The sequence below is a fragment of the Bos grunniens genome, chromosome 29, assembly GCF_055505025.1.
Source record: "Bos grunniens cultivar Pamir isolate PY7600 chromosome 29, Bosgru_T2T1.0, whole genome shotgun sequence".
In the NCBI taxonomy this organism is placed as follows: Eukaryota; Metazoa; Chordata; class Mammalia; order Artiodactyla; family Bovidae; genus Bos; species Bos grunniens.
Window position 1 is genome coordinate 14,869,405 of NC_141193.1, and position 288,358 is coordinate 15,157,762.

The following is a 288,358-nucleotide window of genomic DNA, read 5'->3' on the forward strand; positions in this document are numbered from 1 at the left end:
TGGGAGTGATGATTAACCTCTAGTGAACTGAAGATAAGCCAGTGGTGATGGCAGACAGGGCTAATATTTGCCTAGCAGTTCAGGGAGAGATTCACAGACTTAAAAGTCATCATATGTATCTTCTTTCCCTCTGAAACCCTCCAATTATGAGACCAAAATCATCTCAGGGTCTGCACAAGTTGCCTATTTGCTTCCAAGGAGAATTTTAAGGGTTGACCATGTCTGTAAAGACTTAAGTGGTTTGAGATTTGGTTACCCTAGTGACTGCCTCTCTCCCGCTGTGGCAATTTGTGATCTGGTGGCGCACACCTACTCACAGGTCCCAAATTCCATCTAGAAAACAGGGACCAGGAGACCACAGAGGCCTCACCGTGGAGGACACTCGTTTACCTAAGCTCTTCTCCCCTCCAACCCTGAAGAAGCCTCTTGTGTGGCTTCCTGCAGAGTTTGTACCAACATTTATCTTTCTTTAGCTGGCGTCTTCAAAAGAGGGAATTTTGTGAAAGCTGTTTTAAAATTATTTAAAATGGCTTAATGCCCAAAGAGTACATTTGTCAATGGCTGAAGGTTTTTATAGTTTTGCATAACTTTCTGAGGGTTCTTAATTTTGTACTCATGCCTCAAGGCAATTATTGAAAAGGACATACATTTATTCATTGAAATTATAAATGTTTTATAGGTGTCCTAATAAAATGTGATGATTTAAGGTTTAAGTGGTACATAGAGTCATTCTCGAAGAGCCATAGAGCACACTTGTGTAAAAGCCAAATGATAAAGTACAGAGGGAGGAAAAACGTAATGAAAAGTTAAATAACAGTGCACCAGGTACAGAGAAACAGTGGAGAGAATTTTAAGAAAAAAATCTTAGGACTTTCCTAGTGGGCCAGTGGCTAAGACTCTGCTCTCTCAATGCAGGGGGCCCGAGTTCAATCCCTGTTTAGGGAAATAGATCCCATGTGCCGCACCTAAGAGATCCTGAGTGCTGCAGCTAAGACCCAGCAGAGCCAAATAAATACATTTTTTAAATGACCCAGAGGGATGGTATGGGGAGGGAGGTGGGAGGGGGGTTCAGGATTGGGAACACGTGTACACCCGTGGTGGATTCATGTTGATGTATGGCAAAACCAATACAATATTGTAAGTAATTAGCCTCCAATTAAAATAAATAAATTTAAAAAAAAATTAAAAGCAAAAATCTTCTCATGAGTTTTGGAAAGATGTAGTCACCAGAAACTTCACTTGCTAACTGTTTTTCTTGTCCTCTACAAAAAGAAGAGTCATCCTGAGCTGTGACCACTTGTTGACCTTATGGAGTCACTGAACACAAATTGCCCAGTTTCCTGCTCTCCACATTGTGTTAGTTGACTGTTAGTCTACCTTTCAGGAAGGAAGAAGTGACTAGAAGTTCGTCTAAGAATGAAATTAGATTACTGATTACATTTGCCTCAAATCCTGGAACTTTCTCTCATAAACCAACATAGTAAGGAGCCTTGGGTATACAGACTTACTTCTGTCTCTTGGTAAGATCTTTTTTACAAAATATTTTTTAATTTGATTTTTGGCTGCACTGGGGTTTCACTTCTGCCTGCAAGCTTTCTCTACTTGCAGCAAGCAGGGCTACTCTCTAGCTGTGGTTCAAGTGTTTCTCCTCTTGCAGGGCACAGGCTCTAGGGTGCAAGGAGTTTAGCAGTTGTGGCGTACAGGCTTAGTTGCCCCTTTACTGGGGATCTTTACTCACAGACCTGGAGAAGGCGATGGCACCCCACTCCAGTACTCTTGCCTAGAAAATCCCATGGACGGAGGAGCTTGGTAGGCTGTAGTTAATGGGGTCCCTAAGAGTCGGACACGACTGAGCGACTTCACTTTCACTTTTCACTTTCCTGCATTGGAGAAGGAAATGGCAACCCACTCCAGTGTTCTTGCCTGGAGAATCCCAGGGACGGGGGAGCCTGGTGGGCTGCCGTCTATGGGATCGCACAGAGACACGACTGAAGTGATTTAGCAGTAGCAGTTACTCACAGACCAGGGAATGAACTGGTGCGTACTGCATTGACAGGTGGATTCTTAACCACTCGACTACCAGCAAAGTCTCCTCTTGGTAAGATCTTTATCTGAAAATCTTAGAACAATTCAAAGATGGAGACAGGACAGAAGCCTGAATAGCTCATGAGAAATAGCATTCCCTAGGGAAGAGTGAAGAGGGCTCAAATTAGCTAGTTTTACACACATCATTCATGTCTTACCCACAGTTTCCTCATCCAGAGTTGTACCTGCAGAAGCTCTTCACAGTTAGGTAGGAGGGGAGTGTGGAAAGTGCTGGAGCTGCTGGCACGTAACTCTAGACCAGGACCGTCCTACAGTTCTTTCTGAGACGCAGTTGTGTTTGAGACCTGGGCTGTCCAGTGTGGGAACCACCAGCCACACGTGGCAACTGAGCACTTGGACACGTGTCCTGTGCGACTGAGGAACTGAACTTTAAATTTTATTCAGTTCTAATGAATTTAAACTTAAAGAACCACCTATGCCTGTGGCTACTTACACTGGTGCAGTTTTAGACTTTCAGGTGACTTATCCAGTTATTAGAGCCCAAATTCAGATTTCCTGGCCAATTGAGTATTCAAACCTTAACCAACTCCTCAGTTTGGTTCAAACTCAAAGAAGTAGGTGGTTGAGAAGTGAAAAGGTGAAAAGAAAAAAAAATACCCTCATATATTTTTAGTTCTAAATTAAGTAGACTAAAAAAAAAATTTAGCTGATCACCTGAACAGTTGGTATCTATACAACATCAAAAAACTATTGCTTTAAAAAAAAACAAAACTGAATGGAGTGAACTGGCAGATGAATTTGGCATTATGTAACACAGTAAAATATAAATGAATAACAAACACCAGGCGATCCTAAGTGGATGTGGATTGAATTAAATATTTACGCTCTACGCAGCAGATCTTGTGTAAAGAGCAATTTTATAAACCATGCAGCTTCAATAATAAAAGGATGGAGGGAATGTTTCATTTTCTTAAGGCCTGTTGTTTGACACCTGGGCCATCTAACCCAGATGCTATCAGACGACTTAGGTACCACAAACAAAATGATCCAGTTGTGTTTAAGTGCATTTGTGTGTATAAGTGAATGAAAATGATGAGTGGTACATATACCCATGAATGTTGATAGCAATTATTCTAGTTGGGTTTTTATTTTTGTTATTGTCTTTATCCTTTTCTGTTGCCTCCAGATTTTCAATATTGAGCAGAAATTTTTTTTTTTTTCAAAAGATAAAAGCACAGAGAAAAATACTATAAACATTCATATGTCTACCACTCAGATTGAACAGTTGGCCCGAATTCATTATATTTGCTTTGACTATTTCTTTCTTTTTCTTTTTTTGAAGAAATAAAACATGATACCTATGGCTGAATCCCCTAGTTAGGCCCATGGCCCCTTTTTCCCATTAGCTTGAGTTTACTCATTTGAAAGTTACACATTTGAAGTTCTTTCTCTTCATATGCATATGTTCATGAACAACACATAGCACCATTTTTACATTTTAAAAAATTTAAAGTGTTTTGCAAGGAAGACATAAAATGGCCAACAGATACATGGAAATACGCTCAACACCCCTTATCAGGGAAACACAAATCAAAACCACAGTGAAATACTGCCTCACACCTGTCAGCGTGGTAGTCATCAAAAAGGCAGGAACTAACCAGAAATCTTTTCTCCAGGATGTGGGGGAAAAAAGACCCTTGTGTACTGATGGTGGGAATGTAAACAAGTATAGACACTATGGAAAGCATATGGAGGTTCCTCATAAAACTAAAATTAGAACTACCATATGATTCAGTAATTCTACTCCTGGATACATACCTGAAGAAAAAGGAAGCACTAATTCAAAAAAGTACATACACTGCAATATTCATACAAGCATTATGTATAATAGCCAAGATACGGAATCAACCTAAGTGTCCATCAACAGGTGAACGGATGAAGAAGACACTGTGAAAGTGAAAGTCGCCCAGTTGTGCCTCACTCTTTGCAACCCCATGGACTATACAGTCCGTGGAATTCTCCAGGCCAGAATACTGGAGTGGGTAGCCTTTCCCTCCTCCAGGACATCTTCCCAACCCAGGGATCGAACCCAGGTCTCACATAATGCAGGCGGCTTCTTTCCCAGCTGAGCCACCAGGGAAGACACTATATATATATACACACATATATATGTATATATACAGCATTCCACTGTATACAGCAGTGTGCTATTCAGCCACAAAAAAGAATGAAATGTTGCCATTTGCAAACACAGATGGACTTGGAGGGTATTGTGGTTAGTGAAATAAGTCAGACAGAGAAAGATAAATGCTGTGTGATACCATTTATATGTGGAATCTAAAAGACAAAACAAGGTAGTGAAAATAACAAAAAAGAAACAGACTTACAGATGAAGGAGTGGTTACCAGTGGGGAGAGGGGAGGAGGACGGCAAGATAGTAGCAGGGGATTAAGAGATACAAACTATTATGTATAAAACAATACATGACAAGGATATAGTCTACAACACAGGAAATAGAGCCAATGTTTTCTAATAACTATAAATGGGACTATAACCTTTAAAAATTGTGAATCACAATATTGCACACCTGACTCATATATTGTATATTGACTACACTTCAATTTAAAAAAAATTAAAAATAGAACTACCATATGATCCAGCAATTCTCTTCCTGGGTACTTACATAAAGAAAATGAAATAACCATCTTAATGAAATAGTCACACCCCCGTGTTCGTCACAGCATTATTCACAATAGCCAAGACACAGAAACCATTCAAGTGTCCATCCACAGATGAGTGGATCAAGAAAATGTGACATATATACAAAGGAATACTATGTAGCCATAGAAAAGGAGAAAGCCCTGCCTTTTGTGATGACATGGATGGACATTAAGAGTATTATGCTAAATGAAGTAAGACAGAGAAAGCATAAATGAAGTAAGACAGAGAAAGACAAATACCATACATACCACAGGTACCACTTATATATGGAATCTTAAGAAGTTATACTCAGAAACAGAGATGGAAAGGTGATTTCCAGGGCTAGGGGGTGGGGAAATGGGGTGTCAGTCAAAGAGTACAAACTTTTCAGTTATGAGTAAGTTCTTGGGCTCTAATGGACAGCATGGTGATCACAGTTAGTGATACTGTCTTATATATTTGAAAGACGCTAGGAGAGTAGATCTTAAATATTTTTACCACAAAAAAAGAGGTGATGGAGGTATTAATTAGTAATTATTTTGTCATATACAAATGCACCAAATCATCACACTGTACACCTTAAACTTACAGAATATTGTGTGTCAAGTAGATTCCAGTAAAGCTTGAAAAATAAAATATGCAAGAAATTACATTGCATATGTTTCTACAAATTACTCTTCATTCAATTTTTTTAATTATTATTTTTTAATTGGAGGGTAGTTGCTTTACAATGTTGTGTTGGTTTCTGCCATATAACAATGTAAATCAGTCGAAACTACACACATATATGTAATTCGCTCCTGCTTGAGCCTCCCTCCCACCTCTTTAGGTGGTCACAGAGTGCCAGGCTGGGCTCCCTGAGCTTTACAGCAACATCCCCCTACTGCTGCTACTGCTGCTGCTAAGTCGCTTCAGTCATGTCCGACTCTGTGCAACCCCATAAATGGCAGCCCACCAGGCCCCACCGTCCCTGGGATTCTCCAGGCAAGAACACTGGAGTGGGTTGCCATTTCCTTCTCCAATGCGTGAAAGTGAAAAGTGAAAGTGAAGTCTCCCAGTCGTGTCCAACTCTTAGTGACCCCATGGACTGCAGCCTACCAGGCTCCTCCATCCATGGGATTTTCCAGGCAAAAGTACTGAAGTGGGTTTCCATTGCCTTCTCCGAACATCCCCCTAGTTATCTGTTTTACCCACGGTAATGTATATGTTTCCAGAATCCTTTCTAAAATCATCCCATGCTCTCCCTGTGTCCACAAGTCAGTTCTCTACGTCTGGGTCTCTATTCCTGCCATGCAAACAGGTTCATTCTTTTCATTCAATTTTATGTTTCTGAGAGAAGTTGAAATGTACCTACAGATCTTAATTAGACAAATACTTTTTTTTACGGTGGTCCTTTAAAAACCATCAGCACGAAAATTAAAAGGAAGATTTTTGTGGAATTATATGGTATGTATTTTCACATTACCTTATATGAGCTTCACAGCCTCACAGGAAACAAATATTATTAATCCCATTTAATAGATAAACATAATTCGTTCAGGAACTTGCCCAGGGCTACAGGCAGAACATGAACTCAGACCCTGAGCACTGCAGGCAGAAGTTTTTGTTCCTCAACCTTTTGCCTCCTGTGGTGCCCTGGATTCTCATTTGATCCTTAGAGCCACCAGTGAGAAAAAAGGAAAGGGGGAGAAGAGGAAGAACGAGGTTTATAAAGATTGGGAGGAGAAGCCATTTAGCTGTCATTCTATCACATTTTCATCATCCTGGTTGGCAACGCTAGGGATGTAGGTGGGGCTGAAGGCAGCTCTTCACTTTCCCTAGAGCTGCTTTTCCTAAACTGTAGGAGGAACCAGAGATAATTTTAGATGTCACGGTCAAGGCAGCAGTTGAACGGCAGAGTGTGAAAGTGAGATCTTTTTAAGTTGGTTTAATCGGTATCTACCCAGTTTATTGAACAACCTGAATCAAGTTGGGTATAAACCCAAAAGAGGAAGCTCATGACTCAGTGGAAAAGAATCTGCCTGCCAATCCTGGGACACCAGTCCAATCCCTGGGTCAGGAAGACTCCCCTGGAAAAGGAAATGGCAACCCACTCCAGTATTCTTGCCTGGGAAACCTCATGGACAGAGAAGCCTGGTGGGCTACAGGCCATTATGTCACAGAGTCGGACATGACTTAGCAACTCAACAACATAAGCCTGAAATGTTTTATTTTTTTCCCTTCTGCCATGCTCAGTGGAATCTTTTCTCCCATAATTTTGGGAAGGAAAGAAGACAGAACACACGTCTCCACTCTAAATGAAGTCTGATCCTCTTAGGCTTAGTTGCCTCTCTGGCTAACACATCTTGACTACTGAGGTCCCCTTGTTCTGGGTGTCTTAATAAATGCTGATTCTCTCATTAGCTTGAATAGTTCCCTGACACCGGAGGGTAACTCTGGTTTGACAGCCTCACCTGTCTTTTAGCTGTCATTCCACGTACTTTCCACACTGTGGGGGTGGGGTGGGGGGAGCACCCACAGTCTCCAAGGCCTGTGTCTCTGTTGAGGTCACAGCTCCAGGCTGAGGCGGCTTCCAACCTCCAGTGGATGGGTGCCATCTCCTCCCTTACGATTCTGTGGTCCCCACGAGTGACTTTCTCGGGCCACGTCCTGCCTCAGAGGAGGCAGAATTCCTGCCCAAGTCAGGAGTCAGCATGGCGGTCCCCACCCCTCCCCAGCCCCTCCTTCTGGGCTCCTCTTCTGGATTATCAGCCACCTTCCACCTCTGATAACCTAAGAAGATAATCTGGCTTCCATTGTCTTCAAGTCTATCAATGATGGAGGCTCAAAAAACCTGCTTTGTTCTCAGTCTGGGATACCTGTCTCGGGTTCTGATTACATCAGAGACAAATTCCCCTTTGGTGCTGGTATAAACCACCTCGCTAGTATTGTCAGTCTCTTCTCTCAAGCAGAGAGAACGCGAGGCTTCCTTAGGTTACAGCACTTGTCTGCAAATCGAGATTGTTTGGCTTTCCCTGTGCTTATTTTCACAGTACATTTTATTTGTGACAAATGATACTGATTTTTTGTTTACCTTAGTGATATTTTTTAAGTGAATTTATCTAAGTTTTATTTAAGTAATTTTGTTTAAAAAACAATATTTGGTTGATAACTGGTGTTGACGGTAAGTGAATAAGGAAAAGATAGTAAAAGTGGTGTTTGAAAGACTCAAACTAAGAAGTAGGCCTTAGAAATAAATGAGTTGAATTGAGTTACAGCGTGTAATGTGTTTAAAGCAGCTTACCAGTAAATGTTTATTGTTAATATTATGTATTTATTATTAATTAATATGTATTATTTATTATATTAAATGAATATAATATGTATTATTGATACTTATTTTCTATTATTATTTAGTGATTTGTTATAGTATTGAGTATCTATACATGTCTGGTGGGTTTCTAAAAACAACTTTATTGAGGTCTGATTCAAATTTCATAAAACTCCACCATTTTAAGAGTATGTTCAGTGGCTTTTAATAGATTTTACAGAGTTCTGCATCCCCACCACCACAGTCCAATTTCAGAGCATTTCCATCACCCCGGACAAATCCTCCTGCCCACTTGCAGTCTCTTCCTTCCCCCCTTCCCTAGCCCCAGGCAACTCTAACCTACTTTAAGTTTCTATAGATTTGTCTCTTCTGGATTTGCCTTTCCTCGTGTAAATGGGCTCAGGCAATATGTGATTTTTTTTCATGTGGCTTCTTTCACTTAGCATAATGTTTTTGTGGTTCGCTCATGAATAAAGCGGCTATGAACATTCACACATCAGTCTTTGTGGTGACATATGTTTTCATTTCTCTTGGACTGATGCCTAGGAATAGAATTGCTGGGTTGTATGGCAAACTGATGTTTAACTTTTTAAGAAACTGCCAAACTGATTTGCAAAGAGGCGGCACCATTTTACATTCCTCCCAGCAAAGCACGAGGGTGCCAGGTGTTGTTAATATACTATTTTGCAGAGATGCTCTGTGTGTGCTTGGTTGCTTAGTCATGTCCGACTGTTCGTGACCCCCTGGACTGTAGCCTGCCAGACTCCTCTGTCCATGGGGTTCTCCAGGCAAGAATACTGGAGTGGGATGCCATTTCCGATTCCAGTGGATCTTCCTGACCGGGGACGGAACATACATCTTTTGCATCTCCTGCATTGGCAGGCAGGTTCTTCACCACTGAGCCACCTGGAAAGCCCCCCATACCACACTTGATCTTAGCCAAAAGCTTTGCAGATATATGAGGTCATTTCATGACCACTATTTTAAAGGTGGAAAATCTGAGTCTGAAAGAGCTTAACTGACTTGCAGGAAGTCACCCAGCCTTGACGAAGCCAGTATTCAGCCATATCTGATCCCACATTCCCATCGTTCTTCCCTGTGTGACTAGGCTCTGTGCTGGGTGTCTGTTTTCTCCAGAGAGGTGGGGGAAGTGCCGCGGTAGCTTTGTTCTCAGCTCCCTCTGTGGAACCACTGGAGACATCAGGTGAGTAATGGGACCTGGGGCCAGGGAAGGTGTCTCCTTTTCCCACCTGGTCCTGGGCACCAAGCCCCGGAAATGATTTACATGACTCACTTACTTCTTTAAACTTACAATGGAACTTCGGTCCTGCTTAACGGATGACATAGCAAATGACCCAGCTCGGTCTCCCATCCCCGTGAACTTTTGCAGTCTTGTAATCGCTTGGCTGGCCACAGAACTGGGAGAGGAGATTTTGTGCTTTCCTATCGCCTCTGAGTCAGCAAGTAGTTAGTTATTGAAATCACATCCGATAACAAGTCCAGGCAACTGCTGACTGCATTGTTCCCGTTGTCTTGTTTTGTATGGCCGGTCAAAACACAAACAGCAGGCTGTAGAAACTGACTCCATAAGGACAAGGGAGACAACGTAGTTCAACTGAACACATCAAGGAAGAATTACTGCTTTTTATAACCTCCACCTTCAGCAGGATTTTAATACGAATCCCTCTTCTCTTATTCACAGCTTTCTACATCACTGGCTCCAAGGGCCTTATGTTAGGGTAAATGAGCATGGAGTTTGGCATTTTTCTTCAATTATCCTTCCCGGCAGGAGCCATGTTTTGCTCAGCTTTTCTTCCCTGCAGTGCTTTGCAGGATGTCTTGTAACATCAGACCTTCACCTTATCTCACCTGGACTACTGAGTCCGTCTAACAATGGTCACCCTCCATCTGTATCTCCTCTCTGCAGCCAATTTTTCACATTGATTCCCGAATTATCTTTCTAAAACACATCTTTTTACTCAAAGAGAAATGACGAGTGTTTTTTTTTTTTAATTTGATTAGATTCATGGTATTGCAGATATGGCAAATGTAGCACCATGCATGTCTGTGCATTTAAAGATGCCCACTGATTTATGGTACAGCCAAAAGAAAGAAAAAAATATATTTTAAGGCTGTTAATGACAATGGGGAAAAAATCCATATTCTTTCAGGTTATCAAAGATAATTTGTATCCTGGCTGTGGAACCTGCAGGTAGATTTCTCACTATTCCCTTTTCTTCTCTGCTTTACCTGAAATTATCTCCTGGTCATTCTCTTTATATCTCCTAGTACATGTGGCAGGTCTGGACATAAAGCAGTGATCAATAAATACTTCAAGGTAGATGATAGTTGTTCTGACCTGTGAAGAGCTCTATTAATTCCATGAGGCTTCAAAGGAGACTTCTACTAATTCCTAGAACTTTCTTCATAACAGAGGAGGTATAAGAATGGTAAGCAAATGTCACTGTTTGCTTTTCCCTTCTTAGTGAAACCACTGATTCCTTCAACCTCTGTCTTAAATTATTTTTAACTGAAGTTTAGCTGATTTTCAATATTGTGCTGGTTTCAGGTTCACAGCAAAGTGATTCAGTTGTTTATATACATACATTTTCTAATTCCTTTCCATTACAGGTTATTACAAGATATTGGATATAGTTCCCTGTGCTATACAATAATTTTTAAAGTCACTCAGTCTTGTCTGATTCTTTGCAACCCCATTGGACTATATAATCCATGGAATTCTCCAGGCCAGAATACTGGAGCGGGTAGCCTTTCCCTTCTTCCAAGGCATCTTCCTAACCCAGGGGTCAAACCCAGGTCTCCCGCATTACAGGCGGATTCTTTACTAGGTGAGCCACCAAGGAAGCCCAAGAATACAAGAGTGGATAGCCTATTCCTTCTCCAGTGGATCTTCTCAACTCAGGAATCAAACTGGGGTCTCCTTCATTGCAGGAAGATTCTTTACCAGATAAGCTACCTTGTTATACGCCTTATATATAGTGTGTGTGCATGCTAAGTCATGTCAGTGATGTCCAACTCTTTGTGTCCCCGTGGGCTGTAGCCCACCAGGCTTCTCTGTCCATGGGATTCTCCAGGCAAGAAAACTGGAGTGGGTTGCCATGCCCTCCTCCAGGGTGTCTTCCTGCCCCAGGGGTTGAACCCGGGTCTCCTGCATTACAGGCACATTCCTTACCATCTGAGCCACCAGGGAAGCCTTTATGTTTATAAGTAGTATCTGTTAATCCTATACTCCTAATTTATCCCTCCCTACTCCTTCCCCCTTTGGCAACCTTAAGTTCGTCTTTTATGTTTGTGAGTCTGTTTCTGTTTTGTATTATTTTTTAGATTCCACACAGAAGTGAAATCCTGTATTTGTCTTTCTCTGTGTCTTAAATTGTTTTTAAAGCCAAGTCTTTATTTTAAAATTACAGAAGTGCTCACCCTTCCAAGTGAAAGAAATTTGCGAAGAAATAACAAGGCTGCTTAGTTTGCTAACATTACACAGTTTAGTAAAATGTAATTGAAGGGATGTAATGGTCATGGGAAGGCTTCCCCAGTGGTGAAATGGTAAAGAACCTGCCTGCAATGCAGGAGACACAGGAGACAGGGTTTTGATCCTGAGTTGGGCAGATCCCCTGGAGAAGGAAATGGCAACCAGCTCCAGTATTCTTGTCTGGAGAATCCCATGGAGAGGAACCTGGGGGGCCGCAGCCCACAGGATTGCAAAGGGTGGGACACAACTGAGCAATGGAGCACACACAATGGTTATTTAAATGTGAACTGCTAAATATTTTCCCAGGAAAACAAAAATAAATAAAGGAAAGAAAACATAAATGAAAGGTTTCCAAAAGATTAAAAATTGCTCATACTTTACAAACTACACTGAGTTTAGCATTCAACGGTTCCTTCAGTGCTGTTCTAGGAAATGGATGAATTATGACCACTAAGAGAATCTTAAAGTTTTGCTCAGTCATGTTCGACTCTTTGAGACCACATGGACTATAGCCTTCCAGGCTCCTCTGTCCCTGAAATTCTCCAGGCCAGAATACTGCAGTGGGTAGCCATTCCTTTCTCCAGGGGATCTTCCCAACCCTGGGACAGAACCCAGGTCTTCTGCATTGCAGGCAGATTCTTTACTGTCTGAGCCACCAGGGAAGATTAGCACATTTGTAAATTGAATGATTATATTAATCATTTGACCACCAGAATGTCTTATCTATTGTGTGTATGACCACCCACATTAAAGTTGGACATGACTGAGCAACTTTCACTTTCACCCACATTAGCAAAGTGACATTATAATAGAATCAAGTTATTAAAACTTTTAATTGTATCAGTTCAGTTCAGTCACTCAGTCGTTCTTGGCATCCCCATGAACTGCAGCACACCAGGCTTCCCTGTCCATCACCAACTCCCGGAGCTTGCTCAAACTCATGTCCACTGAGTCGGTGATGCCATCCAACTATCTCATCCTCTGTCAAGCCCTCTCCTCCTGCCTTCAATCTTGACCAGCATCAGGGTCTTTTCCAATGAGTCAGTTCTTTGCATGAGGTGGCCAAAGTATTGGAACTTCAGCTTCAGCATCAGTCCTTCCAATGAACAGGCAGGACTGATTTCCTTTAGGATTGACTGGTTTGATCTCCTTGCAGTCCAAGGGACTCTCAAGAGTCTTCTCCAACACCACAGTTCAAAAGCATCAATTCTTCAGCACTAATGTTTCTTTATAGCCCAACTCTCACATCCATACGTGACTACTGTGAAAAACCATAACCCTGACTAGACGGACCTTTGTTGGCAGAGTAATGTCTCTGCTTTTTAATATGCTGTCTAGGTTGGTCATAGCTTTACTTCCAAGGAGCAAGTGTCTTTTAATTTGAAGGCTGCAGTCACCATCTGCAGTAATTTTGGAACCCAAGAAAATAAAATCTGTCACTGTTTCCATTGTTTCCCCATCTATTTGCTATAAAGTGATGGGACCAGATGCTATGATCTTAGTTTTTGAATATTGAGCTTTAAGCCAACTTTTCCACTCTCCTCTTTCACTTTCATCAAGAGGTTCTTTAGTTCCTCTTCACTTTCTGCCATAAGGGTGGTGTCATCTGCATATCTGAGGTTATTGATATATCTCCCGACAATCTTGATTCCAGCTTGTGCTTCATCCAGCCCAGCGTTTCGCATGATGTACTCTGCATGTAAGTTAAATAAGCAGGGTGACAATATACAGCTTGACATACTCCTTTCCCAATTTGGAACCAGTCCATTGTTCCCTATCTGGTTCTAACTGTTGCTTCTTTTTTTTTTTTTTTAACATACACTGCACTTTAATGGTAAAAAGATACAAGTTTATAACATCTTATAAAAACTACCATTTAAAAGTGATCTTGTTCATTTGATATTCCCCTCCCCTAATAGCAAAATAAGTATATTAAAAAAAAAAAAAAAAGGTGGAGAGGAAGGGTGGGGTGGGAGGGATTAAGATAAAAGCCCCAGGGCCACACAGAGGCAGAGAACATCTGGGGAGAGGGTTAAAAGTTGTGGTGGGACCCCACACCTCATTTAACCCTCTGATATCAAGCCATGGGGCATAATCAGTAGCTAAGTGATGACAAGAGGTTGTTGGAGGCGGGGTGGACGGAAAAGACTTGAGGTGCTGGGAAGGGCAGGGCTGGTGGGGCCTGGTCCAGCAGCCCACCCAGGAACTGGCGCTACTCTTTCCCAGGTCCCTGAATCCCATGTCCTGGTTCTCAAGAGCTGGCCCCACCGCCGTTCCCTTCACTCCAGACACACCTGAGGCATCTTTCCAGTGCTGGACCCCACCCAGCAGAGGGGTGGAATGTTGGGCCCAGGAGCCTTTGCAGCCGTTGGTGATCTCCCTGGGGTGTAAGTGGGACTCTTGGGCACTGTCACTCCTCCTGCCTCTCAGTTCCCCTCTCCTCACAAACCCATGGCCTCATGAACATCAGCACCTGGGCAACTGAGCTAACCACCTGCTCCTGAGTTTCCACTCAGCCAGTCCTCGGCAGGGGTGGTTCTGGTATGGCTCTCTGCACATATGCTCAGAAGTTCTCTCTCCCCCACACACCCAAGCAGGAAGCCGAGGCCTGCAGGGGGCCAGGACACATTCGGACCTAAACACACATTCGCACATGCAGGGGCACACCTCACTAATGTGATTCTCTCCACACACAACCCCAATCCTAAGCTGACTAGCTACAGGTGGCAGGGAGCGACGTCTTCCACTTGCAAAAGCACCGTCTGGAAGGACAGTTTTCTAAATGTGTCTGAGACAAACCCCAGCCCCCAGCGGGGCTCTCTGAGAGGGGCTGGCTCACATGCAGAAAGAGGCCCTACTTGCAGGGACCAAGAAGGGCTGGTTTCAGGACTCGCCGTCTAGTTTCTGGACCACGTCAAACGTGCCAACACAAAACTAGGCGAGAACAGGCTGCAGGCACGTTCCCCAGCGTTTCCCCATAGGATCTCAGATGCTGTCAGGGAAGAGCTCAAGGGTGCCACGCTTCCTTTCTTTTCCCCAAATCCTCACACCTCAGAGGTATGGAGACCCGCCCCCGCCTTGTCCCCACTCCCATCTCCTTCAGAACAGGTAACAGGAGTGTGCTGTTGCCTACCTTTTCTGAGAAAGGAAATCACTTTCTGCAGACTGCCATCTCAGACCCCCCACTGACAGCCTGGTCAGGTTCAGCAAATCTCCATGATTCTTCTGTAATTACTCAGCACACCCCCGTAGGTCAGGAAAGCCCACAACCTGGGAGTCAACCAAACCCCCAGAACCTCCTATAAGGATCCTTTCCTTAGCAGGAAGAAAGAGGGTTTTTATTTCACTTTAGAAAATTCATATTCACAAGCCCTGGCTTGGGTTAGCAACATCCTAACCAGCAGTCTGTTGAATCAATCTTAAAAAAACCCTCCAAAACGAAGCCCTCCAGTCCCCTCAAACTGAGTTCTTCAGCTCCTCTTGAACCTAAAGGTTCAGGCCTTCAGGTTTTGGGGGTGGGGCAGTCAGGAAAAGCTGTTTCATGCTCATCCTCCCAAGCTGGGGCTAGAGAAGGGTTTGGCTCAATAATATGCCATCTCCAAGCATACAAACACGAACACTCACATACCACACACACACTCACTCACACACCCCTGATCACTTCTGGGGAGGGTGTAGATAAGGTGGTGGTGTCGGAGCAGAGAAGAGCAAAAAATATAGTTAAGAGTAAAACCTACATCAGGTTTCTCCTTCGGTGTTTTCTCCGCAGCCCCCTCCCCACCCCCCCACAGTTCTTTTTGTGTAGGGACGGCCATCAGGAAGGAAGCCAAGATCTTTTCCTTTGGGACCAAAAGCTAGACCCCTATCTCCTCTACCTGAACACAGTGATGGGACGTGAGCGAGGAGAACAGCACAACACTGCTCAACAGTCACGTCAGGGGACACCAAATTTCTGTGTCTTCAACAGCTGTCACTGAACTTGGGGCTAGTCTTGGGTGGTTCCTAAGAGGGCACAAGGAGAAAGAACCCACTGTATCATCTGCGACTCCTTGCTCGACACCTCTGTCTGGCTTAGGAGTCAGTCAGTATCAGCGAGGTAGCCAAAAACTATCTCCAAGATCAACTACCCAAGGAGAGAAAGGGAAGGGGCTTCAAGGGCCACTCTCACCCAAGTTTCCTCCAAAAGGCACTTGAGCTGACCCCATTAGGTACCAGTGTGGCACCGGCCACTGCAATAGCCCAGGCCACAGCTCCTGCTCTTCCCTGAAGGAAATGAGAGGCACCTGCCCACTCTTCCTGGATCCAGCCCTTGTCTGCTCCCCCCACTGCTCTTCCTTTGTCGCTACAGTGTATAAGGAGGCCAAAGTAAGCACAGCCGCCACCCTGATCCTATTCTCCTTCAAACAGGAGGTGAGGTACAGGGCTGTGGAACATCAAGGATCAACTGCAACTAAAAACTCAATTTGGGGGAGGGCTGGACCAGCCATAGTCCCTGCTTTAACCAGGACTCTATACCTCCATATTACCTATTTCCACAGTGTGCCTGTTGAAACTGCTTTTGGATAAACAAAAACAAGAACAGAACAAACAAACCCCTCTCCCCAGTCTCCTCCATTTCAGCTGCCAGCGGGAGTCCAGGGTTGTGGGAGCCACGCTTCAGTCTTGGTCCTGCACCTTGAGTCCCCACCTGTGACCTCAGCCGAGGGTCTGGGGACTAGCTTCCCTACCCAGGAATGCTGAAGGAACTTCCCCGAGATACTCAGAGTCTCAGATTATTTACAGAGCTGAAGCTCTGGGGCCTGCCGTCCCCTGATGCACTCTTCCGGTCTCCTGGGTCCACTCCTCCAGGAGGGAGACAGGTACAGACGGGGCGGCGGTGGGACCATCAGACCAGAGGGGGTGCACTCTTCGGTGGATTCTTCTGATTACTCCCACCACCCGGGGCCCCTGTGCCTAGAGAGAAAACTGTCCGTCGGAAGTCTTGGACTGGAACCCTTGGCACATCCGTTTGTGTCTGAGTAATCGATCTGTCCGAGAAAAACACTGGTGACACCGTTCACACTGGTAGGGCTGTTCCCCACTGTGTACACGCTTGTGACGCTCCAGGTGGTACTTCTGGATGAAACGCATATCACATATGTCACACTCAAATGGCTTCTCACCGGTATGAATAAGGATGTGCCTCTTGAGGTGATAACTGCTCCTAAAGGCTCCAAAGCAGTGTTCACAAACAAAATTTTTGGGAATCTTTACTTGAAAAGAACCATTTTGTTCCACTACCACCACCTTTTTAACAGTCTTTTTTGAATGAGAGGCCTCAGCCAAGCTGTCATCGTCTTTGCGGCTCCGGGATTTATCACTGTCTTTTCGGTGGCCCTGACTCGAGCACCTCAGCACATCAGGGCTACCTGCCCGCTCTCCATTCTCGGCCTGCTTGCAGGCAATCTGGCTCAGCATCATCTTCTTGCTGGCTGCAGTGGGAACCGAACTCACACCTGCTAGGCCTTCACAAGCCAGGAGACTTGCCTCCTTCATTTGACTGGAAGCTCCCTGAAGGCAGGGGCTGTGGCCTGTCTCCTTTCCTTCCTCTAGATCTCCCCCTGGTGTTTAATACAGAGCTTGGCTCACTGGGTTGGTCAATATGTTGACTAAGGCAGCATTCAAGAGTGAAACTGCAAACACGCTTCCCAGTGATCTTGAAGGAGGAGGACTCTAGAGCTTTTTACCTGAGCCATGCTGATTTCTCACTTAATGCAACTCAAAAGTTCGAGTTCCTTGCTCCACCTTTCCTTAAGACACTGTTGTTTGAAGAACTGTCACCAAATCACTGTAACAACTCTTTCGTGTCCCTTCAGTCCTGCTGCCATACTGAAATGCCTTTGTCTTCAAACAGAATTTAGTGTCCTCCAAAGTAAAGATAGATGTTCCAAGAATCCCTGGTCTCTGCTCGGCTCCTGCCTATTGTCTGAAGAAAAAGGCTGCCAGTCTCAGTTTTCCAGATGAATTCTCTGAATGAAATTCACAATTTGTTTCAGAAACCTCTCCTCGGGAGCGCCCCTAACTGTTGCTTCTTGACCTGCATACAGATTTTTCAGGAGGCAGGTCAGGTGATCTGGTGTTCCCATCTCTTGAACAATTTTCCACAGCTTGTGGTGATCCACACAAAGGGGTTGGCATAGTCAATAAAGCAAAAGTAGATCTTTTTCTGGAACTCTTTTGTTTTTTCAATGATCCAATGGATATTGGCAATTATATGTCTGGTGTATCTGCATTTTCTAAATCCATCTTGAACATCTGAAAGTTCATGGTTCACATACTGTTGAAGCCTGGCTTGGAGAATATTGAGCATTACTTTGCTAACGTGTGAGATGAGTGCAATTGTGTGGTAGTTTGAACATTCTTTGGCATTGCCTTTCTTTGGGATTGGGATGAAAACTCACCTTTTGCAGTCCTGTGGCCACTGATGAATTTTCTAAATTTGCTGGCATATTGAGTGCAGCACTTTCACAGCATCCTCTTTTAGGATTTGAAATAGCTCAGCTGGAATTTCATAGCCTCCACTAGCTTTGTTTGTGGTGATATTTCCTAAGGCCCACTTGACTTCACATTCCAGCCAGGACGTCTGGCTCTAGGTGAGTGATCACATCATCATTTATTGTATACTCATAGGCATTATTTAAAAACTAAACCATGGACACAACAAATCTAGGAAAAAAGTATAGCAAATTTGAGAACAGATTAATATATTGTTATATAAAAAGCTATTAACTTGAGAGAAAATCCTCTCCAACAGCTTTGATGCGCAAAAGCCATGAAAGACATATTACAGAGGACATGATATGATAACAGAAAAATTTCAACTTTTCCAGAAATCAATATTCTATCTTTTGCTGAGCAAACTAGTTGAAATTAAAGAAAAAAATTGCAATATCCATGGCTAAGAAGTATGTGATAAAACAAGGTACTATATTTCTGATGAGAATATAAAGTTGGCATAATCCTTTTGGAAAGCATTATTTTGGAAAGCATATGTTGGAAATCCTTATGGAAAGCATCCTTGACAATATGTGTCAAGGATCTAAAAAATCTTCATGCTTTTTGATAATTTCACTTTGAGGATCTACACTTATTTTTTTTTGGATCTACACTTAGAGAATAATCCTACATGAAAAAAATATAATATGCCAAGTGATATTTGTTAAAATATTGTCTGTATAGTTGCAAACCACCTAAATATTCAACATGAGAGAAATTATAGTATATTTATTTGATGAAATATGATATAGCAAATATGACTTGATGATGCCCATAAACACAGCATGGAAGAGAAAATATAAGCATGTTGCAGAATACAAATTGTATGATATTAATTATGTAGAGTCTGAAACATGCAAATGTTACTACATATTACTTGAGGATACATACATATGTGGTAAAAGTATAGAGAACTGTAAGAACTGAATAGTCACAGAATTTAAGAAAGTAGTTATGCTACAGAGAGAATGATCCCACAGAGGTATGAATTGTATTGTAAAGATTTATTTATTTTATTTTTTACCTTTTAAATAGCTTTATTGGAATATAATTCATATATCATAGAATTCCACTTTTAATTTTTATTTTTTTAATTTATTTATGGCTGCAACGTGAGGCTTGCAGTATCTTAGTTCCCTGACCAGGGATTGCCCCAGTGGCCCCTGCAGTGGAAGCCCAGAGTCCTAACCACTGGACCACCAGGGAAGTCCCTCCACTTTTAATTTTCCTTTCTTTAAACACTTTGTGTGTATTTACATTTGAGAAAAGTCCTGGGGAGTGTATATATGGCACTGTGTGGCGAGGGAGCTTCCTTTTTCCAGGGCTGCAGATAGAAGCCATTCTAAAAATAAAATACTTTTGTACATTATTCCAATAGCTTGCACTTATCAAGTTTAATCAAGTACAAATGAATAATAAAAAGCAGTGAAGATATTTTACACAGAGACAAATTGGTTTTTAAGCAATAAAGGTTATATTAACATGGTTAATAATTAAAATGCTATGTAACATTTGTAAACACGTATAAACATTTACTGACTGCTTATTGTGTGTCAATTTCCCTGGTGGCTCAGACAGTAAAGAATCTGCCTGCAGTGCAGGAGACCTGGGTTTGATTCCTGGGTTGGGAAGATCCCCTGGAGAAGAAAATGGTGACCACTCCAGTATTCTTGCCTGAAAAATCCCATGGACAGAGAAACCTGGCAGTCTAGAGTCCATGGGGTCACAAAGAGTCAGACACGACTGAGCAGCTTAGCACTGGTGTATTCATATACTGTCCCAAGCGATTTAGTACTGTGCTGCCTCATTTGATTTTTACAAGAACCACGTCAGACAGGTACCGTTATTATTTCCATTTTCTGGATGAGGAAATTGAGGCAATGGTCCAAATTTGTATAGCTAATAAGTGACAGAACTATGACTGGAAGTGATTTAGGCCAGCTCAAAATTGTGCTGTCAACCATTATGCTAAGCTGCTCTTCCCTAAAGTAGTACAGGGAATTAAACTGTGGCTTTAAAATATGAAATTGTATTTTTTTCTCAGTCAGTTATATACCCTGTACATGGAAGTTAGTGTGAAAATTAAATGCAGATTGAGCTTTCAATTTTCAGACCACCTCTCACTATCTTGAAGCTTAATCTGCTTTTTACTTATATTTTACAACCGCCCCCACCCCCCCAGTTTTGATGACTCAGCTTATCTGTGTTGTGCTTCTTTTCATTACTTCTAGATCTAATAAGGGTTTCCCTGCTGGCTAAGCTGCTAAAGAATCTGCCTACAATGCGGGAGACTTGGGTTCAATCCCTGGGTTGGGAAGATCCCCTGGAGAAGGGAACGGGAGAATACCCCCTCCAGTATTCTGGCCTAAAGAATTCCATGGACTATTCCATAGGGTTGCAAAGAGCAACTTTCAGTATGAAACACTGCCATTGTTTTGGAGAAGTATGTTTTAATCTGGGGCCATTTCATTAGACTGAAAAAGCAATTTCACAAGGAACAGAGTTTTTATATAACAGATGCAAGCACTTCCCTGTTTTGAAGCTCAGCCTTGTTTTTTCTCTAGAGGAAGAGAGAAATGACTTCGCTGTTCATTTTCACTTCTTTTAGATTTACGAATGTGTATTTTAATAACTCTTGACCATATTGTTAGGCATGAAATAAATTAAAAGAAACATAGGTTTTATAACTGGAAGATATACTTTTTTATTATTTAGGCTTTCAAAGTATTTAGTGTTTTTGAACAGCTAAATGGTATTCAGAAGTCAGTATGAAAGATGCAGAAGGGCATTCAGTGAAAACTGAGTCCCGTTGCTTTTTTATTCTGCCCTTGACAGAAGTGACTGCTGTTATCACATTCTTACTGTGCTGTGGGAGGGGTTTTATCTTCATAAAAGCACCTTGTCCTTTTCAGCTTCTTAGACTACTTTTATTTATTTATTTAATTTTTATTGATGCATAGTTGATTTGCATAGACTTATTCTTTTTATTTACAAATATCTATTGGGCAATGATGACATATTAGGTCCTGTGATTTTTTTTTCATTAATTTTAATTGGACTGTTGTTGCTTTACAATTACAATGTTGTTAGTTTCTACTGTACATCAAAATGAATCAGCCACACATATACATATATCCCCTACACAGACTTACTTTTAAATGACTACCCCTACTTGTTTTGTTCCAGCATTTTAATGGTAATAGTCCACTGCTTTATGTTGTCCTTTCCTCTCAATAACAGGCCATCAGATATTGTATTGTGGTTCTATGGTTTATGTCTTAAGCTCTGTGAGGATACATGCATTTCATTCTATTTATTCCTTATGTCTTTTTGTGTGAAATATTTCATGATAAATTTAAAATGTAGCTATCAAAAAGTTACATATAAAGCAAATATGATAACATGGAAAACATTTGTGCTATAACATTAACTAAAATTCAGAATGATTACAACTATGTAAAAGGCACCAAAAAAAATGGACAGAGGAAGACCTCTCCAAATTGATGCATTTCCCTTTGAATGGTGGTATTATTACTTCCTTATTTTTAAAAAGTATTTCATTTGCTTTCCTTTATGATTGGCATTATACTATAACTTGAACATAGTAAACCTATTTTTAAAAATAAGCACAATATATTTATTAGGTATTAAGCCATTTCCAACCGGTCTATCCTAAAGGAGACCAGTCCTAGGTGTTCATTGGAAGGACTGATGCTGAGGCTGAAACTCCAATACTTTGGCCACCACATGAGAAGAGTTGACTCATTGGAAAAGACCCTGATGCTGGGAGGGATTGGGAGCAGGAGGAGAAGGGGACGACAGAGGATGAGATGGCTGGATGGCATCACCGACTCGATGGACATGAGTTTGGGTGAACTTTGGGAGTTGGTGATGGACAGGGAGGCCTGGCGTGCTGTGATTCATGGGGTCGCAGAGAGTCAGACATGACTAAACACCTGAAATGAACTGAACTTCTGTTTTATGTTTTTGTTTTTTAGCTATGAGGCATGTGGGATCTCAGCTCCCTGACTATGAAACTGGAACCTCCTGCACTGGAAGGCAGAGTACTAACTACCAGACCACTAGGGAAGTCCCATCACATTTGATTTGTAAGTTAGTGTTTTGCTTACCTTGGAATTCAGCATCCTGCGTAAGCTGTAGGAGAATGGGAAGGACAAATATGGATTTCACTGGTACCCAATCTGGTTGACAGAGCAGTGTGAAAGCTGGGTGAACAAGGGTTGCTGCTATAGATTCCTGAAGTTTATAAGATGATTGAAGTTTGCTTCCAGTGAGACTTGAGGTAGCAGCAAATTTCCTTAGACCCAAAATATGAAATGTGAAAAAGTCGAGACTAATATTGAAATTGAGGCTCTGAACTCAAGTTTAGATATTAGAATATGTTCATAATTACCAGTGACTCTTAGACTTCTAGAATGGTCTAGGTCTTTGAGAGCATCTGCTTTAACTTCCTCATGTGATAACTGAGCAAATGAAATGCCAGCCAAGTAAGCAAAAGAATCAAGTATTTCCACTTCTTTAATTGTATTGGTTCCTGTGTCAAACCCAAAACAGTGTCCTAAAATTTTCACAGGAAAATAGACTAAAAATTCTTTGACCTGCTCTTTGCTAGTCATAGAAAACCCTTGACAATATGGCTCCAAATTCTCTAACTTATCCCGCACGGATCCTCCAGAAATATGTGGAATTTCTGCTGCACTCTACTTCCCAACCTCCCTACCTGTGTTGACACCTCTGTTTCCCTCACCAATAAGACCCTGGTCTTTCTCTCTGCCTACTTAAGACAATTCATCTTTCAAGCCACAACTAAAACACTTGGTGAGTTGGTTACTGTCCAGATGCAACATAGTGAGTGGCTTGATTTGCTTGATGGATGTGGAAATAAAGTAGAATGCAAAATAACGTGTGTTACAGGGTTAGGGGTGGGAAGAATGATGGAGCCATAGGGAATAATAATAATAATATAATGGCAATGATAACTACTAACATTTATTGCATGCTTATTATGTGCTACGCCCTGTGTTAACGATTTTTATATTCACTGTCATACTAATTCCAACTCATTGTAAAAGACCCTGATGCTGGGAAAGACTGAGGGCGGAAGGAGAAGGGGATGACAGAAGATGAGATGGTTGGAGGGCATCATTGACTCAATGGACATGAGTTTGAGCAAACTTTGGGAGATAATGAAGGACAGGGAAGCCTGCTGTGCTGCAGACTACGGGGTCACAAAGAATCGGACATGAATGAGCAACTGAAAAACATCACACAATAATATTCTCAAAGACAGTGAAATAGGCTATCAGGTTTGTGTTACATGTAACAGAGAACCCTGCTGCTGCTGCTAAGTCGCTTCAGTCATGTCCGACTCTGTGCGACCCCATAGATGGCAGCTCACCAGGCTCCTCTGTCCCTGGGATTCTCCAGGCAAGAACACTGGAGTGGGTTGCCATTTCCTTCTCCAATGCATGAAAGTGAAAAGTGAAAGTGAAGTCGCTACAAGAGTTTAAAGAAGTCCAGTGTTTTTTTTTTTTCTCTTCTTTCATTTAATAAGGACTCCTCCAGTCCAGTTTTTGTGTGATTCAATGACATCACCAAGAATCCTATCTTCTTTCTTCACTCTTCTCAGCATATGTCTTTCATTTTCACAGCCATAATAGCACTGACACTTCTCCAAACATTGCATCTGCCTCCTGAAAAGAAAGAACATGAACATCTCTTTTCAAGAACCTCCATCAGCATCTTTTTGGTCAGAACTATGTCTCGTGGTCCCCTCTAGTTGCAAAGGAGGCTATGAGATCACTAAATAAAAATGTGTTAATAAAGAGGAAAGAATGAATATTTTGGAAGACAAACCAAAATATTATCCTCATTTTACAGTTGAGACAGATGAGGCATAAGAATGCTTAGAAATACTGTTGGAAGGAGGTCTGTCAGCAGAGCCCAAGTTATTAAGCATTTACATTACATGGCACTATTATTTAACGGCTTTGGTCCTGCTCTCAGTTAAGATGGGGTGTAAATGATTGGAACACACTTTGTGCCACCTTTTCCTTCTTTGGCACCTTCTCTTTGTCTTTGCTGTTGTCTTTCCCCCTCAGATCTCAGAGAGGAGGCTACAGTTTTTAGTTAGGGCTGGAGGGAGGAAACCCAGTGTAGTTCATCATCTTCTTTCCCACTTGAAATCCTCAATATTGTTTTTGAAAACGAGAGGATGATTTGATGAATCTGGTAAATGATTAAGTGTGAAGCTTGACATAGAGTCCAATACAATCTTAAGGTTTTGATCACAAGGTGTTTGGGTCATAGAAGATACATATGGATGAGAAAGGGGAATTGTTAAATTTCTTGTGTTAAGTTTCAGATGTTGGCAAAACTTCAAGATAAGACTTATGGACATGCGGAGAGGGGAGGGGAGGGTGAGATGTATGGGAAGAGTAACATGGAAACTTACATTACCATATATAAAATAGATAGCCAATGGGAATTTGCTGTATGTCTCAGGGAACTCAAACAGTGGCTCTGTATCAACCTAGAGGGGTGAGATGGGGAGGGAGATGGGAGGGAGTTACAAAGGGAGGGGATATATGTATGCTAATGGCTGATTCATGTTGAGGTTTGACAGAAAACAGCAAAATTCTGTAAAGCAATTATCCTTCAATAAAAAATAAATTAAAAAAAAAACTTCCAGATAGATATTGATCATCATGAGTGAGTCAGTCATAAGAGGCAGAATATACTGTGAATATCTGACCATACTTTAATTTAAAAAATGCATTAAAAAAAGAAAGCAGAGGAGAAGAAAAGTAAGGTGAATGTATGAAAAAGCAATGATATTACCCCACTGAAATAATAAAATAAATTTGTTTTGCTTGTTTCTAAACTTGTTTGTAACAAGGCTTTATATACCTGAGGATGAACAAAGAGGGTAATATTTCAATCTTGAAGATAATGAAACAATGACTTTTTTTTTAAGGAGCATCAATAATTTACATCTATTCTGCACTTGGGGAATAGACAGCATCTTATGAAACTCTGTGAACAATTCTATGGACTGGGGCAGGGGATGGAAGAAATAGAAAAATAAAGAATGCAATCAGAGAGCTCCCATGATGTATGATATTTATAAAATCAACTTCAGATCTCCCAACAGTGAGGGAGAGTGTTTCTTTTCATCTCCTGAATATATTCTTTTTTCTGAGAGAGGCAAAAGTCAATGCTGGGGGTGTTTACTTTCCTGTCTTCATCAGACACTAGGATATACTGACAAACATAGTGTTAGAATCATCTTAACGGGTGAAATTTTCCAAGCTCTGCATAGGATCCTCTTTGGATGTGTCATATTTTTTTTGCTATTACTTAAAGTGTGCTCAAACTACCACACAATTGCACTCATCTCACACGCTAGTAAAGTAATACTCAAAATTCTCCAAGCCAGGCTTCAGCAATATGTGAACCGTGAACTTCCTGATGTTCAAGCTGGTTTTAGAAAAGGCAGAGGAACAAGAGACCAAATTGCCAACATCTGCTGGATCATTGAAAAAGCAAGAGAGTTCCAGAAAAACATCTATTTCTGCTTTATTGACTATGCCAAAGCCTTCGACTGTGTGGATCACAATAAACTGTGGAAAATTCTGAAAGAGATGGGAATACCAGACCACCTGACCTGCCTCTTGAGAAACCTATATGAAGGTCAGGAGGCAACAGTTAGAACTGGACATGGAACAACAGACTGGTTCCAAATAGGAAAAGGAGTATGTCAAGGCTGTATACTGTCACCCTGCTTATTTAACTTATATGCAGAGTACATCATGAGAAACACTGGGCTGGAAGATACACAAGCTGTAATCAAGATTGCCGGGAAAAATATCAATAACCTCAGAGATGCAGATGACACCACCCTTATGGCAGAAAGTGAAGAGGAACTAAAAAGCCTCTTGATGAAAGTGAAAGAGGAGAGTAAAAAAGTTCGCCTAAAGCTCAACATTCAGAAAACGAAGATCATGGCATCCGGTCCCATCACTTCATGGGAAATAGATGGGGAAACAGTGGAAACAGTGTCAGACTTTATTTTGGGGGGCTCCAAAATCACTGAAGATGGTGACTGCAGTCATGAAATTAAAAGATACTTACTCCTTGGAAGAAAAGTTATGACCAACCTAGATAGCATATTCAAAAGCAGAGACACTACTTTGCTAACAAAGTCAGTCTAGTCAAGGCTATGGTTTTTCCAGTGGTCATGTATGGATGTGAGAGTTGGACTGTGAAGAAGGCTGAGTGCCGAAGAATTGATGCTTTTGAACTGTGGTGTTGGAGAAGACTCTTGAGAGTCTCTTGGACTGCAAGGAGATCCAATCAGTCCATTCTGAAGGAGATCAGCCCTGGGATTTCTTTGGAAGGACTGATGCTAAAGCTGAAACTCCAGAACTTTGGCCACCTCATGCGAAGAGTTGACTCATTGGAAAAGACCCTGATGTTGGGAGGGATTGGGGGCAAGAGGAGAAGGGGACGCCAGAGGATGAGATGGCTGGATGGCATCACTGACTTGATGGACATGAGTCTCGGTGAACTCCGGAAGTTGATGATGGACAGGGAGGCCTGGCGTGCTGTGATTCATGGGGTCGCAAAGAGTCCGACACGACTGAGCAACTGAACTGAACTGAAAGTGTGGTCCATGGGCCAGCAGTAACACCATCAACTTAAATTTTGTTAGGAATGTAGACTCTCAGAGTCGACTTAGACCTTCTGAATTATAACCTGCATTTTAAACAGGATCCCCGCATGATTTGTGAATTAAACTTTGGTAAGCACTGAGGGAGCCAATTAAGAAAGCACACGGAATGCAACAGAAAAGCTTCTTGGTTCTTAGTAATTGTTATAAGGTAGTGATTACTGGTCTTCATGGGATCTTGGACTGCAGCAAACTAGGAGATCTCCCTTCACGGCAAGTGTACCTGAGAACTGAAACACAGTACTTTGCCTCAAAGTTTTTAGAGGAATCCAGTCTCAAGGCTAAAAGCCAGGATCTTATTTTCCTTTTCTAACCTGGGGAAACACTTTCCAACCACTGACATCCAAGCGGGGTGATTAACTATGGCATGAACACAAGCTGAATGTGTGTGTGACTTCTGCGTGAACAAACAAAACTAAAAAGTACTTTTTCTAGAAACTTGGTCACCAGCCATGACTGTATTTGCAGGTATTGGTGATTAATGTTTCTTCCTGCTGAGGAAATAAAAAAATTTAAACATAAAAAGCATTTAATTTTTGTCTTGACTGAAATGAAATCTGATGCCAGACTAGAGTGTGAAAGCAGCCTTGAGAAGAAAGAATCCTGCTTAAATCCCAAGCCCTTGGTTGATGATTTTAATAGGATAAGAGAGAGAAGGTAAGAGAATATTTACATTCTGTGACTATAGAAGTAGAGTTTAAAAAAAAAAAAAAAACAACACTGGGAAGGAGCAGGAAAGGTCTTAAATTTAAATCTATACAGGACCTGTCTCTTGTCAATATTTACTGAGAAGGAACAAAAAGCCTAAACAATTTAAAATCCACACTCATTTTTCCAGCCAATGGGACTGAGCTTCCTCTCAGTCTTTAAAATTAGGCATCCACGGCCCTGGTAACAGTAACGCTGTGTTTTATTTTTCTTTATCGTCATATGTGCTGGAAAAATTCCACCCCAATTTTTTTTTATCTGATTTGCATCAGCGATATCTATTTCTGAGGATTATTCATGGATTACCCATCAATATTCAGAACAACGTTTCTATGGATCTTAATCTTTACTATATTTGGCTTAGTGTTTTGATTTCTAAAAAAAATTTCCATTTCCTTTCTGCCACTCAGCATAAGACTAAGCCCAGTTTACTGTTTGGTTGGCCAATGTATTTGCAGTCTCACTTAGATCAAAAGGGGCCATCCACATGAAAGGCTCAGCAAGCTGAAGCTATACAGAGAGAAGGGCTTAACTCAAAATAGAAATTGTCCTGCGCTTTTTTTAAAATTAAGCTTTAAGCAACCCCAAAAGGGTGCTCTGAATGTTTCATTGTGGAAATTCTTAGAAAGTATTTTTCTGTAATATTTTCTGGGAGTTTTTGAAAACTGGTCATTCACAGCAAAACTTACTTGAGTGAAGTTGATGGCGGTGGTGATTTTGTTGTTTCTTTTTTCATTTTGCGCTCCATTCCTACTTTTCCCATCAAATTCTGCAGTTGTCGTTCTTGCTATCTGTGGTCTTGTCTTTCTGTCATTTTCTCCCATGATCGTTCAGCAAGAGGGGAAGCCAAATCATAAACAGGAGGAGAAAGTTGGCTAACAGCCACAGTTTGTTTAAAACAGTCTACATGTAATACAGCTCTTGGCTTCTGCTTAGAAAGTGACCTTCTCTCATAAGCAACCAGTAAGGCAGCGACTCCAGTGGCTTCAGATCAGATCAGATCAGATCAGTCGCTCAGTCGTGTCTGACTCTTTGAGACCCCATGAATCGCAGCACGCCAGGCCTCCCTGTCCAACACCAACTTCCTGAGTTCACCGAGACTCACGTCCATTGAGTCAGTGATGCCATCCAGCCATCTCATCCTCTGTCGTCCCCTTCTCCTCTTGCCCCCAATCCCTCCCAACATTTTCCAATGAGTCAACTCTTTGCATGAGGTGGCCAAAGTTCTGGAATTTCAGCTTTAGCATCATTCCTTCCAAAGAAATCCCAGGGCTGATCTCCTTCAGAATGGACTGGTTGGATCTCCTTGAAGTCCAAGGGACTCTCAAGAGTCTTCTCCAACACCACGATTCAAAAGCATCAATTCTTCAGCGCTCAGCCTTCTTCACAGTCCAACTCTCACATCCATACATGACCACAGGAAAAACCATAGCCTTGACTTGACAGACCTTTTTGGCAAAGTAATGTCTCTGCTTTTGAATATGCTATTTAGGTTGGTCATAACTTTTCTTCCAAGGAGTAAGCGTCTTTTAATTTCATGGCTGCAGTCACCACAAGTAAAGGCACACAGGGTCTTCCCCCATGGCTTAGCGGGTAAAGAATGTGCCTGCGATGCAGGAGACAGAGAAGATGCAATTTCCATCCCTGGGTTGGGAAGATCCCCTGGAGAAGGAGATGACAACTCACCCCAGTATTCTTGCCTGGGAAATCCCATGGACAGAGGAGCCTGGTGGGCTACAGCCCATGGGGTCACAGAGAGTCCGACATGACTTAGCGAGTGAACAACATCAAAATCACACAGGGGGCTTGGATGCTGCTGCCTACAGACGGCTTTGGAAGCAAACGACAATGATCGGAGAACAGAGAGTTGTAGACTGCCCCGCTGTATTTCCTGCTGTCAGGGAGGAATGTGGAGAGGATAAAAAGTAAGCACGGTAAGTGGGCAGACCACAGACAACATGGTAAAGCAGGTTGGGGTACCTGGAGCAGAAACCTTGCTGCTGGGATTCAGAAAGTCCTCTGAATGACTGAGCCATCTCTTGTCTTTTTTTTTTTCTTCTGTTTTCTGGCGACGCTGTGCAACAAGCAGGATCTTAGTTCCCCAACTAGGGATTGAACCCCTGGCCCCTGCAGTGGAAGCATGGTGTCTTAACCACTGACTGCCAGGGAAGTCCCTCAGACGTGTCTCACTTCTTGAAGGACAGAGCCAAGTGTGTAGCAGGCTCTCCATATCTACATATTTTTCTATGATACTTCTTAACGATTTTTGTTACTGTTAAGGAAAACTATTAATTTGCATTTATTATTGTGAGCCCGCCTGTCAACGCAGGAGATGTGGGTTTGATCTCTGGGTTGGGAAGTTTCCCTGGAGAAAAGAAATTGCAACCCACTTCAATATTCTTGCCTGGGAAATTCCATGGATAAAGGAACCTGGCGGGATACAGTCCGTGGACTCACAAAGAGTCTAACATGACTGAGTGACTAGACAACAACAACATTGTGCGTGTGGTCACCATTTCAAACTCTCTTATAGACCCAATTGTGTATCAATGGATAGCTTCTGGATTTCTGCACATAACCCTGACCTTTTCCCTTCTTTCCAACAATTATCTTGTTATTGTCTTCTATTTTATTGCACTGATTTGAGCTACCAAGGCAGTGCTAAATAATTGCAATTCATTTGACATAGTTGTTCTCTCCTTTTTAACAAAAATTTTGGTCAATTACTGTAAGTTATATACTATAGCGGGTTGAATTTTATCCTCCATGGTAAAGAATACACCTGCAATGCAGGAGATGAGGGTTTAATCCCTGGGTCAGGAAGATCCCCTGGAGAAGAAATGGCAACCTATTCCAGTATTCTTGCCTGGGAAATTCCATGGATAAAGGAACCTGGCGGGATATAGTCCATGGGGTGGCAAAGAGTCAGACATGACTTAGCGACTAAACAACAATGAAAAGATATGTTAAAGTCCTAAGCTTTGTTACCTGTGAATATTGACCTTACTTGTTGCTGTGATCAGATGAAGATGAACCCTAAATCCAGCGATGGTTGTCCTCTTAGGAGGAGATTTGGAGAAACACATGTACTCACAGAGGGAAGACAATCATGAGACAGCAGAGGCAGAGACTGGGGTGATGATCCTACAGGCCAAGGAATGTATGGATTGTCAGCCCCCAGCAGAAGCTGAGATGAACCAAGGAAGCATCCTTTCCCAGAGCCTTCAGAGTGAAACTGACCTTGCCAGTACCTTATCTTCAACCTTCTAGCCTCCAGGACTGTGAGACAACAGGTGTCTATTGGATCAAGCCATTCATTCATGGTAATTTTCTGTTTTAAAACAGATATTTGAGAGTAGTTCTCTTTGATTATGATGTTTTAGAATATTAACAATGAGTACTCTTTTTATCTATTGAATACTTGTTAAATATGTATGTTAGTTTTTAAGTGTCTTTATATATTTTTATGCACATAGATTATCTTATATAAATTCACAAATATGGAAATATGATGACATGATAGCCTGGATTTTATGTTTTTAAATTTTTTCAGCCTCTTCCTCAGTTTTTTTTTTTTAATTTTTGGCTATACCCCATGGCAGATGGCGGAGAAGGCAATGGCACCCCACTCCAGTACTCTTGCTTGGAAAATCCCATGGACAGAGGAGCCTGTTAGGCTGCAGTCCATGGGGTCGCTAAGAGTCGGACACGACTGAGCGATTTCACTTTCACTTTTCACTTTCCTGCACTGGAGAAGGAAATGGCAACCCACTCCAGTGTTCTTGCCTGGAGAATCCCAGGGACGGGGGAGCCTGGTGGGCTGCCGTCTATGGGGTCGCACAGAGTCGGACACAACTGAAGTGACTTAGCATAGCATAGCATGGCAGATGGGACTTTAGTTCCTTGACCAGGGATGGAACCCATGCTCCCTGAAGTGGAAGGTAGAGTCTTAACCATTGGACTGCCGGGGAAGTACTGTGCTTTTAATATTGTAGTCTTTTTCTTGCTTGGCAGCATCCTCCTCTTCTCCACCTCCTACTCCCATCCCCCATCCACTGTACATTACCCTAACCCATATACACAACTTCAGCATTTTTTTCTCCATGCTCAACCATGTATATATAACTTCAACATATATTCACAAATGTACAGATATTTGCATACATATATGTACATAAATACATAAACACACAGGCATTTTTCTCATTATTTGTTTTTCAAAAATGAAATATTACCCATGTGATGTCAGATGTGTGTGTCCTGGGTTATTCCACCAAACACTGATTTAAGTGTTGTTGTGTATTTTGTAGATGAGATTACAACCCATGACCAGTGAGTGACTCAGTTATGCAGGCAGGTCTTATCTAACCAGCTGAAAGCCTGGAAGAGCAGAGCTGGAACCACCAGCTTTAACCCTTCCAGCTGCCCTCCTGGGCATCCCTGTGGATTTTGGACTAGACCAGCTAGTTCCTATAGGTGTGAAAGCGAATCCTGCAATAAATCCCTGAATATATGTCCCTACTGGTTCTGTTTCTCTACATGAGTCCTGACTGATACAACACACTCTTCTTACTTTGCATTCTAATTCAACAATATTTCTTGGAAATCACTCCAAGCCCACTGACAGAGCTATAGTTCATTCTATTTAATGCCTGCATGCTGTACTATGGCATGAATGTACCATTAAGGTTTGACTATTTCCAGCTTTTTTGCCATTATAGAAAATGCTACATTAAACGCCTTATACTGGTGACTTTTTTCCTTCTAGATGGAATCCCAGAAAGGGGAGTGCTGAGTTAAATCATTACGTAGGTATCTTCTGTAACATGTATACACATATATACATAATATTAATTGATGTTAATACCTTACTTTCCAAAACGAGTGGAACAACTCCAGTGCTCTTCCTTATGTGAAAACATTCTAACTATAGGTGCTACTGTTCTATTTTTTCTGATGACTATAAAGTGATATAGAATAATCATTTTAATTTTCATTTCCTGATGTGTAAATTGAGTATGTTTTGTGTAGTTTTGAGCATTTGGATTTGCCCATCTTCCTTGAAATTTTCTTAATGTACCTTGTCTATTTTACTTTTGGGCTGTTTGCCCTTTCTTACAAATTTGTAAGATATTACTCTGTTCTCTGTATAGCAAAAATCTTAACATATTGTTTATTGACTTTGTTTATGGTATGTTAGCCAACATTTTTATTTACATGCAATTAAAATATGCCTATTGTCTCCTTTATATATACATACGTACATACATACATACCTACATACATATTTGGCTGTACTGAGTCTTAGCTTTGGCACACAAGAACTTCAACCTTCCTTGCAGCATGTGGGATCTTTAGCTGTGGCATGTGAACTCTCAGTTGGGATGTGGGATCTAGTTTGCTGACCAGGGGCTGAACTCCGGCCCCCTGCATTGGGAGTGTGGAGTCTCAGCCACTGGGCCACCAGGGAAGTCCCTCCATTACAGATTTTATCCCCCCATTACAGCTCCCTGTTTTCAAATCTCGGAGAAGGCAGTGGCACCCCACTCCAGTACTCTTGCCTGGAAAACCCCATGGGCGGAGGAGCCTGGTAGGCTGCAGTCCATGGGGTCGCAAAGAGTCAGACACGACTGAGCAGCTGTTTCAAATCTTGGTGAAGAAGGTTGCCGATGTGCCTAGAAGAGATGACATTTGAAGGCTGTCTTAGAAGATTTGTATTGCTTTATTGTTATATTTAAGCCTTTTAGTATTTTTGTGTATATTATGTTTACCTGAAAAACCTAAGCAGCTTTGGTAAATCTTAATCAAATGGAGACTGAATTCTCCTTTTCAAATTCATAACGCATTTAAACATTTCTTGACTTACTATAATAGTCAGAAATCCCCCACAAGCTGAACAGCTTTACTGAAGTATAATTGACATCCATTAAACTGCACATGTTTAAAGTGGGCGCCTTAATCAGCTTTGAAAGATGTACACATCCATGACTCCATCACCACCATTGGGAAAGTGAACATATCCATCTCAGAAGCTTCCTTCGTAACCCCTCCCCCTCCTGCCTACACGCAGGCAGTCAGATCTGCTTCCTATGGCTACAGTGAGCTTGACTTGTCTAGAATTTTATATAAACGGAATCATGAAGTGTGTACTTTTTTTTTTCTTGGTCTGCCCTTCACTTAGCATTTTAAGATTAATTTACATGATGGAATATATCAACGGGCTTCCGTGGTGGCTCAGATGATAAAGAACCCACTTGCAAAGGGGAGAATTGAGTTCAATTCCTGGGTCAGGAAGATCCCCTGGAGAAAGGAATGGCTACCCACTCCAGTATTCTTGCCTGGAGGATCCCATGGACAGAGAAGCCTGGTGGGCTACAGTCATGGGGTCTCAAAGAGTTGGACACGACTGAGCGACTTCACTTTCACACTTTCATGTATCAATAGTTTTTCTTAGTTAATTTCTTTTTCAAATTTATTTATTTATTGATGTGGAGTCTTTTTAAAGTCTTTATTGAATTTGTTACAATATTGCTTCTTCTTTTTTTTTTAATGTTTTGATTTTTGGCCAGGAGATATATGGGACCTTCAGAGAAGGCAATGGCACCCCACTCCAGTACTCTTGCCTGGAAAATCCCATGGACGGAAGAGCCTGGTAGGCTGTAGTTCATGGGGTCGCTAAGAGTCAGACACGACTGAGCAACTTCACTTTCACTTTTCACTTTCCTGCATTGGAGAAGGAAATGGCAACCCACTCCAGTGTTCTTGCTGGAGAATCCCAGGGATGGGGGAGCCTGGTGGGCTGCCGTCTATGGGGTCGCACAGAGTCGGACACGACTGAAGTGACTTAGCAGTAGCAGTAGCTCCCCAACCAGGGATTGAACTCCCACCCAGCTGTGTTGGAAGGCAGAGTCTTCGCCATTGGACCACCAGGGAAGTCCCAAGTTTATCTCTTTTTATTGCTGGATAGGACTCCATCATGCAGCTATACCACAGTATATTTACCATTCACATGTTTTTGGACATCGCCTTCAGCATCGGTTCTCATATGTGGAGAGTAGGCTTCTCCACACACCTGTGTGAGTTCTTCACATACAGTAAGCAGTGCGATTCCACAGGCTTTCCACCATTAGTACATTTACAGGGTACATCGCCTATGTGATGCTGTAATATTTAATGTGGCACAGTTTCTGCCTGAAAGTTTTTGCACATTCACTGTATTTACAGGGTATCTCTCAAATGAGATTTTTCACTTGCCTTTGAATACATTCTCATCTTCCTTACATGCATAGGGTTTATCTCCAGGAAGACCTGTCAAGCACCTACTAAGGCTTGACTTTGGAATAAAAGCTTTCTCATAGCTACCACATCCATAAAATTTCTCTCTTGCATGCATTTGATGAATAATGAGGTTTTCCCTTTTGTCTGCAGATTTTTCACATTCATTACATTCACCGAGTTCCTTTCCAGCCTGAATGTTTTGATCTGTAATGAGGCACTGCTTCTGGGTGAAGACACTTCCACATTGATTTACACTCAGGGCAGTCTTTCCAGCGTGGACTGTCTCACACTCTGTGAGATGAGATTTGCTACGGATGTGGAGATCGCCCACTCTCTTTATACTCACGGGATCTCTCCACATGCCCTCTTTGATTTCGAAGGAGAAATGACATTCGAATACAAGTTTTCCCACACATTTACAAGGTTTCTCCTTAGAAAGATGAGCGTGAGCTTTTTCTACAACAGCTGAAGGCTTTTCCACCTTCATCACTTTTATATGATTTCCTCCTTATGTGGATTCTGAAATGTAAAATGAGGAATGAGATTCAACAGAACACTTGAAAGAGAGAGAGAGAGAGACACTTGACTCCACTCAGCGCATGCCTGAATGCACAGTCTCCAGTATGCATTTCCTCCTGGTCTCTGAGGTACTTCTTCTGGCTCATTATATTCGTGCATGTTCCTCCAGTATAAATTTCCAACATTCCTTACATTGGAATGTTTCTCTTTGGTATTCATTCTCATGCATCTATTGACATTGTATTTCTGAGAAGAGTCCTCCCACAATGCAGTTTCTACACGTGGACTCAGTAGCTGTGACTCCAGGGTTCTAGAGCACAGGCTCAATAGTTGTGGCATATGGGCATGCAGGCTCTTCCTGGATCAGGGCCTGAAACCCTCAATGAGATCACTGCATGTAGGAGGAACCATATCAAGATCATTATATTCATAGTCATTCTTGCTCACATTGGCTCCCTCATCCTGAAATCTAAGTTATGGTCCAAAGTCTTCAAACTAAGCTACATTCATAAAATGTTTTCTTGAAGGAACAGTGTTGGATGGGAAGTACTTTTCCATTTGTCATTTTTGCTTTAAAAAATTAAATAATTGTTATGCTTGCTGCCAAATGATCGCTCTTCTTCTTCTAGCATTCCTTTCCCTCTGATCAGTTTGCTTTCTTCTGAAATGATGAGCTTTCCCTTTTTCGCTCATGGACTTTGTTTTTAACCTTTGTAGAGTCCTCACTCTGTTTTTTTTTTTAATGCAGCTCTGTGATGCATTAAAAAAAAAAAAGTCTTTTACAAACAGCATATACAGCATTTTAGTTGTTTTCCTTTTTTTAACTTTATTTACTGAATTTTATTTTTGGCATACTGGGTCTTCGTTGCTGTGAGGGCTTTTCTCTAGTTGTGGAAGCGGGGGCTGCTGCCTAGTCGCGATGCCCAGGCATTGTGGTGGCTTCTCTTGTTTCAGATCTCGGGCTCTAGGGCGCTCAGGATTAGGAAGTTGAGGCATCTGCGCTTAGTAGTTTCAGCTCCTAGGCTCTAGAACACTGACTCAGTAGTTGTGCCACAGGGTCAGGTGGGATCATCCTGGATCAGGGATCAAACCCTTGTCTCCTGCATTGGCAGGCAGATTCTTTACCACTGAGCCACCAGGGAAACCCTTTGATCAACAGTTGTTTATACTGGCCTATCGTATATGCTATACTATTGGCAGCAGATATCACTCTTCACCTCCCACTCTTCCTTCAGAAGATTCCTACTACAGTTCCTAACCCTTCCCTGAAGCTGCTATTGACAAATGACCAGCTGCTTCCTCTCCATCTTTCTGGTTATCTGCATCTTTCTTTACCTCTCAGCATCATGAACTGCATCTGACGACTATACCCTTTTTCAAGTACTCTCTTCCCTTGGCTTCTCGGACTCCACCCACCCCTGTTCTCCTGTCTTACTGGCCTTCATGATCTTTTGGTTGGTTCCCCTCTCACCTCTTTGGTTGGTTCCTTTCACCTCTGAATTCAGCAGCTCCCCAGAGTTTAATCCTGGACCCTTTTGTTTCCTCTGTAAACACCCTCTCCCTTGTCTAATCCTCATTAGATGACCTCATCTTATTAGACTTTATGGAATCCAGTGTATTGAACAATGATTTATGGCGGGAGGAAGGATAAATTAGAAACTGGGATTAGCGATACAAACTACTATATATAAAATAGATGACTAATAAGGACCTACTGTATAGCACAGGGACTTCTACTCAATACTCTGTAATTAATGGCCTATATGGGAAAAAAAGATATCCTTTTCATTATAGGGGACTGGAATGCAAAAGTAGGAAGTCAAGAAACATCTGGAATAACAGGCAAATTTGGCCTTGGAGTACAGAATGAACCAGGGCAAAGGCTAATAGAGTTTTGCCAAGAAAACACACTGGTCACAGCAAACACCCTCTTCCAACAACACAAGAGAAGACTCTACACATGGACATCACCAGATGGTCAATACCGAAATCAGATTGATTATATTCTTTGCAACCAAAGATGGAGAAGCTTTATACAGTCAGCAAAAATAAGACCAGGAGCTAACTGTGGTTCAGTTCATGAACTTCTTATTGCAAAATTCAGAATTAAATTGAAGAAAGTAGGGAAAACCACTAGACCATTAAGGTATGACCTAAATCAAATCCCTTATGATTATACAGTGGAAGTGACAAATAGATTCAAGGGATTAGATCTGATAGAGTGCCTGATGAATTATGGACGGAAGTTCATGACATTGTACAGGAGACAGGGATCAAGACCATCCCTAAGAAAAAAAAATGCAAAAAAGCAAAATGGCTGTCTGAGGAAGACTTACAAATAGCTGTGAAAAGAAGAAAATTGAAAAGAAAAGGAGAAAAGGAAAGATGCCCATTTGAATGCAGAATTCTAAAGAATAGCAAGGAGAGATAAGAAAGCCTTCCTCAGTAATCAGTGCAAAGAACTAGAGGAAAATAATAGAATGGGAAAGACTAGAGATCTCTTTAAAAAAAATTAGAGATACCAAGGGAATATCTCATGCAAATATGGGCACACTAAAGGACAGAAATGGTATGGACCTAACAGAAGCAGAAGACATTAAGAAGAGGTGGCAAGAATACACAGAAGAACTACAAAAAAGATCTTCATGACCCAGATAATCATGATGGTATGATCACTGACCCAGAGCCAGACATCCTGGAATGTGAAGTAAAGTGGGCCTTAGGAAGCATCACCATGAACAAAGCTAGTGGAGGTGATGGAATTCCAGTTGAGCTATTTCAAATCCTAAAAGATGATGCTGTGAAAACAATGCCCTCAATATGCCAGCAAACTTGGAAAACTCAGCAGTGGCCACAGGACTGGAAAAGATCAGTTTTCATTATAATCCCAAAGAAAGGCAATGCCAAACAATGCTCAAACTACTGCACAACTGAACTCATCTCACATGCTAGCAAAATAATGTTCAAAATTCTTCAAGCCAGGCTTCAACAGTATGTGAACCATGAACTTTCAGATGTTCAAGATGGATTTAGAAAAGGCAAATACACCAGAGATATAATTGTAAACATCCATTGGATCACTGAAAAAACAAGAGAGTTCCAGAAAAAGATTCACTATGCCAAACCCTTTGACTGTGTGGATCACCACAAGCTGTGGAAAATTGTTCAAGAGATGGGAATACCAGACCACCTGACCTGCCTCGTGAGAAACCTGTATGCAGGTCAAGAAGCAACAGTTAGAACCAGACATGGAACAATGGACTGGTTCCAAATTGGGAAAGGAGTACATCGAGGCTGTATATTGTCACCATGCTTATTTAACTTACATGCAGAGTACATCATGTGAAATGCTGGGGTGGATGAAGCACAAGCTGGAATCAAGATTGCCGGGAAAAATACTGATAACCTCAGATACACAGATGACTTCATTGGGAGGACTGATGCTGAAGCTGAAACTCCAATACTTTGGCCACCTGAAGCAAAGAACTGACTCATTTGAAAAGACCTCGATCCTGGGAAAGATTGAAGGTGGGAGGAGAAGGGGACGACAGAGGATGAGATGGTTGAATGGCATCACTGACTCAATGAACAAGAGTTTGAGTAGGCTCTGGGAGTTGGTGATGGACAGAGAAGCCTGGTGTACTGCAGTCCATGGGGTCAGAAAGAGTTAGACAGGACTGAGCGACTGAACTAAACTGACTGGTACTTTCCTTCTCACTTACACTACTATTTTAGTCCAGATCACCATCAGTTCCTGTTTAGTTCATATTGCAACACTTACTATCCTTTTCTCCTGATTTGTTCCCTTCCCCACCATGATAAGCTTCCTTGAGCAGTCTGAGTTATCATTAAAACAAAACGAAATAATGTATCACATCTTTGCTTAGAATCCCTAACTACTTTAAATTGTGCTTCAAATACAATCTTCCATATCATAGCCTTCAAAACCACATATGGCCTTTGCCTGTTTCCTCAGTTTTTTTTTTTTTTTTTTAAGATATATTTGTTTATTTTTGCTGTGCTGGATGTTTGCTGCTGATTGTGGGCTTTCTCTAGTTCCAGAGAGCAGGGGCTACCCTCTAGCTGTGGTGTGCAGGCTTCTCACTGCTGTGGTTTCCCTTGGTGCGGAGCATGGGCTCTAGGCCTATGGGCTCAGCTGTTCCTTGGCATGTGGGATCTTCCTGACCCGGGGATTGCATCCTTGTTCCCTGCATTGTCAGGCATTCTTTACCACTGAGCCACCAGGGAAGGACCCCCAGCCCCCAAGGTTTTTTGAATCACTATATTCCTTGCCCTGTGTTCCAGCAACTCAGGCCTTATTGTATTTTTCAGTGTGTTAGGATAAAAGCTCCATAAAGGCAGGGATTTTTATGGGTTGTTTTTCCTTTTGTTCATAATGTTGACAAATCTGAAAGCACCTAGGACAGTGCCTGACATATCAGAAGCATCTGGTGAATATTCGCTCAGTGGAAGAATGAGTATGTGCAAACTTTTCTTTCCCTATCATGCCCTTAAATTTGCTGCTCTCAGACTGGAATGTTCTCCAGGATCTTAGCGTGGCAGGCTTTTTTTGTTTTTCATCAATCAAGTCTCAGCTCAAATGTTAAGATGTTCGAAAGGATATCTTTGACACCTCTATTTAAATTGCCAGTGTTTTCCTCCCCTTTGCATTTTCCTGCTTTTATTTTCTTCAAAGCACTTATCGTTACCTGAAATTATCTCATTTATCAATTTTCTTCTGTTGCCTCCACCAGAATGTAAGCTCCATGAGAGCAGGGGCTTCATCTCGTTTTTGGTTCCCCATTCCATCTTCATTTTTTACAATGGTGATTGGTACACAGTGCATATGAACGTGACTTACTGACTAAACAACAACATATGCAATACCGAAAGGAGAGAACTCTACTGTATGCAAATTTAATTTAAACCTTTAAATAAAAGGCAGATTCCTGAGGCTTGTTCCAAACCTTCTGAATAAAAAATCGCTGGGACTGTGTCTACTCAGCGATTTTTTGTGCAATCTAAGTTTTAGACAATTTCTCCAAGTCCATGAGGCTAAGTTGGGCTCTCTAGTCCAGATAGCCCCATTTCTCATGGCAATCTCCCTATTTGGGTTCCTCGGCAACATTTAGGGTGACCAGGCCTCAGCTGTGATGATCCCAACCCATCAGAGAGGATGCAATCACATTATATCTGAGAGCAGGTAAGTTCTCTCCAGGGGCAGTGGATCTGTCCGCTTCTGCCATCGTCTACTCACCGCACCTAAAGAGAACATTCAAGTGGGTCTCTTACCCAACAGAATCTTTCCTAAGGCACCTACTATATAGCACAGGAAACTCTGCTCAATGTTGTGTGGTAGCCTAGATGGGAGGGGAGTTTGGGGAAGAATGGATTCATGGCATATGTATGATTGAGTCCCTTCGCTGAAACTATCACAACATTGTTAATCGGCTCTATCCCAGTGTAAAATAAAAAGCTGTGGGACTTTCCCTGGTGGTCCAGAGGTTAAGAATCTGCCTGCCAATGAAGTGGACACGGGTTCAATCTCTGGTCCAGGAAGATACTCACATGCCTCGAGGCAGCAAGAGAAACCACCACAGTGAGAAGCCCCTACACTGCAACGAGAGAGTAGCCCCCGCTCTCTGCAGCTAGAGAAAATTTGTGCACAGCAGCGAAGACCCCGCACAGTCAAAAATAAAATAAAATTTTTAAAAAGTCAATAAAAAGTTAAAAAAAAAATTTCCTAAGGCCACTGACTTACGCCCGTCTATACCCAGTGATGAGTCAACAGCACCTCTCACCATAAATGTTAAGGTCTGCCTCATCCAGCCCAAAATATGCTTTCTTTTCAGTTAAATTCAACAAATGTTTAACTACAGCTTGCACAGGAGTCTATGGAGGAACAAGCCATTGGCTAGTCATCAAGTTGCTTACAGGGTAGTCAACTGTCTTGAAATTCTAAAAACATAATGTTGTCCCAAGATTTCCCAAACTTTGTTTCCAGTTTTTAAAATACATAGAACAGTAAAGAGGATATTGTTGAATGAATTTTACCTCCTTCTCACCTTCTCCCGTCAGTGTTTTCTATTCTCGGGTCTTTTACTTGGTTGTACTTTTTTCTTGGTTAGCTAGTGAAGTGACGTTGCTCAGTCGTGTCTGACTCTTTGCGACCCCATGGACTAGTAGCCCGCCAGGCTCCTCCGTCCATGGGATTTTTCAGGCAAGAACCCTGGAGTGGGTTGCCATTTCCTTCTCCAGGGGATCTTCCCAACCCAGGGATCGAACCGGGGTCTCCCACATTGTAGGCAGATGCTTTTACTGTCTGAGCCACCAGAGAAGTCCCACAGTTTACCAGTTTTGCCTGTTTTATCGTCGTTAATACTTTCATCCGTTTAAATTCTAGTGTGCTATTTTACATGTAAATTCCCCCTTATTCTTCAACACGTAGCAAGGTAGATGTCACGGACAGGGTAACTGCCCCCTGAAGATACAAAGGTTCAAGATCTGTTCAACAGCTAGTTGTCATTCATATTAGGGGCGGGGGGATTAGGGCTGATGTCTTGCTGCTAAGCCTGAGCTCATTTCTCTGCCCTGGGCTGTTACGCGAAAGCAATTTTATGGGATGGTACGACGCGGAAACCTGAGGTTAAAAGAAGAGTGAGTGAAGCCCTGGGTTAACCAGGGTTGATAAGACCATGTTTGTGAAAATCACTTCCTCTGAGCACAGTAAAGGTGAGAGGAGAGAGTCGGCGTGGCGCTCTAGGGTTCTGCCGGGCAGAACCCAGACTTCGTGGCCCGGCTCCAAGGCCAGGGGCGCGAGTCCCGGCCGCGCTGCGCTCGGCTGCGCGAGAGGCGTGGGCTCGGCTGGGCCTCCGCAAATCGGCCCGTCGGGTGCCCAGGCGCGGCTCCCGGGACGCGGGTCCTCGGGGGCTTGCAGGGAAGGCTGGGCACCCGACAAGCGGCCCCTCCTCCCGACCTGGGGTACAAGCCTCCCCACCTGGCAGCCGGGGGTCCCTGCAAGCTGTCCCGGCCCTGAATCCGGAGAGTCGGCTTCTCTGATTGGCTTAGAGCACAAACGCAGGAGAGCGCTGCCTGAGACGCGCTCTTTGATTGGATTTGAAACGAACAGCAGAACACGAAATAAAGAGGCCTTCCGTCATTGGGCCATCGTGTGAATCTCCTTTTGGCTTCTCCGCCGACTGAATTAGCGTCTCAGGAGCTCGGTCATGAGTCTTAAATCTGGGCCTGTCAATTCACCCCGGCGTTACTCGTCTCTAGACGAGGCACGGAGTTTACAGAGTTCAACCAATCACATAAGGCCGAGATCAGGTTGCCAGGCAGGTTATGCTAATGAGACCCCGCCTTTTATGCTGCTCCCACTCTGCGGCGGGAAGAACCACCTGGAGGTGGCGGGGGGGGTTTGATTTCCATCACCCCTAGGGAGAGAGGATCGGGGACCCGCTGATCTCCCAGCTCCCCTCACCCAACGTCGTGTAAGTACCTAAAGGATTAGGGGAACCGGATAAGCCAGCGTCCAGAGTACCCCATCGACTGGGAGGGTGTTTCGTCTTTGCTTAGTCCCACCCAAAATGGCGCCAAGCTCTTTCCGCGTCTCAGAGCCCGGTCGGGGCCAACCGACCGCGGACCCGGGTGGGGGGGGACTTGATGGTGGTGGTGGGGGGGAGAAATCCCGGCGGCACCGCCCGATGGTACAGTCCAGCCGGGGCTGGGACGAGGCACCTCACTCGGGGTGGGGGGTCAAACCATCTGCACCTTCCAAGGGGAAAGGGCCGAGATCTGCTCTCGGAGCCCTCCTGGCGCTGCGATCGGCCATGGCTCCGGCGCCTCTTCGCCCTGCCTTCCCCGCGCGCGGCCTCCCCCCTGCGACCCCCGAGCGGCTCGCACGCTCCGCCGGCCGCGCGCACCTCTCCTCCCCTGCCCGCGTTGGTTGGGCCGGGACGGCAGTTGGGCGCCCTGCGCGCTCCTGCGGCGGCGGTTGGCCGGGCGCTCGGGGTGCGGCGGGCCGTCTCGGTCGGCGGGCGCGGGGGCGGCGGGCTCCGTGGATCGGGCACCCTGCTTTGTCTCGGGAGGCCGCGCCGCCGTCCTGCCGTGGATCGCTGGTGTCCCCGGGACCCGGCGAGGCCCCGCTCGGACGGCGTGGGGGTGGCCGGCGTGGGTCGGTCGTGGTGGACGGTGTCCGCGGTGGGCAGGGCGCGGGCCAAGGTCCACGTGCGCTCGGGGTAGAGCCCGAGGCCTCTGGGGAGCCGGTTGGTGATTCCAGCCGACAGTCTGCTTTCTTTAAGCACTTGAAGCTGCGGCCCCTATCAGGCCCTCCACCAAATAGAGCGAACGCAGCGCTCTGGAATCGCGGGCGTGCGTGCCTGCCTAGCCTTTTCTGGCGGATTGGTGGGTTTCGGTCCATTTTCAGTCAGTGTCTACGTCTAAGCATGAGCCGGTTCTGGGTCTGAACCCGAGGGTTCGGCGCCTGAGCCATCCCACCCACCCTGGCCCTGTGCCGTCTGCGCCTGTTCAAATCTGGCCTGGCTCATCGTCCCCAAATGGTCTTGAAACTCAAAAGTAATCTTCGTTAAAAACAGAATTTGCTCGAGACGGTTTGCGGCCTCTGGGTCAGACCCGCTCCTTTGTTTCTTTTTCCACCTTTTGCTGGAAGCTCTTTGAGGGCAGGAAGATAAAGCGGCGTGCCCCGAATACCCTCCCACACACTCCTCCCACGGCACTGCAGCAGCTTCCACGTTCAGGAGCCGTGCTTACATGATGCTGTAGAATTGAAAAAGCAAAATTAAGAAAAAAACTGGGCTGGGGCAAAGCCATCCTTAAAGCAGCTTTGATTCAATCTAATATGTTGACAAAGTAACTTCTGCGTTTTTAAATGAGTGAAATTGACATAAAGTGAACACTTTCGTAGTAGATGCACATTTAAAAATTTTGAACCAAGACTTTTATTTTCACTTTGTAACTCATATTTATTCCTTGAGCACCCATTCTTGGCTCTGTTCTTTGTTTTGCAAGGGCGCTAAACTGCTGTCTGCTTTTCTGAATAAGGCATTTTTCCCCTAATGTTTTGCAGTATGCTCCACCTCGCGATAATGTTTCCATAGAGTATGTATTGTAGATAAGGCTGTAGATACGGCGAAGCTCAGGTCTTCAAGGGCCCTCAGTACTTTTTAAGATACCGGTGGTATAAGGGATAGTGTAGCAATCCAGTGTAAACCTAAATTGGTTGGCACTGCCTCAGCCTCCACGTGTCTGAATTTTTTTTTTCTAGTTTTAACAGTAAGACATGATCATTGTAGAAAATAGAGAAATAGTATATAAAAAGTAAAAATTAACCTGAAGTTCAATTACTGGAGATAGTTTATACTAGTATTTTGGTTACTTCAGATCTTTTGTGTGTGCATAGAAAATGTTTTTACAAACTTGTCATCATGATATGTGGTTTTCATATCTAGTTTTTTGGGGGTTTGTTTACTTATTATTTTTCTCTTTTAAAAATGTAGATAGTTACCTAATGACTTCACTGATGATTTGCCATTTTCAGTAGTTTTTCCCCATTATTTGAAGGGGGCGTCATGAAATCCTCTGAACTAAAGGAATTAGGAAATTTGGATCATTCTGTTTTTCATGGGTAGAATTCATTGATTGCTGTTTAAATTTATCATAGGTAACCTAATGAAATAGGTTTCTGAGTAATAAGTGGAATTGTTTCAGGAGTTGAGAAATACTGTAATTTGGAGAAGGCGCTCTCAACCTATTCCAGTACTCTTGCCTGGAAACTCCCATGGACTCCCTGGTAGGCTGCAGTCCATGGGGTCGCTAAGAGTCAGATATGACTGAGCGACTTCACTTTCACTTTTCACTTTCATGCATTGGAGAAGGAAATGGCAACCCACTCCAGTGTTCTCGCCTGGAGAATCCCAGGGACAGGGGAGCCTGGTGGGCTGCTGTCTGTGGGGTCGCACAGAGTCGGACACGACTGACGTGACTTAGCAGCAGCAGCAGCACTGTAATTTTGGCTTCCATAGTAAGCTTATATGTTAAACTGGTGAACACATGGTAACTGCATAATTTCATTTGGTACAAGTGATAAACATCCTGTCATTCCAGTGTTGTATTTGTTTAGCCAAAGTTTGTTCTAAAATAGGATACTGATGTACTTTGACCTGTGCCCAGCAAAATACAGTCTTTCCCCACTGACTTCAGTCCCAGAGAGTGTAGACACACCCTGTCCAGCCATTTGTATGATTTTCACAAGCAGAATTCATTGGTTACCATTTAAATTTGTCACAGATGCTCTAGTAGATTAGCAGTATTGGTCTGGTGACTAGAAAGAGCCGTGAGTTAAGGCAATGCTAAGGCCACCGCTTTGTAGAATGGTCCCGCTGGAGTTCTCCTGGGGATCGGGTAGGGACAGGAAGGTGAGAGGGGAGCTTTTCTGACTTTATTATGTTGGTCATTCTCAAACTCTTCCTCTCCCTCTGTGGCCTTATGCTGTTTACATGAATTACTGCTTAAGGTGTGTCTGGGTCGTTTTTATTCTCTAAATTGTAAGCCTAGTTCAGGACTTAACATGGGGCATTCTGAGCAGTAGCCTTTCCAGTTTTATGCACAAAGCAGTTTATTTGCCCTTTCTGTGACACTTGATACATTACTATTAGTACTGAAACATTCTTCCCACTCCCTTTCCAAAGTCCTTTGGTGGCTTCAGACTTCCCCTTGCCCAGACCTGTGTAGATTTTAAGTGTTCAGGTTGTGGACAGCAGCTGCAAGTAGGTTCTTTTTGGATAACTTTGAAATATTCGAAAGAATTGGGGTTGAAGAAATGGAGAGGGAGGAGAGAGACTATATAGATCCTCCCAAGTTACAGTCATAGCAAGACCAGTTAAAAATGTGGTGAAAACACTCATTATAAAATTATAAAACACTCATTATTGCACATTATAAAACAATAATGTGCAGTGCTTTAATAACTCCAAACATAGAGATTGCTGGAAGGTGAACCTGCGAATAGCCTCTCATTTATCTCAGCATTGGAGTGCTGGAGCCAAATCCCCACTTTTCTGCCCACATGCTGCTCTCTGATTGCAGCCACAGTCTCTTCCTAACCGTCTCTCAGACCTGTGCTGTCTGGACCCGTGGCTAGTGCCGTGTGTGTGACTTACAGGTCAGATTTTGAGATTTAGTGTAAAAAAAATGAAATATTTCAATTTCTCAAATACTGATTGCATATCGAAATGATAATATGTTGTCAATCCCATGTTAATAAATAAAATACATTATTGCAATTAATTTAGCCTGTTTGTACTTTAAACAAATGTGGCCAGTGTAAGATTTAAATTTATGTTTATGGCTTGCATGTGTGGCTTTGCCTGATAACAACAGCCACCTTAGGCTTAGTCCCATGGGGCGGGGTGCTCCCAGGTGGCAGTAAATCATCATACTATGTATTATCTCTTTGTTTCTGTAGTTTCAGCCAAAAGATACTGCCTATGGTAGATGCATCTGATTTCTTTCAGTGCTTTTATGATAGCTCTCACAGAAGCACTATTCTTCTGAAGAATACCTTAATCTTAAAACCACTTCCAGGTAATTGAGTTAACTGTTACTGAGTTAATATATTAATTAATCATTGAACTTAATGAAATGACATCTGTTAAGCACATAATCCATTAAAGAAAACGTTGAGCTAAGCATAATCAGCTGAATTTTCCCCATTGGTCTGCTACTTACTCATTGATTTTTATAATGGACTATTTTTCAAAGATTTAAGAAATATTTCTGAGAGAAACTTGAAATTGAGAAAATCAAGCTCACGATTTATTTTTTTCTCCTGTGATTAAAGAAAAGGCTACAATAGTTAGCTTTTAAGTGTGGAACACTTTGGACCAGCTTGTGGGACAACTATCCTTTTAACACAAAGAATGGTTCTCTTTTGGGACTTCCCTGGTGATCCAGTGGTTAAACCTGCTCTTCCGTTGCAAGGGGCATGGGTTCTATCCTTGGTCAGGAAAGGAGGATCCTGCAGGCCAAGTGGCCTGGCCAAAAAAAAAAAAAGAGGTAGATGAGACACTATACTTGAAAAAAAAAATCATATTATTTTTATTTGATTTTACTACCCTGTGTGAGGGTTTGATGCAGTGTCCATTTTAACAGCATGGGCCTTGTGGGGCAAAGGAACCTATATTCAGAGCTCAGCTCAATTAGACTGGCTGTGATCTTCGGCCCATTAGTTAACTTCTGTAAGCCTTAGTTTCTTTATCAAATTATTAAACTAGTTTCTTAATTATTAATGGGGTGTAGTAGTATCAGACTTCCCAGGTGGCACAGTGGTAAAGAATCTGCCTGCCAATGCAGAGATGCAGGAGATTCGAGTTTGATTCCCTGGGTCGAGACGATCCCCTGGAGAAAAAAATGGCAATGCGCTCCAGTATTCTTGCCTAGGAAATCGTATGAACAGAGGAGCCTGGTGGGCTACAGTTCATGGCGTCATAGAGAGTCAGACACGACTGAGCACACACAATATTGTGAAGCAACTATTTGTGCTTATTTCTTGCTTCCTAAATGTAAATACCTAGAAGCTTTGAATATTTTTTTAGTCCCCTCATATAGAATGCAGAGAAGGCAATGGCAACCCACTCCAGTACTCTTGCCTGGAGAATCTCATGGACGGAGGAGCCTGGTGGGCTGCAGTCCATGGGGTCGTTAGGAGTTGGACAGGACTGAGTGACTTCACTTTCACTTTTCACTTTCACGAATTGGAGGAGGAAATGGTGACCCACTCCAGTGTTCTTGCCTGGAGAATCCCAGGGACTGGGGAGCCTGGTGGGCTGCCGTCTCTGGGATCACACAGAGTCTGACACGACTGAAGCGACTTAGCAGCAGCAGCAGCAGCATGTAGAATGCAGTTCAAAAGTGTCTTTTACTTGTGCTGTGCTTAGTCTCTGTCATGTGGGAATAAAGGAGTGAATGCAATTAACATAAGACATTAAAGTGAGAACTGAAATTTTCTTCCCTCTCCTTCACAATTCTTACTTTTGTATGCACATCTCACCATTTTGTTGGCATTGCTTGAAGGTTTTGCTTGGGGGTTATTTTCAGTCTCGCCACAAGCCATCATTATAGGCAAACTTGTTATAATGCTTTTTCTGATAGAGGAATAGCTGTAATCCTTTGACTAATTATTGCTTTGTATTTGACTTTTCAAGTGTTCTTTCTGAGGCACCTATTTACATTTAATTCTTACTGTGTGGTAGTGAAAAAAAGGGGGTTTACAAGTGAAAAAAAAGGAGACATAAGTTTTGTGAATGATATAAGAGTGGCGGGAGCAAGGTGTCTGGGTCCTCAGTCCCAGGCAGTGGTGTGTATAAGATTCAGCCTTTTACTCATCATCTATTCATCTTCTCTTTTATCCTTTTTCTCTTGAAGTTGGTGAATTGAAAGTTATCTGTATTTCAAGTGCTTCGTAAACAAGCACCAGCGGCCAATAGCCATTTAGGACACTTGTTTATGTAACACATAAGTTTTCTCAAGTATGTTTAACCCACTGAAGTAAGGTGTGAAATAACCACAAAGCAATAGTTCTAGAATGAAAACTAAATTGTGGAGCAGTAATTGTATTTTGATTAACTTTGTTTCATTTAAAATTTTAAGAAAGTTGAAAAGAATTAAAAAAACAAAAGAAAAACACACAAAAAAATAAAAAACAAAAGGAAATTTTAAAAAAAAGAAAAAACAATTTAAGGAAGTTGATCCTTATATATATATACATAGTTTTCCCAAACCTTAGAAATCTCATTGAACAATTGTATCCTTTTATGGGAGAAATATCAATAACCTCATATATGCAGATGACACCACCCTTATGGCAGAAAGTGAAGAGGAACTAAAAAGCCTCTTGATGAAAGTGAAAGTGGAAAGTGAAAATGTTGGCTTAAAGCTCAACATTCAGAAAACGAAGATCATGGCATCTGGTCCCATTACTTCATGGGAAATAGATGGAGAAACAGTGGAAACGGTGTCAGACTTTATTTTTTTGGGCTCCAAAATCACTGCAGATGGTGACTGCAGCCATGAAATGAAAAGACGCTTACTCATTGGAAGGAAAGTTATGACCAACCTAGATAGCTTATTGAAAAGCAGAGACATTACTTTGCCAAGAAAGGTTCGTCTAGTCAAGGCTATGGTTTTTCCAGTGGTCATGTATAGATGTGAGAGTTGGACTGTGAAGAAGGCTGAGTGCCGAAGAATTGATGCTTTTGAACTGTGGTGTTGGAGAAGACTCTTGAGAGTCCCTTGGACTGCAAGGAGATCCAACCAGTCCATTCTGAAGGAGATCAGCCCTGGGATTTCTTTGGAAGGAATGATGCTAAAGCTGAAACTCCAGTACTTTGGCCACCTCATGCGGAGAGTTGACTCACTGGAAAAGACCCTGATGCTGGGAGGGATTGGGGGCAGGAGGAAGAGGGGATGACAGAGGATGAGATGGCTGGATGGCATCACCGACTCGATGGACGTGAGTTTGAGTGAATTCCAGGAGTTGGTGATGGACAGGGAGGCCTGGCATGCTTCGATTCATGGGGTCGCAAAGAGTCGGACACGACTGAGCAACTGAACTGACTGGATACATCATTTAAAAAATCATCTCTTTTTCAGATTTGTGGTTTTTCAACAGTTATAAACTATAGGAGGTATATTTTAATTCTAACAAAATCTTTACAAGACTGCTACATAAAAAATTCAAAACTTTACTGAGTGACACTAAGTAAACTCTAAATAAATGGAGAGACTGGTTTGAGGACTGGAAGATTTAATCTTATAAAGAATCAATTTTTTGGAAACTGACTTATGGATTTAATGTAATCCTAGCAAACTGAAAAGCAAAAACTAAACAAGCTAATAATTTGCCAAGGCCTGGAATAAAGCAAGATACTCTCGAAAAAGAAAAGAAGTTGGAAAAACTTACGTTCCGAAGATCAAGAAGAGTTAAATAATTAAGACATTGTGATCCTGGCACCAGGGTAGAGCAACTAAACACCCCAAGGAATCCAGAAACAGTCTCTCACACAGTCAAACATTTGATTTATGACCCAGGAGGCATGGTCGATAAAAGGCCAAACCACACAACTTTTAGAAGTTGAGGTTGAGAACCAAATTCATGACCTCAGTCTAAAGAGGGGTTTTTAAAATTTAAGATGTTACCTGTACTAACAGAATAAGGGTAAAAGTCGTGAGCAGGCACTTCTGAAAAGAAGAAATCCAGGTGTCTAATAAACATATGAGAAGGTGCTCAACCTTGTTAATAATCAAGGAAATGCAAATTACAGCCAGAGTGCTATGTCACTGTGAACCTAAAGTTGGCAAACACGTACCTGACGAAGTTGGCAATACCAAGTCCCGAAGCTATTGGGCAATAGAACAGTCACACCTGGCTGGTAGAAATAGAAACTGGTATGACCATTTAGGAAAACCTTTTGGCATTGCCTGGAAAGTCAAAGACATGCAGATGTCAAAGCCCAGCCATTCCACTATTAGAGAAATTCGTATACGTCAGAGAACCCAGAAGAATATTTGCGGTAATTAATTTTCCTGATGTGAGTTGATTGAATTCATATTTGAGGCCTGCTGTGTTCTGTAAACAGGTTAGCTGTATTTTGGCACAGTGGTAAATAAATGTTACTTATATTTTTTCCTTCTCTGCTGGATCTTTTAATAATATCCAGTCTGGTCTTCATTTCCTAAAACAGTTGTCTGACTCTTTGCAACCCCATGGACTGTAGCCCACCAGGCTCCTCTGTCCATGGAATTCTCCAGGCAAGAATACTAGAGTGGGTAGCCATTCCCTTCTCCAGGAGATCTTCTGGACCTAGGGATTGAACCTGGGTCTCTTGCATTGCAGGCAGGTTCTTTACCATCTGAGCCACTAGGGAAGCAATAATATCCAGTCTGGTCTTCATTTCCTAAAACAATGCTGGCACAGAATAGGCCTTTAATAAATATTTTATGTTTAAAAATTATTATTTGAATTTTTATAGTGAATACCCTTCACTATAGCTTTGTAGTTGCTTATCCCTGGCTGTTGATTAATTTGCTCAATTAAATCTGTCTGTGGGTTCCAGTTGTCAAGATCAAGATAAAGAACTTGCCTCACATCTAGTATTTTCCCACCACTTTGTACTGAGAAAACACTTTAAGAAATGTCCTGATTTGTACAAGCTATCTCTGAATACCAGGCCAGTGGTGAGTGCTGGCTTCCTATGAAGTGAAGTGAAGTGAAAGTCGCTCAGTCATGTCCGACTCTTTGCGACCCCATGGACTATACACCCATGGAATTCTCCAGGCCAGAATACTGGAGTGGGTAGCCTTTCCCTTCTCCAGGGGACCTTCCCAACCCAGGGATCAAACCCAGGTCTCTCGCATTGCAGGCAGATTCTTTACTGTCTGAGCCACCAGGGAAGCCCAAGAATACTGGAGTGGGTAACCTATCCCTTCTGCATCAGATCTTCCCACCCCAGGAATCAAACCGGGGTCTCCTGTATTGCAGGTGGATTCTTTACCAGCTGAATCAGGGAAGTCCCACTGGCTTCCTATGATAGTTTTATTAAGATGGAGGAGGTTGAAATTAGAACAGCATATTAATTACATGCCATTAATACAGAGTTTTTATGAAGGCAATAACTGCCTCATCGTGTCATCTGTCTGGGCATACTATTTTGTTAATGAGATGCTTATTTTTGACCATTCTGTGTTTCATATTTAACTTTGTGAACAAGGGACCAAGGCTGAGGAATGAGAATTTAAACACGAACAGTAGGTGAGACCCATATTACGTGTTCACAGGGGGACTGAACTGGATACAAAGGGAATTATTTGGAGCCAGTGTCTCTGGCTTCTTAGTCCTGGGACAGGGCCATGGTCCAGTCTGTTGGAACAAAAGGCTGTGCTTATTTCAGGAGTAGAGTGTTTCATGCAGAGTGAATGGGTAGTCACACTGTCTTCTCTTGTGTTATACACATTATGTTAAATTATGAAACCTGTGCTCTAGAATGATTTCCTCTATGCAATTTAAATACTTTTTTTTTCTAGTTAAAACATTTTAAAGCACTTGAATTTATTGACGGAACAGCTTAGTACTTGAGATTATGCCTGTTAACATTACCTAGTATTTTACTCTAACCTGGATTTGTGATCATCAAGTCAGTTACCACCTGGAGCCCTCTGTTAAGTGCGGCTTCCAGGGCCCTAGAAGACCCGCCTGTGAGTCTCCTATTTAGTTACTGCAATTGTTGTTTCAGTGAGGAGCTTGCGATATATGGGCCAGATAGCTTTCTGTCTATAGGTGTGCCCGGGCCACAGACTGGACTTGTACTCTTGCCAGTTCTCTTGAGAACAGATGCTTCTGTTGAGAAAGGGGGGCTGGAGGGATTGTGCTCAGAGCTGTGTTATCCGCAGTTGGAAAACGTGGATGCTGCATATTATCTGATGAGTCATTCGTATCAATCGTTCCGTCTTCAGATGTTCCTCATAGACCCATATTTGCATACAAAGTTTGTTTCAAATATTGCTGGTAAGTGCCTGGAACGGATTTGCTTGTTATCACGTGGCTGAGGGAAGCTGGAAAATCAAGTGTGCCTGAGAGTAATCTGATTGGCAAGGAAGACCACCTGAAGTAACCACCAGCCTTTTCAGAATTCTAAGACATTCATACCACAAACGTATTAGAGAAGCTGGTAAGATGCATATTTTAAAGAAGAGTATAAAGATTCTTGCTAAGTTTTTGTTTGTTAATAAAAGATGTCTCTTTTTAAAAGGTGACTTTGGGCACTAATGGTCTGTTTTTCTTTCTTTTTGGCTGCAGTGCACAGCTTTCTGCATCTTAGTTCCCTGACCAGGGAGACTGAACCAACTGCCCTTGGCGGTGAAAGTTCAGAGTCTTGCCACTAGATTGCCAAGAAATTCCCATGAATAATAATAATTATTATTATTTTGGGGGAAATTGATACAATTATTTAATTTTTAAAGATTAAAAAATTTAAATTTAAAATAATTAAAAAATTTTGAATTAAATTATTTAACAGATTTAGTAGATGTAATTCATATGCCATAAAATATACCCATTATAATTAATTTCTTAGCATATATGCAAAGGTTTGCAGCCATCAACACAATTTAAATTGAAAACATTTTTAGCACTGCAGAAAGAAGCCCTGTATCCGTCGGCAGTTACTTCTGTTCACCTGACAACCCCTCTCCAGGGGATACTTCTATCTCTATAGATTTGCCTATTCTGGACATTTCATATTACTGGAATTTACAAGTAATCTTCAGTGTGCATCAGCCATGAATAGTTATTAATATCATGAAGTTGGAATACGAGTTAAGTGCTCTAATCATTGCCTGTGCTTGGTTGCTCAGTTATGTCCAATTCTTTGCAACCTCATGGACTGTAGCCCGCCATGCTCCTCTGTCCATGAGATTCTCCAGGAAAGAATACTGGGGTGGGTTTCCATTCTCTTCTCTCGGGGATCTTCCCCGACCCAGGGATCAAACTCAGGTCTCCCTCATTGTAGGTGAATTCTTTACCATCTGAGCCACCAGCAAAGCCCAGTCTTTGCCCAGAGCTTCCAAAAGGCAGTTCCTGGCCTCAGTATAATCAGTCCTTCATATTGCTTCTAGAATGATTCTCCAAAAAAGTGCTATTACCATGATAAAATGTTTCCTTGGCCACGCTGGGCTGACTTCAGCATCCTCTGGAGAGGTTCATAAACAAAGACTCCTACTCTTCCCCTCTACCTTCGCAGTGGAGAGAATCTAGAATTTCAAGAGTGAGACTCTGGAATGTGTCTTTTTGCCTAGGTCCTTAGGTGAATCTGATAAAACCAGTTCACAGATGTTGGGAATTGTAATTTTTCACCTTGAAGTCTTAGAGCCCATCCTTAACTGTGTTTGAGGCTTTTCTCTCTTGTACACACACCAGTCCCTGAGCATAGCCTCAATTTCTGTTGCCTTTGAAACTTTCTCAAGCTGTGTTCATCAGAAATGCCCTTATATTTACTCTAGAAGCAAATATTCTCTTTCTCTCTGTCTCTATCTCCCTATATATAAAGATTCTTGATGTTTATTGCCAAATGGCTTCCTTGAAGGTTAGCATTGATTTAAATGCCCATCTTTTTACTTTCTAAAAAAAACCTTGAACATATTCTGTTGTTCATTCTGTTAATTGATGTGCCAACTTAATTCCTATCCTTTCCTATTTTCTGCTGTAAAATAAAAATCTATTCTTTATTAAAAAGAAAAACAGCTTGAGGTATAATTCACATAACATACAATTCACTCAGTTAAAGCATACAGTTCCGTGGCTTTTGTGTATTCACAGTTATACAACTGTCAACACAATCAATTTTAAAATATTTTCACAACTTCAGAAGAAACTCTACATCTCTTAGCCATTACTCCCTAATTCCCCATTTCACCCCAATCCCTGGGCAACCACTTAGACCCATTTTCTATCTCTATTGATTTGTCTTTTCTGCATATTTCATATGGGTTCTATGTGTGGTTCTTTGTGACCAGCTTCTTTCATTTAGCAAAGTTTTAAAGGTTCATTCGTATTGTAGCATGGGTCAGTATTTCTCTCCTTTTGCTGAGTAATATTCCATTATATGGATGGACCATATTTTATCTCTGTTCAGGTTGTTTCCTCTTTATAGCTATTGTGAATAATGCTGCTAAGAATGTTCATGTACAAGTTTTTCTGTGGACCTATGTTTTTATTTCCTTTGGGTTCCCTTGGGTTTTTTAATACCTGTTGGCAATGCTCTGGGTCATTTGGTAACTGTGTTTAGCCTTAAGAAATCGCCAGACTGTTTTCCAGTGATTGCAGCATTTTACATTCTCCCCAGCGGTGTATGAGGGTTCCAGTTTTTCTACTTACTCACCAACACTTGCTATTAGCTGTTTCTGTTTCAGAATTTTGAATGAAATTGAGAAGATTAAAGTACGCTGCCAAAATGAGCATAATAGAAGCTAGAAGATCATTAACAAAGGCAACTTTGTGTAGTTAGTTATCATAAAAGATGTTGCCAGTGTTAAGGATATAGATGAATATTTTGCTGAAGTTGAGGGTACATAAACTATGTTCAGTGGGCTTTCCTGGTAGCTCAACTGGTAAAGAATCTGCCTGCAGTGCAGGAGACCTGGGTTCAATGCCTGTGTTGGGAAGATTCCCTGGAGAAGGGATAGGCCACCCACTCCAGTATTCATGGGCTTCCTTGGTGGCTCAGATGGTAAAGAATCTGCCTGCAATGAGGGAGACCTGGGTTTGATCCCTGGGTTGGGAAGATCCCCTGAAGGAGAGCTTGGCAACCCACTCCAGTATTTTTGCCTGAAGAATCCCCAAGGACAGAGGAGTCTGGCAAGCTACAGTCCATGGGGTCGCAAAGAGTTGAACACGACTGAGAGACTAAGCACAAGTTATGTTCATCTAGAATTCTGAAGCTGCAATATGCTGTATATTTTCTTAGCTGGGAAAACCTTTACTGTTAGTGGAGAGTTTACGAGTGTATGAATTGAATTTTAAGAATGTTCTGCTTACACAATAGCACATGAAAACCAGGGTTGCTCTTTCCTCCTAACCTTAGGAGTCAACTTGAACTGTTAAGGTGTTAATAATTAGTATCAGTAATGGGAAAAGACCCTGATGCTAGGAAAGACTGAGGGTAGGAGGTGAAGGAAGTGACAGAGGATGAGATGGTTGGATGGCATCACTGATACAGTGGACATGGGTTTGAGGAAACTCTTGGAAATAGTGAAGGACAGGAAAGCCTGGCACGCTGCAGTCCATGGGGTTGCAAAGAGTCACACACGACTTAGTGACTGAACAACAATCAGTAACAAGAACAACCACAGCCAAGAACATTTGTCAGTGTTTCCCAAGTGTCCACTGGAGAAGGGAATGGCAAACCACTTCAGTATTCCTGGCTTGAGAACCCCATGAACAGTATGAAAAGGCAAAATGATAGGACACTGAAAGAGAAACTCCCCAGGTTGGTAGGTGCCCAATATGCTACTGGAGAAGAGTGGAGAAATAACTCCAGAAAGAATGAAGAGGTGGAGCCAAAGCAAAAACAATGTCCAGGAGTAGATGTGACTGATGATGGAAGTAAAGTCCGATGCTATAAAGAACAATATTGCATAGGAACCTGGAATGTTAGGTCCATGAATCAAGGTAAATTGGAAGTGGTCAAACAGGGATGGCAAGAGTGACCATTGACATTTAGAAATCAGTGAACTAAAATGGACTGGAATGGGCGAATTTATTACAGATGGCCATTATATCTACTAATGTGGGCAAGAATCCCTTAGAATTGGAGTAGCCCTCATAGTCAACAAAAGAGTCTAAAATGCAGTACTTGGGTGCAATCTCAAAAATGACAGAATGATCTCTGTTCGTTTCCAAGGCAAACCATTCAGTATCACTGTAATCCAAGTCTATGGCCCAACCGGTAATGCTGGAAAAGCTGAAGTTGAACCATTCTGTGATGACCTATAAGACCTTCTAGAACCAACACCAAAAAAAGATGTCCTTTTCATCATAAGGGACTGGAATGCAAAAGTAGGAAGTCAAGAGTAACAGGAGACTTGGCCTTGGAGTACAAAATGATGTAAGGCAGAGGCTAACAGTTTTTCCGAGAGAACGCACTGGTCACAGCAAACCCCCTCTGCCTACAGCACAGAAGATGACTCTACACACGGACGTCACCAGATAGTTAACACCACAATCAGATTGATTCTATTCTTTGCAGCCAAAGATGGAGAAGCGCTATACAGTCAGCAAAAACAAGACCAGGAGCTGACTGTGGCTCAGATCATCAACTCCTTCCTGCCAAATTCAGACTTAAATTGAAGAAAAAGCAAATTCCTTACATTGTAGACAGTGGAAGTGACAAATAGATTCAAAGGATTAGATCTGATAGAGTACCGGAAGAATTATGGACAGAGGTTTGTGACATTGTACAGGAGGCAGTGATTGAGACCATGCCCAAGAAAAAGAAATGCAAAAAGGCAAAATGGTTGTCTGAGGAGGCCTTACAAATAGCTGAGAAAAGAAGAGAAGCTAAAGGCAAAGAAGAAAAGCAAAGATATACCCATCTGAATGCAGGGTTCCAAAGAATAGCAAGGAGAGATAAGAAAGCTTTCCTCAGTGATCAATGCAAAGAAATAGAGGAAAACAATAGAAATGAGAAAGACTAGAGATCTCGTCAAGAAAATGAGATCCCAAGGGAACACTTCATGCAAAGATGGGCACAATAAAGGGCAGAAATGGTATGAACCTAACAGAAGCAGAAGATATTATGAAAAGGTGGCAAGAATATCCAGAAGAACTGTACAAAAAAGATCTTAATGACCCAGATAACCATGATGGTGTGATCACTTACCTGGAGTCTGAAGTCAAGTGGGCCTTTGGAAATATCACAGTGAACAAAACTAGTGGAGGTGATGGAATTCCAGTTGAGCTATTTCAAATCCTAAAAGATGATGCTGTGAAAGTGCTGCACTCAATATGCCAGCAAATTTGGAAAACTCAACAGTGGCCTAAGGACTGGAAAAGGTCAGTTTTCATTCCAATCCCAAAGAAAGGCAATGCCAAAGAATGCTCAAACTACCATATAATTGGACTCATCTCACACACTAGTAAATGCTCAAAATTCTGCAAGCCAGGCTTCAACAAGTATGTGAACCAAGAACTTCCAGATGTTTAAGCTGGATTTAGAAAAGGCAGAGGAACCAGAGATCAAATTGCCAACATCTGTTGGATCATTGAAAAAGTAAGAGAATTAACCATCTACTTCTGCTTTATTAACTATGCCAAAGCCTTTGACTGTGTGGATCATGACAAACTGTGGAAAATTCTTCAAGAGATGGGAATACCAGACCACCTTACCTGCCTCCTGAAAAGCCTGTGTGCAGGTCAAGAAGCAACAGTTCAACAGTTCAACATGGAACAATGAACTACTTCCAAAATGGGAAAGGTGTGTGTCAAGGCTGTATGTTGTCACCACTGGCTTTTAACTTATATGCAGAGTTCATCATGTGAAATGCCGGGCTGGATGAAGCACAAGCTGGAATCAGGATTGCCAGGAGAAATATTAAAACCTTAGACAGGCAGATAACACCACCTGTATGGCAGAAAGTGAAGAACAGAGGAGCCTCTTGATGAAGGTGAAAGAGGAGAGTGAAAAAGCTGGCTTAAAACTCAACGTTCAGAAAACTAAGATCATGGCATCCAGTCCCATCACTTCATGGCAAATAGATGGGGAAACAATGAAAACAGTGAGAGACTTTTTTGAGGAGCTCCAAAATCACTGCGGATGGTGACTTAAGCCATAAAATGAAAAGACGCTTGCTCCTTGGAAGAAAAGCTATGACCAACCTAGACAGCATATTAAAAACCAGTGACATTGCTTTGCTGACAAAAGTCCATCTAGTCAAAGCTATGGTTTTTCCACTAGTCGTGTATGGATGTGAGAGTTGGACCATAAAGAAAGCTGAGTGCCGAAGAATTGATGCTTTTGAACTGTGGTGCTGGAGAAGACTCTTGAGAGTGCCTTGGACTGCAAGGAGATCAAACCAGTCAATCCTAAAGGAAATCAACCCTGAATACTCACTGGGAGGACTGATGCTGAAGCTGAAGCTTCAATACTTCGGCCACTTTATATGAAGAACTGGCTTATTGGAAAAGACCCTGGTGCTGGGAAAGATCGAAGGCAGGAGGAGAAGGGGACGACAGAGGATGAGATGGTTGGATGGTATCACCGACTCGAAGGGCATGAGTTTGAGCAAGATCTGGGAGCTGGTGATGGATAGGGAAGCTTGGCATGCTGCAGTCCATAGGGTCACAAAGAGTTGGACACGACCTAGTGACTGAACTGAACTGAACTTACCACTGTGAGGTGGTCGCCTCTGTGTGCGGTGGTGATGGTGATATCTGAACGAATGTGATAGTGCCTTTGTGGGCATGACACAGGTCACGGTTGCAGAAACTTCAGAAACTGTACCTTCAGACGTCGAGATCTGCACCTGGGGCTGAAACGAGTGGACTTCTCAGAGAGTTCCTTTTAGTGCCATATGTGGTCAGTGTTTTCTGTCATATTTGGCTTTGTGTTTACTAGGACTGATTTTGGTTTTGGGTAAGTTGGGAGTGGCTGAGTTCCATGTACCTTGGTAATCTTACAGTTGGTGTGATTTCAATTCCTGTCTTGATATTCGGATTTGCTAGTTTATGGTACTACATAATGTCTTGAGTAATTTACTTTTCCCCTCCGTGTTTTTTTCTTTTCAGCTCATTGAAGTTCAGTTGTAAATATTGATATCATACATAAACTTAGCTTCTTTACCACAGAAGCAGTTATACACCATCATTTTAGTGGTAATGCATTATTTATGGGAATTCATCCTAAGAGGGTCTTTGTTAAGTAACAAGTTTCCTCTGAGGCAGAAGACTTGCCCAGAAGCAGTGGTGACTGTCTGCTCCTGGCCGGATTCCAGGTGCTGAGGGCCCTGCGTTGCCCCGTTGGGTGAGGGCGCTCTTGTGCAGCTGCATTCCCCTGAGGCATGTGGCAGGGGACACAGACTCTGCACAACATGTGTGCATCAGTTAACTGATGGTGCACGCTCTAGAGAGTGTTATGGGAGAGCAGCATGTGGATGGGGAACAGGAAAGGCCTCCTGAGGAGATAACATTGACCTTGAAATCTGATTGAGGAGGAGGAGGTGGCCATTCGAATCCTGGTAGAGCCTCTGCGAAAGTCCTGAAGGCCGGCCTGAGCCCTGGGAGGGTGTAAAGCTGGAAGGAGAAGGAGAGGCTTACTGGTGCAGCCTTTAAGGGTCGGGCCAGCAAGTGAGCTTGTAAAGGAGGTGGCAGAGAGGCCAGAGGAAACCAGGGAAGTTCCATGTTAGAAGGTGGAGAGAAGAGCTTAAGGAGGGTGTGAATGTTGCAGAGGTCAAGTGAGATGAGAACCTGGAGAAGTAGAAGAGGAGGCCAACTGGGGATGGAATGTGGGGTAAGGAAGTAAGGAAGTGAAGGTGGATGTAGACAGCTCTTCATTGTGTGTAAAAGCAGCAGAGAAGGGTAGGTGAGCAGGGAGGTGGGCTCAAGGGAAAAGTTTTAAATGTAAACAATCAACTGAAATATAACAGCTATTTAGAAAAGTGCACAGTAAAGTTAGGAGATACTGTTCACATTTGCTGATGTGAATGTTCCAACAGGGAGGGAGCTATGATGCTGCAGAGAGGGGTAGTGTAGGGTGCAGCCCCTGAGGGGACCAGCGGACTGGCTGCCGGCCAGCCCAGGTGGAGAGCCTGGCTTGGGCTAGTCAGGGGATGTTTCCTCCATCACAGTGTATCAGGAAGGATGAGGGAGGAATATTTAATTTCAAAGTTGGGAGAATCACATTTTAATAACAGCACAATATTTTTAGATACTGCCTATATTCCAAAGCTTTCTCATTGCTTTTCCAGTCCTCAAAAAAGCAATGACCTGTTAAGTGATTCTGGGTGTAGATCACTTGTACCTTGTCATATCAGGAACGTCACATGGCAGTGCTCTTTCTTACCAGGGTCTACCGTAACTGGTGTCCACAAATTTTGATAAACAGTCACAAGGTCAAAGAGAACATGTTTTCCAATCCCGCTGGGATTGCCCTCAGTTTCCTACCGAGGCAGCCAGTTCTGAGTGGTCAGATCCAGGAGAGAGGTGCTTATTAAAGTGTACCCTGCTCTCTGTACCTGCTCTCCCCCTTGGAGCATTTTCTGATTCCCAGGAGGCTGGGAAGCTAGTTGGAAAGGGCTGCTGAGAGGCAAAGAGGCAGGTAGTGCTTTAGGCTGCCTTGTGGGGCTGGAGACATAAGACATTCTGGGTGAAGGGCTGCCAAAGCTATCAGAACTGAGGGGCTGGCAGCCCAGAGGCAAGGAGGCAGCCTAATGCACCCTGCCCCACATCTGGTTTTCCTCTTGAGGTATTTGTTGACTAGGCCGGGCTGGTCGGGAGGCTCACAAGTCAAGCCCTAAGCAGCTGAATAGCAGAGTGGGATTTGAGTAGTTTCGCTTTGCTGAAAACAAAAAAGTTGGAATTCAGAGCCCACCAAGGAAGAGGCTCCCTAGAAAACATCTTGAAATTCTCATTGCCACTTCCAGAAGGTCAAACCTAGGAGGAGACTCTGTTTTCTGGTCCTTAAGAAACTGCAGACCGGCCTCAAGTCAGCTTGATGGAATGAAGGGCCCTTCCACAGCCTGCTGAGGGTGGTGGGGAGTGGTGGTGCCTTGGGAGAGAGTGCCATGAGAACTCAGGAGCTGGTGGCTTTCTGTTCCTTGATCCACATATATTCACTTTGTGAGCATCCCTCAAGTTTGGACACTCCTGATTGTGTGCTTCTCTCTAGGCCTGTTGTTTGTCATTGTTGTTCAATTGCTAAGTCTTGTTTCACTCTTTGTGACCCCATGAACACCAGGCTTCCCTGTCCTTCGCCATCTCCTGGAGTTTGCTCAAACTCATGTCCATCGAGTCGGTGATGCCATCCAACCATCTCATCCTCTGTCGTCCCCTTCTCCTTTTGCCTTTAATCTTTGCCAGCATCAGGGTCTTTTCCAATGAGTTGTTTCTTCACGTTAGGTGGCCAAAGTATTGGAGTTTCAGCTTCAGTATCAGTCCTTCCAGTGAGTATTCAGGGTTGATTTCCTTTAGGATTGACTGGTTTGATTTCCTTGCAGTCCAAGGGACTCTGAAGAGTCTTCTCCAGCACCACAATTTGAATGCATCAGTTCTTCAGTGCTCAGCCTTCTTTCTTTATGGTCCAACTCTCACATCTGTATAAGACTTCTGGAAAAACTGTAGCTTTGACTATATGGACCTTTGTAGGCCTGTGATATGCTGCTATTTGAGGTTTCCAGCTGAAATCTTGTAAGAGAAGAATGGAGGACTCCTGATAGATTTCTCTTTGAAACTGCCTTCACATTTTACCAGCCAGCCAGCTCTTCTTTGTAGAAAAGGAAAAGCAAACATCAAGGTTTACTATTCTTTAGAACTCAGACTGAGTGCTGGTTCCTTTTGAACTCTCAAGGATATGAATGTAGAATTGTCTGGCTAAGACCTCCAGCATGTCCTTAGTCTGGGTTTTTCTTTCCTTTAAGAGTATAGTAGGAGTTGTTTTGAATGACTTGATGGGGTTCTAATGCATTGCCAACAAACTGTCAAATGAAGTGGGAGGATCAATCTTTGTTTTTTTGGTGCATGAAAAGTTCTTATCTGAACTAGAAAATAAAGCCCACATTTCTTGGGCTAACACAAAGAAAGAAAGATTTGCTGGCATGCCTCTTTTGAGGCATGAAGAAAGGAGTGCCACAGCCCTGACTGGAAAAAATAACCTTCTTTCAAAGAACAGTACCCTTAGTTGATAGTCTCTGAAGCCCTTTTTGTGCACAAGAAAGGCAGGAGGAATTTCTGTAGGGGATTTAATACGATTTCTTTGGGAAGTGGAAAGCACAGACACACACGGAGAGGAGGCAGAGACAGCCAAGGTGACCGTGTCAGACCTGCCTGGCGCATCTCATTCCTTGCTTGCTGTATTTGCTAATCTTTTTTTTTTTTTTTTAAAAGAAAGAAAATTCTGTTCAGCTCTTTTCTGGTTACACAGTGTCATTCTTGTTTATGTCCAGAAACAAATTTGAAAGATCCCAACCAGGGATTGAGCCCTGGCCCTGGCAGTGAAGCTCCGAATCCTAACCTCTGGCCTGTCAGGGAATTCTGTTTGCAGTAGTTTTTAGATTGTAACAGGTAGTTCTGTCTCGTTAATATGAAAAGTGCCGCTTACGCTGAAATTTGTTGGCCATTGTCTCCCGCTCACTTATCCAGTTTCTGAAGGTTTTTCTGGAGTTTTTCAATTGGCATAAAATTTTATCTGGAGTTTTTCTGTAGTCTTGTGCATTTCACTATTTACTTCATTGCCAGCATTTGTAACAAATGTGAATGGCATCGGTAGAAATACCCGGAGGACCCCATTATGATGCCTTTTTCATCCTTTCTTTACCCTTAGACTTCTCTGCTTATATGGAAATATCCCCAATCCATAACTGCTTAGTTAAAACCCCCTCTTTTATTTGGAATCTAGTCAAAGGTTTGTTATTATAATTTTAAAAATTTCTTTTATAAAAAGAAAAAAATTTCATGAAAAGCTTTTATGAAAGCCTGGTTCCCTGATTATTTTCTTTCTTAGAAACTTTTTAGTTTTTTAGGCATATTTCCCTTCCCTGAAAGTGTGCTTATTTTATTAATATTTCCTTGTGGAGTTAAAAAATGATATTTTAGTCCTACTTCTCTGCCCTCACTTACAGGTTTCCAGGAGCTCTTGAGCTGGGGTCAGAGTGGTCCTGTGGATCTGGGCTCTGACAGATGGAGGGACCTCAGGCTGACCAGACCCAGAGCTGTGGTCGAGGTCGCACTCTGTCTGTGGTCACTTTGTCTTTTGTGATCTGTAGGCCGGTCTGGCCGAGGTGAAGCCCGAATAAACAGTGTCTGCTGAGCGTGGGGCACCTTGCCAGGCAAGGCAAGAATGTTGCTGATCGTTTTCACTTCTCATTTTCATTTTTTCTCAGTGGAAATAGTCATTTGTTGTGAATTTTTAAAATTGAGAAACTATGTGATGAGTATTTGGTCTTCCCCCTTTCAGCAAGGATGTGAGTTTGTGTTGAAATCTGTATAATTCTGTGATGTGTCCATTGTTCCTTCCCCTACCGATTCCTCTTCGCAATTTAGAACCAAGTTCAGTTTTTCAAACTGATAAGAAAAAGAAACTTCTTTCTTCCAGATATCAGTGAAATGTAAAATCTCAACTTTCCATTCCAAATGAGTGAACATTGTAGAAGCTCCCCCCCCACTTATAATGAATTTATTTATTAAAATATAGTTGATTTACAGTGTTGTATTTGTTTTTGGTATGTAGCAAAGTGATTCACTATGCATATGTATATATTTATATACGTTTTCATAATCTTTTCCTTATAGATTATTAAAGAATATTGGATACAGTTCGCTGTGCTATATAATAGGACCTTGCTGTTTATCCATCCTGCATATTGCTAGTTTGTGTCTGCTCTCCCAAGCTCCCAGTCCGTCTCTCCCCGACCCCTCCGCAACCACAAGTCTGTTCTCTGTGTCTGTGAGTCTGTTTCTCTCTTACAGACATGTCCACTTGTGTCATAATTTAGATTCCACATGTAAGTGATATCATAGCACATTCGTCTTTCTCTGTCCGACCTCACTTAACCTTCAGGTCCATCTACATTGCTGCAAATAGCATCATTTTGTTCTCTTTTATGGCTGAGTCATATTCCGTTACACATATAGGTACCATGTCTTCTTCATGCGCCAGTCTGAGCGTCTGATCTTGTAGCTTGCACGTTTACTGCAGCACCTCAGTCACGCAGTGATGGTCAGGTGTGCGGAGCGGAGCACTTGCTGGGACAATGTCCTGTCGTGTCTTCTGAATTGTGAGGTTAAACAGCTTTCTTGGGTGTCATGACATTAAATCAGCTCAACGGACTGATGAGTGTCACTCCTGAGACCAGTGCTGGCACACGGCAGCCCGGCCCGTCCTGAGCTTGGCCAGGGGGCACTGTCTTCCCTCGGCTGCGCCAGGGTCACGCACCAGAGGGCTGGCTGGATGGAAGCTTCTCTAAGATGGAAGTTGTCCTAGATGAGTGGTTCCCAAACTACCCTCTCCCCAAACAGTAGTGTTCTAGAGCTGGGCCAATGTGTTTTCTCCATTTAAGTAAAAACAATGGATAGAATTTTCTTAATTTTGAATTTCTTGTCCCATGAAATTTCGTTAACTGTTTATTGCTACTACTGCCAATCAACTTAGCACTGGGAGGTGACAAATGAACAAGGAGCAAAAAAAATTAGTGGAAGGTATGGGAATACCTAGTCTTGCTTAACTGGGTAAGTGTAAAGAACTGTAAAATGAGATTGCATGTGATATTTATATGACTCATATAATGGAGTCATTTATGCTGGAATCTTAACACAGGGCAAGTGATCTTAGTTTGTGGACTGAGAAGCAGGATCGAATGGGAGCCTCCACCTGGATTCAGAAGCAGGTGCCTGGGCTTGATCACAGCTCTGCCACATACAGACTCCTCCCACTCTGTGACCCTGGGCAAGTCACCTAACCTCTCTCTTTCTCAGTCCCTCACCTATAGAGACAATAATGTACCAACTTCATGGTTGTTGTGAAAACTAAATGAATCAACACGTGCAGAATACTTAGAATATGCCTGGCGCATAGTGCTATACAATGTTATGGAATGTTGTTCGTGACGTTAGACGTAAATATTTCATGGTGCTCAGCAGAGAACACTGTGGTTCTGTATTGTGAACATATCTGAGAACGATGGGTTTGGGGTTTCTCTCCTAGTTCTGAAATCCTATTATTCTGTGTCACAGAATTAGATTCCCCATTATCTTTCTTTTCCTTTTTTATAACTTAGTGCTTTAATGAAAGTGGTTTTTCCCCTCCCCTCTGTACCTAGCGTGAAATCACTCTTTTCCAAGTGGGATCTAATCTTTAAATATGACTTCAAAGGGTTTCCTTTCTGTTTCTTGACACAAAAGTGGTTTTGTATTGTGTACATTGGTTACACTTATCTACTACTACACACCTAATATCCTTCAGTTTTTTATCCTATAGATGAGGACACTGAAGCTCAGAGAGAGTAAACAAACTGTCAGAAGCTACAAGTGGCAGATCCATGACTTTAAGTCAGGCTGTCTGACTCCGAAGCCTGGTCTAATGTCAGTATAGCAAACTGAAGTTGCCATTCCAGTGGCTGTGATCCTGTTCCAGTGTAACTAACCTAAAGCAAGTTCCGGCCCCACTGCTTTAAATGGAGACAAATTTCCACATAGGTATTCCTGAAGGTTGCTCTTTTTATTGCTATCCCTGCTCATTCAGAGAAAGCGGAAAGGTTCAACAAGCAGGGAGTTCTCTGGTGGCTCAGTGGTCAAGAATCCACCTGCCAATGCAGGGGATACGGGTTTGATCCCTGGTCCCTGGTCAGGGCAACTAAAGGTCGTGATCCACAACTACTGAAGCCTGCATGCCCTGGAGCCCATGCTCCAAAACAAGAGAAGCCGCTGCAATGAGAAGCCCACGCACCACAGCTGGAGAGTAGCCCCCACTCTCTGAACTAGAGAAAACCTGCGCGCAGCAATGAAGATCCAAAATTTAAAAGAAAAAAAGTTTTAAGCAAACAAAAATAAGCAATTGTTTGTGCACCAGGCCAGACAGCCTCTGGGCCCAGCCACTCTCTGTCTGCCCCAGGGGAAATTTCCTGTCCTGCACACTCTGCCCTAGCCCCGAGGAGAGGCAGCTGGCAGGCCCCCTCGGTGTCTGCTCCCGTAGCCTTCTCGTGCTTCCTTAACGTTTCACACCCGCTGGCTGCTGCGTGTCTGCACTGTGGTGCTGGTGGCACCAGGTGCTCAGGGAGAAGACAGCGCGTCCCACTCTGGGGGCTGGACCCCTCCTCTTCTGTCCCCAGACCCCACCCACCGCTCCCTCCCCAGATTGCGAAGCCACCACCTCCATTGCCTTCCACAGTTTTTATCCATTTTGCAAGTGTTTCAGCCTCCCTCTAACTTCTTTCCATGACTCATGTCTCATGTTAGAATTCAGGGAAGGGGTTAGCAGTTTCTGCTGGTTACTTTGTAATGAGCCAGAGAAGTCGGTTTGCATGCCTGCCGTCTAGAATGCAGCACACTTCTCCATGTAAAGAATGATGTATCTGGAGGGTGCCATGCCACCCCAGCACAGAAACCTCTGCTGCAGCCTCAGTGTTTCTGAGGCTCAGTAATGTGCCTGTCTGCATTTGAAGGTGGGTCTGGGCCTCTTCTTCCATCTCTTCCTGCAGGTCATGAAATAGGAGCGTCTCGATTCCATGTCCTAAGTGGTTCTGGAGAACTGGCTTCTTTCAGCCCAGAAGGGCCAGTGATGGTGGGAACCAGGCTGGTGGGTGGTAGGGGGTGAGCAGCACCTGGGAAACATGGGAACTATGAGGAGGGGAGACAAGGTGGAGGCTAGACCCCTCAGCCACTCCATCTGGCTCAGGGCTGCCTTACCAGTGAATCGGCTGGAAAGGCAGGCGTCTCTCTTGCCTTCTTCCCCCTGACTGTTCCTTGGTGTCGGTCTTAACCACGCAAGTGTCCCAGGTGAGTTGGGAAGCCAGCTGCCCTTCCATCCCACTAGACTGTGAGCTCCAAGGGAGCAGAGTTCTTGCTCACCTTTAATGCTTGATGTTCACAAAGCATGAAAAAAAAATTACTACTGTTTTTTGAATATTCATCATCATGCTCTGTGATCCCAAATGCTGTCACGTTGTATTGAATCTAAGATGTTGCTGGTAAGAAACACAATTATTTTATGTATCATTACGAAAGGAACAAGCCTTGCCAACTAAACTCTGATACAAGGGCTTTCTGCTACTCAGAATTTTTACTGTATACTTGTTGAAAGAGTTCTTTTAGATTTATTTGGGCATGGATTGGTATCATTCATGCACATATGTGGAGGGGAAAATAAGTAAAATGTTTAAGATACTCCTAAATATTGTCACTGTCAGAATCTGACCCTTGAGAATCACTTTTGGCTCAGAGTCATTGCTGTCTCTGTGTCACCAAGAGTGTGGCTGACACAGCATTTCTGCTGTCACCTGGAATCTCCTGCAAGCAGCTCCTACCCATTCTGGGAGTTGTGATCCTGGTGTTGTTTTCCTCAGCCTGTGGCAGGCCTGTGTTTCCACGTCTCAGTAATAACGCAATGCAGCATCGTTCATGCTGCCCTGTCTCTTACCCAGGTACCATAGATCTGGTGGGCAAGGTCATTTTTCCAGTGATGGATGTTTGCTTCCCTAATCAAATTTATGCCCAGCTGCTGTTCATATGGCTCTTGGTTTAATGCCAAATTATAGTGTCATCTTTTTGAAGACATTTCAAGTGGCAGCTCCACTCAGGGAGTCTAGTGCTGACAGTACACTGACTCAGTGAAGCGAGGGCGGAACTAATGAAGGGCGGCGAGCAAGGTCACACTCAGACAAGCAGTGTGCCCACATCCTTACCGCCATCTGGATGGTAGTTGCTACAGAACCCAGTGTGGTGGAGTTGACCCTCGATCAGAAACGTGAGCAGGTGAAAAAAAGCACGTTAAAGACTTGATGGAACCTAGACTGTTTACTCTTACAGCAACCGAGCCAGGCAGATAATTTGGATTTTCCAGTGAGGAGACCGAGACTCAGTCTGTGGCTTATTAGTGTCATACTCTGGTAAACACGTGGTAGATTTGGGGGCATAGAACCCAGATTTGTCCAATTCTAAGGCTCATACTTTCAATTATATTGTTACACTCTTTATTCATATGTGTGTATGTTCAGTTATGTCTGATTCTTTGTGACCCCATGGATTGTAGCCACCAGGCTCTTTTGTCCATGGGATTTCCCAGGTAAGAATATTGGAATAGGTTGCCATTTCCTCCTCCAGGGGATCTTCCTGACCCAGGAATTGAACCCACACCTCTTAGGTCTCCTGCATTGGCAGGTGGATTCTTTACCACCAGTACCTATAATGTATATTAATATATATGACCTAGAATAGTCCCTGGCACATACTAATTTAATACATTTATTAATAAATTTAATAAATATTTGTTGAATAACCAACCCAAGGATCGAACCCAGGTCTCCCGCATTGCAGGTGGATTCTTTACCAGCTGAGCCACAAGGGAAGCCCAGGAATACTGGAGTGGGTAGCCTATCCCTTCTCCAGCTGATATTCCCGACCCAGGAATCTAATGAGGGTCTCCTGCATTGCAGGTGGATTCTTTACCAATGAGCTTTCAGGGAAGCCCATAAAATCATTAGAGAGTCCAAAAGACCGTTCAATACATCTGTGTCCCTTTTGCTGTCTCACATATAGGGTCATCGTTACCATCTTTCTAAATTCCATATATATGGGTTAATATACTGTATTGGTGTTTTTCTTTCTGACTTACTTCACTCTGTATAATAGGCTTCAGTTTCATCCACGTCATTAGAACTGATTCAAATGTATTCTTTTTAATGGCTGACTAATACTCCATTGTGTATATGTGCCACAGCTTTCTTATCCATTGATCTGCTGATGGACATCTAGGTTGCTTCCATGTCCTGCCTATTATAAACAGTGCTGCGATGCACACTGGGGTACATGTGTCTCTTTTAATTCTGGTTTCCTTGGTATGTATGCCCAGCAGTGGGATTGCTGGGTCATATGGTAGTTCTAGTTTTTAAGGAATCTCCACACTGTTCTCCATAGTGGCTGTAGTAGTTCGCATTCCCACCAACAGTGTAAGAGGGTTCCCTTTTCTCCACACCCTCTACAGCATTTATTGTTTGCAGACTTTTGGATAACAGCCATTCTGACTGGCGTGAAATGGTACCTCATTATGGTTTGATTTGCATTTCTCTGATATTGAGTGATGTTGAGCATCTCTTCATGTGTTTGTTAGCCATCTGTATGTCTTCTTTGGAGAAATTTCTGTTTAGTTCTTTGGCCCATTTTTTGAGAATAGCATTGAAACATGTATATTATCATATGTGAAACAGATCGCCAGTCCAGGTTCGATGCATGAGACAGGGTGCTCAGGGCTGGTGCACTGGGATAGCCCTGAGGGATGAGATGGGAGGGAAGTGGGAGGGGGGTTCAGGTTGGGGAACACATGTACACCCATGGCTGATTCATGTCAGTGTATGGCAAAAACCACTACAATAATTGTAAATTAATTAGCCTCCAATTAAAATAAATAAATTTAAAGAAAAATAAAATTTACCACCTTAAAAAAATCATTAGAGAGAATAGAAATGCTTTTTTTCCTGGAAATGAAGTCTCTGACATTTTGGACAGTGGGTGAAAGAAAGAAAGAATGATGGGTGGCCATTCTCTAGACAAGCTACAGTTTGTGGCTCTCAGGTTCTTTGAGATTGAGAAGAGGAGCAGAGAACTCTGTCTCCAAGTCACAGTGTCTGTCAGCACTCACCTGTTGGACAGCGCTAAGGTACTTCCTGGAATCATTCCTGCCCCTGACCCATTGCCTATAAATCAAGATCAACAGAGCTCTATAAACTGTGCTGTGAAATAAAAATAAAGGAAATCAAATATGACAAGCCTTGCTATGAAGGATGTCCAGGTACAGGGCAGTTGTTATTGGACAAATTGCTAAGTTAAAAAAATATAAAATGTTTTGAAAATTCTGAAGCTCTTACGGTTCATCAGGAAAATGTGAAAATTGGCATATTTGAGCACCACCATGTGCTAGATCTATGCCTGGGAGTTTTACACATGTCATGTAACCCTCACAGTAACACCAGGAGGTCATTATCATCTCCATTTTACATAGGATGACATCGAGGCTCCAGGAGCATATGTGATTTGGCCAAGGGATGTAACTGCTGAGCAGCTGAGCTAGTGGGGAAGCCCGGGTGCTCAACTCAGAGCCTGTGGATTTTCTACTGTTCTCTGCTGCTTCCCATCTAAGCTTAAGGCCAGAAACCCCTTTATACTCTGGTTTTACAGTTGACAGCGCTGATGCTAGAGGATTTCAAGTGACTTAGGAGCAGACTCATACCTAGATTTCAGTTTTCTTGAACAGTTTATTAAACAACAAATAATTGAAGAATATCACACAGTTTTAAATAGTTCAGTAGTTACAGAAACTCTGTAGGTCTTGTAAGTATATCTTAAAGAACAAGAACTGGGTATTCTGTATCGGTGCTTTAGATTCCAGACATTTTTTGAATGAAAGAGTTCGCCATCTTGGGCTTCTTTATGTGCTAACTGTATTTTAAAATGAGTGAGTGAGTGAGTGAAAGTCGCTTAGTTGTGTCTGATTCTTTGCGACCCCTTGAGCTATACAGTCCATGGAATTCTCCAGGCTAGAATACTGGAGTGGATAGCCTTTCCCTTCTCCAGGGGATCTTCCCAATCCAGGGATCAAACCCAGGTTTCCCGCATTGCAGGTGGAATCTTTACCAGCTGAACCACAAGGGAAAATGATTGGGAAGTACCATTTGGGGCAATATTTCACATCTGTAATACTAAACTTTACTAGCAGGCTTTCCTATGTGTCAATGAACTGTTCTGTTATTTTACCCCCATCTGCTATGTAGTTATTTCCTTTTTTCTCCCCCTTTATCCTTGCTTTATGTGATTTCTGGTGTTTTATGTCATTGTTATATCTACTTCTTTATCTTGGTAAGATTAGAAGAAAGATATTTTAGTCTGGAGTAATTTCCCATCCCTTCCGATCTCTGCTTTCTTGTTCCTGTTCATCCTTCAACTTTCATCTTCTCCAACAAGTCATCTGTGGATACCCACTTAGGAATCAGGTGTCTTCTTCTTTTTCCCCCCGGCAACCATCCGTGCACATGATCAGGGACCTGCCACATGCCAGATCTAGAGCGACTCACATTCCTTGACATGGAGGAACTTAGGGTTGAGTTAGGGAGGCACACAGTTAGACAGAAAGATGCAATGTGATTGAATGCCTTATTTTAAAGCTACTTGGTAAGTGTTTGTCATGGGGCAGGCATTGTGTGAAGTGAGCGTCTTACGTGCATTATCTCATGTTCTCTTGATAGCTTTATGATCCCAATTGTAAGGAGAAGAAGAGTGATTTAGAGCACGTCCATGCTCTGCCTAACATCACTGAAGTCACAGAATTGCTGCCGAAATCTGGGTCCAGAGCCCAAGCTTGTAGCCACTCTGCCTCCTGTGCAGGTCAGAGCACTTACCTGTGTGTCCCCAGGCCCTCATGTGCCAGGCACAGGGAGGGGACAGCCCCAGTGCTGGAGTTAGAAAGTATCAGTTACTTAACAGTCACACAGCCCCTTTAACTGCTTATCATCCTTCAGCTAGGAATTCAAGATACGAGAATTCAAGACATAACATGCATGTCCAAACTTACTCATCACAAACGTTTATCAGCATAGCATTAAATACATTATGATGTGTTCATACAATGAAATGATAAAGCTATAGTAAAGAGGGAACAAATGCTATAGGGATCTGGAACAATGTAAAAGGGATGGTATTATATGGAATAAATAAGGTTTAAAAGAGATGCTGCTTTGTATAGAATCGATACTATGACGCCATTTGTGGTTTGGAGAGGCAGGGAGTATTTATATTTTTGTTTATATACAATATAAATTGCTTGTATAACATATCTTTGGAAGAATAGATAAGAAATCGATACTATGAATTAGTTCTGAAGACTGGTAAGGGATTCCAGGTAGCAAGATTGTCCCCCGTACACCTTTTTGTGCCTTTTGAATTTTGAGGCAACTGAATTTGCCACCTATTGAAAGTATATAGCTAAAAACAAAAGAAATAACAGGCAGCTTGCTAGAAATGAAAACAAATAAGAAGGCACGCTGGGCCGGTGTATTTTCTGAGTATGGGAGTTAAGCCTGCCTCCATCCTCGCTGCATCCCAGTGTCTACTTGGTTGTTTGTGCAGTTGATCAACTAAGTTGAAAAAATAAAATCTCCGATTCCTGTATGGGAAAAGCATAGCATTTTTTTTGCTTGTATTAATTCCTGTTGAAAATAGGTATCCTGAGTCTAACCATGAAGAGACATCAGACAAACTCAAATTAAGGGACCTTCTGAAAAATAAATGGCCTGTGAGTTTGTAATATGTCAAGGTCATGGAGAACTAGGAAAGACTGGGGACTGTTCCCGGTCGGAGGGAACTGACAGGACATGTTGGCAGCGACACGCCGTGCATGAGGCCAGAGTGGACCCTTGGCCAGAAAAAGAGGGCTTTCCTTCTCTGCAAAGGACGGTAATCAGACAATTGGCAAAAGTTGAATGTGGTCTGTAAGTTAGATAATAGCACTGTTAATATCCTGATTTTGATAGAAGTACTGTCGTTCTGTGAGAAAATATCCTTCTTTTAGGAAATAGGCACTTAATAATTTAATAGTAAAGGAGTTTTTTTGCCTGCAACTTACTCTCAAATAGTTAAAAAAAGATGGAAAAGAGAGAGAGAGGATGAAAGAGGAGGAGAGAGAATAATAAAGCAAACCTGGTAAAATGTTAACATTTGGGGGAACAGTGAAGAAATACAGAAATTCTTTGTACTATTTTTGCTGCTTTTCCATCTGAAATTATTTCAAAATAAAAAAGAATTAAACATTTCCAATGTGGAACATTTTCTGATTTTATAATATGGGGCCTCTTGTACAGTTTTTATCTCCTTTTGTACAATTTCGTGATTATCTTCCTGTAGCTCTTTATATTATTGGTGACATTCCTCTGAGTTTCTTAATATTTTTGTTCCTTTTAAAAAATATATAACAACTTTGTTGAAGTTTAATTCACATACTGTACAACTCACACTCACTATCTTTTTATGTATGCTTAAATAGTACTACTATATAAGGAAGATATGCTTAACAAAAAGGCAACATTGTACGTGTAACTTACCCATGATAAAATTCACCTCTTAACTGAATAGGTTGATGGCTTTTTACATGTGATTTCCCCATGTATCCGCCACCCCAGTCTAGATACAAGATAGAGAACATTATAGCCCCTTTGCTTACAGTCACCTGCTGTTGATGGGGGCATTGTTTGCAGGATCCTCTGGAGGGTGCAGGGCGAGTGTGTGTGGTGGGGCGGCCTCTGTTGGGATGAGGATGCTAGTGATGCACCGAGCCCCTCCCTGGCTCCCGAGAGGCTCCCAGGTGGTTCGGACGTGGCCATTCTGTATCCCAGACACCCCGAGGCTGTGTGTCCCAGTTTCTTTTCTTCCATAGGCCTTATTCCGGTGCATAGCTTCAAAATGTTTCTCAGGTTATTTCACGGTAGAGAAAGTTCTGGCAGGGTTCTGGGCAGTGGTCCTTCTCATCTTTAGTTGAGTGGTATTCTGAGCAGCTTGGCCTTGCCTGTCTATGATGCCACTTGCTGGGCCAGCAGAAGGAGGTGTATCAGGCCCGGCTGCCCTGTTAAACAGCAGATCTCACGTGACCTTTAAACCATCAGTGTTTTATCGTCATCAGAAGGGAAGATTGATTACAACATCTGTTTTGGAAAATAGTCATATTTCAAGATATAGGTTTTGTGCCCATTGATGTTTAGTGAGGCTTTGATTTGCCAGCTCATCACTCCTGTATTGACTCCATAGGAAACAGAGTTGGTATCTGTATTCACCAAACTGTGGCCCAGAAAATTTGGCTCCCTCCACCTGCCATTTTCCCTTATTTTGTGACTTTTATTATGCTGCTTTTCATTTTGAGTTGGTGGTATAGGAAGTCAGTGTCTTGACAGGTGTGCAAACAGGGACGAGCTGGCTGAGCCGCAGTAAGATTTGGTGTCAGCCCAGCACTTGACTGACTTGGGGGCCTTGTCATCCTCCTCCTGGGGAGAACTAGGGACCACACTCAGTGTGATGAAGGCTCCATCCACCTGGCATGGGCCCAGAGCAGAACGTGCATGCAGTACATTGTGTCATTTTTACATATAATTTCTCCATTTTCACCTTTTTTGCCCAGGTGTGTTATCTCTTACAAAGCTTTCTTTTTTTTTTTTCCCTCTTTGTGGCTGAGACTGTAACTTATTAAAACACATTCATGTATTTAAGTCTTGGGTCCTGTTCTCTTTTTCTCAGGCACGCTGCAGAGAGGCCTTCCTGTCCCTGACGAGCACGTGCATGGGAGACAGATGACTGTCCTTCACCCTGCACAACTCTAGGTGCCTGGGCCGCTGTCCAGCCGAGAGGGGATGGATTCCAAAGATGAAGGCTCACACGTGTGGCCCCCGGCTGCAGAGCACGAGGAGAACGCTGCGCAGGTGAAAAGTGCTCTCCCAGCTGGGCACTGACTGCGGTGTTTTAGTTGGTAGAGTTTGCTGACAGCTAGAGAAATAGCAGCTCCTGTATAGTGATGTGGGGCAAGGAGGGAGCTGATGGGCGGACGTGGTACTCAAGGAATGGGCAGCATTTCAGTGCTTCGAATCCTCCATCTGCATGGTCGCTGTGATTTCAAGAAGCTACATACCACCCATGGGCTTCTCTGCCTTTCCCCCAACTTACTGTCATAATCCTCTTCACTGCTCCATTTTATTTCATGGTGAAAGCTTCAAATTGCAGGGTTTCTTTTATGTTATCCAGGAAAGGGTTTTGATTTTTTGTGTAGTGAAGTACAAGGTATGTCTATAAAGTGAGTGGCTTTTCCTTTTCTTTTCAAATTCAGAATGTAAACTTCTCATTGAAAGTTGTCCCAGTGAATCAACAGCTCTGGAGGTTAGTCATTTATTCAGATATCGCTCTACTAACCAGCTACACATTCTTTTGACTGTCCTTAGCAAAAGTGAATCTCTGCGTTTTTGGTATGGATTTGAATTTTGGTAAGAGTCAGCAGTCATAGGGAGCCACATTTTATATGTGACCAAAGTATGAAACTTCATTGTATAGCATTATAATATATATGTAATTTCATTTTCATCAAATTACATAACCATAGTTGTTCAGTTGCTAAGTAATCAGAAACTTTATATTGAAGCCTTTAAATACACATATTATGTTTGATTTACATAGTATAACTAATGTTACAGTACATAAAATCAGTCATCAGATATGATTTAAAAGTCTGTGTCTGAATACTGAGAAAAAGGTACCAGAGAAGCTTCCAGCAGAATAATTCAGAATGCTGTTTTGGTTCTCATGGAAGCTATCTGGAAGGCTACTTTCATATAGCTATATATTTTGGGGTACTTTGTTTATAAAGAAAAATGTAGTCCATTAATAAATAGGGTCCACATTTGCAGGTAATCAGACAGTAGGCAGCAGAGCTCAGCATCCTTTGTTGCACCCCATCCTTGCAATATTTCTTCCCCCATCCAGGAATCCTGGTTTAGCCAAGTACTTGGTGATGAAGACCAAGTTGAAGAGTTTGGATAACTCTCAAGGAAAAAATTTTTTTTCTTTTTTAAGCACTGAGACTAGTTAAAGATTTTGATGTTAATGAACAAATCTAAACTCACAAAATTATCTTGCAGCACTTAAAATTGCACAGATATTTCAGAAGCCCAGTTCTTGTGCAAATTGTATCTTCATGGGCAGAGCAGATTTATGTAGAAGCTGGGGTGATCACTTAGTGCTAAAGTGGAAGTCTGTTTTATTTACATGGTGCTTGACTGCATCTTGTCTCCAGTTTTCTTTCTGTGGGTTGAATTAGCTTATGTCATCTTTGGGATCTGTTCTCCACTGGAAAAAACTGAAGTAAAAAATTATGTGTAAAGCCAAGACAGTATAAGAGTAAAGATTCCGACCTAAGAGGGCCTGACTTCAATATCAGCACATAAATTATTTCTCTCCCAAATGCGTGCTTTGACCATCTGCTTTGTACCTTCAATATCAGACACTAGGCTGTGTGCCAACCTGCAGGAACTCAAACCTCCAAAGCTGACTGCTCAGAAAGCACTTTACAGAATCAGTTTCTGCTTTACTTCTTCATAGACAGAAAATTATTTCCCCTGGTGACAACTGAAATAGTTATCCAAAACCCCTGAAAAGTACATTCTCAGAATTTTTTGTGTCCTACTTGGCAAAGAAAAGTTCTGTTACATTCACCAAGTCAGCAGACATTCACCCCTTGCCTACAGAACAGCGGTGGAGGACAGAAGAATCTGTACGAAAGCAAGTGACCTTGTTTTACTGTGTTTGCCAAAAGGCACTCTTTGTTAGAAGGTGGAATTTTTATGACATGTTGAAAGCAACTGACTTTTGAGTCTTGACATATTTTTCCACCTTACAGAATAATCCGTGTTTTGTAGTTTGGTAGTGTTGTCCATCAGGAATCTTCTGCCACGTTTCTTCTCAGCACGCCCCAAAAGAGAGACCTGCAGTTGATATTTGAAGCAAAGGGGTGTTTAAATCGGTTGCCTAATATTAAGTAAAAGTCAATGAGAAGGTCCTTGGATCCCTTTGCCAAGTCACTGACTCAGCACAGATGATCCATTCGTTCATCGTGTTCTCCTTTCATGGGGATCTTTTAGGAATGCAAGTGTGTGGTGTTCTCGGTCAGTTCCCCGTCTTTGTGCTACAGGGTGGCTTCCACAAGGGTGATCACTTTGTACTTGCTGCTTTTTGCCCAGGTGCATTTTGTTCCAGACGCTGGAACTGTGGCCCAGATCGTCTACACCGATGACCAGGTCCGTCCGCCACAGCAGGTGGTGTACACGGCAGATGGTGCCTCCTACGCCTCCGTGGATGGTCCTCAGCACACACTGGTCTACATCCATCCCGTGGAAGCTGCGCAGGCACGTTGGGACCATGGTTGATGGCTTGTTTGTTAATCTGTTAATTCAGCCCTTAGGTTTACGCTCTGCCAGTCACTGTGCTGCTGCCAGCTGATGCAGGAAATATGCAGATAAGATGTGTGCTCTCAAGGAGCTTATAACCATCGTGGCAAAGGAAGATGTGGTTTATTTATTTAAATTAAATGTTAAATATAAGGAGTTAGAGCACTAACCTGGAATGAGGTCTTTTCCCCACTGACTGTTGATATCGATTGATTATTATTATAAACAAGATTATCAGCCTGTTACTTTTCCTAAGTGTCAAGAACCAGGCCAAACATGGCATTTATTTCTGTGTAATTTAATCAAGATGAATCTCAGTGGAAACATGCACATTATTTCAGTTAAACGTGTAAGTGAGGGATCCTACTAGCTTGTTAACGGCTATTTACTAATAATTTATTGATTTTTAGGACTGTTATAGAAGTGAGGGTAAAAGCTGTACAATTATAACTGCTTTCATTTTTTTTGCTAGTGACTCTGAGTGTTGGTTTCCAAATGTATAACAGGAATATCCCCCAATATATAAATGTTACTTTGTATTTTTAGCACTTTATAATGTACATAGCACTTTAAAATATATTAGAAATCAGTTCCATTGTTTTTTGTTAAAAAAAAAATTTTTTTTTAACGTGGACCATTTTTGAAGTCTTCATTGAATTTGTTACAATATTGCTTCTGTTTTTATGCTTTCGGTTTTTTGGCTGAGAGGCATGTGGGATCTTAGCTCCCCCACCAGGACTGAACCTGCAGCCCTGCATTGGAAGGTGGTCTTAACCATTGGCCCTCCAGGGAAGTCCCCAGTTCCGTAGTTTTTGTAGTAGGATCCTGGTAATAAAAATTTGCCCTCATGCAATATTTAATCAGGAGACCCAAAGTACTCCCAAGAAGAAATGAGACCCACCTAATAAATGCCTTTCAAGTCTATATAAAGGTAAAATTGCCTGATAGTCAGATGTTACTTTTGGAATAGCCCTTCTCAGTTTTAGTCCCCCAGCTGTACTGAAATAAGAACATCTAGATTATGTAAAGAATGTCCTGTGCCCGACTTTTAAATCATTACTATGTTACTAAATGTCTGAGTTATGATAGTTTTTAAACGTCAAATATAAGAAATCAAAAGCTCGCTAAAATTCTCTTTTATAGTTTTCTGGAATCAGCACTTAACCATGGTTCCTATGACCATAAATTTGCTAAAGCCTTAGGCAAATTAGAGTCATTTAAAAGTTTTAGAGCAAAGAATACTTTTTTGGATTGGAGATTTCTTGTGGTGTCCTGGCTAAAATAATTTTGAAGGTTTTCCTTCTTTAGTTATCATGACTGTCAGCCAAATAATGTTTATAATGAGAACTTTGAAAATTATGATCTTACTGGCTTTATCCAAAAAAGAGTCTATGGAACATTAAATGCAATTTATTTATTTATTTTCTACATCTGCTGAGTGTGCATTTACATTGGAAGGAGTTGTAATCCTTGGGTATACAGTATTCTTCTCTTTGTTAGTGTATCTCCAACCATTTTCATTTAATTGCAAGTCTACCCCTATGACAGAGTGTTACGTGAGAATGCATGCCCCCTTGTTCACGGAATGCCTTTTTAATTAACCGTGACATTCAATCTCAGGAGAGGCTTTGCTTTAGAGTAAAATCACGAAGTGTGCAGTGTGTTAGCCAATGGAGAGGGTTAGCTTTTACAATCTCTTTGAAGACATATAAATGAAAGGCTTTAGCAAAATATAGGATTACTGTCTTTATCTTCTTTATTAATGAAAGATTATTACTAGCTATTTGACAGAAACTCTCTCAGGAATTGGTGCTTAGCAGTAGGATAATTTTTCCTGCACAGACAAGCTGTCTAAAGATCTATTGATAAGTTTTTGTCGTTGTTGTTGTTTGTTTAGACGCTGTTTACAGATCCAGGCCAAGTAGCTTATGTCCAACAGGATGCTACAGCTCAGCAGGTAATGAGTTGCTTTTTTGCCTTCTTGTTATTTCAGGGTAATATTATGAAGGTACCCTCTCCTGGAATACCCCCAACCCTCTGCACTGCGCATTCTCTGAAAGTCTGTGTCTCGTGTGTTTAGAATATTCTCGATGTCTGTTAATGAAGACAAAGCAGAACATGACATTAACACACTCCAACCAGTGTGTATTGAAATACTTTGGTAATACAAAAATGATCTGTCAGGGAAATTTAAGCATTAAATTAAAATAAGGATATTAATTGGGTATTGGTCCAAGCTCCAAAGAATAATCCTGAGTTTCAAAAGTGCCTGTGGAAATTCGGAAACATTTTAGTACTTGTTCTTTTTTTTTTGATTATTGACTTACATTTGATTTGTAATGTTGTGTTAGTTTCAGGTGTAGAGCAAAGTGATTCAGTTATCTCTATATTTATATTATATATAGTCTTTCTTAATGTTCTTTTCTTTATGGTTTATTACAGGATTCTGAATATAGTTCCATGTGCTATATAGTAGGATCTTGTCGTCTATCTGTTTTTTATTTATGCCCACCCCTCTCTCCCCTTTGGTAACTATAAGTCTGTTTTCTAAGTCTGTGAGTCTGTTTCTGTTTTGTAAATAAATTCATTTGTATCACATTTAGAGTCCACATATATGATCTCATATGATATTTGTCTTTCTCTGACTTAGTACGATAATCTATTTTAAAATATTGGGGTAAAATTCCTGCTTAAATTGCCTATACCCTTAATGGCAACTTTCTCCCTTTTAGTTTCTGAGAATTGAGATTCTTCCTGGTTTTCTTTAAAAACATTTCTTTTTTTTTTACCTCTATTTCTAATATATCCTGCTTGACTTTGAGGGATGTCTTCCTTATTTTTCTTCTGGTTGTGAAAGTGATAAAGAAGGTACACAAGCTTAACAATTGTCAGTCCTACCCTAAAAAGAATGTGACTCCAAATAGTTGTATTTTCACGATGGCTAGTATGGCCGTTATTCAGCTGTACCACTGAGTGTCATGAGTGATTTTTAAGTAAGCTTACTCATCAGTAAGCACTTTTTGCCTTTCAGATTTCTTAGTAGGTGATTTGGATACTTCCATTTTATTTTATTAGTACGTTTTAAATCAATGGGGCTTTGTTGTTCTGTTTTACTTTTGACTGTGCTGTGCAGCGTGTGCAATCTTAGTTCCTCTCTGAGGGGTTGGACCTGTGCTACCTGCAGTGCAAGTGCAGAGTCTCAGTCACTGGACTGCCAGGGAAGTCCTTGGATAATTATATTTTAAAATTTGAAAAGTGGACAGTAGTTGGGTTAATATTATTTATGGAATCTAGAGAAAATCAGGAGTCTTTGTCGTATCACTTACGGTTGAATTTATTCCTGATTGCTAGTGACCTACAATTTTGTGAGGTCTGTCAACTTGAATGAGAGTTTGTCTTAGTACATTGGGGCTACTATAACAAAATATCATACATAGCATATGTGCCTTTGCTCAGTTGCTCAGTCATGTCCAACTCTTTTCCATCCCATGGACTGTAGCCCATCAGGCTCCTCCGTCCATAGGATTTCCCAGTCAAGAATACTGGAGTGGGTTGCCATTTCCTTCCGGGATCTCCTGTGTCTCTTGAATTGGCCGGCAGATTCTTTACTGCTGAGCTACCTGGGAAGCTCCTACCATATACTGAGTGGATTATAAACAACAGAAATTTATTTCTTACAGTTCTGGAGTTTGGGAAGTCAAGACCAAGGTGCAATAGATTTGTTGTCTGGTGAGAACCCTCTTCTTATTCACAGATGGCTGACTTCTTGCTGTGCCCTCCATGGCAGACAGGGCGATGCTGCCCTCTGGGGTCTTGTAGAAGGGCACTCATCCCACTCATAGGGGCTCCACCCTCATGACCCAATCACCTTTCAGAGGCCCCACCTCCTAACTTCCTCACACTGGGGATTAGATTTGGACATATGTATAAATTTGGGGAGACACAAATATTTTGTAGCAGAGTTGCTATTTTATTTTAGTAATTTTGTACTAATTAAGTATATTCTTGATAAAGACAAATCATGTTCATTTCTGTGAATATTTATTGATTCTACCAAACAAGCAATGGCTAGATTTAATTCATTTTTACATCTGAAGAGGAAAAACAAAATGAAATGCCTTTGTATTTCTAGATAATTAATTCATTTACTCATTCTTAGAGTAATGATTTTTTTTCATAAAAAAGTTGAAGTAATGCAAAAAAGAAAGTACATAAAAACCGAAACAATATTTCTGCCCAGAAACATCTTCATTAACTTACAGTTGGTAACTATTATTCTAGACTTCTTTCAGACATAAAACAGACAAAAGATAAACAGGGGAAAACTGTGCCCTAAATGCTATTATTAATCTAAATACTTTAAACTTAATTTACTCATGTTTTCCTAACCCGCCTTGAGCTCTGGTCCCCTCAGGCTTCACCTCCTGCTGTGATAACCTGACTCAGCACACTGGTCCTTCCCCCGCTTCTCTCCCTCACTGTTTGGGATTCGTTGTGTTATTATTATAACTAATACATTTCTGTTCTATTCAGTAACCACAGCTATTTAGAATTCTTCTCTATTATCTCCTAGCATTTACTTTTGTAGAAATCTTGAGTCTAATTTTGATTATTTTCCTCATTCCTTCTCTATCTTAATGCCTGTTTGAGTCTTTCTTTATCCTTGAAGTTTTTCTTTGAAGTCTAGTGACTTCACCAGCACGTGAATCAGAATTCCCTAGGACAGGGTGTGTCCTTTTGATGGATAGGTTAAGACTCTATTTTGGGAACATTTTCATCTATTAGATTTTTGAATATCTTTTTAGTTTCATTGGATGTGTTCATTTTCCCAGGAATATCAATGTGAGTATATTGGTTTTACTTTCTGAACCTAACATTTTCTCTGATCATTTTTACATCTATTCTTTTCCATTTTATTTGTGTAATTTATTTTGTGTCCCTCATATTTCCTTATCATTTTTTTAAGCTTTCTGATTAAACTATAACATATACATCAGTCAGTTCAGTTCAGTTCAGTCGCTCAGTCGTGTCCGACTCTTTGTGACCCCATGAATCGCAGCACGCCAGGCCTCCCTGTCCATCACAAACTCCTGGAGTTCACTCAGACTCAAGTCCATCGAGTCAGTGATGCCATCCAGCCATCTCATCCTCTGGCGTCCCCTTCTCCTCCTGCCCCCAATCCCTCCCAGCATCAGAGTCTTTTCCAATGAGTCAGCTTTTCGCATGAGGTGGCCAAAGTACTGGAGTTTCAGCTTCAGCATCATTCCCTCCAAAGAAATCCCAGGGCTGATCTCCTTCAGAATGGACTGGTTGGATCTCCTTGGAGTCCAGGGGACTCTCAAGAGTCTTCTCCAACACCACAGTTCAAACGCATCAATTCTTCGGCGCTCAGCCTTCTTCACAGTCCAACTCTCACATCCATATATGACCACAGGAACATATACATAGAAAAGTACAAAAAATTATAAGCAGTAATGCAATGATATGAAGTAAGCATACTTTGTAACCAACACCCAGATTAAATAACAGAACATTACCATCTCCTAAAGGCTTCCCAGCTGGCTCAGGGTAAAGAATCTGCCTGCCAATGCAGGAGATGCAAGGGATGAAGGTTCAATACCTGGGTCAGGAAGATCTCCTGGAGTAGGAAATGGCAACTCACTCCAGTATTCTTGCCTGGAAAGTTCCGTGGACAGAGGAATCTGGTGGGCTACAATCTGTGGGGTCAAAAAGAGTCAGATACACACACATACACACACACCCCATCTCCTAAAAGCCATCCTTATGCTTCCTGCTAATTACTGCTCCTTCCCTTCTCGCCAAAGGTTACAGACCTTAGACTCGTTTTCCATTGTTTTGAACTTTATGTAAGTGGAATCCCTTAGTATGGTTTCCTTTCTGTTTTGTTCTCTTGTTTACCATTGTGCTTGGGAGAGTCGTGTAGTTCATGCTGTTTGGTGTGGCTGTGGTTATTTCTCCTTCTGTTTTTATAGCTGTATCATTTTCAGTTTTATGAGTGTACCACAATTTATCTGGGAGTGTGATCCCACCTCTACTAAGTTCTTCAAGAGTTTCTTATCCCTTTGCTTTTCCATGCTTCCCTGGTGGCTCAGCTGGTAAAGAATCTGCCCATAATGGGGGAGAACTGGGATCGATCCCTGGGTTGAGAAGATCCTCTGGAGAAGGGAAAGGCTACCCGCTCTAGTATTCTGACCTGGAGAACTCCACGGACTGTATAGTCCACGGGGTCGCAAAGAGCTGGACACGACTGAGCGACTTTCACTTTCACAACAATTTCACTTGCTTTTCCATACACATTGTAGAATCAGCCTGGAAGTTTCCACCAAAGTCCTATGGGAAATTTATTGGCATTTCATTGTACCTATGGGTCAGTTTGTGAAAAACTGACATCTTATTTAATATTAAGTCTTCTAATCTGTGAATATGTTCTATCCCTGAATTTTATTTATCTATTTTTAACATTTGTATAGAAATATAGTTGATTGACAGTGTTGTGTGTCAAGTGTACAGCACAGTGATTGAGTTGCACATACATGTATAAATATGTGTATTCTTTTTTTTACATTCTCTTCCATTGTATCTTATTATAAGCTATTGAATATAGGTCTCTGTGCTACACAGTAGGTCCTTGTTGGTTATCTATTTTATATATAGCGGTATCCCTGAGTTTTAAATGAAAGTTCAGAAATTGTCTTATGGGTAGAGGTCTTTCAATAGATTTACTGTTAGATATTTGGTGTCTTTTGATGGTATTTTAAATTATGGTATAATTTTAAAAAATTTCTTTTTCTAAGTTACAGTTCAATTTTCTTGGTAAATAATTATGTTGTCTATGAATACTGACATTTTTACTTCTTTGCAGTCCTTATATCTTTTTTCCCTTTGGTTTTATTGAGATATAATTGACATATAGCAATGTATTATAAGTTTAAGGTGTACAGCATAATGATTTGACTTACATGCATCATGAAACGGTTGCCACAGTAAGTTTAGTGAACATCCATCATCTCCAAAATTTAAAAAAATCGAAAAAAAACCTTTTTTTGGTGATGAGAACTCTTAGGATTTACTCTCTTAACTGCTTTTGTGTATAACACACAGCAGTGTTAATTTTATTTATCATACTATTCATTACACTCCTGCTGCTGCTGCTGCTAAGTCACTTTAGTTGTGTCCGACTCTGTGCGACCCCATAGATGGCAGCCCACCAGGCTCCCCCGTCCCTGGGATTCTCCAGGCAAGAACACTGGAGTGGGTTGCCATTTCCTTCTCCAATGCATGAAAGTGAAAAGCGAAAGTGAAGCCGCTCAGTCGTGTCCGACTCTCAGCGGCCCCATGGACTGCAGCCCACCAGGTTCCTCCACCCATGGGATTTTCCAGGCAAGAGTACTGGAGTGGGGTTCACTCCTAGGACTTACCTGTTTTGTAGGTGGAACTTTGTATGTTTTGACCACCTTCATCCATTCCCCCTTCCCCCCACCCACCACCTCTGGTAACCACATGTATGATCTCTTTTTATATGAGTCCGTTTTTTTTTTTTTAATTAGAATATAATTACTTGACAAAGTTGTATTAGTTTCTGCTATACAACAACACGAATCAGCTCTATGTATAAATACATCCCCTCCCTCTTGAGCCTCCCTCCATCCCCCAGTCCCACCCCTCTAGGTCATCACAGAGCACCACGCTGAGCTCCCTGTGCTCGGCTTGGGAACCTAGTAGGTTCCCACTGGCCATCTGTTTTATACACAGTGATGTATTTACATCAGTGCTACTCCCTCAGTTCTTTCTACCCTCTCCTTTCCTGCTGTGTCCGTAAGGCCAGTCTCTACGTCTGCATCTCTATTCCTGCCCTGCAAATAGGTTCATCAGTAGCATTTTTCTAGACTCCACATATATGCGTTAGTACACGATATTTGTTTTTCTGTTTCTGACTTCCTTCACTCTGTATGGGAGGCTCTAGGTTCATCCACATCACTACAACTGATTCAATTTCATTCCTTTTTATGGTTGAGTAATATTCCATTGTATACACGTACCACAGCTGCTTTACCCATTCATCTGTTGATGGATGTCTAGGTTGCTTCCATGTCCTGGCTATTGTAAATAGTGCTGCAGTAAAAAAATACAGATGTCTTTTTGAGTTGTGGTTTTCTCGGAGTACATGCCCAGGACTGGGATTGCTGGGTCATATGGAAGCACAGGGTTTACTTTATTTGGTTTTGAAGTATAATTGACCTACAACACTGGGTTAGTTCCTGTTACACAACATAGTGATTTTTTCCTATATATTTCATATATTCCATGATGTCTAGTTATAACATGTCACCATACAAAGATACTGTGTACTGACTGTATTCCCCACACTGCACTTTTCATACCGATGACTCATTTATTTTGCAGCTAAGAATCTGTATCCCTTAATTTGCCATACCTATTTCTTTCCATCCCCCACCCTCTGCTACTCTAGTAACTTTGTTCTCTGTCTCTAACTGTTTCTATTTTGTAATGTTTGCTCATTTATGTCTTTCCTTTTTATTTCTTCTTTTGTTCCCCTTTGCTCTGCTGACTAGCTTACATCTTTCGTTTTTATTTCTTCTTTTGTTCCCCTTTGCTCTGCTGCCTAGGATCTCCAATCCATTAGTGAATGGAGTTGGTGCCGGTAGATGTGAGGGTTTCTCATTTTCCTTCCTGATTGCAGAGGGAAAACTTTCACTACTTCACTATGAAGAATGATGTTTAGTGCAGGGATTTTTTTTTCTTTCGGCTGTACCACATGGCACGTAGGATCTTAGTTCCCCAACCAGGGACTGAGCCTTCACCCCCTTCAGTGGAAGCATGGAGTCTTAACTGCTGCATCACTAGGGAAGTCCTCTCGTGCAGGCAGGATTTTTATAAAAAGAACACGTCAATGAAGAAAGCTCCCTTTATGGTTTTTAATGAATGTTTATTATTGATTGATGTTGATTGTTATTCATGGATGTTGATTTTTACCAAATGCTTTTTTTTAATCTGTTGAGATTTTTCTCTTCATTGTTAATAGGGTAGATTATATTAACTGATATTTAAAAGTTAAGTCACAGACTTACCTAGTGGATCAATCAGTAAAGAATCCACCTAAGTATCTGCCTGCAATGTAGGAGACGCCAGTTCGATCCCTGGGTTAGAAAGATTCCCTGGAGAAGGCATGGCAACCCACTCCAGTATTCTTGCCTGGAGAATCCCATGGATAGAGAAGCCTGGCTGGCTACAGTCCACTGGGGTCTCAAGACTCAGACACAACTTAGTGACTAAACCACCTCAAAAGTTAAGCCAGCCTTTCTTTCTATAATAAACTCCTTTTCTTGTATGTTTGGATTTGGTTTGCTGATATTTTGTTTGGGGTTTTATGTTTTTATTTACAAGTTCATTGTATTTTTAACCACTTTATTTGATTTTTTTTTTCTTTTAAAGTAGCTTTCATCTTGATATTTTTTTCTTTTAATAACATCCTGGAAAGCTGTATCATCATTTTTGTTGGCGTTACAGTGTTCTATTATGGGGATTTACTATCATTCATATTCTTCAACTATTGTTTGTATCGGTTTAGTCACTCAATTGTGTCTTTCTCTTTGCGACCGGATGGACTGCAGCACACCAGGCTTCCCTGTCCTTAACCAACTCCCGGAGCTTGGCAAGCTCATGTCCACTGAGTTGATGATGCCATCCAACCATCTCATCCTCTGTCATCCCCTTCTCCTCCTGCCTTCAATATTTTCCAGGATCAGAGTCTTTTCCTATGTGTCAGTTCTTTGCATCAGGTGGCCAAAGTATTGGAGTTTCAGCTTCAGCATCAGTCTTTCCAATGAACATTCAGGACTGATTTCCTTTAGGATGGACTGGTTTGATCTCCTTGCAGACCAAGGGACTCTCAAGAGTCATCTCCAACACCACTGTTCAAAAGCATCAATTCTTCGGCGCTCAGCTTTCTTTACAGTCCAAGTCTCACATCCATACATGACCACTGGAAGAACCATAGCTTTGGCTAGATGGGCCTTTGTTGGCAAAGTAATGTCTCTGCTTTTGAATATGCTGTCTAGGTTGGTCATAGCTTTTCTTCCAAGGAGCAAGCTTCTTTTAATTTCATGGCTGCAGTCACCATCTGCAGTGATTTTGGAACCCAAGAAAATAAAAGTCTGTTACTGTTTCCACTGTTTTCCCATCTATTTGCCGTGAAGTGATGGGGCCGGATGCCATGATCTTTGTTTATTGAATGTTGAGTTTTAAGTCAGATTTTTCACTCTCCTGTTTCACTTTCATCAAGAGGCTCTTTAGTTTATCTTCACTTTCTGCCTTAAGGGTGGTGTCATCTGCATATCTGAGGTTCTTGATATTTCTCCCGGCAATCCTGATTCCAGCTTGTGCTTCATCCAGCCTGGCATTTCACATGATGTACTCCGCACATAAGTTAAAAAACAGAGTGACAATATACAGCCTCGACATACTCCTTTCCGAATTTGGAACCAGTCTGTCGTTCCATGTCCAGTTCTAACATTTGCTTCTTGACCTGCATACAGATTTCTCAGGAGGCAGGTCAGGTGGTCTGGCATTCCCACCTCTTGAAGAATTTTCCAGTTTGTTGTGATCTACACAGTCAAAGGCTTTGGTGTAATCAATAAAGCAGAAGTAGATGCTTTTCTGGGATTCTTGTTTTCTTCTGTGATCCAACGAGTGTTGGCAATTGAATTTGTGGTTCCTCTGCCTTTTCTAAACCCAGCTTGAACATCTGGAAGTTCATGGCTCACGTACTGCTGAAGCCTGGCTTGGAGAATTTTGAGCATTTACTAGCGTGTGAGATGAGTGCAATTGTGTGGTAGTTTGAACATTCTTTGGCATTGCCCTTCTTTGGCATTGGAATGAAAACTGACCTTGTCCAGTCTTGTGGCCACTGCTGAGTTTTCCAAATTTGCTGGCATATTGAATGTAGCACTTTCACAGCATCATCGTTTTAGGATCTGAGATAGCTCAACTGGAATTCCATCACCTCCACAGACTTTGTTCATAGTGATGCTTCCTAAGGCCCGCTTGACTTCGAATTCCAGGATATCTGGCTCTAGGTGAGTGATCACAGCATCATAGTTATCTGGGTCATGAAGATCTTTTTTGTATAGTTCCTCTGTGTTTTCTTTTTTTTTTTTTTTCTTCTCATAATGATTTCCACAATCCATTTTTATTTCATCTTCATTAAACTCAATCTCAACTATCCAATTGTGCTTGAGGTAGCTGCACAGTAGTTCTATTGCTAGGAAAGTGGCATGTTTCAAAGTTATCACCTGAGTCATTAGGTTAGATTTAGAGGTGAGAGGAAAATGTAGTACCAGTTACACTGTTTGCTCACTTGGCATACAAGTTAAAAACAAAAATCATCCATGTCTTAGTGATTAGAAATACAGTTCTTTTGTGAGCATAGACATAATACAAGGAATCTGTTTCTTTGCATGAAAAGTGGAATCGGTGAAAAAGGACTCATATTCTATCGCTACCTTTTGGTTAACCCGAGTAAGAATGTGCATGAATTCGAGCTTGTGAGCGTACTTTTTCAGCATCTCACAAAGAGCCTGGATGAACCAGGATCTGTACTTTGTGTTTCGCCAGGAAAAGTAACCAGGTGCTGTAGAATATGCATACAAGAAGTCTGCCTCAACTGGTATTTTCTGACAGGCCGTCCTCAGCACCAGTGTCTGTCTCAATACCACAGTCCAGTTCTGTGCCTCGGCAGGCCTGAATAATGAAAAGTTTGGGTTTTCCAGCCAGACTTCTGCAGCAGTCCCCTCTGAAGAAACTTGCTAATTTTTTCAGATTGACGGGTCCATTGGTTCCAAAAATGATTCCTTCTTCACCATGGCTTCAGTTCAGTTCAGTTCAGTCGCTCAGTCGTGTCCGACTCTTTGCGACCCCATGAATCGCAGCACGCCAGGCTACCATGGCTTAGAAGCAGGCAAATAAACCTGTTCCTTTTGCTATGGTCTTCTTTAGAAACGTTGCTCATTAATTCCAACATTTCTTTACGCGTAAGAACATTTTTAATCCTAACTTCATATTTCAAGTTCGTGAAGGTTTCCCTGAGGTTTGCTGCATCCACGTCTGTACCAGATCAACAGGCCATGCCAGTATTTTCGTGGAAGTTCTTATTATTGATTATTATACATAAACCTATTTCAAGATAATCATTTTGTAACTCTCTTCCAAGGATATTCCAGAGTCCATTGATTTGCTTCCGTGTAAGATCTTTGTCCCTGAAGTTTTAATGGATTTTGAATCCACTGAATTTTCGGTGTTCTCCGTGGATACTTTTTTTACATTCAGCCACCACACTGCAGCTCTGCTGGACTCCACTCCTGGTCTCCCTCTGTGTGTTCTTGCCACCTCTTCTTGCCACCTCTCTGCTTCTGTCAGGTCCATACCATTTCAGTCCTTTATTGTGCCCATCTTTGCATGAAATGTTCCCTTGGTATCTCTAATTTTCTTGAAGAGATCTCTAGTCTTTCCCATTCTATTGTTTTCCTCTATTTCTTTGCACTGATCACTGAGGAAGGCTTTCTTATCTCTTCTTGCTGTTCTTTGGAATTCTGCATTCAAATGGGTACATCTTTCCTTTTCTTCTTTGATTTTAGCTTCTCTCCTTTTCACAGCTATTTGTAAGGCCTTCTCAGACAACCATTTTGCCTTTTTTGCATTTCTTTTTCTTGGGGATAGTCTTGATCACTGCCTCCTGTACAGTGTTATGAACCTCTGTCCATAGTTCTTCAGGCACTCTGACTATCGGATCTAATCCCTTGAATCTATTTGTCACTTCTACTTTATGATTGTAAGGGATTTGATTTAGGTCATATCTGAATGGTCTAGTGGTTTTCCCTACTTTCTTCGATTTAAGTCTGTATTTTACAATAAGGAGTTATTGCAAATCTGAGCCACAGTCAGTTCCTGGTCTTGTTTTTGCTAACTATATAGAGCTTCTCCATCTTTGGCTATAAAGACTATAATCAGTCTGATTTTCGGTATTGACCATCTGGTGATGTGCATGTGTAGAGTCTTGTGTTTTTGGAAGAGGGTGTTTGCTGTGACCAGTATATTCTCTTGGAAAACTCTGTTAGCCTTTGCCCTGCTTCATTCCATACTCCAAGGCCAAATTTGCCTGTTACTCCTGATGTTTCTCTACTCCTACTTCTACATTCCAGTCCCCTATGGAATGCAAGATGAAAAGGACATCTTTTTTGGGTGTTAATTTTAGAAGGTCTTGTACGTCATCATGGAACGGTTCAACTTCAGCTTCTTCAGCGTTACTGGTTGGGGCTTAGACTTGGATTACCGTGATATTGAATGGTTTGCCTTGGACACGAACAGAGATCATTCTGTCATTTTTGAGACTGTACCCAAGTACTGCATTTTGGACTCTTTTGTTGCCTATGAGAGCTACTCCTTTTCTGCTGAGGGATTCTTGCCCACAGTAGTAGATACAATGGTCGTCTGAATTAAATTTGCCCATTCCAGTCCATTTTAGTTCACTGATTCCTAAAATGTCGATTGTTTGTATATGTAGGTTCTTTCTTTCTCCCTTCCTTACTTTCTTTTCTGCTAGTATGCAGAACGCTCTCATAGATGTCATATCAGATTATTTCCTTAGAGTAAATTCTCCAAAGAGAAATGATAGAGACTAAAGATATTCACATTTTAAATTATATAAGAACTAAGATTTTTGTGAAAGTGAAGAAAGATACAAATATAAAAATCTCACAAGTTAAATAAAAAGTTTGAATCCTAAATTTGAATTAGAATATCAGTATAAACTCAGGATTTTTTTTCTCTTAAAAATAGGTTTTCTAATTCTGTCCACTGGAAAGATTTGGATGTAGTCATCAGTCCAGTAGCAATGATTCTGTGTGGTCTCTAAATACAGCTTCCCAATGAGAGGAATCAGGGCTACTTAGAAAAATGACAGATTCTAGCTCTGGGGCTGGAGATGTACCTGAAACATCTACCTGAAACATCCTGTCTTATCAGAATGAAAGAAGCAAATACTGATAAAAACTTCTCTCCAGGGTCCTGGGAAAAGAGCTCAAGATGTAACTGAAGAGGCCAAAATGGAGGGTACAATTTGACCCATTAAAAAGGAAAAATATCTCTGATAGATTGAAACACATTACGTATATTTAAAACCCACGAGTTCATACTGATAGGAAAAGAAATACTCTTTGGTCACTTTCTCAGGATGCTAGGAGACCGCAGTGTTATTGGGAAAAGTGGTAAGTGATGGGCACGAATCCAGCCTTTCCCCCGGAATATCCTCGCTTGATGAGGGAAATTTCATTACGGAAGCATCCAGCTAATAAGTGAAAGGGGATGATTGGCTTAAAGCATCACCATTTCTCATCTCCTGTCATCAGGAAAAAGCTGAGGAGGCACTTTGCAGTGAATGGACCAGCTCACCCCCCTGAACACTGTTGACATCATTACAAAGAGAGAATTCATTATGGGGTTCCTGGTCTTGTGTGCCTCCTCTTGTGTTTTACCACATAGGAGGTATTCCTCTTCCTCCCCCCAAATGAAAGCTGAATCTGATCGAGTCTCTAGGCTTCACTGCCAGTGAATAGGAGGCAGAGTCAACAAAGCAGAACAAGTTATAAGGCCACATGGATGCAGTCAGCACAGTCTACACTGTGAGGAGCAGACAAATTGCAGAGAAAAAGAAGAGAAAGAGAACTTACTGATTAAAGAGACGTCAGAGACGTATCAGTCAGGTGCAATAGGCAGACCTTGTTTGGGTTCTGACATGAACCATCCTACTGTAAAAAAAAAAAAATGTAAGACAGTTGGGGGAACTCCTAACAATAACCGGATATTTGATGATATTAAGGAGTGATTTTTTTTTTTAGGTATGATAATAAAATGTAAAAGTCGTTTTTAAAAAAAGAGTTATCTACTGAACTACTTAGAGATGAAAGTGTATAGTGTTTGAAGTTTGCTTCAAAACAATCCAGTGAGGGGAAAGTGGGTGGGTGAACAGTTGAAGAGAGGTGAGCTATAAGTTGATAAGTTTTGAAGCTGAGTGACTGGTGGATAACATCTATTACACCGTTCTCTCTGTTTGAGATATGTTTGAAATTTATAAGCATAAACGGGAAAGTTATTTTGATAGGACTTTCAAATTGCGTCTCCGATACTGAAAAAGTTTACATTCCCACCAACAATATATGAGCTCTCCCATTTCCATACTGGGTATTTGCATTCTTTTAAAATTGTGCCAATCTGATAAGCAAAGTGGCATTTTGTTGTTTTAATTTTAAGATATCGTTTTAATTAGAGGTTTTGTTGCCATTGCACCTCAAAGGGCCCTTCATCTTCTCCCATCTCCTGAAACAACCTGCCTGTTTCATGTTTTGCACAAAAGAAAAGTTGTACTCAGACAGCTCTGTTGCCACTGCCTCGCCTCTGTCTTTACTGCAGTTTCCTTTCAACCGGCACGATTTTTATTTCTGGCTGTAACACCTCAGTGATCATCAGTTTATTCTGTGACCTGGATAAATTCTGGATAGAAAGCTGGAGTGAGGATTTAACATAGATGATAGGTGCTTTTTCTTTTTTTTTTTTCTTTTATCCTTAGCAAAAAGTTTCCTGTTTTCAGTTGTCTTTAGCGGTAGCGACATCCACGTGAAGCCTTGTTCATTGATGCGTTCCCCCATCCATAAGGAAGGCATGGAGCTCCCAGACTAGAAGCGCAGTCTCTGCTTTGTTTCTGAGCAAGGACATGTGTGACTCCCCACACACTGTGAGGAAAACATGCTGCCCTCATGATTGGCCTCAGCAGGAACCCAGAGCATTCTGCTGTGTTTGCTGCCGTCCAGTGTTGTTTCATCCTTCCCTCTCAGATAAATTGTGTCCTGCAGTGCGTGATGTCATTTCAGAAATAATTACCGAGAGTGATGCTAAGTGGGAAGGAGAAAGTATACCATGACTTTAACAAATTCCTTTTCCTCTCCCACGTTTTATGGTGCGTGACAGCATGCAGGCGCGTACACTATCTTTGTTACTATTCTTTCCCTCCAAGTGGAGTTGACACCCACGGCTCCCCGCCCTGCTGCCTGGCTGTTGCCTCAGGAGCAGCTGTGTTAGCTGGTTGCTCGGCCCACCAGGTGTGTGTGCAGTTTACCTCCTCCTCGAACAGACCCCACGCCTCAGGGGCCATTGTGAGGCAGTGGGAAAGCCAGGCCAAATCAGAGTGTGCATTTCATCTCTGCCTCTTAGGAGCTGGTGGTAAAATGACTTGGCCTCAAAGGAGCTTAAATGTATGGCTGGCACTCAGTGAATGGCAGCTGAATCTGAATTATTAATTAAACAAATCTGTAACACATGCCTCCTGTGTGTTAAGGTCCAGGCTGTCTGATATACACAGTTCTTACCTACAAATTGATGATCAGCCGTGCTTTTCAACAGTAGCTCTCATGATTCTGGTGTATGTTCCATCTGTGTGTATCGTATCAGTTCTCTTTCAGTGGTCCCCCACCTTTTTGGCACCAGGGACCTATTTCCTAGAAGACAGTTTTTCTACAGACGCAGAAGGGGATGGTTTCAGGATGATTCAAGCACATCCCGTCTACTGTGCACTTTATTTCTCTTATTATTGCATCAGATCCACCTCAGATCATCAGGCATTAGATCCTGCAGGCTGGGAATCCCTGCTCTAGATACTGCTGAAGCCTTCCAGCCTTTTCCTTGTCACAGCCTTTGAGGAGAGTTGCAGCCTGGGGATGAGGAGGTTGTCGGTCTGTTTTAATGTCAGCTTTTCCACGGTGGCAAGAAGCCAGCAGTAACTTGCCTGACCACAGTCTTTCTAGCAGCATCAGTTAGGAAAAAATAACATTGCAGCTTCACAGGAGTAACTCTCAATTGCTGATTTTATTCTTTCAGGTCAGCTCTGCAAAGAGATGAAGAATTTATGAGGAGTGGAGGTGGATGTATGCTTTGGTTTGCTCAATGTGTGATAACATTCATCCCTAATGCTGGCATAGAATTTAAGTGGCTCAAAGCTAAGGGTGATACCAGAGCCGCTCAGAGCGCTCTGAGATAGCAAGCGGGAGCTGAGCAAGTGAGGACCCAGAGGGGTGGCAGACGGAGTTTCGTGGCCAGAAGTCCCTGCTCTTTTTTCTTTGTTGAGACCTCACCCCAATGGGCGTTTTCTTGTTTTTATTGAAGTTGAAGCAGGAGCATGTCCCAGAATCGTGTCCTCCTGTCGACACTTGTACAAGGCCCTGAGCTGCAGGTGGAAGATCACAAATGAGTCTGGGCTCCTGGGCTGAGTGAATGCACAGTTCAGACATGCAGGTGCTGTTTGAGGCAGCTGATCTTATCTGCCTTCTTCAGCCTGAGGGTTTCTCGTGTTGGGCAGTGACCTTTAATTGCCAGAGCAGGTCAGATTCTGTAAACGCCCACAATACTGTTTCTTCACGGAGTTTAAGAAGTTCTTAGATGTAGATGCACAACTGAAAATGCACTTTTCTGTGATGATTGGCAGAGTCCCTTTAGGTGCCTAGAGGGATTGACATCCTTTCCAAAGGGCCAACTGCCTCTCCGCAGCCTGACCTCCCCTGGCCACCTGCCGCATGCCCAGCAGCCTGTTAGGGCTGTAGAGGAAACACGTGCTGTCGCTTCAGTCCTTAAAGGACTTATGATAATAATAATCTATGATTAATAGTAAACGCTTACTAAATGCTGGACACTACTACTGGCCTCATGCACACATCATTCCATTTAATCCTCACAACAGCTTATGAGGTATGTATTGCTGCTAAGTTGCTTCAGTCATGTCCGACTCTGTGCGACCCCATAGACGGCAGCCCACCAGGCTCCCCCGTCCCTGGGATTCTCCAGGCAAGAATACTGGAGTGGGGTGCCATTGCCTTCTCCATGTCCTTTTTACAATAAAGAAACACAGGTTCAGAGAAGTTTGTTCACTTGCTGAGTTGTGGAGCCAGGAGTTTAATCCAAATCTCTCTGACTCCAAAGCCTATGGTCTCCATCCCTGTGGTGCAGTTGGAGCGGCAAGCTGGACTCACGTGAAAATGCACGCAAATGGGCAATGGAGACCAAGCTGAGGGGGCAGCCAAGGTGTAAGATATGAGACCAAGGTTCTGAAAGATCTTGCCTGGCTAGAAGAACGGAAGAGGTGGTACAATGAAATTTCCTAGGGATAAATTTCCATTTAAGTAAAAATCTACTGTTAAGTCCTGAGCAGAAGATAGGGGTTCCATTTCCAAGGCAAACCATTCAATATCACAGTAATCCAAGTTTATGCCCCAACCAGTAACACTGAAGAAGCTGAAGTTGAACGGTTCTATGAAGACCTACAAGACCTTTTAGAACTAACACCCAAAAAAGATGTCCTTTTCATTATAGGGGACTGGAATGCAAAAGTAGGAAGTCAAGAAACATCTGGAGTAACAGGCATATTTGGCCTTGGAATACAGAATGAAGCAGGGCAAAGACTAATAGAGTTTTGCCAAGAAAATGCACTGGTCATAACAAACACCCTCTTCCAACAACACAAGAGAAGACTCTATACATGGACATCACCAGATGGTCAACACCAAAATCAGATTGATTATATTCTTTGCAGCCAAAGACGGAGAAGCTCTATACAGTCAGCAAAAACAAGACCAGGAGCTGACTGTGGCTCAGATCATGAACTCCTTATTGCAAAATTCAGACTTAAATTGAAGAAAGTAGGGAAAACCACTAGACCATTAAGGTATGACCTAAATCAAATCCCTTATGTTTATACAGTGGAAGTGAGAAATAGATTTAAGGGCCTAGATCTGATAGATAGAGTGCCTGATGAACTATGGAATAAGGTTCATGACATTGTACAGGAGACGGGGATCAAGACCATTCCCATAGAAAAGAAATGCAAAAAAGCAAAATGGCTCTCTGAGGAGGCCTTACAAATAGCTGTGAAAAGAAGAGAAGTGAAAAACAAAGGAGAAAAGGAAAGATATAAACATCTGAATGCAGAGTTCCAAAGAATAGCAAGAAGAGATAAAAAAGCCTTCTTCAGCGATCAATGCAAAGAAATAGAGGAAAACAACAGAATGGGAAAGACTAGGGATCTCTTCAAGAAAATCAGAGATACCAAAGGAACATTTCATGCAAAGATGAGCTCGATAAAGGACAGAAATGGTATGGACCTAACAGAAGCAGAAGATATTAAGAAGAGGTGTCAAGAATACACAGAACTGTACAAAAAAGATCTTCACGACCCAGATAATCACGATGGTGTGATCACTGACCTAGAGCCAGACATCCTGGAATGTGAAGTCAAGTGGGCCTTAGAAAGCATCACTATGAACAAAGCTAGTGGAGGTGATGGAATTCCAGTTGAGCTATTCCAAATCCTGAAAGATGATGCTGTGAAAGTACTGCACTCAATATGTCAGCAAATTTGGAAAACTCAGCAGTGGCCACAGGACTGGAAAAGGTCAGTTTTCATTCCAATCCCAAAGAAAGGCAATGCCAAAGAATGCTCAAACTACCGCACAATTGCACTCATCTCACACGCTAGTAAAGTAATGCTCAAAATTCTCCAAGCCAGGCTTCAGCAATATGTGAACCGTGAACTTCCTGATGTTTAAGCTGGATTTAGAAAAGGCAGAGGAACCAGAGATCAAATTGCCAACATCCCCTGGATCATAGAAAAAGCAAGAGAGTTTCAGAAAAACATCTATTTCTGCTTTATTGACTATGCCAAAGCCTTTGACTGTGTGCATCACAAGAAACTGTGGAAAATTCTGAAAGAGATGGGAATACCAGACCACATGATCTGCCTCTTGAGAAATTTGTATGCAGGTCAGGAAGCAACAGTTAGAATTGGATATGGAACAACAGACTGGTTCCAAATAGGAAAAGGAGTTCTTCAAGGCTGTATATTGTCACCCTGTTTAACTTCTCTGCAGAGTACATCATGAGAAACGCTGGACTGCAAGAAACACAAGCTGGAATCAAGATTGCCAGGAGAAATATCAATCACCTCAGATATGCAGATGACACCACCCTTATGGCAGAAAGTGAAGAGGAACTCAAAAGCCTCTTGATGAAAATGAAAGTGGAGAGTGAAAAAGTTGGCTTAAAGCTCAACATTCAGAAAACGAAGATCATGGCATCCGGTCCCATCACTTCATGGGAAATAGATGGGGAAACAGTGGAAACAGTGTCAGACTTTATTTTTCTGGGCTCCAAAATCACTACAGATGGTGACTGCAGCCATGAAATTAAAAGATGCTTACTCCTTGGAAGGAAAGTTATGACCAACCTAGATAGCATATTCAAAAGCAGAGACATTACTTTGCCAACAAAGGTTTGTCTAGTCAAGGCTATGGTTTTTCCGGTGGTCATGTATGGATGTGAGAGTTGGACTGTGAAGAAAGCTGAGCACCAAAGAATTGATGCTTTTGAACTGTGGAGTTGGAGAAGACTCTTGAGAGTCCCTTGGACTGCAAGGAGATCCAACCAGTCCATTCTGAAGGAGATCAGCCCTGGGATTTCTTTGGAAGGAATGATGCTAAAGCTGAAACTCTAGTACTTTGGCCACCTGATGCTAAGAGTTGATTCATTGGAAAAGACTCTGATGCTGGGAGGAATTGGGGGCAGGAGGAGAAGGGGACGCCAGAGGATGAGATGGCTGGATGGCATCACTGACTCGATGGACGTGAGTCTGGGTGATCTCCGGGAGTTGGTGATAGACAGGGAGGCCTGGCGTGCTGCGATTCGTGGGGTCGCAAAGAGTCGGACACGACTGAGCGACTGATCTGATCTGATCTGATCCTCTGTGAGGGGACAGCTAGGCCCAGGGTCTTGGGGACCTACAGAGTCCTGATGGAGCAGCGCTAGGAAGTGGCTGTCTTCAGTGAGCGCAGGTGCAGGCTGATGGGGATCCACTGAGGGCTGAATGGACCCAGCAAGACCCTGAGGGATCTGGATGATTCGCCTCATGAGAAATGAGTCCATGACCTAGGGCTTTTGGTCTTGAAGTACTGGAGGAGCTGTCTTCACGTGGCGGAGCGGTGGACTCACTTGGTCTAACTCGAGAGGAAATTCGGGGGGCTCTTGACCCCCCGGTAACATTCCTGAGCTATTTCGGAACCATTTGGGCTGCCTGGTGGGCTGGACGGTGTTGTCAGGTGGGCTTCTGTGACTGCAGATGTACAGGAGAGAGAGCAGAGATGGTTCCTGGAGAGGTGGGAGAAGACAGGATTTAGGAGATTGCCTAAAGGGAAGAGCAAGCGTTCTAGGCGAGGACAGATACAGGCAAGGGAAGTAGCTTGATGTAACTGATGGTGCTACTGCGGCAGGAGAAACACCCTTGCATAAGAGGGCCTGGGTGGTGTATAACCCCAGGTGAGGACTCTCAAGACAACATTATTTTCTTCCAGCATATTTGGTAAAGTGGCATTAATCTAATCTATGACATAAACCATGTCTTATTTGCAGAAGATAATTTCAGCATATTTCAGCATGATGAACCAAGTAGGCATCTCTTTTCTTAAGGTCAAAGTCAAACCTTGACCTCTCTGGAGTGTGTGAAAGTGCGCCCATACCCACTGAATTTTGCCACCTGCATCTTGCACCACGTGTAAAGTTCTAAAGCCACGTGGTTGCAGGCTGGTCAGGCCTTTACTTGCACTAGGGTGTGGCCACTTGCAGAGGCAGGAGGGCCCCACCCAGAACCAAGATGTTGCAGCTGATGGTACCACACATGCTCCAGGAGGGTGTGGAAGGGTTTGTTACATTCATATTTGAAGTCTCCCGGGAGGCAGGGCAGGCCTCTCAAGCAAGTTTGGAAAGGCTGAGAGAGTGAGGAGGTGGGACTTGAAGTGAAGGGCGGGGTCAGGATGAGGGTCCCCAGCCCTCTGGCAGGAGCTTGTGAGGTTTGAAACTCTTGCTGACATGAAAGGAGCCCAGATGTGGGACAGAAACAGCAAAAATGAAAACAGATTCCTCATTACTGTCCATAGATAGGCCTTTCTGCACGGCCTCAGAGGGAGCTGGTGAGAAGAGTGTGTGCGTGTGTGTTAGTTGCTCAGTCATGTCAGACCCTTTGTGACCCCATGGACTGTAGCTCCCCAGGCTCCTCTGTCCGTGGGGTTTCCCAGGCAAGAATACTGGAGTACCTTCCATTAAAACCTTGTGTTCTGTGTGTCCGGGTTCCCTCCGACCCCACGTGGGCTGTGCTGACGTTGTGATTAAACCTTGTCCAGGCCTCGCTGCCGGTGCACAACCAGGTGTTACCCTCAATTGAGAGTGTGGATGGCTCGGACCCTCTGGCGACTCTGCAGAACCCCATGGCCAGACTGGAGGCCAAGGAGGAGGAGGACGAGGACGAGGACGAGGATTCTGAGGATGAGGAGGAGGAAGATGGTGAGGACACTGACCTGGATGACTGGGAACCTGACCCCCCTCGGCCCTTCGACCCGCATGACTTGTGTAAGTGGGGCTGCTTCTCGGGTGCAGGGTGGGCCCCTCTGCTAGGGCTCCCATGGCAGACTCTGCTTGTCTCTCTGAAGGCGCCCTTTCCCGTCATCCTTGGGCAGCCAGGGAGGGAGGTGTTGGCTGCTGCTAGAGCTCCGATCGCATCCACGAGCGGCTGCCGGAGGAAGCTGGGCAGCCTGCTGGTGTCACAGGGGCTGGGGCTTGGTCAGGACCAAGCCTCAGCCTCTGATCTCAGAGCCCCAGCTGCCAGGCTGTGATGGTGTCCAGTCCTGGCAGATCCGGCCATTCCTTCTTTCACATGTTTGGTGCCTCACCTCTCTTCGTACCAACCTTAAAAAATGCCTACTGTAAAAGGATGCCTCTCACACCCTGGGCCCTAGGGCTCTGCACTAGTTTCCTAACTCGAGCAATGCTCTCCATGGGCTTGCGAAGTCGGCAGCTTTCTAGAGGTCCTGCTCAGTTGTTGCAGGAATCAGGATTCCAGTACAGGTGGTCTGGTTGCTGGTGCCCACAGCCAGCCAATACTACTGCCTGTCTGTCCTGCCTGCTTGGAGGGCCTGCTTCCTTCCACCAAGCCACCGCTGCTGCCTACCAGTGTCCCACATAGATGGCAAAGTCCTTATCTCCTCTTTCGAGTTACAAGGCCATGCAGAGCTTTGTGGTCTCACCGTATCTCTCCTGGGACCTTCTGCATGGTGGTGGTGAGACTGTTTGCCTGGGGTCTGTGTTCATCTCCATACCCAAAAGAGAATTTCCTCGTTTTGCTTTTCTTTGAATTCTTAAGTTTTCAAGGCAACTCCTTAGTCAAATACACAGGAAGTCACTTTAATCTTCTAAATATGAACACAAGGTAGCTCTCCATTGTTGGAGAGTTGTAGAAATTGAAAATACCTGTTTCCTAAGCCAGGCTACCCCACAGCCAGTTGGGTGAGATGCAGTTGGTTGACTAGATGTGTTGAGTCAGGAGTCTGCTCTCTGTGGGGCGCAGTCTCTTTCCTCTGTTCTACTGCTGTACACATTGCAGCCTGGCGGTCAGCTCCAGGTGGGGGACTCTGGGAAAAAGTGGGTGGATGTGGACGCTTAGTGCAAACCCATCACTCCCGGAATGAGCTGAACGTACATATCAGGGCTAGCCTCGTTGTGTCATCGGGAGAATGAAGCGTGGGATGCTAAATTCATTCACTTCAGCATTATCTTCACGCAAGTGCATGGGAATCTCAAATTTAACAGCACTGTTTCTACAACTCCCTTTGAGGAAACTGACTATATTGTCAGGTTTAAAAAAAAAAAAAACAGGTTTATTGACCTATAATTTACATACTATAAAGTTTACCTCATTTGTTTCATCCGATTTTGCAGCATTTAAGCAACTAATAAGCACCTCTTTCCTCTTTCCAAACATGTTTTATTTGATTTGTAAACTTTTTTTTACTTATTTTTAAATTGGAGTGTAGTTGCTCGACAATGCTGTGTTCGTTTTTGCTGCACTCAGCCACGTTGACTTGTAAATTTGCTGCCACTCTTCCAATGGACATCCAGTAGAAAAATCAGTCACAGCCTGCTTATTATTTTTGGCAGGCCACAAGCGAATTCTGCCTGATTTTAGAAGAAAAGACCAGGATTCTCCCAGTCTCTGGAGAGTCGTGTATTACAGTGGAATGGGTTGTGCAGTTGTAGGAGCTGACTGAATTTGGTCTTAAAAACTTAGACATGGGGGTTGTCCAGGTTAGGACCCTTTCCCCCGAGCCCGTCACCTAGAGGCTTTCTTTCTCGTTCAGGGTGCGAGGAGTGTAACAATGCACACTCTTCCGTGTGCCCGAAGCACGGCCCCCTGCACCCGATCCCCAACCGGCCAGTGCTGACACGGGCGCGGGCCAGCCTCCCGCTGGTGCTCTACATTGACAGGTTCCTGGGCGGCGTGTTCTCCAAGAGGCGCATCCCCAAGCGCACCCAGTTTGGCCCCGTGGAGGGGCCACTGGTCAGGGAATCGGAGCTGAAGGACTGTTACATCCACCTCAAGGTAATGTACACTTTGTCCCAGTCCCCTCGTGTCCTGATGACTTGTAAGGGGCATGCATTTTCCCACCGAGCCTCCCAGTTCAGCCTCATAGCAGTTGTTCACTGTGTTTTTCTTTCTAAGCTTGACCGATTTAAATGTAGACATTTTCTCTCTTACCTATAACATGGACGGTACAGTTTCAGACCTCAGTGTGCTCAATCGCTTAGTCCTGTCTGACTCTTTGCAACTCTGTGGACTATAGCCTGCCAGGCTCCTCTGTCCATGAGATTTCCCAGGCAAGAATACTGGAGTGGGTTGCCATTTCCTTCTCCAGGGATTTTCCCGACCCAGGGATCTACCCCGCATCTCCTGCATTGGCAGTGGAGTCTTACCGCTGAGCCACCAGGGAAGCCCTCAGACCCTGAAGCCTTGTGTGAATAACTCTGAACTCTTGTCATTCTCAGGGGCTGGACTAGTCTTAGAGGGCTTCTAGGACCAAACACCACAGACCAGGGGGCTTAAACAATGTGTGTTTGTCACACTGCAGGAGGCTGGAAGGCCAAGGCCAAGGTGCAGGCAGGTTTGGCTTGGGTCGCGGCCCTTGGCTTGCAGGTGGCTGCCTTGGCACTAGGCGGTCCCTGTGTGCTCGGCGCCTCTGGTGCTTCTCTGTGTCCTGATCTCCCTGTCCTGTAAGGACAGGACCTGGTCTGATGACTTCATCACCTCTTCCAAAGCTTTGCCTCCAAATGCAGTTACAGTCTGAAGCTACTAGGGGCTGGAACTTCAATGTATGAATTATGGGGGAAACCAGTTCAACCTATAATAGAGGCTTGACAACTTTTTTTTTGAATATAAACTTTGACTATAATACAAAGAGAATTATGTCAACTCATGTTATCTGTTGGGCTTCCCTAGTGGCTCAGTGGTGAAGAATCCTCCTGCCAATGTAGGAGACATAGGTTCCATCTCTGGGTTGGGCAGATCATCTGGAGAAGGAAATGACAACCCACTCCAGTGTTCTTGCCTAGGACATCCCATGGACAGAGGTGGGCTACAGTTCGTGGGGTGGCAAAGAGTCATACAACTTAGTAACTAAACAACACCAATATCATCTGTGAAGTGCTCATAATGTTTTTAGGAAAACCTCTTTTTCAGTCTTTGAAACAGGTCTATCCTGTTGAATCTTCTGCTAAAGAATAGTTTACAGAATGTTCAAGTATGTGTATACTGATGTCTGTTCCTCACTTTCGATGCTTTTGCTTTGATCGAAAGCCTCTGCTGTCTACTTTTTGAGAGCCACTCTGGAGAACTGGGAAAGAACACTGGGAGGAGAGAATATATGGGGTGTGTTTTTGAGAAATCAGCAGCTGTCATGGGGAGATTTTCTTGATGAGAGCTCAAGACGTCCACGAAAGAATATCACTTTGTAGAGAGAACGATCTGTCACCAGCCTCCACGTTATAAATGAATGCAATTGAAACCCCAAAGGAAGCCACTTACAATGAACTGGAGAGTATTTTTCTTGCACTTTCTGGCTTATCAATAGCATTTTTTGATGTGTTAGTTAATGATGAAATGGCAACCAAAACTGTACAGTCAGTGTGCTGACTTTTAGATTTTGCTAGGTAATCCTATGACTGGGTCGTTAGAAAGCGTTTTTCCCTTTTTCATTTGGTAAGACACAATTCCAGTATCTTTCCAGATACAAAGGGGAGAACCAGTGTATCTGGTTAATTTAAAGAACAGCATTTTGCATATTACTACACAACCATCTATGATGTTAGCGGTTGTGTGTGTAGGTGTCTTTTCACTTTCACTCTGGTTGCAGGTTTCTCTCGATAAAGGGGACAGAAAGGACAGGGATTTGCACGAAGACCTGTGGTTTGAGTTGTCGGACGAGACCCTCTGTAACTGGATGATGTTCGTGCGTCCGGCCCAGAACCACCTGGAGCAGAACCTGGTGGCGTATCAGTATGGCCACCACGTGTACTACACAACAATCAAGAACGTGGAGCCCAAGCAGGAGCTCAAGGTACAGCACGGGGGCGGTGGCCACTCTGCTGGGAATTGTGATCGCTTCATGCTTTCCCCTCGAAGTGGTATTCTTTAAAAAAAAGGTCCTTTTCTTGTAGTTCGCTTATTTATGAGTACTTGCTGTGTACTATACGCTTCTCAATTTTATTTATTTATGTGGCTACACTGGGTCTTCTTTGCTGTGAGATGGCTTTTTCTAGTTGCAGAACATGGGCTCTAGGGTTTACAGGCTTTGTTGTGGTGTTTGGGCCTAGTTGCCCTGGAACATGTGAAATCTTCCCGGATCAGGGGTTAAACCCATGTCTGCTGCCTTGGCAGGCAGATTCGTAACCACTGGGCCACCAGGAAAGTCGCTGTACACTTATAATAATCCCACAAATAAAATAGAATAAGAAGTGTATGACTTTGGGGTCTACCAAAGGCCTTAATTAAAGGTATTAGGCCCAGGGGGTGAGGAATTAGGAAGTAGTTATTTTGGGGGTACAGACAGGTCTGTTGATTAAAGATGGAGTTACTTCACTTCATTTTGGGCTTCCCTGTTGCCTTAGTGGTAAAGAATCTGCCTGGCAATGCAGGAGACCTGGGTTTGATCCCTGGGTTGGGAAGATCACTTGGAGAAGGACATGGCAACCCATTCCAGTATTCTTGCCTAGAAAATTCCATGGACAGAGCCTGGTGGGCTACAGTCCATGGGTTGCAAAGAGTTGGACATGACTGAGTGCGCGCACACACACACACACACAACCTTTAGTTTTCAAGTCTGAGCAACTGGGTGGAAGGTGGGGTGTTTGTTGAGATGAGAAAGGTAGGTGAGGAGGGAAGTGTCTAGAAGTCAGTTCTGGACTGGCTCCATCAGGCAGGTGGCAGAATGTAGGTAGAGGGAAGAAGAGGGAGGGTCTGGGATACACGCGGTAACTTAAGAGTCATTAGCACAGAGTTGGCTGCAAACAGATGTGATTGCCTTGGGGAGAAAGGAGAAGGTCCTGGACATGGACTAAGCTTCCAGAAGCAGCACTATTTAGGAGTGGTGGAGGGGAGGGTGAGCCAGACAGGAAGCAGAAGCAACCTCCCCAGGGTGGGATGGAGGCAGAGACTCAGGAGGGCAGGGTGGCTCTGGTTGACCCCAGCAGTGTGAGGGTGGAGCCACTGTGACCACAGCTGCGTGGAAACCTGTGTTTAAACAGATAAAAAATCAGAAGAGGCTCTGTTTCATTAAATCAAGAGACTACTAATGTTATCTCTTGTGAAGTTGTTGTAATAACAAAAACATTTTTTTAAAAAGGATAAAGAAAACATTTACAATGGATAAGCAACAAGGACCTACTGTGTAGCACATAAAAAAGAATCCCACACAGTGTGTGTCTCGCCGTATGAACTTCCTGACTGACTGCCTGTGCCAACGGGGTCACCTCACAGTGCGGCTTCTTTTGTTAGTTTGTTGGTTTGCTGTGGGAAACCTGGGTCATGTTCTGTGAGCAGGAGGAGGAACTGAAGCCCGTGAAGCGCATCCTGTGATGTCCTTCGTCCCTGATGACGTGCTTGGTTCTTGCAGGTGTGGTATGCTGCTTCCTATGCTGAATTTGTGAACCGGAAAATCCATGACATTTCTGAGGAAGAGCGGAAAGGTACTCGGATTGTTTTTTTTTAATTTCATGTATTGATTGTAAATTGTATATATTACTTACATCTTTGGTGGTGGTTTAGTCACTAAGTCATGTTCGACTCTTGCAACCCCATGGACTGTAGCCTGTTAGGCTCCTCTGTCCATGGGATTTCCCAGGCAAGAATATTGGAGTAGGTTGCCATTTCCTTCTTCAGGGGATCTTCCCAACCCTGGAATTGAACCTGTATCTCCTGCATTGCAGGTGGCTTCTTAGAACTAAACATCCTTGTGTAATTCTAGGGTCAAATGACGATGACATATTTACATTTCTTTCATGGGTCCTAGAAAATAGTATTTAATATAATGAAAAGTCCAAATATTAAATTAGGACCTAGATCAGAGGATGATTTTTATCTTGATGTAATCGTCTCTGAACATAGCAAGGCAGGGATTGTCTTTGTTGTGAAAGTAAATGTCGCTGAAGTACAGTCTACATCCAGAAAACTACAAAGTCATAAATAACAGCCTGATGAATTTTCACAGCGTGAGAATACCTGGGGACCCAAGTCAAGACACAGGGTGGGCCACAGCCCCAGGAGTCCCCAACACCTTCTAATTCCTCTTCACTCCCAAGTAAAACTATCTCCTGACTTCAACACCACAGACACCATCTGCTTGTTACTGAACTTTGTATACATAGAATTATGTGACACATACACTTCCGGAGCATGAGAATCTTTTGTTTGTGAGACTTTTCCATACTATTGTGTATTACTGTAAGTTGTTCATTTTCTTTGCCACTTTGTTTTCTACTGTGTGAACTTGTTTTGTTCAGTCACTAAGTCGTGTCCAGTTTTTGGTGACCCCATGGACGGCAGCACGCCAGGCTTCCCTGTCCTTCACTGTCTGCCGGAGTTTGCTCAAACTCATGTCCATTGAGTTGGTGATGCCATCCAACCGTCTCATCCTCTGTCGTCTGCTTCTCCTCCCACCTTCCATCTTTCCCAGCATCAGGGTCTTTTCCAATGAGTCAGCTCTTTGCATCAGGTGGCCAAAGTATTGTATGTACCACAATTCATTTATCTATTTTCAGCACAGAAGTTTGGGTTGAACTATGCAATTCTGACACTGACTAGTTGGAGTTAGGTCACATCACAGGTCAAGGGCAGAGTCCTCCATGAGACTGTCTCTAATTTAGGCACCATCCTCAAGCGAGGGGGATCCCATGCCCCCTGCACTTCTGAGCAACTAGACTAGTAGCATTTAGGGAATTTCCACTACCCTCTTAGGTCTAATAATTCCCTAGAATGGTGCACAGAGGTCAGAAAAGTGCTGGGCTTAGAATTGCCATTTTATCATAAAGCACACACGTCAGGACCAGCCAAATGAAGAGATGCTTAGGGCAAAGTTTGGGAGGGTCCCAGATGAGAAGTGCCTGTGTCACAGCCCTGGAGGCCGAATGTGTCATCACCAGCGTGGGAGGCTCACCTGAGCTTCTGTGTCCAGAGTTCTTGTCGAGGCATCATCACAGCAGTGTGATCAATTGGATCCGTGGCCCATGACTGATCTCCTCTCTAGCCCCTGCTCCCCTCCCTGGCTATACCCCCTCATTCAAAGCCACAGCCCTGTTTTCAGGTAGTTGGTTTTCTAGGCTCAGTCATCCCCATCTGGGCCATCTCATTAGCATAAACTCAGGTATGGTCACAGATCATCAGGAGTGACAAAGACGTGCCATTTACTTGGGAAATTCCAAAAGTTGTGAGGCTATTTCCTAGGGGACAAAAGTCAGTCATAGTCTTTCTTTCTTGGTCAACAAAGTCATTTCCAGTGTCCAGTGTCTGGCCAATATGAAGGTACCACTGTGAACTTTCTTACATGTCCTTTACTGAACATATGTGCATATTTCTGTTGGGCACACATTTAGGGGTAGAATTGCTGGGTCATAGGGTACGGCTTTAACCTGTGCTTGTGAACCTTTCACTAAAGTGATGATATTGAGCATTCATCTTCCAGTTATTTGTGTTTTACACTATACTCTGATTATGAAGCTTGGATCTGAATTACTGGGTGATCTGCATACACATTCCCACTGTAGCACACCGTGTCTTCCCAGTGGGGTAAGGTTGTGTGTGTTGGGGGTGGGAGAGGGTAGCACACGGTAGTTGTTCTTTTGATGTCTTACATGAATGTATCAGAAAACCAGATCCCCAAAACTACTTTCTGTCAATCTTGAGCCTTTGCTTTTATAACAAAACAGCAGACATTGGGTATCTATGAGCACTGGGCTACGATGCGGTGAGAATGGTGGGGGTGCCAGGCATTTGAGTTTTATTGGGGCCCATTGGTCACTGGCCTCCATGGTCTCTCTCCTATGGCTGCAGTTCTTCGAGAGCAAGAGAAGAATTGGCCCTGCTATGAATGCAACCGCCGATTTATAAGCTCTGAACAGCTGCAGCAGCATCTCAATTCTCACGATGAGAAACTGGATGTGTTCAGCAGGTATAATGAGGGGGAAGTTTTCACAAACTTAGTGTTTAAAGTTCCAGAGTCATTTCTGCATCATCTATGAATGTATGAGGGTGTGTGTGTGTGTCTGTATGCACATGGGTGGGTGTGTAGACAGATAACCAGTTAGGCTGCTAAAGGACATTTCTTATGCATCATTTCCTTTCCTCCCCCTGGTCCTCATCACAACTTGGGTCTTTTCCAGAATAATGCTTACCTAGCAATAGGAGGTCTTTCCACCTTAGTAAACATTTCCCTGAACAAGCATAATCAATACCCAGCAATAGGAGATCTTTCCGTCTCCCCTAACTAGAGATTCTGAAATAGGAATTCTTGAGATAGCATACACCTTTGAAATAACCTGCACCTCTGATTTTCAAACTCTTCAAAGGTAAGATTCCTTCATTAAACTAACTCTTGTGTTTAATTCCTATATGAAAAAAAAGAAAAAGGGGTAAATGAAGGAGAATTCCACAGGGCGGGATGGGCAGCAACTGGATCATGTAGGCCTGATGGTAGTGATAGGAGATTTGAATTTCATTTTATGTGTGATAAGAAGTCCTCAGAGGTTGCTGAGCAAGGGATATTATGATGTCAATTATATTTCTAAACATCACTATGCGTGCGTGCCCAGTCCCTTCAGTGTGTCTGACTCTTTGTGACCCCCATGGACTGTAGCCCGCCAGGCTCCTCTGTCCATGGGATTTTCCAGGCAAGAATACTGGAGTGGGTTGTCATTCCCTCCTCCACGGGATCTTCCTGACCCAGGGGTCAAACCTGCGTCTCCTGCATTGGCGGGTGGATTCTTTACTACTAGCACCACCTGGGAAGCCCAAGCATCACTGTGGATAAAAGTGAAAACAGCACTGAGGTTGTACTGCAGTAAGAGGGAAGACGGGGAGTCTGGTTAGACACTATTGCAACAGTTTGGATGAAAAATGAGAGTGGTTTGGATTGGGGTAGTCTCAGTGGGACAGACGTAGGCTTGCCAGTGTTTATAGAATTTGAGAAGAGAGAAGGTGGTGTGAAATGACCTTTAGGAACGTGGGAGAGTAAATACTCCAGGGAAGTGCGGTGTGATTGCCTGCAGCAGCAAGAGCTCACTGGGGGCTCTCGTGAGTCAAGGCCATGTCCTCACCCAGTGTCTCTCCCCGTGAGGGTGTCTGTGCAGGGAGGGCACGGAGTGGGTTTCACCAAGCGCCTGCAACGCAGTGAGAGTGGCGAAGCAGCAGGGTGGGGGAAGAGCATGTGCGCGGGATCACTCCGCACTCCAGTGATGGGCTTTGGAGGTGATGAGTGGAAGAAGGGAGGGAAAACGTGAAGGGGACGCGACTGCTGACGGGCTGCAGGACTGGAGATGCTGGTGAGGGGGCAGGATCTGGGAGTTCAGGCGCCCAAGGGGTGAACTGGAAAGTTAGGACACAGTGTTGAAGTGGACAAGGCATGGCGTCAGGGTCCTGGGGTTCTGCAGCCACCGGGGACGACAAGGGCAAGGTGTGACCTCGGGAGCAGACGGCCGAGGTGCGTGGAGGGCACAGCGAGCATTCTGTCCTGCACTTCCTCCAGGGCATCCCAAACACTCCAACGTGGCTCTGTTATAACACCTTTTATACCCTCTTGAGAGTTTTGGTTTATATGCCTGCTGCCTCTGCTGGACTTCTGAGGGTAAGAACTGTTGGATATCACTTCCCATCTTTTAGTGCTGAGCACCAGGCAGGGCACACTGCAGATAAAATGTTCATTAGCCAACTGCTAAAAGAAATTTGAGACAATTAGACAAATCTGAACTTTGACTAGATTTAATAAACATTGAGCAACTATCAGTTGCGATAATGGTATTGAGATATGCATTTTATATATATATATTTATATATCTTTATGTTTTAGAGATATGTATTTAAATATTTATGAATATGAATGAGATGAAATGATGTCTGGGATTTAGTTCAAAATAGTCTAATGGGTATGTGTGTAGGACAAGTGGTGATGATTCAAATAGAATAAAACTGCTCACGAGCTAATAAGTATTGAAATGAGGTAGTGAGTACACTGGGCTTGTATTTGCCATATTTGCCGACGTTCAGAATTTCCCATAAAAAAGGATCTTTTAAAAGTCCTTGGAAAAAAATCTATATTTTTAATTAAGTTGTTAAGTACGTGAGTGGAAGAATAAAGCACAGTCTGATTGATTTTAAATGCATCTTGCACGCATGTCTTCTAAAGGAGATTTTAGTGACATACTTTTCTGAATCCCTTTGATTAAGGAACTTTTGTATGTTAGAAACCTTTCAAAGGGGATAAAATTCATTTGGCATTTATTGGATATATTATTGAACCACTGAATTAGAAATTCGTTCTGGCCTCCCAGAAGATTATAGTAAAGCAAGAACATATCTTTGACTCTAGCCAGATTCCATGGAAGGAATATGAGGTGAGCAAGGGGAAAGACCCCAATCTTGTCTCTAGGACACACACCAGGCTCGGTGTGTTCTGTCCTGTCTGCATTGCTCACATAACTGTGGAGATGTGTTCGAGCTTTCAGAATGTCCAGTGGCAAAATGGTGTCAGCACTTTGAATTTTTAAAGCTCCCTTTATTCTGAATAATTTAAGATGTCTCTTTGAGCTATATAGACAAGGAAAGATGAGAAATTGAGATAGCGTGTATTGGCAAAATGATCGTCTACAGAATCAGGAAAAGAAATAAAGTGAGTGGAAATCAAGATTTGGAGTTACTCCGGATCATTTAGGGAAATATTTGTTGTGGAGTATTATGTAACTGTGACTATTTATCACCCGATCTCTTGTCCCCAGAGCAAGAGGCAGAGGAAGGGGCCGAGGCAAGAGGCGGTTTGGCCCTGGTCGAAGGCCAGGACGTCCTCCCAAATTTATCCGCTTGGAGATAACCAGTGAAAACGGGGAAAAGTGTGACGATGGGACACAGGTGAGGGGGGAGGGGAAGGCAGGAACTCTTCTTGGATGCCTGCTCAGAGAATTTAGAATTGTCACTGGACTCAAACACAATGCCTTTCAGAGGCTGACAGTCCTGCCTGTTGGCACTTCGCTGCCTGTTAATTAAAATCTGATCAGACAAAGACTCAAAAGAGCGTATTTTTAAACATTACTTACAACAGAAGGCCAACTTTGCAGCCCTAAAGATTTGAAATTGTCCAGAGACATTATGGGGGCCTCTGTTTAATTAGTTCAGACAATTGAAATTATGATATTCCAGAAGAATCCCGCCTTCTTTTTTCCTCATAAAGTGATCTGGAATATGTCATGGTTTTTACATCCTGTGAATGGTTACCTAATTCATGTTCTCAGGAGGAAAATAATCTTTTCTGAGCATTATGAGGCTAATCATTTAAAACATAAAGCAGCAGTTCTAAGTCCTTGCATGGATGTCTGTCTAGGCAGGGAAATAACTCCTGGTTCTTGTGATTTCAGGACCTGTTGCATTTTTCCACCAAGGAGCAGTTCGATGAGGCTGAAGCTGCGACTCCTAACGGGCTGGACCAACCAGAGCAGCCCACCCTCCCGCTCCCTCAGCTGCCCCCGGAAGCCCCATCTTCTCTAGAGCAAGAGCCGGACACGCATGAATTGCACCTGCAGCCCCAGCATGAGGAGAGCGTGCTGCCCGCCCAGAGCACCCTGACGGCCGACGACATGCGCCGTGCCAAGCGCATCCGGGTAGGCGGGATGCCCAGCTCCCCCTTCCCCCACCCCCTCCGCCCACTGCATGGGCGCCAACTCTCCTGCAGGCGGCCAGCTCTGTAGGCGCCATGCTGTTCACCATCCGCTGCTCAAGCCCTTGTTTGTTTTGGAAGAAAGTGTGAACTGTTTCTCAGGGCCTCCGTGTCCCATGGCAGGCTGGCATGGCTGGTCCTCGATTCCATCAATTTAGCAGTGACATGGAAGCCTGGCTCTTGGCAACATCCAGACTAGTGTGGTTAGAGTAGGATAGCGCCCTGGATCCTAAAACTCACAGATTGGAAATGGAGAAATAAGTACACTGAGCTATAATAGTTAATTACATTGAAGCCAGGCTAATCTGTGCCTGATCAGAGCTCTCAAGTCACTTTGGGGTTTTGAATTTGGTTGTCGACAATTTCCAGTGGGAGACTGGCAAATGCCATGTCGTGTCAATGCCCAGGGACCTGAGTCCAAGCAGATCTGGCAGGTGCGGCCCAGATACGGGGACAGCATGGAGCTAAGCTCCAGGTGTGGGGGTAGGGCAGTGTCTTCTCTCCTATGTAAGCCGCGTTATGACTTCAGACCGTGTGGCTGCAGGGCCTCCGTCAGTGGCTGCCTGGCCAGGTGTATCTTGTCCATATTTAACAGATAGCGTTGAGTGTGCATTCGGACCTGTGGGAGACACAGGTGGAGAGCCATGTCGTTTTGCGGGCTCAGTGCCTGTGCGGACAATTAACATCCAGAAAACAATGACTTAAATCCATGTTTGTGGCAGCAAGCTGTTTAAAGACATTTCTTAGTCCTTTATATGTGGATGAAAGAAACTTTTTGTGTATCTTCCCAGGCTTTGCAGTTTCTAGATGAACGCTCATTTCAGCTTATGTTTCTTTCAGTCTTATTTACCTATAGGCTAGAAGGCACAGACAAAACTTGAACAATAGTCTTGTCTGAGCCTTTATGTAAAAATACATTTAAACATTTGTTCTGTATGGCGTCGTGGACGGGATTCTGAGCAGTCAGGCTGAATAGCCTTTATGAGGGTCCTGAAATGGAAACCTGTGAACCTTATAGCTCCATGAATATTATTTCAAAAGCAAACATAAGCATACAGAGAAATACAGACCAGAACAGCAAAGGGCTATGAATACTTTCTATCCATCATGTTACATGATTCCCAGTCTGCTTTCCTCTCTCTCTTGCACAACTGCTGTCTTTTCGCTTTGGCCGTTCTGATTTCTTACTAGGTCCAGAGACTTGCTTCCTAGATTTAATTTTTTGCAGGCAAAAATTAAAGCCCACGTGTGTTGTGAGGCGTGGGTGTGCAAGCATAGTGCGGCCATGGTTGTATGTGTGTTCTGGAATGAACTGGGTCACTGGTTTTGGAACAAGTTTCCTTGTATCAAAGCAAAACCCACATGCATGTGACTTCTGGCAGTCAGTCTTAGGTGAGCTAGTTTTGTTTTTTTACCTTCTCACACATTCTAAAAAGCAGGGCTATGTATTTTTTCATCTCTTCTATCCAGATTGGTAATGACCCACTGAAGGGAAGCCTTCCAACCCCATTGGTAATGTAACTATTTTTCTCTCCTCTAATGCTGCCTGCTCAGTTGGAGCTGCAGGTATGTCTGTTTCCTGTTTCACTCACATAACAGAATGCTATTTAAGTGTCTGCCTGACCTACTGCTCTTTGCAACCCGTACTTACTAAATCCTAGTGGAAACTACAGTTTGGTTGCTATAGTCAATGTAAATTAGTTAATAAATAATGCTAATTTATTATTAATTTATTAAGAATCAGTGAGTAAACTGTGGGCTGCAGTGTGCTCATACATGAAATGAAGGGTAGGACTAAGTAATCTCCAAGGTCCCTTTGAGCTCTGAAACAGCCGAGTGTTCTGAAATGCCTTCTGAAATGACACCGAGTTCTGACTGGATGTCCAGTACTTTCGAGGTGCATAGGAGAATTTTCACTGGAGTTCTGTCTGCTGGGATCTTCCAGTCTAACTAGGGACACAATGCTAATGTAAGCTGGGTCACAGTTCAGTATCACATTTAAGGGTGCGTACATACATGCGTGCTCAGTCATTCAGTCCTGTCTGACTCTTTGCAACCCCATGGACTGCAGCCTGCCAGGCTCCTCTGTCCATGGGATTTCCCAAGCAAGAATACTGAAGTTGGTTGCCATGCTTTCCTCCAGGGGATCTACCTGACCCGGGGAAAGGTAGAGCCCATAATTACTAGAGAAACTTGGAAGAGTGAAAGATTTAAAGAAAGCTGGATTCAGGGAATAATTCGTAGATGAAGTGAGAGTTAAACTGGTCCTTGAAAGACAGACAGGAAGAAGGGAGGCCGTTTCAGAGGTGGGCAGCCATAACTTCAAAGGCCAAGACCCAGGAATGTGCTTGGTGTGGTTGTGGGCACTGTGCACGTTGGTCTGACCCGAGCACGGGTGCCAGCTGGAGGAGAGTGGAGAGTGAGATGCTGGGCAGGACTAGCCCAACAGAGGTTCTGAAAACCAGGCAGAAAATAGACCAGAGGAAAGTTGTTGTTCTTTTTTTTTTAAAGCAAACAAACATGATTGATTTCCTTTTCGTATCAGGGTCAAAATAACATGAAAATTGGTCAATAATTTAGGTTCCTTTTGCTATTCATATCAGACTTTAGAAACATTTTATGGGTTTTGTCTGCACAGAATCTGTTATCTCAGGACTCACTTCAATGTGAGTAGAATCCCTCGTCACAGGTTTTAGCATCTCTACCATTTTGGCAACTTATGTTCCATCCAGCACAGAGTTGTTGGCCAACGGCAACTCTGGGATTCATCTTTGCTGCCTCTGCCCTTTCTCATTATTGCTTCTAGAAAATATGTACCGATCGCAGCTCTGCAGTGCAGGAGGTATGGTAGAGATGGCCTCTAAGTGGGGAGAGGGAGCGGGCAGTTTCAGTACTTCCACTGCCTTGTCATGAAGGGGCCCCAGGAGGATTATTTGATCACAGATGCAATCCGGTTCCTGTATGTAGACAGCGTCCAGGGCTCCATGGAAGTCACAAAGACAGTCAAGACAAGGTTTGTCCACAGAGCTAAGGAAGTGGAGCTGCTGCTGGGTTTAGATCCAGTGTCTGAGGACACTCACACTAAACAGAGATGACAGGAGTCTTATAAGCGTAATGAACCAAAATAAAACTGCGATCCAGATTTGGCGTCCAAGGGGAAGTGGAACCCCTGAGGGACCAAGATCAGTTGCTGTGCACTGTCTGCCCTTGGAAACATTGCTGAACCTGGGCAAAAGAAATGATGATTAGATTTCCTTCACCCTGTACCTTGAACCTCTGAACCTCATGATAGCATTTGTTCATTTGTAATATTTAAAGTCTGGAAAGTAGCCAGAATAGTGAGAGCTTTTATGTAAAATAAGTATCTTTCCAGATAGAGTAGCGAGATTAGGTGACTGCTAAGCTGTATAATGAAGTGAAAGAGAGCTCTCTGGCTGATTTCAAAAAGGTTTTTTGTTTACAACCTCTTCAGATGCTGCAGAAAAGATCTGGAAATCATTCTTTTTGATTTTTCACATGAGATACATTTCATTAATTCACAGACTTTTACTGACACTTTCTATGAACTCAGCTTTTTAAAGAGATCTAGATTCAAAGCAGAATAAAATATGATGCAACCCGTCAGCTTGGGAAGACGACAGAATTGCTAAATATTTATTCAATAAATGAGTAGGTAAAATGTCTCTCCCAGCCTTTTTAGAGAAGCCTTGAGAAAGTTGTTTCCTGTTACATAGGAGCTATGTTCAAAATTCTTGACAGTAATAATAAATTAAAAAATTGACAATAATTATTTTGCTTTCCCCCAAGAGATTATTTCACAATAAATTTAGAAGTTGCTACTTATAAGTAATTTGAAATTTAAGAGTTTCAACATTGTTCATTATACTATTTTCCATTGCACAAATAATGCTTTAAGCTCTTCATTAATCCTTTAATTATTATTCTCTTATAGTTACCCAAGCATGAAAGTGAAAGTGTTAGTCACTCAGTTGTATCCGTCTCTTTGAGACTCCATGGACTGTAGCCCGCCAGGCTCTTCTGTCCATGGGATTTCCCAGGCAAGAATACTGGAGTGGGTAGCCATTCTTTTCTCCAAGGAATCTTCCCAACCCAGGGACCAAACCCATGTCTCCTGCATTGCAATATGAGCCATAAGCAATGGCTTATGGCTGCAATATGACCACTGCAATATGAGCCATAAGCATACCCATTCACAGATATATTTTTTGAGAAATTATTTTCTTCCCTCATTGTTGTCTAGAGCTTTCCTCCCGGTGTTTTGAGGAATTTATGAATGAGTCTTCATTATAGTAGAACTGAAATATTGAATCTGTATTCTCTGTGTGAAAGATGAGTCTGTTGATTTGCTGTCAGTAGAGAGGACAGTGTTTTCCCAGTGGTAGTGATGAATTTATACTAAGCATCCATATTCTCTCACTTGGATTCCTTATAACAATTGCATGAACTCACAAGATGGCTAATCAGCATTAGACGTGCAATCTGTAACCGAGAAAAAGAAAAAGAGCAGAATTGACTGGTCTAGACAGGGAACAGAGCAATAAATTTAACCCAGTTAGCGAGGAATTCTAACCAGTGGCACTAACCAGCTACACTGAAGAGCATTTCTTAAGTAGGACATAATTAAGGCACATATTCCATTTAGGATGTGTGCTTATATGTCTTATCTCAGCAGCAAACACGTCCATGTAAATCTGTATCTTTGTTCTCTTTCAGTTCTTTTTCATAAATTGATATGCAATTCATGTACTATCAAATTCACTCTTTGTGTTTTTAGAATATTCCTAAAGTGGTACAGCCATCGCCACCAGTCCCGGAACATTTTCATCATCCTCAAAAGAAATCCCATGTCCACTGGCTCCTTCCTCCAGCCCCTGCTACGCTTCAGTTCTTTTTATTATCTTTAGTTTTGCTAAATGTCTTAATCAAGCTTCAAATTCTTTGGCTCAAGGACTTCAACAAGTAACATTTGGCTGACTTGCTCCCACCTCATCATGCATGCGTCACTCCCCCCAAGTCATTTCTTCCAAATCTTCAATTTTTATTCTACTTGACTCTGGGATTTTTTCTATTGTACAACTCTTATTTTTTGAACGTGACCTAGATCCTTTCAGAAGAAAGCACACACACGTAGGCATAAAACAAAACCCAAAGTCTGTCTTTTCAAGATCAACTTCTTTGAAGATGGCTTCATTTTTAAGGTCTCTACCAGAAAAAAATCTTCTTTCAACAGTGTATCCTAGTTTAATTTCTGTGGAAAGTCTGTGATTGCTGAGATCGTCCTCTCTTCCTATAAATGTGTGAGCTGCTTGCACGTTTGGCCTACTCACTAAGTAATCCCACTTGTGTGTGTCTTTCAGAATGCAGCTCTGCAGCATCTGTTCATTCGGAAGTCTTTCCGGCCTTTTAAATGCTTGCATTGCGGGAAGGCCTTCCGAGAGAAGGACAAACTGGACCAACACGTGCGCTTCCATGGGCGGGAGGGGAACTGCCCGTTGACCTGTGACCTCTGTAACAAGGGCTTCATCAGCAGTGCATCCTTGGAGAGCCACATGAAGCTCCACTCGGACCAGAAGACTTACTCTTGCATTTTTTGCCCAGAATCCTTTGACCGCCTTGATTTGTTGAAAGATCACGTGGCCATTCATATCAATGATGGCTACTTCAGCTGCCCAACTTGTAAGAAACGGTTCCCAGATTTTATCCAGGTGAGTACCAACTGCCGAGATGCCCGAGTACTGCCGTTTTTAGGAAAGAAAAACAGCGGTTTTTGGAAAATTGAGATGGCCCGTTATCTGTATCTTTCATCTCCCTTCTTGACAGCAACTTCATAGTTGGAGAATGATGTCTCTTCAAACTGCTTTTGATAAGCAGAGGATGATTGTGACCCTTAATTGTCGAAATAAGACATTGACGTTTAAACATTTAAGTTATATTACAGTTTGAAATAAACAATCAGGTCTGGTTATTATTTTTAAAAAAGTCTTTCTTCATCCTTGCCAATACTCACTACTTATAAAATACGTAGCAGCTGTAGAAGACAGACTCCCATTTCCTGCCTGGAAATATTTTCCCCCATTACTGTGGTTTCCTGTCTTAAGCTACTAAGGTGGTGCATTTTGGAAGGAAATGAAAGAATAAGTTGGTATATAACATACAGATTTTTGGGGGGAGACCATATTGTACAGCATGTGAGATCTTAGCTCCCAATCCTGGATTAAACCTGTGCCCCCTGCTTTTGAAGTGTGGACTCCTAACCATTGGACCACAAGGGAAGTCCCAGTATACTTTGGTTTTAAACACTGAACTCCTCCCCTGTGCTATATTCTGGAGCCAAATGGGGTGAGGATAAGTTCCAGAATATTCATGATTTCATCTGGACTTCAAGTGATAATAGTGTTATATGCTAGTGAATGAATAAGTAAGTCTAAATATCTAATGAGTTTCCCTGGTGGCTCAGATGGCAAAGAATCCACCTGTAATGCGGGAGCTTGCCTGGAAAATCCCATGGACGGAGGGGCCTGGTGGGCTGCAGTCCATGGGGTCGCTAGGAGTCAGACACGACCGAGCGACTTCACTTTATTTTTTCACTTTCATGCACTGGAGAAGGAAATGGCAACCCACTCCAGTGTTCTTGCCTGGAGAATCGCAGGGATGGGGGAGCCTGGTGGGCTGCTGTCTATGGGGTCTCACAGAGTTGGACATGACTGAAGCGACTTAGCAGCAGCAGCAGCAGCAGCAATGCGGGAGACTTGTGTTCAATAATAAAAACATCCCCCTTCTCTGTTTTTTAAATTACCAAAAGAAAACTGAGATTTAATCATAGTTCTAGTATTGAGAGTCTTGGTAATTTTCTCACTTTACACAATTAGGTAAGTTTCTTCTTAAAATTTTTTTTTAATTTTTATTTTTTAGCCATGAGAAGTTGCATTAGGGCAGAATTTAATGGCAAAAGAGACTCCAAAAATAATAAAGGACAAGTCTTATAGGAATGGTTTGATAGCTCAATACCTAGGTCCCATACATAACTCTTCTTCACTGGATATTTATGACTGAGAGACTTTAAAGGCCATATTCTTTTATTTAAGTTATCTGAAAGTACAGGGAATAAGTCTCAAGTAAGAGGAAAGGATGCTAGTGTTGTATTGTCCTCATAAATGGGTAATGTGTTTTGTATCATTGAATTCATGTCTTCAGTGGTAAAGAACCCACCTGCCAATGCAGGAGATGCAAGAGACTCCCTTGGAGGAGGAAATGGCAACCCATTCCAGTATTCCTGCCAGGGAAAATCCATGGACAGAGGAGCCTGGTGGGTTCCAAAGTTGAACACGACCGAGAGACTTAACACATGTGCACATGTCTTTAATTCTTCAGAACCTGATTTTTATAGAAGGGTGTAAAGGGACCTATTACTGCAAGGGGCTAAATTGTTTGTATCCATATTGGAAGCAGCAAAAAGTGAGGAAGAATGATTTTCCGTCTTCTTATATTTAATTTTTGCCAAGATTCATTTAAATCCAAAGGAACTCTTACTTTTAATCTTTTTATTTTTTTTTAAAGAGGGAGAGAGACAAACATGGCCCATGTGATCAGGGCTTGGACTAAGCAAGCATTTTCTTCCTCTTCTCAAGTCCTGGGAGGTCCAGGCTGGTAAGGTTTTCTGGCCACCATGAAAAGGAGGCTGTTACTAGTAGGCCAGTTATCAGTCACACCCGATTGGCTCCCAGGCCAGGCTGATGAGAATCCAAGGCAATGCATTTGGCTCCCTCTAGTGTTGGCGAGCTGCCTCCTGTCATTTTCCCTGATTTTCTGTGTCTTCTCTGCCAGGTGAAGAAGCATGTGCGCAGCTTCCACTCAGAAAAGATCTACCAGTGTACAGAGTGCGACAAGGCCTTCTGCCGTCCGGACAAGCTGCGTCTGCATATGCTCCGGCACTCGGACCGCAAGGACTTCCTGTGCTCCACGTGTGGGAAGCAGTTTAAGGTGGGAACCAGCGGGCAGTCTGCGTGGTCTCGGGCCATTGAAATTGTCATGCCTGCTCATTTTGAGGGTGTATCACCTGTGCTCACAGCACAGACTTGAGGTGTAATTTGTGTCTCTTGTTTGATTTGAAAGTGATAGTTGCTCAGTCATGTCCGACTCTTTGTGACCCCATGGACTGTAGCCCGGCAGGCTCCTCTGTCCATGGGATTTTCCAGGCAAGAATACCAGAGTGGGTTGCCATTTCCTTCTCCAGGGATCTTTCCAGCCCAGGGATCTAACCCAGTTCTCCTACATCGCAGGCAGGTTCTTTACCAACTGAGCCACCAGGGAAACCCTAAAATTAAAGAGGAAACTCACTGTAATTTCCCCAAATAATTAATTCATATCTCCAAATAGGGTAATAATGCATCTCCTACAAGAATCCAAGTGTATAATGAATAGAACTAAATTGCTATCAAGGAATTCCTAAGAGGACAATATATTTACCCATCGAATCAAGAGATTTTTTTCTTGAGCATTTATGAAGTGTAAGAGTCTGATAATTGAGCCCTAGGTCATCAGGACGTCATCCAGTGGAAGTGGGAAGTGTATGGGATGTTGAGAGGGTTAGGCTCCTTTGGGGAATGTTAATGACTTCTGGGATTAAGATAAAAGATAATAAGTATAAGAACATGCCTGGAATTTAGAAGAAAGCAAAGGAAAACCCCACAGGAGACTCAGAGATAAGAGTTAAACAAGTAATTGTGAAAATGGTAAAACAAGCTTCCTTGGGAAGCCAGATGTTTTGGCAAAAATGTCACTGAAAGATACTCTGCAGAATATGAGTGTAGGTCATCTTGTCATAGAAACTAGAAAAGAGTCAGAAATGGATTCAGGAGGGGAAAACTGACTTGGAAAAGGAGTCCTGTGTAGAATGTGGAAGTTGGTGGGGCTGCCTGGCCATATACCTCTGAACTTAGCACGGTGGGCATTCAAGAAATGTTTGTTACTTAAATTGTGCTGAAAAATGAAGGGGGTTACAGAAACATCCTCGAGCCAAAATGTGGAAAGAACTGGTCTGGTAGGAAGGTTCAAAGTCTTTATAAGACCAATAACAGTGTAATTATATGTCTGAGAGCAGAGCCTCACTGGATAAGGGAGCTGGCATTTTCGGAGTTTGTTTTTATTCAGGATGGGCTCTGCCTAATTTTCTGTCTGTGGACTCATATCAGCCTGTATCCCTCAATCAGATCATCAGACTAAAAGCTGTGACTTTGACCTGTGATCGTCTACCCCGTCCATAGCGGGTAGTATAAGTGCTTACACACTTCTAAATCCGTATGGTGAAAAACACTTAAATTCACTCGGGGTTTAGAGGAATGCCATGATGTGTGTGAAAACATGTGGGAATTGTTTAAAAAAAAAAAATGTGGGAATTGAGTACATACATGGCTTTGTAAATCCAGTATCACCTACCATTCACGATCAATTTATCTTATAGTTCTTAATACCAAATTTATTCCATGTGCCCTTTGATTGCTTCTACATAAATGCCAAGTCTTTCTTCTCAGAAGTCAGTGTGTAGCTTTCAAACTGAATGGTTATTTTAAAGCCCAGCTCATTGCAATGCACTTACTCCCTGGTGAACGGAATGATTCCCAGACAGTGTTGCCGTGTCCTTGTACCTTCTAGCAACTTGGAGCAGCCCGGTGTGTTCTGTTATTGCTAACTTGTACTGGTTTTTTTTTTTAATCCCTTCAATTAAAATTTTTCTATCCCCTCCCCCACCTGCTGCCTTCTCAAAAATTCTCTGCAAACAGCGGAAAGACAAACTCCGGGAGCACATGCAAAGGATGCACAATCCTGAGAGGGAGGCCAAGAAAGCCGACCGCAGCAGCCGCTCCAAGACATTCAAGCCCCGCATCACGTCCACCGACTACGACAGCTTCACGTTCAAGTGCCGCCTCTGCATGATGGGCTTCCGGAGGCGGGGCATGCTGGTCAGTGTCCACCGCCCTACACCTAAACAGAGTTCTGTACTCAGCCTGTCACCGGCTTTCCTCACTGGCTGGGCATGGTGGGGAGACAAACAGTTCCCAGCATGGGGCTCCTCTCCTTCCCAGGCTCCCTTGCCCCGCCTTGCCATGGTTCATTTCTGGTGTTTCTTAGAAGAGGTCTTTGTGACCACTTTTCCTCGCTGGTTTTGCTTTGTTTGCCATGCTGTCTTTGCTGTGTGTTTTCTTTTTCTCTTCTCTTCTGTGTTCCTGAACCAGCCTTTCTTCTGGTGGAGTCCTCGCCCCCTCCCTGTTCTCTTCTGTGTTCCTGAACCAGCCTTTCTGGTGGGGTCTTCTCCCCTAGCCGCCCACTCTGATTGTCCCAGATATGACACAACAGTAGACGGGACTTTCCATCTAGGCAGGGCATGGGGACCAGCTTAGCAGAGACACCAGGAGAGCTGGTTCTCAGTTCATTTTGCCCTGATGACAGTTTTTGCAACATGTATTTCTGCCAGGACCTGCCAGTAAAGTCGGAGACTGTTATTTAATTTTTTTTAACTTTTCAATTTTATATTTGGGTATAGTTGATTAACAGTGTTGTGAGAGTTTCAGGTGGACAGCAAAGGGATTCAGCTATATACATATACATTTATCCATTCTCCCCCAAACTCCCCTCCCATGTAGGCTGCCACATAACATTGAGCAGAGTTCCCTGTGCTCTACAACATGTCCTTCTTGGTCATCCATTTTAAATATAGTGGTGTGTACGCGTCCATCCCAAACTCTCTTGACTACCCCTTCCCCCCATTCTTCCCCTCTGGTGACTGTAAATTTGTTCTCTAAGTCAGTGAGTCTGTTTCTGTTTTGTAAATAAGTTCATTTGAATCATTTCTTTATGGATTCTACATATGAGAGATATCATATGATATTTCTGATATTTCTCTTTCGGAGACCATTACTTATAAAGCAGAACCTTTGTTTGCATTCTATTCAATATCCTCAGTAAGGTTAGGGCCCTAAGCAATGAGAGACAGGCTTCTGTCAGTAGAATTCACTAAAGAAATTCCTGCTAGTGTAATTTTCCTTTTCTTTTAGTCAAAGGCTGTTAGTGGAATCCACAGCAACCCAATTCACCTTCAGTAATTTGCTGAATTACCGTTAACTCCTGTTAATGCTTTGGTCTCAGAGGGACCTGGCCATGCTGGCTCTGGCCGAATGCCTTACGTTCTGGGACATTGCTTCAGAGAACTTTAACTTCCAGCAGTTGATATCAGAGGTGTTTGTTCAGTGCTTGTAATGGGATCTCTTTTTCTCATTTGCTTTTTTTCCTTTTAGGTAAATCACTTATCAAAGAGGCACCCAGACATGAAGATAGAAGAGGTGCCAGAGTTAACTCTGCCCATCATAAAGCCCAACCGTGACTACTTCTGCCAGTATTGTGATAAGGTAAAGGGCAACCGTCCACAGGAGGACCTTTGCGGGAGCTCCTCTCAGGGCTGGCTTGTCTGTGTGTATAAACTCACGCTGGGCTTCCCACATGGCTCAACAGTAGAGTCCGCCTGTCGTCGATCATGGGTTCGGTCCCTGGGGTGGGAAGAGCCCTGGAGAAGGAAATAGCAGCCCACTCCAGTGTTCTTGCCTGGAGAATCCCATGGACAGAGGAGCCTGGAGGGCTAGTTTATGGGGTTGCACAGAGTCGGACACAACTGAGCAACTGAGCACACACACACATAAATACATACCAGGATCTCGCAGTTTCTCTTGACAGATGGTTCTCTGTCTCAGCAGTTTCCCATTTAGACAAGGAAGGACTAGAAGGGCACCCTCGTTTTAAGCCAAAATTTTTTTCTTAAAAATTAGTTGACTTTGTTTTTCTTGTTGTTTCTTCCTTTTGTGGTTATTATTATTATTATTATTGCTATAGAAGAAGAGGCTTATTGCCAAGAGCTTGGTTTATGAATTGGTTTTAAATTCATAAGCTCTAAAATGAGAGTGCGTGTCATCCTACAGTGGATTTTGGGTTTCTAGAAGATTGAGTAGGATGTGAAGAAGTTTTGTGGTGTAATACTCAACTTGTACATTCTTGATTTTTAGTAGTTTGGAAGAAGATAGGAATAGAATATACATTTATTGTTTCATTGCAACATTGTTCCCTATCCAATGTCAGCTGTATAGGGTATAAGCTATACATAAGTAGTGTCAACTTAAAAGCAAGAAACATTTTTAAAGCACAGATTCACCACTGTGGGTTCTAGTTGCTATTAGACTTGCTGTTTTGGAAGATTCTTTGGCGTATGAGCCAACTACATACATCACAAGAGAGCTTTCTCAGAAAGTTGAAAGGGTGAGCTGGCCTTAGAAGCAGTTCTTTCTATGACTATATATCCACCTCTTAAACTTCAGATAAAGGTATAGATATTTTTACTATTTCTGTCTTAGATGCATAACTTCAAGGAAGATGCCTCACATATCTGTTATGTTCTTGCCCTGCATGCTGTGCTCAGTTGCTCAGTCATGTCCAACTCTTTACAACCCCATGGACTGTAGCCCACCCGTCTCCTCTGTCCATGGGATTCTCCAGGCAAGAATACTGGAGTGGGTTGCCATTTCCTCCTCCAGGGGATATTCCTGACCCAGGGATCGAACCCACGTCTCCTGCATTGACAGGTGGATTCTTTTACCACTGAGCCACCTGGGAAGCCCCATTTATGTTCTTATGTTATTCTAATGTATGTTATATCCTCATTATCCTTCAATATGTCTGTTAATATATTTTATTTTGGGCTATATGAATGCTCTTTCTCATTTCCTTGTGAAATTGTTGGTTTACTTTAAGCAAGACAGCAGAACTATATACTGCTCTCACGGCAAAACTTTTGAATTTTCAGGTTTACAAAAGTGCCAGCAAGCGAAAAGCCCATATTCTGAAGAACCATCCCGGAGCCGAGCTTCCACCAAGCATTCGGAAACTTCGCCCCGCGGGCCCCGGAGAGCCAGACCCTATGCTGAGCACCCACACTCAGCTCACAGGCACCATAGCCACCCCGCCCGTCTGCTGCCCTCACTGCTCCAAGCAGTACAGCAGCAAGGTACGTGGAAGGCTCGGACTGCCTGGGAACCAAGGTCCCGGCTTAGGGAAACATGACTTAAGACAGCTTCTCGGCCGGGTGCTGTGATGGCTTCTTCTGCATTGGTGGGGGGCTAGAGGAACTGTTTTCTGTGATCAGGGACCACAGTACAGAACGGGAAGAGAATATGGAAGGACTGTCTCCAGAATTAGCACCATCTAATTGAGATCTCTAGCACCATCTAGAGAGCCCGAGCACTCTAATGGTTTCCTTTTCCGTTGGTCCGAGGAGGGTCTCAGATTTGAATATCCTGTGCTCGAGGTTTAAATGCTCAGGCTTGCAGCAGCACTATGTAAGAACTTAAATGATGGTTCCTGAAAAGCGAGTCACTTTTGCTTGGGGGCTTATCACCGATTGCTGCAGGTATAGGTGGGATGAGGTCATGCTGTGAGGTATCCTGACCTTACCTGATAGCATGGCAGGGGGTGGGGGGCCGGGGGGAGGGGGTGGGGGGAGTCACACACCTTTTTTTTCCCTTTCATACATGCCATTGTCCCACTTCAGGAAAGGCAGGTAGAGTCAGTGTTGCTCTGACTTTTTTTTTTTTAAAGAAAAAGTATAACATGAAAGACTTTAGGAACCATTGGAGGGTTTGCATTTGGGAAAGCTTGAAAATAACCAGTTCTAGTAATTATTCTTGGTTTTTGCCATTTTTCAGACCAAGATGGTACAACACATTCGAAAGAAGCACCCAGAGTACGCCCAGCTCCCCAACACCATACACACACCTCTGACCACAGCTGTGATCAGTGCCACGCCAGCTGTCCTAACTACGGACAGTGCCACTGGAGAGACCGTGGTGGTAAGTGTGAGCGGAAAGCACCTCTCCTGTCCTTCCTGCCTGTCACAGCTCCAGGGCCGAGGCCACGTGTCTCTTGGTGTTTAATTGGCTAGAGATGTAGCCCACCACCCTTCAGTGTCCTATGCGAGGCACGATGTTTCTGCCTGGGTCTCCCAGTCGGTGCTTTCCAAAGCTGTCTGTGAAAGGAACAGCAGGAAATCCTCAATGCTGCCTGTTCATCCCAAGACTCTCAGAACCTCTGGGCTAACTCCCCTGCCCGACACAGATAGACCGAGATAGAGAGGTCATTTCCAGCACCTTCTTCTTTTTCTTTTTTTAATATTTATTTATCTATTTGACTACACCAGATCCTAGTTGTGCCACACAGGATCTTGTTCTAAATGTATTTATTTGTAATTGAAGGATAATTGCTTTACATTGTCGTGTTGATTTCTGCCAAACACACATAGGATCTTTCAGCTGCAACATGTAAACTCTTAGGTGCAGCATGAGGAATCTGTTGTTCCCTGACTGGGAATCAAACTCAGGCCCCCTGCATTGGGAGTTCTGAGTCCTAGCCACCTGACCACCAAGGAAGTCCCCCAACATCTTCTTAACTTTGGATTTTTGTCTATCTGTGCTTAGGACTTATCTGTAGTCCCCTGATCCACCAGTAAGACAAACCGAAGAAAATTTTTTTTTTGATTGAGCTGTGAGGTATGTGGGATCTTAGGTCTCCAACCAGGGATCGACCCCATGCCCCCTGCATGGGGAACCCAGAGTCTTAACACTGGACCAGGGAAGTGTCCCAAGACAAACCAAATTTTGTAGGATTTCAGAGCACTGAAATAGCTACAACCAGCAGTGTTATTAGCAACGTGCTTCTCGTCATTTTTCTAGACGACAGACCTGCTAACCCAGGCAATGACAGAGCTGTCCCAGACCTTAACGACGGATTACCGAACACCACAAGGGGACTACCAGAGAATCCAGTACATCCCTGTGTCACAGTCTACATCCGGCCTGCAGCAGCCTCAGCACATACAGCTTCAAGTGGTGCAGGTGGCTCCGGTACTGTCCTGCGTTTATTTCTCTTTACCTGCATGAATACCGAATTGCCGTCAGTCAGTAGAGCAGTGGGGGTCACCTAAAGCACCCTATGCTCAGAGCTGGAGCTAGGCCCTACATCACTGTGCCTGTCAGCTGGGAGTCGAAGGCATTTGTACAGCCCCTGCTGTTGATGGCTCTGTGGTGTAAGGGATTTCTGTCAATAGTGTCTAGAGATTTTCTCTAGACACTAGTGAAAATGTGCAGCTAGCTAGCACACTAGCTGCAGTGTGTACCATTATCCTGCCCTACTGCAGGGCATCGTGAGCCTCTTCTGAACCCTTGGGCATCCAGGTTGACTACTTGTTGAGGAGCCTGTTTGATCAGCCCCTACCTGAGCACTGAATGATGTCTATCAGTGGGAGCTTATAAGGAATAATTGTGAATTTTGAGTATCAATACCTTATTAATAGTGAGGTATAATTGTTCCTTCTGCAAGGTAATTAGTAGCTCATTCTTACTGATTCAGGAGCTAAAAGGAAAAATCCTCCTCAAACTATTGTTTCACTTAATTATGCTGAGAAATTGTACTCAAGGCACACATGAACAAACGTTTTGCTTTGAAATAAACTGGACTCTGAAGATTTAAAACTAGTATGAAAGCAGGAAATTGGAAGTTGTCATCGACTGTTCTGTATTTTTTTTATAGGAGGGTTTTTTTTTTTTTTAATATATAGCAGTGTTACTAATTTTAGGCTTTGGAAGAATCTTTGAATATCTGAAGTTGTCTGTAAATTGTGATACATATGTACATTATTTTGGAAAAAGTGTCTCTACTTTGGCCACATGTTCACAGATGTCTGTGCTACAAATAAGGTTAGGAACCACTGCTCTAGTGATCGAGAGTGACAAACCAAAAGCAACTTCTCTACTTTGATCTCTTTTAGCTGATAAAGGGTAGGCCATTACATTTAATTGAAATTTAAGGGGAAAAGATTTTTGATTCCTGAGAGCTTCTTATTCAGCTATATTCCCTCATTTCCCTTCCAGTATTAAATCACATTACTGTTTCATGGTTAGTAAGCATCATTTTTAAATTAATTTATTTTAATTGGGATATAATTACTTTACAATATTGTGATGGTTTTTGCCATACATCGACATGAATCAGCCATGGGTGTGCATGTGTCCCCCTCTCCTGAACTCCCCTCCCACCTCCCTCTCCACCCCATCCCTCTGGGTTGTCCCAGAGTACCAGCTTTGAGAGCCCTCCTTCATGCATCGAACTTGCACTGGTCATCTACTTTACATATGGTAATATACATGTTTCAATTCTGTTCTCTCAAATCACCCCACCCTGACCTTCTCCCACATAGTCCAAAGTCTGTTCTTTACATCTATGTCTCTTTTGCTGCCTTGCATGTAGGATCGTTATTAGCATCTTTCTAAATTCCATATATATGTGTTAATATACTGTATTGGTGTTTCTCCTTCTGACTTACTTCACTCTATATAATAGACTCATTAGAACTGACTCAAAAGTGTACCTTTTTATAGCTGAGTAGTTTTCCATTGTGCATATGTACCACAACTTCCTTATCCGTTTGTCTGCCAATGGATATCTAGGCTAGCAAACATAATTTTTAAGGCTGTCTTTTCCTCTGAAGTTTGCCAGCTTGGCTTCAGTGTGGGCTCTTGGGACTGAGCTCTGGCTCTGAAGTCCCATCTCTTCTGGGGGACATGGTTTCAGCTGCACTTTCTCTCTGGAAGGCTTTCCCTGAACTGTACTCAGCATAGGTCTGGGTTTCTCCTCCCACAGGCCACTTCCCCACACCAGTCGCAGCAGTCCACGGTGGATGTCGCCCAGCTCCACGACCCTCAGACCTACACACAGCACGCCATCCAGGTGCAGCACATCCAGGTCACCGAGCCCCCTGCCCCTGCTATGTCCACATCCCAGGTACGCTGGCCCCTGCTCCAGGGACTAGTCCCAGGATAGTGTGGCCTCAGGGACTCTGGAGATCTACTAAGAGTGGAGAGACATTATCTCAGACCTAGTCTCCTTGACTATGGGAGTGATATCTTTATTTGGGGGGCCTTTAAAGAGTCATCTTTGCCTCCAGTGGCTCATTGGTAAAGAATCCACTTGCCAATGCAGGAGACCCAGGTTCCATCTCTGGGTTAGCAGGATACCTTGAGTGACTGAGCATGCCTGCATTAGGGACACACCATTGAATGCTCAGCCTGGCCTGTCTGGATGGAGCCTGACCTCTGATCTCCTGGAGATCTCCTGTCCTCGGTGGCTGGATGACGGCCGGCAAGAGAGGGGTTGTCTCTGTAATTTTGGAGCAGTGAGATTGTGAAGGATTACTGTGTTTGTGTGATAGAGACCTTCGTTGAGAAAGCAGAACGCTGGAGTGGGTTGCCATTTCCTTCCCCAAAAGCAGAGCTACATCCACTTGCAAAATATTTATTAAATTCTTACTCTTTGCAGGAAACTTTTCTAGATCTTGCCCTCAAGGAGCTTAGAGTCTGGTAGGGATGTAACACGTGTGCACAAGCAAACAGGGCATGAAGGGAAGGTACCTGAACCATAAAGGATGCCCACAGTCTCTCTCCTGACATTCACAGGGGCCAGGACAAGAACACACATGAAGGCTGCATGTCACCACCCTGAGTGGGTAAAGGTTTCACTCAAACCCACCAGCCATTAAATAAGTATGTTCTATCTTCCTGCTTGACATAGGTACTTTCATAATGATCACCTTGGAAAATATACATAAAGTACCCATGGATATTAAATAAGGTGGATAGCGCTAATTAAAAATTAAATGTATCCACAATGCAGTGGGATAATATTTACAGACGTGTGCAAAATTAGCTGTTATACTAAAATAGTGTGCACTGGAAAATAGTAAAAATGAAATTAAAAAAAACAATTAAAAAAAATTAAATCTGTTTTTCTGCCAAACACACGGCTGGCACTGGCAGTGGCCAGGTAGAGGTGGGAGGAAGTAAGGAAAAGGATTGCTGTCATTGTCATTTAGTTGCTAAGCTGTGTCTGACTCTTTGCGACCCCATGGACTGTAGCCCATCAGGCTCCTCAGTCCATAGGCTTCTCCAGTAGTGGGTTGCCATGCCCTCCTCCAGGGGATCTACCCAACCCAGGGATCGAACCCATGTCTCCCGCCTTGGCAGGTACATTCTTTACCACTGAGCCACCAGGGAAGCCCTTTTTTATGGTCTCCAACTGCTTCCTCTTTTGTATCCCACTTTTCCTGGCTCCAACTGCTATGGAAATCTGTAGGATAAACATGCACTTTCTCTGCCCTCCTATTTTTTTTTTTTTTGGGAGGGGGCCTCTGCTGCTTGCTGTCTAATTGCCCCTCCCCTCCTTCTAGTGTAAGGTTTCTGGTGACTTGTCCCAGCCCAAGACAGGCAGCCTCTTCCCACAAGGGGCCATGAGTTTCTCAGGTGCACTAACATCACGCTTCTGAGTTTCTCAAAGGAACCAGAGGCTGGAGGGCCAGGACGGGCTCCTCAGAGTCCCTTGTTGGGATAAGCCGGCTATTCTATCTTCCTGTGGGAAGCAGGGGCTGCTTGCTGCCCCCTTCTCCTCACCCAGGCTCCTTCTTGCACTCATGGGGCCTCTGTACTATGTGGACACCTCGGCTCATGTGTCTCAGCTCCATCCACACCCCTGCAGGTGGCAATCCAGGCCACCCCATTGGTCTCAGGTGCCTGAATACAGTTAGAGGAGCCCTGTGTGGGAGACAGGACCCCTACGGGAGGCCACGCTCAGAGGAGAAATGTGTGTGGATGGATATAGTTAGAGGAGCCCTGTGTGGGAGACAGGACCCCTATGGGAGGTCATGCTCAGAGGAGAGATGTATGGATGGATACAGTTAGAGGAGCCCTGTGTGGGAGACAGGACCCCTGCGGGAGGCCACGCTCAGAGGAGAGACATGTGTGGATGGATACAGTTAGAGGAGTCCCATGTGGGAGATAGGACCCCTACGGGAGGCCATGCTCAGAGGAGAGACGTGTATGGATGGATATAGTTAGAGGAGCCCTGTGTGGGAGACAGGACCCCTATGGGAGGTCATGCTCAGAGGAGAGACGTGTGTGGATGGATATAGTTAGAGGAGCCCTGTGTGGGAGACAGGACCCCTATGGGAGTTCATGCTCAGAGGAGAGATGTATGGATGGATACAGTTAGAGGAGCCCTGTGTGGGAGACAGGACCCCTATGGGAGGTCATGCTCAGAGGAGAGATGTATGGATGGATACAGTTAGAGGAGCCCTGTGTGGGAGACAGGACCCCTACGGGAGGCCACGCTCAGAGGAGAGACGTGTGTGTCCTGGAAGTGGGTACAGGGCCATTTCCAAGGTCCAGGAGGCCTCATGTGAGAAGAGCCAGCCAACATCCCTACAGGGTGCCTCTTGCCCATGTCTAAGGATGACATGGATATGTCATTAGGTTATGGGCCTGTGTCTGAGGATGACGTGGACATGTCATTAGGTTATGGGAACTCAGTGGAGGGAAAGATGGTACTTAGCAGCTACTAAGTCACTTCAGTCGTGTCCGACTCTGTGTGACCCCATAGACAGCAGCCCATTAGGCTCCTTTGTCCCTGGGATTCTCCAGGCAAGAATACTGGAGTGGGTTGCCATTTCCTTCTCCAATGCATGAAAGTGAAAAGTGAAAGTGAAGTCGCTCAGTCGTGCCCGACTCTTAGCGACCCCATGGACTGCAGACTACTAGGCTTCTCCGTCCATGGGATTTTCCAGGCAAGAGTACTGGAGTGGGGTGCCATTGCCTTCTCTGGTACTTGGCAAGGAATCAAGGAAAATCATGTAAAAGTGGTATTTGAGTTAGGTCTTGGAGGAGGGTATGATTTTGACATGGTAACTGGGAGAGGTTGTATGATCTGAATATGCTGTCATTGTGAGGAAGACATGGGGGGAATGAGTGAGACAGACACAGACATGAGAAATTGTGGTGTGTCTATAAATTGTGATGTGGTGTCTTAGTGACAGGAAATTGTGCTTGGAAACAAGGCCAGGAAGGTGGTTTGGAACTGAAGTGTGGACGGCTTGAGTGGCAGACAGTGGTGGTGGGGGGTGGGGGGTTTATCCTGTAGACAGAATGGGTCCCTGTGTTTATCTCCACTAACTTGGGGGTATCTAGTGCACGGAAGTGGAGATTCCAACTTCTGGGTTCAACTTCAGTTTGTGTTACAGGTTAGTTTTGTGACACAGGAAAGTCATGGAGCTTCTTAGTTTTTTTTTTTTAAAAACCTATGCATTGAATATAATTATACTTCCATTCATTTACTTTTCTAACAATTAAGTCTTTGGATACCCTTGTAGATAATCATCCTTTGGAAGGTAATTAGGATTTCATAGTTATGATTGCTTTTCATTAATTCTGTTCTTATTTAAAATAGGTCTAATTTTAGGGACTTCCCTGGCGGTCAAGTGGTTAAGACTGCGCTTCCACTGCAGGAGGCATGAGTTCAATCCCAGGTTGGGGAACTAAGATTCCACATGCAGTATGGTGCAGTCAAGAGTAAAATTTACTATTTTAACCGTTCTGCATTCAGCGTTACAATTCCCATGAGCATGATTTATTTTCTTCAGCAACGAGTTGACAGTTCACGCATCCCACTCTCTTTCTCTCCAGGTGGCTGGGCAGCCGCTGAGTCCCTCCCCACAACAGTCTCAGCAGGGGCTCAGCCCCCCCCACGTCGCAGGTAGCTCCTCACAGGGCCAGGCCCTCCAGCAGCCTCCCCAAGGCTCCACGGTCCAGCACACGTACCTCCCCAACACCTGGAATTCCTTCCGTGGCTACTGTAAGTAAGGCTGGCACTCCAGGGTGCAGGTGGGGAACCTGCAGCTACAGGGCGGAATTTCATCGGCTTTATCATCGATTTTCTGGATTAAAGGTTCATTAGCCATTTTCTACATTCTGTGGAGCTTGTACTTCGATGAGTTTCACGATTCAGGCAGCGTCTGATGTCAGGGCCACCCCGAAATGACATTTTTCTGAGAAATCAGGAATATTGCTGCAGCAAGTGTAGGCAGGTGGTTTAAGTAGTATAGTAGCTGCATTTAGGATTTGAGGTCATGATTCATCTCTTCTAGCCATGTTTATTGAATGTGTAAATATCAATCACTGTGCGAGACTCTGTGTGTACAAAAGATGAATATTGACTTTCATACACATAACACCACACAATAATCATGCTAACCAAGTTTCATTAAACTCTTACTGTGTGCCAGGAAGGATTCTACACTGAATCTATATCACATCTACTATCCGTAGCAGCCTCCTAGATAAGTTATCAGTACTTGCATTTTATAGATAAGGCAGTTTGGACACAGAGTAACTCATCCAAGGAACACAGCTACTAAGCAGAGGACTAGGGCCCAGGCAGCTTGGGCACAGAGTTTACACTCTAAACCAGCACACTGTGCTGTTCCTCCTCACCAGACAGTCTTGGGCTCTGAAACTGTTATCTCACTGTTATTCAGTCACTCAGTTGTGTCTGACTCTTTGCAATCCCATGGACTGCAGCATATCAGGCTTCCCTGTCCATCACCAACTCCCGGAATTTGCTCAAACTCATGTCCATTGAGTCGGTGATGCCATTCAACCATCTCATCCTCTGTCGTCCCCTTCTCTTCCTACCCTCAATCTTTCCCAGCATCAGGGTCTTTTCCAGTGAGTCGGCTCTTCGCATCAGGTGGAGACAGATATATGAGTAGCTGATTTCAAAACCCTGAGGTTAGTGTTACCAGAAGCAGTTGGACTGGCTGCCAAAGGTCAGAACAAGTAGAAATCTTGGTGGGGACAACAGCTTTGGGTGTCAGCTGAAAAGTATGAGACCTTTATCACTGAGGACATGGAAGAAACAGGAATAGTAACAGTTAAGAGCTCCATAGCAGGAACTAGGAGAACAGGGGCTGTGTTGGTCTCTGTCTTACTACTGATTTTGTTTTTTGGACCATCTTGCTGTGATTGATCTTAGGCTGTGTTATGTAGATTTGGTGTGGAGACAGGCTCAAACGCTACAGTTTAGTTATCTTTACAATCTGTCCTCTTAAATACTGGTGGTCACAATGAGAGCTGAGCCTAGTGTGTGTCAGGAAAGGCCTCCTCCTCATGATGAATCCCAGTAATCCTGGTAAATAGACTGACATTTACACTCAGTTTCATTCCGGTGAGAAGAATGTGGAATGATGCCGACAGTCATGGTAGTCATAGTAAGAACTAGCATTCTAACCTGGTGAAACAATCTGAAATTTCTTATTTGGAAAAAAAAAGTTTAAAATATACAAAAATAGGGAATTCCCTGGCAGTCCAGTGGTTCGGACTTGGCGCTTTCACTGTGAAGGGTGTGAGCTTGATCCCTGGTTGGGGAACTAAGATCACACAAGGTGCACAATGCGGGGGGAAAAACCCCCAAAAACCATATATATAAACACAGAAATACACACACACACACACACACACACACACACAAACAGAACAGTAATGAACTTCCCTGTACCAATTATCCAGCTTCAGCACTTACCAGCTCTCGGGTGGTCTTGTTTGATATGTACCCACTGTCATTCTCTCCCAGTCCTCCAACTATATAATATATAATATAATATATAATATATAATATAATCATTCATAAATGTTAGTATCTATCTCTAAAATCAAGGCAGTGAAAACAAAAAAACACAACTCCAGTCTCATTATCACACCTAAAAATAAATTACAGTAATTGGTTAATACCGTCAAATGTCCAGGGTTCATATTTCTGTGACTGTCTCATAAATGTTTTAACAGTTGGTTTTTCAAATTGGGTTCCAAATAAGGGCCCGTACATTGCCATCGATCATGTCTGTTCAGTTTCGTTTGGTTTATGTGTTCTTTTTCTTTCTCCCAAGTTGCAGTTAACATGTTGATGAAACTGGGTCACTTGTGTTCCCTTTTGGATTTTGCTGTTGACATCCCTGCATTGTCTGTCATTTAAGATGCTTTCCTCTGTCTCTTTTATTTCCTATTGATGGGCAGTTAAATCTAGAGGCTTGATCAGATCAGGTTCTATTTCTTTTCCCCCCAAACACTGCATAGCTGTTGATGTATACCTCCATCAGGAGGCACATGACGCTTGTCTGTTTCCTTTACCCTGCCATTTCATTAGACACTGCAGAGTTGTGCTGTTCTGATGCTATCACACTCTTCTTCTTTTTTAATAAACGTTTATGTACTTGGCTGCACCAGGTCTTAGCTGCAGCACGCGGGACCCTTTAATTGCGTCATATGGGACCTTGTTCCCTGACCAGGGATTGAACCCGGGCCCCCTGAATTGGGAGAGCAGAGTCTTACCCACTGGACCACTAGGGAAGGCCATTGATTCTATCATCCTTTATACACTTATTGCTAGGAAACGTCCACAATGAAAACAATTTTACATTAACTGTCAGGTTATTATGGGGTACAATTTGCACAGGAACGGCAGGATAGATGCTTTAAATACTTGGCTCATCTCCTTAATTTACCAGTTTTCAAAATAATGAATTGTCTCCTTGTATTATCTAATCACATCAACATAAGACTCTGGGAGCAAGCAAACCGGTGGAAAATGACTCAGTAGGGAAAGTGGTCACTGGTGAGATATTTGTTTTTACCACTTGTATTGAAATCTGAGACTACTGAACTGTGGTTCTTTCCTGTTTTTCAGCATCAGAGATTCAAATGATGACACTTCCCCCAGGTCAGTTTGTGATTACAGACAGTGGTGTGGCAACTCCGGTCACCACTGGCCAAGTGAAGGCGGTCACTCCGGTAAGCTGTGCTGCTTGGAGGGTTTTCCTGTTTCCCATGCTGTACCACCCCTGCCCTCCTCCCAAACTCTTCCTCCAAACTCTTCCTCCAAACTCTTCATATCTGAGTTAGAAGTATGTCTTCTGTTTTCCCATAATATCTGTGGTACTGTATGATAGCACAGCTTATTTTAATTATTGGTTCACCATCTTTTCCTAGTAGGCAACGAATTCCTCAAAAGCTGGGTCCTAGTCTTTATTATCCTTAATGTCTTGCACAGGAGGCTGGGCTATAGCAAATGCTCAAGAAAGATATATTCAATTAATAACTACAGTGAACCTTCTGGATCCATATATGTATTTCTTGTGTTGTTGTTTAGTCACTAAGTCATGTGTGACTCTTTTGTGACCCCATGGATTGTAGCCTGCTTGGCTCCTCTGTCCATGGGATTCTCCAGGCAAGCATACTGGAGTGGTTGCCATTTCCTTCTCCAGGGGATCTTCCTGACCCAGGGATGGAACCTGTGTCTCCTGCATTGGCAGGCAGATTCTTTTACCACTGAGCCACCAGGGAAGCCCATACATATAGATACATGTAGATAATTAATCATCTTTTTATGTGTTTCTTAGAAAGTATATGAGTCTTCATGATTGTTGATCCTCAAGTAGGGAGAGAATAACATAATGAATGTGTTATGAAATTCTTTTTTTTTTTTTGGTCATGCTGTACAGCTTGTGGGTTCCTAGTTCCCTGACCAGGAATCCATACCCTCTGTTGTGAGAGCAGAATCCTACCGACTGGACTGCCAGGGAATTCCCTGCCATAAATTATTTTGTTGTATTGCACCTGCTACCTTTGTTTTTATCCTCACTGGGTTCTTCTGGCCTGCCTCTGGACGACAGAGTGTATAAATTTAAATTAAGAAAGATATTCTTAACTAGCCTGGGATATTGAGATGTGCCCAGGGGAAGACTGATTACTGCCCAAGAGGCCTCAGTGTGTAACACGGTAGTTTAGTGGCCTCAGAAACCTGGCTTTTTTTTTTTTCAAATCACACCAAGAGCTCACCCGTTTCTCAGCACATGAGTTCATGTTAACTAGACTGAGGAGAGTTGTATAAATCTGGAGTGACACTTTTGTCATGGAAACAGTAACTAATGTAAAATGGAATGGTCTCCCTGGCATGATGAGTGAAATTTTTGCTCTTTTTGTGAGTCCCACAAGGACTTACTGACTCTTTTTAGGCCCTGCCACAGTATACATGGGGCTTCTCTGGTGGCTCAGTGGTAAAGAATCCGCCTACCAATGCAGAAGACTCGAGTTCAATCCCTGGGTTGGGAAGATCCCCTGGAGAAGGAAATGGCAACCCACTCCAGTATTCTTGCCTGGGAAATCCCATGGACAGAGGAGCCTCATGGGCTACAGTCTATGGCGTCACAAAGAGTCAGACACGACTGAATGACTAAACAACAGCAACAACAACAGCAGTGTACACACAAACAAATTTACTGTATAGTTTTGGTCGTAGATTATCTGCAGCCCACCTATGAACCACTTAGGTGTCCATGGACCCTTGGTCGAGAACCAGACCCCTCCAGCTAGAGAAAGACCTATTTGGGAAACTAAATGCTGATCAGAGAGTTGCTTTGATGAGCATGGACTCAGAACATATGCTCCAGATAAATCAAATTCATATTTGGCTGTGGCTTTCTCTCCGGACAGTCCTTGGAAAAGCTGCTATCAGTTTTCCTCTGTGACTTTTTTCTCTCTCAGTCTATATTGCTGACCAATCTTCCTTCTGACAGACACATCTTTTCTTTAAAAATGTCAAGGTAGCTGACATGGAGATGTTTTTTATCATCAGAGGGAAAAATGAGGAAAAATTAAGACAGTGTATGTCTTCATAAAGTCAAATGTATTCAATGCACAGGACTTTATTCTAAGACTGTGTTCTTCCTGTGCTTTTGAGTGTTAAAATGTCTCTTATTTGCCAGCAGCGTTTAAAAAATGATTTCACTTGGCAAATTAAAATTTGGAAACATTAATTCTTACTTTAATTTTGCTGGGTCTTTGAAATTCTGAACTCTGGGAACCATTGATCTTGACTTGGGAGGGTTCATTCTGCCTCTTTAAGGATAATTTAACTATCTCTTCTTTGATCCATTTTGTATTCACCTTTAGACATTAATTGATACAGTCACCTTATTTTATGAATTTCTAAATTCTTAGGGACAATATATACCACGTTTCCTTTGCCAGGTAGGTTACCATCATGATGCAAATTTCTGTACCTGATGTTTCTCACTCTATCATTTGGTAGGACAACTAAGGTCCTCCTTTAAGTCATCTTTGTAGTCTACTTCTGTGGCTGAATCATCCCCCCAAAGGACTCAGGTAAACCATCTCCCCCCATAGGTGCCTATTTGGGTTCCCCTTATAACATTTCTTTGCATATTCCTTCTCTCCTCCGCCCCGCCCCCCCGCCTCCATGGCTCTCACTCCGACATCTGGCCTCAGATTTCTAAAGATCCTTTTCTTCCTGCTCTAGGGTCATTATGTGTTATCAGAAAGTCAATCAGAATTGGAGGAAAAGCAAGCATCTGCTCTCTCTGGAGGAGTCCAGGTTCAGCCAGCTGCACACAGTGACTTGGACCCCCAGACCACCAGCCAGCAGCCCACCCAGTACATCATCACAACTACCACCAACGGGAATGGGAGCAGTGAAGTGCACATCACTAAACCCTAACTCCTACCCTCAAGCCAGAATCAAGCAGTCACATCATGTCTTTTCTTATTCATATGTCTGGAAGCTTCTGACACTTACAGCTCCTTTTTAAGATTTATCATTCACTCAAGAGTTTGGAAATCACAGTTTTGATCCTCACCAGGGCTTATTTTACCAAGATCATCTTTACCAAGTGGACTCTTCAAATCCTAGGAGTTCCCGCCATGGGATGGAGGTCATGCAGATTTCAAGACGGAAAAACTTTGCCTTGCTCTTGAACTGGTTTTTTTAACCCATGGATAAGCCTTACTTTTCCTTTGTGGAAATATTAAGTGATGTATTGTATTGTACCAAAGGTGGAGAAAGGATGTGCCGAGTCCACGGCCACTGGACTTCTTAATCCCAAGCCACGGCACCAAAGGCAAAGGGGCATTTTGTAGGTGCATATTAGGTCAGAACTGCTTCCTCTTGTGAGTTTGCATTTTCAGTAATTTAACAAAGGGAGCCCACTGAATATGAAAATTACAATGATGAAACCTTATGATGGTCTGAAGGAAAAACTGTCATCTAAATTTTTCTTACTGCTGATTTTTAAAAAACTTGCCATTTTGGGGAAAAGCGCTGTTGGGCTCTTGGTAGTGCTTTGCACAGACCCTGGTCCTTAGCATATTAGGTCAGAACCTCGTGTTCTGACAGATCTTACTTTATTACTCCGCAACTATGGACTCCCTGTACAAGGAAAGGTTGCTTGATGTCAGCAGAATTTAAACTCCCACCTTAAAGCTTGGCCTCCCATTCTCTGGTTGAACTTGTATGAAGGAGAGACTGGAGATGACAGTATCAAGGAAAATGGCTAAAGCAACTATACAGAGAGTGAGAAGAACTGAGACCTCGTCCTGCCTCTCAGGATCCGTTTACCACTCGTTGATAAACGCGCCAACCCCTGCTCTTCCCAGGTGTACCTGCAACCCTCACTCACAGCACGCAGTGTATTTTAGTCCTTCCAATACTGTCTTAAAATGAACATTCTTTCAGGTTGGATGGAAAGGTGGTCTTCCTTCTTTCTTAACACTTTAAATATATTGCAATTCATCTGGGCCTTTTGGTAAGATAACTAACTTCACACCTTGGGGAAAAATTTTAAAAGGTAGGACCATTTATAATGTCTGTTAGGGCAATTATAAGGGATCTGGAAGAAACCCAATCTTCATATTACATTGTTAGTTGGGAGAGGGAGAAAATTCTGCCTCAATGATAGTTTTTCTTATCATTGTTCCTGTTTGGGAGTCTTAGTAGCTATGAATTCAGCGGGGGAAGGTACTTCCCTTCTTTTTACTGTACATTCCAGTTGTGCACAGAAAACATTGCAGAAACCAGTATGTATTTTTTGTGACATACATTTTTAGAATAATTATGGAAATGGTAGAATTTATCATTCCAGAACAGGAAGACTGACCTTCAGTTTCAAATGAAGTTAACTAATTTATTTTATTTACATTTCTGGGTAAAAACTGGCTCTACAAATTAAGAAGCATAGTAGCTTCTTTATGGTAAAGATACCTTTCTGAAAAGTAAACCATTCTATTGAAGTAACTTTACTAATATGTAGATTTTGCACTTTATTCCTGAGACCTCATTCACGTAGTTAGCCCTGAACATTTAGGCACTAAGAGAACCTGAGAGTTCTTAGGTAGTTGTGTGGAGAATGAAAATGGACTCTGTTTCTTTGGTAACAAAGGTGATGCTGGTGTTTTCAACAGAAAATACAGACTGTGTGTCACAATGCAGAGATTCGGAGTCCCACAGTCCTCCACTGTGATGGTTACAAATGCCCTAGTGTCCAGCCTCAAAAGATTTGCTAGGTAAAGAGTATCAGGCTTTCCCAAAGGTCCAGTTTAGTTTTTTGGCCCTGTTGGCTTCCTTTTTTATTTGAACCATCAATGTACCTCCTCCCCTCAGGAATAACTTGTCGACTAAGATGGAAAGCTATCATTGAATGGAATGTTCATTTTATGCCAGCTATTTCAAGTTTTAAAATACACAGAAGAGAAAAAATATTGTGCAAGGACTTCTGTTTCTTTCCCATCTAAGTTCTTTCTTTTCCTTTTTTTTTTTTTTCCTTGTCCTTATGTGGAATAAGTAAGGACTCTAGAACTATTGATAATTTGTATATTATCAACCAGAGATGCAGGTGTGGCAGTTGAGCCAAACAACTTTGCTTTAAGATCAGGTATTCAGCACATTTATTTTAAGGTAATGGATTTTGAAAAGGACTTGGATTTGAGGAGATGGCAGATGATAAGCCATCTAAGACCCAATTTGAAAAAAAAATTTTGTAGCCACTGTTTATACTGTGATCTCTCCTAGGACACGCTGGCACTGTAGACTTCAGTGCAGTGTGGAAATTTTGGAGTAGGTTACATACAGATTTTACATTTTTACTGTTTGATTTGTGCCCACATAAACAGACATTTCATCATGTAAACTTTCAGTTATTCTGGAAAAATCTATTGTTTTGGTCTTCTTGAATTGTTTTCTGATTTGGAATTGTCCTTTCAAAAAACTCTTAAGACATGTAGGGCTAAAAAGCACTTCGTGAGATGCTGAAGCTGACCCACAGGTTGGAAATGTTGACCCTACCCTGTTATTTAAATGTGAACATTTATGTACATTCAGTGAGTTATAGTGTTAATAGTCTTGTGCTACTCAGCAGGTGTAAAAATTAATAAATATTTTTTTTAATAAACATCCTACTTGTTTGTATGTGTACAAAATACAAGAGCTTCTGATAGTTACTTTTTTTTTTTTTTTAATAGTACAACTTACATTGTTTTGACTCTGGTTTACTCTGGTGTGGTCAGAGACACAAGGTCTGGGAATTTATGGATGACAGTACGGAACATTGTTCCCCTGCTCTTTTACTTGGTGGTGTGTAATTCCAGACCCCTCCCAACAATCTAAAGGGAACTAGAGGCAGGCGTGCAGTCAACAAGGGAACAGAGATTGGCTTTGTTTGGAAACCACTATTTTCCAAGCAGGAGGAACACTAGTTTGGCCTGCCAGCTTGTCTGACATATTTCTATGCAGAGAACAGAGGATGGTCCCCGAACAACTGGTTGGAAGTAGCTGTGTAGTAAGAAGTTCGAAGCCGTTCAAAATAAAACCTAGTGAGTTAGAAGAAAGGGGCCTAGGTTCTTAACTATCGAGAATAGTTGAGAGAAGGTATAGTAATAGAGAGAAGGCTATCCAGTTTGATTTAAAATGTATTTTAAATGTGTGTGTACTTTCTTTCCGGACGTCGAGGATCCAGGGATGGGAGAGAGAACTGGGGCCACGCCGGGGTTAGTTGGAGCGGCACAGGCTCTGATTAGCATTCTCCTCGATGAAACTTGAGAAATCACAAAGTAGGAGCTAACAGCGCACCACGCGGCTGGTACAAAGATTCTTGGATGGAAAGTGCTCAGGTGCCAGGAGCAGGGTATTGCGCTCTGCAAACGTTAGCTAATAAAACTGCTTTCACTCCCTCAAGTGCTCCGGAGCTTCAGCTCGCGCCCAGGTAAAGACTGGCCACACCGGGTTCGCCCTCCGGACACTTGTAAGCCCGGTGCGATCGACGAGCCAGACAGCAGCCCTCCAAAGTCCAGCCCTGAGGGCTCTCGGCACTGTAGGCTGTGTGCCTTGCGAGCCCCGCCCCGGCATCCCCGGCCCCGCCCTGACCGCCACGCCCCCGGCACTTCCAGGCCCCGCCCCGCGCAGACCCGCCCCTTCCGCCGTCCGACCCCGGAGCGTGCACGCACCGAGACGCCTTGCGGGAGCGAGCGCGTCCGGTCCGGGAGCCCGCGGACTGAGAGGTGCGGCGGGTTACGAGACCGGCTCCCGCGGCGCAGGTGAGGGCGGGCGGGGGTGGCGAAAGCGTTAAAGTGTTGTGTGGGCAGCAGAGGGAGGAAGCGAGCGGCCGGGTGTCCGAGAGTCGCTGGTCCCTCGGGCTCGAGGCAGGGGAGCGGGCGCGGTGGGAGCCGGGCGGCCTGGGTGGGTGGGGGTTAGGGTTAGCGCGGTGTGGGGGAGGGGCCGTGGGCGCGGAGGTGGCCCGGGACCCGGGCCTGGGAGCTGCGGAGGGGTTTGTAGTTTGAAGCGGGCGGCTGCCGCGGCCAGATCCTGGGGTTTAACTTCTGTGTTGGGGAGGGGCCGGGAAGAAATGTTCTCCCAGGTGCAGAGGAAGGGCCCTGGGGAGAAAGGCCTTCCTGGTTGGTCAAGCGGTGCAGGACGCCGCAAGAGTTAAAAACCCTAAAAAACCCTTGGCTTCCGGGGTCCCGACCCTTTGTCAGCGGCCTGCTTTTTTGTGTTTTGAGATTCTCTAAAGAATAGTGGACAGGGAGGCCTGGCGTGCTGCGATTCATGGGGTCCCAAGGAGTCGGATACGAACTGAAATGAACGGAAAGAATAGTTGCAGGGCATAGGTTGCCACTCGGATAGATTACATTTAGCGATCCATTCAGTGTAATTGAAGAAACCGGTGAGCAGTTTGAGAAACAGGTGGTTCTCCTAAGAGTCAGGTAAAACTCTGCAGCTGTTGCCCTCTTCGGTGCCAGTTCTGGTAAGAGGGCTTTATTCTGAGCATCAGGTTGCATCTACTTTTTTCTGTTTTGTTTCTAAAAGTTTTGTTAAAGGCAGATGCCATGTGCTTTCTCACCGGTGTCAGTAGTTTAGGCATCAGAAGTGTTCAAGATGCCGTCCTTCATCGTGTACTGAAGGGTGATAGGACATAGTCCCTTGGGGACCACGCAGCTGCTTTGAACAGGAGTCTTTCCACTGTATCATTATGTAGATTTGACATCTCTTCCAGATAACTAGAAATAATTAGCGGAAAGGCGCTTGTTTTAACAGTAATATTACAGGCCTGCTCTTTATCCTTTGAGAGTTTTTCAGAATGAGAAGTCATTACATGACTGCATTAAGTTATATAAATGCATCCATCTGGAAATGATTCACTGCAGGCTTCCAGGATTGGAAATAACTGTAGAGAGGACCAGAGGACCAGGTCCTGCTCCTCTTCATCTTAGATAGGTAAGGAAATTGATAGCTGGTTAGGTAAGATGTGCTCAGAGTCGCTGAGATGAGACTAGGAGTTTGGTGTGTTTTTATTCCTTTCCATTTGGTAGGAATCAGAGTCAGAGAAGGGATTTAGCAAATGTTTGTAGAGTGGTTGAGTTCAGCCTCCCCTTGGACCAGTTTTTAATAACTATGGCCTCTGCTTTGCACCTAATTCCAGCCATCAGCCTTATGAGATGCTCTCTGAAAAAATTTTCATATGTATGTTTCTAAAGGTAGCCAACAGTGTTCACTTATTACAGGAAGGAGAAAAATAGCATTATATTTACGTGGTTATATGTATCAGCTGGACCAACTGAAGTGCATTGGCCACTGACTTTTAGTGTTAAGAACATGGATTTGCAGTCATGCACACCTGAATTTCAGTCCTGTCTCTGGGGTTGGGCAAGTTGCCTATCTATTCTGATCCTAGGTTTTAGTGTCTGTAGTGCAGATGTAATAACCCTATCTTGCACACGTATAAGAATTAAATCAGTTATATGAAAGACCTGGCAATAGGCTGTCATTAAGTAACTTAGTGTTACTTTCTGAACTTCACTAGTCTCTGGATTTTCAGTCAATGTGAAGGAACAACAAAGAGTTGCTTAAAAAACAATATTAAGTAAACTATATTAGTGTGAGAGATTTCAAGTGTTGGTCGCTCAGTCATGTCTGACTCTTTGTGACCCCATGGACTGTAGCCCACCAGGCTCTTCTGTCCATGGAATTCTCTAAGCAAGAGACTGGAGTAGGTAGCCATTCCCTTTTCCAGGGGATCTTCCTGACCCAGGTATCAAAACCTTGTATTGCAGGCAGATTCTTTACCATCTGAGCCACCAAGGAAGCCCCCAAAGTAGTGAAAGTGTTAGTCCCTTAGGGAAGTCTAAATGGTGGACTCTGATCTAGTTACCATTTAATCTGTAAGTCTCATTTTGCTTGTGTGTGAAATGAAGGTATAAGAAATTCTGTTGATTGGGGAGTTGCTGTAGAAGTGTTCTGAGTATTGGGGGAGACCTACTGGATAGGATGGATAAGATGTGAAATTCTGATGAGGATGTGGTGAGAGGGAGGGAGAAGAGCTGTTTAGCAGTGGTTAGGGTTTAAGGATAAGGTAAAAGAAGAAATTAGAGATTGAATATTTTCTGGGTTGGATATTTTGTGAAGGAACATTAGTGTCAACAGATCCCTGGGATTTCTGCCTTTGTGTCTCATGGTCTGACTGCACGGATTTGTCTAGCTTAACCTGTGGAATGTAAACAATGGATTCCTTGGACCATATGCTGACGGATCCCTTGGAACTGGGCCCGTGTGGGGATGGCCAAGGCTCGCGGATCATGGAAGACTGCCTCCTGGGGGGCACCAGGGTTAGTCTGCCTGAGGACCTTCTGGAGGACGTGAGTAGTGACATCCACACCGTTGTTTCCTTCTAAGAGTTCTTCTCTACAGTCTTTTCTACACTCTGCAAGTTTTCAGGATTTTGTGCTCCCTTCTTTGTGATTTTCTACCTTGCAACCAGAGAGATGTTTTAAGTGTAAATCGGTTTAATATTCTGATTAAGGAAGAAAGTATAAGCTGCATTCTCCATGTTTAATAACGTGTTCACTCGATAATATGGCGTAAGCCATATTTTAACAAGACAATTTTCAACAGTTTGCTAGTTGTTTTTTTTTTTTAATTATTTGGCCACTCAGCCTGCGGGATCTTGAGTTCCCCAAGCAGGAATTGAACCTGCACCACTGAGCAGTGGAAGCAGAGTCTTCTTAACCACTGGATCGCCAGAGCAGTCCCAAGAAGTTTTATATTTAAGGACAGAATTATGTGTATCTTTTATATTAGATGTTTACCCAAGTTGTGAATCATGATACAGAATGCATACATTATCTGTCCATAAGGTAACCAGCTTTCTAGTCAATTAATAGTTCATTTCTTGAGATAGTATTAATAGTGTGCTTTTGGCCACTTTTCACAGTTGAGCTGTGCGATCATCATCGGCTACCATTTATTTAGTGCTTATTATGTGCAAGGCACTAGGTCCGCTGAAACATGCCAGAGTTCAAATATACGGACAGGCATAGAGTATCATATGGTGAACATCCATGCGTTCGGTTTGGGGAGACTTTCATTTAGTCATATTTGGTTCAGATTTTTCTTTCATCATATGTTTAAAAACTGTAGATAAAGTTAAAGCCACCATTTTGCCCGTATTGCCTCCTTTCCCAAAATAGCAGCTACTGAACTTGGTATATGTCTTTCCCAGCCATGTTTTCTTTGCATGCTCTTTCAAGTAAACCTCTGTATGCCGTCCAGTCAACCAGCAAGTACTTGTTTTACCTAAGTACCTGCTCTGTGCCAGGTGCTGAGATGCCAGTAGTAACGTGGTGTGCAGATGCGGGTTTGTGCGGGGACCTTAGGGAGCGGGAGCTGCTGAGCTGCCCGCCTGCTGAGACGCCTGCAGGTGGTTGACTTCTCGGTCGTCTCCTGCTGACGCCCTTCAGTGTCTCCCTTGTCTGTCCTTGTCATTTAGGGTAAAGGGACAAGTACTCACCGTGTTCCTAGGTCCCTTGCTCATGTCTTACTGTCTGCTGCTTCCCTTGCCCTCCTTCTTCTTGAGCTTCTTGATGTTGCCTGGACTTCTGTTTGTTTATTTATTTACTTGGTTGAACCAGGTCTTTCTTAGGGCGGAGCAGAGTCTTGGCCATGGACCACCAGGAAAGTCCCCTGAACTTTTTTTTTTAATTAAAAAGTGAAAGGTGTCTCACATAAGAATATATAAAGTACACACACATACACACACACACACATATATATGGAGTTTAAGCTGTAATAAACACCTGTGGAGCCCCCACTTGAATGCTAACTCTCCTCTTCTCCCTCCCTATTGCCCCTAAAGGTTGCTGCTGTCTTTTGTTTTGTAGTAATTATTCTTTTATTACTCTGGGTTTTGGTCTGTGGGTTTTTAACCCTTCTGCCTCAGCACATTTTCCTCTTATCCCTTGCCGTCTTAGACGTCACTTGGTATGAAAGGTGTTCTCTGAGACCATAAGTCTGGGAGGTGTGCTTCTCCCCTGTACTCACGGGTAAACTTCCACTCCATTGCAATAGCTTGTTTAATTGTTCTCCCTCCAGACGGTATATACACTCGTCCATCTTAGCTCACAGCACTTAGGATGGATGTTTCCTGTATGTAACTGCCGAGTGGAGAACAGACCCGGTCCTGTTGCTTCGGGTTCTCAGCAGATGCCCTCAGCTCTTCAAGTTCTCACCTCCCATGTGGGCTTTTTCTGCCCCTCGTCTTGAGCTGAACTGAGATGTTCACCATCCTATCCCCTGTTGGCAGAAGTGGTTTCTAAATGAGATTCTCTCTGCTGAGCTCATTCTCCTGAGGATTATTATTTACTGCTGGGTATAAGATTGTGATTTATATGTAATCTTTACTGGTCTCTCAAGTTTTTTTTTTTTTTTTTGCTGTCCTGTGCCGCTTTTGGTATATTAGTTTCCCAACCAAGGGTTGAACCCGGGGCCCCAGCAGTGAAAGCATGAAGTCTTAACCACTGGCCTGCCAGGGGATTCCTGACAAATCTCTCAAGATTTCAGAATTGAGTAAAGATCAGTGGAATTTTAGTTTGTTTAAAAAACATAAGAACTTGGATGGTGTTGATGGTTGCACAACATTGTAAATGTACATAATGCCACTGAACCGTATACCCTAAGATGGACAGAATGGTAGATTTCACGTTATGTGTATTTTACCACTTACGCGCAGAAAACTTAAAAACTTTGTTTTTTTTCCTCGTTTGCTTTCCTCCTGCTTTTCCTGATTCTCCCAGCCCGAGATCTTCTTTGATGTAGTCAGCCTGTCAACGTGGCAGGAAGTGCTGAGCGACTCGCAGCGTGAACATCTCCAGCAGTTTCTGCCCCTCTTTCCTGAAGACAGCATGGAGCAGCAGAATCAGCTCATCCTCGCCCTGTTCAGTGGGGAGAACTTCCGCTTTGGGAACCCTTTGCACATCGCCCAAAAGCTTTTCCGAGGTGTGTAGCCCCCCAGTCTTGTCTTTAGAGGCATGGGGGTGGAACACGCCCCGTTCTGTGCGCGCTCCTTTCTCGTTTCTCGATTTTATGTGCAGATGCTGTCCCCTTAGTCAGAGTGATTTCAGGAAGCACTTTGCTGCCTAGGCTGTTCTTTTTTTTAAAAAAAAGATTTTCACTTAATAGGAAGCATAAATCATAGTAGGTATTGCTCATTGATTTGTTATATGAACCCAGCTGTGTAGCCACCACTGAGATTAAGAAGCAAAACGTTATTAGCATCTTGAGGACACCGTTTATGACTAGTCTTCAAAACTCACTAAAGACAGTTTACCGTTTGGTTTATCACACATGTGTATGTGTGTGTGATGCCCATACACTTTTTTTCTGCAGAAAAGTTGACACTTTCCCACCAGGCACTTCAGCATATAGTGTATCTCTTAGCAAAGACGTCCTTCCACATAATCACAGTGTTAATACCACACCCAAGAAACTTCACAGTGAACAGGAAATAGCATAGTAGCCCTTGTTCAGATTTTCCCAGTGGTTCAGTGTCCTTCATGGTCAGCTTTTAAGCCAGGTTGCGCTCATGGTTTGTGTGTGGTGTGTGGATTTCCTGTCTCTCAGCTCCCTGAATCTGGGACCTTTTTTCCCTTGTCTTTCAAAATACATTTGTGACAAGCCCAGGACACTTGAATTGTAAAATGTCTTGCTTTCTGGGGAGTTACCATGTTGTTTCCTCACGATATAAATTTGGGTTAAACATTTTGCCAAGAAAGGAAATGGGAAATTTTCATCCCCCAACCCCACCCCCACAGAGGGCATGTGAGGTCAGTCTTGCTTTTGATCACTTGGTTCTGTGGTGTCTGCCGGGCCTACTGATTGTAAGGGCACCTTTTTTCATTTAATTAATATGCAGTCTATAGGGTTGTACTTACAGACCATGTGATAACCTTATTTTCAAAAAGCCTTTGTTTTCCCCAGTGGTTTTAGCACCCACCAATCCTTTCCTGAATCCATAATTACACTGGGGATTCCAGAATGGGTTTGGGGTTACTCTGAAGTCCCTGTTTGCTTTGCTCCCTGTCCCATGGAGAGGAACAGAAGGTGCTTCTCCCCTTCCTGCTTTCTGGGGTGACTTTGCTTTGGCAGGAGCCCCTGAAAAACACCACCTCTTGAGTTTTGTTAAATTGGACAGTTTGACAGCTGCAGAAATATTGGAGAGAAAAAGCTTATCATTTCCTGTCTCATTATCTTAGGGGTTCAAATGAGTGTTCCCTTCTTCAGTGGGTTATTAAGGAGGATTTCCCGCTCTGGTTGGACAGGGTTTATGTGGCTGAAGCCAGGGTCTCAGGTGGGAGTTAGGCTGGTAGGCCTGGTTGGTGGTTGAGGCCATGTCAGGGACTGTCTGTGACGTTGGCACATTTCGTTCCAAATCAGTGTGATGGTTCTGGTGAGGATGCAGACAAGGAATGTCAAGGTAGGAGTTGTGTGGTTCTCACTGTCCTGCCTCGTGTTTCAGGTCCAGTGTTGCTGAGGATGGCCGCGTCACCATGGTGATTGTGGTTGTGTGTCTTGACCGAGTTGGCATTGCTGCCAGTTCTCTGACCTTTGGTTTTGTTTTCCCGGTAATGTTTTAAATAGAATCCTTTTTCTTCTTAAGCCCAGATGCTTGTCAGGCTCCCTGGTCTTCTGTTTCCGAGGAAAGCCTCATCTGTCAGGGACTCAGCTTCCCACTTGTAGCCACACCCCAGCTCACTGTGGTCGTTGCCCCCTCACCTGCTTGTCTCAGAGGAAGGACCTTTCTTCGTTTAAGGCTGACCCCCATCCTTGCTCTTTTCGTGTTTTGCGTCCTCCAGGACCTCATTTCTTAGCAGTTGTTCCACCGTGTGTATTTGCTGTACCTGTTCTTTTTCAGTCTGTAGATGGGATCAGGGATCTCACACTAAAAAAGTCCTTAACCGTCTGTCCCCTTCATCATCGTCTGTCATTTTCCCTTTTCTCCAAACTTCTGGAAAGACGTCATAGCTTGCAGTCCTTGGGGGCTGTCCCCTGTACCTGTCACACCTTTCTAAATTTTAAACTGCAAACCTACAGAAAAGTGACAAGAATCTGTAATTGACACCCACATACTCCTCACCAGGTTCACCAACTATTAACATTTTGCCCCATTTATTTTCTTGTGCTTATTACCACTATTTTTAGTTTCCCTGAACCACTTGAAAAATCCTAATTTTTCAGCATTCATCTCCGAAAAGCAAGAACATTCTCTTAGATAACCAGAAATGATCAAGTTCAGAAATACATAAAATACTGTATTGAATTTAAATTCTGAATGTCAGTATGAATTTTAATGCTGTTATGCTACTGTGTGGCCCATATTCCTATTTTGCTACTTATTCCAGTGCTCATTTTTTCCTCTGGTCCATATTTCTTTTCAGTGAAAATGCAATTTGCAGACCAGCAGATGATTTTCAGTTCTCTTCTTAACCTATCCGTAATGTCTGATGTCTTGACCATCATGTCTGATGTCTGAAGTGAGACTTTTGCCTCCCCACTTAGTACTCGTGGCCCTCCAGTTCCTGACTTCCTCCTGAACCTTACACACCCTTCCAGCATACCCCTCTCTGCTGAACCCTCATTGACTCACTGTTCCTGCCTCTGCTCCTGCCATTAAGCCCACTCTCCCTCCTTACTTGTCTGCTCCCATCTACTAGCTCTTCTTTGGGAGCTTTTATTGGGGCTACTTCAGACACCATCTCCACACAGCCACCAGCGTGAGGATCTCAGAGTTTCAGTTTTCAGAATATTTGCCAATTGCCTTCACTTGGAATAAAATCCACCGCCTACCAGGCTCTTTTGCCCTCTTAGGAACCTCACCCAGGGCTGTAGTTGCCTTTTCCACTGTTCTATGGCTCAGCGCAGTCAATAGAAATACTACATGAGCCACATGTTCAGGTAAAAAAATTCCAGTGACCACATTAGGCATACTAAAAACAGTTGATTTTAATGATGTGTTTTCTTTAGTTTGAGGTACTCAGAATTCTCTTTTAATAGAGCATTTGTCTGTTGTGGTTATCAAAAGTGGGGGAAGCTAAAGACTGACAGAAGGTCACATCAGAGAAGTAGAGAGGTAAAGGAGTAGAACTTTCGTCCAGTTCCTGTATGTCAGCGTCAGTAGCATTCAACTCTTGCCTCTTTTCTTAAAAGTCAAATTCCCTGTTTCTCTACAGCAGGCAGCATTCAGCGTGGTGGCTGAGAGCTTGAGCTCTGGAGCTGGATGGCCTGTTTTCAGACTCAGTTTCCCCTTTTAGCTGTGTGACCTTGGACAAGTTATATAATTTCTCCACGCCTCAGGCTCTTCTGTAATTTGAGAATGTAGTGGTATCTTCTTTATGCAGGGAAGGGGGGTTGTGAAGATGAGGTGAGTTAATATATGCACGGCCCTTACATGATGACAGTTATGTGCCAGGTGCTGTTCTAAGTGTTTGCTGTTATTGATTACATTGGAATGTCATTAAAGGCGGTTCGAATAAAAACAGACATCCTTATGCCGTGTTTTAGCTTTCTGAGATTAGCTGTTCCATCTGTCTACTTAAGTTCACATTGTAGCACCCTGCTCAAATCTAATATTCCAAAACGACTTCTCTCACCACGGCTCCCGCAGTGGCACCAGTTGCCCGTGTCGAGTGATCTGGGTACCACGCTCCTCTTCCTGCCCCAGCGTCCAGGCTGTCAGCAGGTCTAACCTTTGTCCCTTGAACTACATCTCAAGGCTCTACTGCCGGTCACTTAACCACTACTTAACTTATCAACTGACATACGGCTTTCTTCAAGGTTCTGGAGGTGCAGTCGTGTTCTTAATTCTAATAGGGGAAAACAAGATGATAGATAAGCAAGTGTGTCTTGGTGTTACGCACTGCAGAGACTGAGGAAGGGTAGTGGGCCTGGGAGTGACACGAAGGAGCTATCTCGGGTGGTGGTTGGGTAGGGCTTCTCTGATGAGGTGCGTTTGGACAGAGGCTGCGTGAAGATCTGAGGAGCAAGCTGTGAAGACACTGGGTCTTAACAGGAAACACTGCGGGTGGAGGGGACTCTAAGGAGAAAGTACGGTGTGCTCGGGAAACAGCGTGGAGGCCAGTGGGGCTGGGGTGGAGGGAGCAGAAGGGAGGCTGGTGGAAGAAGAGGCCGCCATGCATGGGGCCCACACAGCAGGGTCCACAGGCCTCCTGGGGCCCTGGCTCTGCCCTGGCTGTGGGGAGATGAGGTGGGATCAGGCCACTGTCGGCCCTCACCTGGACCACTGCAGTGGTGACCGTCTTTCTCTTTTGCTCTTGGTTGTGTTATTCTCCTGCTTCAAATCCATAGAGTTCCCCAAACTACACAGAAGGTTCTCATTATTTATCTGTCTTGTACGTAGTAGTATGTATACATCAATCCCGATCTTGAAATTTTGTAAACATAAGAAAAGTTGAGCAACAATATGTCCAGTGCACACCCATGAAACTGGCCCACGTTCATTAGCTGACGTTTCCCACGGTTGCTCTGATCAGGCCTCATTTTATGTCGCCGCCTCTAGGGCGACTCTTCTTGCTCTTGACGGTTGTTCCAGGCTGGTTCCTGCACAGCCTCAGGGAGTCGAGTCCCTGCGTGTGTGCTTCCTGTGTCTTCCCACCGCCCTCCCCCCGCCCCCCGTCCGCAAGCTCACCTCCCCCAACACCGTCCCCTGGTCAGTGCAGAGCTGTCCCCTCCCCAGCCCCCGTGGATGGTGGCTGATGTGGCGGTGCCTGTTCCTGCAGATGGACACTTCAACCCCGAGGTGGTCAAGTACCGGCAGCTGTGCTTCCGGTCGCAGTACAAGCGCTACCTTAGCTCCCAGCAGCAGTACTTCCACCGGCTGCTGAAGCAGATCCTGGCCTCACGCAGCGTAAGTGACCCCCCTCCCGGGAGCGGCGCGGACACGCACCTGGTGACCTGAAGGGGCGGGCGGGGCAGCAAGGAAAGGCCACAAGGAAGGAAACTGCCCGTCTACGCCCAGCACGGCCAAGTGCACCCTTCCTGTTTAAGGTGCATTTTCAGACATGTCCTCATTTCAGAGATGTTAGGACAGAGGGAAGAAAGGAGACGTCTTAGATTCGATGAAATGTCGTATCTTCCTACCCAGAGAGGTGGCTTTCAGGTCCATGGTGGGTCGTGCAGGAGAACCAGGTTGCCCTCAGTTTCACGTCTGGCTGCCTGAGGGGAGCCAGGTTTAGTGGCCCCAGGTCTGGACCAGCCTCGGGAGGCCTCGGGGTCAGGTAGTTGTGGCCCTCAGAGGACCTGTAAGTTTCGGTGTGGAAATACTTAGGTATAAGTATAGTATTCTGGTATAAGTACTCATTCTCAGTGGAGTAGCTCTCCAATCAGGGATTTTCCACCATAATCGATACAAGCCCCTTGTATTTGAACGTACTCATCCACGTTCTTTATGATCGGAGGGAGGGAATTGAGCTCGTTGAAGAAGAGAAGGAAGCATGGACCTGGGGGACCAGCCAGGGTAAGCTTCCAGGACCCCGTCCTGTCTGTCCTGTCTGCAGGACCTGCTGGAGATGGCCCGGCGGAGCGGCCCCGCCTTCCCGTCCCGGCAGAAGCGGCCCTGGCCATCGCGGGCGCCCGAGGAGCGGGAGTGGCGCACCCATCAGCGCTACCTGAAGGTCCTGCGGGAGGTGAAGGAGGAGTGTGGGGACACGGCGCTGTCCTCCGACGAGGAGGGTGTGTGTTTTCCGGCCCCCGGGGCTTGCGTCCTTCTCCACCGCCGCTGCTTGTCTGCCTGGAGCCAGTGGGTGCCATTTCCCCACCCCCGCGATGAGGAAGCCTTGCCTGTGCCCTGTGGTCTGTCTGGGCCAGTGGTGGAGCTCGGAGCCCCTGGTCCTCGGGCCCTGAGACGCTTCCGCTGGGTGGCTGTGACTGCAGACCACTTCGCTCTTGGCGCTTTGGTGCCCGCGGGCCTACCGCAGGCTCTCTAGTTCTGCCGGCTGCTCGAGAGGACTGCTTCCCCACAGGAGGGGCGTAGTGACCTGGCCTCCACAGTGACCCACCACTGTGGATGTCTGTCCTCCTGGAAAAGCTGCTTACATGACCTCAGAGCTACAGTCCAGCTGGGAGGGGTGCAGAGGGAGTGCTGGAACCTGGCTTCCCGATTGTTGGCTTAGCCATCTTGAACCCCAATGACCACTTGCCCAGTCTCCCCTGCCGGGGTCCAAGACCATGTTGGATTTACAAGGAAACTTTTCTTTTGAAGATCTCAGCTCATGGCTCCCAAGCTCCCCAGCACGCTCCCCAAGCCCTGCTGTGCCCCTGAGGGTGGTGCCCACGCTCTCCACCACAGACATGAAAACCGCAGGTGAGTGCTGGTCTGGTGCCAGGGCATGGCGGGGTGTTGAGGGGGTGTGGTGAGGGGAGCAGCACTGGCGGCTTCTGCCAGAAAAAGAGCAGTGTTCCTTAGACCTAGGAGGTTTGGAGAACTTTTTGTTTGGCTCTACTTTTTTACAAATAGACCAGCTTGCATTCTTTACTTGAAAATTTCCCTTAGGAGTTGATCAGCTGGCATTTTGGCCTAAAGAAAGCAGAATCTTAACAATACTAAGGGACAGTTTAATAATAGAACAAGAGAGGTAACCAGAAGCATAACAGTTTCTTGGCATATCCATGGAATTAGAGAATATTCTTTTTTTTTTGAGAATTTTCTTAATTGAATAAGAATTAAAGAAGACTGTGAAGAAATTCAGGAGCAGCTGAGTACGGAGATTATTGTTACTGACCAGGTTACAGAAGAGCTGCAGAGTTGAGTCAGTGACTGTTCCATGTTTTAAGACTATGGTACTTGTAGCACATGAGTCAGAAGGGAAACCCAGAAGTGTCTTACTTATGAATACTAAAGTGGCCAGGAAAATGTGAGTCTGAGCCCTGTGTAAATAAGGACTATCCATGTGGTTCATTCCTTTTCTCCCAGATAAAATAGAGCTGGGGGACAGTGACCTGAAGATAATGTTGAAGAAGCACCACGAGAAGCGGAAATACCAACCAGTAAGATTGGAGGGGGTAGTGGGTAGGTTGTCAGTCTTATCTCCGAGCGGGTGTCCTGAGGACCGTACAGGGAGTCACTACGTCCTCAGTCCCCTTTCCTTGTACTTGTTAGTGGGCAGGAGCAGCATGGAGGCCCAGGAACACCAAAGACGTGAGGAGAAGACAAACACTTTGGCTTCATAAGACGTGCTCACTGTGATGTCTCATCTAGTCTTTAGGGCAGCACTGTTGTGTGAATCATTATGTCCAGTTAGCAGGTCTCAGAGAGGCCAGGGAGCTTGTCTTCTGCCTGATGGCTAGCAAGCAGCAGAGCCTGAACTCCTCCCACATTTTGTGTTTCTGTTCCTCCACACCACCAGATCAAGGTAACGCCAAGCCAGAAAGTGTAGTGGAGGAAGGAAAGGCAGTTCTTCTAAGGTGGAGGGGTGAGATGGGCAAAGTCTCCATGGGAATTAAATCCAGGTTCTGTCTCGTCTTTTCCACTCACAGTGATGTTGGGTGAATCCCTTCATTTCTCTGAGCCACGTTGTCAGTCTTGGTAAAACATAGCACCACTTAACAGTATTACTTGAAGAACATATAAAGAATGCACAGGAGCTTTATGAACTGTAAATGCCACACGTGAAAGGTTCTTCTCTGCCCTGTTAGAAAGAGCAGTAGTTTTTCTCTATGTACTTTTTAAACTCAACACAGTTTCCTCAAGCACACATACCATCTAATTGTGTCTGTTAGGTACACGGGCAAAATCACCAACAGTGTCTAGTTCCTCTCTGGAGCCTTGATAACACATCTCTGAATATCATGTCTAGGATCATCCAGACCTGTTGACAGGGGACTTGACTCTGAATGACATCATGACTCGAGTGAATGCCGGCAGGAAGGGCTCACTAGCAGGTAAGAACATCCTGCAGAGGTGGCCGTCGTCCAACTGGTGTCTGCTTATACAGGCCTCTGCATAACGCAGAAGGAAATGTAGCCACAGCCTCTTCCTTACTGATGATCTTTGTTTCGTTATCACCTCTTATGGATTTGTAGGGGAGAATGGTTATTAAATCAGATCAGCAGATCATTGGCTTTTTAAAGCACTCATTGGGTTTGGTTTTAAAAACAAAACTATGTCTTTATTACTGAGGCTTTTCTTTGATTTGCTAGTGGGCCTTGGGAAAATAATAAGCAGATAAGCTCCCTCATTTCCTGATGTAGAAGTTGCAGTTTTATGACTTATGTTGTTTTTTTCCCCCAGCCCTATATGACTTGGCTGTCCTTAAAAAAAAGGTTAAAGAAAAAGAGGAAAGGAAGAAGAAGAAAATAAAATTGATCAAGTCAGAGGTAGAGGACCTGGCTGAACCCCTGAGCGGTCCTGAAGGGCTCCCACCCCTCTCGCAGGCTCCATCCCCACTGGCCATACCTGCCATCAAGGAAGAGTAAGTGAGCAGAGGGGTTCATGGCTCAGGGCCACCCCTGTGTTGGTGCCTCCTCTGAACCCTGAGTCCCAGGGTCCTGGGGAAAGTGCGTGGTGTGGTCCTTCACTGAACTGTTCTGTGACTGCTAGGAGGCTTGGAGGGCCTACAGCAACTGAGAGTTGTGGGTTTTTGTTTTTTTTTTTGGTGGTCCTTATCTTTTTCTTCCCTTACTAGGCCTCTCGAAGACCTCAAGCCTTGCCTTGGAATCAATGAAATATCTTCCAGCTTCTTCTCTCTTCTGCTGGAGATCCTACTGCTGGAGGGACAGGCTAGTCTTCCTTTGGTAAGAGTTTAGGAAAAGCCAAGGGCACTGCGGTTTCAGGTGGTAGAAATCTTCAGTAGACTGTGGCTTGAGAACTCTGGGCTCTCCCCAGAGATCTGCAGCCAACTTGCTTTGTGAATTGGGCTCACTGGACAGACCCCCCGCTGGCTTGTTCCGGCACAGTCATAGAATTGCCATTGTGTTGAAACAGAATGGAAATCTAACCAGGTCCTGCCTTTACTTTTTACCTCAGCTAGAAGAGCGGGTTTTGGACTGGCAGTCCTCTCCAGCCAGCTCCCTCAATAGCTGGTTCTCTGCGGCCCCCAACTGGGCAGAGTTGGTATTACCAGCCCTGCAGTATCTTGCTGGAGAAAGCCGTGGTAAGGTGCTTTTTTCTGTAGGGTCAGTATCTCCCTCCCTCCCACCCACCCACCTTTGTCCGATTCTCCTATTAGAATGCAGCCTCACTGCTTACATCCATCATGACCCTGCCTGACGCCATGTGGCAGTGGGCTGTGCTGCCCTGATATGCTGTTGACATACAGAAGTGACCTCCCAGCCCAGGGGAGTCAGTGGTTCTGGGTTCAGCACTCTCTGGCCTGTGTGGCTTGCTTATGGGCATCCATTTCTTGTAGCTGTGCCGTCCAGCTTCTCTCCGTTTGTTGAATTCAAGGAGAAAACCCAGCATTGGAAACTGCTTGGTGAGTACTGCATACCACTGACCTGTCACAGAGGTGCTTTTTCTCTCTTTTTCTCCCCTAAGTTTCTGGTGCCTTCCGGGCAGTGCAGGCCATGAGAATGTTGAGAAGGCCCTGTTAGGCCTTGTTTTGCTCAGTAAGAGGATCCTTCCAGGCCCTTAGGAGCTCTCACGGTCTTAAGTTCATGAACCCCATTGGGTTTTGGCTAAGCTGAAATTGCCCTCTGTCCCGATGCACCCCGGGGCTGCTGAATCGAAATCTGTGGGGGCTTTTACATTAGCACCTGTGTTTGTATCATTCATATCTGTGCCCTTAGTGTAACTTACAGTAACATGATTGTTTTTCTTTCCTAAAATGGGCTTTGTTGTTGAGGATAATGTGTCAGGCAGCCCCAAGTAAGCTGTTTCTACAGGAAAGACTTCTTTTGTTATAAATTTGTAAAGTTCCACCAACTGTGTAAGTTGTAGTAATGTGTACTTGAAATAACTTGGTGATGAGAGGAAGATTCATGTTGATTTCCTGTGGAAATACTCAAACCTCTCTCCACTCTGTCTAGTGGTCTGTGAAGAGAAACACGGAGAGAAGCTTGTGAAGCAGTAGGTTCATTCCTTCCTTACAACGGTGATTCACTTTCTAGGTGTCAGGCAGTGTTAGGTGTTGGGGGTGTAATGGTTTGTGATGTAAACAGTGTGTTCCCCTCTTGGTGGAGCTTAAGACTTGTTTGGGGAACAGGTACTCAAATAGCAAAAGTGCACATTCTGTAAGGGAAAGTGCTGGTAGGGGTAGGTATTTGTAATGACGCATCGGTGTGGTGTGAATGCAGAGTTTGAGACAGCTGTCCTGGGGAAGGTCAATTGAGCAGAGTTCTTCACGATGGTTAGGGACCAGCCCAGCAGTGGGAGGGGAGAAGGCTCCCATGGAGGGAGTGGTGTGGGTCAGTGGGGTGGGGAAGCTTCCTTTTAGGATCACACCAGCCTGCAAAGAGATGATGATAATCTGGACTAGGGTAGGGAGAATGGACGCGCTTGAGAGTTTTAGGTAAAAGCTAGAGAGGTGGTTACGGGCTGTGACGTGAGTGAAGGCAGAGGCTGTCAAGTGCCACTGGTGCTGGACTCGTAACTGGTGAATGGGGCCCGCCATGGGCAGCTGGTGCTGGACTCGTGACTGGTGAATGGGGCCCCCCATGGGCAGCTGGTGCTGGACTCGTAACTGGTGAATGGGGCCCACCATGGGCAGCTGGTGCTGGACTCGTAACTGGTGAATGGGGCCCGCCATGGGCAGCTGGTGCTGGACTCGTAACTGGTGAGTGGGGCCCGCCATGGGCCACTGGTGCCGGACTCGTAACTGGTGAGTGGGGCCCGCCATGGGCAGCTGGTGCTGGACTCGTAACTGGTGAGTGGGGCCCGCCATGGGCCGCTGGTGCTGGACTCGTAACTGGTGAGTGGGGCCCGCCATGGGCCGCTGGTGCTGGACTCGTAACTGGTGAATGGGGCCCGCCATGGGCCACTGGTGCTGGACTCGTAACTGGTGAGTGGGGCCCGCCATGGGCCACTGGTGCTGGACTCATAACTGGTGAGTGGGGCCCGCCATGGGCAGCTGGTGCTGGACTCGTAACTGGTGAATGGGGTCCGCCATGGGCAGCTGGTGCTGGACTTGTAACTGGTGAATGGGGCCCGCTATGGGCAGCTGGGGAGGATGTCAGGCTTGGTGAGGTAAGGAGCACGCGTGTGGTTATGGACGTGCTGCGGCTTGAGCTTCCTTTGAGGTGTTGAGTGGATGGTGGGTTTAGAGTCCAGACCAGAAAGTCAGGGTAGAGAGCTGTGGGCATGTGTGCAGTAAGAGAAGCCAGAGGCATGGGCCCAGTGAGGAGGCCAGAGGGCCTGGGATGAAGCCTTGAGAGACTCCAGGGTGGGAGAGGCAGAGGGGACTCTGGAGGCAGTGACCACAGAGTTGGGAGGAAGCCATGAGGTCTCAGTCAGGAGATGGGGAGTGTTCATTAGCCTCCATGGTTCCTGCAGCTCAGGAAGGTCAAGACGGGGTCTGTGGACATGAAGAAATGGTGATGCTCTTGGAAAAGTGACGCAGGCTGTGGTCAGAGGTGTGCTGAGGCCATGGGTCCACCTGGCATGGGGCTGGGGGTGGCAGGCCAGACCCAACCAGGGAGTAAGTGTCTCGGGCTTGTGGGTCAGATGCATCCGCTGCAGCCGCTCAGCTCTGCCCTGTGCAGGGCAGCCAGAGACATGACACAGGTGAACAGCCACAAAGCTGACCTCTGCGTGCGCTGTGGAGAGCTGCGTGTCCTGGCTGTCAAGGCCCTCTCCTGCAGCTCGCCTCCAGTTAGGGAGACAGCGGATCTGGACCGCACTTTCTACAAGTGTTTGTTGTTGCTGTTATTTATTTAAAAAACTTTTTGTTGGCCGTGCTGCATTGCATGTGGGATCTTCATTCCCTGACGAGGGTTCAGACCAGCACCTCATGCATTGGAATCACAGAGTCTTGAGCACTGGCCTGCCAGGAATGTCCTGGGAAACTTTAAAAAATTCTGATGCCTGGGCCTTCCCCACATCTGTTCTGATTAGTTGGTTTTGGGGAGCCTGAGCCTCAGCATTTTCAAAAGTACCCAGGTAATCCCGCATTACCAGGGTTGAGAAACTAGATTAGGCATCTTGAAGATTGCTCTTTCGGAGAATGACAAGATCTAGTTGTGATTGTGGGAGTGCTTGGCTGGGGTTGAGGGAGGCCACCAAGATCAGGTGACTGAGGAGTTAAGGTGCTGGCTAGACAGCCCGTGGGGATGTCCATCAGACACTTGACGTTAATCCCGTCAGGTTTTTAATCCTTTCAAGTCAGTTTCAAGTTAATTTCCACACTTCGTGTTGTCAGATAGCAGTCCAGTTTCATCCTGCGTGTGGAAGTCCTGCGAGGGCTGTTCTGTACACAGGACCAGTGCCACAGTCCTGACAGGTTCTTCCTCGGGCATAGGTACAGCCAGGAGGAGGAAGTGGGGTCCTCACGTTGTACCTTTAGATCCCATTGTTGTTATTTTCTGCCTTTTTGTTCCAATAGGCCAGTCCCAAGATAATGAAAAGGAATTAGCTGCACTCTTCCAGCTGTGGTTGGAAACCAAAGACCAGGCCTTCTGTAAGGTATGTTGTGAGAACCTTCCGTACGATATGTTGTTGAAAAACACCAGCTCTCGTCTTGGGCTTCCAGAAGTTAAACAGAATTCTGCAGTCCATTGACCTGTCACTGTTTTCCTTTCTCCAGCAAGAAACTGAGGACAGCTCAGATGCCACAACGCCTGTTCCTCGGGTGTGAGTATAGCAGTACCTGACTGAGGGTGGTGCCCCAGGAAACCCTTGTCTCAGTCCCGCCCTGGTTGCGCTGACACGTCCTTGTACGTTAGAGCCGGAGAGCTTGAGAGAGATTGGGTCCATGGGTCCTTGCCTGCCTCAGCCTCCCGGGGGGGCAGCATGCTCCCAAAGTAGGAGTGTTGCCCCAGGAGTCTGAGTGGCAGGATCCACCTGTAGCTGTGTGCTTTTCCCCAGTCTCCCTTCAGTTCCCTTGGAGAATGGTGGTCTTGGGTGCTGGAGAAGAGGTGATGGACCCGGTAGTTCTAGGCACTGGAGAAGGGGCGATGGACCTGGTGGTTCTGGGTGCAGGAGAAGGGGCGATGGACCTTAGTGGTTCTGGGTGCAGGAGAAAGGGCGATGGACCCTGGTGGCTCTGGGTGCAGGAGAAGGGGCAGTGGACCTGGTGGCTCTGGATGCTGGAAAAGGGGTGATGGACCCTATGGTTCTGGGTGCTGGAGAAGGGGCGATGGACCTGGTGGTACTGGGTGCAGGAGAAGGGGCGATGGACCTGGTGGTTCTGGGTGCAGGAGAAGGGGCGATGGACCTGGTGGTTCTGGGTGTAGGAGAAGGGGCGATGGACCTGGTGGTTCTGGGTGTAGGAGAAGGGGCGATGGACCTGGTGGCTCTGGGTGCTGGAAAAGGGGCGATGGACCCTATGGTTCTGGGTGCAGGAGAAGGGGTGATGGACCTTAGTGGTTCTGGGTGCAGGAGAAGGGGCAATGGGCCTGGTGGTTCTGGGCACTGGAGAAGGCGTAATGGACCCTGGTGGTTCTGGACACTGGAATAGGGGCGATGGGCCTGGTGGTTCTGAACACTGGAATAGGGGCGATGGGCCTGGTGGTTCTGGACGCTGGAGAAGGGGTGATGGGCCTGGTGGTTCTGGGCACTGGTGGAGGGCAATGGACCCATAGGTTTTTGTGTTCCAGAAGGACTGACTACGTGGTGCGGCCCAGCACGGGGGAGGAGAAGCGAGTTTTTCAGGAGCAGGTGAGAAAAAACTGGAACCCAGTGTAAATCTCTGTGTCTGCGAGACCAGGCGAAGAAGAGATGCTCTGAGCCCAGCATTCTTGGAAGCAGCTCACACTCTTAACCTCACTGTTCCCTTAGTCAGGATTGCTTTTCCGGAGCAGAGATGATGTGAGGAAGGGAACAAGAAACCTTTTGATGGTTTTTTTGCAGATAACAAGACACATTGGCTTCTGGATGACTTTGCTAGTGACTGGCCTTTGGGGGTCGTCCTTTCCCCACTCTGGTCAGCTCAGTGGTCCTAGTGGAATAGCCTGATTCCTCCTTGTTCCAGTCTCTCCAGGCTGACCCCTTACTGCTTGGGGTGGCTGGAGAGAGCCCTCTGACTGACTCAGGAGCTCTGTCCCTTCTCTTGACAGGAGCGCTACCGGTACAGCCAGCCCCACAAGGCCTTCACCTTCCGCATGCACGGCTTCGAGTCCGTGGTGGGGCCCGTGAAGGGTGTGTTCGACAAGGAGACCTCGCTCAACAAGGCGCGGGAGCACTCCCTGCTGCGCTCTGACCGGCCTGCCTACGTCACCATCCTGTCCCTGGGTGCGCCACCACCCCCACCCCCCAGCAAAGGCTGGAGGGTCAGCTCCAGGAAGCTTTGCAGTGGGGACACGGAGGGTGGGCTCCTGCCCAGAGAGTTACAGGGAATCCTTGTTTTCTTTCCGGATTCTGTGCTCAAGTTTACATTCCTTTAGGAATAGTTCAGTTAGCTTAGGTGCCAGAATTTGTTCCTCCAGACTGGGCTTCTTTGAAAGGTGAGACTTTTCACCTTTTTGGTACCATGAGTTGTTGGCAGTCTGGTAACCACTGGACCCCTTCTCAGAATAGGTTTTTAAATGCCCAAAATAAAATGCACAGTTATGAAAGAAACCAGTCATATTGCAAAAATATTCAAGCAGGTTTATGGTGCAGAAATAGGTCTTTACTATGTTAAATGATGTGACATTGCCACAGGTGTTGTGACTCCTCTGATCCCCACGTGGTGATGAGTAGCACTGATACTTTGAGTTCAGCAGCTGTGCTGTGGTGAGAAATCATCTGATTTCTGTTACATATCACAGCACTGCCAGCATGTGGTTGGCAACATATGCCAGCAAAGATTGTGCCAGCCTTGGCTCACAGTGGAAGGAAATGCTGGGTTTCAGTTTAAGTTGTAATTATCTCCTGGACCCCGTAAACTCTCGAGTTCAGGGCCTTCAGCCGTGGCTGAAAGTGTGAGGGGTGTGGTGGAAGCCGCCCCCAGAGGGCCGTGTCCCCCTGCTCCTGGGTCAGCAGCTGAGGGGTGGCTCCCCTAGGAACCCTGCTAACGTGTGCACTTTGCTGTTTCTCGTGTTAGTTCGTGACGCTGCAGCACGGCTGCCCAACGGGGAGGGCACGCGGGCGGAGATCTGTGAGCTGCTCAAGGACTCCCAGTTTCTGGCGCCTGACGTCACCAGCACGCAGGTGTGAGGGGAAGGGCTGCTCGTGTTTTGTTCAGGGGTTGTTTAAAGATGCTTACAAGGGAACACAGAATGTGCGTGCTAAGATACTTTAGTCGTGTCTGACTCTTTGTGACCCCATGGACTATACCCTGCCAGGCTCCTCTGTCCTTGGGGATTCTCCAGGCCAGAATACTGGAGTGGGTTGCCATGCCCTCCTCCAGGGGACCTTCCCAACTCAGGGTTCGAACCTGAACCTGTCTTATGTCTCCTGCGTTGGCAGGTAGGTTCTTTACCACTGGAACCACCTGGGAAGCCCACATGAGGGAATACAGACTGGAATAACAAATTTAATAAAACTGATGAGGAATTTCCTGGCGGTCCAGTGGTTTGGATTCTGAGCTTTCAGTGCCAAGGGCCTGGGTTCAGTCTCTGGTTGGGAAACTAAGATCCCACAAGCTGAGTGGCAAGGCTAAAAAAAAAAATCCCAGAAGAAAGGAGTCTGTCTGGGGAAGGGTGAGCAGAGCTGCCCTGTGACCTTGCTGATGGCGAGGCTTTCCTTCAGCGTCTGCTGAGGGTCCTCAACTCACCGTCTTCAGGGCAACTCCGTCCCCCTGGTCTCCTGGTTTCTTGTTTTGCTGAGTGACAGGTGAGCCACTGGGAGTAGGTTCTGTGTGGGGGCTGTGCCCCGCCCCCCCCCACCCCGGGTTTCCTCTGGCGTCTGAGCCGGTGGTTTTCCTTCCCTTGTCCCGGGTCTCAGGTGAACACAGTGGTGAGCGGCGCCCTGGACCGGCTGCATTATGAGAAGGACCCGTGCGTGAAGTATGACATTGGGCGGAAGCTCTGGATCTACCTGCATCGGGACCGCAGCGAGGAGGAGTTTGGTATGTGCCCCGCTAGCCCCGGGCGTCCTGACGTTCTGTCCCGGCCCCACCCTTCTCCTTGGCATTCGCTCAGGACGCCACTGTGCAGGGGTCGGAGCCCTGGCTCTCAGCGAGACCGCCCTCCTTCCTGAGCTCAGCTGCCCACTCTTGCCCACAGAGCGAATCCACCAAGCCCAAGCAGCTGCGGCCAAAGCCAGGAAAGCCCTCCAGCAGAAGCCCAAGCCCCCGTCCAAGGTGGTGAGTGACCTCGTGGGACGGCGGCAGAGCGGCTGAGCCATCCCTGCCTCTTTGCTCACGCTGCGTGTGTTCCGTCCCGTGTGCGTGCAGAAGTCCAGCAGCAAGGACGGTCCGGTGAAGGTCCTGAGCGGCGGCCCATCTGAGCAGAGCCAGCTGAGCCTCAGCGACTCCAGCATGCCCCCAACCCCGGTCACGCCCGTGACGCCCACCACGCCTGCTCTGCCTGCCACGCCGATCTCCCCGCCACCAGTCCCGCCAGTGAACAAGAACGGCCCCACGACAGTCTCGGAGCCGGCCAAGTCTACGTCAGGGTGAGCATTCCGCTTCCTCTCGGGCCTTCTCCTCCAGGCTCCTTCCGCGTGCTGTCCTGAGCTGTGTCTTCTTTCCCCGGGTGCTCCTCGCAGTGTTCTTCTCGTGTCCTCACCAACCATGCCGCAGCTGGGAACCATGCTGTCCCCGGCATCCAGCCAGACCCCGCCGAGTTCTCAGGCTGCTGCCCGTGTCGTGAGCCACTCGGGCTCAGCTGGGCTCCCCCAGGTGCGGGTGGTGGCCCCGCCCAGCCTTCCCGCCGTGACGCAGCCAGCAGGGCCAGCCCCTCCACTTCCACCGATGCCCGCGGGAACGCAGATCCGCATGCCGGCCACTGGCGCGCAGGCCAAAGGTGGGCCACAGGTAAGAGGGACGGGCTGCACATGTGGGCTCATGAATCTGGTGGGCAGTCTGGGTTGGGACCCAGGACCTGGGTCACTGCTGCTGCTGATGGCATTTATCACAACAGCTCAGTTAATGCCTAGGGCCCAGTGACCGAGTTATGAGTTGTGTTTGCACGTCGGGAGTCAGAACTATGGGAAGTTTAGTGAGGTACCCCAGGTTGTGACATCAGGAACCTGGTGGATGAAGGTGGGATGTGAATGAGGCCCATGAGTGTTGGTGTCAGGCTCTTTCTGTCGTGACTCTAATCTTCTCTAGGCCACTGATCGTGGGGCTGTAGACAAGAGTCTCCTGCCTCAGGCCCCTGTGCTGTAAAGGGGTATGGTGTTTCCCCTCTCTTTGCATGGTTAAAGTGAGATGTTAGATATGAAAGTGTTTCTGAAAGTTAAGCTGTTCTACCAGCATGTCAGAGCTCCACACTGTCCATTTCAGGGGGTAGTGAGTGCTCGGTACTATAAGCTTAGAAACCCTTCTATGGGAATGCGTCTTGGGTGGTGACAGCTAGAGACTTTCTGGGTTCCGGTCTGCGGCTTCCTGTCTAAACTCTCGGCCTCCTGCCCGGAACTAGACAGTCATGGCCACTGTTCCAGTCAAAGCGCAGACAGCGACGGCCACCGTGCAGCGGCCGGGACCCGGGTCGGCGGGGCTCACAGTGACAAGTCTCCCCGCGGCGGCCAAGCCCACGAGCAAGCCTGCCACCAGCTCTCCTGGGGGCCCCACTCCCAGCACCCCCACGGCAGCTGTTCTTCAGAGCGTCGCAGGACAGAACATTATCAAGCAGGTACATGAAGCCTCTCTGCGCGGGTCTGAGTACTTTGTCCAGAATCAGAGGACAGTTGGAGACCTTAGTGGTTTGTGACCTCTGATTCTGAGTTCATTTCTATTCAAGTGTGAGTTTCCAGCAAGGGCAGTGCAAGCTTGGGAGACGCTGGAAAGGGTTTTTTTGTTTCTCTCCATGTAATTCAGGATTTAGTAGCTGAGTCCTTGGATTTGGAGTCAACTTTTCACGGATGTGCTTATCTAAAACCCTGTAGAACGGATGGACAGGTGGTGTTGGCATTTCATTTTCACTTGTGGAAACGGAACGTGTGTGTCTGTGCTTTCATAGCGGTGTGTGCGCGAAGATAACCGTGGAGCTGCAGGGACTGTTTGGGCAGAATCGCCCCGACTGCTGAGAGCAGGGCCTGGGTGGTGCTGAACGTGCTGTAGATGCTGAGTGCTGTCGTTCTCCTGACACCGCAGGGCAGCCACTTTGATTATTCCCATTTTACTGTGAAGAAACGGAACTACTAATGATGAAGCAAAGTTATTTCTTCGTCAAACGAAGGTTTCTTGAGTGCCCTCTGTGTGCCGGGCACTGCAGGGTGTGGGGTCAAGGGGTGAATCACATGGACCAGGTCCCTGCTGTCCCGAGGCTTGTAGTGTCACATGTCACAGCTCTGGGGGACAGGCACGTACTTCCGGGGTGAATTCCAAAAGGCCGTGACAGTCGGTCAGCGGGAAGGGCGGGGGTCAAGGGTGATGGGCAGAGGTGGCGGCTGATGAGAGAAGGCCTGTCTGGGGAGGGGGCTCATGAGCAAGGTGAGCGAAGCTGGAGGGCACACGCCGTGCTGTGCTTTCCAGGCCCAGCCTCCCAGGTGTGGGAATGCCACGTGAAGAGGCCTCCATCAGGAGTGTGTGGGGAACAGCAGGAAAGCAGCTGGACGCTCCTGAGCACATGCGAAGGTGTTAGAAGGCGAGGCTGCCAGCAGCTAGCTCAGACTTCGCCTTTAATTTAGATGTGACGGGAGCCGTGGAAAGACTGTGGGCTGGGATGACTTGACCTAGTTTACGCTTACAGAGATTCCTGTTTGGGAAGGGAGCTGGGAGGGGTGTTCAGGTGGAAGAGAACATAGGTCACTGTGGCCGGTTCATGTTGATGTACAGACCAGCATAATACTGTAAAGCAATTTTCTTTCAATTAACGATACATAAATTAAAAAGAAACCCCTGCTTGTGCACCGTGGACACTGGAGCCAAGAGCAGAAGCAGGGAAGCCACGTGGGAGTGGGTAGCAGCCGTGTAGCTCCAGCATTAGGCGTGTGTAGAGGCCTGAGAAGTGAGCACTCAGTGGACAGGGGTAGTGAGTGAGCTTGACCGGCACACTGGGTCATGGATTTTGGGGAACGGGTTCACGATAGAATGTGAGGCAAGGCAGGGGAGACGGTGATAGATAGCCTTGCTTTTGCTGAGGGCGGAGACCTAGGCTGCAGGGGGATGTGGAGTGAGGCAGGGGTGGGCATGCTTTAGGGTGGGGGCGGCACTGTGACACTCAGTGGTCCGGCAGAGGTGGGGGTTGGCTCACTAGACACAGTTCTTCGGCTAGGAGGGTCGTACCTGTTGCATGTGGATGTTGGCTCTAGGTAAGTAGGCGTTGGTGTGAAAACCAGTCTGGTCCCAGGGTGCAGCCCTTCAGCACCGAGTGTGGTGCTGCCTCAAAGTGGAGGTTGGCTCAGCCATAATTAGATGTTTTTGAGACAGTAGGAGAAATGTGAGTGTGTCTTATAATATTTACCAGGTGGTTATTAGGTAAGAATAGATAGTTACTTTTAAATTTGGTCCTGGGCTATTTTATGTGAAGGTCTGGAGCAGCCTTGGATACCCAGGGACAAGTGTTGATGAGCAAAATGATGTTTATCGGTTTACTTTAAAATATTCCGACTCCTCCCTCCCTCCACCCGGGCCCTTGAAGAGTGGGGAAAAATAGATATTCCTGGCCATGTGGTGACTTCTGAAGCTGGTGGTATGTGAATTTGTTAGGCTGTTCTCTACTTTGGTGACCGTCCTCCATTTTTCAAAGTAAAAAGTTAGGAAAGTACAGGAAACATACATCTCTTGCAATGGAGGTTCCCTGGCTTTCCCCTGAAACCCGTTGAGCCCGGAGAACATCTGTATCAGTGCTCTTCTTTCCTTGCAGGTGGCAATCACTGGGCAGCTTGGCGTGAAGCCCCAGACGGGCAGCAGCGTCCCCCTCGCAGCCACCAACTTCCGGATCCAGGGCAAGGACGTGCTGCGTCTGCCACCCTCCTCCATCACCACGGACGCCAAGGGCCAGACGGTGCTGCGCATCACCCCAGACATGATGGCCACACTGGCCAAGTCCCAGGTCACCACAGTCAAACTGACCCAGGACCTCTTTGGGACGGGCGCCGGTACCACGGGCAAAGGCATCTCGGCGACCCTCCACGTCACATCCAACCCCGTTCATGCCACTGACAGCCCTGCCAAGGCCGGTGTGGCCACTGCCCCATCGTCCACTCCAACAGGGACCACTGTGGTCAAAGTGACTCCTGATCTCAAGCCAGCGCGTTTGATGCCAGCGCTCGGCGTGAGCGTGGCCGACCAGAAGGGGAAAAACACGGTGGCCTCATCGGAAGCGAAACCAGCTGCCACCATTCGCATCGTGCAGGGCCTGGGGGTGATGCCCCCCACAGCAGGCCAGACCATCACGGTCGCAGCCCACACCAAGCAAGGGCCCTCAGTGGCTGGTGGGTCTGGAACTGTTCATACGTCGGCCGTGTCTATGCCCAGCGTGAACGCTGCCGTGTCCAAGACCGTGGCTGTGGCTTCTGGGGCGGCCAGTGCCCCCATCAGCATCGGGACCGGAGCCCCTGCTGTGCGGCAGGTCCCAGTCAGCACCGCGGTTGTCTCCACGTCCCAGGCCGTGAGTAACTTCAGGGGTGTAGGCTGGAAGCCCAGTCTGTCTCCTCTTTTGACCCAGACAGGCTTATTCACTGTGTGACTCTTGTTTAGTTCTGAAACATGTTACGAAAGTGTGGCACGGGCGGTAGTTCTCATAACATTAAAGCAGCGCAGAGGTGCGTGGAGTAGATGCGAGCTTGCTCTTCCCACCCTCTGGTTCCCCTCTCGTGAGGCTCGTCACTAGTGGTGTTTTGCCGTTTATCCTCCAAGTCCTTTTTCTGAGCATTTTCATACATATGCACGAAATTTTAAGGTTCCTATGAGAAACCTCGGTCTATATACTGTTCTGTGATTTGCTTTGTTCATTTAAAAGTACGTCGTGGGGGTTGTTCCAGATTGTACGCTGAGACTGTGCCCTTTTAGTGAGATCGCTGTCCCTTGTTAACACCCGGCGCTACGGGGCCTGTTTGTTGTGTGAACACGGGACAGTGTTTCAGGAGTGGGCCGGGGAGGTACGCATCAAACGTTCGACACTCCCGCTGTGTTCAGAGAAAGACCACACCAGCCTACGCTGCGTCAGCTAGCCTTCTGTTTCCCTTACCCCTTAACCAGCACGTGAGAGCCTGTTCTGTAAATCACTATGTCCCTGTCTTACTGGGGTTCTTTTTCTCTTTTCCTGGTTTTTGGTGGGGTGGGTATCCCTTTGTTGGGGGAGGTTGGTGAGGGCTCTCCAGGGGTGAATGGGATATTTGCCATTGTTTTTCTGGGGTGTTTTTCTGGTATTTTCATGTTGTATGAGCTCGTACCAACCTTTATATTTTTCCCATATTAGTTCTTTTATGTGTAGAAAATATTTTCTTTCAGTCTGTCATTTTTTAACCTTGCATGTGAAGCCTTTTTGCTCTGCAGGTATTTTATCTGATTAGATCATCAGCATTTTCTGGTTCCTAGGTTTCACCGCCTTATGCCTCAGCCCAGGGTTATGAAGATGTCGGCTCTTGTTTTCATAAAATATTTTTAGAGTTTAAAAAAAGTATAATGGATAAATCCACTTGAAATGTATTTCTGTGAATGTCGTGTCTGAATAAGCTCCTCCTTCATTTTTCACATTATTCCAGCATCGTTGCGTAGTATGTCTCTTCCCAACTAATTTGAGATACTGCCCTTATCGTAAACCAGATTCCTGTATCAACAGGTATGTTTTGGGGAGCAGGTGTTTATTCTTTAGCCTCTGGGTAGGGGGCATTGTTCTGTATGGCAGGTGCATCTGGACAGTACAGAGCGCAGTCTGACTTCTCTAAGTAAGCCGTGTAGTAAAACCTCATCGATTAGGATAAAAGCTAGAGTGATGGGGAGAGCAGGACCAACACGGTAGGAAAGCCAGGCACCCAGCCCTAAAGTGCAGCCTGGCTTTAAAGGAGGTGTTTGTTGAGGTTCTCACATCAGAGAATTAAGGCAACGAAGAAACGGCGCTCACTTGATCCACTTTTCTCTTGAATCCTGACACAGGTGTGTCCCGCGGCATCCAGCTTGTGGCCATCAGTCGGGGTGACTGTAAGGAGAGAGCTCCGGGTGGGGCAGGCAGGTTGAGGGGTGGTGCCTAGGCAGCTGTTGCCTTGCTCACAGAGGGACGCACCGTCGGTGGGTGCTGCTCTGAAATCTCCCCAGCGCCGGGTTCTTAGCACAGCCGTGCAGCCCTCAGTCGATTCCCTGAAGGCACCACCTGGCTGCGTCCTCTGGCCTGCTGGCACCGTTCAGTGCTTTCTCTGGGGCTATAGTTGACTCATTTGGAGATCAGTGTCCGGCCCGGGGGACAGGTTTCCTCCCGAGTGCCTGGCTGCTGTAGAACCAGTTTGCCTGTAGGAAATACTGATTCCTTTTCTTTGCATCTTGTTGACTGCTCCTCTTGAGTTATTTTTTTCAAGTCAGGTTTACACAAGATTTTACCATGTATAAATTTTATCAACCAAAGGTTAAAACCAGGCCACCTAAAAACTGGTGGCTGTAGTGACCTACCCCAACCATCCTGAAGTCCCAGACACGCCAGGCATCTCCAGCTCCCTTTGCGCTCCTTCCCCACATTTAACTGTGAGGTGCACTTCTCTCTTGGGTGAGTTTAGTATTAGTGTCCCCAGCTCACCTCTCTCATCTCTGGGAGGAACAGTACCCGGGAATGTGCCCTGCTGTGTGCTCCCCTGCTCTGCACCTAACCATGACAACTCCTGATCGCCTCTGTCCCGGCTCGGGTCCTCCGCCTGGCTGCCTTGTGCCAAGTGTCGGGGTGCTGGATGAGTGAGAGCCTTCCCTCTGGGACCCAGCCTCTACTGCCATGAAGGGAACACACGCTTTCCTTTATGGCTCGGGCGCACGTTTTATCCTGATGCCGGCAGGTGCCCTCGGCTGCTTTGATTCAGCAGGAAGGAGGAGGCTCACAGACAGATGACCCCTTGGTAGAACACATGAGCCCTTACCTGGACCCCAGCTATAGGAGCATTGGGCCCTACAGAGGACTCCTTGGCTCCTGCGGCCCCTGGGTGACGCTGCACGGTGGTCCTTGCCTCCTCCTTCTCATAAACCTGATTCTGTTTCTCTGTAGGGTAAGCTGCCTACACGGATCACAGTTCCGCTGTCTGTCATCAGCCAGCCCATGAAGGGCAAGAGTGTGGTCACAGCCCCCATCATCAAAGGCAACCTGGGTGCCAAGTAAGTGCTGTGGCGGGTGGGGGAGGCAGTGCTGGGGGCTCCTGGACACGAGGGCACGGGGAAGGCGGCTGGTTCCTGGGCTCCTTCATTGTGCTTGACGGTGTCTCGAGCACCTCAGGTTGTTTCAGGTGCTGGGGATAAAGTGAGGTCAGTGCTACCAACAGGCTCACGCTGTAGGAACAGTGAACTAACCTCGTCTATGGGGTGGTAGTGCATGCTCTGGGGACAGAGCAAGGGACCGACAGGAGGCACTGGGTGGAGTGGGCGGTGACCGGCGTGCTGTTAGGGAAGCCTCCCCGCGAAGTCAGGCCCTGGGGTGTGATGGTGCAGAGAACGAGGGCCTCCCTGGGTCCAGAGCTTTGTGGCTCTGACTTGACGAGAGTGAAGGTGAAGACAGGAGTCTGGGTCTCTGGGCAACTGCCCTGGGGCCGGGTTTGTGGCTGGGAGCACACACCTCCTGGCACCCATCCTGACCCCGGCCGGTCACCAAGTAGACACAGAGCCTTTTCATCCAGAGCACCAGGGGCCTTTGTCTGACACGGGAGTGTGGCAGCTGGAAGAAGGGGGGGATCTCTGGCTGGTGTCCCGTCAGTCCAGTGCTGGGGTCCCCTGGCCCGGGCTTGGCCTCACGCCTCTCCCCCACAGCCTCGGCGGGCTGGGCCGCAACATCATCCTCACCACCATGCCGGCGGGTGCGAAGCTCATCGCTGGCAACAAGCCAGTCAGCTTCCTCACGGCCCAGCAGCTGCAGCAGCTCCAACAGCAGGGTCAGGCCACGCAGGTGAGGCCCAGTGCCCTCTCAGGGCTCGGGCTACTCCCTTCCCTGTGCGCTCGTCCTCACTGCAGGCCGCTGGCCATCTGCCCACCAGACGCTCTTTCTGTGCACAGGTGCGCATCCAGACAGTCCCCGCATCCCACCTTCAGCAGGGAACAGCCTCCGGTTCCTCCAAGGCCGTCTCCACCGTCGTCGTGACCACGGCCCCATCTCCTAAGCAGGCACCCGAGCAGCAGTGATTCTCAGGGAGGAAGACATTCAGCGGCCGGATGCCATGCCAGTCGGCCTTCAGGCTGGGAGGGCAGGAGCGCGGGTGGCTGCCTCACCCACCTCTGCCGGGCGGGGTGGGTGTCTGTCTGAGGAAGGCCAGCGGTGCGACGCTGGCTGCCCAGCTGCACTCCGCGGGGAGTGGGCTGCACCAGGTGTGCTGCGCCCCCGAGCTCTGTCCTGTCTGGTCCAGGAGAAGTGTCTCTGGTGGGGGTGTGTGAACTCACTGTGGTCACATGAGCCCAGCTATCCCAAGAGGAGACACTGGGACGGGCTGATGTCACAGATGTGTGGATGGTGAGTGAGACTCATTCTGTGCAGGGGTTGTGTTTACCCTGGTCTTGTCTGTGATTGGTGGTCTGGGTCGGTGTTCTGTGTCCAGATGTTTTTATGTAACATTTTTTGAAAAAACCTGTTGTACATCTCTATCAAGGAGAAACCTGGGCTTAGACATGCCCCCACCCCAAAAAAAACGCATATTAAGTTGCTTCAGTAGTGTCCAACTCTTTGCAGTCCTATGGACTGCAGCAAGCCCAGGCTCCTCTATCCATGGAATTCCCAGGCAAGAATACTGGAGTGGGTTGCCGTTTCCTTTTCCAGGGGATCTTCCTGACCCAGGGATCGAACCCAGGTCTCCTGCATTGCAGGCATATTTACTTAATTTTTTGACGAGAGTGAAAGAACAGCAAGATCCCTAGTAAGTTAGTGGCTGACTTGATGGCTGCATGCTAGCAGAGTGGCCATGAGGTGGGGGAGAGACGTGGGCATTGAGGTCATGTGGGGTCCCAGAAGTGGAATTAGTGTGGCAGCTCTGCTTAAAGACGGGCAGTCAGGATCTTGACCGCGGTCCACCCTTCACCTGCTGACTCTGTCCACCTTGTCGAGCCTGTCTACATGTACGTCCAGAGCCACTGGACAGAGTAGGCAGAAGCCAGGACACATAACTGCTTTCACAGCACAAGTTTTATTGTGGTTCAGAGATGATATGTTTTGCTTTGCTCCAGAGCAAGAGTCAGCAAACCCGATTTTGTAAATAAAGTTTTACTGGAACATAGCCCACACCCATTCACTTAGGTATGGTCTGTGGCTGCGTCCAGTTAGAAGGCAGAACTCAGTAGTTGTCACAGGGACTGCACAGCTTCAAGTACAAAAAACTTCCTACCTGACCCACTGAGTAGAACTTTGCTGCTTCTGCACCAGAATATGGTGGGGCTGGGGGGTATGTGGCCACAGCTGCCTCGTGGGTCTGGGTTTATTGTCATTAGCTCCTGGGTGTTCACGGTTCTCAGTCTCCACTGAGCCATGGGCAGAGCTCAGAATGTGGTTTTAAAATGTAATTAAAAGCACTGGTTGTCAACAATGTGTGCCTCTCATATTGGAGTGGGTGTTGGGTGGTAAAGCTTTTCTGCAGCCATGGGGCTTTCCTGTCTCTCAGGAAAGTATCCAGGTTATTAAGAATGTTTTCCTCACCCATGAAAGTTGAGTGACATTCTTTGATGGAGTCAGGGTGAGGAAGTGGAGTTGGAGGGCAGTATCAGGCAAGTTGCAGTGGTGCAGAGAAAGTTAGAGCAGCTCACTGGACACAAAGACATTTGATTCCTAAAGCAGATCTGTGAGATAGGCGTGGTCATTCCTCTTTTAACTGAGAGAACCCGCGTCTGAGTTGAGGTTAGAACCAAGACGTGAGTGCAGTCTTCTGGTTGTAGGTCAAGTGCTCTCTTTGCTACCTTCCTGCAGGGAAGTGACATGTCCTGATGAGACCTGGTGGCCGCCCTGAGCCGGGAGGGGTGGACCTGGGGGCCAGATTGCAGGGGTGAATGGGTGGGGCGGGATGGAGCTCTTGACGGGTGGTTGAGGGCTAGCACAGAGAGGAGATTTGTGACGGGTGGTTGAGGGCTGGCGCAGAGTGGAGGTTGGTGATGGGGAGAGGTGGAGCCTGCAGGGAGGGAAAACAGCCTTTGAGCTGAGTGGAGGAGGGTGCGTCTGCACAGTGTCACTCCCTGCAGCATGTTGCACATGGAAACCCTGGGTCCTGGTTTCTGGGTGAGAAAGAGGCAGTAATTTGAGGAATCCTGGCTCTGATATTTATTGCCGGTTAAAATAAACCCCTTTTGAATTTACTTAACAAGTGATTTAATGATGTTTCCAGCCTCAACCCTCACCCCCACTTTATTTGCTAAAGTCACCTGACTCTGACCGTCTCCCTGGTGCCCACAGACATTTACATCCTAGCAGACAGGTTTTTTTCAGAACCCTGGTAATGTGTGACCTGGTGCTACCTGCCCAGCCTGTCTGTGGGTCCCCAGGGTGGCAGCCCCTCCACCCCCCAGGCTGCTCGAGTGCCACTGCCAGCACAGGCACCAGCTGTGGCTGCTTCCGGGCAGACCTCAGGGGTCTTACAGAGACATGGGAACTATTGTGGGGGTTTGGGGGGAACAAATTCAGAAGAATTTGGTTCAGAGGCTGGTGTAAGTATTCAGACCACGTATCAGACTAGATTTGGTGCAGGGCATCATGATGGGTTTGTACGTCATCACACACACCTCCCTGAAGGTGTCTCAACCTGTGCTGTGCAGGGGGCGTGAAAACAAGTTTTAACATTTGTGTCTGACCCTCAACACCTCGATCCCTCACTTTGGAGAAAATGCTGCAATTCCCTAAAGTGTTTTGTCCCCTCCTGGTGAAAGGAAGACTGGGACTAGGTTCTTCCTTCTCACCTCCAGTCCCTGAGGAAAGAACATGTTTACATTAATTACCAGTAATAGAACTTGGTTCATTCAGGACTTGCCCAGTGAACGTTTGGGCTCGTACTTAGCAGGCAGACCAAAGTGATTCCTGAAAGGGGACCCACAGGTTCTTTTCTCAGAATTCAATCAGTGTAGCTCGTTCTTAATCCCGGAGGTGTGACTTCAGCCCTGAGCTGCTGGCTCACCCTGGGAGGTTCGTTGCCTGTCACATAAGTAGAGCATTCCTTCCACAGAGCATCCGGCTTCACATAAATGACCTCTGCTGGCTTGGTGTGCAGTGTGGAGGGTGCAGGACAGAGGAGCTGGCCTCTAAGTCTTGCTGAGGACTGGCTTAGGGACTTAGTGACTTTGTGGCTTCAGGCTACTCCTGTTCCGTGAAGGGCCCCATGTTCTTGAGTGCAGGCAGTTGTGAGAACCTCACGAGACTGAGTGCATTTCAAGGTCTGGGAAATCCTGTACGAATGAGTGGCACTCTGGGTCCACACGGCCTTTCACATCTGTCCTAACCCACTCTTACAGAGCCTAATTAACTCCACATTTCCTTCACTGGAGAGTTCGTACCTGGATTCTCACTGCCTTGGATGTGCTTTTCTATAGGGCACCCCCACCCGCCTTCTTCTCCCCTCCGTGTCCTGGGGACACCAGTCACCCTGCATGGAACTGCTTATGGCGCTCCCTTTAGGCTGAATTCCATGCTGGACACATATTTTATAATCCTTAACAACCATTGCTGTACTGGTGCAAAGTAAATCTTTAATAAGTATTTGTTGAAGGAAGTTTAAAAAAGAACAAAAAATCCAGAACTAAGACTTGCATATCCAGAGTTTGTTACTCATTCAAGATTCACATTCTTTGCAGGATTTGCAGGATTCTTATCCTTGGCTTTCAGCTATATTTAAATTCAAAGCCTCCCTTGACCTGACATTTTTCTCTGCCTCATTATGGAGCTCTCTCAGAACCCTGTCATTAGGTACTTCTGAGGAATAAGAACATCTGAGTTCAGTCCTAAGCCGGACCAGACTGGCTTCCTGGTTAAGTACAAAGTCACTTTGGCCCAACTTCATTGTTTATCAGCAGTGAGTGGTATTGCAGTCCTGTGGAGTATTAGGATTAGTTAGGAAATGCTTAACAAGTAATACCTAAAGTACCAAAGCTTGTGGATTATTTTACTTAGAAAAATTAGAATTCTCTCTCTAAAGGTTCTATCATTGAATTGACTTCTGATAGGAAAGTACCTGCCGCATTTGAGAGAAACGGTGCTAAATTATCAAAACAGTAAATTCTTCTGGATTTGTATCCTGAATTCATCCGGGTGGTCACTTCCTGTTCTGAAACTTTCAGTCTGATTTCTCCTTATTCTGAGACGTACATGAAGGTTGACTTCATTTTTCTCGACAGGATAGCACACCCATACAGACCTTAGTTGGTTAAGCAAGATGGTGGGACCCTGGGAGCAGATCACGGTGAGGGCGGCGGTGGAGGCAGGGAGCCGGCCCGCTGATTGCTGGCTGAGCACCTTTAGGACACACCACCCTCCACTGCTGACTGGGAGCTGCCCCTACTCCTCATCTGAGCCACTCAGGAGGGCCTTCCGGTATGTGTGATCCGACCTCAGCTTCTGAATCCCAATGACTTCCCTGTCTTCCGGCCTCTTCACCCGCGTCAAGAAGCTGTAACGGGGACAGCAAGGGCAGATGGGTGAGCCCCCAAGTTGACTTACTCCCTCACCCAGGGGTGCAGAGGCATTCACCAGCTCTCAGAGCATTCTTTCTCTTTCAAATACTACCTTTCTGACCACATAGACAGGACTCTGGTAGATGAAGGGCCTCAGGGTCAGTAGTACTTACAGGTTAGTGTTGTAATTGAGACTGGACGTAGGTCTCCCCCGACCCCCAGTTTATCATTTCACAGACCATGCAGTAGAACTAAAAGGAACCACAGCCTGCTTGCCTGCTCTTTAATGTGTGTGCAGCTCTCTGGGTGAAGCATCTGTGCATTGGGTAGGGAAATCAGGAACCAGGAGAGAACGAGGCATCTCTGACAACACAGAACTGGTAGGATCAGGTGCATGGTGGTTAGACTTGGGCTCTGCCGTTTACTCCTGGGGTGACCTTGGCCCAGTTACCCACTCTTGCAAAGCCTTGGTTTCCCCAGCTACAAACATGACGTGCATCCTTCACAGGGGAAGCGTGAAGCCAGGGGATTTATATACTAAGTGTAACCACAGTGCCAGGGCACAGGCAGTGCCTGGCACTCAGAGCTGCTCTCATGACCTGGAGACCAGTGCTGTAGTGAACACCTGCTGTTGTGTCTCACCTGAGAGTCACGTGTGCCTGGATCCAGCGCTTAGGTGATGGGCTCCGAGTAAACCAGGACAGAGTCCTGATGCAGAGCTACTCCTGTCAAACCTCTGGCCTGAAACCCACCAGAACTGCCTTCAAAAGCTGGGTCTGTCGGATCTCTGTGACCAGACAGGTCCTTTGTTTTCTCAGATTTCATCACCCTCGTGTGCAGGCACAGAGTACCTTGCACAGAAGTAGGTATATGCCTGGTCCTCATCAAGTGGTGGGTGTTTGCACTGCTCAGTTAGGAGAGGTGGTCACTGGAGGTAAGAAAAGTGTGGGGTGATACATTTCCAGGACAGGGCTGGTTAGGAGGACACATGTGACACGAGTTGCCTCCTCTAGGACCTACCAGTAAACCAGCGAGTAGCTGGCAGCCAAGATGCAGAGTGCGGCCAGGTAGTGCCAGCAGAAGCACATGGTGACGAACATGATGTTGTCGTGACTGTTCTGGTCCCATTCAGGGCCTCCAAAAGGCGGGAACAGCACAAACCCAATCTGGTGGATAAAACAGGGGAGCCAGCCTTGCCGTTAGTTGGGCCCACGAAGCCCCCAAGCCCGCCAGAGTGTTTGCAGTTACTCAAACAGCTCACACCCCACCCCTCTGCTTGTGTCGAGCAGCCTCTGTGCAGGGAATTGCTCTCAGTTAGCTCTGGGTTCAGTGTGGCCTTGCGTAAAGTTTCAGGGCCCACGTTGCAGATGAGCAGTTTAGCAAGGAGAGTCTGATGACGGTTAGCAGCTCTGCTGGGAAGGTCGGTCAGGGACAACCTCAGCCTGCTCGCTTGTTTGTGCATCAGCAGGTTGTGGCTGGCTAAGGTCACACAGGTCATGGGCGGCAGAGAAGCGGGCCCCGAGCCCCTTTGCGTGGTGCGTCAGTGCTGCCCCTCCCGGCCTGCTCAGCACACCTGCTTCATCCTGCCTCGCACCAGGTGAGGGGCATGGGTTTACCTGCCAGAACCAGGTGCCCTGCAGGAGGAGGAGGCTGGTGCGGAAGAGTTCCAGCACGATGTTGTCCCGAAGGACTACTTCCACGGCGAGGCTGAGGGCGCCTCCAAATACAGTGTACAGCAGCAGGGAGTGGATGTGCTGGTCCAGCGGCGGCCGGTCTCGCACGTGGTAATAGAAGAGGAAGCCTGCGTGGAGCAGAGACCGTCAGGCCCAAGCGGCCCCTCCTGGCCTCAGCCTCGTTGGGAAACGTCTGCGTGAAAGCTGGACCTTCTAGCACTCAGGAAGCCAGTTCACGTAACGCTCGGGGGCAACTCTGATGCGGGGGTCGTGTGTGTAAGTGTGTAAGCAGCACAGGATGAATCTTAGCATCTCTTTACCGAGATGGTAGGGTACAACACAGGACAGTGAGACGTTGCCGATGTGTGACAAGTCGTGTGTGTATACCTGAAATTCAGTTTTACCCTCGTTCAGCCTTTATTCAGTTCTTCCTGCAGTACAGAAGCAGATGACGGGGTTGGATCACGACATGCTTGCACTTTCCCAGTTAACATGAGTTACACTAGGAACTGTGTCCTGGCTGCTGGTGGGCCTTCTGATGGAGCCAGACAGTAACTGCGCTGCATCAGGGTGAGGTGCAGAGCCCTTCTCCCCTAACCAGAGGGTTACCTCCTTGCCTGATGGTGTGTGGAGGAGCCGCACAGGCGGGCAGGAGGAGTCTGTGCCCAGTGTGCTAAGTTGCTCAGTCATGTCCAACTCTGCGACCCCATGGACTGTAGCCTGCCAGGCTCCTCTGTCCATGGGATTCTCCAGGCAAGAATACTGGAGTGGGTTGTCATTCCCTTCTCCAGGGGATCTTCCTGACCCAGGGATTGAACCTGTGTCCTTTGCATCTCCTGCATTACCCGCCCGGTTCTTTACCACTGACACCACCTGACTTCGGCTAAAAATCCCATACTTTCCTGTACTGCTTTATGGAGTCTCTCATCTGTACCATCCAGGGCACAGGATCAGGTCCTGTGTAGGGTTTTCAAGTTCAGAGAGTGGGATTTTCTGGGGAAAGTAACTAAGTTTGCAATATTTCTGATCTGTTGTGCTCCAGTCCCTTTAAATCTCCATCCATACCACCTTGTTACCTTCATTGAAGGCAGCCAGAGCCATAACCAGTCTGTCCAGCCCCAGGGGGACGTGGGTGATGAGATAGGTCAGCATGTCCATGATGCCTGAGACTGCAAAGAACAGGTACATGGTGCTGTGCTGCCAGTTCATGAGTTTTACCCAGTGGTCCTCGTGGTACAGGTGGAGGTGGGGCCCGTCAGGAACAAACTGCTCTACCAGGATCCCTGCAGGGAAACGAGAATGGAGGTCAGGGACTGGAGAACCGCTCCAGGACCAACAGACGGCCGAGTGACCCCCAGGGACAGGTGGGGATGGCCACGGCCCTGTGGACCCACATCACTGCCTCGGATGCCACTGTTTCCATGAAAGGTATTTGCCAAGGAATCTGCAGACACATTCCTGTGTTGTTCCTTAGAGGGACAAAGAGCAATAGGAATGCAGCCACACAACTGTGGTCCGTGGGGTCACAAAAGGGTCAGATACAACTTAGCAACTAGACAACCAACAGCAAAGGCGGTATCGACCATCAGCCTACCAAAGCTTGATACCCAGTGGATGCGGTGGTAGGATAGTTAGTGCCCAACTGAAAATTCTCCGTTACCCCTACCGGTGGAGACAGTTGTTTCACGGGGGCCAGGAGATGGTTTGCGTGTTCTGGGTTTGATGAGAATTCCCTGAGTCAGATGACCCCCAACCTTACCGATGACTGCAAATAAAGTTCTGATTGCGGCTTCGATGATCTCGAGACGCTGGTAATGATGGGTCAGTTGGTTGCTCTTCTCCTTTTGATAAAAGTACTTCAGTGGGTGTTTTAGCGACCACCACAGTCCAACTATCAAGAAGAAGCTCCCGGGGAGCGCGTGGCCCTTGAAGTTCGCCATCAAGTCCCAGGACACCTAAGCAGTAAGGAGACACCTGTTAGGCGGCTGAATGAAAACATAAACGGTTGTTTCTGTAGGAAACATGATCCATGACTGAGGCTTCCGAGTTGTAAGCTGTATTAAGAAAGAGCCCCTCCTCATAGAACAAACCTGTGTTATGTCACTAAAGTCTTATCTGTTAAGTGAGTTAACAAGCCCAGGAGAATACACTAGCTCTGAGGCTTTTTTTTTTTTTAAGCGAAACTGTTGGTTGCCCAGTCATGTCTGACTCTTTGCAATCCCACGGACTACAGACTGCCAGGCTCCTCTGTCTGTGGGATTTCCCAGGCAAAAATACTGGGTGGGTAGCCGTTCCCTTCAGGGGATCTTCCCAAACCAGGGATCAAACCTGGGTCTCCTGTAATGCAGGCAAATTCTTTACCATCTGAGTCACCAGGGAAGTCCAAGGCTTTAAAAGAATGGGTAAAATAAAAGGGTAGGGGGGACTTCCCCGGTGGTCCAGTGGCAGACCCCCGACCGCCCAATGCAAGGGCTCAGGTTCCGTCCCTGGTCAGGGAACTAGATCCCACATGCTGCTGCTAAGAGTTTGTGTGCCGCATCTAGAAAATCAGTACTGCAATTAAGATCCGGTACAGCTACATTTTTTTTTTTTTTTTTAAGTAGAAGGGAGGGAACAGGATGGGTAAATACGTCTTGATCTTCGAATAGAAAAGCCTGCCTAAACATAAGGGTAAAAGAGGGACTTCAAAAAGAGAAAGTGACCTGCATAAGCATCTTACATATAAAACAATCAGAAGGCAAACTGTTCAGGAAGACGTCTGCAGGAGCTGTGATAAATGGATATTCCACTACGGAGCTGTTACATATTAGTAAGGAAAAGACCACAGAGGAATGGGCAAAAGACACGAATGAGAATGCTAATTGATAATCTCACTGTAAAGATGTTCTGTTGAAAATACTGTTTTTTTCACCTAATCTGAAAAATTAAGGGTTTTTACGTACCCCTCTGAGTATAAGGTCATTCGAATCTGGTAAAATGACAAAGCCTGTCATTCAGCCAGAGATATGCGGAGAGCTTTATCTCAACTGTTCTGTGACTCACTTCTAGGGTTTTCCCTGTTAAATTCCTGGTTGGCCTGCTGCTCACCCAGCTGGGACTTTGACCGCAGGCTAGCAAAGCTGTGCATTTATTTCCCCTGCTCACTGCCCAGCATTCATTCCCAAGTTTAGCCTGTGAAGCCAAACATTTCTTAGCCTGCCCCCATCACCATCATGAGCTGTGTCTGTCCAGGCAGCCGAAGTGACTTGTTTTCATGGCCAGCACCACCTTATTTGAAAGTCACGGACTGAGGGGGACTTCCCTTGCAAACCAGTGATTAATATTTTGCTTGGAGTTTGACCCCTGGTCAGAGAGCTAGGCTCCCACATGCTATGCGGCCAAAAAACTAAAACAGAAACAGTATTGTAACAAATTCAATAAAAGCTTTAAAAAAAAAAAAAATGGTCCGCATTAAAAAGAAATCTTAGTAAGTCATGTGGACTGAGTGAGGGGGACCCCATTAGGATGCAGTCAAAAGGCCACAGTCTCCCACCATTCTTACCTGAAGATCTGAATCATTTCTTAATAAATGCTGCTGTTGAGAGTCTAGCTGAGCTCCTCCATAGCATCACTGCCTCAGCACCTTCTGTGTGGCAGGTGGCCTGCAGGGGCTTTGAACTGACACTACTCTCTCGTGAGCACGCCCTTGAAACAGCTGCTGAGTCACAGTGATAAAAAAATTTGACGTCCCAGGGCCTTCCCCACAGTGCACCCCTTGGATGAGAAGCCTGCAAAGCGTACCCAAGCCCTGCTCTTTTTGGTCTGAGTTGACCAGTTTGGCTTCCCTGGGAACCCTGAAGCAGTCCATCTGCGGACCCTAGTAAGGGCCTGTGTCTGCAGTCCTGCCCCCCTGCCTTCAGCCTGCTGCCCACAATGTGCTCTTCCAGGTCCTGTGGGTAACCAGTTTTTCTATTTCAGTTCTGTTGTAGGCTTTTGTCAAACTGAGGCTCACCATGCGACATTCCAGGACCTTATTTAACAAGTACCTCAACAGTCACCACAGCTTAACCATTTATTGTCTACCTTGGCCAATTTCCAGTTCCTTGAAATAGATGGTTTTGGTAACTTTGTCTAGTGGTATGCTTATTGTGGAGTGGGAGTGGGGCAGGGGCTGCAGAAAGGAATTGCCTATCTATGCCATAACTGGAAGGCCCCCTTCTCATTCTTTATTAATCCTCTACTGGAAAACATTTTTCAAAATTTCCATTTTCATGTAATGTTTAACCCTGTCCTCCAGATCAAGCCAGTGACACTCCTTTGCTTTCCTAATCAGGGTGCAGAAAGCCAGCTTTGCAAATCCTTGCCCTTCCCCATTTTTCTGAAAAGCAGAACCCTAAATGGGAACAGTTCTTGTCTGCTTGAGTGGCGCCCATCCAGTTTGTCCAGCCTCACCCTTCCCGTCTACCTGTTTAAAAATCCACACCAGTGGATCCTAAGACCTGCACCTTGTCTGGAGGAACCAGTTTTAACTTCCCGTGTACTTCTTGGAAGGCCGAGTATCCTGATTTGACAGAGGAGAGGCGCAGGGGAAATTCCATTAACAAATCAGTAAATTATTGCCAACAAAGACCCACTGTATATAGCAAAGGGACCTCTGCTCAATATTATGTAACAACCTAAATGGGAAAAGAATTTGAAAAAGAATAGGACATGTGTATACATAACTGAATCACTTTGCTGTATACCTGAAACAATCCCTATGCTCCAATATCAAAAAATTTAAAAAGCACAAATTGATAAGTTGTTGTTTACTCGTCCAGTCACATCCAACTCTTTTTGCAACTACATGGACTACAGCCCACCAGCCTCCTCTGTCCATTTGATTTCCCAGGTGGGAATACTGGAGTGGGCTGCCATTTCCTTCTCCAGGGGATTTCCCAACCTGAGATTGAACACATGTCTCCTGCATTGGCAGGCAGATTGGTTACCACTGATCCACCTGGGAAGCCCAATAGGTTATTAGGTTAGCTACATTATAGATTGTCTAGAGAGATAAGATGGGTCCGGTCTTGAAAAAGAGGAAATGAAGTAATTTCAAACAGAACAGTAAAAATGTAGACTTCCAATAATTTGTACAATACTATTCAGATAGACTAAGTCCTTGAAAAGTCTAGCTTAAAAAAAAAATTCTGAAATATTAAATAGAAACACTTAAGGGGTGAGGGTCCTTGAATACACAGAATCCTGTAAAATACTTCAATCTAAGGAAAGGCTACAGATAAGAAAACATTAGAAAGTGGTTCCATAAAGACGGGCTTCCTGGATAAGCTCAGTTGGTAAAGAATTAATGCGGGAGACCTGGGTTCAATCCCTGGGTTGGGAAGATCCCCTGGAGGAGGGAAAGGCTACCCACTCCAGTATTCTGGCCTGGAGAATTCCATGGACTCTATAGTTCTTGGGGTGGCAAAAAGGTGGACATGACTGAGCAACTTTCACTTTCCACAAAGACAAATTCCCTTGCTTTTAATATGTTTATTCTCTTTTGGTATCACACGAGATAAAATGGGAGTATGAAGGGAGGGTTAAATGTTTTGAAGGATAGTAGCTTTGAGTTAAAGCTGGAAATCAAGAAAGCTAGAGGTTTGGGCAACTGTTCATTCTGAGATCACTGGAAAAGGAACATTAAGGTTTCATGTCTTTCCTTAGACTCCTAGTTTTTAACCATCTCCCTCAATCTGTATTCTTTCTTTTTCATTTAAGGTAATTGAAATGTAAGACAAGGTAGAAGTTGTCAAAATAAGAAAAGGAGGTGAGAGTGGGGAAGAGTCGGGAGCAAGGAAAGGAGAGTCCTAGGAGGCGGGGCAGTGATGCAGAGGAAAGGAGAAGCCAGGGCTGGCGGCACTTGCCTGTCGTTAATGCAGTGCCTTTTAAAACAAATCCAGTGTTTCCCTCTATTGTAGATGGGGAAAGTAGGAATTGTGAAGGAAAGGGTGTATGGAGGTGAGTGAGAGGATCAGAAAAAGAAACAGGAAAAATGAATTTCATTTTCTTTCTCAAGTGTTTCATTTTCTTGCTCAAAATTAGCAGAATCAAGGACTTGGCATCCACAGCAAGGGGAGCATTAAAGCCAATTTCCTCAAATTTGTGATGACAGGATATAGATGCATAGACTACCAGCTGTTACAGCCTGGACCTCTGCTTCACCATGGGATAGTCTTCACTGTGGAATGTTATGTGACCACTGTCAAGAATGAATTAGTGTTGGCTTTCCATGAGGTTCTGTTGGTGGAGACACGAAAGATGGAAAAGACCACTTATAATACGATCTTATTTTATGTAGCAGTGAACGTCAAATTATGGAAGATAATTTGAGGGTATATCATGCTGTTTATTAAGCATTTCTGGCTGTCCCCTGGGCACATGGTATGGTTGCTTTATTATTTTGCATATCTAGTTATCCCTGCTATTTGTTGAAAAGATTCTTCTTTCCCCCATTGAATTGTCTTGGTGCCCTTGTCTCCTTTTTTTTCTTGAAAATGTATTTCATCAATCTTCAGCAGAGGGGTTTGCCTACAGTAACGTCAAACTGTGCTGAAGAAGGGTAATTTCGTTACTGTGACACATATATTAACTTTTAATACAGTGTACAGTGTTTTGACAATAAAGGGAGGACTCCAGCCTGAGGGAAAGAGGAGGAAGGTTACAGAGGGAAGTATCACCGAAGCTTACTTGAAAAACAAATATTGCATGTAGTGTGGGTACAAAGGCTGAGAGGTGGTTGCAGCCAGGCATCCCTGCAGCTGGGTGATGTTGCCCAGCACGCTCTCTGTGCCCTACCATCACTACTGTCTTTACCAAAAAGACCAGATGTTATTCTCTTCCATGGGGTATGTATGTAAGGGCAGTGGGTGGAGGGATGCATTAAGTCTTGAAATTGTCTCTACTGGGAATGGAAAAAAACAGTGGACTCAAAAGTCAAAGACCTTGGCTGAGTCCCCTAAACTCACTGAATCTCAGTACGCCTCCTTCTAAAAAGGGACCTTAACGTCTACCTCACAGGGATCTTGTGAGAATGAATCGAAAATGTCTTGGAGTTAACTAGAACAAGTGTGTAATAAGTGTCAGCTTTGTCTCTTCCATGGTCCTCTAATTCCCATTCCCACGTTCAATGAGGGAGAAACGTAGTCCTCTCAGAACCAACAAGGCTCCTGTCCTTTGCTTTGAGTGGCTGACCCGGAGGTGGGGAAGTCACTGTGAACCTTCATGTCACCTTGGAGATGGCAGTGGTTGGGTGTTTTTTTTTTTCAGTGGGAACAGGGGATGTGTTTGGTCAGTCAGGAATAGGTTATGGGAAGAAGATAGCGTATTCTTTTACCGCAGAGCATGGTTTTTATACTTTCTGAATCTGTCCTTCCTTGGAGAAACACTCATGATTTCTGGTCTGTGTTTACTTTGGAATAGAACCAACTGTGCCTGACTCAGTTTTCTGTCACTTTGCTGACACGGCTCCTTGTTTAACCACTCCTGTGAGCTTCTTAAGTAATAGAGTGCAGAAGAATCGCAGGGTGTGGTATTGGAAGTTCCAACAGGCTAGTGGGACTGTGGCTTAGTCCTGAACTTCAGGCAAGGTGTATCCCTACTCTGTGCTAGCCTAAGAGACTTCAAGCACCTCTGGAGTCCATCACTTGTCTTCAGAATTTGACAGTTACTGTGCCTTTGTTATTTTCTCTGTGAGATGGGTTCTTAAAACAGCATGGTCAAAAGGGGTAAGACCAGAATGAATCTGAACCTTTTTCTGGCATGAATTCAGTATGATATGGAACAAAATTACCATGAACAAGAGCTCAGTTAGGGACTTCCCTGGGGGTCTGGTGGTTAAGAATCTGCCTTCCAGTGCAGGGGACATGGGTTCTATCCCTGATAAGGGAGCTAAGATCCTACATGCATGAACAACTAAGCCTGTGAGCCACAACTGCTGAGCCTGCACGCTCTGGAGCCCAAGTGCCATAACTTGAGAAGCCCATCTGCCACAGTGAAGAGTCAGTACAGCTAAAAAACAACAACAAAAATGAGATTAGTTACCTCCCAGCTCCATTTGATTCCTCAACAAAAGATGATCTCATTCCTCCTTGTTTTTTTCTCCTTAACCTGCACCTATGAAATGCACCTATGAAATACAAGACTTGATGCATAAGAAAGGATCCCTACTAGCAAGGGGTCTATAATCTAGCAGGGAACTAGATACTTGTGAAAGTTGAACGTCATGAGGTATCCTGACAGTGATTGCTTGGGGACATAGAGTAACTCTCAATGTCCCCAAGAATTTGAGAAGGCTCCACAGAAGGGATGGCATTGGAGCTGGACGTTTCTTGATTGCCTCTTCAAACTGTCATGAAAATCAGGTGGTACTGGGATCTTGTCTTAAGGGCTGAAGAACAAACCTGGGCTAAGTTCCATTATTTTTGAAGCTCTAATAAAGAACTTTAGCCTCTGAGACAGAAGACCTGGGTCCAAATTTTGCTGTGCACTTACTCCATGATCTTGAGTAAGATACATAAGCTCTCAGGATCAGAATTTCATTGTTTGAAAAGAAATGGAATATCTCCTGCTGCGACCAAGTCCAAGCTTGCTCTGCTCACCACACGATAGGCCAATGAATTGGAGACAAGGTGTTGAGGCAAGGAATACAACTTTATTTGGAGAGCCAGGAGATTGAAAAGATGCAGACTATTGTCTCAAAATGGCCATCTTGTCCAGGTTTGGATGGTAGGTTCTTTTATAGATCAGAGATGGGGGGAAGTGAGGAAACAAAGAAAAAAGACCATTTATCTTGCAAACATCTCCTAAATGGTAAGCCTCAGGCAGAGAATGTGCTAATTTCTCCCTTTCTGCCGTCTATGGTGGACAGAGTCCTGAACCGAGGCACTTTTAACAGTCAGGCAGAGGGGCAGGATTCTCGGAGGCAGGCCATTATGCATGATTATGACAACAAAAGCAGTGAAAAGCAGGTCAAATAAACAGTTCCAACCTGGAGTTAGAATTTATTTTCCCCTGAAACAATTTCCCACTGTCCAAGTTCATTCGAAAGTCTTGTGGAAAAGGGGGCAATGACTCTTCTAATTGCTACGTCAGATGGATCTTTTTCAGAGTGTCCACCCCCAGTGCCAACGTCCCAAATGTTGAGACTTGTCTCCTTTGTTCCCCTTGAAAGTCCCTACTTTATTCCTATAGACTTGGAAATATTGAACTTCAAACCCAGGAGGCAGCATTTTAAGTTAAAGAATTGTGCTTTTCTAGTATGGGAAGATGCAAGAGTCAGGGCTCATTTAAATTGTTTCCTTGATAGCGTGTCAGCTATCTGGGGCCTGTGGTCCTGTATTCCTCAGGGTTCACCATAGGGAGTGGCCTCAGCTGATGATCACCAGATGGCAGGTGTTCTGCTTCCTTGGGGCTCGCTGGCTCATGTTGGAGGGCTGCAACTGCTGATTGCACTTCTCAGGTCTTTCTCTCTTGGTTAAGAATTTGACCAATATTTGGGAGACATTTCATGATCAACTTTTATCCCATGGTGCTGGAAGACTCATTCCAGTTCAGGCAAAAATTCTTGATATGCCATTCCAGTTGCTAAATTTTGGACTAGGCCCCATCAATAATTAAAGATTCTCTGGATTCTCTCTAATTATAGTCCAGAAGACATTTTCCCTTGCTGCTTCTTCCCATACCTAGAATCACACTACTGCAATTATTTTATGTTATAAATATGACCTATTTTCTCAAGATGTTTAGCCATAGACGTTTTGTTGGAAGCCTGATTACACTTTGATTACTGTCAGAAACAACAATCTTATACGTTAGACAGGATGTAAGTAATATAGCTAGTATCATTGACAGTGACATAGTGCACAGGCAGACACAGTGCACACCAAAGGACAAATTCAAACAGTGATCAGTATAACTAATTGTAATCCAGCTGCAATAATTGAGCAACCAAAGAAAGCATAACTGATTTAATGAGCTGTTTGCAGTTTCACTGTACTGGTCACACATACTTTTGCATGGCTTAATCTTTGAGACAAGCATACGTCACTGGCAGGATCGACCAGGTAGAAAGGGGGAAAAGTAAATGTTTCAGTTCTGCTCACAAAAGGTAAAATTTACCAAGTTACTGTAAGTCATAATTAGTTTAAGGAGAAGGTTTTTCTTACACCTGGAAAATATAGATTTGAACCAGTAATTTTTAGATGGAAACCACAAAAATTATGACCATATTTACCAGTTCACTCAGTCCTAGGTAACTAATCCTTTTTGTTAACAGCATTATGAAGCCATCAGGTTTCCCATTAGAATTCATCAATTTCTTACTCAGTTCAGCACTATGGTCAGAAAGTCAGAAACTTATATTTATGCAAAAGTCCTTTTTATAAATCTTGGAGGGGAGGTATTTTTGCAAAGGCATCACAGTGAAACCATAACTGTCTATAATAACAAAAGACTTAAGAACTCATGTTTAAGCCTGATGATAGTGCAGTTGACAAAACAACCCAATTACTGTTGTGACATGCAACTGTTTCAGATAATAACTAGAACTATGATTGATAATATATTACCAGGACATATCAGAATTCCACATAGTATGTAGAATCCCTGTACCATTTACCACACTATATAACCTAAGAAGATGTATTACTCATTTGACAATACTTCCTATGTAATTTAATATACTAAGTGAACCCAGTTAGTTTAATATCTCCCTTTGGGGTGTTTTAGGGGCTCTTTGAAGCATCCCAAAGTTAGCTAGAGGTCCAAAGAACTTTATTAAAACTTGATTTGGGAAGTTTTGTCAAAAGTAACTTTAAAAAATTTAAAACACAATAGGGTCATAGGTCATTGTGAAACAATAGTTATTTACTTAGCCAAAGTAACAAAGACTTCAAAGGCAAATACAGAGCAAATCATGTAAAAGTAAAGAACTTAAAATTTGTTATAAATGTAGTTCAACATCATCAGAAAACTGATGAGCATGAGCAAGATTCTTTCCTCAGTGTCACTTTCCACAAACTTTTCTGTAGCCATAACTTATTTTGCTCATCATTAGAGGTAAGGACAGAGGAGCCTGGTGGGCTGCAGTCCATGGGGTCCCTAAGAGTCAGAGTCGGACACGACTGAGTGACTTCACTTTCACTTTTCACTTTCATGCATTGGAGAAGGAAATGGCAGCCCACTCCATTGTTCTTGCCTGGAGAATCCCAGGGACGGGGGAGCATGGTGGGCTGCCATCTATGGGGTCACACAGAGTTGGACATGACTGAAGTGACTTAGCAGCAGCAGCAGTCACCTCTAAGTCAGACTTACTTCCTTTTTACTTAATAAAATGCAATTCCAATCTACATGCCTTCTTTACTGAAAACACACATCCTACTTTCCTTCAGCAACCATGAGCTGACCTTTATATTAGCATTCTGTAGATTGGTGAGCATAAATACCAGTGATAATTTCTAAAAGTATTTGCTTTCTTAGAGAACATCTCAAGATGGCACCAAACATTCATTAACAGTCAAAGGTATCTTTAGTTTCTGTATAAGGAAGCCCGTGTTCAGTAATGTTTCAGTATCTTACTTATTTTACTTGGGAGTGACCTCGCTGTTCAATAAACTTCCATCACCACATTCAAACACACAAATAGAGAGGTCTCACTTATCTCAAGATTTCAGCCCTGAGTCAGGTACAGCAATGTAAAACCGATCGGTTTACAAAAGAGGTTGTATTAAAATTGGGTTACTGCCACATGGAACAAGTCAAGCTCACCTGGTTAGACAGCTGAATATTTGCAGGAAGAGAATTTAGGATTTCTGATTACCTTGGACAAGCCAACTTCTAAATTACTTTACCCTCTATAAAACTGGCATTTTAAGAGACAACAAAGAGGAGGGTTCCTGAGAAGACCAAATGGGACATTTACAGCTCAAAGATGTAGGCAGGTTTCTCCTAGGATGACTAGGTTTCCCCTTTGTTTAATACCAAAGGGGAAAGAGGTGAAGGTAAGAGAAAAGACAGGCTGAATAGCCTGCCTTATGGTTCTGCCAGGAAAGTGGTGGCTAGGGGAGTAGGCTCAGTGTTTTACTTGAACCAGTATGTGCCAGATGGCACATGGAAATCTTGCTGTGGGGGAAGACACCCTGCTGGTAGCCTGGCCTGTTCTGTGACCCGCCTTATCCTGTCATGGGACCTTTCAAGTAGCGGGTGCCCTAATGGCTTTTAAGGCCTGACCCATGCCCACACAGTTTTAACTGTCCTGTTTCTCAGCTTAAAGGAGAAAGAGGAGAAGAGAGTCCTCACCCAACTGGGTGGTAGCTCCCAGGGCACAGTGGGCTGTGGGACCTTCAGAACATGCCAGAGTAAGCCTGGTCCAGAGTCCCTCAATTGCTTCCATAGCCACTTGCCTGTTTGCAGAGGCCTTGAGGAGAAAGAAATGAGAAGTGGGGGTGGGGTGGGGTGGGACACCTTAAAAGAAGCTCCAGCAGTTAGTACTAGATGTCTGCGTGTTGCCAGAATAACCAGAATAAACCAAAACATAGCCACAAGAAAGCCACACTAATGTGACTTCTCAGTCCCATTAGACCTGTGGTCTTTGTCCAAAATGCCTTGTAAAGGGAGTTTTCCTTCATAGGCAGAGCTTCAAGCTGGAGCTGAAGCTCTCCACTGTCAAATTACTTGGGTCTCCTGTAGGGGAAATCAGAATTCAGAAATGGAATATTTCTTGCCATATAGTAAACAAGGATTTTACAATCATCAGTGAATCTGGCTCTCCAGTGTAAGCTTCTGAGCCCTCAGGGCATTCAGGGAGGAGGAGAATATCTGCGTGATCTCATAACCATTGGCTGCAGCCACTCCCTGCGGTGAGCATGGAGGAACTCAGGATGTGAAAACACAGGACACTGGCCCCACATAGCTGAGATGCATACGAAAGGAATGATTTCAGTGAGCCCAGACTCTTACATCTTCCCATACATAGAAAAGCACTAAATTCCTTAACTTGGGCTATCTGGTTTTCTTTAATTCACAGAATATTTTTGATGTTCAGACTACCTCCCTTTTGTTGCAAGCTTCTATTTAACCTGGCTTCTCCACTCACTCCTCGGAGCAGTTCTCTTGAGGGTCACTTGAATGCTGTTTCCTGGGCTTGAAGTCCTAAAAATTCCCATTGAATAAAACGTAACTCTCAACTTTCAGGTTGTGACTGTTTTTTAAGTCAACAGAAATGGATGCCTCAAGACCGAGGGAGCTCCTTGGTTTGTTATCAGTGTTTCTCTCTTTTGCAAAATGCTTCTAACTGTGAGACTGTATAATTATGAACCATTGAGGGGCCATTACTCTTCTGATCATAATGTATCTAATATATGCCCCAAAGAGTTTTGCTTCGGGATAGATGAAATACTTCCCATTTTTATAAGTTTGATGGCACCAAAACACAAAAGATGTAGGCAAATTCTTACACAAATGACACAAAGTCCAGTACTGATGCACAGATGAACCAATTTCCAACTCAGGTAAATAAATTTACCCTGAAAAACAACTGAACAAATTCTAGCTAGGCCACCTATCCCAACAAGAACCAGTTCCCCAAAGAACAGGTTCCAATTGGATTGGCTCCCAACTCAAATAAATCTTATCTTACAAAACAAATGGACCAGTTCTAGCTGAGGAACCATCCAGGAACAATTCCCCTCTCCAACAGGGTGGAAGGAAAAAGTGAAATGCTTAGTCACTTTGTCTTTTTGTAACTCCATGGACTGTAGCCCACCAGGTTCCTCTGTCCATGGGATTCTCCAGGCAAGATTAGTAGAGTGGGTTGCCATTTCCTTCTCCATGAGATAGTCCCTGAGCACAGAGGAAACTACCCGTCCTTTGATGCAAAACTCCTATATATCCCAGTTCCTCCCTTAGATGGCAGTTTCTCAGAGCCATCTGAAATGCTGTCTCTCAGCCTGTGGTCCTCATTTTGTCCCAAATAAAACTTAACTTGAAACTCTCACATTGTGTGTGTGTGTGTGTGTGTGTGTGTTTCCAACAGTTAAATCGATATAGTTTGGAAGAGGTAATTTCCATGGCCTTTCCTCGTTCTAAAATCCGTTTGTGAAACAAAAAATGAAAAGGGACTGTAACTGAGAAGCACTCTATGGGACCTTTCCCCATATCCTCTGCTTTAGCTCCTTTATGAATTCATTGTAAGGACTGATGTTGAAGCTGAAGCTGAAATACTTTGGCCATCCGATGCGAAGAACAGACTCATTGGAAAAGACCCTGATGCTGGGAAAGATTGAAGGCAGGAGGAGAAGGGGATGACAGATGATGAGATGGTTGGATGGCATCACCAACTCAATGGGACATGAGGTTGAGCAAGCTCTGAGAGTTGGTGATGGACAGGGAAGCCTGGCATGCTGCAGTCCATGGGGTCACAAAGAGTCGGACACGACTGAGAGCCTGAACTGAAGTACCCAGATGACAGTATTTGATGCACATTTCCTGAGTTGTTTTGCAGATGTACAAACCTCCCCTTCTCCAGCAAGTGGATGATGTTAACTACTTGATGACCATGAGCATATAGCCACAGACCTCCTGGAGCCTAAGGACTGATAGGTTAACTCCTGTGATATCGCCCTACTGCCTCACCATCAGCCAGTCAGAGAACTGTACACCTTTACTCTGCGACCCCCATCCCCACCCCCACGCGCCCAACCTGCCCTTTAAAGATGCTTTGCTGAAACTCTTTGGGGACTAAAGGCTTTTTAGGACTTGAGCCACCTCATCTCTTCACGTGGCCTAGCAATAAACCTTTCTCTGCTCCAAACTCTGACATTTCAGTTTGTTTGGCCTCACAGTGCTTTGGGCACAGAGAACTTACGTTAAAAGAATTTGAGCAGGTTGAGCCATGGTGAAGGAAGAAGAAAGCTTACAGATGTCATCAACAGAGGGCCAGTTACCAGTTGCCACTTCAACATACTTAGAGTAAAAGGGGGATATCTGGACTTGAAAGATGGGTTATTTTTCAAGCAACAAGGGAAGAAAAGTTTAACATATTTCCCTACCCCACTTTCAGTGAAGTGTCCAGCACTTTCCCAGTGAACAAGATGGCTGCCCAGCCTCCAGCTTCACTAGTGGCCCTTCTTGCTCTGGCAAGCTCTTCCTCCCATTTCCCATAGACAGGTTTTGAAAACACTTAGCTTCCCTCAAACTTGAGTTCAGCCAACTCCAGATAAACCTGTTCTCATTCTACTAATACTGAGGAGTGGAATGTTTCCTGCCATATCAGCTGCAAAAGATGTCCCAGTCATTGGTGATCACAGACCTCCAAGGTGAGCTGGTGAACCCAGAGGAAACTCAGGAAGGAGGGCCAACCAGGAGCTCCCAGGATGAGAAGGAGCTCAGAGAAGGAATGGGGGCTGGCTGAGGCAGAGATGTTTCCAAGGGAAAAAAAAGAAACCAAAAAAAAAAACTGGCTACTTACTTGATGTTGATTAACTCTACTGAGATTTTACCACCTTGTCAAAGGTTAGGCTCGAAGTACCAGGTTGATCAAAAAGTTCACTCAGTTTTTACCACGTTACAGAAAAACACAAATGAACTTTTTGGCCAGCTTAATAGTAATGCATATTCAAAACCTAAGCATTTGAGGAAGATGCAGCAATGACTAACTCCAGTGGGCAGAGAAAAAGGTATACAAGAAAGGAGGTGTAAAAAAATCTTGGTTTATCACATATCTGAGTTGTGAATATTTACATAGGCATAAAAATGTAAACCCTAAATGTTACTGTATCTGAAAATATTAGAATATGACTATAGAGACCATGCAAGAAAGGGAAGCGAATGTGAGGTAGAATTATGAGGGTTTAAGAGAGCTAAAACCTCATCCTTCCTATGACTGATTCATGTTGAGGTTTGACAGAAAACAACAAAATTCTGTAAAGCAATTATCCTTCAATTAAAAAATAAACCTCATCCTTCTAGATATCATCTAGATATTATCTAGAATGGTGGATAAAAAAAGAGTGGATAAAAAAAGAGCCAATATTTGCATGTTATTTGGGAATATGATAGAAAATATAAGAAAAACATAGCAAAAAGCATTGAAAGTGGAGAGGTAGCTTAGTACTGACTCCGCAAAAACCTTGTAGAACTTAACAGATGTTTGTGTATGTGTGTGTGTGCTCAGTCATATCCAACTCTGCAACCCCATGAACAGTAGCCCACCACACTCCTCTGTTCATGGAGTTTTCCAGGCAAGAATACTGAAGTGGGTTGTCACTTCCTTCTCCAGGGAATCTTCCTGACACAAGGATTAATCCACATCTCTTGTGGCACCTGCATTGGCAGGCAGATTCTTTAAAATTATAAGTTTGTATGGCCTTCTCTTTTTTTATCCTCATATTCTGATATTTCACAGTGTTGTAAGTTGATGTTGGGCTTTTTTTGTTTGGTTTGGTCATTGTTCTAGGCACTTTAAAGACCTTTTCAATCTAAAAGTCATACTCTTCAGTTGTGGGTGGTTTTCTTCTGTTATATAATTCCTACTATTCTTTCTGAAACATATTAATTACTTAGATGTTGGATCTCTTGAATTCGAATTCTAATTTTCCTATCTTTTCTATTTTATTTGTTTTGACCAAAATGGGGAATTAAAAAAAAAAAGTGATAGCCTCAAGAGGAGTGAGACAGAAAGCTGTTGGAATAAAATGAAGCAGCCTTTACCAAACTCCTCCAAATTCAGTTTTTTTCAAGTTGTAGTCCTGTGACCATCTGCATTCAGATTACCTGCAGTGCCCAGTTTATAGTTCAGATTCATAGACCCATCCCAGATCTAAATAATCAGCATTTCTCAGGGCCAGACTTGGAACCTACAATTTCAAAAAGTTCCCTAGATCCACTGTCTTGTTTATTGCTTTTTAGTTAACCAAACAATAAAAAGTAAATAAAATGAAAAACAACAGCAGATGTAGAAAACAGTCAGTGACCCATAAAGCACACTGTGGTAGACGCTGCTATTTGCTTTACCAGATATCCCTTCTTCCTTATTCACAGGGTCCTTATTTTACTGTATTGGCAACACATTCAACTAAAACACTAGGTTTTCTCAGGCTCCTTACAGTTTGGGGTGGTTGTGTGGTGTAATTTTTATAGCAGTGAGATGTAAGGGGTCTACTGGGTGGAGCTTCCTGGGAAGATCTTAATGTTACAGTAAGTCTCCTACATATAAACAAGTTCCGTTCTGAGTCTGTTTTGTCTTTTTTGTTTTGCCTGCACTGGGTCTTCATGACTGCGTTCAGGCTTTTCTCTAGTTGTGGCAAGCAGGGGCTACCTTCCAGCTGTCGTGTGCAGACTTCTTGTTGCAGAGCATGGCTCAAGGGCTCTAGAGTGCTGGTTTAGTAGTTGTGGCTCATGGGCTTAGTTGCTCCATGGCTTGTGGGATCTTGCCATATAAGGCATCGAACGAGTATCTTGCTAGGCAGATTCTTAACCACTGGATCACCAGGGAAGCCCTGACAGTGCGTTTGTAAGTCCAATTTGTAAATCCAACAAAGTTAGCCTAGGTACCCAATACAATTGGCTGTATAGTACTGTACTGTAATAGGTTTATAATACTTTTCACACAGATAATGTATAAAAAACATACACAAAAATAATGAAAATATTGTTAATCCTATAGTACAGTACCTTGTAGTGGGTACTGCTCTGGGAGTTGGTATGAGCTCCAGGAGTTGGTGATGGACAGGGAAGCCTGGCATGCTGCAGTCCATGGAGTCACAGAGAGTCAGACATGACTGAATGACTGAACTGAACTGAACAGTACCTTGAAATGTCAGTAGTACAGTACAACAGCAGGTACACAGGGGCTGGTATTGCCTAAACAGGCAAGAAGAGTTACTGACTGGAGGAAGGAGAGGAGGAGGGAGATGGTTGAGCTGAAGGATCATCAGCAACAGGATGGAGGGCAGGCTGCAGTTTCCCTCACACCTGATGGAGATGGAATTCATGTTCACATCTCTGAAAGTTCACAACTTGAAGGTTCATATCAGATCAGTTCAGATCAGTCACTCAGTCGTGTCCGACTCTTTGCGACCCCATGAATCGCAGCATGCCAGGCCTCCCTGTCCACCACCAACTCCCGGAGTTCACCCAAACTCATGTCCATCGCGTCAGTGATGCCATCCAGCCATCTTATTCTCTGTTGTCCCCTTCTCCTCCTGCCCCCAATCCCTCCCAGCATCAGAGACTTTTCCAATGAGTCAACTCTTCACATGAGGTGGCCACAGTACTGGAGTTCCAGCTTTAGCATCATTCCTTCCAAAGAAATCCCAGGGCTGATCTCCTTCAGAATGGACTGCTTGGATCTCCTTGCAGTCCAAGGGACTCTCAAGAGTCTTCTCCAACACCACCGTTCAAAAGCATCAATTCTTCGGCACTCAGCCTTCTTCACAGTCCAACTCTAACATCCATACACGACCACAGGAAAAACCATAGCCTTGACTAGACGGACCTTTGTTGGCAAAGTAATGTCTCTGCTTTTGAATATGCTATCTAGGTTGGTCATAACTTTCCTTCCAAGGAGTAAGCGTCTTTTAATTTCATGGCTGCAGTCACCATCTGTAGTGATTTTGGAGCCCAGAAAAATAAAGTCTGACACTGTTTCCACTGTTTCCCCATCTATTTCCCATGAAGTGGTGGGACCAGATGCCATGACCTTCGTTTTCTGAATGTTGAGCTTTAAGCCAACTTTTTCACTCTCCACTTTCACCTTCATCAAGAGGCTTTTGAGTTCCTCTTCACTTTCTGCCATAAGGGTGGTGTCATCTGCATATCTGAGGTTATTGATATTTCTCCTGGCAATCTTGATTCCAGCTTGTGTTTCTTCCAGTCCAGCGTGTCTCATGATGTACTCTGCATATAAGTTAAATAAACAGGGTAACAATATACAGCCTTGACGAACTCCTTTTCCTATTTGGAACCAGTCTGTTGTTCCATGTCCAGTTCTAACTGTTGCTTCCTGACCTGCATACAAATTTCTCAAGAGGCAGATTAGGTGTTCTGGTATTCCCACCTCTTTCAGAATTTTCCAGTTTCTTGTGATGCACAGTCAAAGGCTTTGGCATAGTCAATAAAGCAGAAATAGATATTTTTCTGGAACTCTCTTGCTATTTCCATGATCCAGCGGATGTTGGCAATTTGATCTCTGGCTCCTCTGCCTTTTCTAAAACCAGCTTGAACATCAGGAAGTTCACGGTTCACATATTGCTGAAGCCTGGCTTGGAGAATTTTGAGCATTACTTTACTAGCGTGTGAGATGAGTGCAATTGTGTGGTAGTTTGAGCATTCTTTGGCATTGCCTTTCTTTGGGATTGAAATGAAAACTGACCTTTTCCAGTCCTGTGGCCACTGCTGAGTTTTCCAAATTTGCTGGCATATTGAATGCAGCACTTTCAGAGCATCATCTTTCAGGATTTGGAATAGCTCAACTGGAATTCCATCACCTCCACTAGCTTTGTTTGTAGTGATGCTTTCTAAGGCCCACTTGACTTCACATTCCAGGATGTCTGGCTCTAGGTCAGTGATCACACCATGGTGATTATCTGGGTCGTGAAGATCTTTTTTGTACGTGGGGGCATGGGGTATCTCCTCCCGGCCACCGCCCCTGACCTTGGACGCGGGGTAACTCCTCTCATCGCCGCCCCTGACCTCGGACGCTTGGTATCTCCTCTCAGCTGCCCCGCCCTGACCTCGGACGCGGGGTAGCTCCTCTCTGCTGTTCCTACGCCGTCGCAGTCTGGTACTCTCGGCCGCTGCCCCTGACCTCGGACGTGGGGTGGCTCCTCTCGCCTGCGCTTCGGCGCGCCCGTCGCAGCCGCCTGCGCTACAGGAGACTTATTATATTATAAAAAAGGGACAGACTCAAGCAGTACATGCCTTCTGCCCTTCTTTCTATTAAGCACAGAAGAGCTGCCTATCCTCAGGTGAGGATGAAAGCATGATAAGAGCGGAATGAGCCTACTCTAGCGCTGGACTTTGCGCCTCCAGACATCTGGTGCTGAGAACAAACTCCTTATTTACTGAGCCCCCCATAGCAGGGTCTTCTGTGACTTGTAGCTACACGTGACATCTCATACTTATTCAAAAGTGTGTTTGATATACTGTATATTGAACACTTTTTTTGGGGGGGGGAGGGGTTTTCGGCAGTGTGATAGGAATAACACAATAGGCCTGATAACCAAGATTCTTTCCCTCATGTAGTGTGGAATACAGTTAAAGTAGAAGAATCTACAGGTATCTGAGTCCAGGATTCAGAGGGGCTATGGTTTGCTGTCACAGACCTTAAAGCAACAGAGTCAATGGAAATAAACCACTCAATTTATGTAGGTAGGAGATCTTCAGGAGACCACATGTCAGAAATAGCAACTGTCTGGACACTGGGAGACCTAGGTTTTCTCTGTAATTCATTAGCAAAGTACATTTGGGGAAGCTTCATGGGGGTGTTTGTTTAATTTTCCCTGAATCCACTTTTCTTCTTTGAAAACAAGAAGATTGGTTTTAATAATCTTTAAGGCTATCCTCAGCTCTAAAATATTTTGTGATCACATTGAACAAAGATGGCTATGAAATGTATCCAAAAGAGTGTTTCTATATTTAGACTCTAAGAGTTCAAGTCAGAATATATTAAACAAAACACAAACCACCCCCCCCATCTAAACTAAACAAATTAAGCAACAAAGAACACATGACAAGGAGTTGTGGTGTCATAGAGGAATTTCTGGCTTGAGATCTGGCTTTGCCACATAGGCCTGGGACAGAAACTGTCTCTAAGTCTCAGTTTCTCATTTATGAAATAGGGCTGTAACTCTGACCTCCCTGGTGACTCAGTAGTAAAGAACCAGCCTGCCAATGGAGGAAATGTGGGTTCAATCCCTGGATGGGGAAGATCCCCTGGAAAGGAAATGGCAACCTACTCCAGTATTCTTGCCTGGGAAATCCCATGGATAGAGGAGCCTGGCGGGGTACCGTCCATGGGGTCACAAAAGAGTTGGACACGACTTAGTGGCTAAACAGCAACAACACTCTGACCTCACAGTGCTGCTTATTAAGGAAAGTGCCCAGTACTCTGTAAAACCCCATTATGATTTTATACCAGGAAGCTATGGATAATGGCTTAGACATCTCAATCCTTCCAGGGGAATACATGAGCGTGCTTTGATGTTTGCCATTTAATTCTTCACACAAGGTGGACAGATCTTTTGAGTCTCCTTCTTCTTTCTGTTGTGTACCTTGAGACCCATTTTATTTTTATGTAGGTGAACAGACAAGGGAAATAAAAACAGCTAAATTGAAATCATCTCTGTTTCTAACCCCAGGGGAGAAGGCTGGCTGGTTAAAAGGGAAGCTGGGTTCAAACAAAAGGTGGGAGTTACATCACTTATCTTTGGCTAATAATTGTCCATATTCAATATTGTATAGTACTGTGAATAATCTAGATACTGCTGTAAAACCTGTCTATAAAAACAAGTGTAGACTGGACATTTGTCTACAGATTTAGCCATTAGCTGATGACACAGTAGTGACTTCTGTTCTCTTACAATCATAAACAGGTTTGCAATAACAGGAACTTTGGCTATGGGAGTGGCTCTATGTACAGGAAAATTGCCTTTATCCATTTTCAATGAGCAGATGCATTTGAGGGAAAGAGATAATCTTTTGATAACAGCCTACACAGATAGGCTGTTTGATAACAGCCTATCTTTGATAGGCTACTACAGCTGTACTTTGACCAATGAGCATGGCAGCCAATGTTTCCTTGAAGGTGGTAGTGAGATAAGAAAGTGGAAGTTTTTCTTTCTTTTTATCCCCCTTTTCCCTCAGCCCTGGCCAAATCCCAACAGTTTTGAAATGCCCTGTGCTAAGATTAGGGAAGACACATTACCAAGGATATATTGGCAATATACTTTAAAGGTTACTGGTGAGATTCAGTAACTTCACCTAGCCCATCATAACCAACATCCCCAGTAGGGGCAGGAAGGAACCCATAGAATGTAAGGAAAATTGCAGAGTGTGAGATAAGCAAGTCAGGGTGATTCTGTTTCCACTGTGCATGGAAGAAGTGAGAGGAAATCTAAGTTCTTTGAAAAGAAAATTGAATGCTTGCCTCCTGTAGTACCAGAACAGATAATGCATAACCAGAAACCACGCCTTTTTCCTCAGCCTTTGTCAGGTGCCCTCCCTTGTAAAATTAATATGAGGGCTCTGTTGAATATGGCCCCTTGTAAAATTAAGGGGCCATATTCAACAGAGCCCTCATATTAATCCCACATCTTTCCCAGAGACTCTGGAACAGAGTGTAACTACATCATATCAAGCAGACAAGCTCTCAGTCATGAAGAGCAGGTGTCGGCCCCATAGCTCACAGTCTAGCATTTTTCTCCCCAACGGTGTTCAACGTGGAGCAAACACCAGATAGTATTGAATGTGCTGCACATCAGGTTAAAAACAGGACACATTTCCTTTAACCATAAGCTATATCACCTATTAAAGTGAATGTAAAAATACAGGTAAAATCCATTTGTCACTTTATGAGCCAAGCAGAGCCATGGGTGGGGCGACCGTGCCAAGGGTCAGGGATGCGGGGAAAATGGCAGCCGCAGAGGGCCGTGGTGGAAGAGAACATGAAGGAAGGGGTCATTTCCACTACTTTTAGACAGGCGCCTGGCTAAAATTTTAAAATGATTTCTTTCAGAAAGTGACTGGTTTCCCGGTTGCTGCAACACAAACCCTTCTCACGTCTAGGGTTAGCTCCTGTCTCCAGGGGCTCTCCCTCTGGATCCAGACAGGAACACCTAAAACTTCTCCAAGCACCGCTAGCCTTCACCCTTTGCCCCTCACATCTCTTGGCCCACTAGCCTCTTCGTGGAAGCTAAATAATGGCTCCGGGGACAATATCTGTCAATCGCCTCTTGCTGTGAACCTCCAGGGTTCCTGGCCTAAGGGGGGATGTGGTCGGCACCCTCGTGGGGGTGGCACTGCCCAGTGAGGGTAGCGGTGGATGCGCCATGAGCCCCGGACGCAATGGACGCAATACAGCTCGGGTCTCCAGGAGGGACACCAGCCGTCCCCGCGGGAGTTTCCGATCCTGGGGCAGAACGGAGTCTGGGGCTTCACACTTGGAAGCTCGTCTCCCCAGGCGACAGGGTCGCCCTGCCAGGCTGGAGACGCAGCAATATTCACCCCAGGGCAGCCCGCCATCCGACACAGGTTCGGGGCGAGGTGGAGCCGCCAGTGCGCCATCTGCCAGCCACGAGGGGGCCCCGGATCAGCATTCCATCCCTGGGCCTCCAGTGCCTCCCTGTCCTCTCGAGTCGCGCCGCCTCCCCTGACCGAGCCCCCTTCCTTGGCCGCGCTCCGAGCCCTTTGCCCGTAGCCAGCGTCTCACCTGCGCCGAGCACCTCCGGGCCGTCCGTCCGTCCGTAGCCTTGTTGCGCGCAGAGTGCAGCCACCACCCAGCAGGTTTGACGGCCCCTCCCTCTCAGCCAGGCCACCACCAACCAGCCCTCCCTGTCCCCGCTCCACCTCCCTCACCTGCCAGGTGCTGGGCCTCCCGTCTCAAAGCCCGCGCTGGTCTCCACGCCCCTGACCTTCCCGCCCGGTTTTCCCCAGACTCCGGACACTCCCTAAGGCGTGTGCTCCCACAGGGGCCGGGCCAGGTCACCTATGGTTGGCTGTGACTAACCTTGACCTCCTATGATGCAAAGCAATTAGAGAGCCTGGAAGGGGACAGCGCAGGTAAACAAGGAAGACTGTTTACCAAGTCAAGCAAACAGGGTGAACAGGCCAGCAAACTAGTGAGGGAGCACTTTCCACAGGCTCCAGTATGCTGTCCTGGACCAGTTTTCTGGCTGAAGCTTGGTGATATATTCATTCATTTACTCCACCATTCTGCCAACAAATCTGCCCACTAGGTAGACACAGTTCTAGGTTCTGGAGACACTGCTGCAGAGGAGTTCAAGTCCCAGCCTTTGAAGGAGCTGCTTCCAGGAGGGAACACACATCTGTCTGTGTAGTGTCTTGAGGTCTCTATGCCCTCATCTCTAAGTTAAAGGGCTGGCCTATTGCATTTATTCCCACCCCATCTGTTGCCTATCCCCTGTGGAAGTTAAAATAATCCAAGAGCCATAGCTATATTTCAGACCCACCGATCAGAACCTGGGAGAGGAGTGTGGACAGATGCTCCTGGTAAAAGCTTCTCAGGGGCCATAGGAAGTCAGGGCTGAGACCTGAAACTCCACATGCCTTCCAGCTCACTTCATTGTTGCAGGTGCTGGAAACCAGGAAGGGTTCACAGAAGAAATGCTGTATTTAGGTTTTGGAGTGAGACAAAGGGTATACTCTGGGCTTGCCTGGTGGCTAAGTGGTAAAGAACCCGCCTGACAATGTAAGAGACATGGCTTTGATCCAGGGGTTGCGCAGATCCCCTGGAGAAGGAAATGGCAACACACTCCAGTATTTTTGCCTGGGAAATCCCATGGACAGAGGATCCTGGTGGGCTACAGTCCATGGGGGTCACAAAGAGTTGGACACGACTGAACGACTAAAAGGGTGTACTCTACCAGGGTGGAAAGGGGACAGGATCCCAAGTGCAGCTTCTTTTGATCACAGAGCTTTTCTCTGAAGTCAAAGGAAGGACTTTCACGTATAAGGCATAAACCTGACCAAAATTTTCCTCTATTAACAGATGATGCCACAGGCAGTGCTATCAGGAGACAATGCTAGAGGCAGTGCTGTCAGTTAAGAGGCTAATGGAGCCACATACTCGAGAGGGACAGTGTGTCAGAGCCAGAGGCTGGAGCGCACCTCTTCACTTTCCCATCAACGTGGGAATTGATTTAACATTAGAGCTCATCCTGACACTTGCTCACACCCATTGTTTGTGAAATGAGTGGTAAGGTGGAGTCCAGTTACCCTGGGAAGCTCCGTCCCTCTTTCTAGATCTCTGCTGTGATCAGGCTTTTACTTCAGTAATGGTTTCTTTTCCTCTAAGGCTATGTTGGTGAAACAAATCTTTAATGTCTTAGCTGTAGTCCCGGTGGGGTAGAGATGCTTCTTAACACTGAAAACCTGGAACTAAGACAATGACCTCTGCCTCAAATGATAATATCCAGGTGCTAGGACAAACCAGTTTTTACAAAACAAGTTTGACTGACTTTAACTTGATCTGTGGAAATAGTGTAAATCAAATAGCTTTAACAGTTAACAGAAGATAAATTACTAATATATCAACAACTATAAATTAATATAATAAGAGCAGCTACCAATTGTTACAAAACTCTTTTAATATAAAAATGGAACAGTTTAGGGACTTCCCTGGCAGTCCAGTGGTTAATACTTTACCTTCAATGTAGTAGCTGAGGGTTCAACCCCTGGTCAGGGAGTTTAAAAAACCCCACATGCCTTGAGGTCAAAAACCCAAAACAGAAAACAGAAGCAATAGCTCTGTAATAATCTAGAGAGGTGGGAGGGGGATGGAAGTGGGAGGGAGGTTTAAGAGGGAGGGGACATATGTATGCCTATGGCTGATTTATGTTGATGCAGACCATCACCATATTGTAATTATCCTCCAATTAAAAATAAAATTTAAAAAAGAAAAAAAAGACTAACAGCAATATAAAAAACAAGCAATATTCCATAAATTCAATAAAGACTTTAAAAATGGTCTACATCAAAAAATGGAACAAATTAGCATTTAGAAACAGATCAATTGTAGGTTTGCCTAAATAAACACAAGGAGGGCATTTTAATTCAGTGGGAAATGGTTTATTTTATAAATATTGCTGACATAATTGACTGTTATATAAGTAATAGCTTTTGCAAGTTTTTGTTACCTGCAGCCAAATCCGTAACCTAACTAATGTAGAACACATTCCTTCCTGCTTGATACCCTGAACAAGCAAAAATTTTAAATGTATTAAATAGGGACTTTCCTGGTGGTCCAGTGGTTAAGAATCGGCCTTTCAATGCTGGGGACTTGGGTTCCATCTCTGGTTGGGGAACTAAGATTCCACATGCTATGGGGCCACGAAGCCTGAGTGCCACAACAAAAGATCCTCTGCATTGCAACTAAGACAACACACAGCCTAAAATAAATATTTTTTAAATGAATTAAATAAAGATCTAAATATACCATTTACCAGTAATCACAGTTTGGAGACTCTGCATAGAATGAATACATTATAAGAACCTTAACGGCTCCCAGGTGGCACAGTGGCAAAGAATCTACCTGTCAATGCAGCAGATGCAAGAAACACAGGTTCAATCCTTGGGTTGGGAGGATCCCCTGGAATAGGAAATGGCAACCCACTTCAGTATTCTTGCCTGGAAAATTCCAAGGACAGGAAAGCCTGGTGGGCTACAGTCCATGTGGTCACAAAGTCAGACACGATTGAGTGACTGAGCGTGCGCGTGCACACACACACACACACACACGTGTATAGCATTAAAAAAAACTTAAAGATTCTGACTGCAGAATTATTTATTATAGCAAATGTTTCTAAGTATGGGAGTAGTTAAATATGGTGTAACATGCCCTTTCTATGATATGTTGTCGTTGTTAAGTCGCTTAGGCATGTCAAACTCTTTGTGACCCCATGGACTGCAGCACGCCAGGCTTCCCTGTCCACCATTTCCCAGAGTTTGCTCAAACTCATGTTCATCGAGTCAGTGATGCCATCCAACAATCTTGTCCTCTGTCTTCCCTTCTCTTCCGCCTTCAATCTTTCCCACTATCGGAGTCTTTTTCAATGAGTTGGCTCTTCGAATCAGGTGACCAAAGTATTGGAGCTTCAGCTTCAACATATGTCCCTCCAATGAATGTTCAGGAGTGATTTTCTTTAGGATTGACTGGTTTGATCTCCTTGCAGTCCAAGGGACTGTTAAGAATCTTCTCCAGGACCACAGTTCGAAAGCATCAATTTTTCGGCACTCTGTGTTTTTTATGGTCCAACTCTCACATCTGTTTCCATACATGACTACTGGAAAAACCAGTAGCTTTGACTACATGGACCTTTGTCGGTAAAGTAATGTCTCTGCTTTTTAATACGCTATCTAGGTTCGTTATAGCTTTTTTCCCTAGGAGCAAGTGTCTTTTAACTTCATGGCTACAGTCACTGTCTGCAGTGATTTTGGAGCACAAGAAAATAGTCTATCACTGTTTTCCATTTGCTATGGAGTGATAGGACCTGATCCCATGATCTTACGTTTTTGAATGTTGAGTTTTAAGCCATCTTTTTCACCTTCATCATGAAGGTCTTTAGTTCTTCTTCACTTTTGGCAATTAGGGTGGTATCATCTGTGTATCTGAGGTTATTGATATTTCTCCAGTCTTGGTTTCAGCTTGTGCTTCATCCAGCCTGGCATTTTGCATGATGTACTCTGCACATAAGTTAAAAAAACAGGGTGACAATATACAGCCCTGATGCCCTCCTTTCCCAATTTTGAACCAGTCTGTTGTTCCATGTCTGATTCTAACTGTTGCTTCTTGACCTGCATACAGGTTTCTCAGGAGGCAGGTAAGGTGGTCTGGTGTTCCCATCTCTTCAAGGATTTTCCACAGTTTGTTGTGATCCACCCAGTCAAAGGCTTTAGTGTAATTAATGAAGCAGAAGTAGATATTTTTCTGGAATTATCTTGCTTTTTCTATGGGCCAGTGGATGTTGGCAATTTAATCTCTGGTTCCTCTGCCTTTTCTAAATCCAGCTTGAAGAAGTTCTCTGTTCATGTACTGTTGAAGACTAGCTTGAAAAATTTTGAGCATTACTTTGCTAGCGTGTGAAATGAGTGCAATTGTGTGGTAGCTTGAACATTCTTTGGCATTGCCCTTCTTTTTTTGCATTACCCTTCTTTGGGATTAGAATGAAAACTGACCTTTTCCAGTCCTATGGCTACTGCTAAGTTTTCCAGTTTTGCTGGCATATTGACTGCAGCACTTTAACAGCGTCATCCTTTAGGATTAGAAACAGCTCAGCTGAAATTGCATCATCTCCACTAGCTTTGTTCACAGTGATGCTTCCTAAGGCCCACTTGACTTCACACTCCAGAATGTCTGGCTCTAGGTGAGTGATCACACCATTGTAGTTCCAAGTCATTAAGACCTTTTTGGTATAGTTTTCTGTGTATTCCTGCCACCTCTTCTTAATACCTTCTGCTTTTGTTAGGTCCATACTATTTCAGTTATTTATTGTGCCCATATTTGCATGAAATGTTCCCTTGGTATCTCTAATTTTCTTGAAGAGATGCTAGTCTTTCCCATTCTATTGTTTTCCTCTATTTCTTTGCATTGATCGCTGAGGAAGGCTTTCGTATCTCTCCTTGCTATTCTTTGGAACTCTGCATTCAGGTGGATATATCTTTCCTTTTCTCCTTTGCCTTTCACTTCTCTTCTCAACTATTTGTAGGGCCTCCTCAACCATTTTGTCTTTTTGCATTTTTTTTTTCTTGGGGATGGTTTTGATCACTGCCTCCTGTACAGTGTTATGAACCTCTGTCCATAGTTCTTCAGGCACTCTGTCTATCAGATCTAATCCCTTGAATTTATTTGCCATTTCCACTGTATAATTGTAAAGGATTTGATTTAGGTCATACCTGAATGGTCTAGTGGTCTTCCCTACTTTCTTCAATTTAAGTCTGAATTTGGCAATAAGGAGTTCATAACCCGAGGCACAGTCAGCTCCTGGTCTTGCTTTTGCTCACTGTAGAGAACTTCTCAATCTTTGGCTGCAAAGAATATAATCAGTCTGATTTCAGTATTGACCATCTGGTGATGTCCATGTGTAGAGTCTTCTCTTGTGTTGTTGGAAGAGGGTGTTTGCTATGACCTGTGCTTTCTCTTGGCAAAAGTCCATTAGTCTTTGCCCTGCTTCATTTTGTACTCCAAGGCCAAACTTTCCTGTTATTCCAGGTATCTCTTGACTTCCTACTTTTGCATTCCAGTCCCCAGTGATGAAAAGGACATCTTTTTAGGGTGTTAGTTCTAGAAGGTCTTGTAGGTCTTCATAGAACCATTCAACTTCAGCTTTTTCAGCATTACTGGTTGGGGCAAAAAACATCTTTTTGGTGTTATTTCTAGAAGGTCTTTATTTCTAGAATGATCAAACCAGTCAGTCCTAAAAGAAATCAGTCCTGACTATTCATTGGAAGGACTGATGGTGACCCTGAAGCTCCAATACTTTGGCCACCTGATGCGAAGAACTGACTCACTGGAACAGACCCTGATGCTGCGCAAGATTGAAGGCAGGAGGAGAAGGGACAGAGGATGAGATAATTGGATGGCATCACTGACTCGATGGACATGAGCTTGAGCAAGCTCCAGGAGTTGGTGATGGACAGGGGAGCCTGGCATGCTGCAGTTCATGGGGTGGCAAAGAGTTGGACATGAATGAGCAACTGAACTGACTGAACAGACTAGAAGGTCTTGAAGGTCTTTGGCATTAGTGGTTGGGGCGTAGACTGGGATTACTGTGTGATTGAATGGTTTGCCTTGGAAATGAACAGAGATCAGAGAAGCAAAAAAAATCAGGGGGCCTATTTTTTCAGGTTTCTTCAGGGAGAAAAATGAAACTGTTAGAAGATGAAATATATGCAGTTTGTGGGCTGAGTCACTAATTGTTTGCAGGAATTTTCTTATATATTTTTTTCAAGTGTGACCTTTCATTGATATGTTAAGAAATACAGAATTAGAAGAAACTAGTTTGAAATGATGGCTCACTTCTACCTAGAAAATCTGAATACAAAGGAACCAATGGGAACCACAAAGATCAGGGTGCCAAGGTTTTAAGAATATTTTAGGTTTGCAAATAATAGCTAGTATGCTTGTAATGTCAACAATACATTTTTCTCTGATAAAGAATATCCTTTTCCAGAAGGTTTACAGTGTGGCCACCTCCTGCCGGAAGCCTGTGATGCTGGAATCGGGCCACTTTCTGTCTGTCTTTACAGGATACTGGGCTGCACTCTAAGAAATTCCTAGCTGTCCCCTGGTTCCTGACCATCATATGGGCAGAGAAATTGGTGACATTTTTCTTTTGCCTGTTGAAATGACACAGATTCTTTCTGTTTCCTGATGTGGGTAAAGTGTGGAACCCAGTGATGATTTCTCCTTCAAGAAATGTACATCCTAGTCCAAACGAGGGTAAGCCCCCTCCAGCAGTGAGAGATTCTGCATGTGTGTGACCTGTGCCTCCTAGGAGAGCAGCTTTAAGCTAATTTAAACCTGGCCAAGTTTAAATTAAATCTACCATTTATGTGGTAGATTTAGACTTCTCTACACTGATGATGTTTAGACATGACCGTGTACTTTCTACAGTGAGAACATTTAGACCTGACCCTGTTCTGTGAGCTAGGACTGGAGACCTGGGTGGGACCTGGCCTGCCTCTGTCCTGGAAAACTCCATGCCTGCGTCTGAATGTCAGCCCTCAGATGTCTGGGGTCTGGAGCTGAGGTGGCTGCTCTGGGCAACGTGCTCTTCTCTGAGGGGGTTCCGTGGCCCTCCCGGAGTTGGGACTGCAGTGGGCTCTGAGTCTCTCACCCTGCCAGGTCCCCCCTCCCTGGGGCATGGAGGCTCCTCAGGTGGGCTACCTGGTAATTATTCCAATTTTCCAGCACATTTGGGTTGAGTAGGGAGGCAGGTTCACCTGCTGAGCTGATTCCAGGGATCGGGCAAGAAGTCAATAGGCAGCAGGTGAGTTGCCGCTGCGATCTCCTTCCCGGTCGACTCTCCTCAGAAGAGAACAGGGCTGCCCCCTGTCCTTCAGCCCAGCTCTCCTGTTTTCTCATCATCTCAGCAGGACAGGAAAGACAGAGCCCGCCAGAACCAAGGTAGTGTGTTCAACTCTAGCACGAGCTTTCAAACCAGCAAAAGATCACACAGAACCAAGTGAAGACAGGAGGGGCCTGACTTCTCAGGGACCACTGTGGGGAGAGGAGAGGACCCTTCACTTCTTTCTAGGGTCCCAGGAGGCCCCAGGGGCCTGGCTGGTTTACACACTGGGGGCCCGCTGACCACAGCCATGGTGTCCTGACTGAGGGGACGTGTGACCCCAGGTGGGGGGTCTGGGGACTGTGTGAGTCTCACCCCCTCTGCATGGTCAGGATCGTGTGCGGGGAGACCCCACACACAAAGCTAAGAAAGAGGGAAGAGCACGTGAGAGCTTCACTTGTGTTTAGGAATGAATGCTTTAGTGTATTCACTTTACACAGGCCTGTACCTGTTTGCCTCTTTACCCCTGCGAGGTTCCCCCTCCCTGGGGCTCCTGGGGACTCCTCAGGTGGGCTACCTGGTAATTATTCCAATTCACCAGAATGAACATGGTGAGAAGAGAGGCAGGCATCTGGTTGATTGACTGCAGGGTATGTGGATCAGGCAAAAAGCCAGTGGGATCAGGTGAGGTTGCTGCCATGACCTCCTTCAGGTCGACCGTCCTACTCAGCAGAGACCAGACCTGCCCCTCGTCTTCCAGCCCTGCGTCTGGTGTGTTTTCTCAGCTCCTCAGTGGGACAAGAAAGGATCGAGCCTGCCAGAACCAAGGTGGTGCCTTCAACATGATCATGACAGCCATAGAAACAGTTAATATCACAGAACCAAAGGAAAAGGGGAGGACTTCTGTGGGACAATGTGGGGAGAGGAGACCAACCCTACCCTTCTTTCTACCATCCCAGGAGGTTACAGGAACCCCCTCATTTCCACCTTAGGGGTCCAACCAGCAGAAACTGGTGTCCTAAGCAAGGGTTGTGTGACCCCGAGTGCAGTGTCTAGGAGGTGGAATCACTTTGGAGACTGGAAATGTGCTGGGTTTGGAAATTGTGTGGGTCTCATCCCATGCGCATGAGTCAGGAACCTGTACCCGGAGACCCTGTGTCTGCTCTTTACCTGCAGCCTGTCTTGTCCCCCCTGAGATTCCCATCCTCTGAATTGAGGGTGTTGCCCTGATTAACCTGTGGGTCCTTTTCCTTCTGTTCATCTAGTTGCATTCATATAAGATCAGGCACCTTTGAGTGGGTTGCTGCTGTGTGTTCTGCTGGGTGACATCACCTTTGGTGGTGTCATATTAATGTCATAACATAGCACATCTAATTTATAGGGTCACCGTGGTCTGGTTTCTTCTAGAATGAGTTCATGTAATTTAATATGTAATTTATTGTTATTTTATATTGGAATAGCATTGATTTCCAACATTTTGTTTGTTTTAGGTGTACATGAACTTGATTCAGTTATACATGGATGTCTATCCTTTTTCTATTTTTTCCTCATATAGGATATTATAGATTTTTTTTTTCAGTAGAGTTCCCTATTCTATTCAGTAGATCCTTTTTCATTATCAACTTGATATATGTGAGTGTGTATATTTTCATCCCAAACTCTTTATTCCTCTCCTGTAACTTTCTTTTGATAATCATAATTTGGTTTTCTCAGGCTGTGAGTCTGTTTTGTTTTATACCTTAGTTCATTGGTATGAATTTATAGATTCTACCTGTATGTGGTATCTTAGGATATTTGTCTTTTTCTCTCTGACTTACCTCACTTAGTATGAAAGTCCATCAATGGTACTGCCAGTATGATGTTTTGTTTTGTTTTATGGCTGAGTAATGTTCCAGTGTGGGGCTTTCCTGGTAGGTTAGTGGTAAAGACTGCCCCTGCAGTGCAGGGACGTGGGTTTGATCCCTGAGTTTGGAAGATTCCCTTGAGGAGGGCTTGGCAACCCACTTCAGTACTCTTGCCTGGGAAATCCCATAGACAGAGGAGCCTGATGGGCTGAAGTCCATGGGGTGGCAAAGAGTCAGACATGACTGAGTGACTAGACAACAACAGCATTTGTTTTAAGGTGTATATTTTGACTGGAACAGAGCTAGTTACTCCTTGCCTACTGGGAGCCGGCGTGAGGACTTCCACCCATGGCAAAGGTCATGAGGAAGGAGGCTCGACATACGCAAAGGCGGGATCGAGCCTCAGGAGTCCCCCTGGAAATTTTCGAGCATCTACCCCCAAAAACCAGAGCCTTCCTACTTTACTACTTTGTGCTCTCACCTACACCTCTGACTTTACGGGGGGCTGTCCCCCACCACCTCTTTCGGAGAAGGAGTTAACTTAGAGCTCCAGTTAATAATTATTCCTGGCATGACAGGAGTGTTTCAACCTACAAACTCCTCTGAAGATTCTCTAGCCTGCCTGACAGGCTTGTCCGGCCACATGTGATTGCTCACAGCCTCCCAACCGTGAGAGGCAAGAGATGCTTTAAACCTTCTAAAAACAGGTTCTTTAAAGAAGTTAGAAAACTATTAGCATAAGTATAGTGGGCTGATTAGAAATTGTATTCGTGAAGGGTTTTTCATTTGTTGAGCCAATTTTCACGGCTAAGTTTCCACATCCCCTGCCCTTATACACATTAATGAATATATAGAAGAAATAAGTATTAACCTTTGATATTAATCACGTTAGACCTTAGGCTAAGCAAATTCTTTCCTTAATTAAAACCCACTACACCCTCACCCTATAGGAATGTAACTTTATTTGGATGGTGTCTGTTTTAAGAATAATCACCCCTGGAGAAATAAGTGTTGACTGACCGCTGTCACAAGGAGAGGGTCATAAATTGTCAGCAGGCCCCCTGGCCAGAAGATGATGTAACACCCCTAAGACCTCTGTATACATCTGTATGAAGCACCTGACTTTAATAAAAGTCAGGACTGCTGACCCCTCGTGACTTTTGTATAACATCTCAGTGTATAAAAACAGACCCTGGAAAATAAAGAATTGGGATCAGTTCCTTGAAAGACTGGTCTCTCCATGTCATTCTCTCTCTCAAACTCTGGCTGAGTTTCCATCTGGAGCGTGGAGCCCGCCAAGCTTACTAATTTTGCCTGGGCTTCTAAGATCTGACTGGGGAGGCCTCAGTGTCTCCTCTCCTTCGGGAGGATGGAAGGACGCCTGCGGCCTACGTAAGTGGTGCAAACTTCTTGTCTTGAAGTTTTATTGGTTTCCCTCGTAAACCAAGCTACTCAGCTTCTTTTCTCCACTGAATTTTCCTGCTGAGCTATCCTCATTCTATTACTCTTTATATCTCTAATTAATATCTAATTAAAGCCAGTGTATTCGCCAACGCTGTCTCCCCTTCGAACTCCCTGGATCAGCTGGGGCTGGACCTCGGCACTTGCCCTTTTCTTATTTGGTAACCATAATTTTCTTTTCTAAGTCTGTGGATCTGTTTCTCTTTCTAATGACGTTCATTCATATCCGTTTTTAGATTCCACCAGAAGTGGTATTATATGATATTTGTCTTTCCCCATCTCACTTCACTTAGTATGATCACCTATAGTTTCTTCCCTATAACTGGATGTGGCATCATTTCATCCTTCTCTATGTCTGAGTAATATTGCATTGTGTGTATGTACCCCATCTTCTGTATCCATTCATCCATTCATGAACACTTAAGTTGCTTCTGCATCTTGGCTATTGTACCCAGTGCTACCATGATGTTTGTGTGCAGGTGTTTATAAATTTTGGTTTTCTCTGGATCTATGCCTTGGTATGAAATTGCTGCATCACTTGAGTTTTTTTTTAAGAACCTCCATAATGTTCTGCCTAGTGGTTATACTGATTTACATTCCTACCAACAGTGTAGGAGGGCTCCCTTCTCACCACACCCTCTTCAGAATTTATACTTGTAGATTTTTCGAGATGGTCATTCTGATAGATCAATGTGAGGTGATACCTCATAGTATATTTGATTTGCCTTTCTCTAAGAACTAGTGATGATGAGCATCTTTTCATGTGCTTTATGGCCATCTATGACTTCTTTGGGGAAATGTGCATTTAGATCTTTGGACGATTTTTTGTTAGGTGAGTTGTTGTTGAGCTGTATGAGTTGTTTGTATGTGTTGGAGATAAATTCCCTGTGGGTATCTTCGGTTGCAAGGATTATTTCCATTCTGAGGGTTGTCTTTTTCTTTAACCAATGGTTTCCTTTGCTGTGCAAATGCTTTTAATGTTTATTAGGTCCCATTTGTTTTTATTTTTCATGATCACAAATGCTGAATTTTATGTTAAAGTATGTTCTGCTTTCTTCCTCAAGAGTTTCATGGTATCTCTCCTTTTATTTAGATCTTTAATTTGTCTGGAGTTTCTTTTTCTGTGTGGTGTTAGGGAGTATTCTAATTCCATTGTCATTTTCTTTTTATTTTTTTAAATTTTATTTTATTTTTAAACTTTACAATATTGTATTAATTTTGCCAAATATCGAAATGAATCCGCCATAGGTATACCCACGCCCCCAATCCTGAACCCTCCACCCTCCTCCCTCCCCTCCCCTCCCTCTGGGTCATCCCAGTGCACCAGCCCCAAGCCTCCAGTACCGTGCATTGAACCTGGACTGGCGACTTGTTTCATACATGATATTATACATGTTTCAATGCTATTTTCCCAAATCTCCCCACCCTCTCCCTCTCCCACAGAGTCCATAAGACTGATCTATACATCGGTGTCTCTTTTGCTGTCTCGTACACAGGGTTATTGTTTCCATCTTTCTAAATTCCATATATATGCGTTAGTATACTGTATTGGTGTTTTTCTTTCTGGCTTACTTCACTCTGTATAATAGGTTCCAGTTTCATCCATCTCATTAGAACTGATTCAAATGTATTCTTTTTAAAGGCTGAGTAATACTCCATTGTGTATATGTACCACAGCTTTCTTATCCATTCATCTGCTGATGGGCATCTAGGTTGCTTCCATGTCCTGGCTATTATAAACAGTGCTGTGATGAACATTGGGGTACACGTGTCTCTTTCCCTTCTAGTTTCCTCAGTGTGTATGCCCAGCAGTGGGATTGCTGGATCATAAGGCAGTTCTATATCCAGTTTTTTAAGGAATCTCCACACTGTTCTCCATAGTGGCTGTACTAGTTCGCATTCCCACCAACAATGTAAGAGAGTTCCCTTTTCTCCACACCCTCTCCAGCATTTATTGCTTGTGGACTTTTGGATCGCAGCCATTCTGACTGGTGTGAAATGGTACCTCATAGTGGTTTTGATTTGCATTTCTCTGATAATGAGTGATGTTGAGCATCTTTTCATGTGTTTGTTAGCCATCTGTATGTCTTCTTTGGAGAAATGTCTATTTAGTTCTTTGGCCCATTTTTTGATTGGGTCATTTATTTTTCTGGAGTTGAGCTGTAGGAGTTGCTTGTATATTTTTGAGATTAGTTGTTTGTCAGTTGCTTCATTTGCTATTATTTTCTCCCATTCTGAAGGCTGCCTTTTCACCTTGCTAATAGTTTCCTTTGTTGTGCAGAAGCTTTTAAGTTTAATTAGGTCCCATTTGTTTATTTTTGCTTTTATTTCCAATATTCTGGGAGGTGGGTCATAGAGGATCCTGCTGTGATGTATGTCAGAGAGTGTTTTGCCTATGTTCTCCTCTAGGAGTTTTATAGTTTCTGGTCTTACGTTGAGATCTTTAATCCATTTTGAGTTTATTTTTGTGTATGGTGTTAGAAAGTGTTCTAGTTTCATTCTTTTACAAGTGGTTGACCAGTTTTCCCAGCACCACTTGTTAAAGAGGTTGTCTTTAATCCATTGTGTATTCTTGCCTCCTTTGTCAAAGATAAGGTGTCCATATGTGCGTGGATTTATCTCTGGGCTTTCTATTTTGTTCCATTGATCAATATTTCTGTCTTTGTGCCAGTACCATACTGTCCTGATAACTGTGGCTTTGTAATAGAGCCTGAAGTCAGGCAGGTTGATTCCTCCAGTTCCATTCTTCTTTCTCAAGATAGCTTTGGCTATTCGAGGTTTTTTGTATTTCCATACAAATTGTGAAATTATTTGTTCTAGCTCTGTGAAGAATACCGTTGGTAGCTTGATAGGGATTGCATTGAATCTATAAATTGCTTTGGATAGTATACTCATTTTCACTATATTGATTCTTCCAATCCATGAACATGGTATATTTCTCCATCTATTAGTGTCCTCTTTGATTTCTTTCACCAGTGTTTTATAGTTTTCTATATATAGGTCTTTAGTTTCTTTAGGTAGATATATTCCTAAGTATTTTATTCTTTCCGTTGCAATGGTGAATGGAATTGTTTCCTTAATTTCTCTTTCAGTTTTCTCATTATTAGTGTATAGGTATGCAAGGGATTTCTGTGTGTTGATTTTATATTCTGCAACTTTACTATAATCATTGATTAGTTCTAGTAATTTTCTGGTGGAGTCTTTAGGGTTTTCTATGTAAAGGATCATGTCATCTGCAAACAGTGAGAGTTTTACTTCTTCTTTTCCAATTTGGATTCCTTTTATTTCTTTTTCTGCTCTGATTGCTGTGGCCAAAACTTCCAAAACTATGTTGAATAGTAATGGTGAAAGTGGGCACCCTTGTCTTGTTCCTGACTTTAGAGGAAACGCTTTCAATTTTTCACCATTGAGGATAATGTTTGCTGTGGGTTTGTCATATATAGCTTTTATTATGTTGAGGTATGTTCCTTCTATTCCTGCTTTCTGGAGAGTTCTTATCATAAATGGATGTTGAATTTTGTCAAAGGCTTTCTCTGCATTTATTGAGATAATCATATGGTTTTTGTTTTTCAATTTGTTAATGTGGTGTATTACATTGATTGATTTGTGGATATTGAAGAATCCTTGCATCCCTGGGATAAAGCCCACTTGGTCATGGTGTATGATCTTTTTAATGTGTTGTTGGATTCTGATTGCTAGAATTTTGTTAAGGATTTTTGCATCTATGTTCATCAGTGATATTGGCCTGTAGTTTTCTTTTTTTGTGGGATCTTTGTCAGGTTTTGGTATTAGGGTGATGGTGGCCTCATAGAATGAGTTTGGAAGTTTACCTTCTTCTGCAATTTTCTGGAAGAGTTTGAGCAGGATAGGTGTTAGCTCTTCTCTAAATTTTTGGTAGAATTCAGCTGTGAAGCCGTCTGGACCTGGGCTTTTGTTTGCTGGAAGATTTTTGATTACAGTTTCAATTTCCGTGCTTGTGATGGGTCTGTTAAGATTTTCTATTTCTTCCTGGTCCAGTTTTGGAAAGTTGTAGTTTTCTAAGAATTTGTCCATTTCTTCCACGTTGTCCATTTTATTGGCATATAATTGTTGATAGTAGTCTCTTATGATCCTTTGTATTTCTGTGTTGTCTGTTGTGATCTCTCCATTTTCATTTCTAATTTTATTGATTTGATTTTTCTCCCTTTGTTTCTTGATGAGTCTGGCTAATGGTTTGTCAATTTTATTTATCCTTTCAAAGAACCAGCTTTTGGCTTTGTTGATTTTTGCTATGGTCTCTTTTGTTTCTTTTGCATTTATTTCTGCCCTAATTTTTAAGATTTCTTTCCTTCTACTAACCCTGGGGTTCTTCATTTCTTCCTTTTCTAGTTGCTTTAGGTGTAGGGTTCCATTGTCATTTTCATTGCTAAGAAACCTGCCTGGTGTCCTCCACTGTGGCTGTTTTCTATTTCCATTTCCAGCATCTGGTGTAGGAGAGTTCCCTTTTCTCCATACCCTCTCCAGCATTAACTATTTGTAGACTTTCTGTTTATGGCCATTCTGACCTGGTGTGAGGTATTTGAAGTTTTGATTTGCATTTCTCCCATCTTTACTGATATTAACATAGTTTCATGTCATTTTTTTTAGACAGTGTGAGTTAACTTATTTATTCAAATCGGGTTTTCACACACCTGCCCTGTTTTGGATATTTTTCTGATGACCTTCCCTAGGACATTTCTTGAGGGCAGGTATTTTTTACTTATAGCCCCACAGTTCACAGGGTCGCTACAAGTCGGACACGACTAAGTGACCTCACTTTCACTTTTCACTTTCATCCATTGGAGAAGGAAATGGCAGCCCACTCCAGTATTCTTGCCTGGAGAATCCCAGGGACGGGGGAGCCTGGTGGGCTGCCATCTATGGGGTTGCACAGAGTCGGACACGACTGAAGCGACTTAGCAGCAGCAGCAGCAGCCACAGGCCTTGTGAATATCAAGTGCCCATCAGCATTGGTTTCAAAGGTTTGTTGTGAGAAATGACCACAAGGTGGTTACTGTCTTTATGCTCAACTCTGGTTACTGGGGGAACCAGAGTCTTAGGGAAAGTCCTGTTCCTGGATTGTCAATCAGAGTGGAATGTGCCAGAAGAAACACCCAAGGCTTGTGTCCCATTCCTTCTTCCTTCCTTACCCCCACATCCTGGACAAATCCTAATTCTTGCCATCCCACTCTGTGGAGGGTGCTTTCATCCATAGATGGGGTGACTGTAAAGAAGGAGCCTAGAGATGGGAACCCCAGCACCACGAGACATGGAGCCCATGGGGCTTTTCAAAGCTCCTCCAGCCCAGAGGCTCCACATCCTGTGGGTGCAGTAGGCATGGTTTCACTGCAGGAGGACCCCCTGGATCTGGAGGTTGTGGGCCCCTGCAGAGGCGAGCAGGCACGCCAGGTCCATGGGGCAGGGCTCATTGGCTGGTATATCCTCCCAGCTCTGTCAGCCCCATGATAGTCCATCCTTGGGAACCAAGCCTGCCCAGGGATGTGCCAGCAGTCCAGGGCACCAAGGCCTGAGGGGAACAGAGTCAGCATTCTCTTTTTATAATTCGTATTTGTATTAGCGTACAGGTGCCTTACAATGTGGTAGGGGGTGTTTGTTTGTTTTAGGTGTACACCAAACATGATTCCCTTCGCATAGATGCGGACATGTCCTTTTTTGGGTTTCCTTCCCATATAGTTTATTATGCGGTGTTGATTAAGGGTCCTTGTTGATTATTTTTAAAAGAGCGTGTGTATGTTCATCTCTACCTGCTCGTTTCTCACCACCCATCTCCTTTCCCTCTGAGGCCATTTCTCTTTGGTGAAGACGTCCATGTGCATCCACTTTTAGACCTCACCACTAAGTGTTACCATATAACGCTTGTCTTCCTCTGTCTCACGTAGTGTGATCGTCTCTACGTCCTTCCTTGTTGCTGGGCATGGCATGATGTCACCCCTTTATGGCTGAGCGATATTGCTCTGTGTGCGTGTACCCTGTCTTGTTTACCCTTTCATCTGTCCGTATCCACTGAGGCTTCATCCCTGTCTTGGCTCTTGTAAATAGTGCTGCCATGAATGTTGAGGTGCACCTGTCTTTTTTATTTTTAATTTTTTTTTAGTTTCAGGAAGGAGTTTTACAGACCATTTTCAAGGCCATCATATTCAGCCATAGATATTATGCAATACATAATATGTACTTTAGAATTGTATGGTTCCAAAGGGCACAGTTCATATAGACTAATGACACCCCTTCAGAGGTGAGCAAAGAGGTGGCCCTCTTTATAGCAATTCCTTAAACTCCAGGCTAAAAACTCTTGGGCCAAGTGAACTCTAAGAGTCTTTATGGATCTTATTGTTGTTCAATTGCCAAGTGGTGTCCAAGTCTTTGCAATCCCATGGACTGCAGCACACCAGGCTTCCCTGTCCTTCAGTGTCTCCTGGAGTTTGCTCAAACTCGTGTCCATTGATTCAGTGATGCCATCCAACCATCTCATTCTCTTTTTAAGGATCTGAATGTCCCTAATTCCACAGTGACATTATTATTTTCAAAAACCTTGTGTTAGCTCAAGCTTTGAAATGAAACTCTAACCCCTAAATGTGGCTGTTTTTGGAGAAAGGATACTTATAATTAAATGATGCCATAAGGGTGGGACCCTGATCTAATAAGTTTGGTGTCCTTGGAAGAAGCAGCAACACCAGGAGTGTGCAGGTATGGAGAAAAGAGCCGTGTGAAGACAAGAGAGAAAGTGGCCATCTGCAAGTCAAGGAGAGAAGCCTCAGGAGAGACATCACCACTGGCACCTGGATCCTGGACTTTCAGCACTATGAGGAAGTACACTTCTGTTGTTTAAGCCATCTAGTCTGGTGTATTTTATTTCAAACCTCAAGCTAGCACCTGTCTATTAAAATTACGGTTTTCTCTGGATCTGTGCCCAGGAATGGGATTGCTGGGTCCTGTGGTACTTCTCAGTTTAGTTTTTGATGAAACTTTGTCCTGTTCTCCTTCGTGGATTTCCTGACTTTCATTCCCACCAACAGGGAGGAGGGTTCTTTTCCTCCATCCCCTCTCCAGCACTTATTGTTGTAGATTTTCTATGCAGACCTTTCTGACGTGTGTGAGGTGATGCCACACTGTACTTCTGATTCGCAGTTTTCTAATACTCACAGATGCTGAGCATCTTTTCATGTGCTTCAGGCCATCTCTCTGTCTTCTGTGGAGAAAGGCCCATTTAACTCTTGTGCCTCTATTTAACTGGGTTGTTTCTTTGATATCAAGGTGGACAAGCTGTTTGTATGTTTTAGAGAGAAATTCCTCATGGGTGTTTTTGTTTGCAAATATAGTTCCATTTGGAGGGTTGTCTTTTGTTATGTTTATGGTTTCCTCTGCTATGTCAGTGCTTTTAAGGGGAATTAGGTCCCATTTATTTATTTTTGTTTTATTTTTGATGATTCTAAGAGGTGGGTCAAAAAAGAACTTGCTTCATTTTGTGTCACAGAGTGTTCTGCTGTTTTCCTCAAAAGTTTCATTACATATATATCCTTTTATTTAGATCTTTAATCTATTTGGAGTTTATTTTTGTGTATGCTGTTAGGGAGTATTCTAATTGCATTTCATTATCATTTCTTAAAAAACCTGTACGTTGGTCTCCATAGTGGCTGTTACTAATTTATCTTTTCACTGACAGTGTAAGAGGGTTCTCTTTTTTTCATGTTTTCCAGCATTTATATGTTTGTTCACATGTGGACAATGGCGGTTGTGAACTGTGTGAGGAAATTATTGTTGTTCAGCCACTCAGTTCTGTCTGACTCTTTGTGACCCCATGGACTGCATCATACCTTGCTTCTCTGTCCTTCTCTCCGAATCAGGTGGCCAAAGTATTTGAGCTTCAGCATCAGTCTGTCAATGAAAATTCAGGGTTTATTTCCTTTAGGATTCACTGGTTTGATCTCCTTGCTGTCCAAGGGTCTCTCAACCTTCTTCTCCAGCACCACAGTTTGAAAACATCAATTCTTCATCACTCAGCCTTCTTTATCGTCCAACTCTCACATCCGTACATGACTACTGGAGAACTATTTTGACTATACAGACTTTTGTTGCCAAATTAATGTCTCTGCTTTTTAATATGCTGTCTAGGTTTGTCATAGCTTTTGTTACAAAGGGCAAACATCTTTTAATTTCATGGCTGCAATCACTGTCCGCAGTGATTTTGGAACCCAAGAAAATAAAGTCTGTCATTGTTTCCATTGTTTCCCCATCTATTTGCCATGAAGTGATGGGACTGGGTGCCATGATCTTAGTTTTTTGAATGTTGAGTTTTAAACCAGCTTTTTCACTCTCCTCTTTCACCTTCATCAAGAGGCTCTTTAGTTCCTCTTCATTTTCTGCCATTAGGGTGGTGTCATCTGCATATCTAAGTTTATTGATATTTCTCCTATGAATCTTGAATCCAGCTTGTCCTTCATCCAGCCCAGCATTTCACATGATGTACTCTGCATATAAGTTAAATAAGCAGGGTGATAATATAAGCCCTGAAATACTCCCTTCCCAATTTGGAGCCTGTCCCAATTTCTATGTCTGGTTCTAACTGTTGCTTCTTGACCTGCATACAGATTTCTCAGGAGGCAGGTAAGGTGGTCTGGTATTCCCATCTCTAGAATTTTCTGATGTTTGTTGTGGTCCACACAGTCGAAGTCTTTAACATAATCAATGAAGCAGAAGTAGATGTTTTTCTGGAATTCTCTTGCTTTTTCTATGATCCAACAAGGATGTTGGCAATTCCCTTGCCTTTTCCAATCCAGCTTGTACATCTGTAAGTTCTTCATTCATGTACTATTGAAGCCTGGCTTGAAGGATTTTGAGCATTACCTTGCTATCTTGTGAAATGAGTGCAATTCTATGGTAGTTTGAACCTTCTTTGGCATTGACCTTATTTGGGATTGAACTGAAAACAATCATTTTCCAGTCCTGTGGTCACTGCTGAATTTTCCAAATTTGCTGCCATATTGAATGCAGCACTTTCACAGCATCATCTTTTAGGATTTGAAATAGCTTAACTGGAATTCCATCACCTCCACTAGCTTTGTTAGCAGTGATGCTTCCTGAGGCCCGCTTGACTTCACATTCCAGGATGTCTGTCTCTAGGTGAGTGATCACACCATCGTGGTTATCTGGGTCATTAAGACCTTTTTTGTATGGTTTTCCATGTATTCTTGCCACCTCTTCTTAATATCTTCTGCTTCTGTTAGGTCCATACTATTTCTGTCCTTTATTGTGCCCATATTTGCATGAAATGTTCCCTTGGTATCCTCTAATTTTCTTGAAGAGATCACTAGTCTTTCCCATTCTATCGTTTTCCTCTATTTCTTTGCATTGATCACTGAGGAAGGCTTTCTTATCTCTCCTTGCTATTCTTTGGAACTCTGCATTCAGATGGATATTACCGGGGTCCAGTCCCCGCTGATCCAGGGAGTTCGAAGGGGAGATGGCGTCAGTGAGTACACTGGCTTTAATTAAATATTAATCAAAGATATAAAGAGGAATAGAATGAGGATAGCTCAGCAGGAAAATTCAGTGGAGAAAAGAGGCTGAATAGCTTGGTTTATGTGGAAAACCAATAAAACTTCAAGCCAAGAAGTTTGCACCACTTAGGTAGGCCACAGGTGTCCTTCCGTTCTCCCATGGGAGAGGACACACTGAGGCCTCCCTGGTTGGATCTTAGAAACCCAGGCAAAATTAGTAAGCTTGGTGGGCCTCCGCGCTCCAGATGGAAATTCAGCCAGAGGTTGAGAGAAAGAATGACATGGGGAGACCAAGCTTCATTGAGCAAGGCCCGTAGCTTTATTTTCGACAGGGGCTTTTATACCATAAGTTACACATAGAGGATAATAGCGGGTGTGAAATCACGCAAAGTCAGCAGTCTTTGATCCTTATCAAAACTAGGGTTTCTTTTCTGCAAACTTATCGTACACAAATGGTTTAGGTGATTTACATCATCTTCTGGCCAGAAAGCCTATTAACATTTTATGACTCTGACAAAGGTTTGTCAACCATAAGACTTATTTTCTCTAAAAGTAATTATTTTAAAGTTTGGTGCCATCCTCTGAAGGTGTTAAAGTTGCATTCCTATAGGACAGAGGTGCAGTGGGTTTACAACAAAGGAAAGAATTTATTACCTTAAGGGTCTAAAGTTGCTAACACCAAGGCCACTACTTATTTTTTCTACATACCAACTATATTAATTAATACACATTCAAGGATACAATACAGGGGATGTGGAAACTTGGCAGCAAGCATTGGCCCATCAATGAAATCTTCTACTAGTTTTATTCTGGCAATTTCTAACTCTCCGAGAGGCTCTATGCTATTTGGATATCTTAAGCTTCCCGTGCCTCTCGCGGCTGGGAGACTGTAAACAATCGTATGCATAGCTGTAGGAGTCTGGGTAAACTTGTCAGGCAAGTTAGAGAGCCATCTGAGGGGTTTGGATTTAAACACTCCTATTATGCCCAGAAACTTTATTAACTGGAGCTGTAAGTTAACTCCTTTTCAGAGAGAGCGAGATGGCGGTGGGGGACAGCCCCCGTAAAGTCAGAGGTGAAAGCACAAAGCAGTAAAGTAGGCAGACTCTGGTTTTGGGGATAGATGCTCGAGAATATCCAGGGGGAGTCCTGAGGCTCCATCCCGCCTTTGAGTATGCCGAGCCTCCTTCCTCATGACCTTTGCCATGGGCGGAGTTCCTCACGCTGGCTCCCAGCAGGATATATCTTTCCTTTTCTCCTTTGCCTTTCACTTCTTTTCTCAGCTATTTGTAAGGGCTTCTCAGACAATCGTTTTGCCTTTTTGCATTTCTTTTTCTTGGGAATAGTTTTGATCACTGCCTCTTGTACAATGTTATGAACCTCTGTCCATAGTTCATCAGGCACTTATCTATCAGATCTAGTCCCTTAAATCTATTTCTCACTTCCACTGTATAATTGTAAAGGATTTGATTTAGGTCATACCTGAATGGCCTAGTGGTTTTCCCTTCTGTCTTCAAGTCTGAATTTTGCAATAAGGAGTTCATAATCTGGGTCACAGTCAGCTCCGGGTCTTGTTTTGGCTGACTGTATAGAGCTTCTCCATCTTTGGCTGCAAAGAATAGAATCAGTCTGAATTTGATATTGACCATCTGGTGATGTCCGTGTGTAGAGTCTTCTCTTGTGTTGTTGGAAGAGGGTGTTTGCTATGAACAGTGCATTCTCTTGGCAAAAGTCTTGTTTAGCCTTTGCCCTGCTTCATTTTGTTCTCCAAGGCCAAACTTGTGCGTTACCCCAGGTATCTCTTGACTTCCTAGTTTTGCATTTACGCATAGTGGTAAATGTGTACCTTGCTCACCTCGCCCCCCTCACTGCTGGTAACCATTAGTACTCTATATCAGTGAGTCTGCTTCAGAGAAAAATTCATTCCATGTGAACTCATTCATATATTAAATACCACATAAAATGATATCATGGAATTTTTCATTGTCTTCCTGACTTCACTTGGTAGGATAATCTCTAGGTTCATGTTTCTGAAAATGACATTATTTTAATATTTTCTCTATTTCATATATGAAAACAGAGATGCATATTTCATATATGAAAAGTGGTAACTTTTTCTATATTTTCTGTTTGAAAGTAGAGGTACATATTTCATATATGAAAGTGGTAGAATTTCCTTTATTTATATATGAATGTAGAGCAAGTGAACCAAGTCTTGTCTACACTGATGACGTTTAGACATGACCGGGTGCTTCTACAATGAGAACATTTAGACCTGACCCTATTCTGTCTACACTAGGACTGGAGACCTGGGTAGGACCTGGCCTGCCTCTGTCCTGGAAAACTGCGCCTTCGTCTGAATGTCAGCGCTCAGATGTCTGGGGCTGGAGCTGAGGTGGCTTCTCTGGGCAATGTGCTCTTCTCTGAGGGAGTTCCGTGGCCCTCCCGGGGTCGGGGCTGCAGTGGGCTCTGAGTCTCTCCCCCTGCCAGGTTCCCCCTCCCTGGGGCATGGAGGCTCCTCAGGTGGGCTACCTGGTAATCATTCCAATTTTCCAGCACATTCAGGTTGAGTAGGGAGGCAGGTTCACCTGCTGAGCTGATTCCAGGGATCGGGCAAGAAGTCAACGGGCAGCAGGTGAGATTGCCGCTGTGATCTCCTTCCGGTCGACTCTCCTCAGAAGAGAATAGGTCTGCTTCCCGTCCTTCAGCCCAGCTCTCCTGTTTCCTTTACACCTCAGTGGGACAGGAAAGACAGAGCCTGCCAGAACCAAGGTAGTGTGTTCAACATGATCATGACAGCTATAGAAACCGTTAATATCACACAGAACCAAAGAGAAAAGAGGAGGACTTCTCTGGGACAATGTGGGGAGAGGAGACCTACCCTGCACTTCTTTCTACCATCCCAGGAGGTTACAGGAATGTAACCTTAGGGGTCCAACCAGCGGAGACCTGGTGTCCCAGGCAAGGGTCATGTGACCCGAGGTGCAGGGATTGGGGAGGGGGTGTCGCCTTGGAGACTGTGGACATGTGTCCCCAGGTGCTGGGACTGGGGATGGTGTGGGCCTTACCCCATCTGCCACGGGTCAGGAACCTGTACCTGGAGACCCCACATCTGCTCTTGACTTGCAGTGTGTCTTGTCTCCTCTGAGATTCCCAACCTCTGAACTGAGGCTGTTGCCCTGATTAACCCGTGGTTCTTTTTCTTCTCTCTTCTTGTTGCTTTCCTTTGAGGTCAGGACCTTTGAGTGAGTTGCTGCTCTGTGGTCTCCTGAGTGAAAACCTTTGCTGGTGTCTTATTCATATCATGACATATCATATATCTAATTCATAGGGTCACCAGTGTCTGATATCCTCTAGACTGACCTCATGTAATTTAATTTTTATTTTGTATTGCAGTAGAATTGATTTTCAATGTTTTGTGTGTTTTAGGTGTACATGAACTTGATTCAGTTAGACATGTGTGAACGTTGCTCAGTCGTGTCCAACTCTTTGTGACCCCAGGGACTATACAGTGCATGGAATTCTCCAGACCTGGTCTCCCGCATTGCAGGCGGATTCTTTACCAGCTGAGCCACAAGGGAAGCCCTCAGTTATACATAGACACTTATCTATTCCTTTTCTGTTATTTTCTCATATAGGTTATTACAGTTTATTCAGTAAAGTTTCCAGTTCTGTTCAGTAGCTCCTTTTTCATTATTATATTTTAATTATTATATTTATTATTTATTATATATATTATATATAAATATATATTATATTATAAATAATATATATATATTATTAATATATATTGGCATATATATTTTCATCTCAAACTCTTAATTTATCCTTCTCTTCTACCTGTCTTTTGGTAAACATAATTTGGTTTCCTCAGGCTGTGAGTCTGTTCCTCTCTTGTACATTAGTTCATTGGTACGGTTTTATAGAGTCCACCTGCATGTGATATCTTAGGCTATTTGTCTTTTTCTGATTTACCTCACTTAGATGAAATTTATCAGTTCATCCATGCTGCTGCCAGTCTAATCATTTTGTTCTAAGGCTGAATAGTATTCCTGGGAAAAAATGAAGGCAATGTAGTCTTCATTTCTCTGTCAGTGGTCGTTTTGGTGGATTCTGTGTCTGGGCTATGGTAATAGTGCTGCGGTAAACACCAAGGTGCACATGTCACGATTCTCTCTGGATCTAAGCCCAGGAATAGGATCATAGGATCATATGTCACCACGATGTTTAGCATTTCAAGGAATCTCCACGCTGCCCACATCGTGGCTTCCTCATTTATATTCCCTCCAGAATGTAGGAGGATCCCATTTTCTGTACATTCTCTGAAGTATTTATTCTCTGTAGATCTCTTCGATGATGGCGATGGGGACCAGTGTGGGATGAAACCTTACTGTAGTTCTGATACACAAAATTTGTCCCTAACCCTTTTGTGTTGGTTTTTAAAGAAATGCTTGGTTGTGTTCGAATTCTAGTGGATTTAGTTTGTGTTTAAATTACTTCCCCTGTAAAGTCTTAAAGTTTTCCTGTAAGGGATATCACTTCCTTTTGTCTTCCTCTCTCTGGCTGTCATCACTTAGTGGGTGGTCCTCCAAGGGCCATCTTTGTGTTGACCAGTGGCACAACTGTACCACTTCAGTGGTGGCTTTTCCTGGCTGAGAAATCGCCATTGTATATCGTACCATATTTTCCTGAAGCTTAAACTTGTCAGTTAAAATGTTCTTGGGACTCTGGCTCTGGTACTGAAGGAGACGCTGCAGTGAATGGGGGGGGTCACGTGTCTTTTTGAATGATGGCTTTCTCGGGATATGAGCCCAGGTGTGGGTATGTCAGATCCTAGGCTTAGGTCTCTTGAAAGGTTTTTTTCCCCCCTGGTATGCAGAGGCTATGTTTTCTAGGGTTTTTTTTTTGGCTTTGTCCATTCCCAACCACCCTGTGGTGGGGTTCCATCATCCGCTGCCTCTCTCCTGCATTTACTGTAGACCTTTGAGGATGTCCATTCTCCATGGTGGGATTTGATGTCTTGGTGTTGTTTTGACATTCCTCGTTTCATAATTAGAGATGCTGAGTATCTTTCCTGTGGCCGTTTGGTTTTGTTTTCCTCTTACTTTTTTTTTCCGTTAGGGGTTTGAGGAATATACCTGTTGCAGTTGGCTTGTGTACACTTGGTTGTGTTTGGAACTGATCTCTGCAATACCAGCCCCTGGACATTTCCTGAGGGCAGCTGTCACAAACAGGCCCACAAGCCTTGTGAATTGAAAGGTGTCCGTCAGCCCAGGTGGTCGAGTTGTAGTTACAGGCAATGTCCATTAGGCGGCAGCACTTCTTCATTCTCAACTCCGGTCCTCCTGCAAACCAGAGCCTTAAGGGAGTGTCAGCTTCCTGGGCTGGCAATTGAAGTGGAATGGGCCTGAGCAAACATTCAAGGGCTTGTATCTCACTATTACTTCTCCCTAAAGCTACTCCCCTCCCCTCCCCTCCAGACTCATCCCAGCCTGGGCCATAACCCCTGCTAAGGTGCCTAGGAGGCTGCACTCTCAGGATGGAGACTTGAACTGGGGACCCCATCACCAGGACCCCTGGCGACTAGGTGAGCTTTCCAAGGTCCTCAAAGGCAGAGGGTGTGCCCACATCCTTTGGGTGCACGAGGGCGTGTGGTCCAGACTGAGCCAACCAGACAATGCAGGTGTACTCGAGCTCTAAATTAAGGGCCCCCTCTCCGGTGCCACGCCCCCATCCCAGTCATGGGAACCAAGCCTGCTCAGGTTCCAGGGAAGGGGTAGCAGCTGGGAGTCAGGGAGGCTGGAAGGAAAGTCAGGGAGGCTGGAAGGAAAGTCAAGGAGGCTGGAAGGAAAGAAATAGATATTGCTGTTATTTCTTTTTGTTTTCTTTAGTCTCATGCCAGTGCTACATTTGAATAGAGCTGATTTGTGGTTTTGAGCTTGTTTTGACTGTACAGATGCTTGATTCATCTTCTCTGGGTTCTTTTTCCATAGAGGTGATTGCAGAAGATAGAGAAAAATTCCCTGGGCTGATCATCAGATCCTTGTGCAGTATCTATCAGAGATACTGATTTTATGTGAATGTCAAAGGAAGGAGGAATGAATTCTTGTGGATTATCTATACATATACAGATTTTGGTGTATATGTTGGAGTAATGGATTTCTTTATGTATGTTAATCCCAATCTCCTGCATATCATACTGGCCTTTTTTTTTTTTTTTAATAATTCTTTGTGTTTGATTTTTCAAAGGCTCCTTTTGTGTTGTAAATTAGTTCCTTTTTTATCTCATTTTAATTTTGCCTGGAATGTTATCTGCTAGTTTCTTTCTTTGTCTAGTAGATTTCACTTAGCACGTGATCCTTCAAGGTCCAACCTTGTAGAGAAGAGTGGAAAATACCATAATTTCAGTAATGCTTTTTATGACTGAGTAATAGTCTACTGTATATATGTACCACATCTTGTTTAAGCTTTAGCTGTGGGTGGAAATTTTGTGGTTCCTGCCTTGCCTATTGGAAGCTGTGCTACAGTGAACAGTGGGGTGCATGTCTCTCTATGAATGGTGGTTTTCTTGGGATTTAGAACTGCTCATGTTGTACCTTGAAGCTTCCAGGCATATGCTCACTTTGTGAACAAATATGAGGCCTCTGCTTAGAGGTTCAGCTCGTTTATAACTATGAGGTCTGTAGGTAGACTCTCAGCTCGTGGACAACAATGATGCTTTATTCAGACTGTCAGCTCATGTGTAAGTTTGAGGCCTCTAGGCACACCCTCAGATCATCTGTCCAATGAGGTTTCTAGCAGAATTTCAGCTCGAGTATTACTATGCGGCCACTGAGCATATCCTCAGCTTGTGTATAAATACGAGGCCACAGAGAAGATGCTAAGATGGTGTATAACTAGGAGACCTCTCAGCAGATGCTCAGCTTGTATACAACTATGAGGACTCAGGCTGGTGCTCAGCTCCTGTATAACTATGAGGCCTCTGGGCAGACACTCAGCCGGTATATAACTCAGAGGCCTCAAACAGGTGCTCAGCTTGAGTATAACTATGAGTTCTCTAGACAGAAGCTCAGCTCCTCTGAGGCCTCTAGGCAGACTCTCAGATCCTGTGAGCCAATGAGGCTTCTAGGCAGATGTTCAGCATGTGCATAACTATCAGGCCTCTAGTAGATGCTCAGCTTGTGTTTAACTATGAGGCCTCTAGACAGGTGCTCAGATCCTGTGGGCCTATGAGGCCTTTAGGCAGATGCTCAGTTCGTGTGTGTCTGTCTGCTCAGCTCGTGTATATGAGGACTCAGGTGAGACGCTCAGCTCCTGTGTTTCTATGAGGGCTCTAGGTAGATGCTCAGCTCATGTCTGTCTAGAGGCCTCAGACAGACTCTCACTTGTGAATAAAATGAGCTGTCTAGGCAGACGCTCATCTCTTGTGGGCTTACGAGGCCTCCAGAAGCTCTCGTGTGCCTGTCTGGAGCTTCAAGGAAGATGCTCAGCTCCTGTATAACTAAGAGGCCTGAGGGCAGACTCTCAGCTGGTGTATAACTCAGAGGCCTCTAGGGAGACGCTCATCTTCTGTGTTCCTATGAGGCCTCTAGACAGGTGTGCACCTCATGTCTCTCAGGAGGCCTCAAGGAAGATCTCCACACAATAGTGCTTATGAGGACTCTAGGCAAACTCTCAACTTGCGTACAACTATGAGACCTCTAGGCAGATGCGCAACTCCTATGGGCTTATGAGGCCTCTAGGCAGATCTCAGCTCCTGTGGGCCTATAAGGTCTTTAGGCAGATGCTCAGCCTGTGAGGCCTCTAGGCAGAAACTCAGCTCCTCTTTCCTGTGAGGCCTCTAGACAGACACTCAGCTCCTGTGTTCCCATGAGGCCTCTAGACAGATGCTTAGCTCTTGTAGGCCAAGAGACTTCTAGGCAGATGTTCAATTCCTGTGGGGCTGTGAGTCCTCTAGGCAGACACTCAGCTCCTGTGGGCCTAGAAGCGTCTATGCAGATGCTCAACTCCTGTTTTCCTATGAGGCCTCTAGACAGAGGCTCAGCTTGTGTCTGTCTAGAGACCTCAAGGCAGATGCTCAGCTTGTGTATGAGTCCTTTAGGCTGATGGTAAGATCCTGTGGTCCTCTGCGGCCTTTTGGCAGACCTCAGCTTTAGTCTGTCTAAAGACCTCAAGGCAGACGCTCAGCTTGTGTATAACTATGAGGCCTCTAGGCAGACCCTCAGCTTGCGTCTATCTAGAGACTTCAAGGCAGACACACAGCTTGAGTATAATATGAGGCCTCGAAACAGACACTCAGCTCCTGTTTCCCTGTGAGGCCTCTAGGCAGACGCTCAGCTTGTGTATAACTCTGAGGCCTCTAGAGAGACATTCAGTTTGTGTCTGTCTAGAGACCTGAAGGCAGACACTCATCTTGTGTGTAATTTGAGTCCTCTCGGTAGATGCTCAGATCTGTGAGCCTCAGAGGCCTCTAGAGGGACTCTCGGCTCCTGTTTCCTGTGAAGACTCTAGGCTGATGCTCAGCTCCTGTGGGCCTATGAGGCCTTTAGCCAGATGCTCAGCTTGTGCCTGTCTAGAGACCTCAAGGCAGATGCTCGGCTCCTGTTGTCCTGTAAGGCCTCTAGGCAGACACTCAACTCCTGTGGAACCATGAGGGCTCTAGACAGATGCTCAGCATGTGTCTTACTAGGAGGCCTTTAGGCAGAAGCTGAGCTCATTTATAGCTATACGGCTTCTAGTAAGACATCTTTTGTGCGCCTGTGGGGCCTCTAGGCTTTCACTCAGCTGGTGTTCCAAGGAAGCCCCTAGGCAGATGCTCACCTTGTGTGTAGCTATGAGGCCCTGTGCAGACACTCAGCTCCTGTGGTCTGTGAGCCTCTTGGTGATTCTCCAGTTGCGTATGTTATGAAGCCTCTCTCAGCTCCTTTGCATCCAGTGTCCTATTAAATTGATTATCAGTTAACACCTAGGTATACTATGTCTGATCTATCTATATTCTGTAGTAACAAATTATTCAAAATACCTGAATGTGAATCTATATATGTATATTTAAAGTTAAATAAACACTTATACACTATAACCCATATCACCTTGTCTGTCAATGTTACTTCAATTATAACTAAAGGCATAGTTAAGAAAAAAAAAAGTGAAACACAAATTTTCAGCAATTGCTCTGGTATGCTCCACTCTGAATTATAAGCCCAAATCAGGACTTTTCCTTAGGCTCTCATAGCCTGTGTGGCCACAGTTAACATGAGGAACTTCTGCCATCTTGTGGCACTTCCCGCTGTCGCAACCAGCGACAATTGTCGCTGACAATTATGGGTAATGAGCAATTAATATTCACAAGATTTTTCATGCCCTAATGACCCCACCCTTAAAAAATGATATAAGGGATAATGAATAAAAAATGTAAAATAGGGAAACTGTCAGAAAATATGAAAAAGTAAATACAGCTGCAATGTTTAAAAAAATAACAGGTATAAAAGTTCACCATAATGCAACTCATTCAGTTCAGTTCAGTTCAGTTGCTCAGTCGTGTCTGACTCTTTGTGACCCCATGAATCGCAGCACGCCACGCCTCCCTATCCATCACTAACTCCCAGAGTTCACCCAAACTCATGTGCATTGAGTCGGTGATGCCATCCAGCCATCTCATCCTCTGTCATCCCCTTCTCCTCCTTCCCCCAATCCCTCCTAGCATCAGGGTCTTTTCCAATGAGTCAACTCTTTGCATGAGGTGGCCAAAGTATTGGAGTTTCAGCCTCAACATCAGTCATTCCAATGAATACCCAGGACTGATCTCCTTTAGGATGGACTAGCTGGATCTCCTTGCAGTCTAAGGGACTATCAAGAGTCTTCTCCAACGACACAGTTCAAAAGCATCAATTCTTCAGCGCTCAGCTTTTTTCACAGTCCAACTCTCACATCCATACATGACCACTGGAAAAACCATAGCCTTGACTAGATGGACCTTTGTTGGCAAAGTAATGTCTCTGCTTTTGAATATGCTATCTAGGTTGGTCATAACTTCCCTTCTAAGGAGTAAGCGTCTTTTAATTTCATGGCTGCAGTCACCATCTGCAGTGATTTTGGAGCCCCCCAAAATAAAATCTGACATTGTTTCCACTGTTTCCCCATATAATTCTCCATGAAGTGATGGGACCAGATGCCATGCAACTCATTAGAGACACTAAAATCAAAAAACAACAAGATCAAGACAAAGAAATCAGAAGGCCAGTATCTATAAATCTACACCGAGGAAATGATACAGTGGGGATAGTTAAAGTGGTCCCTTTAGGATGCTTGTGGGATGTAACTGGCAAATCCATTATAAAGGCCAGTGTGGAAGTGTGTAGTAACTGTGAAAACACAGGGCACTATGATCTGACGGTCTAACTCACACAGACAGGTGCAGAGGGAAACAGGTTTTGATAAATAAATGCACCCAAAAGGGCACTGCCGCAGGTTGTACACGTACATCAGACATGAAAGAAAACACACGTGCAGAGGTGGAGAGACGAGGAGCAAGGCAGACACCTGCACGATGGACTATGACTCTGCTGCGAAAGTGAGGAGCACAGACCCAGAGATGACACGGTGGAAGACCAGGCGGAGAGAAGATAGGAATGCCGACTCTGTCACTCGCAGGTGGGACTGAGCAATGGCTCCCAGGAAGCACATTTACTTTTGAAATAACCAGACATCGTAGGAAATGAATTTGTAATTACAAAAAGAAATGGTGGGTTTAAATTTATACTAGGAGATTGGGATTCATGTATACAACAAAGGATATAAAATATATAACACGGACCTTCATTACCAAGGGAGGAATATTAAACACTCTGAAATAATCTATTTGTGAAAAAAATACCAATAATGAATACATACACGCATGGTAAGGTGTGAACAAAGTTTGGGATATTTAGAGGAAAAAACAACATTGTAATCAAATTTAATAAAAAAGATAGAGATTAACTCTTTAAAAAAAAGATGAAATAATGAGACTCATATTAAAAGGCTGATAAGGAATCCGGGGCCCTTGAGAAGGAGAAAGGGGTCCAGGGCTCTCAAGGAGGAGCAAAGGACAAATGTTTTTTTTCTACATTGCTCCTTAAAGCAATGCATATTAAAAAGCAGATATATTACTTTGCCAACAGAGGTCCGTCTGGTCAAAGCTATGGTTTTTCCAGTGGTCATGTATGGATGTGAGAGTTGGACCATAAAGAAAGCTGAGCACTGAAGAATCGATGCTTTTGAACTGTGGTGTTGGAGAAGACTCTTGAGAGTCCCTTAGACTGCAAGGAGATCCAACCAGTCAATCCGAAAGGAGATCAGTCCTGAATATTCATTGGAAGGACTGATGCTGAAACTCCGATACTCTGGCCACCTGATGTGAAGAACTGACTCATTGGAAAAGACCCTGATGCTGGGAAAGATTGAGGGCAGGAGGAGAAGAGGACACAAGTTTTTGGTGGCTTCCATTCTCACATTCCAAACTCATCTGGAGCAGGAACCAGAACTGTCTAAGACTCCCATGAACACAGTACTGAGTAGTGCAGGAAGAAATTCTGCCACCCTGTGGACATTCCCCCCAAAGCACCATTTAATCTATTGCTCATGGTCAGCTCATATTCACAAGAACTGCTGGGCTCTTGATGATGCCTCCACTTGAAAAAAAGTAAAGGAAACAAATGGAAAATAATAAAAAAGGACAATCTAGGCTTTCTTGATGGCTCAGCTGGTAAAGAACCCTCCTGCAACGCAGGAGACACAGGTGATGCAGATTTGATCCCTGAGTCAGGAAGATCCCCTGGAAGATGAAATGGCAACGCACTCCAGTATTCCTGCCTGAAAAATCCCTTGGACAGAGGAGCCTGGCAGGCTACAGTTCACAGGGTCACAAAGAGCAAGACAGGACTGAGCAACTAAGCGTGCATGACACTCAAGAAGAAAATATCTGAAGTACATCAACTCACACCATTTAAAAAAATTCATGAAAAGCTGTTGAACGTCACGAATTATGACAGACATGCAAACCGTAACTCCAGCGAGGCATCACTCAGCGCCACTGGGAAAGGCCATCGTGAAAAATCCGCAAAGAATAAGTAGCACATAAATGGTAAAGATCACTACAGAGAGAAGCATGGACCTGCCTCCAAGAGATAAAAATAGACCTGCTATAAAATCCTGCAGAAATACACCCAAGAGTGCTTGAGGAGAAAATACGATTTTGAGAAGTGTACTCTGCGTACACTGTTGAAAAGAGCACCCAAGTGTACACGGGCCTAAACTTACAACCTACAATGAATGAAGGCAAAAAAAAAAAATTTTTGGAAAGGTAAATGGATAAAGATGGGACACATGTACACAATGCAATATGACTCAGGAGAAAGAAAGAATGAAATTTTCAGTAACACAGACAAAACTAGGGACAATCAAACTCAGTGATGAAGTCAGAATCAGACAAAGACAAATACTTACTTACAGTTAGACTCTAAAAACACATTCCAATGAATTGAGAAAACACAAGCAGACTCAAAGACTTACAAAAAACAAACTCATGCTTACTTAAGGAGTTAGGAATGGAGCCAGGAATAAATTTAAAACTTTAGATGTAATAATAATCATTCCATATAAAATAATTAACAAGGACCTAGGTATACCAAGGGAGTTCTATCAACAATCTCTAATAACCAATATGGGGAAAAGTGTGAATGTGAATAGATATTGATATATTTAAAATTAAAGACCACATTTTGAACAACTATAATTCAAAGAAACTTGCATTGGAGAATGAGAAATTAAAGTATATTTAATGATAATTATGGAGAAGGTAATGGCATCCCACTCCAGTACTCTTGCCTGGAAAATCCCATGGACGGAGGAGCCTGGGAGGCTGCAGTCCATGGGGTCACGAAGAGTCAGACACGACTGAGCGACTTCACTTGCACTTTTCACTTTCATGCATTGGAGAAGGAAATGGCAACCCACTCCAGTGTTCTTGCCTTGAGAATCTCAGGGACAGGGGAGCCTGGTGGGCTGCCGTCTATGGGGTCACACAGGGTCGGACATGACTGAAGCGACTTAGCAGTAGCAGCAGCAATGACAATTACAATAAGGACTTAAGGAATATTTATTAAAAGGCTGAAAGAAACACAAACTTTGTGTGTTTGTTATGATTGACTCCCCTCTAATGTAAAACCCCAATTCAGTAATTAGATAGGGCTCTTATTGCCTCAGTAACCACACTTGGACAAGAGGAACCTCTGTTACCTTTTGACCATGCTCTGCAACAGCCACCTAAAAACTCTTCCCTATAGGGAGTTAAGATTCGCAAAATTTGATGGGCTCTAAATGTTAACTGCCACCAAAAAAAAAAAAAAAAAAAATCAAGGGAAACTAATAAAAAATGTAAAACAAGGCAAATTATCAGAACAAAATATCAAAAAGTAAATAAATTTACAATGCTTAAAGAGTACATTAAAATTACACAATGTGGCAAATCAGGATGAAAATTAAAACAACAACAAAGTATCACCTCAGAGAAGTCAAAAAGACCACTATCAAGAAATCTACATTCAAGAAATGCTGCTGCTGCTAAGTCGCTTCAGTCGTGTCCGACTCTGTGCGACCCGGTAGACGGCAGCCCATAAGGCTCCCCCGTCCCTGGGATTCTCCAGGCAAGAACACTGGAGTGGGTTGCCATTTCCTTCTCCAATGCATGAAAGTGAAAAGTGAAAGTGAAGTCGCTCAGTCGTGTCCGACTCTGCGACTGCATGGACTGCAGCCTTCCAGGCTCCTCCGTCCATGGGATTTTCTAGGCAAGAGTACTGAAGTGGGGTGCCATTGCCTTCTCTGCAAGAAATGCTGGTGTTAGGTTTAAAAAGGGGACTTTTTTTTTTTTTTTAACTGGTGGGATGTAACTGGTCACTGTCATTACACAAACTAACAGGGAAGTGACTTTTAAAGTCAAAAATAGAGCTGCCACATGATCTGGCAGTCCATTCCTAAGAATAAATGCAGAGACATCAGAATTTAAATAACTAAAGCACCCAAAAGTACACTGGAACAGGATGTCTATTAGCCAAGACAAGGAAGGAAACAAGATGTACATGGACACATGAATGGATAAAAAACAAGTCATACACGTGCACTACGGAATACGACTCTGCCAGGACAGAAATGAACTAGGGTCATTTGCAGTGAAGTACATCAGTCTAGACAGAATCACAGCAACTAAGTAAATCAGAACAAGGAAAGTAATAGCCTATCATATCCATTGTGTGTGGAAAGGAGAAATTGTTCTCAATGAACTCATTTACATATGAAATGACCATACTGTCTGAGTAAATAAAGTTATAATTACCGAAAGGAAATGGTAGGTTGAAGGACTAAATCAAGAGATTGTGATAAAATTATACCAAATACTAATATAAAATATATTATCAACATAGTCTGACAGTACTAAGAGTGTTGTACTGAACACTCTGTAATTACCTAGTTGTGGGGGGAAAAAAAAAAAAAAGCATGAAAAGATACACGCCTGGCTGTAAGTAAACAAGATTCTGCACCACTAGAGCAAACGCAACATTGTAAGTCAACTTTACTCCAATAAAAAACACATTATTTAAGAAAACAAAGAAGAAATAATCAGGCCCAAGGTTTGGTGGCTAATAATCTCACATTCCACTCTAATTTATGATCAGGAAGCAGGACTACCTGTAAAACTCCGACTACCGTAGTACCTACACAAGGTCATGAAGTAATTTCGCTGCCCTGTGCCATTTCCTAAACAAAAAAATACTATTGTTCATGGGCACTTCATGTTCGTATAGAGCCCAGGAATAGCTGGGCTCTAAAAGATACCTGCACTTAAAACATTTTCATAAGAAACGAATCAAAAATAGTAAAACAAACAAAAAAAAAGGACAGACTATCACGAAGAAAATTTCTTCAGCAAATTATACACACAGTATTTAATAAAGAGCCTAGGTAAACCTGCTGAATTATAACAGACATAAAATCAAAACAACAAAAGGAGGTCACTCTGGACCTGTGTGAAGAGGCATCAGAAAAATTAAAAAAGGGTAATGGTAGAAAAGACACGGAGAAGAGGGAACTGTGTTACGGCCTAGTGGCATGTGAATGGTAAGAGTCACTATAGAGAGGGGTACGGAACTGCTTTATGAGAAGAAAACAGATCCTGCAGAACCATGTCATAGAGTAATTAAGGAAAATCAAGATTTGGAAAAGGCTCGTGCAGCCAGTGCGCCCGGGCCTACAGCTTGCAGTATGTAACAAATGGAAGCATTCGAAACATTTACGGAGAGATGAATGCGTAAGGAAATGACACATGGACACGCCGCGATGTGGTTCAGCCAGGAAAAGAAAAGGAAACAACGCAATTTTCAGGGACATATACAAACTTGGGATAATCAAACTATGTAGAGATCAGAAGGAGAAAAATACAATTATCATAGGATATGTGATATCACTTGCAGGTAGAAAGTAAAATGATATACCAATGAATTAACTGAGTAAAAGACTCAGAGATTTAAAGACAAACTTAGGCTTACTGAAGGAAAATGAAGGGGCAAGATATGTATATTCAAAAGGTTGCTGCTGCTGCTGCTGCTAAGTCGCTTCAGTCCTGTCTGACTCGGTGCAACCCCATAGACCACAGCCCACTAGGCTCCCCCGTCCCTGGGATTCTCAAAGCAAGAACACTGGAGTGGGTTGCCATTGCCTTCTCCCTTCAAAAGGTTAGACATAACTAATATAACCATTCCATATGAAATAGATAATACACAAGGACCTAGGTATACCAAGGGAGTTTTAGCAACATTTGGTAATAAATTAGATAGGAAAGAAATCCATGTGAATATATATACATATTTAAAAATAAAAAGCAGATTTTGCACACCTGCAACCTATATCCACACACACACACACATATATATTGTGGTGGCTCAGATGGTAAAGAATCTGCCTGCAATGCAGGAAACCCAGGTTTGATCCCTGAGTTGGGAAGATCCCTGGAGAAGGAAATGACAACCCAGTCCAGTATTCTTGCCTGGAAAATTCCATGGACAGAGGAGCCTGGCAGGCTACAGTCCATGGGGTCTCAAAGGGTCTGACATGACTGAACAGCTAACACTTACTTACTTATAATAAGAAATAAAATTGTATTTAATGAAAAAAAAATGGGAAGGAGACACAAGCCTTTGGGTGTCTGTTCTGGTACACTCCATTCTAATTTACAATCCCAAAGCAGAAATTTCACTTAGGTTCTCATATCATGAGTAACGTCGGTTGGACTTGAGGGAATCCTTCCCCCAGAGAGCAACCTATAAATAATTGCTTTGCTGTTCAGTTGATAAACTTGTTTGTTTTGTGATCCCACGGACTGCAGCATGCCAGGCTTCCCTGTCCTTTGGGGAACTTAAATTCTACCTACACTCAAAAAAAAAAAAAAAAAAAAGGAATATAATATAAAAAAGGTAACAGGGAAAACCATCACAAGAAAGTATAAGAAGGTAAATAAATGTTTAAAATATAGCATGTGAAAAGTTAACCAATAAGGCAAATCATGAGACACTGAAAATCTAAATGACAATGACGTACCGCCTTATTGAAGGCAAAAAGGCCACTATCAAAACGTCTACCTTCAAGAAACGCTGCAGTGGGGTTAAGATAAGAGGGCCCCTTTTTCATGCTGGTGGGATGTCATTGGTAACAGCCTTAGGAAAACCAACATGGAAGTGCACTTTTAAGGTAAAAATGAAAGTGCATTAAGATGCCAGAGTCCCACTCCTGTGAACAGACACCGAGAGAGCCTGAATCTGAAAAACATGTGCACCAAAGAGTGCACTGCAACAGGACACAGGATCAGAGAGACCGGGAATGAAAGAACCGCACGGGCACAGGCGAATGGACACAGGAGAAGCTACATCTCCACCACGGAGCATGACTCAAGCGTGAAAAAACGGAAATAATGTCATTTGCAGACATATGTCATTTGCAGAGAGATAATCTTAGTAAGAGAAGTCATTCACTAGGAAAATAGAAACATGATATCACTCGCAGGTAGGACTGGGAAATTGTTCCCAATAAGCTCACTGATATTCCAAATAACCACACATCTTAGGAAATCATAATTATCCTCCAGAAAAAAAAATTAGTGGTAGAAGGGTTAAATTAGGAGGTTGGGATCAACTTACACCAAAGCAGCATGTAAAATACATAACCTACATGGACCTACATTACCAAGGGAGGTGTATTAAATCCTTTGAAATAACTTATATGTGGAAAAAAAGAAACATGAATAGATACATGCACAGGTATAAAAGAACAAAGTTTCGAACCTCTAGAGGAAAAACAACAATGTACGTCGAATTTAATAAAAATACACATTACCTCTACTAAAAAAAGAAAAAAAGATGAAGTAATGACGCACAAGCTCTCACATTCCAAACTGATTTTCAACCAGGAACCAGGACGAAGGCTAAGTCTCCAGTGACCATAGTAACAAGCGTAGGGCAAGAAGAAATTCTGCCACCAGGGGTCCTTTCCGCAAAATCAACATTCTAACTATTTTTCACGGTTACTTCATATTCACAAGGACCACTGCGCATTAACTGATATTTGCACTTGAAACATTTTTAGGGGAAACCAATCGAAAATAACAACAACTGGGCAAGCAATCAAGAAGAAAATTTCTAAAGTAACTTCAATGCATACGCTGTTTAAAAAAATAGTCCATGAAAAGCTGCTGAACCTGGTGACTTATGACAGACACGCAAATCCTAACTACAAGGAGGGATCACTCCCCACCAACCTGAAAGGCTGTCATGAAAAATCTACAAAGAATCAATGGTGGAGAAGGCATGGAGAAAACGGTGTCCTGTAAAGCAATGCAGACCTGTATGCAGGTCAGGAAGCAACAGTTAGAACTGGACATGGAACAACAGACTGGTTACGTCAAGGCTGTATATTGTCACCCTGCTTATTTAACTTATATACAGAGTACATCATGAGAAACGCTGGGCTGGAAGAAGCACAAGCTGGAATCAAGATTTCTGGGAGAAATATCAATAACCTCAGATATGCAGATGACACCACCCTTATGGCAGAAAGTGAAGAGGAACTAAAGAGCCTCTTGATGAAAGTGAAAGAGGAGAGGGAAAAACCTGGCTTAAAGCTCAACATTCAGAAAACTAAGATCATGGCATCCGGTCCCATCACTTCATGGGAAATAGATGGGGAAACAGTGGAAACAGTGTCATAGTTTATATTTTTGGGCTCTAAAATCACTGCAGGTGGTGACTGCAACCATGAAATTAAAAGACGCTTGCTCCTTGGAAGAAAAGCTATGACAAACCTAGACAGTATATTAAAAAGCAGAAACATCACTTTCCCAACAAAGGTCTGTAGAGTCAAAACTGTTTTTTCCAGTAGTCATGTATGGATGTGAGAGTTGGACTATAAAGAAAGCTGAGCCCTGAAGAATTGATGCTTTTGAATTGTGGTGTTGGAGAAGACTCTTGATGCTGAAGCTAAAACTCCAATACTTTGGCCACCTGGTGCAAATAACTGACTCCTTGGAAAAGACCCTGATGCTGGGAAAGACTGAAGGCAGGAGGAGAAGGGGATGACAGAGGATGAGATGGTTGGATGGCATCACCGACTCAATGGACATGAGTTTGAGCAAGCTCTGGGAGTTGGTAATGGACAGGGAGGCCTGGCATGCTGCGATTCATGGGGTCGCAAAGAGTCGGACACGACTGAGCGACTGAACTGACTGAGAACTCACAGCATCTTGCATTGTAGAATGAGACGTTAAAGTATATTTAATGCAAATTACAATGAGGATTTAAGTATATTTATTTAAAAAATGAAAAAAACACACAACTTTGATTGATTTTTCTGACAGACTCCACTTGAATATACAATCCCAAGCCAGTACTTTCTGTGGCTCTCAATGCCCCAGTAAACACACTTGGACACAAGGAACCTCTGCGCCTTCTGGCCATTCTGTGCAATAGCAACCTCAACATTCTTCCTTAAGGGCACTTAAGACTCACAAAATTTGCTGGGCTTTAAATGATAACTGCCTTCAGGAAAAACAGGAATACATAATAAAAATATTAATAGGGCAAACTCTCAGAACAAAATATGAAAAAGGTCAATAAATTTATAGTGTTTTTTAAAAGAGTACCTGAAAAGTACTCAATGAGGCAAATCAATAGAGATCATGACGATGAAGATGACAGTGAGGTATCGTTAGATACTCCACCTCAGAGGAATCAAACAACCACTATCAAAAAATCTACATTCAAAAAAAAAAAAATCTACATTCAAGAAACACTGCTGCTACTGCTGCTGCTGCTAAGTCATTTCAGTCGTGTCCGACTCTGTGTGACCCCATAAACGGCAGCCCACCAGGCTCCCCTGTCCCTGGGATTCCCAGGCAAGAACACTGGAGTGGGTTGCCATTTCCTTCTCCAATGCATGAAAGTGAAAAGTGAAAGTGAAGTTGCTCAGTCGTGTCTGACTCTTATCAACCCCATGGACTGCAGCCTACCAGGCTCCTCCATCCATGGGATTTTCCAGGCAAGAGTACTGGAGTGGGGTGCCATTGCCTTCTCCCAAGAAACACTGAAGTCAGCTTAAAAGAAGAGGATCCTATTTTGATGTTGGTGGGATGTAATTGGTAACAGCCATTTAAAAAAGCAATAGGCAAGTGCCTTTTAAAGGGAAAAATGAAACTCATAAGATCCAGTAACCCCACTCCTATGAATAGAAAGAGAAAACCTGAATTTGAAAAACACATGCTCTTGAACAGAATGTAGTCTAGGCAAGACTTGGGAGGAAACCTAATGTACATGTTTGACGAAGGAAAGGAACAGGCTGAGCTGACTCCATATTGAAAAAGAAGGAAACTCCAGCTTGCTCTTTCAGCGAACTTTGGACCATGTGCCTGGTAGCCATGGGGATAACATACCTACGGCCGAACTGGCCTCCCAGACTGATAAACACCAGACTCCATACCGAGATTTCCTGTTGCCAAAAAGAATGTAATAATCCCTTATGAAGTCAATCACCTTTGTAATCTGTACGGCAGCCGTTGGTGTAGGCTACAATGTACAACCAGCTGACCCTTCTGATTAGGAATCATGGCTATAACCTGATTGTATCTCCCTTTAACACTTTCCAGGCTAGGTTTAAGGAATTTGGGGATGTGGGCTTGAGCAGTACACTTAAGGTATATAAAGTTTTCACAAAAGTCGGTTGGGGTCCCTGGCTAAAGAGGAAACTGCCGCCCACCCGCCAGTGTAATAAGTTGCACTCCACTATCCACGCTGTCCTTCTGAGTGAGTGTGTTTTCCAGAGCGTTCGGGTGTAACACATGCGCAGATGAATGAAGAACAAGTCACATATCTACACAATGGAAGATGACTCTGCCACGACAAAAATGAAATAATGCCATTTGCAGCCACATAGACCAATTGGAGAAGGCAATGGCACCCCGCTCCAGTACTCTTGCCTGGTAAATCCCATGGACAGAGGAGCCTGGTGGGCTGCAGTCCATGGGGTGGCTAGGAGTCGGACACGATGAGCGACTTCACTTTCACTTTTCACTTTCATGCATTGGAGAAGGAAATGGCAACCCACTCCAGTGTTCTTGCCTGGCGAAGCCAGGGACGGGTGAGCCTGGTGGGCTGCCGTCTCTGGGGTCGCACAGTTGGACATGACTGAAGCGACTTAGCAGCAGCAGCAGCAGCAGCAGACCAATTGAGAGCTAATCACAGTAAATGAAGGGATTCAGAACAAGAAAGAGAAATATAAAACGTCACTTGTAAGTGGGAATGGGAAATTGTTCCAGATGAGCTCATTTACATTTGAAATAACTCAAGATCTTAGGAAATAAACTTATAATTACCAAAACATAATGGAAGGGTGATATTAGGTGATATTAGGAAATTGGGATTAACTTATACTTGCCATACATAAAAAATACATAATGAACATGAATTTATATTACCAAAGGTTGTGTACTAAACACTCTGTTATAACCCTGGGGGGTGGGGAATAAAAGATAGATACATGTGTGGATATAATTGAACAAGACTCTGTACCCCTAGAGGAAACAATGTTTTAAGTCAAATTTACTCCAATGAAATCTACAAACTAATTAAAAAAAAAAAAAAGAAGTAGCAGTGAGACAGAAGCTTTAGGTGGCTTTACCTTCATACTCCACTCTCATCTACAACCAGAAACCAAGACTACCCCCAAACTCTGATTACCCCATTAACAACAGTAAGACATGAAAAAATTGTGCCTCCCTGTGGCTCTTTTTGAAACTGCAATCTTAAAACAATTGGTCACGGACACTTCATATTCACAAGGACTGCTAGGCTCTAAATGATGCCTACTCTGAAAAAATTTAAATGGGAAACTAATCGAACATGGTAAAAAAACCTGAGTAGGCTCTCAAGAAGAAAAAGTCTACAGTAAATTTTACTCACAGAGTTTAATATGTCACAAAAACCTGCTGAACGTCATGAATTATGACAGACACACAAATCAAAGCCTCACACCGCAATGAGGGTTCACTCTATACCAGTGGGAAAAGGCAACGTGAAAAACCTACAAAGAACACAACATGGAAAAGGGCTGGAGAAAAGGACTCTGTTACGGTTCTAGTGATAAATAGTGTGTCATTATGGAGAGGAGTATGGAACTGCCTTAAAGAGGTAAAAACGGACCTACGATGAAATTTTGCAGGACCACCATGGAAAGTGTTTCAGGAGAAAACACGATTTTGAGAAGTCTCATGCAGCCAAGTTTTCATTGGAGTACAGTGCACAGTATCCAACAAATGCAAGTAAAACAAAAAGTGGACGGAAAGATGAATAGAGAAAGGTGTGACACATGTACACAAGCCAATATGACTCAGCCAGGGAAAGAATGCAATCACTTAATTTTCAGGAACATAGACAAAACTAGGGGAAATTACACTAAGTGAAGAAAGAACTGAAAGAAGACAAATACATAAGATATCACTTACAGGTGGAATATAAAATATATACACCACAAACTACCGAGTAGACATAAATAGACTCAGAAACTTCACAAGCTTTGCTTACTAAATGAGGGAGGTGGAAGCTAGTCATACATCTAAAAGTTTAGATGTAACAAATATAATCACTTCATATAAAACAGATAATCAAGAACGATCGAGGTATACTAAGGGAGTTCTACTGACACTGTATAATAAACAATGTACGGAAGAAATCCTAATGTGAATAGATACATGTGTATTTTAAATTAGAAAAAAAACCACATTGTGCACCAGCAGCCCACATCATCTTGAACATCAATGTTACCACAATGAGAAAAAAAATTATATTTAATTAAAAAAAAAAGTGGGAAGGAGACAGAAGCTGTTGGATGTTTGTTCTGGTACACTCTGCTCTGATTTACAACCCCAAATCAGGACACTCACTAAGGCAGTCGTGGCCTGAGTAATCACAGTTAGTTAGGCAGGAGGAAATCTTGCTGTCCTGTGGCCATTCTCTGCATCACAACCCTGAAAATTGTTGCTTATTGAAAGGTTGTTGCTGAACCATGAAAGACACTGGGATTCTTGGCCTCCGGACAGGGCCAGTGACGAGGCTTGATCACTCAGGGCTTTTGTGTGATAAAGTTTTACTAAAGTACAAAAAAGACAGAGAAAGCTTCTGACATAGACATCAGAAGGGGGCAGAAAGAGTGGCCCCCTGCTAGTCTTTAGCCAGATGTTATATAGCTACTCAGTTCAGTTCAGTTGCTTAGTCATGTCCGATTCTTTGTGACCCCATGGACTGCAGCACACCAGGCCTCCCTGTCCATCACCAACCCCTGGAGTTTACTCAAACTCATGTCCATTGAGTCAGTGATGCCATTCAAACATCTCATCCTCTGTTGTCCCCTTCTCCTCCTGCCTTTAATCTTTCCCAGCATCAGGGTCTTTTCCAGTAAGTCAGCTCTTCGCATCAGGTGGCCAAAGTATTGGAGTTTCAGCTTCAACATCAGTCCTTCCAATGAATATTCAGGACTGATTTCATTTAGGATGGAGTGGTTGGATCTCCTTGCAGTTCAAGGGACTCTCAAGAGTCTTCTCCAACACCACAGGTCAAAAGCATCAGTTCTTCAGCGCTCAGCTTTTTTATAGTCCAACTCTCACATCCATACACGACTACTGGAAAAACCATAGCTTCAACTAGACGGACCTTTGTTGACAAAGGTCTTTGCCAACAAAACAGACCTTGTCTGCTTTTAAATATGCTGTCTACGTTGGTCATAGCTTTTCTTCCAAGGAGCAAGCATCTTTTAATTTCTTGGCTTCAGTAACCATCTGCAGTGATTTTGGAGCCCCTCAAAATAAAGTCTCTCACTGTTTCCATTGTTTCCCCATCTATTTGCCATGAAGTGATGGGACCGGATGCCATGATCATTGTTTTTTGAATGTTGAGTTTTAAGCCAACTTTTTCACTCTCCTCTTTCACTTTCATCAAGAGGCTATTTAGTTCTTCTTCACTTTCTGCCATAAGGGTGGCATCTGCATATCTGAGGTTATTGATATTTCTCCTGGCAAACTTGATTCCAGCTTTGCTTCATCCGGCCTGGCATTTCACCTGATGTACTGTGCATATAAGTTAAATAAGCAGGGCGACAGTATACAGCTGTGATGCACTCCTTTCCCAATTTTGAACCAGTGTATTGTTCCATGTCTAGTCTAACTGCTGCTTCTTCACCTGCATACAGATTTCTCAAGAGGCAGGTCAGGTGGTCTGGCATTCCCACCTCTTGGTGAATTTTCCACAATTTGTTGTGATTTACACAGTCAAAGCCTTTGGTGTAGTCAATAAAGCAGAAGTAGATGTTTTTCTGGAACTCTCTTGCTTTTTCTATGATCCAACAAATGTTGGCAATTTGAACTCTGGTTACTCTGCCTTTTCTAAATGCAGTTTGAACATCTGGAAGTTCTCGGTCCATGTACTGTTGAAACAGCTTAGAGAATTTTGAGCATTACTTTACTAGTGTGTGAGAGGAGTGCAATTTGCGGTAGTTTGAGCATTCTTTGGCATTGCTCCTCTTTGTGATTGGAATGAAAACTGACCTTTTCCAGTCCTGTGGCCACTGCTGAGTTTTCCAAATTTGCTGGCATATTGAGTGCAGCACTTTCACAGCATCTTCTTTTAGGATTTGTAATAGCTCAACTGGAAATCCATCGCCTCCACTAGCTTTGTTCATAGCAATGCTTCATAAGTCCCACTTGACTTCCCATTCCAGGATATCTGACTGTAAGGGAGTGATCACACCATCGTGGTTATCTGGGTCATGAAGATCTTTTTTTGTATAGTTCTGCTGTGTATTCTTGCCACCTCTACTTAATATCTTCTGCTTCTGTTAGGTCCCTACCATTTCTGTTCTTTATTGTGCCCATCTTTGCATGAAATGTTCCCTTGGTATCTCTAATTTTCTTGAAGAGATCTCTAGTCTTTCTCATGCTGTTGTTTTCCTCTGTTTCTTTACACTGATCACTGAGGAAGGCTTTCCTATCTCTCCTTGCTATTCTTTGGAACTCTGCATTCAAACTGGTATATCTTTCCTTTCTCCTTTACCTTTAGCTTCTTTTCTTTCCTTAGATATTTTTAAGGCCTCCTCAGACAACCATTTTGCCTTTTTGAATTTCTTTTTCTTGGGGATGGTCTTGATCAGTGTCTCCTGTTTAATGTCGAACCTCCATCCATAATTCTTCAGGCACTCTGTCTATCAGATCTAATTCCTTGAATCTATTTGTCACTTCCACTGAATAATCATAGGGATTTGATTTAGGCCATACCTGAATGGTCTAGTGGTTTTCCCTACTTTCTTCAATTTAAGTCTGAATTTGGCAATAAGGAGTTCATGGTCTGAGCCACAGTCAGCTCCCAGTCTTGTTTTTGCTGACTGTATAGCGCTTCTTCATAAAACCAGTCAACTTCAGCTTCTTTGGCATCAGTTATTGCAGCATAGACTTGGATTACTGTACTGTTGAATGGTTTGCTGTATCTGATCTTCAGGTTCCTCATTTGTAAAGTGGGAATAACACCCAAAAAGATGTCCTTTTCATTATAGGGGACTGGAATGCAAAAGTAGGAAGACAGGAAACACCTGAAGTAACAGGTAACTTCAGCCTTGGAATGAAGCAGGGCAAAGGCTAATAGAGTTTTGCCAAGAGAATGCACTGGTCATAGCAAACACCCTCTTCCAATAACACAAGAGAAGTTTCTACACATGGACAACACCAGATGGCCAACACTGAAATCAGATTGATTATAGTCTTTGCAGCCAAAAATGGAGAAGCTCTATACAGTCAGCAAAAACAAGACTGGGAGCTCACTGTGGCTCAGATCATGAACTCCTTATTGCCAAATTCAGACTTAAATTGAAGAAAGTGGGGAAAACCACTGGACCATTCAGGTATGACCTAGATCAAATCCCTTATGATTATACAGTGGAAGTGAGAAGTAGATTTAAGGGACTAGATCTGATAGACAGAGTGCCTGATCAACTATGGACAGAGGAGGTTCATTACATTGTACAGGAGACAGGGATCAAGATGATCCCCAGGGGAAAAAATTGCAAATAGCTGTGAAAAGAAGAGAAGCAAAAAGCAAAGCAGAAAAGGAAAGATACACCCATTTGAATGCATATTTCCAAAGAATACCAAGGAGAGATAAGAAAGCCTTCCTCAATGATCAATGCAAAGACATAGAGGAAAACAATCGAATGGGAAAGACTAGAGATCTCTTCGAGAAAATGAGAGATACCAAGGGAATATTTCATGCAAAGATGGGCTCAATAAAGGACAAAAATGGTATGGATGTAACAGAAGCAGAAGATATTAAGAAGAGGTGGCAAGAATACACAGAAGAACTGTACAAAAAAGATATTCACGACCCAGATAATCACCATGGTGTGATCACTGACCTAGAGCCAGACATCCTGGAATGTGAAGTCAAGTGGGCCTTAGGAAGCATCACTACAAACAAAGCTAGTGGAGGTGATGGAATTCCAGTTGAGCTATTTCAAATCCTAAAAGATGATGCTGTGAAAGTGCTGCACTCAATATGCCAGCAAATTTGGAAAACTCAGCAGTGGCCACAGGACTGGAAAAGGTCAGTTTTCATTCCAATCCCAAAGAAAGGCAATGCCAAAGAATGCTCGAACTACTGCATAACTGCACGCATCTCACACGCTAGTAAAGTGATGCTCAAAATTCTCCAAGCCAGGCTTCAGCAATACGTGAACCGTGAACTTCCAGATGTTCAAGCTGGTTTTAGAAAAGGCAGAGGAGCCAGAGATCAAATTGCCAACATCTGTTGCTGCTGCTACTGCTGCTAAGTCACTTCAGTCGTGTCCGACTCTGTGTGACCCCGTAGACGGCAGCCACCAGGCTCCCCCATCCCTTGGATTCTCCAGGCAAGAACACTGGAGTGGGTTGCCATTTCCTTCTCCAACGCAGGAAAGTGAAAAGTGAAAGTGAAGTCGCTCAGTCGTGTCCGACTCTTAGTGACCCCATGGACTTCAGCCTACGAGGCTCTTCCATCCATGGGATTTTCCAGGCAAGAGTACTGGAGTGGGGTGCCATTGCCTTCTCCGAAACATCTGTTGGATCATTGAAAAAGCAAGAGGGTTCCAGAAAAACATCTATTTTTGCTTTATTGACTATGCCAAAGCCTTTGACTGTGTGGATTACAATAAAGTGTGGAAAATTCTGAAAGAGATGGGAATACCAGACCACCTGACAATGCAGGTCAGGAAGCAACAGTTAGAACCAGACATGGAACAACAGATTGGTTCCAAACAGGAAAAGGAGTACGTCAAGGCTGTATATTGTCACCCTGCTTATTTAACTTATATGCACAGTACATCATGAGAAATACTGGGCTGGATGAAGCACAAGCTGGAATCAAGATTGCTGGGAGAAATATCAATAACCTCAGATATGCAGATGACACCACACTTATGGCAGAAAGTGAAGAGGAACTGAAGAGCCTCTTGATGAAAGTGAAAGAGGAGAATGAAAAAGTTGGCCTAAAGCTCAACATTCAGAAAACGAAGATCATGGCATCTGGTCCCATTAGATGGGGAAACAGTAGAAACAGTGTCAGACTTTATTTTTTGGGGGCTCCAAAATCACTGCAGATGGTGACTGCAGCCATGAAATTAAAAGATGCTTACTCCTTAGAAGGAGAGTTACGACCAACCTAGACAGCATAATCAAAAGCAGAGACATTACTTTGCCGACAAAGGTCTGTCTAGTCAAGGCTATGGTTTTTCCAGTAGTCAGGTATGGATGTGACAGCTGGACTATAAAGAAAGCTGAATGCCGAAGAATTGATGCTTTTGAACTGTGGTGTTGGAGAAGACTCTTGAGAGTCCCTTGGACTGCAAGGAGATCCAACCAGTCCATCCTAAAGGAGATCAGTCCTGGGTGTTCATTGGAAGGTCTGATGCTGAAGCTGAAACTCCAATACTTTGGCCACCTGATGTGAAGAGGTGACTCATGTGAAAAGACCCTGATGCTGGGAAAGATTGAGGGCAGGAGGAGAAGGGGACGACAGAGGATGAGATGGTTGGATGGCATCATCGACTCAATGGACATGAGTTTGGGTGGGCTCTGGGAGTCGGTGTTGGACAGGGAGGCCTGGTGTGCTGCAGTTCATGGGGTCGCAAAGAGTCAGACACGACTGAGCGACTGAACTGAACTGATAGCACTTCTCCATCTTTGGCTGCAAAGAATATAATCAATCTGCTTTCGGTATTGACCATCTGGTGATGTCTATGTGTAGAGTCTTCTCTTGTGTTGTTGGAAAAGGGTGTTTGCTGTGACCAGTGCATTCATTCTGTACTCCAAGGCCAAATTTGCCTGTTACTCCAGGTATCTCTTGACTTCCTACTTTTGCATCCCAGTCCCCTATGATGAAAAGGACATTTTTTGGGGGTGTTAGTTCTAGAAGGTCTTGTACATCTTCATAGAACCATTCAACTTCAGCTTCTTCAGTATTATTGGTCAGGGCATAGAGTTGGATTACTCTGATATTGAGTGGTTTGCCTTGGAAATGAAGAGAGATCACTCTGTTGTTTTTGAGATTGCACCCATGTATTCCATTTCAGACTCTTTTGTTGACTATGAGGACTACTCCATTTCTTCTAAGGAAGTCTTGCCCATAGTCGTAGATATAATGGTCATCTGAATTACATTTTCCCATTCCAGTCCATTTTAGTTCACTGATTCCTAAAATGTCACTGTTCACTCTTGCCATCTCCTGTTTGACCACTAATTTCCCTTGTTTCATGGGCCTAACATTCCAGGTTCCTATGCAATATTGCTCTTTACAGCACGGACTTTACTTTCATCATGAGTCACATTCACAACTGGGCATCATTTCACTTTGGCTCCATCTCTTCATTCTTTCTGGAGTTATTTCTCCACTCTTCTCCAGTAGAATATTGGGCACCTACCGACCTGGGGAGTTCATCTTTCAGTGTCCTATCTTTTTGCCTTTTCATACTGCTCATTGAGTTCTTGAGACATGAATACTGAACTGGTTTGCCATTCCCTTCTTCAGTGGATCATTTTTTGTCAGACCTCTCCACCATGACCCATCTGTCTTGCGTGGCCCTACATGGCATGGCTCACAGTTTCATTGAGTTAGACAAGGGTGTGGTCCCTGTGATCAATTTGATTAGTTTTCTTTGATTGTGGTTTTCATTCTGTCTGCTCTCTGATGGATAAAGATAAGAGCCTTATGGAAGCTTCCTGATGGGAAAGACTGACTGGAGGGGAAACTGGGTCTTGTTCTGATGGGTGGGGCCATGCTCAGCAAATCTGTAATCCAATTTTCTGTTGATGGGCAGGGCTGTGTTCCCTCCCTGTTGTTTGGCCTGAGACAAACTATGGTGGAGGTAATGAAGATAATGATGACCTCCTTCAGAAGGTCCCTTGCACACACTGTCACACTCAGTGCCCCCCACCCTGCAGCAGGCCACTGCTGACCCATGCCTCTGCCGGAGACTCCTGGACACTCACAGGCAAGTCTGGGTCAGTGTCTGTGGGGTCCCTGCCCCTTTCTCCTGTGTCCTAGTCACACAAGGTTTTTTTTTGTGCCCTCCAAGAGTCTGTTTCCCCAGTCCTGTGTAAGTTCTGTAATCAAATCCCACTGGCCTCCAAAATCAAATTCCCTGGGGTTTCTCAGTCCCTTTGCCAGATCCCCGGGTTGGGAAATCTGTTGTGGATCCTAGAACTTTCTTAACAGTGCAAGAATTTCTTTGGTATAATTGTTCTGCGATTTGTGGGTCATCTGCTCATTGGCTCTAAGGTGGGATTAATGGCGACCTCCTCCAAGAGGGCTTATGCCACAGGCTGTGTCACCCAGGTGATTAAGACCCAGGTGTGTGGCCCAGCATGAGATTAAAGAAAAACAAAAGGAAGCAAAGTATTGCCTAGTCTATCCCCTCAAATGTCCCTGGATGTTAGCTGATCCCTGGAACCAGAGTAGGTTTCAGTCCCAAGGCTGGACTGGGTTGGGGTTGGCACACCTGGTAGGGTGCCCTGCATCGAGACCCCTCTTAAACCTGAACTGTCTCGTTTGCCCTGTCACTCTGATGGTGGCATGACCGTTTGGCCTCAAGGACCAGGGTCAATTCACCAAGTATCCAGATCCATGGGGCCGGGGTCCCCAACTGAAGCCTCTTTCCTGAGAGTGCAGCCTCCTAGGCACCTCAGCAGGGAGGGGTGTCCCAGGTATGCATGATTCTGGAGGGGAGAGGTGAAGCTTCAGGGGAAGAAAGAGTGAGACACAAGCCCTTGGGTGTTTGCTCAGCACATTCCACACTCATTCATATCCCAGGAAGCTGCCTTTCCCTGAGGCTGTGGTTATAGGTGACTACTGGAAAAAGCATAGCCTTGACTAGACGGACCTTTATTCACAAAATAATGTCTCTGATTTTTAATATGCTGTCTAGGTTGGTCATAGCTTTTCTTTCAAGGAGCAAGCATCTTTTAATTTCATGGCTTCAGTCACCATCTGCAGTGATTTTGGAGCCCCCCAAAATAAAGTCTCTCATTGTTTCCATTGTTTCCCCATCTATTCGGCATGAAGTGATAGGAACGTGTGTCATGATCTTAGTTTTCTGAATGTTGAGTTTTAAGCCAACTTTTTCACTCTCCTCTTTCACTTTCATCAAGAGGCTGTTTAGTTCTTCATTTTCTGCCATAAGGGTGGTGTCATCTGCATCTCTGAGGTTATTGATATTTCTCCCAGCAATCTTGATTCCAGCTTGTGCTTCATCCAGCTTGGCATTTCACATGATGTACTCTGCTGCTGCTGCTGCTGCTGCTAAGTCGCTTCAGTCATGTCCGACTCTGTGTGACCCCATAGACGGCAGCCCACCAGGCTCCCCCGTCCCTGGGGTTCTCCAGGCAAGAACACCAGAGTGGCTTGCCATTTCCTTCTCCAATGCATGAAAATGAAAAGTGAAAGTGAAGTCGCTCAGTCGTGTCCAACTCTTAGCGACCCCATGGACGTAGCCATGTACTCTGAATATAAGTTAAATAAGCAGGGTTTCCAGTAGTCATGTATGGATTTGAGAGTTGGATCATAAAGAAAGCTGAGTGCTGAAGAATTAATGCTTTTGAACTGTGGTGTTGGAGAAGACTCTTGAGAGTCCCTTGGACTGCAAGGAGATCCAACCAGTTCATCCTAAAGGAGATCAGTCTTGAATGTTCATGGAAGGACTGATGTTGAAGCTGAAGCGAAGTGACTCATTGGAAAAGACCTTGATGCTGGGAAAGATTTAAGGCGGGAGGAGAAGGGGATGACAGAAGATGAAATGGTTGGATGGCATCACCAACTCGATGGACATGAGTTTGAGTAAACTTCGGGAGTTGGTGATGGACAGGGAAGCCTGGCGTGCTGTAGTCCATGGGGTCGCAAAGAGAGTTGGACACGACTGAGCTACTGAACTGAACTGGTTATAGGTGGAAGCATGGGGTCGCAAAGAGTCGGACACAGCTGAGCGACTGGACTGAACTGAACTGAGAGACGAGCATGAAGACGTGCTGCCACCTTGTGGACATTTCCTATAACTACAAGTTGAGCACCTTTGCTTACTGGCACCTCCAAGTCCCAAAGCCTGCGGAGCTGTTAATGACAGCTGCCCTCAGGAAAAGACCTAGGGTTAGTACTGCAGAAATCAGTTCCAAACACAATCAACTTTCAAGTCAATTGCAAACATAAAATTTCCCCATGACATTTCAGGAAAAAAAAAAAAAAAACCCTAAACAGTCACAGGACAAGATGTTCAGTATTGCTAATTATTATAGGAGGAATACTAATCAAATCGACAACAAGAAACCACATTCCATCTGACAGAATGGCCATCCTGACTTCTGCAAACCCTAAATTGTGGAGAGCGCCGGGAGGTGATTCAAGCCTCCTGCAAGTTCCATGGGAATGGAAACTGGCAACAACCCCTGAAAGAATAGCCTCTACTGGCCAGAACAAAAAAATTAAAGAGACCAAAGCCTAGGATTTTAATACTCACACCTGGGCCAATGCTATGAAAAACCCTCATTCAAAATGACATACGCGCCCCAAGGCTCACTGCACTGCTACTTCCAAAAACCAGAACACAGACCCAAGAAAAGGTTCATCAAGAGATTAAATGGTCAATAAATGTGGTACTTATGTACAATAGGCTATTACTCAGACATGAAAAACTGCCACTGAAATTATGAAATGATGATACTTCTCCCCACAAGAATGGACCTTGGAGGATTATACAAAAAGTGAACTCAGCAACAGAGGAAGAAAAAGCATATGATGTCTCTTCTAGGCATTATTTTAAAAAGAGATGCATGGGAAGTAGTTAAAAACACACAATGAGGCTCTTAGATTAAACACCAAACAAGAATTTAAAAAATTATGGCAGGGGAACGGCCACAAATGGTTTAGAAGTTGGTCTTGATGTATACACGGAACTTTGTATTTGTGTCCAACTCAATGGACATGAGTTTGAACAAGCTCCAGCAATTGGTGAAGGACAGGGAAGCCTGGCGTGCTGCAGTCCATGGTGTTGCAAAGAGTTGGACACGACTAAGTGACTGAACTGAATCCACAAGGATTATCTCCTTCCTTCCATCCTCCTTCCATGTAAATAGACACAGAAATATTTATCAATAAGAAACACATAGAACTCTATCTCTGTAATCCACAAAGACCAGCCTTTGTTCCTTCCACGATTCAAAAAAGCTGTGTCTCTAACAGTTACTCCACAGGAACCTGATGTTCAGCACAGAGAACTTTACTCCACTTTGTTCAGTCACTTCTATGGCAAAAGAATCAAAGGTACAAATATGCTTTATTTATATATAACCGAATCTGTCTGTTGTACTCTGAGGACATGCAAAATCTGCAAATTTACTATACTTCAGCGTGGCATCAGCGTGAGATAAAAGAACAGAGCGGGAAGAAAAGTAATGCCTGTGTATTCTCTCCACCCTCCCTGACTTGCGATGCCACCCGATCACTGGAACCGGAGTAGGCCTGATTCCCAGGGCTGGACAGGGATGGGTTCAACACAGCCTGGCAAGGTGCCCTTCACTGAAACCTTCCCTTTATCGATGTCCCTTTTAGGCAACATTAAGAAACAAAGAGACACAGGGGCAGTAATTTAAAACACAAAGAGAGACTCTGAGGTGTTGTTTTACTGCATGCGTGCCCAGTTGTGTGCAACCCTTTGTGACCTCATGGACTACATAGCCTGCCAGGCTCCTCTGTCCATGGGTTCTCCAGGCACGGATACTGGAGTGGGTTGCCATTTCCTCCTCCAGGGGATTGTCCTGACCCAGGGATCAAACCCACGTCTCCTGCATTGGTAGGCGGAACTGTTACCACTGAGCCACCTGGGAATCTCTAGAGACTCTAGATTCAAACACAGATCAAACTTAAGAAAAAAAGGAACAACCAGGCATGAATTTAAGTCAGAACGAATCTGTGCACGGAAATCTGTGAGTAACAGAGAAACCACAGCGGCTATTTCCTTCCTTCCTCTACACATGCACTGAAGTCCTTATCTGTATTAAATCATCCACAAGGATTTTCTCCTTCCTTCCTTTCGTTCATGCGCATTTACACAGGATTATTATCTCTAACTTATACAAGGAAATCTATCGCTGTTACAGATGACGCACAGGACTATCTCCTTCCTTCTTTCCTTGCACCTGTACAAAAGATTTGCTTCTCTGTTACTTCCCAGGGACTTGATGTTCACCACAGAGAACTTACTCCACCTTGTTCCATAACCTCTGTGGCAAAAGAATACAGATCCGTGGACGTATATTTCACAACTGAATCAGTCCCTTGTACGCTGAGGACAAGCACAAAACACACTGGTCTACGCGTCAGCAAAGCATCGGCATGAGATTAGAGGAAACTAAAAGGAAGTAATGCCCAGTTTACTCCCTCCAGCCTCCCTGACTTGAGATGCTATCCCATCCCTGGAACCAGAGTAGATCAGAATCCCACGGCTGGACTCGCAGTGTCGGCACAGCTCGACACTTTGCTCTGCACTGAGACCCCTCTCACACCTGAACTTCTGGTTTTCCCTGTGCACCCTAATGACGGTGACACGACCGTCTGGCCACGAGGACCAGGGTAAAGTCACCAAGTACCCAGATCCACGGGGCTGGGGTCCCCAGCGGAAGCTTCCTTCCTGAGAGTGCAGCCTCCTAGGCACCTCAGCAGGGAGGAGTGTCCCAGGTGCGCAAGATTCTGGAGGGGAGAGGTGAAGCTTGGGGGGAAGAAATAGTGAGACACACGCCCTTGGGTGTTGGTTAAGGCGCGTTCCACACTCATTCGTATCCCAGAGCTAAGGCTCTGGTTCCAGGTGGAAGCAGAGACCGGCTTGAAGAAGTGCTGCCCCCTTGTGGACATTTCCTGTAACTACAAGTTTAGCACCTGCACTTACTGGCACCTCCAAGTCACACGGCCTGTGGGGCTGTTAATGACAGCTGCCCTCAGAAAACGACCTGGGGCGACTATTGCAGAAATCAATTGCAAACACAACCGGCTTTGAAGAGGCCAATTGCAAGGTAAATTCTCCATAAACCCTTTAAGGTAAAGAAAAAAGAATAAAAATCCCCAAATGGCCAGACAACAAGATGCTCTATATCCCTAAATGCTGCTAAGTCACTTCATTAGTGTCCGACTCTGTGTGACCCCATAGACGGCAGCCCACCAGGCTCTGCCGTCCCTGGGATTCCCGGCAAGAACACTGGAGTGGGTTGCCATTTCCTTCTCCAAAGCATGAAAGTGAAAACTGAAAGTGAAGTCGCTCAGTCGTGTCCGACTCTTACCAACACCATGGACTGCAGCCTTCCAGGCTGCTCCATCCATGGGATTTTCCAGGCAAGAGCACTGGAGTGGGGTGCCATTGCCTTCTAATATGACAGGGTAAATGCCAATCAAAGTGACAGCAAGAGATCAATCTCACCTCAGAATGGCCAACTCATAATTCTACAAACAATAAATGCGGGCAGCAGCTAGAAGAGTGAACCCCCCTAACATGGTCATTGGAGGGGACATTAGCAACAGCACTAGAAAGCTTGTTTGTCCACATGCCAGAAAAATAAGATTTCAAGAGAGGGGAGCCCGTGATCTGACATACCCACACCTGGGCCTATATCCCGAGAAAACCACCATTCAGAAAGACACGTGCACCCTCCATTCACTGAAGCACGACTTATTACAGCCGAGACACAGAACCAGCAAGGTATCTCTGGACAGATTAAAAGTTAAAGAAGATGTGGTGCATATATACAATGGAGTATTACTCAGCCATGAAAAACGGCCACTGAAATTATGAAATTATCCCAGTAATAATCACAAGGTTGGACCTTGGAGGAATATGGTCTAGGTGAACTTGGCCAGACAGAGAAAGAAAAAAAACATATGATGTCCCTTCTAGGCAAAATAAAAAAAGAGATACAAAGGAACAAATTTACACCACAAAAGTGACTCTCAGAATTCAAACAGAAACAGAAGGTTCCAAGAAAACGTGAAAGAACAAGGCTGAATTAGCAGGTCAGGGCTAACATATACCCAGAAATCTGTATTTGAAATAACAAATCTCTGTCCTTTCTTTCTTCCAAATAGACAGAAATTTCTACCTCTAACAATACAGAGAAATCTCTATCTGTAATGGATAATGCAAAATCATTATTTCCTTCCTTCCCACCACATATACACAGAAATCTGTATCTCTAATAGATTCTCAGGAAGAACCTGATATTCAACACAGGGTACTTTGCTCAACCTTCTGCAATAACCTCTATGGGAAAAGAATCCAAAAAAGAACAGATAAGCTGTATGCATATGTCATTAGTTAATCACATGGCTGTACCCTGAAGACAAGCACAAAACTGCAAATTGACTATACTCCAACACAGCACAGGCATGAAACTAGAGAAAAGAAATAGAAAAGCAATGCCTAGCTTATTCCCCCCAGCCTCCCTGACTTGGGCTGCTCTCCCATTCCAGGAGCCTGAGCAGGCTTGCGTCTCATGTCCGGACTCATCTGGGTTCGAGGCAGATGGGTTGAGACACCAAAATTTTAATAGAGATGGACAACCCTCCAATTTTGGCTCCACTATGTACAACAGCCAAGACAGAAAAGCAAGTTAATTGCAGAAGCACAGATGAAGGGATACACACTGGGGGTAGGGTTCATGTACACAATGCAGGATTTCTCAAGCACAAAGAAGCAGGAAAAAATGCCCAGATCAGCTTAAGGAAGGAAAGTAGAGATGATCATTCCAAGTGAAGTAAGAGAGACAGGGAGAGACTAAGACCATACTATACCACTTCTAGGTGTAATCTCAAGATGGATACAAATGAACCTACTGCCTGGAGACACAGGCTCACCGACTTAGAAAATAAACTTCTGGTTATCAAAATATGCAGATGTGAGACAGGGAGAACAGAGCTGTTTTAGACTAATATGCACACTGCTGCTGCTGCTGCTGCTGAGTCACTTCAGTCGTGTCTGACTCTCTGCGACCCCATAGACGGAAGCCCACCAAGCTCCCCCGTCCCTGGGATTCTCCAGGCAAGAACACTGGAGTGGGTTGCCATTTCCTTCTCCAATGCATGAAAGTGAAAAGTGAAAGGGAAGTCGCTCAGTCGTGTCCGACTCTTAGCGACCCCATGGACTGCAGCCTACCAGGCTCCTCCATCCATGGGATTTTCCATGAGTACTGGAGTGGGGTGCCATTGCCTTCTCCTACTATTGATAAAACAAGAGACCAGGACCCACCATGTAACAGAAGGAAACATACTCCACACTCTGTATTAACCTATAAAGAAAAAACCCCAACAAATCATATATACAACTATGCAGAAGTGAAACAATTAGTGGTAGAAGGAAAAGGAAAAAATAAAACACTTAACCTGTATGCTCCAGTTCAAATGATGGGATGAAAACAGATAAAACAGAAAGGATAGTCCAACTCTATGCCCCTCAGGGCATAGTGACTTGCGGTGTCACATCCCTGGAGCCCGACTGGTTCGGATGCCAAGACTGGAGTGTCCTGGGGCAGAGCGAGCTGGGAGCACGTAGAAGGGGGTGCGTCCCCAAAATGAACCTGGAGTTCCTGTTTCCCTCTGGAGAGACCCCACCTCCAGATACAGCAGAATAAACTAAGAGATTGGAAGTAACATATACACATTTATATATATACCAAATAGAGGATTAAAAAGTACCTACTGAACAGCAGAGGGAAGTTTACTGAACATACTGTAATCGCCTATATGCAAAAAAGAACCCTAAAGAGAATAAACGTCTATGTGTAACTGAATCAAGTTCCTGTACACCTGAAACAAACAACATCAGAAATCCTCTCTATTCCAATAGAAGATAACACGGAATTTACAGGTGAAAAAAAAAAAAAGAAAAAGCATGTGGTGTGAAGAAGTGCTGCCGCCTTGTGGCCATTTTCTGTAATAACACACCAGGAAGAGCTGTGCTGTTGGGCATTTAACATTTACAAGGATCCAGGGACTGTAAGTCAACAACAGCTGCCCTCGAAAAATGTCCTAGGGGTTGTCATCGAAAAAGAATCCAAAGGATGGCAGGCCAATTTTGGAAGAAGCCAATTTCAACATGTAAGTTTAATTCACAGTCTTAAAAAATCACATGAAAAAATGTCAACATCACTAAACATTCAGTTCAGTTCAGTTCAGTTCAGTCGCTCAGTCCTGTCCGACTCTTTGCAACCCCGTGAATCGCAGCACGCCAGGCCTCCTTGTCCATCACCAACTCCCGGAGTTCACTGAGACTCACGTCCGTCGAATCAGAGATGCCATCCAGCCATCTCATCCTCTGTCGTCCCCTTCTCCTCCTGCCCCCAATCCCTCCCAGCATCAGAGTCTTTTCCAATGAGTCAACTCTTCACATGAGGTGGTCAAAGTACTGGAGTCTCAGCTTCAGCATCATTCCTTCCAAAGAAATCCCAAGGCTGATCTCCTTCAGAATGGACTGGTTGGATCTCCTTGCAGTCCAAGGGACTCTCAAGTCTTCTCCAACACCACAGTTCAAAAGCATCAATTCTTCGGTGCTCAGCCTTCTTTACAGTCCAACTCTCACATCCATACATGACCACAGGAAAAACCATAGCCTTGACTAGACGGACCTTTGTTGGCAAAGTAATGTCTCTGCTTTTGAATATGCTATCTAGGTTGGTCACAACTTTCCTTCCAAGGAGTAAGCATCTTTTAATTTCATGGCTTCAGTCACCATCTGCAGTGATTTTGGAGCCCCCCCAAAAGAAAGTCTGACACTGTTTCCACTGTTTTCCCATCTATTTCCCATGAAGTGATGGGACCAGATGCCATGATCTTCGTTTTCTGAATGTTGAGCTTTAAGCCAACTTTTTCACTGTCCACTTTCACTTTCATCAAGAGGCTTTTGAGTTCCTCTTCACTTTCTGCCATAAGGGTGGTGTCATCTGCATATCTGAGGTTATTGATATTTCTCCCGGCAATCTTGATTCCAGCTTGTGTTTCTTCCAGTCCAGCGTTTCTCATGATGTACTCTGCATATAAGTTAAATAAACAGGGTGACAATATACAGCCTTGACGTACTCCTTTTCCTATTTGGAACCAGTCTGTTGTTCCATGTCCGGTTCTAACTGTTGCTTCCTGACCTGCGTACAGATTTCTCAAGAGGCAGGTCAGGTGGTCTGGTATTCCCATCTCTTTCAGAATTTCCCACAGTTTATTGTGATCCACACAGTCAAAGGCTTTGGCATAGTCAATAAAGCAGAAATAGATGTTTTTCTGGAACTCTCTTGCTTTAAAGCTACAGCGAAATACCACATCACAAGGTAAATATGGCCATGGCCAAACACTGTACAAACAATCAATGCCAGAGAGGGTGTGGAGAGAAGGGAGCCCTCCTGCAGCGTTCTTCACAATCACACAGTACGTCCAACAGGAAGAAGAGTACGGATGTTCATTTGAAAAATAACACAGAAGGACCTTAGGACCCAGCAATCCAATACCTGGGAATAAATCCAGAGAAAACCTAAAATTTAAAAGCAGGGGTAACCCTCAATCTCAGTCCCACTAGCCAAGACAAGAAAGCAGGCTAATCAGAGAAGGACAGATGAATGGATACAGAAGATCAGGTACACACACAAGGCAACATCACTCAGCCATAAAGAGGATGACATGATGCCATGTCCAGCAACAAGGAAGTAGAGAGGATCATAAAAAGCGAAGTCAGAGGAAGCAGGGCAATTATTACATGGTATCACTTAGAGATGGAGTCTAAAAATGGATACAAATGAACTTCTTTACCAAATAGAAAAGGCCTCAGGACATAGCCAAGCACCTTATGGTTACCAACAAGGAAAGGTGGTGGGGGTGAGAAATGAGCAGGTGTAAATGGGTTTCCCTCATAGCCCAGTTGGTAAAGAATCCACCTGCAATGCAGGAGGCACCGGTTCGATTCCTGGGTCAGGAAGATCCCCTGGAATAGGGAAAGGCTACCCACTCCAGTATTCGGGCCTGGAGAATTACACAGATTGTATAGTTCATGGGGTCCCAAAGAGTCAGACACGACTGAGCGACTTTCAGTTTCAAATGAACATACACACACTACTCTTTATAAAATAGTCAGTGAGGACCCTTAATCAACACTGAATAATAAACTATATGGGAAGGAAACCCAGAAAAGGACATGTCCACATCTATGCAAAGGGAATCATACCTAAAACAAAGATAAAAAAAAAGCTCACATCCTGAAACATTGTAAGTCACCTATACACCAATATGGAATAAAAATTACGAAAAGAGAATGCTGACTCTATTCCCCTCGGGCTTTGGTGCCCTGGGCTACTGGCACATCCCTGAAGCCTGGGCAGGCTTGGTTCCCAAGGATGGACAGTCATGGGGCTGACGGAGCTGGGAGGATATACCAGCCAATGAGCCCTGCCCCATGGACCTGGCGTGCCTGCTCGCCTCTGCAGGGGCCCACAACCTCCAGATGCAGGGGGTCCTCCTGCAGTGAAACCATGCCTACTGCACCCGCAGGATGTGGAGCCTCTGGGCTGGAGGAGCTTTGAAAAGCCCCGTGGGCTCCATGTCTCCTGGTTTTGGGGTTCCCACCTCCAGCCTCCTTCTTTACGGTCACCCCGTCTATGGATGAAAGCACCCTCCACAGAGTGGGTGTTAAAGGAACTGGGATTTGTCCAGGGGATGGGGGAAGGAAGAAGGAATGGGACACAGGCCTTGGTGTTTCTCCTGGCACTTTCCGCTCTGACAATCCAGGAACAGGCCTTTCCCTAAGACTCTGGTTCCCCCAGTAAGCAGGGCTGGGGGTAAAGACATGCTGCCCTGTGCCCATTTCCCATAACAACAACTTTGAAACCATTGCTGATGGGCACTTACATTAACAGGGCCTGCAGGGCTGTAAGTAAAAAAGATCTGCCCTCAAGAAATGTCTTAGGGGAGGTCATTGGAAAGATTCAAAATAGGGCAGGATTTCAAGAAGCCATTTTCAGTAAGTAAGTTTAACTCACACAGTTTCAAAAAATCACATGAAAATATGTCAACATTGCTAAATATGAGAGAAATGCAAATCAAAACTTCAACGTGTTGTCACCTCACACCGGTCAGAATGGCCACAGGCAGATACTCTACAAACAATAAATGCTGCAAAGGGTGTCAGTGTTCGGAAATCTGTGGATCAAATCATAGCTTCATGCCTATTGAAAAAGGCATTAAGGAGAAGAGAGTCCTCCTACACTGATGCTGGGAATGGAAAATGGAGCAGCCACTGTGGAGGACCCTGGGCAGAAGAAAACGAGGATAAAATTAGAACACTCCTGATACCACATACAAAAATAAACTGCAGACAGATTAAGGGCCTAAATAAACGGACAGATACAACGAAACTCTTAAGGAAAAAAGCAGAACACACTGGCATAAAATGCAGCAAGTTCCTTTTTGATCCACCTCTTAGAATGAGGATAAATAAAACAGAAATAAACAAATGGAACCTAATAAACATTTAAAGCATTTGCACGACAAAGGACACCTGCAGTGAAAAAAAGAGACAGCCCTCAGAACGGAGAAAATGCTTGCAAACGAAGATACCCGTGGGGAATGTGTCTCCAACACACACAATCAACTCCTACAGAGCAATGTCAAAAAACAAACAATTCAGTGAAAACATCAGTCAAAGATTAATATGCACATTTCTCCAGAGAAGGCATAGAGATGGCCATAAAACACACAAAAAGGTGCTTAAAATCACTAATTCTTAAAGACAAATCAATAGTCCAATGAGGTATCACCTCACATCAGTCAGAATGACCATCTCAAAATATCCACAGCAATAAACTCTGCAGAAGGTGTGAAGGGAAGAAAACCCTCCCACTGTGGGTGGGAATGTAAATGGAGACATCCACTAGGGAGAACATTATGGAGATTCTTTAAAAAACTGAGCATTGAAGTACCAAGTGACCCAGCAATCCTATACCTAGGCATCAGTTCAGTTCAGTCGCTCAGTTGTGTCCGACTCTTTGCAACCCCATAGACTGCAGCATGCCAGGCCTCCCTGTCCATCACCAACTCCCGGAGTTTACTCAAACTCGTGTCCATTGAGTCGGTGATGCCATCCAACCATCTCATCCTCTGTCGTCCCCTTCTCCTCCCACCTTCAATCTTTCCCAGCATCAGGGTCTTTTCAAATGCATCAGCTCTTCACATCAGGTGGCCAAGTACTGGAGTTTCAGCTTCAGCATCAGTCCTTCCAATGAATATTCAGGATTGATTTCCTTTAGGATGAACTGGTTGGATCTCCTTGAAGTCCAAGGGATTCTCAAGATTCTCCTCCAACACCACAGTTCAAAGGCATCAATTCTTCGGTGCTCAGCTTTTTTTATAGTCCACCTCTCACATCCATACATGACTACTGGAAAAACCATAGCCTCGACTAGACAGACCTTTGTTGGCAAAGTAATGTCTCTGCTTTTTAATATGCTGTCTAGGTTGGTCATAACTTTTCTTCCCAGGAGCAGGCATCTTTTAATTTCATAGGCACTAACATAATTTACCTAGGCATAGATCCAGGAAAAACCCCAAAATTTAAAAGATTATCTTCACCCCAACAATCGTGGCAGCACTAGGTACGATAGCCAAGACAGGGAAGCAAATTAAGTGTACAATGACAGATGAATGGATACAAAGATGGGGTTCTACACAATACAATAAAAAATAAACAAGGATGAAATAATGCTGTATCCAGTTCCTGGGAAGAAACTAGAGGAGATCATACTGTGTGAAGTAAGTGAGAAAGGGAAAGCATCATAGGATCTCATTTCTGCTGGAATCTAAAAATGGATACAAAGAACGTCATTACAAAAGAGAAATGGTCTCACAGACTTGGAAAAGAATCTCATGGTTACCAAAAAGGAAAGTTGAGAGGGGGCAGGGGGGCAATTGGCTGTGTCATATTTATATACATATCTTAAAACAGGGGCTGAAGGGCTTCTAATAGTAACAAGTCCGACAGGGCTGTAATGACACCTGCCCTCAAGAAATGTCCCGGGGCAAATCACCAGAAAAGAATTCCAAATTCCAAAAAGGGCCAAGTTCCAAGAAGCCAGATTCAAGAGGTAAATTGTGTTCAGAAGGTGTAAAATAATAAAAGCACATGGAAAGATACTCCACATCGATAATGATCAAATCAATGCCAATCAAACTACAATGAGGTATCACCTCACACTAGTCCCAATAGCCATCATCAAGAGAAAAGATCTACAGAAAATAAATATTGCAGAGGATGTACAGGAAAGGGAATCCTCGCACAATATTTGTGGGAAAGTAAATGGCTTAAATATCATAGATATCACATACAAGTGCAATCTATCGAGTCACACCAAAAAACTAATTTACAAAATAGAAAAAGACCCTCACACTGAGAAAACCAAATTATGATTATCAAAGCAAAGTTAAAAGGGAAGGATAAATTAAGTGTTTTGAATTAAAACATACATGCTAATATCAAATTGATAATTATGACCTACTGAATAGAACAGGGAACTCTCCTGAACAAACTGTAATAACCTATATGAGGGATAAAGAGGAAAAAGAATAGATACACCTCTAGGTAAAATCTAATCGAGTTCCTGTACACCCAAAACTAACAAAACAATGGAAATTAACTCTGCTCCAATAAAAAATAAAAATCAAATCACCTCAGCTTGGTGTAGGGAAACCAGACAGGGGTGACCCCAGTGATTAGATATGTGATGTGTTATGACAGTAAATGACACCCCAAGATGTCCTCACTCAGCAGAACACAGAGCAGGAACCCACTGGAAGCTGCCTGACCTCAAATGAATGTGACAAGATGAAGAGAAGAAAAGGGACCATAGGTCAATCAGGGCAACATCCTCAATTCAGAGGATGGGAATCTCAGAGGGGACAATTCACACTGCAGGTAAAGAGCAGACGGGGGGTCTCCAGGTACAAGGTCCTGACCCGTGCGGGTGGGGTGAGCCCACACAATCCCCAGGACTGAATGGGGGACACACATCCTCAGTCTCCAAGGCGACACCTCCTCCACAGTCCCTGCACCTGGGGCCCCGCGACCCTTGGTTAGGACACCAGGTCTCTGCTGGTTGGACCCCTAAGGCAGAAATGAGGGGTTCCCGTAACCTCCTAGGATGGTAGAAAGAAGGGTAGGGTTGGTCTCCTCTCCTCACATTGTCCCACAGAAGTCCTCCCCTTCCCCTTTGGTTCTGTGATATTAACTGTTTCTATGGCTGTCATGATCATGTTGAAGGCACCACTTTGGTTCTGGTTCTGGTTCTTGTCCCGCTGAGGAGCTGAGAAAATACACCAGACGCAGGGCTGGAAGACGAGGGACAGGTCTGGTCTCTGCTGAGTAGGACGGTCGACCTGAAGGAGGTCACGGCAGCAACCTCACCTGATCCCACTGGCTTTTTGCCTGATCCATGTGCCCTGCAGTCAATCCACCGGGTGAACCTGCCTCCCTACTCAACCCAAATGTGCTGGAAAATTGGAATGATTGCCAGGTAGCCCACCTGAGGAGCCTCCATGCCCCAGGGAGGGGAGAGACTCAGAGCCCACCACAGCCCCGACCCCGGGAGGGCCACAGAGCCCCCTCAGAGAAGAGCACGCTGCCCAGAGCAGCCACCTCAGCTCCAGACCCCAGACATCTAAGCGCTGACATTCAGATGCAGGCGCGGAGTTTTCCAGGACAGAGGCAGGCCAGGTCCCACCCAGGTCTCCAGTCCTAGTGTAGACAGAATAGGGTCAGGTCTAAATGTTCTCATTGTAGAAGCACACGGTCTCGTCTAAACATCATCAGTGTAGACAGGACTTGGAGAGGTCTAGATCTACCATGTAGACAGACCTTCAGTCCAGTTCAGTCACTCAGTCATGTCTGACTCTTTGCGACCCCATGAACTGTAGCATGCTAGGCCTCCCTGTCCATCACCAACTCCCAGAGACCACCCAAACTCATCTCCACTGAGTCAGTGATGCCATCCAACCATCTCTTCCTCTATCGTCCCCTTCTCCTCTTGCCCTCAATCTTTCCCAGCATCAGGGTCTTTTCACATGAGTCAGATCTTCATATCAGGTGGCCAAAGTACTGGAGTTTCAGCTTCAGCATCAGTCCTTCCAATGAACACCCAGGACTGATCTCCTTTAGGATGGACTGGTTGGATATCCTTGCAGTCCAAGGGACTCTCAAGAGTCTTCTCCAACATCACAGTTCAGAAGCATCAATTCTTTGGCACTCAGCTTTCTTTATAGTCCAACTCTCACATCCACATGTGACTATTGGAAAACCATAGCCTTGACTAGATGGATCTTTGTTGGCAAAGTAATGTCTCTGCTTTTGAATATGCTCTCTAGGTTGTTCATAACTCCTTCCAAGGAGTAAGGTCTTTTAACTTCATGGCTGTGATCACCATTTGCAGTGATTTTGTAGCCCCCCCACCCCCCACAAAAAAAAAAAAAAAAGCCAGCCACTGTTTCCACTGTTTCCCCATCTATTTGCCGCAAAGAGATGGGACTGGATGCCATGATCTTAGTTTTCTGAATGTTGAGCTTTAAGCCAACTTTTTCACACACGTTGGTCAGGTTTAATGTTCAAGCTGGTTTTAGAAAAGGCAGAGGAACCAGCGAGCAAATTGGCAACATCTGCTGGATCATGGAAAAAGCAAGAGAGTTCCAGAAAAACATCTATTTCTGCTTTATTGATTATGCCAAAGCCTTTGACTGTGTGGATCACAATAAACTGTGGGAAATTCTGAAAGAGATGGGAATACCAGACCACCTGATCTGCCTCTTGAGAAATCTGTATGCAGGTCAGGAAGCAACAGTTAGAACTGGACATGGAACAGCAGACTGGTTCCAAATAGGAAAAGGAGTACGTCAAGGCTGTATATTGTCACCCTGTTTATTTAACTTATATGCAGAGTACATCATGAGAAACGCTGGACTGGAAGAAACACAAGCTGGAATCAAGATTGCTGGGAGAAATATCAATAACCTCAGATATGCAGATGACACCACCCTTATGGCAGAAAGTGAAGAGGAACTCAAAAGCCTCTTGATGAAAGTGAAAGTGGAGAGTGAAAAAATTGGCTTAAAGCTCAACATTCAGAAAACTAAGATCATGGCATCTGGTCCCATCACTTCATGGGAAATAGATGGGGAAACAGTGGAAACAGTGTCAGACTTTATTTTTTTGTGCTCCAAAATCACTGCAGATGGTGACTGAAGCCATGAAATTAAAAGACGCTTACTCCTTGGAAGGAAAGTTATGACCAACCTAGATAGCATATTCAAAAGCAGAAACATTACTTTGCCAACAAAGGTCCGTCTAGTCAAGGCTATGGTTTTTCCTGTGGTCATGTATGGATGTGAGAGTTGGAGTGTAAAGAAGGCTGAGTGCCGAAGAATTGATGCTTTTGAACTGTGGTGTTGGAGAAGACTTGAGAGTCCCTTGGACTGCAAGGAGATCCAACCAGTCCATTCTGAAGTAGATCAGCCCTGGGATTTCTTTGGAAGAAATGATGCTAAAGCTGAAACTCCAGTACTTTGGCCACCTCATGCAAAGAGTTGACTCATTGAAAAAGACTCTGATGCTGGGAGGGATTGGGGGCAGGAGGAGAAGGGGACGACAGAGGATGAGATGGCTGGATGGCACCACTGACTCGATGGACGTGAGTCCGAGTGAACTCCGGGAGTTGGTGATGGACAGGGAGGCTTGGCATGCTGCGATTCACGGGGTCGCAAAGAGTCGGACTCGACTGAATGACTGAACTGAACTGAAAGCTTCTCTCCCAGGAGGCACAGGTCACACATGCAGGGTCTCTCATCTTTGGACAGGGAACTCCCCTCGCGTGAGAACTAGGATGTACATTTCTTGAAGAGGAAATAATCAGTGAGCTCACCCTTCACCCACATCAGGGCAGGGTGAAACTGAAAGAATCTGTGTCTTTGATCATTCCGACAGGCAAAACAAAGTGTTACCAATTGCTTTGGCCACGTGATGGTCAGTATCTCACTCTATCTCACTGTTCGTTGAACCCAAGGTGGGCAAGGCGCGAGCAGGGAAGCTGCAAGAAAACTTTGGGAGCCGGAGGAACTGCAGACTCGTTTAATCTCTCCTGACTGGCGCAGGGGCTGGAATAGCAGACTCGCTGTATTCTCTGGTCTCATGGTGATCCTGCGGATGCAGCCATAATGTAGCCGCAAGGGCTTTTCTGGTGGATCTTACTGATGTTTACAGAGCAAAAGTGGTCTCCGGCCAAGCGGGTACCTCGTGAAGCACATGCGCTGTGCTGTAAGTGCGCTCAGCGGATACGTAACCATGTATTTACAAAACGTGGGGCCGGAGCGAGAGGCTGTGGGGGTGAGAGAGCCTGACATCGCCATCTTGGCTAATTTGCTTTTTCCCTACATTCAGGATCCATGGGAGAGGCAGGAATTTTTTATAGTGCAGCCCAGTGTCGTGTAAAGACACACAGGGTGTGGCATGATTCCAGCATCCCAGGCTTCCAGCAGGAGGTGGCCACTCTGGAAACCTTCTGGAAAAGGATATTTTTAAAATCAGAATAAAGATGTATTGCTGAAATTTCAACCATACTAGTTATTATTTGCAACTTAAAATATTCTTAGAAGCTTGGCACCCTGCTCTTTGTGGTTTCCGTTGGTTCCTTTGGTTCAGAATTTCTAGGCAGAAACAAGCCATCATTTCAAACTAATTTCTTTTAATTCTGTTATTTGTTATTATATGAATCAAAGCTCACACTTGAAAAAATAATAAAAGCAAATTCATGCAAACAAAGAGTGACTCAAAGAGCACATGAGCCGCAGGTAATTTTTCTTCTGACAGTTTCATTTTTCTCCATGAAGAAAACAGAAAAAATAGGTCCCTCCCCTGATTTTTGCTTCCTTCAAACTGAGCTAAAGTGAAATTGATATTCATATCAACAAGTACTTACAAGTTTTTAGGTTTGAAATGTCATACCAGGGAAACAGGGCCTGGAGAAAAGGCAATGATCCTATGTGGCTGGAAGGAAACCACATCCTAAAATTAAGGCTAAAATTCAAATTGGATTTAATTATGACAGTGTGTGGTTACATGGAGTATGAACCAAGGGTCTACATATAGCAGGCAATATGTGAAGGCAAATTTGATTATCTCGCCTGTAAGAGTAAAGGTTTCTTGTCAGATCTGTAGCTGGTATATACGGTTTTGTTTGTTTTTAAAAATACTGCATGTATCTTTTTAAATTATAGCTTTGTCTTAATATATGGCTAGGAGTGGGATTGCTGGATCATATGGTAACTCTATTTTAGTTTTTTGAGGAACCACCATGCTGTTCTCTGTTCTCAATTTACATTCCCACTAACAGTGTCCGAAGTTTCCCTTTTCTCCACACGCTCTCCAATACTTGTTATTTCAGAGATTTTTTAATGATGGCCATTCTGTCCAGTGTGAGGTGGTACCTCATTGTAGATTTGATTTGCATTTCTCTGATAATTAACAATGAGGAGCATTATAGGATGATCCTTTAAATTTCAGATGTGTAAACTAAGTTTAACATGCCAACTTGACAATTTTTTCACAGATAAGGATTTATAAAATATTTAGTTGTTTCCTTTCTTCTTAGTTAGCTATAGGGACATGCATTAAAGACGCTTACTCCTCGGAAGGAAAGTTATGACCAACCTAGATAGCATATTCAAAAGCAGAGACATTACTTTCCAACAAAGGTCCGTCTAGTCAAGGCTATGGTTTTTCCTGTGGTCATGTATGGATGTGAGAATTGGACTGTGGAGAAGGCTGAGCGCCGAAGAATTGATGCTTTTGAACTGTGGTGTTGGAGAAGACTCTTGAGAGTCCCTTGGACTGCAAGGAGATCCAACCAGTCCATTCTAAAGGAGATCAGCCCTGGGATTTCTTTGGAAGGAATGATGCTAAAGCTGAAACTCCAGTACTTTGGCCACCTCATGCGAAGAATTGACTCATTGGAAAAGACTTTGGGAGGGATTGGGGGCAGGAGGAGAAGGGGACAACAGAGGATGAGATGGCTGGATGGCATCATTGACTCGATGGACGTGAGTCTCAGTGAACTCCGGGAGTTGGTGATGGACAGGGAGGCCTGGCGTGCTGCAATTCATGGGGTCGCAAAGAGTCAGACACGACTGAGAGACTGATCTGATCTGATCTGATTATCATGTTATTCAAGGTGATGAGCTTGTTATGCTTCTTTGAGCAGTTTTAAAGCCGTGCATTGCTCTCTTCAAAAGGAGGGCTTGTGCTGGAACCAAGGTCCACCTCCCAGTGAAAGCTGTTCCTTGAGCAAATTCAGTCACTGCCCAGGGGGCATGTGGTGAGACCACCATGTCACCCGACACTTCCCACATCTCAGGCCTCAGTTTGACCATTCCATCTGAGGTGGAACAGTTTGCCCTGGTGATACAGCTTGACCTCTTTCTGTATGTCTAGGTCAATTGTTAATAACTTTTTCAGATTCTGTAGGATTACTAGCGCTCTAATAGCAAAATACACGTTTTAAAGTTACACCAGGACATGGGGCTTACACCATGAGCCTAAGGGATTTTTCTGCAGATTTTTCTGTTCTGACATCAAGGCCCCTTCCCCAGTTTTATGACAGCACAATTGCAGAGACTGGATGAGCTACATCACTGGCAGGGATCAGGGCAGAGTGAAAATGCAGGAATCCTTGTGTAAGAGTTACTAAGAATGTGGATGCTGACAGCACAGCCTTAAGCCAAGCACGGAGCCCTTCTAAGTGTAGGAGCCCCTGACACTGTGCAGAGTGTGCGAACATGAAGACAGGCCCAGACAAAGGATTCTGCTCATAGAGCCAATTGTGTGTAATAGTGTGTTAAATTGTTTCCGAACTCCAAATGTTTGTTTCAATGATATGTTTTCTATTGAAAACTGGGGCATTTTCAATTGAAGAGTAATTGTTTTATGTTGTGTTAGTTCCAGGTGTATATAGCAAAGGGATCCAGTCATAAAAATATAAATATACACATATATGTATATGTATAGACACATGCACACACATACTTTTAGGTTATTAGGTTTCAGATTATTAGGTTATCACAAATATTGAATATAGTTCCCTGTGCTATAGAGTGAAGTGATGTTAGTTGCTCAGTTGTATTTGACTCTCTGCAACACCATGGACTGTAGCCCACCAGGCTCCTCTGTCCATGGGATTCTCCAGGCAAGAATACTGGAGTGGGTAGCCAGTTCCTTCTCCACGGGACCTTACCGACCCAGGGACCGAACCTGGGTCTCTTCATTGCAGGCAGATTCTTTACCGTCTGAGCCACCAGGGAAGCCCAGGTGTGCTGTGGAGTAGGATCTTATCTATTTTACATATAGTAGTGTGTATGTTAATGCCAAACTCCTAATTAATCCCCCATCCCTTTCCCCTTTAGTAACCCTAAGTTTGCTTTGTATGTCTGAGACTGTTTCTGTTTTGTCAAGAAGTTCATTTGCATCAAAGTTTAGATTCCACTCCTAAGTAATAAATGGACAAATAAAAGACAAATATGATATTTGTCTTTCTGTGTCTTCACGTAATATGCTTATCTCTAGGTCCATCCATGTTGCTCAGATGGCATTATTTTACTTTTTATGGCTGAGTAGTATTCCCATGTATATTCTATGATGTGTGCACTCTTGATTCAGGCCCTACAGATATTAGGGTCAACCTGTTGGCATGATTGTCCTCTCACAGTGAGGACTAAATCATGATTCCCCAGAAGAATCCTACCTCATGGTCTGGGCCTCCGGGAAGAATTCATCTTCTGACATGGAGCTCCTGATCACCTTCACAGCAACATCCTCCTGCCCCTTCCACTTGCCCAAACGGACCGCTCCAAACTGGCCACTTCCCAGCTCCTTCAACAGGGTAATCTCTTCACTTCGCAGTTTCCAGATTCCTAGTGAGGCAAGACAGACACACTTTAGGATGAGAATAGAAGGCTTTGGGGCTAAAAACTTCACACATGACTCTCTCCAATGAGAATTTAATAGTGACAAGACAAAAAACAGCACTTTTTTTTTTAAGTTGCTCAGTTTAAAAAAGAAACCCTTGGTAATGTGGTCTTAGGACCTGTTGGACCACGTGATATTGCCACCCAAACAATATTGTTCCTGAAGTAGCTGCAGTTAGTGACAAGAAAGGTTAGAGGTCAAGGACTTTGCCAACTAGAGGTGTCTTGAAAACACTTGGTGATAAAAATGTGCTTACTGCTCTTAGCTTGGTAAGGATCAATGTTAGATTAATTGGCTTGACTTGACTAATAAGTTCTTGGAAAGGAAAAATTAAAAAAGTAAAGGTACTTTGTATGATTTTTAAAACTCTTACCAAAATTAGTTTCTTGATGGAATCTTCTATTTAAAAAAAAATCCCATTTTTTGCTAATTTTTTTCATTTTGATTACTTTGTTTTGGTAGATAGCCATCAACAATTTTTTAAGTTGAAGTACAGTTTATTTATATTACTATATTGGTTTTGGGTGTACAAGAGTGATTCTGTACTTTTATGGATTATACTGCATTTAAAGGTATTAGAAATAAAGGCTATATTTCCTTGTGCTGTATAATATATCCTTATAGCTCATTGATTTTGTATATAGTAGTTTCTATCTCTTAATGCCTTGCACTTATCTTGACCCCCCCACCTCCCTCTCCCCACTGGTAACCACTAATTCTCTATATCTGTGAGTCCGTTTCTGTTTCATGGATAAGTTTGTTTTTGTCATATTTTAGCTTTCAGTTAGATAAGTGGTAACTAATGGTATTTCTCTTTGTATTTCAAGGGCCTGCAACCAAGGGAGAAATGTGGCACTTTCAAATAAAGTTCCCTCAGCCAAATTTACAGATAGAAGGCCTTGGTCATCTGAACTAGCAAGCTGAATGTATACCAAATGCTTATGAACTAGTGTTAGGTAGTTAGAATAGGAAAAACGAGTCCAAAATAGGGGTGGCTAAAAGACAAAGAAAGGACAAAGCTGGCGAATATACAACCAAGGAAGGTCCGAGGACCTGAGTGAGAACCTCAGGTAAAACACACAGCCCTCCTGGCTGGCCCAGTTTACATAGTCCAGGCTCAGGGGGAGAAGGAAAAACATATAAAAAGAGGAGCCACAACTGAGCCTCTCTCGTCTCGTCTTGTCTCTTGGGTTGGCCCGCACTCATGCCTCGAGGATGTATTTTCCTTTGCTTGCCAAAGAAAACTGAGCTGTAACCGAAATGTAACACTGGTCCATTGCTTCAAATTTTTGCTGTGGCGAGACAGAACTGGGGAGATTACACAGTCCCCCGATACTAGTAAGTTTATATTGCAACACCTGATTCATAACTAAGCTTTTAATTGAAGCCATGAGATCCCTAGTCTGCCCATTTATATCTGTGTACACATTATATAATGTGAGAAAAGAGGAGAAGTGAAAAGCAAAGGAGAAAAGAAAAAGATATACCTGTTTGAATGCAGAGTTCCAAAAAATAGCAAGGAGTGATAAGAAAGCCTTCCTCAGTGACCATTGCAAAGAAATAGAGGAAAACAATCGAATGGGAAAGACTAGAGATCTCTTCAAGAAAACTAGAGATACCAAGGGAATATTTCATGCAAAGATGGGCTCAATAAAGGACAAAAATGGTATGGACCTGACAGAAGCAGAAGATATTAAAAAGAGGTGGCAAGAATACACAGAAGAACTGTATGAGAAAGATCTTCATGACCCAGATAACCATGATGGTATGATCACTCACCTAGAGCCAGACACCCTGGAATGTGAAGTCAAGTGGGCCTTAGGAAGCATCACTAAAAACAAAGCTAGTGGAGGTGATGTAATCCCAGTTGAGCTATTTCAAATCCTAAAAGATGATGCTGTGAAAGTGCTGCACTCAATATGTCAGTAAATTTGGAAAACTCAGCAGTGGCCACAGGACTGGAAAAGGTCAGTTTTCATTCCAATCCCAAAGAAAGGCAATGCCAAAGAATGCTCAAACTACCGCACAATTGCACTCACATCACACGCTAGTAAAATAATGCTCAAAATTCTCCAAGCCAGGCTTCAGCAACACGTGAACCACGAACTTCCAGATGCTCAAGCTGGTTTTAGAAAAGGCAGAGGAATCAGATATCAAATTGCCAACATCCGCTGGATCATGGAACAAGCAAGAGCATTCCAGAAAAACATCTATTTCTGCTTTATTGACTATGCCAAAGCCTTTGATTGTGTGGATCACAATAAACTGTGGGAAATTCTTCAAGAGACGGGAATATCAGACCATCTGACCTGCCTCTTGAGAAACCTGTATGCAGGTCAGGAAGCAACAGTTAGAACTGGACATGGAACAACAGACTGGTTCCAAATAGGAAAAGGAGTACGTCAAGGCTGTATATTGTCACCCTGCTTATTTAACTTATATGCAGAGTACATCATGAGAAACGCTGGGCAATCAAAATTGCCAGGAGAAATATCAGTAACCTCAGATTATGCAGATGACACCACCCTTATGGCAGAAAGCAAAGAAGAACTTAAGACCCTCTTGATGAAAGTGAAAGAGGAAAGTGAAAAAGCTGGCTTAAACCTCAACATTCAGAAAACTAAGATCATAGCATCTGGTCCCATCACTTCATGGCAAATAGATGGGGAAACAGTGGAAACAGTGTCAGACTTTATTTTTTTGGGCTCCAAAATCACTGCAATTGCCGCCATGAAATTAAAAGACACTTACTCCTTGGAAGGAAAGTTATGACCAACCTAGACAGCATATTAAAAAGCAGAGACATTACTTTGCCAACAAAGGTCCATCTAGTCAAGGCTATGGTTTTTTCAGTGGTCGTGTATGGATGTGAGAGGTGGACTATAAAGAAGACTGAGCACCGAAGAATTGATGCTTTTGAACTGTGGTGTTGGAGAAGACTCTTGAGAGTCCCTTGGACTGCAAGGAGATCCAACCAGTCCATCCTAAAGGAGATCAGTCCTGGGTGTTCATTGGAAGGTCTGATGTTGAAGCTGAAACTCCAATATTTTGGCCTCCTGATGCGAAGATCTGACTCACTGGAAAAAACCCTGATGCTGGGAAAGATTGAGGGCAGGAGGAGAAGGGGATGACAGAAGATGAGATGGTTGGATGGCATCACCGACTCAATAGACATGAGTTTGGGTAGGCTCTGGGAGTTGGTGATGGGCAGGGAGGCCTGGCGTGCTGTGATTCATGGGGTTGCAAAGAGTCGGACATGACTGAGTGACTGAACTGAACCGAACTGAACACATTATATATGAGATATCGCTAATCTAAAAAATAATATAAAAATTAAGACCATGGAAAGAGAAAAAACAGTGTGGCCACAATATCCTTTAGACTCTGGAGAAAATTGGCTAAGACAAAATTTCTTTTAAAATTAAAAAACCAATTCTTTTTGCATATGCAATTAAGAACAGCTAGCTTGTTAAAAACATGCCTAGAAAAAAGCCTGAAATTAACTCTTATCATGTCCTTGAGACACATAGCCCACCTTGCCTAGGATTTAAAGCAAAAAAAAAAGGTCTGGCTTACAGGTGACTGTTTCTGAATGGAAAAAGACACAGAAAGTAAAAAGAAGTCTTGTGGAAAGTGGAGCCCAATAAAAGAATTTTGTACATGGTACAAGTTTTCTTAAGATTTTGAACTGCCTCTGAAATCTTTCACTGTTACCTTGGCTAAATGAATAACTATTGTTTAAATCAGACAGTCAGGGTTATGGGAAACCGAAGATGAGTGCTTGGCTTTTCCCTGTCTCCCGACAAACCTCATTTTATTTGATGGGATAAAGTATTCCCTGGCTCTGAGGTTAATGGTCTCTCTCTCACACACACATACAGTTTTTTTGTTTGTTTGTTTCACTAAATATTAAATTCCAGTTTTGTTAATTAGGGTCTGTGTTTGCCAACTCACTTCCCAGTTAGTTTCTTCTTGTTGTGTTAGTTCCTTTTTCTTGCTAAAAAGCTTAATTGAACTGTAAGGGACAAGTGTGGTCCTAAAGTTTATCTCACTAATCTGTCTTTGGATGAAGATCAGGTGCCTTGTGACCTGCAATCGGAGGATTACACACTCTGGAAAAGACATAATTCAAAGGACTATCACTAACCTGGACAGAAGGACCCTTATCAGGCACTCTTAACATAGCTCATGCACAGATAACTGAAGAGAATTAACTCTTGGATTAATTTCCACTCACAAAGTTTCCCTGCACTGGTCTGGCCTATAGAGAGGACTGCTGATCTCAAAATCACCTTCCAACAATGCTCAGAGGAGAAACTATGCTCACATGAGAATAAAAAAATGACACAAGTAGACAACGTGCCCAAGATCCTTGACCTGGTTCATATGATCCTTTATGATGTTTTCTTGACTTCTTGGACCTTTGCATATGAATCAAATGTTTTTCTCTCATAGACACGATCCTATGCTAGTTTTAAAAATCAGTCCAGATGCTGGGTTTGTGCCAGTTCCCTGTGTCTGGCACTTCTGAGTCACCTCGGCGGGTTTCTCCACTCCATGGCTCTGTTTGGTTGACTCTTAGGAAACTTATCTTAAAAGAAAAAATTTATAGTCATTTCAGGACACTATCGATATCATAAGATCCCCTCACCTTGTCAATCAATGGAATATTTTCCTGAGCCACAGGAGATTAGGAAGTACAAATAGTCTAGAGAATTTTGAATACCATTTTGTTTTATGGCCTAGTCTAGAACCAGCATGTAGAGTGGCCTGTCAATGAAATATTCATCAGACCTGGGAATGGGTGTTCCTGGCACTGTGGGACAAGATGGTCCTGTAATGTCCCCAAACCACGGTCAGATTCATGACCCTAAAGGGGCTCTGCCAACTAGAAATTGGCACTTGCCATCTATCTCCACAAAGATTAAATCATGGCCACTGAGGCTGCTGAGCTTCAACACCCCCTGAACAGAATTCAGGGTGGAAATTAGGAATGAGGCACTCCGTGCTCTGAAAATTTGGCAGAAGAGGACTTCAGATAGTTAGACGCTTTAAGAAAAAGATTTTTATGACCCCTGATTCTTTTATTTTTTGGGGGGGTATGTCTGGTTTCCTTTAATTCATAAAAAAAAATTTCAACATTCAGACTACCTGCCTTTTTGCAGCAAAACTTCTATATAACCCAGCTCCTCCCCCAGCCTCCTCAAACCATTTCTTTCAGGGTTACTTGAGATGCTGTCTCCCTGCTTAAGTCCAAAAAGTTCCTGCTAAATAAAGCATAACTCTGAACTCTTAGGTTATGAATATATTTTTAAAATTTAATTTCTATTGAAGGATAATTGCTCAACAACATTGTGCTGTTTTCTGCCATACGTCACCATGAATCAGCCACAGGTACATGTACGTGAACATACGTGCCCGCCCTCTGGAACCTCCCTCCCACCCCCACCCCACCCCACCCCTCTAGGTGGTCACAGAGCAATGGTCTGAGCTCCCTGGCTCATGCAGCAAATCCCCACTGTGATCTGTTTCACACATGACAGTGCATATGTTTCCTTGCTGCCCTCTCCATTTGTCCCGCCCTCTCCTTCTCCTGCCTTGCCCACAAGTCTGTTCTCTATGTCTGCATCTCTATTGCTGCCCTGCAAATAGGTTCATCATTGCAACCTCTCTAGATTCCATAAATATGAATTTTTGGAAACATATGATTTTTGTTTCTATTTATTTTTTTAAAATTAATTTATTAATTTTAATTGAAGGCTAATTACTTTATAATATCGTAGTGGGTTTTGCCAAACATTGACATGAATCAGCCATGGGTGTACATGTTCCCCATCCAGAACCCCCCTCCCACCTCCCTCCCCATCCCATCCCCCAGGGTCATCCCAGTGCACCAGCCCTGAGCACCTTGTCTCATGCATTGAACCTGGACTGGTGATCCGCTTCACATATGGTAGTATACACGTTTCAATGTTACCCTCTCAAATCATCCCACCCTTGCCTTCTCCCACAGAGTCCAAAAGACTGTACTTTACATCTGTGTCTTTTTGCTGTCTCGCATATAAGGTCATCATTACCATCTTTCTAAATTCCATATATATGTGTTAGTATACTGTATTGGTGTTTTTCTTTCTGGCTTACTTCACTCTGTATTTAGGCTCCAGTTTCATCCACCTCATTAGAACTGATTCAAATGCATTCTTTTTAATGGCTGAGTAATATTCCATTGCTGGAGAAGGAAATGGCAGCCCACTCCAGTATTCTTGCCTGGAGAACCCCATGAACAGAGAAGCCTGGTGGCCTACAGTCTATGGGGTCACAAGAGTCGGACACAACTGAGTGACTAAGCACAGCACAGCACACAATATTCCACTGTGTATATGTGCCACAGCTTTATCATCCATTCGTCTGCTGATGGACATCTAGGTTGCTTCCAGGTCCTGGCTATTGTAAACAGTGCTGTGATGAACATTGGGGTACATGTGTCTCAGTTCTGGTTTCCTCAGTGTGTATCCCCAGTAGTGGGATTGCTGGGTCGTATGGCAGTTCTATTTCCAGTTTTTTAAGGAATCTCCACCCTGTTCCCATAGTGGCTGTACTAGTTTGCATTCCCACCAACAGTGTAAGAGGGTTCCCTTTTCTCTACACCCTCTCCAGCATTTATTGTTTGTAGACTTTTGGATCGCAGCCATTCTGACTGCCGTGAGATGGTACCTCATTGTGGTTTTTGATTTGTGTTTCTCTGATAATGAGTGATGTTGAACATCTTTTCATGTGTTTGTTAGCCATCTGTATGTCTTCTTTGGAGAAATGTCTGTTTAGTTCTTTGGCCCATTTTTTTGATTGGGTCGTTTATTTTCCTGGAATTGAGCTGCAGGAGCTGCTTGTATATTTTTGAGATTAATTCTTTGTCAGTTGCTTCATTTGCTCTTATTTTCTCCCATTCTGAAGGCTGTCTTTTCACCTTGCTTATAGTTTCCTTCATTGTGCAGAAGCTTTTAAGTTTAATTAGGTCCCATTTGTTTATTTTTATGACCCCTGATTCTTGCATCTATCTTCTCATACCTAGAGAAACACTAACATAATTGGCAGTGACAGGTGCTTGGCTATAAAGACAAATTGCAATTAAAGTCAAAATAGAGTAGCCATGGAAATAACTAGGTGGCACTATGGTATGATTTCAGACAAGTCTTGGCGTTGTGAAGTCAGCTTTGTCAGACTTAGGGTGCCACCAGCCATTCTAAAAACAGAATCTGCCAGCAGCAGGTGACTGCAACCATATTTTTTAGAAGATCTCTTCTCATAACTTATATGTTTAGACAATGAAATTGCTCTGGATCATATGTTGAAAAAAACCCCACATGTATAATGACCAATAAGCATATTAAATGTTAAGATCTACTTAGATAAACCTGGACAGCTGGCTACCTGACTACAAGTCTCTTGGAAGTGTTAAATCTAAATTAGGATTCAGACTTAATCTCAGCCTTACCTTTCTCTGTTTTGTCTATTAATGTTCAGGTTGTCATTCCTTCAATTACTTCTGAGTCCAAATGACTCCATTACTTTGGACAGGAAGACCCAAGCATTGACCCTACCTGGAACACAATCAAAATTGTCTTAAAACATAGCTTGGTTCTTCTTCTTTGACCCCTGAAAATGAAAGTTTCTCAGTCATGTCTGACTCTTCACAACCCCATGGACAAAGGGTTGACAGGCTCCTGACAGGCTCCTCTGTCCATGGGATTTTCTAGGCAAGAATACTGGAGTGGGTTGCCATTTCCTTCTCCAGGGGATCTTCCCAACCCAGGGACTGAACCCAGGTCTCCCACACTGCAGGCTCATTCTTTATCATCTGAGCCACCAGTAACTCTTTTACTGATCTATGGTTTCCTTTTCTTTTTTTTTTCTTTTTTCAGTATCTGTTAAGTTTTGTCTCCTCCAGATGACAACAGATTTATATCAAGATAATGATGATGTGGAAAGAAAACCCATGTCCCCAAAGAGATCACAGCCACTCCTCTGAACAGATCCCATGGGAATACCCCCAAAATAACCCTGGGTCCCCTTAATAAAACAGGACAAGAGCTCCATGACCCCAACTAGGTAGGGTCTATGAGTCCTGTGTCAGCATTGAAGAAGTTACAGAAGACTGATCATCTGTCCTCATCACCCCAATGAAGATTTCTTGGGGTTCACATCTCTCAAGGAAAATTTAAAGTAGGAGGTAGATGGGCCCCTGGGCTGAACAGCTGGTGATTGTCAGAAAACCTGAAGTTTTGTCCTCAGCCAGACAAGAAAGATACCTAACTCCCTTCCTCCATTGATATGGAGGGAGTACCCTGACAGGGGGGAATTTGTTGCAGTGAGAAGGAAAAAAGAGGAATGAGTGTTTTTTTCTTTCCCTTTTCTGAGAACAAAGGCAATAAAGAGAACAGTGAACGGTTCTGGTTTAAAAAATTCCTGTTTTACTGTAACTGCTCTTAACTCTGCGTGCCTGTAACTGCTTGTTTTTCTGCCCCCCAACTCTGCAGGAGCTACACTTCAAGCTTATTTTCCTTTGAGTCTATGCTAAATATACCCCCTGATTAGTGTTTACCCTTACAACATCCTTCCTCTTGTAGTTAGGAATCAGAAAGCAGGCTGCAGAGCCACCCAACTGCCAGACTCAATTACCGGGCTACTGACACCAGCCTATGATTGTCTTTGAAACAATGTGAGAGGAAGAAATCAATATCTTATCCTTTGTTCCTCATCACTGACTCCTGACTAGGAGTCCTTGCCGTAGACAAGTCTCTGGACTCCTCATGGAGTGGGGGGCACAGTTCTTGAGGCAAGAGCCTACGGTATTTCCCTCTCTGCTGGCTGAGAATAAAAGCCACCTTTCCATTTCCTCTAAACTCTCTCTCCGTATATTTTATTCAGCTTCAGTGGGCAGAGAAGTCCAAGATTTTGGCCAGCAACAGTTCAGATAAACACCCCTCCCCCTACTATTTATATAGTAACCCACAGGGACCCCTAGATAGCACAAAGAACCCTACTCAACACTCCATAATGATCTATAGAGGAAAAGAAGCTAAGAAAGAACGCATATACATTTATGTATGAGGGAATCAAATTGCTGTACCTCTAACAGAAACCCACTCCAACCCCCCACAATATTCTAAATCGCCTATATACTCATTTGCCGACAAAGTTCCGTCTAGTTAAAGCTATGGTTTTTCCAGTAGTCATGTATGGATGTGAGAATTGGACCATAAAGAAAGCTGAGCACCAAAGAACTGATGCTTTTGAACTGTGGTGTTGCAGAAGACTCTTGAGAGTCCCTTGGACAGCAAGGAGATCCAACCAGTCAGTCTTAAAGGAAGTCAGTCCTAAATATTCACTGGAAGGACTGATGCTGAAGCTCCAATACTTTGGCCGTCTGATGTGAAGAACAGACTCGTTGGAAAAGACCCTTGCTGGGAAAGATTGAAGGTGGGAGGAGAAGGGGATGACAGAGGATGAGATGGTTAGATGGCATCACCGACTCAATGGACATGAGTTTGAGCAAGCTGAATTGGTGATGGACAGGGAAGCCTGGCGTGCTGCAGTCTATGGGGTTGCAAAGAGTTGGACATGGCTGAGTGACTGAACTGATATAATCAATTGATGTTAAAATTAAAAAAAGAAAAAGAAAAAAGAAATGCTGACTTTATGTCCCTCAGGCCTTGATGACCTCTGCTGGTGTCACATCCCTGGAGCCTGAGTAGGCTGCAGTCCCAGGGCTGGAGTGTCTGGGGCTGAGGGAGCTGGAGAACATGTGCCATGAACCCCCTCTGGAGTGCCTGCTGAACTCTGCCCCAGCCCTCCAACACTGAAATCAAGCCTCCAGCAGACAAAGGATGGTCGAGTCTCTGGGATGGAAGAGCTCTAAACGGACCCCTGGGCTCCGTATTTCCTGGGGGTGGGGTTCCCAGCTCCAGCCTCCTTCCTTAGGGTCACCCCACCTATGGATGACAGCACCCTCCCACAGGCGATGTGGGAGTTGGGATGTGTCTGGGGGTGCTGGGTAACAGGGAAGAAGTCAGGAGACGCAAGCCTTGGTGTCTCTTCTGGCACATTCCTGGAGTTGACAATCCAGGAACAAGACTCCCTCAGGCTGTGGTTGCTGCCTAAGGAACCAGAGTTGGGCAGGAAGAAATGCTGCTGCCTCGTTGCCCTTTGCCATAAGTTTAAAAGCAGTGCTAGCGGACGCCGGGAGTTGGTGATGGACAGGGAGGCCCGGCGTGCTGCGGTTCATGGGGTTGTAAAGCGCTGGACACGACTGAGTGACTGAACTGAACTGAATGGGCTCTTAATACTCACAAGGCCCTGAGGGCTTTAAATGACACCTGACCTCAAGTAACTTCCTGGGGCAAATCAAAAAAGAATTCAAATCAGGGCCAATGTTCAAGAAGCCAATTTCAAGAGGCAAATTGTACTCACAAGATCTAAAAGGCACTCCATCTCACAAATGATTAAATCAATGCACATCAAAACCCCGAGGAAATACCTCACACCGGTGAGAATGGCCATCAACAGAAAGATCTACAAAGAATAAATGCTGTGGAGGGTGCAGGGAAACTGTGACTCCTACACTCTGGGTGGAAATGCAAATGCGTAAGTGATTGCAGCCTCGATGGGAAACAGCATGGCGCGTCCTTAAGAAGCTGAACAGACAGGTGCCCTATGTTCCTGCAATTCCACTCCCAGCTCAGATCCTGAGAAAATTATTATCCCATGAAGGAAATCACTGAGAAAAAGACAAAAATCATAAGATACAGGTGGAATCGATACATTCTTAAAAATGAACTACTGTACAAAAGAGAGACTCACAAACTTTGAAGAGCAACTAATGATTATAAAAAAAAATTAAGAGGGATAAACTTTTTGGATTTACCATTTATCACTAAAATATATCAAATAGATAGTCAAAACTGTCCTATTGAGTTGTACACAGAACTCTACTGAAAGAAATTGCAATAACCTATATGACCCAAAAGAACCCAGGACAAGAATAGATTTATGTCCTTGTATAACTGAATGAGGTTCTTGGACACTTAAACACAACATCGAAAATCAACTCTGATGCTGCTGCTGCTGCTAAGTTGCTTCAGTCGTGTCCGACTCTGTGCGACCCCATAGACGGCAGCCCACCAGGCTCCCCCATCCCTGGGATTCTCCAGGCAAGAACACTGGAGTGGGTTGCCATTTCCTTCTCCAATGCATGAACGTGAAAAGTGAAAAGTGAAAGTGAAGTCGCTCAGTCGTGTCCGACTCCTAGAGACCCCGTGGACTGCAGCCCACCAAGGCCTCTCCGTCCATGGGATTTTTCAGGCAAGAGTACTGGAGTGGGGTGCCATCGCCTTCTACTGAAAATGAAATTACAACAAAAAAATGTGTGGAATGAAGAAATGCTGCCGCCTTGTGGCCATTTTCTGTAAAAACAACTTGATAAGTTGTGCTGATGAACACAGAAGGCCTGGAGGGCTGTCCGTAAAAAACACCTGCTCAGAAGCAATGTCCTAGCGGGGTTCATGGAAATAGAATTCAAAACAGAGCAGAAGTTTAAGAAGCCAATTTCAAGAGGCAAGTTTAACTCACACTCTTTGAAAAATATCCCATATTATATCCCATAAACTGATGTCAACATTGCTAAATACTGCTGCTGCTGCTGCTAAGTCGCTTCAGTAGTGTCCAACTCTGTGCGACCCCATAGACGGCAGCCCACCAGGCTCCCCCGTCTCTGGGATTCTCCAGGCAAGAACACTGGAGTGGGTTGCCATTTCCTTCTCCAATGCATGAAAGTGAAAAGTGAAAGTGAAGTCGCTCAGTCGTGTCTGACTCCTAGCGACCCCATGGACTACAGCCTGCCAGGCTCCTCCATCCATGGGATTTGCCAGGCAAAAGTACTGGAGTGGGTTGCCACTGCCTTCTCCATTGCTAAATACTGGAGAAATGCAAATCAGAACTACCACGAGGTGTCATCGTGTGAGGTGCTAGAATGCCCACTGTCAAAATCTCTGCAAAGAGTCAACGCTGGAGAGGGGATGGAGGAAAGGGAACCCTCCTCCAGTGACGCTGGCGATGGAAAGTGGGACCGGCCACTGTGGAGGACAGTGTGCGGCTTCCTGAAACAATGAAAAGGAGAACGAAATGAGGATGCTCTCTAACACCATACAGAAGAATAATCCCAGAGTTTAAACATCCGAACGGGAGTTAGGGCCTATAAAACTCTTGAGGAAAATATAGCAAGCACACGCTTTGACATAAATCACAGCAAGCTCTTTTTGGACCCATCTCTTACAAGAATGAAAAATAATACAAAAATAAACAAACGTAACCTAATTAACGGTTTCCCTCATAGCTCAGTTGGTACCTAATTAACATTACAAGCATTTGCACAGCCAAGGAAACCATGAATGACAGAAAAAGACTCTGTGCAAAACGGAAAAAAATATTTGCAAATGAAAATACCTACAAGGAATCCATCTCCAAAACATGTAAGCAGCTCCTGAAGCTCAATATCAAAAAAACAAACAGCTCAATAAAGACAGTGGGCCAGAGATCTAATGGACAGTTCTCCAAAGAAGGCATACACATGGCCATAAAGCATCTTACAAGATGCTCACCATCCAGGGTCAGCTGAATGGATAAAGGAAAACTGAAACATGTACACGATTGAAGATGACTCAGGCTTGACATGAATCAAATAATGTGAATTTCAGGAACATAGATAAAATTACAGATAACTATAGTAAGTGAGGTAAGTGGGAAGGGAAAGACAAATACTGTGTGATACAGTTATAGGTGGAATGGAAAAACTGATACTGTTACTGAGTCCAAGCTTGCTTTGCTTGCTGCAAGACAGGTCAATAAATCCAAGAGATGAGGTGTTGGGGCAAGGAATATGACTTTATTCAGAAAGCCAGCTGTTCAAGGAGATGGCAGACCAGCATCTCCAAATAACCATCTTGCTGGAGCCTGGATGACATGTTCTTTTATGGATCAGAGATGGGGGAAGTGAGAAAACAAAATAAAAAGATCGTTTAATTCTTGCAAATATCTCCTAGAATGGCAGGCCGGGCAGAGGGATGCCTTTGTATCACTTCCTTACAGTCCTTCACAGACGGGTGGGCTCAGGTTATCTCCCTGTTGTCGTTCAGTCGCTAAGTTGTGTCTGACTCTTTGCGACTCCGTGGACTGTGCACGCTGCCTGATCTGAAGAGCCGACTCATTGGAAAAGACCCTGATGTATATTTTCTTAACAGGAAAAACCTTTACTGTTCATGGAGAGTTTATGAATGTATGATTTGAATTTCAAGAGCAGGTGAAGAACCAGAGGTGCTCTTTCCTCTTAACCCTAGGAGTGAACATGAATTGTAATTAATCATTAGTATTAGTAATGGGAAAACACTCTGAGGCTGGGAAAGATTGAGGACAGGAGGAGAAGAGGGCAACAGAAGATGAGATGATTGGATGGCCTCACCGACTCAATAGACATGAGTTTGAGCAAACTCCCGGAAATGGTGGACAGGGAAGCCTGGCATGCTGCAGTCCATGGGGTTGCAAAGAGTTGGACATGATTGAAGCATACATGTAGATCTAAAAAATAAGTCATCTTGGGGTGGGGGGCGTGTAGCCAAGGGGAACCAGCAGCATCTTGCAGGGCATTTACTCAGGACGGATCATTACAGCTTCCTCGGGCAAAACTGGGCCACCCTCTTCAGACAGGGAAGGAGGGCTGCTTCCCTTGGCAGAGAAGATGGGCATTTAAGGGTTCAGTACCTGCCAGCTTCGTCAGCCTCCTTTCCAGTATTCAGGATCCCCCTTCCTTCCCAGACAGTGCTCTCGGTTTAACAGAACATAGGCTGTGATGCGGAGAATTCAATTTGCTTTGTAAGTCAGCTGCTTGTAGGATGAGGTTCTGGGTTAGCTTTTTGGAAATCTCAGTTCTGCAACTCTAGGAGATGCAGTTTTCTTTCAGGGATGACAGACACTTTCAGGTAATTGGTGCTGAATTTGATCTGGGAACCTAAGGCCCTGAACTCTTATTTTTAATTTTCTGCTTTCTCCAGTGCACTGAGGAGCAGCTGGTCAATCTCGTTATCCTTGTTCTTTTAACTAATGAATGCATGTTCAGTCGCTTCAGTCGTGTGCGACTCTTTGCGACCCTGTGAACCGTAGCTGGCCAGGCTCCTCTGTCCATGGGATTCTCCAGGCAAGAATACTGGAGTGGGTTGTCATTTCCTTCTCCAGGGGATCTTCTTGACTCAGGGATCGAACCCGGGTCTCCTGCGTCTCCTGCTTTGCAGGTGGATTCTTTACCACTGAGCCACTGGGGAAGCCCCTCTTTTAACTAAACTAGATATCAGATACATGGTCACCCAGAAACTTGCCTTTCATAAGTATTTGATTAGAGTATCTAAAGAAGATAATTGTGTATCTCTTGCCACATCACATCCGCATCATATCAGTGCTTCTTTACTGCTGGAAATAGAGTCATTAATGCCTTTAAATATAGTCTGGTTAGAGAACTAATTCCAGAGGTTCTGAACCAATTCATAAAACTTATACTTAAGATTCTGTTTCTCTCTTTATATATATATATACATGTACTTATATATACAAATTTATATATATACACATTCTACATATATACAGAATTTAAATAACAAGTACATATTTATTATAATATATATTATGAATATATTGGGCTTTCCTGGTGACTCAGATGGTAAAGAATCTGCCTGCAATGCAGGAGACCCGGGTTCAATTCCTGGGTAGGGAAGAGCCCCTGGAGAAGGGAATGGCTACCCACTCCAGTATTCCTGCCTGGAAAATTCCATGGACAGAGGAGCCTGGTGGGCTATAGTCCATGGGGTCACAAAGAGTTGGACAGGACTGAATGACTGCCACTTTTTCACTTGAATATATTATCTAAATAATAAATGTATATTTTATGTATAAATGATCTGTCTATCTATAGATTATTTCAAGGAATTGCCACCTGCAGCTGTAACAGCTGGCATATCCATAATCTATTGGGCAAATCACAGGCAGAAACTTATGCTGCAGTGTTGAGACGGAAGTTTTCATCTGAAAAATCTCAGTGTTTGGTCTAAAGACCTTTCAACTGTTGGGATAAAGCTCATCCACATTATCAAGGGCAAGCTCCTTTACTTAAAGTCAATTGATTGTAGATGTTGACCCCCTACAAAACTCTTTCACAGCTACACCTAGATTGGTGTTGATTAAATAACTGGATACCATGCCTAGCCAAGTCAATGCATTAAAACTAACATTCACATCATCTAATAATTTTTCTGTATCTATTGAGATAAACATATGGTCTGTTAAGATGATAAGTTTCTTTGACTAATGTTCTAATGCTAATCCAACCTTGGATTCCTGGGATAAGCCTCTTTTGATCATAATATATTATTATTTTAGAAATACTGGAGTGGGTAGCCTATCCCTTCTCCAGGGGATCTTCCCAATCAAGGAATCGAACTGGGGTCTCCTGCATTGCAGGTGGATTCTTCACCATCTGAGCTATGACGGAAGCCCATTTGAAAATATTATTAGATTAGATTGGTTAAAATTTTGTGAAGAATTTTTGCATCTTTATTTTTGAGGGATGTGTATAGCTGTACTTCTCTTTTGTTAAAATCTCTTAGGTTTGGATATCAGGGGAATGGTGATCTTAAAGAATGAATTGGGAAGAAGTCCCTCATTTTCCATTTTTCTGCCATAATTCTTTTTTATGCTCTGCTACAAATTTGGCTAACAAGATCTTTCAAGCTGTCGTCTAGTGTTCTTTTGATTAGTGCTAAAATGATTATGTAGCTTTTGTGCATTTATTTCTAACACATTTGTGTTTTGTTTAAAGTGGGTTTCTTGAAGGCATGTAGTTATTTCTTGCTTTTTAAAAATCTATGTGGGTGTTCAGACATTCCGTATTTAATATGCCCAATTTATATTTGAGTTTCAGTCTACCATCTTGCTATTTATTTTTCATTTGTCCCGTCTATTCTTTTTTTTTTTTTTTCTGTTTGTTTTCCCTCTTTTGGATTAAATGAACATTTTAATGATACTCTATTTCCTT

The 288,358-nt window shown here is 44.2% G+C and overlaps 4 protein-coding genes, 2 long non-coding RNA genes and 2 pseudogenes across 26 annotated transcripts; 3 read left to right on the top strand and 5 right to left on the bottom strand.

Moving 5' to 3' along the window:
- Positions 1–13,347: 13,347 nt before the first annotated feature.
- LOC147342184 (zinc finger protein 740 pseudogene) lies at positions 13,348–17,584 on the bottom strand (annotated as a pseudogene). The gene has a single exon (XR_015157840.1). The product of XR_015157840.1 is annotated as a zinc finger protein 740 pseudogene (transcript).
- Positions 17,585–23,626: 6,042 nt separating this feature from the next.
- LOC147342185 (uncharacterized) lies at positions 23,627–28,779 on the bottom strand. The gene is made up of 2 exons (XR_015157390.1): positions 28,233–28,779; positions 23,627–23,797 (listed from the first exon to the last, which is right to left on the bottom strand). It is a non-coding gene; the product is annotated as an uncharacterized LOC147342185 (long non-coding RNA).
- A 3,910-nt stretch (positions 28,780–32,689) lies between these two features.
- Positions 32,690–48,472, bottom strand: LOC147342186 (uncharacterized). Its single transcript, XM_086384118.1, has 3 exons — positions 48,410–48,472; positions 42,338–43,661; positions 32,690–33,218 (listed from the first exon to the last, which is right to left on the bottom strand). The coding sequence occupies exons 1-2, from the start codon at positions 48,470–48,472 to the stop codon at positions 42,954–42,956; spliced, it is 771 nt and encodes a 256-aa protein (XP_086240244.1). The 3' UTR covers positions 32,690–33,218; positions 42,338–42,953.
- On the top strand, positions 42,710–141,446 carry PRDM10 (PR/SET domain 10). Of its 4 annotated transcripts, none has more exons than XR_015157387.1 (22): positions 42,710–42,833; positions 75,104–75,285; positions 77,590–77,754; positions 79,694–79,753; positions 100,101–100,326; positions 102,111–102,352; positions 104,160–104,363; positions 105,918–105,990; positions 108,350–108,467; positions 111,286–111,415; positions 111,919–112,161; positions 117,596–117,943; positions 120,063–120,218; positions 122,018–122,197; positions 123,530–123,640; positions 125,083–125,283; positions 125,981–126,124; positions 127,004–127,174; positions 128,970–129,110; positions 132,836–133,939; positions 135,891–135,994; positions 138,522–141,446. XR_015157387.1 is itself a non-coding variant. In XM_086383137.1 (22 exons), the coding sequence occupies exons 2-22, from the start codon at positions 75,217–75,219 to the stop codon at positions 138,717–138,719; spliced, it is 3,453 nt and encodes a 1,150-aa protein (XP_086239263.1). In that variant the 5' UTR covers positions 42,710–42,833; positions 75,104–75,216; the 3' UTR covers positions 138,720–141,446. The 4 variants fall into 4 exon arrangements, 3 of the variants coding, with proteins under 3 accessions (XP_086239263.1, XP_086239266.1, XP_086239264.1); XM_086383137.1 differs by having other exon boundaries at positions 132,836–133,004; XM_086383138.1 differs by lacking the exon at positions 42,710–42,833 and adding an exon at positions 68,272–72,208 and having other exon boundaries at positions 132,836–133,004.
- LOC147342188 (caspase-3-like) lies at positions 89,238–90,379 on the bottom strand (annotated as a pseudogene).
- Positions 141,447–142,520: 1,074 nt separating the features above from the next.
- NFRKB (nuclear factor related to kappaB binding protein) lies at positions 142,521–173,706 on the top strand. Of its 8 annotated transcripts, none has more exons than XM_086383131.1 (27): positions 142,521–142,727; positions 143,693–143,762; positions 145,024–145,180; positions 147,614–147,815; positions 152,612–152,739; positions 153,389–153,563; positions 154,093–154,194; positions 154,804–154,877; positions 155,687–155,771; positions 156,121–156,301; positions 156,515–156,623; positions 156,856–156,982; positions 157,238–157,303; positions 160,367–160,446; positions 160,568–160,614; positions 161,565–161,640; positions 162,039–162,213; positions 163,007–163,113; positions 163,849–163,972; positions 164,130–164,209; positions 164,300–164,520; positions 164,614–164,881; positions 165,489–165,701; positions 167,877–168,623; positions 171,198–171,304; positions 171,950–172,085; positions 172,193–173,706. In XM_086383131.1, exons 3-27 carry the CDS (start codon positions 145,046–145,048, stop codon positions 172,316–172,318), a joined length of 3,891 nt encoding a protein of 1,296 aa, XP_086239257.1. In that variant the 5' UTR covers positions 142,521–142,727; positions 143,693–143,762; positions 145,024–145,045; the 3' UTR covers positions 172,319–173,706. The 8 variants fall into 8 exon arrangements, with proteins under 8 accessions (XP_086239257.1, XP_086239256.1, XP_086239258.1 ...); XM_086383130.1 differs by having other exon boundaries at positions 142,521–142,585; XM_086383132.1 differs by lacking the exon at positions 143,693–143,762 and having other exon boundaries at positions 142,521–142,690.
- On the bottom strand, positions 173,318–202,073 carry TMEM45B (transmembrane protein 45B). Of its 8 annotated transcripts, none has more exons than XR_015157389.1 (7): positions 202,030–202,073; positions 180,200–180,395; positions 179,517–179,723; positions 178,384–178,568; positions 177,788–177,933; positions 176,512–176,763; positions 173,318–174,282 (listed from the first exon to the last, which is right to left on the bottom strand). XR_015157389.1 is itself a non-coding variant. In XM_086383141.1 (6 exons), exons 2-6 carry the CDS (start codon positions 180,378–180,380, stop codon positions 174,054–174,056), a joined length of 948 nt encoding a protein of 315 aa, XP_086239267.1. In that variant the 5' UTR covers positions 180,381–180,395; positions 201,884–202,073; the 3' UTR covers positions 173,318–174,053. The 8 variants fall into 8 exon arrangements, 6 of the variants coding, with proteins under 6 accessions (XP_086239267.1, XP_086239268.1, XP_086239269.1 ...); XR_015157388.1 differs by having other exon boundaries at positions 201,884–202,073; XM_086383141.1 differs by lacking the exon at positions 176,512–176,763 and having other exon boundaries at positions 201,884–202,073.
- A 7,087-nt stretch (positions 202,074–209,160) lies between these two features.
- LOC147342191 (uncharacterized) lies at positions 209,161–231,121 on the top strand. Of its 3 annotated transcripts, XR_015157393.1 has the most exons (4): positions 209,173–209,317; positions 209,800–210,026; positions 227,517–227,623; positions 228,030–231,121. It is a non-coding gene; the product is annotated as an uncharacterized LOC147342191 (long non-coding RNA). The 3 variants fall into 3 exon arrangements; XR_015157391.1 differs by lacking the exon at positions 209,800–210,026 and having other exon boundaries at positions 209,161–209,317; XR_015157392.1 differs by lacking the exons at positions 209,173–209,317; positions 209,800–210,026 and adding an exon at positions 224,658–224,808.
- The last annotated feature ends 57,237 nt before the right edge of the window (positions 231,122–288,358 follow it).

Bases quoted from the DNA above. Each gene is read 5' to 3' on its own strand.
- NFRKB (XM_086383131.1), top strand. From the start codon at position 145,046: ATGGATTCCTTGGACCATATGCTGACGGATCCCTTGGAACTGGGCCCG. The intron at 157,304-160,366 runs GTGAGTACTGCA...TTGTTCCAATAG, and splicing joins CCAGCATTGGAAACTGCTTG to GCCAGTCCCAAGATAATGAA. The intron at 163,114-163,848 runs GTGTGAGGGGAA...CCCGGGTCTCAG, and splicing joins CTGACGTCACCAGCACGCAG to GTGAACACAGTGGTGAGCGG.
- LOC147342186 (XM_086384118.1), bottom strand. From the start codon at position 48,472: ATGGCTTGTGGCGAGACTGAAAATAACCCCCAAGCAAAACCTTCAAGC. The intron at 43,662-48,409 runs GTGAGATGTGCA...AGGGCCTGATAG, and splicing joins CAAGCAATGCCAACAAAATG to GGGCCGCAGCTTCAAGTGCT.
- PRDM10 (XM_086383137.1), top strand. From the start codon at position 75,217: ATGGATTCCAAAGATGAAGGCTCACACGTGTGGCCCCCGGCTGCAGAG. The intron at 127,175-128,969 runs GTACTGTCCTGC...CTCCTCCCACAG, and splicing joins AAGTGGTGCAGGTGGCTCCG to GCCACTTCCCCACACCAGTC. The intron at 135,995-138,521 runs GTAAGCTGTGCT...TTCCTGCTCTAG, and splicing joins AAGTGAAGGCGGTCACTCCG to GGTCATTATGTGTTATCAGA.
- TMEM45B (XM_086383141.1), bottom strand. From the start codon at position 180,380: ATGGCGAACTTCAAGGGCCACGCGCTCCCCGGGAGCTTCTTCTTGATA. The intron at 178,569-179,516 runs GTAACAAGGTGG...TGCTCCACGCAG, and splicing joins TCTGGCTGCCTTCAATGAAG to GCTTCCTCTTCTATTACCAC. The intron at 177,934-178,383 runs GTAAACCCATGC...TTTATCCACCAG, and splicing joins AGGGCACCTGGTTCTGGCAG to ATTGGGTTTGTGCTGTTCCC.